The 229,686-nt window shown below is 39.8% G+C and overlaps 2 protein-coding genes across 7 annotated transcripts; both read right to left on the reverse strand.

Moving 5' to 3' along the window:
• Nucleotides 1-22,338: 22,338 nt before the first annotated feature.
• Nucleotides 22,339-88,497, reverse strand: ICE2 (interactor of little elongation complex ELL subunit 2). 6 transcript variants are annotated; one of them, XM_081229365.1, is made up of 19 exons: nt 88,368-88,497; nt 87,929-88,167; nt 87,084-87,218; nt 85,021-85,125; nt 79,767-80,028; nt 78,477-78,596; nt 63,841-63,978; nt 62,605-62,721; nt 62,272-62,431; nt 61,127-61,308; nt 52,214-53,210; nt 51,109-51,284; nt 46,332-46,461; nt 38,934-38,996; nt 35,568-35,652; nt 34,034-34,084; nt 29,700-29,958; nt 23,946-24,674; nt 22,339-22,893 (listed from the first exon to the last, which is right to left on the reverse strand). In XM_081229365.1, the coding sequence occupies exons 3-18, from the start codon at nt 87,122-87,124 to the stop codon at nt 24,552-24,554; spliced, it is 3,009 nt and encodes a 1,002-aa protein (XP_081085491.1). In that variant the 5' UTR covers nt 87,125-87,218; nt 87,929-88,167; nt 88,368-88,497; the 3' UTR covers nt 22,339-22,893; nt 23,946-24,551. The 6 variants fall into 6 exon arrangements, with proteins under 6 accessions (XP_081085491.1, XP_081085493.1, XP_081085492.1 ...); XM_081229367.1 differs by lacking the exon at nt 38,934-38,996; XM_081229366.1 differs by lacking the exon at nt 38,934-38,996 and having other exon boundaries at nt 34,034-34,102.
• A 1,819-nt stretch (nt 88,498-90,316) lies between these two features.
• On the reverse strand, nt 90,317-194,535 carry RORA (RAR related orphan receptor A). Its single transcript, XM_081229376.1, has 11 exons — nt 194,435-194,535; nt 135,011-135,096; nt 116,818-116,959; nt 112,858-113,253; nt 107,041-107,162; nt 105,310-105,442; nt 104,544-104,651; nt 102,641-102,751; nt 101,590-101,702; nt 96,760-99,955; nt 90,317-96,528 (listed from the first exon to the last, which is right to left on the reverse strand). The coding sequence occupies exons 1-10, from the start codon at nt 194,463-194,465 to the stop codon at nt 99,791-99,793; spliced, it is 1,407 nt and encodes a 468-aa protein (XP_081085502.1). The 5' UTR covers nt 194,466-194,535; the 3' UTR covers nt 90,317-96,528; nt 96,760-99,790.
• Between the last annotated feature and the right edge of the window lie 35,151 nt (nt 194,536-229,686).

Raw genomic sequence — 229,686 nt, forward strand, 5'->3', positions numbered from 1 at the left:
GAGATTAAAAAAATAAGTCACATATGAAAGGCAAGAAAGGAGAATGTCATGATAAGACTCAGATCTTAGTTTCCAAATACTATTCCCCAGTAAATGGTCCAGTTCTTAGAGAAATGGCTGGTTCCAGAGGTGGGACAGAGAGAAAATACATGATGGGCTTTGAGTTAAATGACTTATGGGAACATATCAAAAAGACACAAAAGCTCATTTGAAGGGGTTCTCACTGGTTAAAAATTGGGGGCAATTTGAGCATCATATTGAATAATGATAGGAACTGATGATACACATTGAATAATGATAGGAACTGATGATACACATTGAATAGTCTGATAGTAAAACAGAGGGCTTCCCTGGTGGCGCAAAGGGCTTCCCTGGTGGCGCAGTGGTTGAGTCCGCCTGCCGATGCAGGGGACACGGGTTCGTGCCCCGGTCTGGGAAGATTCCACATGCCGCGGAGCGGCTGGGCCCGTGAGCCATGGCCGCTGAGCCTGCGCGTCCGGAGCTTGTGCTCCGCAACGGGAGAGGCCACAACAGTGAGAGGCCCGCGTACCGCAAAAAAAAAGAAAAAAAAGAAAAAGAAAATACACAAAGAGGGGACAGAGAAAGCTCTTAATTAGAGAAGAATGCTAACTTATAAATGTATCAGGAAAGATAAATATAAAAAATCATTATTTTGCAACTAGAATTCCATACCCAGCCAAACAATAAAGCAAGAATGCATGCATAGGGCTTCCCTGGTGGCGCAGTGGTTGAGAGTCCGCCTGCCGATGCAGGGGACACGGGTTCGTGCCCCGGTCTGGGAAGATCCCACATGCCACGGAGCGGCTGGGCCCGTGAGCCATGGCCGCTGAGCCTGCACGTCCAGAGCCTGTGCTCCGCAAGGGGAGAGACCACAGCAGTGAGAGGCCCGCGCACCGCAAAAAAAAAAAAAAAAAAAAGAATGCATGCATAATTAAATTTTCAAAAATGTTGTTTAGGGCTTCCCTGGTGGCACAGTGGTTGAGAGTCCGCCTGCCGATGCAGGGAACACGGGTTCGTGCCCCGGTACGGGAAGATCCCACATGCCGCGGAGCGGCTGGGCCCGTGAGCCATGGCCACTGAGCCTGTGCGTCCGGAGCCTGTGCTCCGCAACGGGAGAGGCCACGACAGTGAGAGGCCCGCGTACCGCAAAAAAAAAAAAAAAAAAAAAATGTTGTTTATGCCTATGTGCCGTGTGTTACTTTCCCAAGGCTGCCATAACAAGTTACCACAAACCTGGTGGCTTAAAAAACACAGATGTATTCTCCTGCAGTTCTGGAAACCAGAAGTGTGAAATTGAGGTATCAGCAGGGCCACACTCCCTCTGGAGGCTCTAAAGCAGAATCCTTCCTTGTCTCTTCCAGCTTCTGGCAGCCCCAGTCATTCTCTGCGACTGTATCACTCCAATCTCTTCCTCCATCTTCACAAGGCCCTCTTCTCTGTTTCTGCATCTTCTCTTCTGTCTTTCAGAAGAACACTTCTCATTGGATTTAGGAACAACCTGGATAATCGAGGATAATCTCATCTTGAGATCTGTAACTTAATTACATCTGCAAAGGCTCTTTTTCCAAATTAGGAAATAGTCACAGATTCTGAGGCTTAGGATGGAGACATAAGCTTTGGGGGGCCACCATTCATCCCACTATACACCCTGTCTCAGGAGACTTCTTTTTTTTTTTTTTTTTTTTTTTTTTTTGCTTTACGCGGGCCCCTCACTGTTGTGGCCTCTCCCGTTGCGGAGCACAGGCTCCGGACGCACAGGCTCAGCGGCCATGGCTCACGGGCCCAGACGCTCCGCGGCATGTGGGATCTTCCCGGATCGGAGCACGAACCCGTGTCCCCTGCATCGGCAGGCGGACTCTCAACCACTGCGCCACCAGGGAAGCCCCAGGAGACTTCTGAATGATGTACTTCACCAAAACAAGAGAATAAAGCAAAAACTGGAGCATTGGATCCAGAAAACAAGGGATTCAATGCACAAATAAGTGAACAGAATTCCCAGAATGATGGGGAAGAGAACTTGGAACAATAGCTGTGCAGCAGGCATACAGAGCAACCAGTCTAAGGAATTTCCTGGCAGTCCAGTGGTTAGGACTCTGCGCTTTCACTGCCAAGGGCCCGGGTTTGATCCCTAGTTGGGGAACTAAGATCCCACAAGCCAGGCAGCATGGCCAAAAAAAGAAAAAAAAAAAAAAAAAGGGCAACCAGTCTAGCTTGGAGAAGAGGACCAAAGGCTCTAGCACAAATGCCTCAGAAAGAGTAGGGGGAAGAAACTACAGGTGTTTGAACATACTGAGAAGACATTAACAGCTTCACTGGGTGGCTTAGGAATGAATTTGTGAGCGTGATAAGAAAAACTATTGATATCAAATGAGAAGCTCCAGGAAAACAGAAAATTATTGCAGCATGCTATAAACGGAATGTTTATATCCTCCCCACATTCGTATCTTGAAACTTAACCCTCCATGTGAGGGTATTTAGAGATGGGGCTTTGGGGAAGTGATTAGGCCATGAGAGCAGAACACTCATATGGGATTAGTACTTTTATAAAAGAGGCCAGGCGTAAAGAATGGACTTCAGGACATGGGGGGGAGGGGGGAGGGTAAGCTGGGACGAAGTGAGAGAGTGGCATGGACATATATACACTAGCAAATGTAAAATAGCTAGCTAGTGGTAAGCAGCCACATAGCACAGGGACATCAGCTCGGTGCTTTGTGACCACCTAGAGGGGTGGGATAGGGAGGGTGGGAGGGAGGGACACGCAAGAGGGAGGAGATATGGGGATACATGTATGCATATAGCTGATTCACTTTGTTATACAGCAGAAAGTAACACACCATTATAAAGCAATTATACTCCAATAAAGATGTTAAAAAAAAGAGGCCCAGGGAATTCCCTGGGGGTCCAGGGCCCAGGTTCAACCCCTGGTTGGGGAACTAAGATCCCACAAGCCTCGTGGGTCCTCACCAGATCTTGATCTTGGACTTACCTATCTCCAGAACCGTGTGAAATAAATTTCTGTTGTATATAAGCCACGCAATCTATGGCAGCTTGTTATAGCAGCCCAAATGGACTGAGACACAACATTATATTCTCCAAAGATGACCACAGTAATATTTCTCATCCCAGATGCTCTTCTAGAATTTTGCCACTTCCCCATCAAGAGGAGGAGGGTATGCCCAGTCCCCTTGAATCTCATGACCTGCTGTGACTTATCTGACCAACAGAATACAGCATAAATCATGCTGTGTGACTTCTGAGGCTAGATCCTGATTGCATTTCTACCTTGTTTCCTTGAGACATTTGCCTTGGAATCCAGCCACCATGCCATGAGGAAGCCCAAGCAGCCTACGGAGAGGTTCCAAAGTCTATACCTGACAGCCAGTACCAACCTGACATCTGTGTGAGCTATCTTGAAGGTGGACCATGCCAGCTAAATGAGTGGAGACAAGCCTTTCCCACCAAGCTCTGTCCAAACTGCAAACTAGTGAGCAAAACAAATTATTGTTTTAAGAAACTAAATTTGGAGCTGGTTAATTATGCAGCAATATATAGCTGAAAGTTGCCACGAGAAGGAAAGGTAAACATAACACATTACCTGGCTCTATGTTTCTTTTTTTTTTTTTTTTTTGCGGTATGCGGGCCTCTCACTGTTGTGGCCTCTCCCGTTGCGGAGCACAGGCTCCGGATGCGCAGGCCCAGCGGCCATGGCTCACGGGCCCAGCCGCTCCGCGGCATATGGGATCCTCCCAGACCGGGGCACGAACCCGTATCCCCTGCATCGGCAGGCAGACTCTCAACCACTGCGCCACCAGGGAGGCCCCTGGCTCTATGTTTCTATAATCATAATTCTGTAAACAACATTAGAGAAAAATAATGTAACCATTTTGAGATTACGTGTGTACACTGTAGGTGAGGAGTAAAAGACCTTATTTTTCATTAGTACACAATAGATACTACTTAAAACTGAAAAATTAAGAAACATTGGCGGGCTTCCCTGGTGGTGCAGTGGTTGACAGTCCGCCTGCCGACGCAGGGGACACGGGTTCGTGCCCCGGTCCGGGAAGATCCCACATGCCGCAGAGTGGCTGGGCCCGTGAGCCATGGCCACTGAGCCTGTGCGTCTGGAGCCTGTGCTCCACAGCGGGAGAGGCCACAATAGTGAGAGGCCCACGTACCACCAAAAAAAAAAAAAAAAAAAGCAACATTGGCATGTTATTTAAAAATATATTGGTGAATCTCCACAAGAAATAGCTACAAGTGTTGAAAATATTTGGGTTTTGGGAGCAGAAATTGTGGGTATTATCTGGGGAAGAGAGAGAGAGAGAGAGAGAGAGAGAGGGAGGGAGCGAGCTATCATAGAAAATCCAATTTTTCCTTAGCAACCTTTTCTTTAAAGTGGGCAACTATATACTCAGCTAAACGATTGCAGTTTTCAGCTTCAAGAAAATCTCCTTAAAAAGAAAAGAGACAATTGACATGGGGTTTTTGTTGTTGTTTTAGTTTGTTGGTTTGGTTTGGTTTGGTCTGGGTTTTTTTGCTCTGACACCCTTTTTTCTCCTACTTCCTTTGCCTAATACTTGATGTGATGTCTGGAGCTCCCTCAGTTACTGTGGACCTTGAGGAAAACTAGAAGATGGAAACTAGGCACAAAGGATGGAGATGAAAAAACTTGAGGATGAAAACAAAAGCACAAGGCACAAAGTCAGGAGGAGGCTGTTTGCCTGATGAATGTGAAACCATCAATTCAATCCTGGACTGCTTCCCTCCAGACTTCTTGTACATGAAAGAAAAAATAAATTTATACCTTATTTAAAGTACTTACATCCAGTCTCTGTTACCAACAAAAAAGTTTAACTCTGATTTATATCGAATTGATACAGAATATGTATGTGACTTTTAGAACTATTCACCTATATAACAGCTGAAGACAAATATTAAAAGAGGAGGGAAGATGGAAGGGAGGGAGGTAGAGAGGAAGAAAGGAAGGGAAGGAGGGAAGAAGGTAGAGGAGAATCAGAGAGACTGAGTCCGTGAACAAGAGTGGGGCTTGGAGTGAACCAGTTCTGGCATCTTGTTCTGTTTCTGTTTTTGCTTTTTTTTCTAAAAATAAATTTATTTATTTATTTTTGGCTGCGTTGGGTCTTCGTTGCTGCGTACGGGCTTTCTCTAGTTGCGGTGAGCGGGTGCTACTCTTCGTTGCGGTGTGTGGGCTTCTCTTTGTGGTGGCTTCTCTTGTTGAGGAGCACAGGCTCTAGGCGTGCGGGCTTCAGTAGTTGTGGCGCACGGGCTCTAGAGTGCAGGCTCAGTAGTTCTGGCACACGGGTTTAGTTGCTCTGCTGCATGTGGGATCTTCCTGGACCAGGGCTTGAACCTGTGTCCCCTGCACTGGCAGGTGGATTCTTAACCACTGCACCACCAGGGAAGTCCCTCTGCTTCTTTAACAACCGCAATTTTCTCATTTGTGATACTGCAAGACAAATGTAAAGATTAGACAAAGTATAAAAAGTGCCTGGTGTATTGTAGGTGTTGAAAAAACAGTGGCTATTTCATTGGCTCTTTGAGTTCTTTCAGCATCTAGCCCTACTGAACTCATGGTACGATTTCAATACACACTTGTTGAATAAAGGTATCATGACCCAAACCACACAGAGTACTCTGTGTGGTCAAACCATAATTTCTGTTTTGTTTTCAGATATTTTCAGGGAAATGTCTGCAGTGACTTCAACCTCTCTTTCCTAGCTGTAACATGTACTTTTGGTCTCAATTCATTCTCTACAAGGCATCCAGAATATCTTTCTAAGAAATAGTTCTGATTACATGACCCATCTCTGGAAACCCTTCTTGGTACGTAGGGTCTGACTGACCTGACAGCCAATTGCCCACATCTTTCCCTTCACTCCCACCTTGCACCACTGCCAATCATACTCACACCTCCATATGCCTTTCTCCATGCTGTTTCCCTGCCTGGAATGCCCTTTCCCACTTTCCTTAATAGTGATTTTCTCCTCATCCTTCCATCATCAGGGCAAATATTATTTTCTCATGAAGGAAAAGCTTCCCCAAGCCCTGCAGGCAGACTTGGTGCTAATCTGTTTCTCTTTTTTTTTTTTTCTTGACATTTTTTAATGTCCTTCTCCTCTCTCAGTTATCACCTTGCGTCGTTATTCTTTTGTTGGTCTCTGCAACTAGGCAGGAGCCCTTGGAGGACAGGCATTTGGTTGTTACTGGTTGTGCTGACACTCTTACCCAGTACCTCTTACTATTGGATTTCTCTCCATAAAACATTACCTTGTCCTTATTCATACTTAAACTTACCTGGCAAAAACTAAAAGGCTGAGAGTATCCAGTGTGGTTGGAAATGGCTGAAATGGAAATGCTTATATGTTATCGGTAAGAAGGCAATTTAGTGGTATCTATCAATATTTAAAATGTTCATACCCTTCGATTCAGTGATTTTGCTTCAAGAAAGCTATCCTGAAAAGGGTGTCATACATGACCACAACATATGTGTATAGGATTTTTATTGTAGCATTATAAGGTTGATATGCCCTAAGTGCTCATCAGTGAGGCTAAATTAAAATTAATTATGAAATATCTGTATTATCGACTGAAGCCAGATCAATATGGACAGTTTTCAAAAATACAGAGTAAAACAGAAGAGAAAGCAGAATGTGAGTGTAAACCTGTGTCTGTTGGCATGTTAAGTTATTACAATACTGATATATAAAAGATTATGAAAACAGGTCTGGCTACACATATCCACCCCATCATGATCACTCTTATATTAAATTGCTGAGATATTGCGATGCTTCCTGAGCCATCAGAGTAGCATCTTAGGTCTTACCTCAGTACATTTTGTTGCATTTTTATGGTTTGGCAAGTCAGAGGATAAATATTTCAAACTCTCTCAGCCTCTATCATTCCTTCAAGCAGCATTTTCCACAACGTATATACAAATATTACTTAGGTGCTAAGTGTCTGGAAAAATCCTAATTCTGTAATAAAAAATATATCTCTTAGCCATAAGAGTTTGCTTAAAATAGGACAGTATTTTTCATAAAATAAAATGTTTAGTGAGTATGCAAACACACATAAAGATAACTACAATTCAAATGTTTTCATCTTTATTAAATGTCTACTAGATACATTTTGAGTGTTTGAATATTTTTATACTTTAAAGACCTTACAACTCCTGAGTTAAAAAAAGTCAACTAGACTAATAATACTAATTTGACTCTAGTTTTAATAGCTATGTATGTACATTTACATATTTACATATGTGTGTAGGTGTATAAATGTGTATATACACACACACATGCAAATATATGGAAGGATATACATCAAGCTGATATTGATTAGCTCTTGGGAAAGAAGAAGATTGGTGTGTATGTGTAAAGGAGAATGCTCACTTTTTATACACTTCTTTATATTATTTGATTTTTGTTAACAATGAATACATATTACGTCTATAATTTTAAACATAGTTGAAAAAAGAAATAGTGAAAAGAGGGCTTCCGTCTTACACACTAAGATTATAACAGCCTGTGGCAGGCTTTGGGGAAAACTTCAATCTTCTTGATGGTATTTTTTCAAATGTATTCAAGAAAATACAATTAAAAAACTATAGAGTAAAAGTTGGATATCACAGCACCCTCTGTAGACAAAGAAAACACTCAATCTAGTAAAATTTCATTTGATTTTTCTTAAGCCAACGTTTATTTTTATTTTTTTGGCCACGCCGCATGGCACATCGGATCTTAGTTCCCTAACCAGGATCGAACCTGTGCTCCCCACAGTGGAAGTGCAGAGTCTTAACCACTGGACCTCCAGGGAAGTCCCTCATTTGATCTTGATTCCTCTAATCATAATTTATGATAATATAACTTAGGTAGAGCCAAAGCTTAAACAGTTCATATATTATATAGGAAAAATAAAAAGGTTTGCTAAGCAAGGTAATATAATAAATAAGATACCTCGTGGCATGAGGTTTATGGGAAGGGTAGCATAGACTTCTTTATTCACGTTACTTTTGTCTTATTTGCAGTACTTCTTTATCCCATGGCACTATGGCTGTTTATGTACCAGGCTGTACCATTAGGGAGCTCCCTGTTCATCTTTGCAACTCCAGCACCTCACCCAGTGTGGGCCCATGACAGGCTCTGCATCTTTAAAGACCTGACTTTGCTGGACTGTACTCTACTGCTGAGTCCTGTGCTAGTCATCATCGACCCCAGGAAGCAGAGGTTTTGGTCCTAGCTCCTATCCTAATTGAGTTTACTTGGACAAATCACCCAGGATCTATGATTCTGTTTCTTATCTGGAAAATGAGGGGCTTTGACTAGAAAATCTTCAAATTCTCTTTTAGCTCTAAAACTCAATCCTTAATATGCAAATGTAACTGATTTAGGCATATTAATGTCTATAGGCACATGGATGTTACTAAACGTAAACAGGTCTTATCTACTCATTAGAACAGACCCAACAGGACTTCTAAATGGAAATACTTTGAATAACAAAATTATATCTCTTTGCAAGGAGATCAATAGATTGTTGTTATCAAATACAACTGGCCACCTTCTTTCTCTGCATTTCATTTTTGTCCAAGTTGGGAAGAATACCCCTTGCATAACTGAATATATCCATATAAAGTTGTTGTTTTCATTCAAGAATCTTTGGGTCATGAGACCCTAACATGTTTTTAGTCCCTAAATTATTCAAATGTATAGCTGTGACTGAAAAACATCACTTTAAAGTAAAATAAGTCTGTTAGAATATTATCAAAATAAAATAACAGGCAACTGTTGAATATCTCTAATGTTGCAAAGGAATTTAGATTTCTAATAGTGTGAACCTGTGATAACATACTCAGATAACTAGATACGGGGATTTACATTGGGGATATACAGATGCTATCAGCATTGATAAGGTTCAAAGAGTCCTCCCCATTTTGTAAGGGGACATTGGCAAAGAGCAAGCAGTATGGGCTTCCCTGGTGGCGCAGTGGTTGAGAGTCCACCTGCCAATGCAGGGGACATGGGTTTGTGCCCCGGTCCGAGAGGATCCCACATGCCACGGAGCGGCTGGGCCCATGAGCCATGGCTGCAGCTGCATACCGCAAAAAAAAAAAAAAATAAATAAGAGCAAGAAGTATGAAGCCAGTTCTGCAACCCAAGAGGCCAAAGTTGGTGCAGGGATGCGATGGGTCATCAAAAGTTGGGGGAGAGCTAAGCTAGGTATCAAGGGGGAAGGTGAGGACACTATGATTTGTTAAAAATTTCAAAGGACAAGGGCAAAGTCTGAACAGGAGATGAGGCCAAGGTTCTGCAGCTGGAACGACACAGAGGCAAGTAGGAGGAGAGCAAGGAGCGTGGTAGACAGGCTGCAGGTGAGGCTGAAGTGGCAGCCACTTGCCTCTGTGGCCCAAGCTCATGTGATACCTGGGGGTCAGCCTTGGTTAACATGAAGAGCAGACACGGATGCTAATCGTCTCTGCCACTGCTTCAGCCAACAATGCAAAAAAGGAGAACAAGAAGGAGGAGGAGAGGAGGACGATGACAGTGGAGGAGAGCACTGTGAGGGAGGACACTGTGTGACTCTGACACAGAGAGAAGGGGACAGTCTGTACTCCTGACCTAGGCATACCTATCATCTCTTATCATCTCCACCTTAGTCTCTGCATCTGGGAACTAGGCATTTTAGCCCAGATCTTCTGTGAGGCTTTTGCTAGCTCTTAAATTTATAAGACCTTGCTAAAAACAGAGTTTCAAATTCTGTAAGACTCCATTAAAACAATCACTGAAAGATTCATAATCCGACTTTATTACTCAGGCAGGAGAATTTTGGTTCGACTCCTCAACACTTTGGCATCTGGTTTTCCTGGGGCCCTTGATAAGAACTCCTGATTGCTTTCTAACAGGGTGGATCTCAGGACTGTGTTAGAAGCGAAAGGCAAACAGATGGGTGAGCTGCTCTAATCAGCTCTAGTTGCAGTTTTTTCCTTTTGTCTTTTCAAATAGAGGTTAGTCTTCCCCAAATCCCAATGCTCCACTCCCTAATTTGGAGATGAACCAGATGATTTCACTGGTCTTTCCCTTCTCTGGTTTCTATGACTCATCAACTACAGCAACCAGGGTGGGGTTAAAAAAAACAACCCTAATATTCAGGTTATGCCGCAGCTCAAAAGGAAGGAATCTAAGAAAAGCTGTTAAGATTGTAAAACAATGAAAAAAAAATATGACTCACAACACTCCTAACTTGTTAATCTTTCCCAGGTCTCCCTATATCCGGTGCCCCTATCTTTTCTCTTTAATTATCAATTACATGAATGTTTTGTTTATCAAGTGTTTTACACATATTTTTCTATGAAATTAGTAAAATGCTTAATCTAGTATAGATAGACGCCTACTTGAGTTTGATCACTCATGTCCCTGAGAAAGCTGCCAGTATCTATCTGACTATATAAATCAGGGTAAATTCATTCAATTTAACCAACATTGAGTATCCACTATATGCCAGGTACTAGGGCAAGACTGCATAGCAGATGTGTAATAGGAGAAAACACATTAACTCTAACTTCAAGATCTGGTGGAGGTAAATGAGTAATTGTAACTTAACAAATGTATCAGAAATGAAATCAAAATGCTAGGGGAGCCCAGCAGCAGTTAACCCTTAGAGAAAGGAAGTAAGATAGTCGCTCTTGGTCAACGCATTCACAGTTACTCATAGCTATTTGAAGTCATTGTGCAATCATAAAAGAGGAAATGTACCATATAACAAAGTATTCCATATCCATGGGAAGCATCAATGTAGAGAGATGTGGCTGTTAATTTTTAAAAATTTCATTCCAGGGACTTCCCTGGTGGTGCAGTGGTTAAGAATCCACCTGCCAATGCAGGCGACACGGGTTCGAACCCTGGTCTGGGAAGATCCCACATGCCGTGGAACAACTAAGCCCGTGTGCCACAACTACTGAGCCTGCACTCTAGAACCCGCGAGCCACAACTACTGAGTCCACGTGCCATAACTACGGAAGCCCGCGCACCTAGAGCTCATGCTCTGCAACAAGAGAAGCCACCGCAGTGAGAAGCCCGCGCACCGCAACGAAGAGTAGCCCCGCTCACTGCAACTAGAGAAAGCCCGTGCACAGCAACAAAGACCCAATGCAGCCAAAAGTAAATAAATAAAATAAATTAATTTTTAAAAAAAGAAAAAAATTTTTTTTAAATTTCATTCCATTATAAAAACTGGTAAAGAGGATTAGTCACTGGAGAAGGTGTATATTTATTTAATGGCACCATTGTCTAAACTGTGGAAATATTTTTGGAAATCCTCCACTTAAGTATTTCCCTCAGAGCCTAAGGCAAATCCTGGTCACTTGAGACAGTTTTGAGGAACAGCTAAAGGTCACTCTGAGACAAGGTCCATGACTAAGAGAGCAAAAAATAGCAGGAGGAGAGAATACCACCAACTAGGGTTAAAAACACATGAAGAAAAAAAAAAAAACACATGAAGGCGTGATCGGGCCCTTGTTTAATTACATTGTTCAATGGACTCAGTAGTACTTTTTTCTAGTTTTAAGGAAATTTGATTGTTCTGATATTAGCTCTGAAGTGGATATCTATCAGCCCAATAAAGTTTTCAGAGTTCCTGAGATGCTAAATATTCAAAATTATGTAATACTATTTAAAAGTAATGTTTTTGGTGAAAAATGTCCAAAAATATACTGGATTGAAGTGGAATCTTCAATAATGACATATCTATGGATGAGGCACTTATATAACAAAAAAAATTCTCAAAAACCCAATACTCCCATGGGCAAGGGAATAGCCAAGTTTGCTGCAGTTTCCAGTGAATGACATCAGCCTCCTGTAAGTCTCCAGCAAAATGAATTCAGTTAGTACCATCAGTCCCTTTCCCATTCCAGAGCCAGTGGTATTCATGTGGGCATTCTGCAGAGCTGGAACAAACCTAGACAGAACCCCAGACAGCTGCAGAGGAAAAGGAAAAGGCACAGAGTTGGTGGATACAGAGCTGCCCCAGAGACCTCTACCAGCCAGTTCTCACAAAGGTTGACTACTCTCCTGGACCTGCAGTTATTCTTCCTTCATAAACAGAAATCATTTCTCAGAATTGTTAATATTGCTTTTGTTAGTCTTTTAACAAGTTGGTCTGTTTATAAGTTAGGAACATGAAAAAAAGAATCATCCACCTTGTATTGTTAAAAAAAAAAACATGAAGCATGAACACACTTGATACCAAACTGAAAAGGAATGGGGGGCAGGGGCATGTCCTGAGACCCACATGGGTTAGCAATGTTGGTCTCCATATTATTATTATTATTATTATTATTTTTTTTTTTTTTTTTTTTGCGGTACGCGGGCCTCTCACTGCTGTGGCCTCCCCCGCTGCAGAGCACAGGCTCCGGACGCGCAGGCCCAGCGGCCATGGCTCACGGGCCCAGCAGCTCCGCGGCATGCGGGATCCTCCCAGACCGGGGCACGAACCCGTATCCCCTGCATCGGCAGGCGGACTCTCAACCACTGCGCCACCAGGGAGGCCCTCCATATTATTTTTAAGTTTTAACGGGTTAAGTTCAATTTTCTCTCTCAAGGCTGTAGTATCCATTTTAAACGTTTAAACATTAACATAAATATCACGTAAACATTGAAACGTTCTGGGAGGAGGTCATGCTGTGATTTACACAGATTCTCAAGTCCCTGAGAAAGGGCAATTTGGGTTTCAATTTGGGCACTGCTGCTTGCCTCACTTTCTTTTTCTTTCCTAGACTCCAGAGTCCAAGCTTTAAAAAGTTAGGAGAGTCCAGCTAGGTAAAAGTAACATTTAGAGAGTTAACCATCCTTTATTAAGCAACCTTCTTGGGAGGATACCACTTTTTTGTTTTGTTTTGCAGATTTAGAATCCACTTCCAAGTGATACAACTGGAATTTGATTCCCCAAAGAACTTTTGCAAAGGAACCCTTATCCCATTTAGCTCTGAGCCCTAGAGGAAGGAGAGGCGTCTGACTTAACCTTGTGTGAGGATCTGTAGTACTTATTACCCATTTCTGATGTGTCCAACTCCAGTAGATTTAAGATCTGCACCTTCTATCTCACTGGCTCGGCCACATTCTCACAAATCTGGCAGGCATATTTGGTACTGCAGAAACAAAGGTGAACAGATTGCCGATTAACTTGATCACCATAACCTCAGGTTTAGACTGAAAAATAGCCTCCCTTGATTCCCCCACCCTCAGGCTTCCCTACTGTCCATTCTGCCTCCCAATCTATCTGACATATTACTGCCATACTTTCCATTATAGAAGTTTAATCATGTTGCCCACCTCAACTGCCACCCTCATTAAAAAGCTTTTGATTACTCCCCATCTCAAGACAATGCCCTCTGTTTCTAAGAAGGCACTCAGGGCTTTTTATTAAGTTCTCTGAAGTACACTTTCTTAGGTTCCTTTTGGTCTCTTCACCGTAGTTACCCTGGGCGGGCCTTAGGCACCCTGGATATCCTGCCATTACAACATGCTGTGCATGTTTCTACCTCTGCAGCATGGATCATACTTTGTCCCTCAGCTTGAAATTTCCCTTCCAGTCTGACAAGCTCCTTTCAAGTTTTAACTCAAATGACATCTCCAATTGATGTGATCTGACAATTCTTCACATTTATACAGTGACTTGCAGTTTAAAAAGAAGTTTTATATCCATTATTTATTGGAAGGCCACTAGAGCCTGTAGAATATGCTGGGAAGGCATCAAATTCTGGATTTTACAGATGAAAAGACCCAGGCTCAAAGAGGGGAGAGATACAGCCTTAGCAAATGGTGGAGTTCAGACTAACTCAGGGCTCTCTGCTACCCCCTCATCGCTCGCCTCTTCCAACAAACTCTGGACTGGCTACTTCTAAGACTCAGCCTCTCTTACCTCTCCAAGTTGCAGCTGACAGTAACATTCTGAAGACTTCCCCAACTGCTGGATGTGAATTAACTCTAGCAGGGGCTCCTGGGAGGCAGAAGGCTTGGCTGACAGCAAACTCAGCACTCCCTCATATGCAAAATGACATTTTGGCCTTAGGCGCTTAGTAAGTTACACAGTTAAGAGTCAAAGTTTTCAGGCACTAGAGTGAGCATTAAAAAAAAGCCAAACTGAATTAGGGACTGACCTACCACTTTATTAGCTTCCCAACATACACACATATACAAAGGCATTCAAGCCTGATGCACTGTGATTTCAGTCTCCCTCACCCTCTTCCTGAACTCAAAAGAACTCACTGTATAATTGGACAGAGACTATTTCCAGCTGCCCACTGCGGCACTTGGGAAACTATAATTTGCATCACTTTTGGTGGGGCAGAGGGCAGACAACATACTTGTAAAATGTATTCAATTATTTATTTTTCACATTAGTAAAACTGCTGTTTGCACATTGTTGGGACCCAAGACTAGCTAAACATAAAACACAAACTCCATAAAATACATTCTATTTCTTAGTTTTATAGAAATGTTAACTTTCTCATTCAATTAAACAAAGAGACTGTAATCACTTTCTTACTTATTTCGGACTCATTTCTCACTTCAGTTGAAAACTTTCAGGGGTAAATTTAAATATTGTCTCATGGAGGATGATGCAGTCAGTAAGACTGTTCCTGGACACAACATCCTATTTATTTGGAGTCCTATCTAACAGGCTAAAATCAAAATACCTTCCTTACAGTTTAGTTTCTGCAGTCTAAGTTGAGCAGAATTTTTTTGAAAGAGCAGTTTGCAAACTGGGGAGGAGTTGAGTTTACTTGGCATTCACACACCCCAGAGCTGTGGAGCAGGCTTCTCTTCAGCATGCCGGTGACTGGACATGGGTCTCACTCTTTGACAAGGGAAGTTTGTTGTTTTTTTTTCTGCCGCAGAAAGAATCACAGATTACATATTCATGTCCAAACAAGTTTTGGGTGCTAGATAGAATGTTTTTAAGAGGTTTTAAATACAGGGTCTTCCAAATTGTTAAATCTAACCTGAATTTATACTTACCTTGTTGCTCTTAAATGACAAATAGTAACATTGTTAGACAGTATTGTAAAAATGTATCTAAAACATGGAACTTCAGTCTTTCTTGAGAGGTGACTGGCATGGCCTTTAATAAGCACGAGTTTTTATTTTTATTATTTATTTATTGCTTGCTTGCTTGCTTGTGGGATCTTAATTCCCCGACCAGGGATCGAACCTAGGCCCTCAGCAGTGAGTGTGTGGAGTCCTAACCACTGGACCACCAAGGGTTTCCCTAAATACAAGTTTTAAATTTTCTTTTCTTGTGCAGGGCTCATAGCTGCCCATAGACTTGCCCTTATGAGTAAGGGATCTAAGACTGAGTTAGAGACAACTTAGCCGCATGCTGGTATATGGGGAGGTATCAGCACAATTTAGTAGGTGTTGATGCAGCATCTGGAGGCTGCCTCACCCTGTGCTTGGTCTTGGGTTAGACACACAGCTGTATAAAAACATAATCGTTGCCTGCAAGGAGTTTACAGTCTGTTTAGTGACTTGTGCAAAATACTTGAAAGAGAATAATGTAGGTAACAACTGAGATTCAAAATTTGTGGTATTATAATAAGTACAGTAGGAATTTAAAGCAGAAAAGTTTTGTTTTTAGGGTTTTGAACTGTAAGGAAAATTTCATGCCCGGGACCCTAAAAACAGGAGTTCCTGATTCCCCCACCCCCTGCCACTTCATTTAGATTCTTCTGTCTTTCTGCCTGATTATTCAATCTAATAGCCTTTTCCCTTCAGTCTTCATCCTCCTTGACCTTCCTATAATACCTGACACTGAACAATACACTTTTCACAAACTTTTGTTTTTAATTAATTAATTTTCTATTTATTTCTGGCTGTGTTGGGTCTTTGTTGCTGCATGTCATTTTTCTCTAGTTGCGGTCAGCAGGGGCTACTCTTTGTTGCAGTGCACAGGCTTCTCATTGCGGTGGCTTCTCTTGTTGCAGAGCACAGGCTGTAGGCGCATGGGCTTCAGTAGTTATGACACACGGGCTCAGTAGTTGTGGCGTGCAGGCTTCAGTAGTTGTGGCCCGCGAGCTCTAGAGCACAGGCTCAGTAGTTGTGGTGCCCAGGCTTAGTTGCTCCACGGCATGTGGGATCTTCCCAGACCAGGGCTTGAACCTATGTCCCCTGCATTGGAAGGCGGATTCTTAACCACTGCGCTACCCGGGTAGTCCCTTCACAAACTTTCTATTCTAAAATAACCTCAAATTTATAAAGAAGTTGTAGAAATAGTACATATAGCTCCTATGTACCTTTCACCAAGACTCCCTGTTAACGTTTCTCTGCCCAAGTCCTCCAATTTGAGACTAAGTTGTAGACATGATGTTCCATTACCAATTTTTACTTCAGTGTTTATTTCCTAAGTACAAGGCATGCTCTTAACATAACCACAGCAAAGGAAATTAACATAGATACATTAGTACCATGTAGTCTACAAACTCCAAGTTTTGCTGGTTGTTCCAATAATGTCCTTTACTGGACTATACATACAAACCAGAATTATGAGTCCCATTAACTTAGTCTTTAAGTAAAACAGTCCTCCAGTGTCTCTTTCATGATCCTGTCAGTTTTGAAGACTGCTGACCAATTACTTTACAGACTATGCCTTTGAGTTTCTCTGGTATTTCCTTATAACTTATGCAGATTTGGCAGGAACATACCACAAAAGTGATGCTGTGTTCTTCGTGCATACCTAGAAACACAGATTGTTAATTTGTCTCATTACTGGTGATATCAACTTTAGTTACTTGGTTAAAATAGCTTCTGCCAGGTTTCTTCAGCATTAAGTAAACTAGTAAGTATGTTATACTTATTAATAATAACTATCTAGCAGTGAGATTCTTTAATAAGACTATGCAAATATTCCCATTTGCCATCAAATTTTCACCCACTGCATTTAGCATCCTTTGATGATTTTTAGCTTTATTATTGTTATAATGGTTGCAAATTGTGACTTCTCAAATTCCATCATTCTCTCTAGATTAATTCATTGGCATTCTACCAAAGAATATTCCCTTTTGCCCCATTTTTAATTCACTCATATCTGTATGAGCTTGTGGACTACTATTTTACTCAAAGGATTTCAATCTGTTACTATCATTATTTCATGCTCAAATTACAACCGACCTGGGAACTCCTTTAAGCTAGCTCCTGTGTTCTTTTGACATGCACCCATCATTCTTTGAGCATTTTCACACTTCCAGGTTCATCTTACAGCTTCCCTTCCCCATTCTTGGAATTAGTAATTTCTCCAAGGAGCCCCCGTTTCTTTAAGTGAAGAATGGGACTTGGAAACCAAGATCTGGGTGCTCGTGCTAGGTGTGCTCATTACTACTAGAGTGCCATTGCTTCTAGACCCTATCAGCAGAATTAGGAAACATGTATGCATCGGTACACACACACATCTATTTCTCCATCTCTCTATATATTAAGTACCATGATTTCATTTCTAATTCCAAACCAATACTACAGGGTTTATTCTTGCCTTCCTCTTTCCCATTATTCTCAATGTATTTATTTCCTCAATTAATCTGGTATGTAACCAAACTCCTAGCCCCTTGACCCAAATAAAGGGGAAGTGGAAGAAAAAGAGTTAAAAAAAAAAAAAAAAGGCCACCTTGGTTGCAGACATGCACCTATTTCTTGGTATGTCAGCCCAAAGGTGGGTCCCCAACTTTCCTGTTTCTAAGTTGCAGACCCAATTTTCAGTCTATAGGTTCTATAGGATATCACCTTAATTGTACTGCCAACATTTGGTTGAAAACATAACTAGTTGTCTGTTCACCCCATCCATATTCTCCCTCTAATATTTTCATATTGTAAAATAGTATGAAGACTTTTTCCTTTCTAAATAAACCTTTATATGGTAATTCCTAAAATTGATCATGTCATCTTGCTCAAAAACCCTTCAATAGATCTTCATTGCTTTTATTGATTGATTGATTGATTTAATAAATTTATTTATTTTTGGCTGCGTTGGGTCTTTGTTGTCGCGTGAGGGATTTCTCTAGTTGCAGTGAGCCAGGGCTACTCTTTGTTGTGGTGCATGGGCTTCTCGTTGCCGTGGCTTCTTTTGTAGAGCACGGGCTCTAGGCGTGAGGGCTTCAGTAGTTGTGGCACACGGGCTCAGTAGTTGTGGCTCACAGGCTCTAGAGTGCAAGCTCAGTAGTTGTGGCACACGGGCTTAGTTGCTCCACAGCATGTAGGATCTTCCAGGACCAGGGCTTGAACTCGTGTCGCCTGCATTGGCAGGCGGATTCTTAACCACTGCGCCACCAGGGAAGCCCTCTTCATTGTTTTTAGAATCAAATCAAACCATCTGGAAATAACAGTCAATACCTTCCGCTATCAAGCTTTAACTTACCTCTTCAACTTCATCTTCCATTTATCATCCTTTACCTCCATGCTTATTAAATAAGCATATTCGCTATTTCCTAAAACTAGCTCTTTTCATAAGAATTTCCCTCATGCCCTGATGCTTTGCTTCCTTTTTATCCACAGTAATATTTTACTTGTCTTTCAAACACAGCTTAAAAGTCATTTCTACCATGAGTTTCTCTTACTTCCAAGTATCCCTTTTTCTTACTCCCGTCACTATTACGTCACTTGAATATTCTGCTCTGTATTATAGCTAATTGTGCATACCTATCTCCCCAACTAGATTAGGTAACACCCTTAAGACAGAAACCAATCTTATTTATCTTTAAATCTCAAGAGACTGGTATAATGTATTACAATAGATGCTCAAATATGCATCATCAACTCAACAGAACAGAGGATAGGCAAAGTTTTGAGGGGCATGAATAAATGCAAGCAGATGTAGCTTTACGTGTAAAAGCATGCAGGTAGGGACAAGAATGGCTACTTTGTGTGTTGGTAAAGCCTGACTGGAGCAGATGTTGCATTAATGCAGGGCTTGGGAGAGACCTGAGACCCATGGCAATGGTGTGGCACTGCCTTACTGGAGTGCGCCTTTTAAAAGTAACATGCACATACTTTTCTGGGCTGTGTATTTTTGGGTAAGCAAAACCTGGGGTGGGGAATATAAAAAGATTTCCTTTTCCCCTCTAAGAAATGCACATTCTTCAAGAAAAGGGAAGGAGTAATTCAAGCCACTAACCACAGATTCTTTAGTTTTCTTCACTTTCAAAACAGCAATTAATTTACACTCAGGCTTACCCCCAACCCCAGTTCCTTAGAGAATTAACCAGGTTATACCATGCATGTACAACTAAAAACTAACCCTTGGTAGGTCCTTGCTTGATCACTTTCTAACAGTAGCTCATATATTGAAAGCAAACATATACGCCAAGGTAACTCAATCTTCCTATTTGTTGAGGCAACCTGGAGACCGATCCTAGAAATATATGCCTGGGCCTCGACTCAGTAAGCTCTGCTCAGCAGATCAGACCCAATCCCCAGATAGATGCTTGTGTGTCTGCCCTTATGTACTTTGATAAGAAGTCTGGACACTAGCCGAGGGAAGACAGCAAGAGTGGAAGGATCAATGAAATGCATACCCTTTATTTCTACATCTCAGTGAGAAACTCGATAAATCCTGACATCAAATACTCTAAGGTTTGGTTAAAAATTACCTACCATACTCAGCCATAAAAAAGAAACGAAATTGTGTTATTTGTAGTGAGGTGGATGGACCTAGAGTCTGTCATAGAGTGAAGTAAGTCAGAAAGAGAAAAACAGATACCGTATGCTAACACATATATATGGAATCTAAAAAAAAAAAAAAAAAAAAAAAAACAATGGTTATGAAGAACCTAGGGGCAGGACAGGAATAAAGATGCAGATGTAGATAATGGACTTGAGGACACAGGGAGGGGGAAGGGTAAGCTGGGACAAAGTGAGAGAGTGGCATGGACATATATACGCTACCAAATGTAAAATAGCTAGCTGGTGGGAAGCAGCCGCATAGCATGGGGAGATCAGTTTGGTGCTTTGTGACCACCTAGAGGGGTGGGATAGGGAGGGTGGGAGGGAGACGCAAGAGGGAGGAGATATGGGGATATATGTATATGTATAGCTGATTCACTTTGTTATGAAGCAGGAACTAACACACCATTGTAAAGCAATTATACTCCAATAAAGATGTTAAAAAAAAAGTACCTACCATATGCCTATAAAACATGAAAAACATCTTAATATCTCTACCAGCATGTCCATCAAGAACTTCATATTTAGCATGTTGGTAATAAAATATTAAAAAGTGTTCTCTCCCCTCCCTACCTTAAACCTGTGCCTCCTTCTAATATCTCTAAAACGTTCATGGTGTCCAAACACAAAATCCAAGTAGAAATGGAAAGGAATAGGTTAACTTCCTTTGCAGTTACAAAAGAAGATCCAAACAGAGCTATTTCCAAGTTTTGCAATAAAGATTTTCATTGTTTCCACCTCACTTTATTCCTTAACATTCATAAATCTGACTTCCATTGTAGCCACTTTAACAAAACTTCTCCTTTTACTGAAGTTCTATGGTTCTTCCTGGGGCTCTATTCATGGTCCTTTCTTCATTTCACTCATTACTGCTATGTCATCCTTTTCTCTGATTTCAATCACCACAGATACACCAACAATTCCCAAATCTGTACTGAAGAGATCAGGCTTCTCTCTCGAGTTCAAAACTCAAATGATCAACTACCTTTGACACCAACTATCTCTATGTCAGATTTAACATGTTGGTAGTAAGGAACTTTTAAAAAGTGTCCTCTCTTTTCTCTCCACCTTAAAGCTATTTCTTCTGTATTCCTAAAATGTTCATGGCATTTGTGAAGGTTTAAAAACATGTTCACTAAATCTTTTTATACTCCTCCCTTCATGAGGTGAAGCCTGAGTGTGGACTTAGTGACTTATTTCTAACAAGGAGAATATGGCATAAGTGACAGTATTTGACTTCCAGGACTAGGCCTTAAAAGACACTCTGGCTTCCTCCTTGCTCTGTCTTGGACTGCTCTCTCTGGGGTAAGCCAGCTGCTACATCAAGAGGACACTCAAGCAGACCTATAGAGAGGTACCTGTGGTGAGCATGAGGCTTCCTGCTAACAGCCAACAAGAGACTGAGAACTTCCACTGCTACCACAAGAGAGCTTCCTTGGAAGCAGATGCTCCAGCCCCACGCAAGCCTTCAGACAACTGCAGCCCCAGCCAACAGCTTGACTGCAACTTTATGAGGTCTTGAGCCAGAGGCACGCAGCTAAGCTGCACCTGGACTCCTGACCCACAGAAACTCTGAGATAATAATTATTTGTAGTTTTAACTAGTAAGTTTTGGGGTAACTTATTATGCAGCAATAATGGCACACCCAGACCCAGAATCCAAGGAATACAAGTGGTGAATGGAAACGACCCTTTTAAGTGAGCTCTCTCCCCACTCTAATCACACTCCTCCTCGTACTTTCTCAGTAAGTAACAATGTTATTTACCTAGTATCCCGTATGAGGAACCTGGAAGTCATATTTGACTCTCCCTACCAACTATATCACCAAGTTATCATTTTTTTTCTTCCATCACTTGAGCCCATCCCTATTTTTTTTTTTGCCGCACCACACGGTATGTGGGATCTTAGTTCCCTGACCAGGGATTGAACCCGCGCCCCCTGCAGTGAAAGCGCCGAGTCTTAACCACTCGACTGCCAGGGAAGTTCCCCATCCCTACTCTTATTGCTTTAATTCAGGGCCTTTACCATTTTTCAATTTTGATAACATACCTTTGCAACTTTTCTCCTTCCCTATAGTCTTTCCCAGCTCCATTCCATTCTCTAGATTAATGCCAATAAGAACTTTTTGAAGAATATATCTGATAATGTTATTTATTTTTATTAAAAAATCACTACTAGTTCCCACATTGCACAGGACAAAATTCAAATGCCACATCACGGCACGCCTGTCGTGTCCTATAACTTTTTCTCTCATCTCCACGTTCACAGCCTACAATCTGGCCATCTTTCACCTTTGCATATGCTGCTTTCTTTCTGTGTGGAAGATCTTTCATTCTTTCCTTATAACTCTTACTCTTTTTTTTTTTTTTTTTTTTTTTTTGCGGTACGCGGGCCTCTCACTGTGTTGGCCTCTCCCGTTGCGGAGCACAGGCTCCGGACGCGCAGGCTCAGCGGCCATGGCCTACGGGCCCAGCCGCTCCGCGGCATGTGGGATCCTCCCGGACCGGGGCACGAACCCACGTCCCCTGCATCGGCAGGCAGACTCCCAACCACTGCGCCACCAGGGAAGCCCACTCTTAATCTTTTTTAAAAGACTCACCTTAAGGTTTATCTCAGAACCTTCCTTAATTATCAGGTCCAGATTAGATGACTTTCTTATATTACTTTATCAGGGCACTTATCACATAGATCAGCATGTGTCTTCCACTAGAATGTTAGCTCCTGAGGAAAAAAAAATCTAACCTCGATACCTACACATTCATTTATTCATACATTCAACTTATATCTACTGAGCAACTACAACAGACACTGTATTAGGTGTTTGTTACATACTAGTGAACAAAACAAATATGCCCTACTCTGGCATAGCTTGTAGTCTATTCAAGAAGAAAGACAGTAAGTTAAATAAACAAATATTGTGATATCTGAAAAAAGAATTTTATCAGAGAGTAAACATGAGGACCTACTTTAGGTTATGTGGCATACAGTACAGATGCACTCAAACATTTACTGAATGAAAGGTTTATACCTTCACCTCAGAGATATAAGTGGGTCAGGCTCATCACATCCTTGCCAACACTGAGTCTGTTTTTTTTTTTTTTTAAATCTTTGCTCATACTGTCAATGTCACTTTCTTGCTTATACATTCTCAGTACTAAAAATCAAGAAAAAGAACACAAGATCAAATATACATTAGAAAAAAGAGGCTTGGTAAAGCACAAGTGGAAAACAAAGTCTAGCTTTATATATATTATCACGGTTACTCAGATAGATGGCTAAGATAATTTCAAAATAACCACCCGTAAGATCACACATTTTACTAAGTAAAAAGTACACTAAAAGAATGAAAGCCAACTCTTTCTGGTATTCAGAAGTCTGAAGCAATCATTGTTTAGTTTTTTTTAAAAGAGCAAATTCCAAGCGAATCCCTGCCTCTCCCTTGGTTCATTGCCAAATAACTCACAGCTGGAATATTTCTGGGAAATATGGATATGTGACAAAGTTAAAAAAAAAAAAAAAAAGATCAAGACCACTGAAAACCAAGCTCAATATTTTAAAATGGGAATGTCAGGATGAGGAAACTATATAGTAAAATGCATAAAACAATTTTACTAGTAACTGCTCATTAATTAAAAAAATATTTTATAACCAACTAAAAAAATCAAAACTTGGTAGTAAATAAAATACTTAACTGCTATTTATAACAGTTGAGAAGGTTTCTAGGACTAGTTTCTTATATTAATATAAAATGCATAAAAAATGCCAAAAACTTAGCAAGTATTACCCTAGATTACAAAGCTTGTATTTTACAAAAGATGCACATATTTAGTGCACATTAAAGAAGGGGAATACAAAAGTTAAGTAAGTCCATCCTTTCTTAAGTCCATCCCTTCTTATTATTGGCTATAATAACATCAACTGATCATGCCCTTTTCCAAATTCATCTCCATGGTCCGGAAAAATTTAAATGAATCAGTGTAGATGAAGAAAAATACCTTCCGTTTTACCACACATTAGCCTTGTTGGCTGAAATATGAGATTTTTCTGGAAACCATACTCATCTCTTTGCTTTTAGTAGTGTATTTCAACACTTAGCCAAGATTTGTGCCAAGAGATAGAGGCGTTTGTCATCGAACCTGTTACACCATAAGAGTTTTTTTTTTTTAAACAAACTGATGATTGCCCAACAAAAAACTGTTAACTTACTTGTGAATTTTCAGAGGCAGAGAGTTTTTTATTTTTTATTTCCCTTTTTGGCTTCTGCAATGGAATTTCACCAAGTTTTTAAAGATATTAACTTCATTAACCTGCAACAATCATTATTTTAAAGTAGTATATAAAAACTGTCAGATGGGTCAGAAATAAGGTTTACGTAGCTCAAAATTATCTCTGACAGTGGCAAGATTTAACCTTTTGAGCCAACCTCAACAGACCGGCAATACATCTCAAATTATTAACATAATACATAATGATAAATATTGCTCTCGAAAAAAAGCAAATTATTTTCCTACTTACAATTTTTTGCAAAATATAAAAATATTTTCTTCTCTCTTTATTTCCCTGCCACGATAACGTTAAACCATATCTGGAGCCTCCTCAAACATCAGGTGTTAAGAGCACAACATTCCATTTTAGTTGGAACACTGCTTCACATAGTCAATGTGTATTTTCGAGGCACTATAAAAACTCTCAAGAACAGTACAAGAAAAACATTCCTCTTGCCTACAGATCTTTCAGGTATATTTCCCCTCAAACTTTTCTAAATTGAATGCTGTGATAACTGGTTTTTCTTCATTTTCCATGGTACAGTCCTTAAGTTATTTTTCTTTTACTTGGAGCCACTCCTTCATTTTCAACTTGCTGAGCAGGCAGACTTTTGGTTTCCATGGAAACTGAATTCCTGCGGCTGCGGGTAGGCATTCTTGTTCCACCAATCTAAGAGATGAAGCAAAGAACAGGATGGCTTAACATGTTTACAACATTCTTAAACACAGTCAACTCTATTATTTACACATGGACTAATTACCTTGCAAATGGTCCTTTATATATTTTTAATCCCTAGCCACTTAACTGCTTCTAAGCAAGCTTTAATCTGACAGAGTTTTAAAGTACGAAACTTTCAAATAACAATCAGGGAAGGAGATACATCAGGGTAAATGGAGAGAAGTGAAGAGGAAAACCACACTTTGTGCTAAATTTGGGAAAGTTTGAAATGCTAAATGAGAAAATGAGGGAATGACACGCCTTTAGAGCAATGTGCTTACAATACTGAAACTGAAGGGCAGGAGAAATGAAAAATAGGAAGGGAGGGAAAGGAAATACAAGAAGGTCAGAGGTGGTAAAGAGAGAGAAGAAATTATGAAATGGAGAAAGAGACAGAGTAAGAAAAACAGAAGAGTCCAAAAAAGAAGGATAAAAAGAATAAAAGTGAAACGAAGGGAAAAGAAAAAAGACCCCAATTTGAAAGGAAAATTGAGAGGCTGGAAGAACAAGAAAGAAAGAAAGAAAAGGGGGAAGGAAAAATTGGAAGGCGATTACAGAGGATGGGAAAAGAGGAAGAAGGGAGCAGGGGGAAGAAGCTTTGTTGGGGTGCTGGTTCTACCTTACCTACTCTTCCTCAGCACAAGTTGCTACTCACTCCCACTTTCTAGCTCACACAGTCTAGGGAAGAGAGTGTATTCTTAGGATGCAATCCCTTGCTAATTGCAGTCCCACTGAAGATGAGGTCTGGAAATACTGTCATCCCCTTGGCCACTGGAAGAGTATAAAAATTTAAAATGGGGTAATGGAGAAGAGCCAGGCCTTACAGAGAAGGACAAAAGCTTTACAGCCTGAAACCATTTCCCCAGAACCTGTCCATATCTACCTCTATTTTCTTTAGTGACCTTGCACCCCCTTCTATTTCTTCACATCTTCTCCAGTGTGTTTCAGACCTGGAAATGATTGTAATTCCAATCACACTCTCTCATATTCCTTATACAACAGAAATATTACTAGCATTGCCCCAAGAGGCTACTGGCTCACTAAGAATGAATCAAACTCCAGCTACCCTCACTTAAATATCTTGTCTCTTTTTTTTTTTTTTTTGCGGTACGCGGGCCTCTCACTGTTGTGGCCTCTCCCGTTGCGGGGCACAGGCTCCAGATGCGCAGGCTCAGCAGCCGTGGCTCATGGGCCCAGCCACTCCGCGGCATGTGGGATCTTCCCGGACCGGGGCACGAACCCGTGTCCCCTGCATCGGCAGGCGGACTCTCAACCACTGCGCTACCAGGGAAGCCCCTATATTGTCTCTTTAGGGGCATTTTTTGGTTTACAATTAGATGACTAGAAAAGACAAACTTGAGTTAGGGTTTGAGTCTGCCAGTCTGTCTGTCTGAATCTGAAGAACTTTTTTAACATACAGATTAAAAAATTGCTGTGATTTTTAGATTATGTATACCACTCCCCAGTCAACTGTTATTTACTATAAAAGTATACTGACCACTCTAATTGTATCTACCATATTGCAAGCATTTTGACCCTATATGTGTATGTGTGTATGTGCATGGGTGTGTGTGTGAACCATATTTATAGCAGAAGTTGTGGAAGGAGAGAAGGGATAGGCACAGAGCCAGTACAAAAAGACTAGAATCAGAAGAAGTCCGGAGTAGCACAGGAAGCAAATGGGCTCCTCCTATTAAGCTCTGCTTGATGCAAAAAGAGGCAGACACAGGCTCTACTGGGGTATCTCTCAGGATTAGTGCTTAAAGTACTACTACAAAAAGGTGACATCTGAGTTCAAGTGGACTAAGGACTAAGGAATCGTATTAGAGGCAGAGATATCTGTCATATGAGTTTTTACATCATGAAATAAGTAGATCATTTCTGTTCCATATAAGATCTTACGTCCCAGGGTTTCCTGAAGCTCTCGTCTTTTCCTTTGCTGCTAAAGCTGGAATCCCTATCTGTGCTTATTAGCTTGGTAGGATTAGAAAGTCTCATTCCCATGGCCTCGCTAGGAGGAAGTAAGGGAGAAAGATGGGGTAATTCCTACATATGTAGGGCCAGATTGTAGGGAGATGTGTAAGAGATAACCAAAAACTTTCCATGGGCTTAAAAAAACATCAAACCAAGCACTAGTTAGCTAATTGTCTACTGTACCTAATGTCTGGCTGTACAACAACCTGGTCCTAGACAATCTCACTAAGGTTTTGTCCTTGGATTGAATGCATGAAATATCTTCAAAAAAACACAAATCAGGGCTTCCCTGGTGGCGCAGTGGATAAGAATCCGCCTGCCAATGCAGGGGACATGGGTTCAAGCCCTGGTCCGGGAAGATGCCACGTGCCGCGGAGCAACTAAGCCCGTGCGCCACAACTACCGAGCCTGTGCTCTAGGGCCCGCGAGCCACAACTACTGAAGCCCGCGCGCCTAGAGCTGGTGCTCTGCAACAAGAGAAGCCACCGCAATGAGAAGCCCGTGCACCTCAACGAAGAGTAGCCCCACTCGCTGCAACTAGAGAAAGCCTGCATGCAACAACGAAGACCCAACACAGCCAAAAATAAATAAAAATTTAAAAAATTAAAGAAAAATAAAATCCCCATTTAAAAAAAAAACAAAACACAAATCAACAAATGCTCAGCATATACATAATTAAGCTGTTTATATTTATGTGGTCAAATCCTGAAAACATGGAATTGTGTCAAGACATTAAACTGTTCATTTTCACTAAAGAGGAATAAGCCACTCACACAGTTAAATGTTACAGGTGAAACTATCATCAGATTTTTCTAAGTTAAAACAAAATCATTCTCTTAGAAATAACATAAACTCTTCAAAAAAGTTTTCAATTATTATTTTTTTTTTTTTTTTTTTTTTTTTTTTTTTTTTTTTTTTTTTTGCTGTACGTGGGCCTCTCACTGTTGTGGCCCCTCCCATCGCGGAGCACAGGCTCCGGACGCGCAGGCTCAGCGGCCATGGCTCACGGACCCAGCCGCTCCGTGGCATGTGGGATCTTCCCGGACCAGGGTATGAACCCGTGTCTCCTGCATCGGCAGGCGGACTCTCAACCACTGCGCCACCAGGGAAGCCCTCAATTATTATTTTTAAGTTAAGAAAATGTTGCCTCAGGAGGTTATAAAAATCACTACTTATATAATTTAAACTGGAAATAGCCAACAAAAACTGTAGCTAAAATGGCTTAAAATACTAATAACTCACTTTGTCCATTCTTTCACTTGTCCCAACTAGTTAACCGCATTTATATATTTTCTTGGCCAAAGTCAACTAAGAATGTATAAGAAGCTGTCATTTCTAAAAGGATCCTCTCAGTAATAACATTAGAATGGAGAAGTGAAAAACATACACGTGATAGATGTTCTATGGTAAACATATTGAGAAGAGTAGAGAACTCAGACAATAATTTTGGTTCAAAGATTTTTGGCAGCAGGGAAGGAAAATGTACTGTGTTACTGCTGACTGAACAGTCAGATTCACTTGTAGAGAATAAAACTTTTCCTTCAACTAAACTCAAACTGGAACTTCTTACATGGTGTAAAGAATGAGTGACATGGTAAAGTGTATCTCTAACCATGGTTTTACAAAAGTTTCAGATAGAGAAATATCATTCAACTGGTATTTCTGGGGAAGGATTCTATAAAGAGCATAACATTAATTATAACTAAAATATTGAGTGATAAAATACTTGGTGTTAGGGCTTCCCTGGTGGCGCAGTGGTTGAGAGTCCGCCTGCCGATGCAGGGGACACGGGTTCGTGCCCCGGTCCGGGAAGATCCCACATGCCGCAGAGCGGCTGGGCCCCAGAGCCATGGCCGCTGAGCCTGCGCATCCGGAGCCTGTGCTCCGCAACGGGAGAGGCCACAACAGTGAGAGGCCCGCGTACAGCAAAAAAAAAAAAAAAAAAAAAAAAAAAACTTGGCGTTAAAACACAATTTACATCTTAACATTTTATTGTACTTTAAAAATTATTGGGGCTTCCCTGGTGGCGCAGTGGTTGAGAGTCTGCCTGCCGATGCAGGGGACACGGGTTCATGCCCTGGTCTGGGAAGATCCCACATGCCGCGGAGCAGCTGGGCCCGTGAGCCATGGCCGCTGAGCCTGCGCGTCCAGAGCCTGTGCTCCACAACGGGAGAGGCCACAACAGTGAGAAGCCTGCATTCCACAAAAAAAAAAAAAAAAAAAAAATTATTTAATTTTGGCTGCATTGGGTCTTTGTTGTGGCGACCAGGCATGACTCTTCGTTGTGGTGTGCGGGCTTCTCCCTGCGGTGGCTTCTCTTGCTGTGGAGCATGGGCTCTAGGCGCACGGGCTTCAGCAGTTGTGGCACGCAGGCTCTAGAGTGCAGGCTCAGTAGTTGTGGCACACGGGCTTAGGTGCTCCACAGCATGTGGGATCTTCCCGGACCAGGGCTCGAACCCGTGTCCCCTGCATTGGCAGGCGGATTCTTAACCACTGTGCTACCAGGGAAGTCCCTCTTGAACTTTTAATAAGGTACTGCAGTCACTAATTACTAACACTTGCTTTTATATTTTCCCATATCCTACTTATTTTTAATTGTATCATCATAATTTTATTGCATGTATTCTGCAAATTGCCTCAAATATTTAATGAAATGAAACAGTATACATAAATAAAAATTGCAAAAAACATTATAACTTTGCTTTTCATAGGTACATAGGGATTTAACTATGTGGTTGCCTTACCCATGCCCTCACTGGGGAGGCTAATAGAATTTTCTTTAGTTGACTCATAAACCTTACAAAAATAAAAAGTTCCATTGATGTGATGACTGGATTCAGTAGAGCATACAACTTTATCTATGCTTCCTATAGATATTATTTTTAGAATGGTGTTGTGATTAACATGGCAAATGTAGACATCAGGTTGAAATATTATATAGTCAGTGAAACAGATTAATAATAAACAACCTAATGGAACATTTAATTTCAAAAAAGATCTTACCTTTTGTTGTGTTGTGGGACCTAGTGATTTAGGTGGAAAAGTACAAGGTATTCTTCCATGATGGATATGATATGGTAATAAGAGACTGGGGTCTAACGGGACCCAGGGAACTGAGAGACTGGAAGGCACACCAGGAAGGCTGTAATGTGTTTTATGCAAATTGTACGCTGTCCTAGTAACTTTTCCATCAGAGGTCTTGTAGATCAGGAGTGAAGAATCTTCTGCTGCGTGAGACAACAAGTAGGAACCCTCCTGCAAGCTAAATCCACACAAGGAAACTCAACTCATTGGTTCACTGTGTCAAATTCAATAGCACTTTCTTAATCATACTATATTAATAAAATTGAAAACAATTAGGGGAATGGGATACCACCTCTAAAAACACTTTTATGACCAAGTAAGATTTAAGAATTTTTTAAACTATTTTCATGCCTTTTCAGCAACTCACTTTAGTTCTTATTCCAAGTTCAGGATATATACTTATTTTCTTTTCACTGTTACATCAGTTAAATTGTAAAATTTCAAAAATTTAATGGGAAACAGTCTGCCTAATTGTCTAATTCATGGACAACACATACGGAAACATATGGAAAAGTACATACACATATGAGTACATGAGTACATATACATACCATTCCTATACACAACATTTAAATTAATTAAACAAACACTGCACCTACTTTCTGTCTACTAATATGTGAACAGAGATAGAAAAGTGAATGTGACAAATTCACTACACTGAGAAGTTTAAAATAAAGTGGCAGAAACAGTCAATAGAACAATCACAATACGAGGGGCCATGAGAATAATAGCAACCAAAGCAGTTAATAGGTACTGAATGTTTATCATGCGCTAACGACGGCTGTACTGTTTATATCCATTTCATCATTAAATTCTCCAAAACAAACGTTTAAGTAATAATATTAATTATTAACCTCATATTTGAGATAAACAAAAATCAGACATACTAAGTAATTTGCCCAAAGTTCTGAGTGCAGGACCTGGATATAAACCCAGGCAGTAGAACACCAAAAGCCATACCCTTAATTATGATCCTCTATTGTCACAATAATAAGTTCTGTCAAATCCATATTTTCCCTTTCTCTTTAGAAAGCTTTAAGGAATTCAGTGTAACAACATAAAGAGCTAAAAGGATATGATTAATATACTGTGTTTTTTGGGGGGATTTTACATTCTAGCTCAAAGGTACAATGGAAGATATCAGTTCTTTCCCACAATCTATCATTAAAAATAAGGACTAGTCATACTTACAAGGATCTTCCTACAAACCTGATAAGTTTTTCATTAATTCATTACTGTTTTTAAACAGAAAAGTAATAGGTATTGACAAAAGTGGTTCAGAGAACTATTCTTATTCTCAGAGCATTTTTTCCCCAATCATTTTCTATTCCCATATAAAGAAATGAATAATAATTGATTTGACAGTGGGAATAAGTAACATTTCAAACACTGAGATTTTATCAGTGAAACTTTCTATCTTAACCTCCTTCACTAAAAATGAAGAATGCATTGGTTTACAGAGAGAATTCATGGAGAATGAGACAGTTCAAGAAAGAATATCTTAAAAGTGCTGCATGGGGGCAGCAATGTACATGGATGGATATAAATATCAGTAGGCACAATAACGGCCTCCCCCAAAAACATACATCCCAAACCCTAGAACCTGTGAATATGCTACATGACATGGCAAAGGGGAACTAAGATGGAATTAAAGTGAAATTAAGGTTCCTAATCAGCTGATTTTAAAATGTAAGATTTTCCTAGATTATTTTAGTGGGCTCACTGTAACCATGAGTCCTTAAAATGTAGAAGAGGGAGGCAGAAGAGACTCAGAGGGAGATACGGCTTTGAAAGAGGTGAGAGTGATGTGATGTGAGGAGGACTCAACGCGCCTTTCAAAGTCTGAAAAGGGAGGAAAGGAAGAGCGCCACAAGCCAAAGAATGCAGGCAGCCTCTAGAATATACAAAAGTCAAGGAAACAGACCATACCCAGAGCCTACAGAAAAAGAGAAGGCAGAAAGCAGAAAAATGACACCTTGATCTCAGCCTGAGAAGACCTGTTAGCCTCCTGACTCACAGAACTGCAAGATAATAAATTCCTGTTGTCAACACTAATTTTGTGGCAATTTGTCACAGCTGCAGTTGAAAACTAATACATAAGCTAAGATATTGATATTCAAGTTTCAAAAAGCACTTGGCAAATTTCGTGTTTAAGCATTGTACTTCACATGAAGAATGGAATATATAAAGCAAAAATCTTGCCACAGAATCACAGAATCTCAGAACTGAGGAGTACTTAGGAAATCACTGAACTCAACACCATCATTTTATAAATAAGGAAACTGACATCTATCTAGTTGCATAAAAAGTAGGAGAGTTAGAACTTTGAGATTTTTGACCTTTTGTTCAAATTCCTGAATTGTTTTTTAGTTTATCTTTTCGTAAGGGTGTAAGACAAGGATTGCAAAGGTTCGTATAATGAAACAGTTTGATAAATGATCACGTGGAGAATCTATATTCTAAGATTTGCTATGGACCGAGTGACTAGCCTCTATGTTGCTTCCTTACCTTGAAAATATAAACAATATAGCTATGGAAGGCTGACTAATATTCCCCCAGGATGTTTACATCCTCTCTCCAGAACTTGTGAATGTTACCCATCAATGGCTTTGCAAATGCAATTAAGGATGCAATGTGACAATAAAAGCAAAAATTTGAGTGATATGCTTTGAAGATGGAGTAAGGGGCTACAAGTTAAGATATATAGGTATTTCTCCAAAGAAGACATACGGATGCCCAACATCACTAATCATCAGAGAAATTCAAATCAAAACCACAATGAGGGGCTTCCCCGGTGGCGCAGTGGTTGAGAGTCCACCTGCCTATGCAGGGGACACGGGTTCGTGCCCTGGTCCGGGAAGATCCCACATGCCGCAGAGCAGCTGGGCCCGTGAGCCATGGCCGCTGAGCCTGCGTGTCCGGAGCCTGTGCTCCGCAACGGGAGAGGCCACAGCAGTGAGAGGCCCGCATACCGCAAAAAAAAAAAAAACAAAAAAACCCAGAATGAGATACCACCTCACGCCTGTCAGAATGGCTATCATCAAAAAGACAAGTGTTGGCAAGGATGTGGAGAAAAGGAACCGTTGTACACTGTTGGTGGAATTATAAATTGGTGCAGCCACTTGGGAAACAGTATGGAGGTTCCTCAAAAAATTAAACATAGAACTACCGTATGATCCAGCAATTCCACTCCTGGGTATCTACCACAAGAATACAAAAAAATTAATTCAAAAAGATATATGCACACCAATGTTCACTGCAGTATTATTTACAATAGCCAAGATATGGAAGCAAATTAAGTGTTCATTGATAAATGGACAAGGAAGATGTGATATATATACAATGGAATATTACTCAGTCATAATAAATGAAATCTTGCATTTGCAACAACATGGATGGATCTAGAGGGTATTATGCCACATGAAATAAGTCAGAGAGAGAAATACCACATGACTTACTTATATGTGGAATCTGTAAAACAAAAGAAACAAACAAAACAAAATGAAGACAGACTTACAGATATAGAAACAAAAGGGTGGTTGCCAGTTGCAGGTGGTGTGTGTAGGGAGAAATAGGCGAACGGGATTTAAGAAGTACAAACCTCCAGTTATAAAACTAATAAGCCACAGGGATGTAACACACAGCATAAAGAATATGATCAATATTATTGTAATAACTTTGTATGGGGACAGATGGTTATTAGACTTATTGTGATCATTTCACAATGTTTGCAAATGTCCTATCACTTGCAAGTTTATGTAGTAAACTTGAAACTAACATAATGCTGTACATCAACTATATTTCAATTAAAAAAGAAAAGAAATACAGGTAGCCACTAGAAACTGAAAATCAAGGTGAGGAAACAACTGTCTCCTCAGAGCCACAGCAAGGAGCCAGCCCTGTTGACGCAAGTTAGTCCACTGAAAATTTCAGATTTTTTACCTCCAGAACTATAACAGAATAAATTTGTGTTATTTAAAGCCACTAAGTTTGTTGTAATTTGTTATAGTGGCAATAGGAAACCATTACAATAGCCTTACAGAAAAATGTAATTGCAAGCTCATTAAAGCCAGAGACTATTATATTACCTTCTTATTTATATTTTCACAATTTCAACTTTTGACACAGTAGAATAAATTGTGTATTTCTAGGTTATTTTCTATCTATTCCTAACAACATATATTCAAAGTTTCTATGAATTTTCACCCAAGAAAATTAGACATATCAATGCAAAATGCCTCCAAAGTACTTACCTACTTAATTTTCTTAGAATGTGTTGAAGGATGTTAAATAAACTTGATATCCTATTAAACAGAAGAAATCTATATAAAATTAAGCGACAAGAAAACTTACTCTTAACAATTTTAGCTCCTCAGGAAGAGAAATATCCTCAATAGCAGAGAAAAACAACAGATGAAATAATGTAAAACACAGAATACCAAAATTTATTTCTAATTTGATTCACTTATATTTACTTAATTTTTTGCCATTTTCTGATTTCTCTTCAAAATCATAAAGTATTAGGCTTGTGGAGTCAGAGCAGTTGTAAAGAGATCATTATTTTATACTGAAACTATAAACTTTTTAAGAAGTTTATAAGTTTAAAATTTTTTTAAAGATTAAAAGTTTAAAAAGCCTTTAGTAGAACTAATCTGCAGAAGAGTTTGCCTTTTAGAGATGGTGGTGGTAACCAGAGAAATTGAGAGGTACTTTAAATGAATAAAGGGAAATGAAATATATTGATTTAGTATCTCTTCTAGACCTAAATTCATTCCCTTTATTATTTATTTAAAAATGGTTTTCAGGGCTTCCCTGGTGGCGCAGTGGTTGAGAGTCCGCCTGCCGATGCAGGGGACACGGGTTCGTGCCCTGGTCTGGGAAGATCCCACATGCCTCAGAGCGGCTGGGTCCGTGAGCCATGGCCGCTGAGCCTGCGCGTCCGGAGCCTGTGCTCCGCAACAGGAGAGACCACAACAGTGAGAAGCCCGCGTACCGCAAAAAAATAAAAAGTTAAAAAAAAAAAAAGGTTTTCAATGGAAGAGGTAGAGCAGGCAGTGAGTAATGTACAGAAAAGCTTTTCTATTCACATATGTAAATAAAAGGTTACTCCTCAAAAGAAGCAATCCTTATAATAGAAGTAGATGTTTTTAAGTATAAGCAGAGAATTCAAGTTTGAATCTGGAGGCTTCAAAAACTATGACAAGCCCCAAAGCTGGAACTATGGAAGTGATAAAAGTCAGGACAATTTCCCATCCTTCACGGTGAATCAAACATATTAACTACCAAGGTTGTCACCCTAGTTCAGCTGTATGCTCTGGGGAAAGTCACTCCAAGTTCCAGTTTCCTCATATATAAAATGGAGATAAAACTACCACCAGCCCTTCCCAGAAAGTTGTGAGATGCAAATTAAATTAATTTCAATCTGATGTACAGTAATAGTTGGTAAAAGAACAAACTTTTAGAAGTTAGGGTGTCCAAATGAGTGTATACATCCCTGAGAGCTAAGAGTCTTATGCTCCCATACACAACCAAGATGGAAGACTCCTCTGTTGTTCTAGCCTCCTTTGTCTTAGGCAGAAATACTAGTGTCACTAGTACATTTAATTTGGAAATGGAAATGATTAATGTGAAATGGATCACAAACTGGGTCAGGGGGAAGCCTCAATGTAAAAAAGGACTAAAAGTCTTGAAAATAAATCATTTAAACTTAACCAATATTTACAGATAAAGGAAAATTAGTGATCATATTAAGTTTTTAAATTCCCAACACAAAGTAAAGCTTCTTACTTGAGTGATGAAAGTCTTTCTTTTAATTCTTCTGAGGTGATTTCTTCTAGCAGGAAAAGCTTTGAAGTAAATGTATCAATATGTCCTAAAATAAAAGATCAAACTTAAAAAGAACAATTGCAGTATTTAAAAAACAAAAAAGCCAAGTTATCCAGTCTCTTTAAAGATGTTTTTACAAAACTGTAGTTAATTGTAAAGTAACTTTATATTCTAAAAAGAGGAGAAATAGACACTTTATTAAATTTATTAACTAAAGATGTATTTTAAGATGACATTAGGGACTTTCCTGGTGGCACAGCAGTTAAGAATCCGCCTGCCAACGCAGGGGGACGTGGGTTCGATCCCTGGTCCAGGAAGATCTCACATGCGGCAGAGCAACTGAGCCCGTGTGCCACAACTACTGAGCCTGTGCTCTAGAGCCTGAGCTACAACTACTGAGCCCGCGAACCACAACTACTGAAGCCCGTGTGCCTAGAGCCTGTGCTCCACAACAAAGAGAGGCCACCACAATGAGAAGCCCATGCACCACAACGGAAGAGTACCCCCGACTTGTTGCAACTAGAGAAAGCCTGCGCACAGCAACGAAGACCCAAAGCAGCCAAAAATAAATAAATAAATAAATAAATAAATAAATTTATAGAAAAAATAAAATGACATTATGTCAGATTATAAAAGAAATATGTATTAATTCTAAAATATTTGCTTAACATAGAAAAGTTTACACATGTCCATAACAAAAAAAAATCATCTCTAAGCCCACAATTTAAGAATAACAACTGTTAAAATAGTAGTGTTTCTAATTTTTATAAAGTTGCATTTTTATGGAAATTAAATATTTAGAGAAGTATGTACCTATTATGAAAGCAAGCAGATAAAGTCAAATTTATAGTTTGGGCATGCTCTACAAATTTCTAAGATAGACTGGGTTAAGGTAAAACTTAGATTACAAAAATGTGGCTTACTCATTCACAACAGCCAAGACATGTATAACCTAAGTGTCCATCAATGGATGAATGAATAAAGATGTGATACACACACACACACACACACACACACACACACACGATGAAATATTATTCATCCATAAGGAAAAAGGACATCCTGCTATTTGCAACAACATAATGGACCTTGAGGACACTATGCTAAGTAAAATAAGTTAGAAAGAGAGAGAGAAATACTGCATGATATCACTTACATGAGGAATCTGGAAAAAAAAAAAAGTCAAACTCACAGGAACAAGTAGGAAAGTGGTTCACAGGGGTTGGGGGCTAAAAGGGTACAAACTTTCAGCTATAAGATAATAAAGTCTGAGGATCTAATGTATAACACAGTGACCACAGTTGATAGTACTGTACTATATAACTGAAATTTATTAAGAGAGTAGAACTTAAACGTTTTCATCAAAAAAGAAAAAATATAAATACGTGAGGTGATGGATGTGTTAATTTAACTAGATGGGAGGAATCCTTTCACAATGTATACATACATCAAATCATCATGATGTATACTTTAAATATCTTAAAATTTTATTAGTTAATTATATCTCAATAAACCTTAAAAAAAATCTGTCTTATTTTTTAATTAAAGCACACCATAAGATTTCCTATGGTTTAAAAAAAAATCAAAAGTCTGCTCAAAGACTTACTTTCTTACAAACATGACCTAATTCTAGAATTCCAAAAAACAAAATAGAAAACTCTCAAGATTACACTTCCATTTTAAAAAGTAATGCGTATGTTCTACAACAAAACAGGTTGAGACACAACACTGAGGTCCTGAAATGTTCCAAGGAAGTGATATAAAAGATAGCTCTTAGTTAAATGTTATATAACCATGTCAATACAAAAATCATGTTATTACAGCAGTTAAATACATCAATAGCGTAAGAGTATAATACTTAACAATACTGAAAATAATACCATTTTAATTTTAATTTTTTCGGCTTCCAATATTTGGTTATCAAAATACATGACCTGGAAAGCTGACATCAGTCATTGTGCAACAAAAAATGCACATAATTTAATATCGAATTTTCTTATCTAGTCCCCTTTCATTTGCTTTGTGCTCATAAAAAGAATTAGAAACATTTTTACCAGATATCTTCCTTCTACGACAACAAATCTATTTTTCCCACGCCTACTTATTGTTTCCTGTGCCAAGTTTCAGTTTCACCTCTGCATTTCTAACACTCATTATACAGTGATGTTTCTAATAAAAAGGACACATTTCAATGGTTTAGTACTGTAGAAATGGAATATCAGGTACAATAAAACATTTTTATACATTTACTAAATGTACCTTCGAGGAAAATCACTATCAGTTCTTACCTTTTAAAAGCAATCTCAATGAAAAGTATGCATTATACAGTATATGTCAAATACAGTTAGGTCAAAAAATATAGAGAGAATACCATACTAAGTGCTATGAGGGCCCACCTCCTCAAGGAGTCTACCATTCTCTTAACATTGGAGCGTTTTTACCTGTGGGGCTTAAATGAGTTACATCTGCGTGTGAGATATTTATCTCCTCAGTCCTTGAGGCAGCTGAGCAAGGCGTGGGGTGGCAGGAGCTTCCTGGACACTACCCCTCAGCCACAGCAATCTCTTTTGTATATCACAGTGTGCTATCCAAATATTTTTTATGTGTGTCAAGTTTGAGAAGGTTATATAATACAAATCAAGGCTTTATATACATGCACGCATTCATACATATTTATCTGCATACATACATGTACATAGGCAATTCCTACTCTGCATGCAGTATGGGATGAGAAAAATTACCACACATAAGCCAAAACTATGGAAGCAATTTTAAAAATCAATGGGAAAAATTACAACTGTTTCATTACCTTTAAGATTTTTTTGGTCAAAACATTATAAATCCCCATCAGTTATAAATGTATAGAGAAATGAAAAAATAGTAAAAAGTAATCTTTATTTAGTATACTGTAAATTTAAAACATTGAGATTTAAAGTGCTATTTCATTATAAAAAACTCATTAAGAGCAGTCTGAATAGTGCTTGTCGCCTTCTCTTGGTACAACTTATGATAGGGAGCAAGCACCTTTTCTATGCTGTGGTGAATGGTCACGCTCCTTGGATCAGCTTCCAACATGACAGCCTTTGCGCTTTTAATATCCTGATATATCTCAAAGCGTTCTTTTAATGTAAAATATTATGCCAGTGTCACTTCTTCATCCTTTATGCCACAAGTACTTTCCTCATTTATGTAAGTTCACCTTCACTAAGTTCCTCTTTTGGCATATCTGGTCTCCTGAACTGCACCAGTGTCAACATTTCTACTGTCAGCTATTTCTTCTGTAACTCCATTTATGCTCAATTCAAATTCCACTTCCAGCAGTATCACCTTTTGTTTCTTTGCTGTGCTTTAAATCTTTGTTGGCCAATTCCCTCTTCTGATTATCCACTTCTGTAAAACATCACATGAGTTTATCACTGGGAGACAAGGAGGGAACACAACTACACATTTTGCTTCCTGTGCATCAACTCAGTAACAGGTGCGCAGTGAACAATCACTGACAGACTTTGAAAGAAGTGACATGACTGGTCACCGGTCATGATGTGCGTTTGTTACTTATGTAGTGATTTGTGGACTGAAGGGTCAGCAGTAACGTCTGTACTTTACGCAGTTACTCACAGTTAAATACCTTCGTAACTGAAATTTGTGTATATCAGAATTGTGCAAAGGAAGGACTGCCTGTATGTCAACTATACAAAATTGATATATATTAGAAAACTGGAAAGTAGATACAGAACTTGTGATAAGATGACTTTGGGAATTTCCTTTAAGGAATACATCTTAATGTTTTTATGGGGCAAGAGGATAAAAAGAATACTGCAATCTAAAGGAACAGGAGAACAGGTTCACAGCAAAGCAGACAAACAAAAAACAAGTATGTTTATTCTACCTGAAAAAGAGACTATAGGACTCTAGTTCAAAATTGCTGAACTAGAGTCCTATAAACCAATATGCTCTTCAGTTAAATAAATGAGATTCTATGTCACTTGTGTCTCGTAAGATATGTTGTATCTGAGTCTCTCAACCATGCACGTAAACTCTACTCTTACTGTCCTCTCCAAAAGATCTAATGCACTGGTCCCCAACTTTGATTTCTGAGAAAGACTGTCTTAAGTTTCATTGAAATTTTGAGATCATAGGGCTGGGCAGGGAAAACTGACAATGAATGCTTAAGTTAAATGGAGGAGTGGCTAGCAATGGTTGAGTGAGGGAAACACAGGCCACAACTGAGAAAGGACTATGGTGCATGACTGCATGGGAAAGAGAATACGAGCACATGGAGATCTTCTGGTTAGGATTTTTAGGTCCCAGTTTCTAAGACACAATGAATCATCTGCCTTAAGTCACAATGATTAACGTTGTTACACACACAGTGCTTCATTTTTGTTATATCTGACCTCCCCCACCTCCCACCAATTTTTCCCTAGCCCTTTTTAGGTTTACAGCAAAGTTATAAACACTTAAAAGACTGTGACTAGATTCTGATCCTGCCACGGATGGAGTCTGTATCTATTCGTAAGTTAATCATTCTGAGCTTTATTTTTCTCTTTTATTTACAGCAGCAGTCAACACACATTAAAAACTATTAACTAATAGAAATTGAAGCAGATGAAAATTTTTGAAAAGAATAAAATAACATGCAATATATAATTAACTATGCTTTGTTGTTTTGAAAAATCTTGGCTTAAATTCTATGCGATACCAACTATTTGAAGGATGGCTGCAAAGTTCAATTCATTTTGCTATATAGGTTTTAACAGCTGCCATTGCTAAAAAAAAAAGTACCCACAATGATACATAGATCCAAATGGAACACGTGCCTCACTGCTTGGCTTACTAAACCATGACACTGACTGTTTTTAAGGAGAGGACCACCTGTCAATCCACATAATGAGTAATATTAAATTTTTAATTTTTCATACAAAAAATAAATAAGAGTTATAATATATTCTTCCTGCATCCCAATGGTTTGTCTTACATACATCTAGGGACAATAAAAAGAATAAAGTATGTAAATTCTATGGCTTTTTTTCTACCATTTCCCTTCTCCTTGACTTTTACTGTTCCTTCAATCAATTATCCAAGCCAACTTCACTCACTCTAAAAATACTTATTGAGCACCTCTGTGCCACATACTGTTCTAGGTGCTTGGGATATATCAATAAACAAAAGAGACAAAGACAGGCAATAAATATCATGACTAATTAAATTACATAATTTGTTAGTGGCTACCAGTAAAGGGGATTGAGGATATATTTGGAGTCAACAAACCAGAGGAAGAAAGATACCCAGAGATGTGAGCCTGGCACTTAGGGCTGCTTCTCTCTTAGGAGTACCTGTTAATCTGGAAAAAGCAACTGAGAAGCTAAGAAATGAACCAGAGCTTTCAATAGTCTCTCAGGATTAGAGGAACAAAAACTGGAGTTCAGGGTCTGTGAATTAGATAAACACAAGTTCTGAGTTGGGATCCTGGCTTGGTGATTCTCTAAAAGGACTCATAGCCTCAGCATACAGTTGTAGTCATGGATAAGATTTGTTATAGCAAAAGGATACAAGCAAAAGGAGAATCACCAAAAGGAAAAGAAGTGTGGGTGAAGTTCAGAGGAAATGAGATGCAATTTTCAAAAGTCCTCTCTTGAGTTTCTATTTGGGATGATGATAAAGCTCTGGAAATGGACAGTGATGATGGCTGAACAACATTGTGAATGTATTTAATACCACTAAATCATACACTAAAAAATGTACAGTAAGTTGTACCATAAAATGGTTTAAATGGTACATTTTATGTTACATATATTTTACAATTAAAAAAAAAAAGAGGCCTTTCCCATTGGAGTCACACAAGATTCACTTAACTCCTCCAACAACATTTTCTTTTTATACCAGAGAAGCTTATCAGAGACTCAGCACTCAAGGTTTTTATTGGGAGCTCATCATGTAGGCACCCTCTGACTAACACATACCAAAATTCCAGACTCTCAGAAGAAAAGCAAATGTTCAGAATAAGCCATATTGTTTATACAAACGGTGTAGGCACAATGAACTCTCCTTATCAGCTAAAGAAAGTTTTATGTCAGTGTAGGAAACTATTTACTAGCTAAGTTCCCAGATACCAGCTGAGGGCCAGACTTGCAAGTAAGCTTTTCCAAAGACTGGCAATGTCACACCATGAATGGCAACATCCTAGCAATAAGGGGGAAACAGATTGGCCTATCTAGGGTCCAAAGTCAAGCTTCAAATCACCTAAATCCCCGTAACTGGATTACAGTGAATCCAGATTGCTAGTGTTGTCAAAAGTAATCCTATCTAGAGGAAGATAACATTTTAGCTCTTATATTTGCTCTAGAAATTTTCATATACAATATCTGGCCCTTGATAAAGAATATTCTGCCATACAATGAAAAAACATGAATAAAAAAGAAGACAGGAAAACAACATGCCATGGAATGAAGTGTCCCTGTAAAAAGATATGTTGAAGCCCTAACCCCAACTACCTCAGAACGTGACTTCCTTTGTAAGTAGAATTGTTGTAGATGTAATTAGTTATGATGGGTGGACCTTTAATTCAGTATGAATGGTGTACTTATAGGAAGAGGATAGAGACATACAGGAAAAAGATCTCACATGATGACAGAGGCAGAGATGAAAGTGATGCATCTACAAGCCAAGGATGCCAAGGATTGCTGGCAAACACCAGAAGGAAAAAGAGGCAACAAAGGATTCTCTCTTACAGGTTTCAGAAGAAGCATGGCCTTGTGACACCTTCATTTTAAACTTCCAGCCTCCAGAACTGTGAAACAAGAAGTTTCTATTATTTTAAGCCACCCAGTTTGGGGTACTTTGTTATGACAGTGCTAGGAAACTAATGCAAAAAAATAATAGAAAAGACTCACAAATAATCTAGATAACAGAGGTATTAAAGACAGACTTTATAAAGTAATTTTGCCTAATATGCTTAAGACACGATTGAGAATTTCTATAGAAAACTATAATGTATAAAAAAATCAAATGAAAAATCTAGAACCAAAAAATACAATAAATGAAATTGAGGACTCGGGTGATGGGTGAAATAGTATATTAGGGATAGCTGAAGAGAAAATTAGTAAAGTAGAAGAAAATATTGAGACTCATGCATGAAGAGTCAAAAAGAAGGTAAATACAGAAGAGCACGTAAAGGACGTTAAGGATACAGTAAGATGTAACATAATAAAACTGAAATCCCAGAAGAGAGAGAGAGCGAATGGGGAAGAAGTGATGTTTGGTGAGGTAACGACAAGAATTCTCCCAAACTGATAAAGGTCATCAAATCACATATTAAGGAGCAATGTTATAAAATGAATATGTAAAAAGGAATATTTACAAAGAAAACCTAACATAGGCACAATGTACGAAAATTGTGGAAAGGGAGAGAGATAAAATTTAAAGTCTGCCAAAGAAAAGAGACATATTACTTGCAAAAGAGCATAAATCAGATCAACAGCTGACTTTTCAACAGAAACAAAAGAAGCCAGGAAATGTGGGGTGGGGGAGGGATGGATTAGGAGTTTTGGGTTCATAGATACAAACTATTATACACAGAATGGATAAACAACAAGGTCCTACTGTATAACACAGGGAACTATATTCAATATCCTATGATTAAACCATAATGGAAAAGAACATAAAAAAGAATGTATAGGTATATATGTATAACTGAATCATTTTGCTGTATAGCAGAAATTAACACACACTGTAAATCAACTACACTTCAATTAAAAAAAAGAGCAAACATTGAATTGATAATTAGAAACTTTCAAAAAGAAAACTCTAGGCTTCACAGGTCAATTTTACCAAACATTTAAGTACGAAATAATACCAATTTTATAGAAATTCTACCAGATAACAGAAAAAGAGGAAATAAATCCCAACTCATTTTATGGCATAAACTTAATCTTAATACCAATACCTCACAAGGAAAATTACAGGCCAATCTCACTCATAAACACAAACGGCAAAATAAATATTAACAAGCTAAATCTACCAATAAATAAAAAGAGTAATATATCATGAGCAAGATGGAATTATGGCAGGAACACAAGATTGGATTAATATTTTAAAATTAATTAACATGATTCATCACCTTAGTAGGATAAAAGACAAAAGTTATATCATCATATAATCGCAATAAATGCAGAGAAATATCTGATAAATTTTTTTTACCCATTCATGATTAAAATTCTTAAACTAGGCATAGAAAGGAACTGCTTTCTTCTAATAAATGCTATCTACGAAAACCCATACAAAATACTAAACAAAATGTCTAATCTTCCCCCTTAAGATTAGACACAGGCAAGGATGCCCATTATTCACCTTCTATTCGAATTCTAGGCAAAGAAGGCAAGGAAAAAAAAAGTATAATGATTGTAAAGAAGAAATAAAATGGTCATTATTTGCAGAGAACATAATTATTTAATTAGAAAATATAAATTACTAGAAAGAATAAATGAGCTTAGCAAAGTTATTAAGATACAATATCAATATACAAAATCAATATGCAAATAAATCCTATATTATCAGTAACAAGCCATAAGAAAATAAAATTTCAGAAATACCATTTATAATAACATAAAATAATCAATTATCAACAAATACATTTAATAAAAGATGTGCAAGATCTCTACAAAGAAAATCATAAAGATATTAATAGAAATTAAAGATATAAATAAATAGAAGAATATCTGAAGTTCACAGATTGAAGGATTTGTTATTGTAAAGCTGTCAGTTTGTTCCACATTCAGTCAATGCACTTCCTAACAAAAATCCCAATCTTCCTGTTGCTGTTGGGAGAAATTAACAAGTTGACTCCCAAATTTGTAAATGCAAAAGGGCCAAGAATAGCCAAGAAATTTTTTTAGAAAAACAAGTTGACATGGAACTCTACTCAATACTCTGTATGGAAAAAGAATCTAAAAAAGAGCAGATACACGTATATGTATAACTGATTCACTTTGCTGTACAGCAGAAACTAACAACATTGTAAATCAACTATACTCCAATAAAAATTAATTTTAAAAAAACGTTGACAAGATTTACTTTACCAAACAGTAAAAGATTTTATAAAGCTAGAGTAATTAAGACAGTGTTAACTGTCTAGCTAGAGTAATTACTCTAACTAGAGTAATTAAGACATGTACTGCCTCAAGGATAGAGAAATAGGGAGTCCAGATTAGATTCACATATATGATTTACAACACAAGTAACACTGGAGAGCAGCAACAAAGGGTGGTCTTTTCAATAAACAGTGCTGAAAACTGAAAAAAAAGAAATCTTGATATTCCATGCAAAAATAAACACCACATAAACTGTGTACCTAGAAATTAAAAAATAATTTTAAAAAGGCTTCTAGAAGATATTATATTCAGGATGCTGCTGTAAGGAAGATTTGTTAAACTGGGCAAAGAAAGCACTAACCATAAAGGAAATGGCTAAATATTGGTCTATATTAAGTTCAAAAGACACTTTTAAGAGACTGAAAAGGCAAGTCACAAAGTATGAGAAAAATATTTGTAACATTTAAAACCAACAAAGAACTACCAAACAAACAAACAAAAACTTGACAACAGAAAAAGAGGTTTGAATAGGCAATTCACAAAACTGAACGTCCAGATGATTATTAACATGAAAGTGTCCAACTACATAAATAACCAAGGAAAGGCAAATTAAAACAATAATGAGATATTAATAATACCTACCCACCAGCATGGCTAAAATTAAACTGATAAGGCCAAGTGTGGACAAGGATGAGGAGAAAATGTAACTCTCACAGTGCTAACATAAGCGTAAATTGGTACAATCACTTTGGAAAACTTTTTGGAATTATCTACTGAAGATAAATGTAAGCTTAAACTATGACCCAATAATTTATGACCAAACAGTTCCATTCCAAGGTATGTGCCCAACAGCAATATGTACCCATTGCGCTAACAGACACTTACAATATGTTCATAGTTGCATTAACAGAGAAACAACCTAAACAGGCTCCCAAAGTTAAATGGATAAATAAATGGTGGTAGGGGGCTTCCCTGGTGGCGCAGTGGTTGAGAATCTGCCTGCCGATGCAGGGGACACGGGTTCAAGCCCTGGTCTGGGAAGATCCCACATGCCGCGGAGCAACTGGGCCCGTGAGCCACAACTACTGAGCCTGTACGTCTGGAGCCTGCGCTCCGCAACAAGAGAGGCCGCGATAGTGAGAGGCCCGCGCGCCGCGATGAAGAGTGGCCCCCGCTCGCCACAACTACAGAAAGCCCTCGCACAGAAACAAAGACCCAACACAGCTAAAAACAAATAAATAAATAAATATATACACTCTTGGGGAAAAAAAAAAGATAAATAGGCAGAAGGGAATAAAAAAAACAAGACAGCCAGGAAAAAAAAAAAAAAAAAAAGTAGAGAATGGAAGTATCTATAAATGAATTGAACTGTATATATTTACAAGGGAATTTAAAAGGAGAGCAGGGCTTCCCTGGTGGCGCAGTGGTTGAGAGTCCGCCTGCCGATACAGGGGACACGGGTTCATGCCCCGGTCCGGGAAGATCCCACATGCTGCGGAGCGGCTAGGCCCGTGAGCCATGGCCGCTGAGCCTGCGCGTCCGGAGCCTGTGCTCCGCAACGGGAGAGGCCACAACAGTGAGAGGCCCGCGTACCGCAAAAAAAAAAAAAGAGAGCAAAGCCTCTTGCATAACTTACCAACATAAAATGAGCAGTTGGAATGCAATAAACTTTCAGTCCATAAGCGACAAAGTTCACTTTCAGTCAGAGCTTCAACTCCATAACAAGCTTGATACTCCACTTTTGGTAGTACGTAAACTGGAAATTGCTGCAATCCAAGGTTATACTCTTATAAAGCTCCATTAATTTACTATTAACAGTAAATACATTTGCCTATATAATTTTGCCACTTTCAAAACACTTTCAGGTAATCTTATTTCATCCTTTCAAATACAGTAGGATTCAGACAGAAAGATGGATAGAACCCTTAGTAGATGTGGCTAAGTGGTGGATAAATAAGAGATCGTGAACCAGAGGCTGCCCGCCCCCCGACAACCAAAATCAACATACCTCTCCACACATGCACATATTTTATTTCTGTCACAGAACGTGACCGACAGAATCCTTGGAACAAAGCCTCTGATACATAATGGCCCTAGGTTCAAAGCTAGAAGCTGGGAAGCCATGACTGTAATACATACTAATAATTCTCAAGAGGGTAAAAAAAAGTAGGACTTTTTTGCCCCTTTAAAGCATTAGTCACATTGTCTCAGGCTTAAATACTGTGTTTTTATTCTATGAATGTATGAGCACTAACACCTACATTAATATCTGTGAATGTTGCTATCTTCATTAATACAAAAGGCTTTATTCCAGACACTAAGTACTTGGCAAATTAGCCATTTAGCGTTTATTGGTCAGCACACTAAAGAGATTAAGCAAAATGACTATACCCTCTACTAGGCTAAAGGAGGATATGTAAGGAAATACATGCTTGTAAAATAACATAGTGCTAGTCATGTTCCCTGTGCTCATATTATCTCATTTGAGTCAAAGAAAATTCTAATCTTAACAGCAGTCTCTTCACTTCCAGCTGCAGAAGGAGAAACATATGATTTAAGGAACTTAAAGTGATATAACTGGTTAGTACTTTTGAAATTATACTAAGCTGTATTTCACTTTTATACCTGAAAATATTTCATAAATGTTTCAGAATTACTGATTTTCATAAAGTAGCAAATTTAGTGGGCTTATTAGCACAATGGTGGTGTTAAGAACAATTCAAATCCAGTAAAATTTCTGTTAACAATTAACTTTGGTTCATTATTACCTTTGAATGTTGTAAAACTCTACAGCAGTGCTTCTTAAATTTCAGTGTGTGTGAATAACCATTTTAAAATAAATGCACAATCTGAGGTGAAAAACAAGGCTTTACATGTTTAACAAGCTGTTGTTCCAGGGGCCAAACTTTGAGTAGTAAGGTCCCTACAGTGTCTTCTTAATTAAAAAAAAAAAACATTATGATTAGGACAATTTCATTGCTAAAAGCACTTAATTGTATAATAATTTTTCAGCAACAGGTAATCTGCATTTATGGCTGCTCATAGTTGCCAATAGAAGCCAGAGATAAAGAAATGAAGGCCCAGAGGGCTAAGATATTTGCTCAAGGAGAGAGAACCAGTTTACAGCAGGGTCAGAAAAAGAATAATTGATAAAGGAGATCCCCTTTTGGATCATGAACAGGTAATAGAATTAATTCAAGATTTCTCTTCAAATTAAAAATATTACTCTTTCTGAAGAAAGTACTCTGGGGGATTTTCTTTGATAATACTGTCATATCTATAAAACTAAATCCTGAACCTGGTATTAATTTCCATATGTATTCTACTGCCCTCTCCAGGAAACCAAGGGAAAGAAAAGTCTGAATATTTGATCTCAGTATTCCAAAATTAAAGTGAAACTTTAAGTACAAAGTTTTCAAATTATAAAAATTAAATTTACTATTTCCTTTATCCCTTATTGGTCACTCCTATTCTAAATGAAAGCTTCTTTTGGTTCTCTGTCTTCCAATTTCTTACATAAACCTTCCAAACGTTTACATACATTCCTAAATAAATATTTCAAAGCTAGTATCCTGTCAGTAATCCCAATAGGTACATTCTGTTCTTTCCTAATATTCAAGCACCTTCAGGATCCTTTTTTTCTGGCCCGAGATTGCCAATATAAACTGTAATATAACTGGATCTAAATTTTTGAGTCACTTTAGAATATAGCTCTTAGGAAATTTGGTTAACTGAGACAGACGATAACATAATATTAAATCATTCAAAGGTACGTGGTCTGGATTTCATAATTATATGTAGAACTCAGTAAGTTCTAGCTTCATCTTGTGTTCCAAATTAGCCCTCTTTATTTCATGTCATCATTTGAGACTGGCTGCTGCTTTAAGTTCTCCTCTGTCATGTAGCTCTTATGAAGAAGAATTTTGATGAGAAGGGATAAATGATATTGGAAAGTAAAATCTCAGCTACAATAACACAGAATTGAAGAACCAAAGGAAAAAAAAAAGAGATGAGGTTCTTGCAGAGCAGAGGTTGAAGAGACTTCCGAGTATTTTAAAGCTTTACCTAAACAAGTTGGTTTTTAAGAAGGAAATGTTAATGAAGATGCATTCTTACCTAACTAGAGTTTAAACACTCCCTTCAAAATTTCTCAGCTAGTGCCTCAACTTCCCTTCCTTAACAACACCCTCCTCTCTCCTCATGCCTCCGTTTTTCTCATTTATTCAATACCTATTTATTGAGTATCTACAGAATAAAACATTTGAGAGAAACAGAGATGAATAGGAGATGATTCCAAAGGGAATACATTCTACAAAGGAATTTAAACCACGTGTACTAAACTATTACATATAATGATAGGTATAATATGATAAGCATTCACTGAAAATTTTTAAATTTTACTCCGGGTTTGACATGTCAGAAATAGAAGGCTCCTATTTAGCTAATCTTTGGGGCTTGACTTTTTTGATATATTTTGATGAAGAGTGAATTCTCTCCTGTAAGGTTTTATCTTAATATTTACAAATTTCACTTTAGTCAAGTGAATGACAATGTCCTTAACAGGTTGTCTCTTTCAACAATTAAACCAGTGTCCAAAAATATCCCTAGGCTATTCTTACTTAAGACATCCTGGCCATCAATAATTTCTAAGTGCTGTAAGCTGGCAGATCAATACAGAGTGGTATGGGCTCACAGAGTAGAAAATGAAAGAAATGAGGTTAGTCCCCAAATAAATCAGATAGCAAATATGAATTAATGAAATAAAACCTTGAAAATACAGTCCATAGCACTGACACTATATGTATTCAAGATATGCATGCTATGGCCATTAAATACAGATGAGACAGGAAAAAATCGGCAAATAGAGCAAAATCTTTTAATACAGGGAATATTTGTATTTATCTAGGAGGAGACTAAAATCAGACCTACAGCATTTCGTCATTCCTGACATTCTCTTACAAAAAACACTCCCCCATATATTTAATTCAAAACCAGTTGGTTTCTATAATTTCAAGTCTGAACCAGTGATGAAATACCAAATTACAACAATTAGAAATTTAAAATTTTATTCACAGTCTTCCTTCTAAGAACAAAAGTATCATCAAGCAAAAGATCCACTAGGTCCACTGGATTTTGGTGGACAACGTATACATCCTTGATCCTGATGGATTGGCCTTAGAGGTTTTTCATGACAGACCCTCACACTATTGCTATTAGCAGCTCAGAAAGGTTGGCACTTCTTTTTCTTTTCTTCTTCTTCTTTAAAAAATTTTTTTCCAGTTATACCTTAATATGGTAAAGTAGTAGTCAGGGACTTGATCCATAAGGGTCAATGCTGGAACATCACTGTTCCTGAGTCACCTGTTCCCTAATCCAAAACACTGACATTCTAAAGTGGTCACTGAGGATTCTTATTGGGTGGTAGGTTAAATAGCAAGAAACAGAGACATCAAAAAAGGAAGGAACGGACTTCCCTGGTGGTCCAGTGGTTAAGACTCCACGCTTCCAATACAGGGGGCGTGGCTTCGATCCCTGGTCAGGGAACTAAGAACCCACATGCCACACAGTGTGGCCAATAAATAAATAAATAAATTTTTTTAAATTAAAAAAAAAGGAAGAAAGGGAGGGAGGGAGGAAGAAAGGAGGGAAGGAAGAAAGGAAAGAGGGAGGAAGGAAGGAAACGTGAACTATGATATAATGGATACAACTGAAAAAAAATCTCTTAAGAAAAACTTAAAGAGACTTCACTATTTCTTTCGTAATCAATTATACCATAAAAGCTCCTCTTTATTTACCTGAATTCAGTGGTTACACACACAAAAATCAAATTAATCTGAAAGAGAGCTTAAAATATCAAATATAGCAAACTGCCGAAAGAACAAATTACTCAAATTGTAGTAAAAACTTTTTTAACGGAGGGAAATATTTATATCAAATCCCAGAAGAAACAATAGGGGAAAAAGAAAGGAAGACATTTGGTTTTCTAACAGTCCTGGGAAGACATTTAAAATGTGTATGAAAGCCCACCTTTCAAAATGTGAACTTCTAAAATGACTCAAAAAAGTTCCCAAAGTAAGAAAGAAAGAGGTTAATATGTCATAAAGGAAATCCAAATTCACAGAGAAAGCTGGAACATACGTGCCAGTCTAGGTCATATCTATAATGGTGCCGTTTTTCACAAAGTTTATATATTCCATGCAAGAATGTTATTGGCACTCATGACTATTACATTGAACTAAACACTTTATTTTATTAAAAGTGTTTTCAGAATTTTACTAAAAAAACTCAACCTGAAAAAAATTCTCTAAGAGTGATCAACAATTTAAAATTAAACTTCATAAGAATAGCATGTTAAATATTTGCTTATCATCTACTTATGCTACCACACCCTAACTCCCCAGGTAACAACTTACTCTTCTGATTTTCTTTCGTTTTTTAGAACGTGGTCTGGTCTCTATCCTCTGGACACTGCATCGCACAAGTAACAACAGGTCTTGTAGGCTAAACAGCTTGTAAACAAAATTTCCTTCCTGAGGAGCCACATATTCTGATGTATCTTCAACATAGTCCTGAAGTTCATATGGCAACCCTTTAAAAATAATTTTATTTGTCATTTTTATTTTAAAATACATTTAGCCCTTTATCCATCATAATCCAAGATAAAACAATTCAACTATCAACCTTCTGTTTCCTCTGAGTTGACCATTACACTATTACCATTTCTGTTTACTTTTACTGGAACTTCAGCAAGAGCTAAAATCAAAGCTTTAGGGTTCTCTTCCTTTTACCTACTACCTTCACTAACCCTAGGCAAAGTATAAATCTGTGAGACAACATATGAAGAAAAAAAAAGTTTAAAAAAGTAGTGTTATTCATAATCGAGGCAGAGTTGAGGTGCAGCCTTACATCTATTTCACAAATGAAAAAGTACAAAACTACAGTCTAAACACCAAGAATAAGTAAATTTAGACTAATAAATATTTATCTTTTTTTTTTTTTTTTTTTTTTTTTTTTTTTTGCGGTATATGGGCCTCTCACTGTTGTGGCCTCTCCGGCTGCGGAGCACAGGCTCCGGACGCGCAGGCCCAGCGGCCATGGCTCACGGGCCCAGCCACTCCGCGGCATGTGGGATCTTCCCAGACCGGGGCACGAACCCGCGTCCCCTGCATCGGCAGGCGGACCCTCAACGACCGCGCCACCAGGGAAGCCCTATCATTATTTTTGATGGACTTTCCCTTCATCGGTTCAGCAAACCACATTATCTATAGCTTAGCAGCCATCGTAAATGCTGGATAAACATAGGTTACAAAAATCCATACAACTGTGGGTACATCGTTAGAGTGAAAGTTTTGAAAGCTGAAATACTGATCAGTAGATTGGAAAATGAACACTCAATGACTATATAAAGATCATAAACACATTATAACAAAGAGAAAGTAGGGGAAAGGGGGAAAAAAACCTAAGGATAAGGAACAAGCAAAACAGTTAATATAAAATTCTTTATAAATATTTACGTACGTCCTTTTGGCTTCTGAAACGCAGAAGGCCATATGGATTTTGGCCAACTAGAGGCATCTGAAGTAGCAGAGGGTTGCTCAGAACTAGAATGTTGTTTAGAATTTTCTGAATTCATCAACGGCATTTCAGGTATTTTTCTGGAAATTGGTTTTAAGAGTTCATCCTGCATTTTTAAAATTTCTCCAACTGGATCAAATTTTTTATATACTCGTTTGATAGGTTTTTTTAAAACACATGACTCTTCAGGACTACAAGTAGTATTAGTCTGGTTTCCTACAGAAGCCTGTCCTGAGGAAGAATTTAGGCTAGCTGGTTTAGAACTTAAATTAGAACCCATATCAGCGGTCTTTCCATTACTATTATTTTGACACTCTGTATCAATGATTAAACAGTCTTCATCTGTATCACTATGGAAAAGAATTACACCTTCAGTTTTAGCTGCTTCTGATGTAACGGGCTTTTCCTTTGAATTATTGTCTGTGTTCTCTGGAACATTCACTGTTTCATCAACACACTCCATATCAGAAGCCATATCATTTTTATTAGAGGTTTCAATTTCTGAAGAACTTTCTAATTGTAAGGCATCAGATGTTTTCAAGTCACTATCTTGTACCAAAGACTTCTCAGAATTTGATACATTTTCACCACAGGGGATAAATCCCTGATCATCTTTATTTTTGCACTCTTCAGGGCCATTGTCCATACCAGTCACCAGCTGTTTCTCCTTCTGCAGCTGTTCCATCAGAATCTGAGATAAACTTCTAGAATGAGCAGTAATGTCTGGTGCAGTTGGTGCCTCAGATGTGATTGCTATGCTGGGGGCTGTGGGCATATCTGTCACGTTCGGTACTATGGAAGTACTTGCTGGACTCAGTGACTTTGATGGTTTGGTGGTGGTTACTCCAAAAGTTTCAAGTTCTGTGACGTCATCATCAAAATCCAGATCCAAATTTTCATGGGTCTCAATTTTTCGGCACTCATTAACTTCGTAAGACATCTTAAGAAAATATATTGGCAAACTATTAGCAAAAATTCCAGGCCACCCCTCACCCATCAACGTCCCATCACAAACATAGTTCATACTCTTTAAAAGCAGAAAGAAAAGTCTAACGGCTTTGAAAGGTTCTTGCTTTGACAAACTACTACCAACTAATTTATTTAACCTTACCTTCCCCCACTGAAATGTTGATGAAACACAGAAAAATTTGCCAAGTTGCAATACCACAGGAAATGGGGAACACTTGTGAACTACCGCATCTCAAGAGGTATTTCCACTGATCAAAAACAGACAGGACCACAAAGAAGAAATGTAAGGCCAAATAGGAAGGCAGAAGGTCTTCATTCATACCCACTTTATACACTCTTGCAGAGACTTAGCTGACCAGGAGGAAAGCGTAAGGAAGCTGCTCTCTAATGCAACTGGGGAAGTGTCAACAGCCACTCACATCAATCAGTGACTTTCTTTATACATCTACTCAGGGAAAACAACTCTCAGTAATACGAGGAGAAATGGATCGGAAGTGGTTTTATTGTATTCTGGGACGTGAAGCCACCGAGGTTATAGTTCTTCATGTACTGTTTGGGTAATGGAAGAACTACAGACAGTTCTAATTTATTCAGGAATAAATTATCTTCTCCCCAGGTAGCAACATCTCTCCTCAGTCTGGCAGAGCACTTTAGATAAATACCATGGAATTGCATTACAGTTTAGGATTTGAGAGAAAAATATTCTGACGGCCTCAGGTAGTGAGTAAGAAAGATCTACCTGTGTAAATTCCTTTACCTCTCTCAAACTCAATTTCCTCATCTCTGAAATAGGGATAATAGGGTTATCCTCTTGGGTTTGTTCTAAGGATTAAATGAGAAATTATATATAGAAAGTTTCTTGGCATAGTCCTTGTACATAGTAAGTAGTTTCTCAGCAAATGGTAGCACTTACTAAAATAAAAAGACTACCATATTTAGTCAAAAAATAAAATTAAACTATATGCTGTTTACATGAGGCATTCTTACACAAAACGGTTCAAAACAAAACAATGGGACATGACATCAAGAAATAAAGAAAGAAGGACTAGCAATATTAAGTGTTAGAGAGAAGTCAATGCAAAAAGCATTAGATAGAAAAAGGAATCCTATGTTGAAAAAGATGCAATCCATGATGAATAGATAACGAACTGTGATATGTCAAATAACAACATCAAAATTGTCAAAACTGAAAAATAAAAGGAAAATTTGACAGAAACACAACTGTACTTGGTCACTGATACACTGTCTCTTAGTAAAGATAAGGAGGTAGAAAGTATGAATAATATTTAATGACTGAAACAAAGATACATGAATGACTGAAAACATACATATAGACTGCAAAGATATACCTTTTCCCTCCCAAGGATCGAAGGGGCATTTCCAAAGATGGACTATAAATTAATACACAAAGAAAACATCAATATAGTATAAAGCAGAATCTGTTAAGGTCTGACACTCTGTTTAGAAGAAAATAAAATTAGAAATCATTAAGAAAAAAGTAAACAAACAATAATAAACCCAAGACTTGGAAATTTAAAAACTCTCCAAATTATTGGATAAAAGAAGAAATTAAAATGATAATTACAGAATACTTAAAAAGCAATAAAAATTAGAATGCTGGACATTAAAAATCTGAAGCATCATTCATAGCCTTTTCAAGAAATAGGAAAAGAATAATATAATCACAATAATAAAATGAAGAAATTTCATAAATATAAGACCAAAATTAATGAATTGAGAAACAATGTTCTCAACCCCTGACAGAACAAATTTGGATAAAGTAAAAACAGCAGTTTATCTGTAAATATTTTAGTATGTGGTTATAAAATGATTCTTCTGTAAAACATATTAATTATATCAATAAATTAACACTTCCTTAATGGCTGGAAATATCTAATCACTGTTAAAATTTCCTAGTCCGATAAATTTCTTTTTACAATTGTTTATTGGAATCAGGATCCAACCAAGATCCCTACACTGCATTTGGTTGATGTCTCTCAAATTTATTTGTCAAATGCCTCTCCCCCATACTCTGCCAACTCCCATATCCACCAGGTATTTGTAGAAGAAACTAGATCGGTTATCCTATAAAATTTTCCATATTCTGGATTTTGCATCCCCGTGATATCATTTAACACACTCTTCCCCTACATTTCCTATTAAAATGATCTAGTAGCTTGATCAGATTCAGGCACATTTAAAAAAATCTGAACATGTTATATGTGTTACTGTGTACCTCCCACTTCAATCAGGAGGCTAATGTCGTCTAGTTATCTTTCTTCTTGTGATATTACAACTGTTCTGTTGATTCATCAAGGGTCAACAAACTAATCTAGCCATTAAAATTCCTTGTTAGGGCTTCCCTGGTGGCGCAGTGGTTGAGAGTCCGCCTGCCGATGCAGGGGACACGGGTTCGTGCCCCGGTCCGGGAAGATCCCACATGCCGCGGAGCGGCTGGGCCCGTGAGCCATGGCCGTTGGGCCTGCGCGTCCGGAGCCTGTGCTCCGCAACGGGAGAGGCCACAGCAGTGAGAGGCCCGCATACAGCAAAAAAAAAAAAAAAAAAAAAAATTCCTTGTTAATCTTCTAATGCTTTTAGCAGTCATTGATGATGATCACTGCCCTAGATTCACTATTTCATTCGGAACTGCAAAATGGTAACAGTCACATTTCATCATTACCTGAAATACAGTTTGTACTGGAAAAGTAAGACAGATACTTGAATTTTAAAAAATCAGTTTTCCAAATAAAAAATCAGAATTCAAAAATCAGTTTTCAGACTTGATACACTAGCACCCTCCAAAGGTGACTAATACTTTTTAAAAAAGATATTATTGTGAATTCATGGATTTTAACTATTTCATATGTTTCCATCCACTGCAGTTATTCTTTGTCATGGTCAAACTGACACACTCTGGCCAATGGGAAACCCTTCAAGTTGGCACTGTCATCTTTTGTATATAATTCCAATATTATTATAAGGTTTTTACTTAAGTCCTTTGATTGGCATTTGTATTTCTTATGCTAAAATTCTTAGTTTCTAATATAAATATAAGTACTTATTTGTTTTATCATACTACCTAGTGTGTTCAAAATAACAACAGCAATATCATTACTAATAATATGATTACTAAATGCAGTTTAAGATTTTTTGGCAATTCTTTTTGAACTTAGGATATAAATCTTTAAGGATGTATAGACACAATTCTCTGAGTGACCATTTTCACTTAAACAATATATCTTGGATATCACACTACAGTTGCAGACCTAGAGCTTTCTGATTCTTTTTATAGGCATAACTTGGAGATATTGTGTATTTGGCTCCAAACCACGACAATAAAGCAAATACTACAAAAAAGTGAGTCACACAAATTTTTTTGGTTTCCCAGTACATTTAAAGATATGTTTACACTATAGTCTATTAAGTGTGCAATCGCATTATGTCTTTAAAAATGTACATGTCTTAAGAAAAATACTTTACTACTAAAAAGCACTAACAATCATCTGAGCCTTCAGCAAGCTGTAATAGTAACATCAAAAACTCAGTGATCACAGATCACCATAACAAATATGATTAAGTTTGAAATACTCTAAGAATTACCAAAATGTGACACAGTGACATGAAGTGAGCAAATGCTGTTGGAAAAAGGGCAATGACAGACTTGCTTGATGCAGGGTTACCACAAGCCTTCCATTTGTAAAACAACGCAGCATCTTTGAAGTGCAATAAAGCAATGTGCGATGAAACAAGGTGTGCCTGTAATAGCTGCATAGTATGCTACTGAAGATGTACAGTTTATTTAATAAATACCCTATTAAGGGACATGACGACTGTTTCTAATGAATACCTATAGTTGCAGTGAATACCCTGCACAAATATTTTATTCTTTTCCTAGTGTACTTCTGAGCTACATTTCTAGAAGTGAGATTTCTAGGGCAAAGGATGAACACATTAGTTTTCATCTGTTCTGTGGGTACATCTCTCTTCATTTGACTGTAGAAATGTTATAGCAATTATCTTTTCTTCCTCTAATAACTTTGTAAGAATTTCCATCAACAATCCTCTTCTGTTTCTCATGTTTAATTGAGATGGGCGCACCTGCTTCTGCAGGAGGACAATCCTGTGTGAGAGTGTGCCAGGATAGCTTTCTTAGCTTCATGGCTCTAAGCTCATGCTTCACTGTTACCATGATGTATGTATGTAGGCATGTAGGTTTGTATGTGTCTGTGTGTGCATATAAAAGCTTTAGTACATTCTGATATCTGCTTTCTCTATTTCCCTCTCCCACAATTATCTGAAAACTTATTTTTCCTTTACCTTTAATGTCCTTGTTCTGCTCAATATGAACTTTACCACTGGTGAATTTTCCTGAGCCAAGGCTTTTGTCTTGGAAGGAACTTCAGCTGGTTAGTTTCTAGAGTTCTTAGGACCCAGGTCATCTCAGAACTATTTAAGTTCCCGAGTGCCCCTGCACTCACCTACAAATTAGAGCCCATCCACATTATTTTCACTTCTGTTATTTATTCATTCTTGCATCTTTCACCATCCTCTTTCCATCTGGGATTATTTTCCTTGTGCCTGAAGAACATCCATTAGAGGAGGGCTGCTAGTAGCAAACTCAGTTTTTATTTGAAAATATCTTTTCTTAATTTTTTATTATTTAAGGATATTTCACTGGTTAGAGAATTTTAGTAAGAGGGTTATATTCTCTCAGGAGAATATTTTGTCCCAATGTCTTCTGGCTTCCATCGTTGTTCTTGAGAAGTTACTTGCCAGTCTAACTTTCAGTCCTTTATAGCTAATGTGCCTTTCGTTTCTCTGGTGACTTTTAAGAGTTTTTTTCTTTGTCTCCAAGTATGGTTTGGTCCCATTACCTCTTTTACACCTCCCTTTTGGGTCCAAGTACACAAATGTTAGATATTCTAACTACATTCTCTATACCTTTTGCCCTATTCTCCATATTTTCTTTTTGGTGCCTGTTCCATTATAGTTATTTCAGACGCATCTGCCAGTTTATTAACTCTCTTATCAGTTTTATCCTATGTGCTAATAACCCCCTTTACAGAATACTTAACTGTACTTTTGTTTAAAATAAATAAACAAATAAATATTTATTTATTTGGCTGCATTGGGTCTTCATTGCAGGACACAGGCTTCTCTCTAGTTGCGGCGTGTGGGCTTCTCTCTAGTTGTGGCATGCGGGTTTTCTCTCGCTAGCTGTAGCGTGCAGGATCCAGGGCGTGTGGGCTCTGTAGTTGTGGTGCACAGGCTCCAGAGCATGTGAGCTCTAGTTTGCAGCACGCGGGCTCTCTGGTTGAGGCACACGAGCTCAGTAGTTGTGGCACACGGGCTTAGTTGTCCCACGGCATGTGGGATCTTAGTTCCCCGACCACGGATCTAACCCGCATCCCCTGCATTGCAAGGCATATTCCTTCCAATTAAAGCATGGCCTTAATTTTCTTGCATGCTGTATAATTAAACAGAGTTGGCTCACAGTTTGTGACTAATAATTCTAGGATCCATTTCTGTGAGTTTATTTCTTTGGTCAGTTTGTCATGGTTGTTGCTCAGAGTATCCAGTACATGAAAAGAAACTCCATTTTTATTTACTCCTCCAGTGTCTAGTTATCTTTAAATGTTTTCCAGATGCTATATTTAAAAACTTATTTGTAGAAATAATTTGAGGCTCAAAATGACATTCTGTTCCTCTAAGAATTATTTTCACTTGCTTTTGCTAGGTATCTAGAGACATTAGCAATCCAAAAGCTTCTGAATCCAAGTTCAAGGTCTGAAAACCCAGGATACAATCTACAAGAAAGCTGATGTATTTCTTGTTCACTCTTACTCCTGGGGTATAGCCTTGCAGGGTCCAAGCTCATGGTGGAAAAATGAACTCTGACTTCTGTCCCCCTAGTCCTGTGATGCTGCCAAAAGCACGTTTTCTGTTGCCTCTTCAGAACTGGCAAATACCATTCAGGGCAAAAACTACCCTAAGTGACAGGCTTACCAACCTCGATTCTGGTCTTCTTTAGTATCTCAGTCCTGTAAGTCCCCCCTATCTTGTTAGGTCTTTGATGATTCTAAGAAATAAACTTATTTAATATGTCCAGCTTCTTTTAGTTGTCATCGGTAATGGAAGGCCTGAATTACTTGGTCTGCCATTACTGAAAGAAGTTACTCCATCACTTTTCATCCCTCTTAACCTACTTCATGTTTCTTCATAGCACTTGTTACTTACACCAATATAAATTTTAGGTAGATTTAAAAAATGTAAAACAAAACAAAAAACCAAAAATACTTCCAAAAAACTTAAGTTGGAAGTGCTTTATGACATACACATCATAAAAATACTGAAAGGCAAATGGCAAACCAAAAATATATAAACAAATATGAAAGAAAAAAGGACAATATTCTTAAAATAGTATGAGCTCTTATATGTAAATAAGAAAAAATTTTTCTATTTTATTTTCTAATTTTGTTTGCTCTCTCACTTTATTCAAGTCCCTGTTCAAATTTCCTGTCCTTGGAAAAGCCTTCCTGATCATGAATCCCATTCCCATCTCTTTCCCCTTAACCTACTCCATTTTTCTGCATAGCATTTATCAATACGTGCTTTTTTTTTTTTTTTTGCGGTACCCGGGCCTCTCACTGCCGTGGCCTCTCCTGTTGCGGAGCACAGGCTCCCGATGCGCAGGCTTAGCGGCCATGGCTCACGGGCCCAGCCTCTCCGCGGCATGTGGGATCTTCCCGGACCGGGGCACGAACCCGTGTCCCCTGCATCGGCAGGCGGACTCTCAACCACTGCGCCACCAGGGAAGCCCAATACGTGCTTTTTTGATACTGTTTTAATTATCTGTGCCCTCTGACACTAATGTAAGTTCTGAAAGAAAAGAGACTTCATTTTTATTTACTGCTGTATCCTCAGTGCATGGAACAGTATCTGCTCAATAAATATTTGTGGGGCTTCCCTGGTGGTGCAGTGGTTGAGAGTCCACCTGCCGATGCAGGGGACACGGGTTTGTGCCACGGTCCGCGAAGATCCCACATGCCGTGGAGCGGCTGGGCCCGTGAGCCATGGCCGCTGAGCCTGCGTGTCCGAGCCTGTGCTCCGCAACAGGAGAGGCCACAACAGTGAGAGGCCCGCGTACCGCAAAAAAAAATAAATAAAAAGAAAAAATAAATATTTGTGGAATGGATGAATAAAGTTTTGAATAAACAGAATGTCTTGCTCTAAGAATCATGGGAAAATATTTCAAAATACACAAAATAATAAAAGCTAGTATTTCTGGAGTACCAAGCATTGTTCTAAATGCTTTAGGTGTATTAACTCATTTAATCCCCAATAATTCTGAGTTAGGTTATCATGATACCCATCTTAAAGACAGAGCAAACTAGACACAGAGAGAATATGTAGTTTGCCTACGGTCACGCAGATAATAAGCATACACTAAAAAGGATTAACAATCCGGCAAATTCTTTCTGCCCCAGTCAAACTCATCTGTTCCTTTTCATACTTAAAAACTCTTGAATACGAATGAGACTAATTAAATAAAACCATCACCACTATGATCACCATTACTGACTGAATTTTTAGTACATACGTACTAAAGACTGTGCTCAGCATCTTACTTATAAATATCAAACTTAATCCTGACAGCAATTTTATGAAGTAGGTATTATAATCTTTCTTTTATAAAAGAAGAAAACTGAGGCTGAAGGAGGTTAAATTAGTTGTCTAAAGTCTAGATCCACGTGGGGTTCAATTTTAAGTTTCAATCTCAAGTCTGTATTTTTAACTACCAGATTTAGAGACTTGCAATAAAATGTTATTCTTCAAAAGGACAAACAAGTACATTCTCTTAAGGAAACAAAAGAAAGCATTACATACATCCATTTCAGATATATAATCTTCTGGTTTGTCCATAAATACTGCAGAGACTGGAACAGTTGTGTTTTTGGACATCATGAATTTTAAGGGAACTTCATGGAAGATTTGATTTCTCTCTCTCATTGTCATTTTCTTTTGGGGAAGTGGTGAATTAATATAGATTACTTTAACTGGTTTTGAACCTTAAAACAGAAAAAGAATGGGAGTGATTAGTTACTAGTAGTCATATTTAAAAAAAAAAAACAGGATGTATAACAGAAGAATTACTAAACAAAGAGACACAGGATAGGAAACTGGAAGCACATGTCCCATACGTGTGCCTTGAATGAAAAGATTTTTAAAGTCCCTTAGAGATCTAAGGGCAACAGACTCTTACTGGCAAGAAAAATATGTTCTTTTTCTAACAATTTAAAAAAATATTTTCTGTTTTTTATTGTTATACTTTTACTGTCATTATTACTCAGTTCCTCTTGGGTTATACTTTCAAAAAGTGATAAAATGTTTACCACGGAGAATATATTACATTTAACTCTAATTTGTAGTTTTGTTTTTAGACATAGTCCTTCATTTACTCCAATTATGTTATTACATACAAGAATATTAATTCTAAAAGATATGAGAAAATTATTAAATATGAACAAAAATAGAAGGGGAATAATATTTTGTACAGAATTTATGTGTAAATATTAATTTTACCGTTAAGAGAGACACTATTTTATATTTATAAGTATAGACTTATTTAAATCTGAATTCCAATAATAGGTAAGTAAATAAACCCTGGAAACTAACCCATTTGAGGCTGTCTAATAAAGTATTACATTCCTTTTATTTCAGTGAAAGACAGAAGAACCTCACCATTTCATGTATCTTTGGCCACCCTAAACTATAATTTTTTCTCTACTTCTCACACCCAGCATGCATACAGGTCCTGTAAATCTAATAACTCATTTATGAGTGTCAATTGTATACTTAGCACTATATATTAAAAAGTTCTTCTACTGAATGTAATTGTCAAATTTACATCCTCCTTAAATCAAAACTTAGCTTTTTGTATTTGACAAATGACCACCTATAATTAGACAACTGAAATAGAACTGTTTCAGCTCCTCTTTTGAGAGTGTTACTTGACATGGCAAATCACAAACCTGTGACGGGTATTACTTGAATACACACTGGAATTTCCCACTGTTCCTTGTAGCTTGGTCCATGATTATTTAATAAGGTAAATAATGCTTGACTAGTTAGAGCTATCTGAGGGTGATATCTTGCAACAAGCTTCTCTGCATTTGGGTCTTTACTAATGTCCTGAAAAACAACATAAAACTTGTTACTTGATTACACTTATTGGAAACTTCTTTGATTAAATAATGAAAAGAAGGGAGAAATTCAGGAAGGGTACTTTAGAACAACCAGGTTACATGTACTTTATGAGGTACAGAAGATTGCTTAGGAAGATCCAAAATCACTTTACTACTTACATAATGCATAGCTGCAGCTGTTTGTTCTGGTGTTTCAGTGGTAGGTATGTTATCTTTTGACAGCTGCAACTTTGCAGGCATTGAGGGAAATACTGTTTTCACATATTTTACACTGCCCTAAATTAGAAAAAACATGAATGTTTTATTGCAGAAATCTTGATGTATTTTTTTTCTGAAGTATTTTTTCATCATATGAAACTTATAACTTAAAATTCTTCATTGTCCTAAATGCAAATATCAAATTTAGAGCCTTCTTAAGACAAGACCTTAATGTTTTTACCACCATATAGCTTTTTTTTTTTAAGATTTTATTTATTTATTTATTTTTGGCTGCATTGGGTCTTAGCTGGGTCATGCGGGATCTTTCGTTGTGGTGCGCAGGCTCTCTAGTTGTGGCGCGCAGGCTACAGAGCATGTGGGCTCTATAGTTGGGGTGCGTGGGCTCTGTAGTTGTGGCATGTGGGCTTAGATGCCCTGCAGTAAGTGGGATCTTAGTTCCCCGACCAGGGATCAAATCTGCGTCCCCTGCATTGGAAGGCGGATTCTTAACCATTGTACCATCAGGGAAGTCCCCCATATACGTTTTTTTTAAAACAAGGGTCCAAGATAAGGGTGCCGTGAAATTTTCCCTGTCATTTTAAATTCTAACCTCTCACTTTATGAAGTACAAGTCATGGCAGGGTATAAGAGAAACTCTAAAATATCTTCTTTACACACACATACTTCCAATATAATTTTGAGTAAATCCCCGTAAAAGAAAAGGGGCTTTCTGCTTGTATTCAGAAACATAAGAGATGGAAACTAAGCAAAGAAAATCAAGAAATAAAGTTGGTAGTGATATTTTTTTTAACTTTTTCTTTTTTCTTTAAATATTTATTTATTTATTTGGCTACACCGGGTCTTAGCTGGTGGTACGTGGGATCTTCATTGCGGCAGGTGGGATTTGGTTCCCTGACCAGGGATTGAACCCAGGCTCCCTTCACTGGGAGTGCAGAGTCTTAACCACTGGACCACCAGGGAAGTCCCGGTAGTGATATTTTTAAAAACATCAAGTAATGGTAGTCATACAATAAAAGGGGACACATTTGTACTGCATATTTTAAAAATTCTATCTCGTGACTGCTCAAAACTTAAACATAAATATTGAAATATATCTAAATTATGCTTCTGTGTGAAATACAGATGATGTTTCAGACAAAAATAAGTTTATTTTTATTTTCTTATGGTAAACCTTACCAATGCGAGAAGAGTTTTTTCTAACTTTAATCCCATCTCTATTCTGAATGGGAAGAATCCCATTAAGCTGGTGACTTCATGGAGAGTATAGAATTCTGGATACCTTTTCACTTGTTCAATACAAGCTTTTAAAATTTGCTAAAAAATAAAAATTAAGAGAAATTCATTTTTTGTACTTCTCTAATAATGCAACAAAAATAACTTAGTTACATGTGACTAAATAATTATTCATTTCAAATATGAGCCTCATCTCATTAACCAAACAATCCAGGCATACTGTATATTCCTTACTTGATTTAAACTCTTAGTTTTCATAACAATTCTTTTTAACCTAATTTCTTAAAACATTGATGTTTAATAATACTAAAATTAGCAATTGTATTAAAATTTAAAGTTAGAGAAGACACATCATATTTTCTCTGCTATTTAAGAAACTGTCAAAGAAATAAAGCCACGTGAAAATTTTAACACACTTTATGGGAATAAAAGCAGTTACATGAATGATTAGAAATAAGTAAGTTTAATACCCTAAAAAGATCCCCAAGCACAATGAATTAATGAAGTAGTTATCTTACAGGTCATTCTAACCTTCAATCTAAAAAATAAATAAGGAATTTTATAACTACTTCAAATGATGGAGTATTAAGTATTTTCTTCTCTCCAAAATGTTCTCAAAATATTAATGACTTACCAGGAAATGTAATGAGGAAGAAAAATTCACAGTTTCACCCAAGCATGTGATAACACGTAAATAACTCAAAGAAGCACAGCAGTTTTGGAGGGGGTAGGGGAGTTATAAGACCATACATACTACATTATCTTCTAAGATACAGTCGTCCCTCGCATCTCTGGAATCCCCCATGGATACCAAAATCCAAGGATGCTCAAATCCCTTATATGAAATGGTATAGTACCATCAGCCCTCCATATCCACTGATGTAGAACCCGTGGATACGGAGGGCCAAATGTATGTGTTTTCTCTTCTTCTCTCAATGAACCTTAATCTGAGCCTTTTAGAATATAGTTTGTATCACAAAAGCTTTTAGCAATAAGCATATTTTTATACCTTACACTCTTTCCCTTCAGATATTTATAAAGTGTGTCAAGTTACAAATCAATAACATTACTCCAGTACATCTTCTTATCTATAGTTTCATATCCTCTTCTCTTTCTTTAATCCTCACTCTCTATTATCTTCCACATTTCCCCCCTCAATTCTACGCTTTTCAATAATGACCTTGATATTTAATCAGGATATTACTTGCAATTAAGGCAGATATAGGTTAATATGAAGAAGTTCTGTTTGCTCTTAAAAACGCTAGTAAACTGCAAACTCGGATCTGCATAATATCTTTGCTCCTCATTTATAATATTAGTCAACTTTCACCCCTAATATTCCTATCCTGTAGAAGCCATTACAAAAATCTGAACATGCAAAGGAAAGCAATATATAAGAACTATGTGACATATAGACTACTCTGGTTAGGTATTTATCAGCACATCTTTCTTGGTAAAACTATGCTAGATGTTACAGTGCTTTTTAAGTGAGTTTCACTTAACTCAGTAATTATGGCAAGAGAAAAATTCAAGGGAAAATCTAAGACAGTTTTATACCTATACTCAGATACACTACATAGCATTAAAGGTATTTCACAACTGGTAGATATTAAGTAATAACTAAAGGATCATTATTTAATATATTTAATTTAAAATTTTTAATTAGTAATTTACTTATGGTTGAAAAACTGCTAAGAGTGAACAAAGGAGGTTAAGAGATTCAGGCTGTTTCCCATCATCACCCACTCCCGAATGTTATTTAACACTCAAAGTATCTTGAAAGTTAAGAACACCAAAAACACATGCATCATTTACAGAGAAAGATGAAAATAACTATGCTCCAGAAAGAGAAAATATAATAGGTTTTCATACATGTTTGAAGCTTAAACTTAAACAGATACTGCTTCTGGCAATATGGTAAAGTAGGTACCTTGAAGAGCACTCCTATCCAAACAACACTAGATGCTGGATAAATTACAGCTAACAATTTTCATGCATTGCTGGGCTCGGTAAAAGAGAGGAGAGGGCTTCCCTGGTGGCGCGGTGGTTGAGAGTCCGCCTGCTGATGCAGGGGACATGCCCCGGTCCGGGAAGATCCCACATTCCGTGGAGGAGGCCCACATACCGCAAAAAAAAAAAAAGAGAGAGAGAGAAGAATCTCCAAGGACCATAAATAAATAAATAAATAAATAAATGCCAAACATCTAGAATGAGGAGAAACAGGAGCAGTGAGCAGTAAGAAAACCCATGAAAGGTGAAGTGGCTTGAGGGCAAATGCCTCAACCAGTTCTAAGATCAGGTAGGGAGCTGAACAGGAGAGCCCTATATTTAAGACTTGAAAAGCAGAGATTTGAACAGATATCTGTACAACCATGTTCACAGTAGCATTATTCACAACAGCCAAAAGGTGGAAGCAAATCAAATGTCCATCAATGGATGAATGGATACACAAAATGTCCATATACATACAATGGAATATTCAGCCTTAAAAAGGAAGGAAATTATGCCACATGCTAGAACATGTATGAATCTTGAAGACATTATGCTAAGTAAAATAAGCCAGTCACAAAAAGACAAATACTACATGATTCCACTTATATGGGGGTACTTACAGTAGACAAATTCAGAGACAGAAAGTAGTATGGTGAGTGGCACAATAATAAATAAATATTTCGTGTTTGTCCCTGGTTCCTGACACACAGCTCCTAAAATTCTTGGAATCCACTAAGTGATAAGAATGTCTTTTTTATGCTAATTAGATGACAAAAGGCCCATAGACAGATAATCACCAGCAACCAATGATTTAATCAAACATGCTCACTAAATGAAATCTCCATAAAACTCCCCTTAACAATGGGATTTGGAGAGCTTCTGGGTTGGTGAACACATGGAGGTGCTGGGAGGGCAGTGTACCTGGAAAGGGCATGGAAGCTCTGTGCCTCTTCCCCCCATACCTTGCCCTATGCATCTCTCTCTTCCATTTGGCTGTTCCCGAGTTGTATTCTTTATAATAAACTGGAAATAGCAAGTAAAGTGCTTTCCTGAGTTCTGTAAGCCGTTCTACCTAATTAGTGAACTCAAGGTAGGGATGGGTCATGGAAACCCTAGGCCTACTGTCTGGAGAGTTGGAGAACTGGTTGGCATGAGGGAAGAAATCCCACATATTTGGTGTCAGAAGTGTTGTGAATAGAAACAGTTCAGAAACAGGTATAGAGTCTCAGTTTTACAAGATGAAGAGAGTTCTGGAGATTGGCTATACTACAATATGAACGTACTTAATACTATAGAACTGCACATTTCAAAATGGTTAAGGGGCTTCCCTGGTGGTGCAGTGGTTAAGAATCCACCTGCCAATGCAGGGGACACAGGTTTGATCCCTGGTCCAGGAAGACTCCACATGCCACGGAACAACTAAGCCCGTGCACCACAACTACTGAGCCTGTGCTCTAAAGCCTGTGAGCCACAACTACTGAAGCCCACATGCCTAGAACCCGTGGTCTGCAAAAAGAGAAGCCATCACAATGAGAAGCCCGCACACCACAACAAAGAGTAGCTCCCGCTAGCTGCAACTAGAGAAAGCCCATGTGCAGCAATAAAGACCCAATGCAGCCATAAATAAATAAATAAAATCTATTAAAAAAATAATAAAAATGGTTAAGAGAGTAAATTTTATGTTATGTGTATTAACCATAATTAAAAATTATTTTTAAAAAAGGGAAGGATATTGACACATGCTATAACATGGGTGAATCTTGAAGACATTATGCTAAGTAAAATAAGCCAATCACAAAAGGACAAATATTGAAATGACTCCACTTATATAAAGTACCTAGTGAAGTTAAATTCATAGAAATAAAAAATAGAATGGTGGTTGTCAGGGACTGGGGGGAAGAGGGAATGATGAGTTATTATTTAATGAATACAGAGTTTCAGTTTGGGACAATGGAAAAGTTTGGGAATGGATGATGAAAATCCACTTACAACAGTGCGCAAGTATTTAATGCCATTGAACTATACTTAAAAATGGTTAAAATGGTAAATTTTATGTTATATATATATATTACCACACCAAAAAAAGAGAAATGGAAGACAGACTGAAACCTAGGAAGTTTGGGAATTCCAGAAAGAGAGTTGGGAAAACAAAAAAGAAGCAATAATTGAAAATGGCTGAGAATTTTCAAGAACTGATGATGGATTTGAATCTACAGATACAAGACACACAATGAAACAAGTAGAATTTTATTCTAATAAAGTACATTGTAATGAAACTAATGCACCAAAAATTAAGAGCGGTCAGAAAGAAAAGGCAGATTCCCTAAAAGAAATGACAATTAAACAAACAATACACTTTTCAATAATAACATGCGAGCCAGAAAAAGTAGAATTATATCATCGTACGCTGAGAAATAAAACAAACTGTCAACTTAGAACTATGTATGGAGCCAAACTATCTTATTAGAATGAGAACAAAATAAAAAAATTTCCATGTAAACAAAAAAGAAGATTGTTCATCACCAAGTGACCTTCACCAAAGGAACATCTAGAACATATAACATTTCAGGAAAAATGAAGAGGATTTCAGAATGTAGATTTGAAAAGAGGAGATGGAAAGGCAAAAGAAGGTCCATGTTTGTAGATAAATGAAGACAAACATTGTTCATATAAAATAATAATGTAGGTAGGTTTAAAAAAGAGACAGCATTAAAACAATAATATCAGTGAGGAGGGATGTGATGAAAGTCAAAATGCTCTATGGTCTCTGTAGATGTATAGGTTAATAAACTAAGAACTAAATAGAGTTGAGAAATTTACCCATAGGTCAATGGTGACAAGGTAATTCAATAAGGAAAAAATTCATTGTGAAAATTCAAGAATAACCACTAAGAACAACAACAAAAATGTATAAATTCCTAATCAATAGAGAGGGAAAAAAGAAGGGGGAAAAAGTCAATCTCCTCAAAAGAAGTCAAAGAAAGAAGTTTAGGAAAAGACAAATAGAAATCATAAACAGGTTTATATACATAAATTATCACAATGAATGTAAATGACTCAACTTTTTAATTAATAGGCAAGAGATGGTCAGATCTTATTTAAAAACGCACTCTAGCTAAACATCATTTTAAGAGGTATTTGTTTCCATAATTAAAAATTATTTCTATAGTTCTATAGAATCTATAGAACTTTAATATAAGTTCTATAGATTCAAAGCAATCCCAATTAAAGTCCCACTTAGTTTTTGTCTAGAAATTGACAAGCTGATTCCAAAGTTTTCATGGAAATGCAAAGAACCAATAAAAGCCAAAACAATTTTAAAAAAGAACAAAGTTGTAGGATTTCCACCAGTTGGTTTCTTGTAGTCTTCCACTAAAAGACATGGTGGTATTGGCATAAAGACAGAGATATAGATTAATGAAACAGACTAGAGTCATGAAATTGACCCACACATTATTGGTGAAAAGGCAATTTAATGAGGGGAAAAATAGCTTTTTCAACCAATAGCGCGAAACAATTTCTCAACATTGGCACTACTGACGTTTTAGACCAGATAATTCTTTGTGTTGGGGGGGCCAACTTTTACATTGCAGGATATTTAACAACATTCTTGGCTCTACCCACTAGATGCCAGAAGCACTCCTTCCTCAGTTAAGAGAACCCAAAATATTTCTAGACATTACCATATGTCTGGTAGGAGGCAAAATCACTCTCAGTAGAGAATCACTATGCTTGAACAACGAAATATCCAGATGAAAGGAAAATAAACTTTGACCCAAACCTCACATCTTGCACCAAAAAAACCTTGAAATTAACATACACACATTCACATAAAAGTTAAAACTATAAAACCTCTAGACCAGGGTTTCTCAACACAAGCACTACTGACATTTGAGGCTCCATAATTCTTTGCTGTGGGGGATGTTATATACATTGTAGGATGTTTAACAGCATCCCTGGCCTTTAGTCACTAGATACGAGTCATTCTCTGCCAGTTGTGACAATCAAAAATATCTCCAGACACTGCTGAAGTCCCCTGTGTGGGGAGTGGGCACAAGGGTAAAGGAGTAAAAGTGACCTCGGATAAGAACCACTTGGGGTTGGCAAATATTTCTATGCTAGAACACATACAAGCACCAACCATAAAACACTTGCAAAAATTAGACTTCATTAAAATTAAAATTGTTTTTTGAAAGACTATTAAAAAAATTAAAAAGCGTGTCACAAACTGGGAGAAAACTATACACACACACACACACACACACACATATGTGTATATATATGTATATATATATAAAACAGGCTTGTATTCAGAATATATAAAGAACTTTCAAAAATCAATAAAAATAAACCCCAATAAAATTAGCAAAAGATGTTAACAGACATTTCACAGAAGCCAAGAAAAACACAAAAAAGATGTTCAAACATCACTGCTCTTTGGGGATATGCAAGCTAAAGCCATAATGAGGCACTACTACACACCACAGGTTGGCTAAAATTAAAAAAGATTAACAATGTTAAGTGTTAGCTAAAGTGTAGAACAACTGGAACTCTTATACATTCACTGTTGGCGAGAGTATAAAATGGTATATCCACTATGGAAAACAGCTTGGCAGTTTCTAATAAAATTTAACTTGGTACACTTGCCAGATGATGTATGAATACTATACCTAGGTATATACGCAAGAAAATGCAAATATATGTCCCCCAAAAATCTTGTACAAGAATGTTCTTAATAGCTTTATTCAAAATTGCCCCAAACTGGAAATAACACAACTGCCCATCAACAGTTGAACTGGTAAACCAATTTTGGTATAACCATACAACAAAACAAAAAGGAATAAAAAGGAATACATTATGGATACTTGCATCAATGTGGATGAATCTCAAAAATGCTGACTGAAAGAAGTCAGACACAAAAGAGAGTACACTGTGTGTGATTCAATTTTTATAAAACTCCGGAAAAGGCAGATCTAATATATGGTGACAGAAAGCAAATCGGTGATTTCCTAGGGCCATGGATGGAAAGAGGCACAGAGATCTTTTTAGTGTGATAGAAATACTCCATATCGGGACTTCCCTGGTGGCACAGTGGTTAAGAATCCACCTGCCAATGCAGGGGACATGGGTTTGATCCCCAGTCTGGGAAGATGCCATGTGATGCAGAGGAACTAAGCCCGTGTGCCACAACTACTGAGCCTGTGCTTTAGAGCCCGCGAGCCACAACTACTGAGCCCATGCACCACAACTACTGAAGCCCACGCACCCTACAGCCCATGTGCCATAACTACTGAAGCCCATGTGCTCTAGGGCCCGCGTGCTGCAACTACTGAAGCCCACGTGCCAAGAGCCCGTGCTCCGCAACAAGAGAAGCCCCCGCTTGCCGCAAAAGACCCAACACAGCTGAAAATAAATAAAATTTTAAAAATATATAATAAAATACATTAAAAAAATAAAAAATTATAAAAAAAAGAAAAGAAAAAGAAATACTCCATATCATGGCTGGGGTCATGGTTACACAGGAAGACTCACTGACATGCACTTAAAATTGATGCTTACTTTATGTAAATTTTACCTCAGTAAAATTGATTTAAAGTTAAATGTGGATTAAAAAGGGAGAGTTTATTCCTAGAAGAGAACATAGGCAAAACATTCTCTGACATAAATTGTACCAATGTTTTCTTAGGTCAGTCTCCCAAGGCAATAGCAATAAAAACAAAAATAAACAAATGGGACCTAATCAAACCTACAAACTTTTGCACGGCAAACGAAACCATGAACATGTCTTTTGCTAAAAGACAACATACGGAATGGGAGAAAATATTTGCAAACAATGTGACCAACAAGGGCCTAATTTCCAAAATATACAAACAGCTCATACAACTCAACAACAAAAAAACAAACAAGCCAATCCAAAAATGGGCCGAAGACCTAAATAAACATTTCTCCAAAGAAAAAATACAGATGGCCAATAGGCACATGAAAAGATGGACAACACTGCTAATTATAAGAGAAATGCAAATCAAAACTACAATGAGGTACCACCCACATTGGTCAGAAAGGCCATCTTTAAAAACTCTGCAAACAACAAATGCTGGAGAGGGTGTGGAAAAAAGGGAACCCTCCTACACTGCTGGTGGGAATGTAAGTTGGTGCAGCCACTGTGGAAAACAGTAGGGAGGGACTTCCCTGGTGATCCAATGGGTAAGACTCTGAGCCCCCAATGTGGGGGCGGGGCCCAGGTTCGATCCGTGGTCAGGGAACTAGATCCCGCATGCATGCCGCAGCTAAGAGTTCGCATGCCGCAACTAAGAGTCTGCATGCTGCAACTAAAAGATTCCACATGCCGCAATGAAGATCCCACGTGCCACAACTAAGACCCAGCACAGCCAAAATAAATAAATAAATAAATAAATAAATAAATATTTTTTAAAAAGAAAGAAAGAAAACAGTAGAGAGGTTTCTCAGAAAACTAAAAATAGAATTATCATATCAGCCAGCAATCCCACTTCTGGGCACATATCCAGACAAAACTATAATTCAAAAAGATACATGCATCCTTATATTCATAGCAGCACTATTCACAGTAGCCAAGACACAGAAACAACCTAAATGTCCACCAACAGATGAATGGATAAAGAAGATGTGGTACATGTACACAATGGAATACTACTCAGCCATAAAAAAGAACAAAATAATGCCATTTGCAGCAACATGGATGCAACTAGAGATTATCATACTAAGTGAAGTAAGTCAGAAACAGAAAGACAAATACCATATGATATCCTTATATGTGGAATCTAAAATATGACATAAATGAAGCAATCTATGGAACAGAAACAGAATCACAGACATAGAGAGCAGAGTGGTGGTTGCCAAGGGGGAGGAGGTTGGGGGAGGGATGGAGTGGGAGGTTGAGGTTAGCAGCTGTAAGCTTTTATATATAGAATGGATAAACAACAAGGTCCTACTGTATAGCACAGAGAACTATATTCAATATCCTATGATAAACCATAATGGAAAAGAATATATTAAAAAAAGAATGTAAAAAATGTATAAATGAATCACTTTGCTGTACAGCAGTTAATTAACACAACATTGTAAATCAACTATACTTTAAAAAAAGAGAGAGAGTTTATTTAGTACGTAATGGCTACATGTTCTAACAATATAAATGCAGTACTAAAAAAAGTAGGGGAGAATGGTGAGAACATATGAAAAAAATTTTTCGAACTATTTTCAGAAATTCTATTGGTTGGTGGCATTGTATTATTCTGAGGCTGTTGTGAGTATAATGTGGGATAAAGCAAATGAGACACGTGGTAATTTTTTCTTTAAATGTATTTTTTCTAGCTCCATCTACTGAAATAGTCTCATAAACACTGATCAACTCAGGTGCATTGAGCATCCCCAGTGCCCAGACTGTAGTCTTGAAATGCCATTTCACACTAAAAGAAACAAAGGCTCTAGAAAATAGCTGTTTCCAGGGCTGGGATAGGAAATGTACAAAATAAGCCTCAAAGACTCCTAGAGTGACTCAAAAGGACTCAAAAGCCAGTATGAAGACCCCATCACTGGTCAAAGTTGGTATTATCTGAGTTTCAAAAAGGATAATTGTAGTGGACTAAAACCCATCAAATATGTTTAACTTCATGATTCAATAATAATATATTTTTAAAAGTGATCACCATTGTAAAATAAGAAGGAACCAGTTAATTTTTTCAAAACTGGTATATAAAGAATCTAGCATTTTTTCTGCTACATGAAATGGGAAGCCAAACAGTAGATGAGGAAAAACATATTTTAATAAAATTATTCCAACTAATGAATGAAAATAAATGATACAATTAGAATCTTACAATTTTGCAAACCCCAGTGAATGAATACATCTGGCATTAAGCATCAATAGCTACTAACATCACAAAAAACAATCAGACATTATGTGCCACCTGATTAAAGAATACACCACCATCTATATGTTCAAACTCTTTGGCAAGACTATAATTCTGATCAAGCTTCTGGATCCAGTTCACAATTTGTAAGAAATATAGAGGAAAAAAAACATGTTGAGTATCATCATGAATATATAATTATCAAAATCTAGACTGTGGGAAACTCTAAAGGTCAAATGACCCAGGTTCTTGAAAAGATAAAGTTTAAGGAAAAAAAATATGGAGGGGGAACTTGTAGATTAAAAAAACTGTTTTATCAAATAAAAGAAAAAACTCCCAATGTATACAGTAGTCTCCCTTATCCATGGGGGATATATTCCAAGACCCTCAGTGGATGTCTGAAATCGTGGATAAGACTGAATATCATTTCCTATTCATACATACCTATGATAAAGTTTAATTTAAAAATTAGGCACAGTAAGAGACTAGCAATAATAACTAATAATAAAATAAAAACAGAACAACTATAGCAATATTGTAATAAGTTATATGAACGTGGTAACTTTCTCTCAAAATATCTTACAAATTTAACGTCTTTTCCATCTTCACTAAGCACTTATCATGCGCTGTGGCTGTAACTTTGGCAGTTTGAGGTGTGACAGCAGAACACGCATTTCTTTTTCCTTCGTGATAATTTCATGCGTAGAAGATTCGTTCTTACTGCAGATCTTAGTAACTGCAGCATATGGTGTTTGTTCTTTCCTTACTAAGTTGAGAACTTTCGCCTTTTCACTGAAAGGAAACACTTTGCGGCTTCTTTTTGGCATACCCAAACTGCCAGCATCGCTACTCTTGCACTTTGGAGCCCTTATCAAGTGAAGTAAGGGTGACTTGAACACAAGCACTGTGATACCTTGAAAGCCCATCTGATAACCAAGGTGGCTACTAAGAGATTAATGGGTGGGATATACTAGACAAAAGGATAATTCACATTGTGGGTTGGGTGGAGCGGGATTGTGAGAGACTTCATCACACTACTCAGAATGGTGTGTGATGAAGTATTTCTGGAATTTCCATTTGTGGGTAACTGACACGAAGTAAAGCAAAACCAAGATTAAGGGGGGACTACTGTACAACCCATAAAACTTTTGTATTTAGGATATACAAAACCTCTCACATATCAGTAACAAAAAGATGGAAAATCAAGTAGAATAAAGGGCAAAACTTGAACACTCAATAGATTGGTTAAAACTAAAATGACTGTAAGTATCAATTGTTGAGGATATGGAGTAAAAACCTCTCAAACACTGCTGGGTACAATGTAAAGTGGCATAACCACTTTGGAAAACAGTCTAACATTATCTATTGAAGTTGAAGATATGTATACTCTATAACCCAACAATTTCATTCCTAGTCATATACCCAGTAGATATGTGTGTACATGTGCAGCAAGAGACATGTATTAGAATTTTCATAGGGGCACTACTTAGAATAGCTCAGAACTGGAAACAGCCCAGATTTTGATCAACAGAATAAACCAGTTTACTTATACATGTACAGAAATAAGAATGAATGAAATACAACTACACACATACATATGAATCTCACAAACATACTATTGAGTAAAGGAAGAATTCTGTTCACATAAAAGAGCAAAAGAATTCACATAAAATTCAAACACAGGCAAAAGAAAACTTGAATTACCAAAAAAAATTTTTTTAAAGGCATGGAAATTATCAAACTAAACTTGGCACAGTGATTATTTCTTCAACAAGGGAAAATGTTATTATCTAGGAGGGATACACAGGGGCCTTCTAGGTTACCAGTAATGTTTTATTTCTTGACTTGGAAGAGAGTTACATAGGTGTTCATATATATATAATTATTTGTTAAGCTGTACATATTTGTTCTAAATACTTTTCCATAGGTACATTACATTTCATAATATAAAATTAAAGTTTTAAAACAATAAAAAGGTTAGAGAAAATCAGTGGGTCTTTGGGGTAAGACGTAAAGCGTAATAAGACAATGTGCTGCCAAGTCAACCTGGCTAAAAAGCAAGACCTAATGCTGATTGCTAGCTATCAAATAATGTACTCTGTTCATAAACAGTTTTATCTTCACTTAACAAGTAATTATACTGAGCACTTACTGTGTGCCAGGCATTATTCCAGTGACTGGGAACACCCCAGCGGTGCAAACAGTACTTACATACAAGTGTTAGAGAGAAAGACAATAAACAAAACATGGTAAAGGAAATGCTGAGGGTGATGCTACTCTTTATACGGTAATTAGGAGTATCCTCAGTGATAGCTGGCAACTGAACAGAGAGAGACTTAAAGGAATCAAGGAACTAATCCATGCAGGTATCTGGGGAACAGCTTGCCAGCAAGATGGGAACAGCCAAAGGCCTTAAGGCAGGACCGTGCTTGACGTATTCAAGAGACACAAAGAGGCCAGGAGGCTGGAACGGAATAACTGAGAGGAACACGCAGATGAAGCAGGCTTGGGGTGGCGGTGGTGAGGAGGCGGGATCATGTAGGGTACTGCAGAACTTTCTAAAGACTGTCTCTTCCTGAGTGAGATGAGAAGCCATTTGAAACCAGCAAAATGAGGGGATGTGATTTATGTTTTAAAATCGTCATTGTGGTCCTTTCACCAACAATACTAAAATAGGAACAGCTACAGTGCCTTTCACATATGGAGAAATATGACACTCTGTTTAAGTATATCATACATAGGTTCAGAAAAAACTGAAATTCTGCCTTTGATTTAGAAGATTAATTCTTCTGGTTCATATTAACAACAAAATTTCACCTTAAAAAAGTGTTTTAGGGCTTCCCTGGTGGCACAGTGGTTGAGAGTCCGCCTGCCGATGAGGGGGAGGACATGAGTTTGTGCCCCGGTCCGGGAAGATCCCACATGCCGCGGAGCGGCTGGGCCCGTGAGCCATGGCTGCTGAGCCTGCACGTCCGGAGCCTCTGCTCCGCAACGGGAGAGGCCACAACACTGAGAGGCCCGCGTACCGCAAAAAAAAAGAAAAAAAAAGTGTTTGTTTGAAAGTAGAACTAATACCCTCTGCTGTCCTCCAATTTATAATGAGCAGTTTTTTAAAAAGTTGTGCTCAAATACCCTTAAAACCTACTATCTTAACCTTTTTTTTTTTTTTTTTTTTTGGTACACGGGCCTCAGTGTTGCGGCCTCTCCCGTTGCGGAGCACAGGCTCCCGACGCGCAGGCTCAGCGGCCATGGCTCACAGGCCCAACCGCTCCACGGCATGTGGGATCTTCCCGGACCGGGGCACGAACCCGCGTCCGCTGCATCGGCAGGCAGACTCTCAACCACTGCGCCACCAGGGAAGCCCTATCTTAACCATTTTTAAGTGTAGGGTTCAATACTATTAAGTATTATCACATTGTTTTGTACAGTGAGTAGTTTTATTTATTTATTTCAAATTTATCAATTTTATCATGTATGGTTTACTTTTTAAATTTTAAATATTTATTTATTTATTTATTTATTTATTTTTGTGTTGGGTCTTCGTTGCTGTGCACAGGCTTTCTCTAGTTGCCGTGAGCGGGGGCTACTCTTTGTTGCCGTGTGCGGGCTTCTCATTGCGCTGGCTTCTCTTGTGGAGCATGGGCTCTAGGCGCGCAGTTTTCAGTAGTTGTGGCTCGCGGGCTCTAGAACTCATGCTCAGTAGTTGTGGTGCACGGGCTTAGTTGCTCCACAGCATGTGGGATCTTCCCGGGCCAGGGCTCGAACCTGTGTCCCTTGCATTGGCAGGTAGATTCTTAACCACTGTGCCACCAGGGAAGCCCTAACTAGTTTTAAAGGCTTAAAAAAAAGATTCAGACTGTTGTTGGTGTTTCTAGATGAATTCTACTACAACTCTACTATTAAGTTACTATTCAAGTACTGTACTCTAAATTCTTCCTACGCCCACTACATGATGGGAGGATTTACATGCTTTGCTAATAAATGTGCATGAAACAGATAGTTAGTGGGAAGTAGCAGCATAGCACAGGGAGATCAGCTCCATGCTTTGCGACAGCGTAGAGGGGTGGGACAGGGAGGGTGGGAGGGAGGCTTAAGAGGGAGGGGATATGGGGATATATGTATGCATATGGCTGATTCACTGTGTTGTACAACAGAAACACACACAGTATTGTGAAGCAATTACACTCCAATAAACATGTATTAAAAAAATAAATGATAATTGCCCTCAAAAAAAAATTTAAAAAGAAACCTGCTTGAATAATTTAAGTATCAAAAAATTATTTGATGAAATGTATCATCCGGTGGCTGGTTACCATGAAAATAGTGAATATAAATTTATATGACTAGGTTCTAAAGGACCATACAGATTTTTAAGGACCAAGATAACTCCTTAAACGCCATTCTCTCGCAAGGGAAATCAGTGCATCAGATCAAACCATCCATGTGAGTAAAATATAACTCAAATACAGTAGTTAGATCATTAAAAGAAAAAAACATGAATATACTATAGTACCTGATTTTGAGGTGTCAGTATTTCTATTATTTAAATACATGATGAATAAAAGACCTACATACAATTTGGTCTCTAATTTGACAATATTAACATGTGCTTTTGGAAAGTCATCACACATTTTAAAATGCTGCTATTGCATATTACTTGGCAGTTTAAGTAAATGTGATTATTTTTTTTTTTACCTCTGTGAAGAGACGAGCGTCATCAGAAAGCATATTATAATCCTGTGCACATTTCTTTGCAGAATTCTGCAAAAATTTTAGGAATTCTGTAACTTCTTCATTCACATGTTTTTTCATATCCTGATTTTGAAAAAAAGTAGACATATCTTAGGATAAGAAGCTTGGTTAAAAACAATCACTTCTCAATTGCTGCACTAATAATTTGGACTTAAACTATCATGTCCAAAGCAGAAATCACAAAAAAGTTCATTCCACAAAGAGAAAAGCTAATGACTAATGCTACAATATATGATTAGGAATTAATAAGCTCATTTTATAAAATACTCTTAACATAAAAAGGATAAACACCCAAATGGAAAAATAAGCAAACATATAAATATGCAAGTTACAAAAGAAGAATTAGAAATGGCTTATAAACACATGGAAAATGCTTATTTTCATTAGTAACCACTGTAAGTTAATATAAAACAAGAGATTGCCATCTTTTCCATATCAAATTAGAGGCAAAAAAAGTAATGTTCATTATTAGTGAAGATATTTTGAAAAAAACCTTCATACAGTACTGGTACATACAAATTGGTTTAAACATTTTTTCAGAACAATTTACTCGTGTGTAACTGCAGATCAACGCCTTAAAAACATGTATAGTTTTTGATCTGGTAATTATATTTTTAAGAATTTATCTTAAGGAGGGCCTCCCTGGTGGCGCAGTGGTTGAGAGTCCGCCTGCCGATGCAGGGGATACGGGTTCGTGCCCCGGTCTGGGAGGATCCCATATGCCGCGGAGCGGCTGGGCCCGTGAGCCATGGCCTCTGGGCCTGCGCGTCCGGAGCCTGTGCTCCGCAACGGGAGAGGCCACAACAGTGAGAGGCCCGCATACCGCAAAAAGAAAAAAAAAAAAAAAAAAGAATTTATCTTAAGGAAACAATCATAGATATGAACAGAGTTTGCAACAATGATATTCAGCACAGCATCACTTACCTAATCGAGAATTTGGAAACTACTTAATTAAAGTAATCATTAACAAAAATTTTAAAGTGGTTCAAGGAGCAAGGTAAAGTTCTACTGCTAGTACTTAATATGAACTGGGGTGAAATATACCCAGAACTAGAGCAAAATGCCTCAACTATAATAGAAACAATAGAATTAAAGCACCAATGTTCTGTCAATTAAACTCCTTATAGTTTCCATTTTTATTAATGTGATTGCACCTAAAAACATAAAAGCAATTTCAAATATTTCCTAATTTTTAAATATTTTTAAACTGACGCTGAAGAACAGAATACATACCAAGTACTGCAAGTAGTCATTTTTATTTATTCCAACAGCTTTGGAACCCACAGGGATTTTTGCATATTTAACCAACAAATCCACATAATTCCTCTGTTCTCTCTGTGAGAAACGAGAGAAACGAGGATAAGGAACTCTTGGTTTTGGAAGAAGAACCATTCCAACTGTGGTTTTCACTTTTTCCTTTGCTTGAGTTGCTGAACTAACTGCCGGCTCTGTTTCTACAGAACTTGCTGAGGCATTCAAATTTTCTCCTATACGTCTGGGAAAAAAAAATACAATTTACAAATACGTGCTTTTCACATGAAGATTACTATCATGAAACTTCATGATTCTCAATCACCAGGGAGAATATAGAGTGATTAACAGAGTAAATTCTGGATTATTATCTAACTCTGCCACCTGCATTTTGATGTTTAGCCATTTAGTATAAATTAAGTATTCTGCAGGATAGGATCACATTACAAGTTTACCTTCAATTACCTGATGGGAGAGGAAGAGGCAAAATCCTTAGACAAGTTATTCAATTTGGAAGCTTCCTCCCTTTACTGAAGAGGGGTAAATCACTCTTGCTAGTTATATATGCAGGTACTTTGTGTTTACATTTTATTACAATTCAAGTTGTTTTTTAATACCTAAATTCTTCAATAAGATATATCAGTTAATGCAGTGAACAAAAGCCACTAAGAGCAGGATATGCTGGGGTCACAAACTTGAAGTTCACAAATTCACTGAGATTCTAAATTTCCTGGTTTCCTCTGCTGTAATTATCTCAAGAATTAAAAAGAAAATCCCAACACTCTGTGATATATTTTATGGAAATAACAGTGGTTTTAGAAGAGTTGTATAATCCTCTATCACTCATGCACATGGCTGAGTCTATGGAAATGTCTTTATGTTTTGTATAGATATAAAAGAGAAATCTTGGCACATCTATAATGAAATACACTACAGGAAAAAGTGGTGAGTAGCTAGAGAACCTGTTACCCTATCTGTTTATGAAATGCTACCCCAATTTAAAAAAAAATCACCTTACTACCCCAATTAAGGTATATGAATACAAATTTCTTATCTTGTACATAATCTGTCTCTATTGCTGCTATTCAGTGTTATAATCTACATTTTTCATAAGAAAGTCTTAAAGTACACACACACACACACATACACACACACACACACACGAAACTACATTTCCTTAGCCTCAACAACTTCAATTTCCACCACAGTAATGATTTGGTTCCAAACTAAAAAGGGTGAGTTAAGCCCCATCCAAAACTACCAGTAATTTGTTTTAGATCAACGTTAAAATATTAGAATAAATATGGTAAAAATTCCAAAATTCTTTAAAAAAAGACTTAGAGCCCTCAAATAAGGCAAAATATTCAAGATTACTCTTTTAGAGCTAAACTCTGGATGGAAAACTAACGAAGAGAGCAGGTTAGTAAATGGAAAAAGAATTTTGGAAATTAAAATAAGGATGCTTAGATTGGCTCTGAAAATAATACAGGTGAAAGAAGACATACTTAGCTACTAAAGTTTCTCCAATAACTGCATAAAAATAAGCATATTTTAGGTTAACAAAATGAATATTAACTGCTGATCTTGGGAGAAATGTATTACAGCAAATTGATTTCTCACTAGAAAATGTCTTGAGAGCTATTCAAACCTAACAGTATTGTGTCCGCAATTCTTAACAATACTGCTTCACAGCTGTCTCTCTGAATATGAGAACATGTCTGTCCTTGTGACACAAACTGGCAAATTTAATTAAGCTGCTGCAGCAACAAGATGCTGACTCAGATATGCCAGAGTAGGAATGTCAAGAAATTCTGGCAGTTTAAATTGGCTACATTCAGCAAAGAATGAAACGGCAGCACATCAAGATCATTTCTGTGTGCAGCGCTGTCAAAATCTTCATCAGGGTGCAAGCCAAAAGCATCTGACAGGATTTTTCTATCCACATTTACAGCATTATATTTTATTTAAGTTGATGGTTTGAAGTTTTCTCCCTTCATTTTGTCAACTACCCACTCTCCTTTTTTACTTTAAGTCTCTATGAAAGAAAGGCAGAATTCAAAAGTTTTCGTTTCCTATGCTTTAAGTCTCCTGGTTTGGGTAGCTAGCTTCTTTAAGTAGCATTTGGAAATGGTACTTCTAGCCTCCACCTAAGTCTACCTGTACCTCCTGAATTTGATTTACTTATATACATTAAACATGTTAAAATTTCTTCTTTTTCTTCTTTTTTGTGTATTTGAAGCTTCTTTCCCCTCTGTTGGCTTAAAACTCAGTTATAAATATCTATAACCAGAAACTAATTTTTTTTATTTTTTAAATTTTGGCTGCACTGGGTCTTCGTTGCTGAGCACAGGCTTTCTCTAGTTGCAGCGAGCAGGGGCTGTGCAGGCTTCTTATTGCGGTGTCTTCTCTTCGTTGCGGAGCACGGGCTCTAGGCATATGGCCTTCAGTAGTTGTGGCACGCGGGCTCAGCAGTTGTGGCTCATGGGCTCTAGAGCACAAGCTCAGTAGTTGTGGCGCACAGGCTTAGTTGCTCTGCGGCATGTGGGATCTTCCCGGACCAGAGTTCGAACCCCTGTTCCCTGCATTGGCAGGCGGATTCCCAACCACTGCGCCACCAGCGAAGTCCCCAGAAACTAATTTTTAAAAAGGCAAATATTTACCTTTTAGTTGAGGGAAAAGGGTTGAATAAAAACCTCATATTGTTGAAAGTGGCATAATTAGAGGTATCAATATTTTCCCAAATATGTTTTTATAGAACACAAAATACAAAATTAGGGCTAATAAATTTACATTCTTCTGAGTCTTTGTTTTGTTTTTTTCTTCCTAGTTTTTTCATCAAGAAAACCGTGGTAATTTAATATAGTCTGAAAATCCATTCTTACTATAATAAAACTAAAGGTTAGCAAAAAAGACTAGACACATACGAAATCAATGACTTGTGTCTTTATTTCTTCTATGTTAAAAGGTGTATTATACTAACAAATTATTTTGTGCTATATAGAAATCTAAAGAAAAACAAGTGATATTCTAAGAAAAAAAGATTTTAGGTGTTAAGTGTACTCAACTTCCAGTAGGACGTCCTCTCCCTTACAAATTTCAGACTATAACCCACGCTTGGGATACGCTGAATAGAACCGGATTTGAAAAGACCCATAAAATAATTAAGAAGCAGTAGCAACGGACTTCCCTGGTGGGGCAGTAGTTGAGAATCTGCCTGCCAATGCAGGGGACATGGGTTCGATCCCTGGTTCGGGAAGATTCCACATGCCGCGGAGCAACTAAGCCCATGCGCCACAACTACTGAGCCTGCGCTCTAGAGCCTGAGAGCCACAACTACTGAAGCCCATGTACTGCAACTACTGAAGGCTGCGCACCTAGAGCCCGTGCTCCACAACAAGAGAAGCCACCGCAATGAGAAGCCCACGCACCGCAACAGAGAGTAGCCCCCATTCGCCACAACTAGAGAAAGCTCACACACAACGAAGACCCAATGCAGCCAAAAAAAAAAAAAGATGCTCATTGTTTGTAACAGTAAAGGAATGGAAACAACCTAAATGAGTATCAGTGGTAGCAATTAATTGATTCCACTAAGAAATACCACTGTCACCAGAAAACTAGGAGGAAAATTAGAGTGAGATATCTCTATAGTCAAGAGCTCATTGATGATTTTAAGAGGAGCAGTTTTAGTAGCCTAGTGAGGGCAAAAGGCAGATTACAGTGGAATGTTCAGTGAAAGCAAGTGCAATGGGATATGCAATAAAGCGAAGGGTTTTTTTTTTTCCATCCTGTTTTTGACATTGATTCTCCAAATCTGTCTTTTGGCTGGAGAGTTGAATCCATTTAAAGTAATTATTGGGAGGGAGGGACTAAGCGATGTTATTTTGTCAATTGTTTTTGGTATGTCTTATAGATTTTTTGTCCCTCATTTCCTCCCAGCAAGCATATACAAGTATTTAAAGAAGTCTAAGTACAAATGAGAGAAGAGCTAAGAAAGTAACTAGGAGGGAATGTGGAACCTAGGGATTGAGATGGGACAAACTTGAGCATGTTTAATATTGGTCAAGAGAGAACAAAGAGGGACTTCCCTGGCAGTCCAGTGGTTAGGACTCTGCGCTTCCACTGCAGGGGGCATGGGTTCGATCCCTGGTATGGGAACTAAGATCCCACAAGCTGAGTGGCATGGCTTAAGAAAAAAAGAAAAAAGAGACAGGAGTTAAGAGGGGATGCTAATTGACAGAAAGGGTACTGAAAAGGCAGGAAACGATGGGGTCCCATTCCATACAGAGGCTAGAAGTATGATTCCTCCATTGCAAAAGGAGTGGAGAAAGGATGAAAGTTAAAAATTAAGCTCCCCTAGGAGAGCTCTCCAATTCCTCATTTGGCATATTTTCACTCCTTTCTAGTAAACTTGATTAGTTTTAAGATTCATCCACAATAGAGTTGAAACAGCTGATCACAAAGGAAAGAAGAGCTGTTACAGGCAAGTAAGCAGTGAGAAGGGAAAATCATCACTTAACAGGCATTTTCATACCAGAAAAAAACTCTATGGCAACTTGGTGTTATCTATTAAAATATAATTTATAGAATCTGCCCAAACAATTCAATTTCTATGAATTTATCTTACAGAAATAATTACAAGAACTTTATAAATGTTACTGTTTAAAATCCCAAAGAAAGAGGAACACAAACATTTTGCAATGTAAAACTAGCTAAAAGAATTAAAAGTATCTCTGTATAGTAAAATAATATGCAACCATTAAGAAGACTGAGTTAATGTAGGGGCACAAAATACCCAAACAATTATTTTAAATGAAAAAAGCAAATTGCAAAACAGTTGTATAGTGTTTACAGCATTTTACAGTATTTATGGTGTGATTCCCCCCACCCCTTCTTTCGGCCACACCACACGGCTTGCGGGATCTTAGTTCCTTGACCAGGGATTGAACCCGGGCCCTCAGCAGTGAAAGCACGGAGTCCTAACCACAGTTCTGCTAGGGAAGTCCCCCCATTTTTGTTTTAATATGTATCTGTTCATATATGGAGAGAAAGGTCTGAAAAGATATATGTGCACACCAAAGAGTGGTCGCTTTTTGGTACTGAGTTCTTCTATTTTTTAATTTCTACATTTCTATAATTTGCATTTATCATGGTGGATATAGACAGATACAAAACTTCAACTATCAGGAAAATAACAATCAAATACGGAAATAAATAACCAAATAAATAAATATATTACCTGCTAGATAAAATACATAGTTCTTTTAAACTTGGAGCCATGGAATGATCTTTATAATTTTCTCGAGAGAAAAATGTCTTAAGGCCATTTTTGGGGGAAACATCCCTGTAAAACAAAGTAATTTACTTGAATTTGACAATTCAAAATTTCATGCTAGATTAACAAGCATAATGGTACAATTGAAATTTAAAACTACATGTCCCCTACATGTCCCTTACATCCCCTTTCCCAGAAAAATCACCTCTTAATAATTTTAATTTCATGTGTGAGTTTAGATGCTTTACTTCTTGGATAGTTTTAAACCTAGGCCCACTCTGAAATTCTCCAATTCCAACAATCAGCCTTGCTTTTTCCTTTAGTACCCAACTAAATGTCAGAGATACTTGAGAGTTAAAGACAGAACAGACTGAAGTATCATAAAGGGTCTGTCAGGGGCAAGGCTCACCTCAGGCTCTGTGGTGTAACATTAAGATGTTTGATTGCTGAAAGAAAACGCTTCTTAACCTATTTTTGTCTCATTCACTATTGTGCTCAGCCAAAAAACACTACAAAGACTGATTATCCAACGTTTTTTGTTAACTTGGCAAATGTGATAAATGGTGTGCCTCTACTACAACTACTTGCAAGGTCATATATGATTTTCTATATTGTAATTAATTTACAGACTAACATACTATAGTCAATGCTTTCTGTATAGTAAGCATTCAATAAATGCTGGTTGAACGAAAGAATTTAAAAATTAAACACACTGAGAACGATTAATCTAGGGAGAACAAAAATTAGAAGGATTCTGTAGAAAAGGACCATTCCAAGGACTGTAATACTGTGCAAAGGCTCTAAACCACATTTGGTTTCACAATGTCAATGATATAGAAGAGGATCTGTGCTGCATTTGAACACATTTTTTATGGCAAGGAGCATAAATGTGCATTACTCTTAAAACTTACAACAGAAAAATCTAGTCAAATGGCACCTTGTGGCTGGCCCATTAATAAAATGGGAAATTCTCGCATATTTGCTCCATACTCATTTCTTACTGTTTTAAAGGTGTTTATCTAAAAACAATAATTAAGGTATTAATGATAAAACTAAAAAGTCTTATTTGCTATGCACCGGGGTAGTTTGTTAGTACTTGCTATTGTGCTGTATCTGTGACATCTCATTAAATCCTAAAGTTTTTGCATAACATACAAAAAGATAGTCATGGGCCTCAGGAATTGTGAGCTCCTCGGAGGAAACACTGTTTGCAATAAACAAATACTTACTGAACACATACTGTTTGTATTTATTTGATAAATTGGACATGTTACACTTTGTAAATTTAAGGTGTACAGCATGTTACTTTGATAACATTTCTATATTGTAATATGATTGCCACTGAATCAATATTTATCACATTACATAATTATAGACAGTATCATTGTCTATATGCATTATACTAGAGGATGTAGTGATTGAATCTTCTCTGAGTCAGGTACTATTTTAGTCATCTTTGTAATCTCTTGTAACTTTTATATTCTCCGCTAGCAAACTCCTTCGCTAGTAAAGAGTAGATGCTCACTAAATGTGTGTTAAATTGATCTAAAGCAGCACACACATTAGATTTCTACATAGCAACCATATTACTTAATAGAGTCCTCTATTTGTAAAGTTCTCATACACATCTAAAATAGTCTATGCATTTACATTATCACTTGTTATAGATTCCAATATAACAAAAAGAAGCTTGCCTATTAAAAAAAGGTTCTTGAACGCAGGCAAGTTCCAGCATCTCTCCTTCACTAAGATCAACAATAAATACATGATGGAGTTATACCAAGAAGCAATCTAAGTGCTGAATTGTTATCACTTTAGGAGAGGAAGTGCAGTCAAAGATTACTCAAAAGTGCCAAGCAGGTGTGGATAAGAACGGGGTAGATGAGAATGGGGTAAACTCTAAGCCACTGTACTTATCTTCTTTCTGTTTCCTCCAAATCTCTCCAGGCCAGACACCCTCCTTTCCTAATGCAGCCACCAGACCCACTTCAATCCTCTTTAGGGGATTACAAACAGATGTAACTCACCAGTTCAGCCTTGGTTCACCCATGGCCATCATGGAGCTCATATTCCTAGATTTCTGCTTCACTCTAGTTCACAATTCTGCTGCCTGGCAGTGTAGGCTCCTGAGGAGGCAGGATGTCTCTAGAATTTACACTCAACTGAGGAAAAACCAAAGGTCAAGAACAAAAGCAGGTGATTGGCTGGACCAGATATTGTTAACTCAGATGAGTCAAGAAGCTGTTCCTAACACCCACCCTCAATCGACACAGACACCTAAAATAGAGGAGAGCAGACATGAATATTCCCAAGGCCTTTGAGGCAGAACAGCGAAGCTAACATAGGATCAGTCCTTCTCCATTTAACTTATTCCAGGAACATCACGAAAGAAGACCGAAACAGAATGGTGTTCTCATTGCTCACATACAAGATCCCAGCATGGGCTGTATGTCTTGACTCAGTCCCCTGCTCCGACTCCCTTATTGTCAAAATAAATCTTGCTTCCATTTTCCCAACCATACTTTTTTTTTTTTTTGAGGTACGCGGGCCTCTCACTGTTGTGGCCTCTCCCGTTGCGGAGCACAGGCTCCGGACGCGCAGGCTCAGCGGCCATGGCTCACGGGCCCAGCCGCTCCGTGGCATGTGGGATTCTCCCGGACCGGGGCACGAACCCGTGTCCCCTGCAGCGGCAGGCGGACTCTCAACCACTGCGCCACCAGGGAAGCCCCCCAACCATACATTATTATGGGGAAGATTCTGGCAAGCAACGGACAAAAGCTATCTGGATATCAAGAATCTTTCAAAGAGAACCTCACTTTTGGAGGAGTCTGAGGGCCAGATAACTTAAGTGACATTTCACGGGATCACTTACAGGAATCACCAGCACTAGAAATCTGGCTTGCATCTGGCTTGAACGTCAACATTGCATGTTCAGTGTTTCTCCTGCCACCCCGTGCGGACTGATAAAGAGTTTGTGAGCAACGGACAGTCAAACGTAGGAGTCGATCTCTCGGTAGCGGGCGGGCCTCACCTGCTCCCACTTAATCCACCTCCCACGCTTCTGCCCGGTGAGGGGCTGGGGCGGGAGAGCCGATGAAGGCACAAGGAAAGCTGAGGGAAAGGGAACCAAAGGAAAAACAAGGTTCTAGAAATGCAGTAAATCGGTGAGCAAAGCCGGGGGAGGGGACCGCGCCAGCACCAGGTGCGAAGGGTCCTGGCCCGGCCTAGGGGCCGCCATGTTCCCTCCTCCCGCCCCTCACAAGCGCTCCCTCTCCGCCGAGTCTCTGCAACAAAGCAGCCTTGCCGCCCACCTCGTGGTCCGCGGCACCTCCGCCCTGAACCGCGACCTGGTCCCTGGCGAAACACTCACACTCGCGTCCAACCTACTCCTCTCTGTCGCGCGCCTCGGGAAGGCCTTATCTAAAAGACGTGGCCGCGCCGCCTCGGCCTTTGCGTGATGACGTCATCAGCGACGCAGCGGGCGGAGCCCGTGCGACTCGAGAGGGCCGTCCCCCGCCTCCCCCTCCGCCCCCCGCCCCCTTCCCGCCTCCTCCCCGCCTCCTCCCCGCCCCCGGACTCCTGGTAGTTTCCGCTGGAAACTGTGAGACAGGGGTTGCTGGAGTTCACCTTGAGGGCTGGGGGGCTATGTATTGTCCTACAGAGTCCTCGACCTTGAGGAGATCATAGACTGGAAGGAGGAAAGGTGACAAGTACAGTACTGGAAAGACCCAGACTTGGTTGGTTGTGACCTTACTTAAGTGTCTTAACTGACTCATCAATAAAATGGAGATATCATAAGCACCTACTTAGTAGGGTTTTTTGAAAGGATCAAATGAAATAAAGGAAGAAGTTGTGCTCAGTACAGTTACCTGGCACGCAGTAGCATCTCCACTCCATTCTCCTCCCATTTTAGATGTCATTTTCTACCAGCGGTCACTCTGGCTCTTACACTCACTAAGTGTAAGATTTTCACTCACTCAGGAAAGATGTATTGAGCACTTATAATTTGTGCTTGGTGCTGCGTACGCATAGGACTCGGAGCCAATACTGGTTTTTCCAAGAGCTTTTGATCATTGGGAATCTAAGATATACACATTAAATAATTACAAAATAAAATACAAAGTGATGAGCTACGTAAGAAAGGTATTATAGAAAAGATTGTGTGAGTTCAGGGAGGGAGAGAAATCACTAGTGAGAGAAACAGAAAGCAGCTTTGACTAGCTAAAGACATCTACTGAGCATTTATATGTCAGTTACCACTTTGGGCACTTGACATGTCAGCCCATTTGAAGAATTTGAGGTATGTATATGATGGAAAAGGATGGTTCTAGATAGAGACCAGCACAGGGAGCTGCATAAACCTACTGCATGAACAAAGTCCAGTTTGTATGCTAGCAGGAAAGCATGTTCTAAAGTTTAGAATGATTAGTGATATTGTTTTAAATTATGTTTACATAAAAATCACACGTATGTGAAAAATCTCCCTTGAATACAGGGACCCTTAGGTAATTTACTTTGCCTGCATTACAAGGTCTCTGAAGAGCAGTAGAAGAAAGGGTTTGGAAAATTAGGTTGGGAATAGAACACAGAAGACCTTATAAGCCAGAGTAAGGATTTTGATTTTATTGTATAAGAAATGGGATGCTGAGGGGAGAGGGGACCTTATAAGGAGAGGAATGACACAATCAGAGCTTCTGTGTTTTAGGAATGTTTATCTGGCAATGTATTGAATGACTTGTAGGGAAGAGGCCAGTTAGGAGACAGGGCTTGTGGATGCTTGCAAATCAACTGGTGCCCTCCTTTAAGAATCCGCAATTCTGCATTTCTGGCAGCTACTATCAATCAATAGACGTTAACTCACAAGTTGAAATTTCTTTCTTTCCCTTTTTTGATCAAAGGGCAGTTTGATCCTTGTATATGTGTTTTGTCCCCTGCAAAATAGAAATGAATTATATTTTTTAAAGTACTACACTATAGACCAGTGCTTCTCAAACCTTAATATGCAAACCAATCACCTGGGGATCTTGTGAAAATGCACATTCTGATTTAGTAGGTCTGGGGTGGTGCCTAGGATTTTGCATTTCTAACAAGGTCAAGTTCGCGGGTGATGCCAGTGCTACTGGTCTGTGGACCACATTTTGGGTAGCAAGGTTCTACTACTCCATTCTCTGGAGACAAGATGTAAGCTAGAAAACACTGTACAATGCAACTCAAGAACCAAGAAAAAAGAAGAAAAACAAGGCAAGTGTTCCATTAGAAGCTGAAATTTTATTATAGGATAACAGTACATAAAGCACATCTAAAATTGATGTGTTCAATGCACTTTTAATAAAGGTAATGTAATATTAAAGGTACAGTTTCTAAGTACAATATAACAACATTCATATTAGAATGAAAATCGGAGTATTTAAAAGACAACATTAAATCTCTCTTTTTTTACAGCTTGTATGTACAAAATGAATCAAAATATTTTTTTTTAATTCAGGACTCAATAAAATAACAAACAGCTGGAGATAAGCAGACTACTGTAAGAGTGAATTGAAAAGAAAACCCAATGTCAGTGAAAAGTTGGATGATCCTCTAATAAAGATCATTAGCAAAGTTTTAGTACAATACTATTTTTAGGATTCCCATAAATGGCTTGCATTTTTAGTGTGGCAGAAAAAGAGTTTTTACATACTGTACACAAAACAGACAGCATATATTTATAGGTACAGTATTACTGTTTCCAAACTTGCATGTATATTTACAGAAGGCTGAGTTTGTTACTCACAGAGTTTTGTGAAATTTGTGTGCTTAATCCTCAAGACCTACACACAATTAGAATCAGCATTTCATGTGGTCTTTTAAGATGTGGCTTTAATACTTAGTTGTAGAAGAAAGTTTTAACCATAAGGCTTGGCATACTTTATAAATTTACCAAAACAACCCAGGAAAAAAGTGTGAATTGGGGCATACTTTTTGTCATTTAACAATGATCAAATGCTGACATGTTCTGGCCGTTGTGCAGACACAAAGAGATACAATCTCTATCCTCAGGAAGCTTAGGATACTAAATGGTGCTTAAAAAAAAAAAGGTTTCAATTCCTTTCTAAGCGAAGCAATAAGGAATGATGTGATTTGTATTAAAAGAGATTTCTCCCTAAACTGTAGCCAATTCACTTTAAAAGGTTAACTATTAGCATTAGCTCTCATTAACCACATGATTGCATTTATAATTAAGGTAACAGCAACTCTTCCATAAAAATGGAAAATGTCTAGAATTGTGGGTAAATATTCAGTGCATGGAAGCCAATAACCATGGCTTGAGAATTTATCACCTTCAATTACAAAAAGTGCAATAAACAGAAACATTTGCTCTATATTTATAAATTGCTCAAAAATCTTTGCTAAAGATCTTACAAATTCAGTAATATTACAGAACAATTCTAATCAATATTTAATAAGGTTAACTACATCCTTAGTTAGATATTTGATATACTTTGATTTTTAACAATGCCGATAGGTCTTGGAAGAACAGGTGAAAGAGTTTAACTAAGCTCATTATTAAATGACTTTTAAAATGAAGGTCCTTCACTCAGTTCATGGAACTGGTTGAGGTCATGTGAACACAGAACACCCCTTGTCAAAGTTGCTTTATGGCCAATGTTCTGCCATGATAGCGGACGTCTATATACTTCTCATGGCTCAGGTAGGAGGGGAAAGGTTTATTCTGCCATCAAGCCACCAAGGATAGTTTATATAAGTGCCTATTATCTATAATAGGAGCTAATACATAACTCTGCCAGGTGCCAATAATAAGGTGCCTTAGTAAGAAAAAAATATTACTCCATTAAACTAGAGTGTTTCTTTAGGATCTTGAAGGCCTGGCAAATTATTTTTCAGCTTAGGAGATATGGTATAAAGCCAAGTAGCAAACATAAAGTAAATGCTAATACGTTTTTATATATCCATATTTATGAACAAATTCACCCTATAGATGTCAAATATCCATACTAAGGAAGTAATTTTATCCTAATTAAATACACTCTAGAATAATTTATATAATGATATTATGTATTTAAAGAGAAAAGCATGTCCCAAATCCAGCACTCTGATACAGCTGCCAGTTGGGCACAGGTAGATATATATATATATGTATATATATATACAAATATATAGTTATACTCAGTGAAATTAACAAGACCCAAAGGTGGTATTGTCTAGGAATAAAAGGGTTTTTTTTTTTGTTCACAAAAGTAACTTATCTAGCACCACACATCAGAAAAACACAAAAATAGCACACTCTAGTTCTAAACAGCTATGTCTAAAATAGATTATATAGTAAAACCAGTATCATACAGCATATTGTGGATTTGATAAACAGATAAATATTTGCACTGAGTAGGCTGTTTATAATATAACATTTTCTTATCTATACAGAATGAAAGCCAAAAAGTTAACTGTATAGAGATGTGCAGAACAACATTAAATATTATGACTCAAAAGCAGGGACGAAGGTAAATTTGAAAGAAGAGTAAGAGAGAAAATGTTTACAGGCCATTACAAGTTCTTAAGTTAATAGTAAATAAGGAATCAATTGCTCAAGTTGAAGAAAGCAGTAAACAAGAGATTGCATTTACATGCAGATGTCTAAAATTTGTATTTTTTTAAGTCTATGCACAGAAGTCATTTGTTTTATTGCTTGACATTCAGTTATGGCTAGATTATTTAACCTATTTTTTTTTTTTTGTACTTTGGAAACAAGAATATTGTTAAAGGTGCCATAAAAATGGACAACATTGAAAACGGTTTGCAAATAAACCACCTAACACTGCAGTTCTTTATACATATTAAAAGCCTTGTCTGGGGTTTGTCGTATGTTAAATATATTTAAACTGGGAAAATATGTTGTAGCTTGAAGCCTCCCATTGGCCCAAACATCCAATACAAAAACACATCTCCACAAAAGGAGCAGGCAGACAATACAGGTACATTTAAAGAAGCAGCCAGCTAATGTCCTAACGTTTAAAAATTTACCACTGTTTTATATGAGATTTCAAACCATTGTGGATAAGGAGAGAGTTTTGGATTCAGGAAGATGTGTACAGTACATACGGATTTTGTGTGTGTGTGTGAAATCAGATTCACTATATTGCTCAAGAATTATCTGCATTTACATATGCAATCTGTTCAATGATAACCAAGCTCCTAGAGATAGTATTCATCCACATTAAAGTAATAACGAGGGAGAACGGAATCACACATGAATACTGCAAAGAATTTAGTTGCTCTTAGAGAACAACATAATGGCACGTGCAGCATGTCAAAGCTAACAACAAGAGATCTTTCATCAGTTCTTAGAAGGGAAAAAGAAAAAAGAAGTGTGATATTACTAATGTGGCAAACACACTAAATGTCAACAGCAAACATGGATTTTCTAGGCATCTACTTAATATTCTCATATTCACCTTCTTAACGTAAGACTCCATGTTATGTTGCATTGCTGAAAAAACATTGTTTCTATTTGGATTGAATATTCTGTCATTCATTTATAAATAAATAAATGACTGAATGTATTTATTGCTCTAAGTTCTGAAGGTCTGGTTAAACATGGAGATTCCCCTCCCATCTACGATAACTCCTTGGTATGAAGCCAGGCTTCTGGATTATTTTAAAAACTGTACTGAGAGGCTGACAAAAATGATCACAATTACACAAACAAGCAAACAGACCCAAAAGTGAAACCAATTGCTTTGTAAAGACATTGCTTGCCAGCCTGCTCTTTTCTTAAGAATAAACAATAATAGGAAGGTCTCTTTTGTCCAATCTGGTGGAACCTCTTTTAACAATACTACTGTTTTGGGAATACAATTAAGACCCATATCACAGACTTTTAGTAATAGATGAAGTTTTACTGTTGCAATTGCATTTATGGGCATATAATTTGATCCACAATATAAAGTTGTTTTTATGGGGTTCTGCTGTGTCATATCTTTGTAAGTAAGAAGTGGCAACCAAATGTTATAATATGTACGTCAATAACGTCTGTGTGTGTGCATATATATATATATAGATAGAGAGAGAGAGAGAGAGAGAGAGAGAGAGAGATTTCTGCCATTTCCCATAGTTTTTATCATCAAAACAAAGTGATGGTTTCTCGTTTATCTAAACACATGGAAGGTTATCCCAACATTTTGCTTTTCCATGGTGGTAAGAAAACATGTAAAGCTTCTTCTGAAAGTATATTCTAGGTGTGCAAGAACCAAAGCCAACAATTACAGTGATGTTCACTGACCTTATGGAAAGTAATATATCGAAATATTACTTTCAAAATGTTTCAAAAATGTAAAATGTAACCCTAAAAGCTGGCTCACATTGCTGTTACACTGGTGGGTTTTGTTTGTCTTTAAACATTAGCTCTCATACAGATTACAAATGCAGAAGTAGAATTGTGTTACATAAAGAGATTTTTTTGGTTTATTTCTAGAGGAGAACATGGTGAAAATGGGAGTTATTTGCTGGTATTTGGGGAAAAAAACCCACAATGTTTCATCTTTTACCTCTCTCACTGCACTGATAGGTAGGGCTCTCATCTCATTACTGCTTTAAAAATTTTTTATCCATGCTATATAGGATTTGGAATAATAGTTTTTAACATATAATGCTATAAATATATTTATCAAGAATATTTTAATTATTAGAGAGATGGTAAGTGGAATAGGCAGGACTGTACTTTGAATGATGCTCTTTGTTGATATATGACCTATTAATTTATCTTTTGAACATACTGGCATCACTTTGTACTGCTTTGGAAGTTATTCAATGTTTTTAAGCATACAAGACTGAAGAACGCATACATTTTGAACAAAACAAAATGAACAACAGTGAAGTTTATACACACGCGCAGTTCTACACAGTTCACTTGTGCCTTGGAGGGATAGTTTTATCATTATTATTAACAATACAAAACACAATTTTGCCCCAGTAGTACTGGCCACCCTGTTTTAAGAGTTTTAGAAGATCCCTGAGCACATTGTTTCTGACTCTTAACCCCAACTCCAAAGTGATAGGGCTTCTATTGTTGATATCAAGATGGATTGTCATTCACAGTAAGTCAATTGTAAGGTGCTTATTTACCCTTTTTTTTTCACCAATCAGCACAAAGAACTGTCAGAAAATAACTTTTTATTATTATTATCTTCAAATAATAGCACTGGAAGGACACATGATTTAAACAATCAATGTTTGAAACAGTGGCTTTAGGATTATTATCTGGCTGCCCCTCAACAATAACAAGTGATTCAGTCGACATTCCTTAGCCAAAAACAAAAGGCAAAAAACCCACAAAAAACAAAACAAGAAACAAAACCAAAAAAACTGTACAAATATGTATTTTTCCCTGAGGGATCAAGGTACACCCGCAAGTGCTCTATGTACATATTGCACTAGAGAGGAATGAAGAACATGTGCAAAAAAGCAACAATGAGAGAAGCTTACATCCTACTTAAACCTTTTCATTAAAGATTCTACTAGGTTGTTTTGCATTTTGGAATGTCGGAACACAAACAGCTATTCCTTAAGTCTAAAACTAAAAACACGTATTTCTACTATGGCACATTCAATGAAATAAAAAGTTTTCCAAAGACAGATAGACAAATTCCATCAAGAAAATAATACAAAGTTTGTTTGTTTGTATTTTTTTTTTTAGAAAATTACATTACTTTCTTTCTTTGTTTCACATTACAAAATCTTTTTTTTTTCTTTACACAAATCACATTTTATTGCAGGAATATTTCAAGTGCCATCAAATATTTATAGAAGGGTTAAAAAAATAGAAGTCTCTCTAAAGTGGTCCAGACAAGGCTTTGTATAGAATAAATCTTTTTTTTCCATCTTCTAGTTTTGATTTAAGTATTTTGAATACATTTTCTTTTCCATTGACACTTAGTAGCCTAGAAGCGGTTCGACACACACACACATCATACACACGAAAACCATACACACAGACAAAACACACACACACACACACACACACGCTCCCTCATCTGACCCTCAGCCCACCCCCATACACTCACAGAGATCTGAATATCCACACTATAAAGAACAACCAAACTTAGAAGCAGTGTCTTAAGTCATGTTTTCTTTAAGTTAGAAAGGGTGAATTAGGATGCTGAAGACTTAAAAAAAAAAAACCCACACCTTTAAAGCAAATTGGGATGCTGAACACTTAAAAAAAAAAAAAAAAATCTGTAGCTTTAACCACAATTTGCAAACTGCCCCCAAAAGCACTTTCATCTGCACTTTTGATTTCATTGTGACCACGGCCAGTTTCTTCACAATATAATGCAATCATTTGGACACCACTGTAACCGAAGGTATTCAGGCTCTGTGCAAAAGCCTTATTTACCCTATGTTAAAAAATTGTATAAAAGGCATTACAGCAGCCGGGATAACAATGATGTGATTCCAATCTTTAAAAGACTATTGGGGCTTCCCTGGTGGCGCAGTGGTTGAGAGTCCGCCTGCCGATGCAGGGGACACGGGTTCGTGCCCCAGTCTGGGAAGATCCCACATGCCGCGGAGCGGTTGGGCCCGTGAGCCATGGCCGTTGGGCCTGCGCGTCCGGAGCCTGTGCTCCGCAACGGGAGAGGCCACAACAGTGAGAGGCCCGCATACAGCAAAAAAAAAAAAAAAAAAAAAAAAAAAAAAAGACTATTGGACATCTAAGATTAGGAAATTTTAATTATAAGAACGATTAATAATAATTGTTCTATATCACCAAGTATTTTGTGTCATCACACAGGTGTTTCTATAATAAGGAAGAAAATAAAAATACAAAGTTTTTCACATCCTTCTCTGTACCTCATATTTTTTTCAACAGAGATTATTGTTTAACTTCAGATCCCAACTTCGATCCGAATAATAGTTGTTCCCTCATTTCACCTAGCACGCCTCTATTACTCTCTACTCTGTTCCTACACTGTGATGTACTTAGTCTTAAAGTCTCACACCCTGTTTTTCTTTCACAAAGACCTAGTAGCAGCATCATGTCAATGTATCTTGGTTTACTCTAAAAGCAATGTCACCATGGTGTGACTATTACTGAGATTAGAGCTTTTTTTTTTTTTTTTTTTTTTTTTTTGCATTAGGTACATGCAAAATCCTTTCTGGGAAAAGGAATTTAAGTTCAACATTGTGTTCTCTCTCACCCTCAGAGAAGTTCAATTAGTTCTCATCATTTCACAAATGGACACTGGAATTAGGTTTAGTTGCTCTTTAATGCGCTAGCACCTGAGGCTGGTCATATTCAGAAAGCTTTGGTTAAAAAGAAGTTAATAGACTTTAATAAAACCATCCCCAAATTTAGTGAATCAGAATGACAAAAAAGCAAAAACAAAAAACAAACCAAAACCAAAATAAAAACACACCATTTCCTCCCAAAGGAGAAACAACAGGAAAAAAAAAATGGATAAATAAATAACCGAACTAAGCTTGGTACTCTTTTCAGAGTATAAATACTATTGATCTTTCAAGGAACTATGCTTATTTAAATAAAAAATTTGATGTAACCCTTCTTGCCCAAATATAAATACTATATGCTGATAGTTATCTCTCTATATAAAGTCCCATAAAGTTTTATATGTTTGTAAGAAATTTAAGTAAATATTACTCTCGTCTTCTGTTTATGGTGAAACCCTTACTATATTTTTGAAAAAACAATTTTTTAGATGTCATTTAGGCTTCATACACACTTCGGTGTGAATAATTCCTTCCCTGTTTCCAAGTCCCTCGGGAAACAAGTCAGAAAGCCAGTGGAGTTAAAAACAGAGTGGAGGGCTCTGGGAAACTCGTGCTTGATGACCCAGCACGACAGCAGGAGCCGCTTTCCTGCAGAAGATTTGGGAGGGACCCTGGTGGTAGGGGAGATGCTTTCTTCGCTGTAACGGGCTGCTTGGAAACTCCCACCTTTACACTATGGGAAATGTTCTCTTTTCTGTACAAACATGGTCTTCGATGGCAGACCAGAAGTTTGAACCCCACTCCGAGTGTGACTAAAATCATCATCTAAATGCCTACATTCCCAAAGGTCACCTATTTTAAAATATGCACACTTGTCTATCAGACTGTTCCTTCTCCCTTCCCCCACTGGGAATTATTAAAAAAAAAAAGCCACAAAATTAAACAAAAACAACTCAATATTTCTCACCTGAACACAAAAGCCAAACAATCTTCTAAAGATTTAATAAAATAAATTACAGTCCACAGTTTTCTAGTGAAGATAAATACAAAAGTAAATGTTTGCAGCTTGCATCGACTTCACTTTAAAGGCTTAAAATATTTAATACTTAAATATGAGAAACTGGTTCAACATCGCACGCCTCCTTTGCCCTCCTATCCATTGACTATGAAACATGGAGAACAGTGTTCTAGAATGACACCATCTAGAGGCAGTTAGTCTAGAAACCATTCACTCTGAGATAATCTCTCAGGGTTCCTAGATTATACCAAGAACATAAACATTCACAAAGTACATGCTTCATGTTTTCACATGGGGAGTGTGCATTTGCTCCAGATATAATCTTTGGGTCCTTCTTCTAATAAAAGCTAGATTCTGATAAATATTCTGGTTACTGATCCGTTCTTAAAGCATAAGAACTCCAAGTTGAGGCTGAGTCTATATAACTACGCAGCTGTGCAAAATGAGCCTCCCTTCCCCTGCCTCAATGAGGTGGCATTTTCAAAAGCTCTTAAAAACTACTGTGCACAAGGGTGTAAGTCCACAGCACCAACCAATCAATCACTCAACTTTGTATGAAGCATAAACACATCTATCCTTAAACTGACCCAAAAGCAAAGTACAATTTAGGGAGAGTTCTGTTTCTAATTCCAAATTCATGTGTAAAAAAAAGAAATTAATCCAACAGCGTGATTTCTAGATATGACCAGCCAGTCTTTTAAAAGTAATTGTGTAAACAGCAGCATAAATACCTCCCGACGTACCTTCCAAGCCTTCTCAGTTAAACTTGTGTTTCTGGTGCACATGCGACACGACAGTGAACACGCTAGCATTTAATTTAAAGAAAAAAGGTGCAAAATGAAAGTGCCTTATCAATTCAACAGGAAAAGCTACACCAGTAACTACATTTTATATTAATTAAAACAATATATAAACAATATCTCTTTTAGCTATATATAGTCTTCATGCCCATTTACCCTGTAATATATTATAATGCTATTGTTGCTAGTGCTATGGACCCTTTTCGTGCCATCCTGCTGACTGGCAATAATCGGTGAAAAAATAAAAACTTCCTTCATGAGACAAAGAGCAAGTTGTGCAAAGTAATGCCGCAACCTCCGCTATGCACACCAGTCACCGATTAGTGCTGGACTCTCTGTTGTTACCGACAGATGTAGAAAGTCTGTGGGCAGTGAGCTACAAAAAAAGGACATCCTCTGACTTTAGTACCCGCCTTCTGTTGTAAACAGAGGTCAATGATCAAGAAGTCGAGACAGAAAAAGGGTCCATATCTGTAGGCATAATGGAAATCATATGCATGAGAAAAACAAGTTCAACTTTTATTTGTTTTCATTGTTTCCCCTCCTTTGCCTGACCCCGATCACCAAAGGATGTGCAGTGTGTTGGCGCTCCAGGTCTGTGCAGGGCCATATAAAGTGTCTCGGTTAATTTGTCTGTTTGTTTGTTTTTCATTGTTTGGACTTCAGACATTCTAGAAGTGCTTAGGTGATACATTTACCCATCAATTTGCATTGCTGGCTCAAATTCTGAAGTGAACAATTCCTTGTATAATGGAGGAAAATGAAGTCGCACAATGTCTGGGTATATTGCTTTAAACGCCATTAGCTTTTCTGTATGTCGTCCACATAAGGCTCTTAATGTAGACACCTTGCATATTAACTATAAGTGGAAGAAAGGACATAGGGTCAGGAGAGAAGAGACGTGAGAATCAAAAATCAGGGCATCTGGATGATCTTCAACATTGTTTACAATGGAGAAACACACTTGAAGCAACTTAAACGTCTAGTAATAGAGGAAGGGTAAAAATAAATGATGATACAGTCGTATCACAGAATACCATGTATACATTAAATATGATTTTGAAGACAAATAATTTGTAACCCAAAAACATGTTCATAAGCAGAAGAACCCAAGTGTCTCACCTCCTCCTCCTATTCAAACATGGTTTCTGCTCTACCATCCTGAACCCCACCCTCTACCACTGGGGAAAAGGAAGACATGTGGTAATTGACAAGTGGGCAAGGGGACAGCCACAGGTAGGTGAGGTCACTGCAACTAGAGATGATGGCATCCCCTACATATTTTATGCAAAATGAGTACTAGTCAACTCCAGTGACAACAAGTTTCTTCTGGAGAAAGAGCTCTGCCTAGAACAAAGCAATTCTCGGTCTGAGCAAAAGGCCCTGACTGGAAAACAAAAAAAAATAGTCAGCAGGCCTGGTGGAAGTCTCAGCATTGACTATTTACCTGTTGAGTACAATAACGTGACTTGCAAAAATGCTTTTTAAACTCTAAAGCATTGTATAGCACAAAATATTTATAATCTCCACCCAGCATAATCCTAAGAAACATTTTCACCAGAGCATCGATCTTGGCCATGTGTTAGGTGCTCTCTACAATCAAAGACCCTAATGGTACCCTGGCACCGGGGCAAGAAGATGGAGAAAAGGTCTTTTTCCTTCTCTTTCCCAATCCTGCCTCAGTGTCTCATTTAACAGGTGCAAAATCAAAAACAAAACCTCATTTAACCCCCCAACTTCCCCTTTCTGACCTAACCTAGCTATCAGGAGAAAAGAAAGAAAACGGACAGGAAGAAAAACCCAAACCTTTCAAATCATCTTCTGGAACAATAAGACACATAAAATAATCCAAGAAAGAATAGGGCTGATTTTTCTAAGACCAAATACATACTACTAGCACTAACACTGAAGGATATTATCATATTTTTAATTGACATCCTAATTATATTTTTATTGTGAAAGATAGTAATTAGCAAAAATGAAACCCTATGCTTTGAATACAGGGTAGTAATGCAAAATTGATGAAGAAAATACAAAAGTCATTTACTGTTGATTACTAATGACTTTAATGGAACTAGAACTAATATTAGAATAGATTAATTCTATTGTTTTAGTCCTTCATAACTTCGTCTTTCTGAAATCAAAGATTTAAATTCTAAATTCTCTAGTTTATATCACAGCAGAACATTAACTCTGCCTTCTGCCCATCTTTGATGGGATAGGTGGAGGATTTTTCAGAATGTATCAATGCTTTAAAAAAAATTCTATCATTGCTCTGTTATTCCAGGACACTTTATAACCGATGATAATAAATAGAATTTAACCTGAATTTTGGCCCAAGATAATTTTTTGAAATGAGGATACTTCTTTCTTCTCAGCAGGCCACTGCTTACTGATACTTTTGGGGTCTGGTGGCATGACATATAAACGTGGCTGGCGTGCTCTGGGCAAGGGATAATTCAGGCTTGTCAGTGGGAAACCTTTGGCTCTCACCTTTGTTAGTATTCCATCTTCTCGGTGATTCTTCTGTAGGACATGTTGAAGAGCTAGCTGAATTTTCTGTTGCAGCTTTTCAATTTTTACCTTTTCCTGCAGCCATGAGCGATCTAAATATGAAAAACCATACTCCTGAGTATTCTTCCAACATATGGTGTCAGAACACCCCAACTCCTCCTGACTCCTAGATACAGATTATTACACCACACTGCAGAGTCAGGGACTAACAGGCCGCTTTCACCCCTCTTTCAAAATTTGCTCCTAAAGGAGTGAAAAACTGATCTAGGACAGTTACAAAACAGAGTGTTAAGCCTTTCCATCTTTACTGACACTTGAAAGAAGGAAGGGTCCTCCCTTTCCAAAAAGACAGCCACTTAAATCTAAGGCCATGCTCGGACGAGTACAAATGAAACCACCATGGCCCTTAAGCCTTTCTAATAGTTATGTTTCTGAATGACATACTCATATCAATCCTGCTAAGTCTTTCTGGCAAATATGAAAATTGCCTTATAGTCCAAGGCAACTGAAATTGTCAAGAGAGTGCCAAATGAATTAGGATTGTTAATTTAGGATAAAGGTTTTATGTTTAAGAATTCCAAAAAGAAGATAGTAAATTTGCAAAAGTGATTATCACCAAGAGGCAGTACTGGTTGAAAACATACATTAAATTCAGATACGCTTGTGGATGACATCCAAATGGGTTTTTTAAAAAAGTAGAATGTTTTAAAAACCATGTTATCTTGGAGACTGGTGTTGAGAAGGGCACACCTACTCTACCACAGCATTTCTCTTGGTAGCAGGAGGCTAATCGTAGATGGGATTTTATTCAATTCTCATTTCTTAAGATGTTGTCAGAATGGCATGAGGTCTTCTTAGAAGCGTACGTGTATATGTATGTGTGTAGCAGGGGACTGTTGTCTGAAAAACTTAAAATTAGACTTAATAAGGGTGGCAGTCCCTCTGAATAGTCTATAGCCATTGTAAGTTATGTACTTGTAGAAATTCTCTACCTGGACAACTTGAAAACCATTCTATTTGGTTATCTTACCTGCTGACATCAGGACAAATGCAGAAAACAATGCAATTTCATCTTCAGTCAGGTGCATAGAACATAAACTCTTTCCAAATTCAAATACAAAGCTAATAAAGTCTTCACAACCTGCCAAAATTAAAGACAGGTTAGGAGTTTGGTTATTATCCTAGGAGAAAAATATGGAAGAAGGTGAAGAGGGATCTAGCAGTTGAAGATCAGAGGGACTAGTAATAACATTTCTATAGTTTAATACTTTCAAATGTTAAAAGAAATCAGTTTAGCCACCATCACCATTAGCACCAACATCACCACCATCATCATCATTTGCAATAATGACAGTGAACTTCTGTTGTGTGATTACTGTGTTAGGTGCTGCTCTGAGAGGATTCTTTGCGTATTCTACTATTTCACAACAGCCCTATGAGGGGGGTATTATTGTTACTATCCCCATTTTAAAGGCAAGGAAATGGACTTGGAAAGAAAAGGAATGTGCTGCAGATTTCACAAGTAGGAAGTGACAGCCTGAGATTCAAAGCCAGCTGCCCGACTTCAGAGCCCACACTCTTAACCAACAGAGTCTAACAGCTATAATCTAACTGAAATGTTAAGTTCACTCATTGTTTTGTTTTCCACTCTATTTTATGTACAACATGCTTAGAAATGCAAACAAGTGACGCATTATGGTGGTAAAACCATTATAATTTTTTTTTTGTTTTTGGCCGTGCCACATGGCATGTGGGATCTTACTTCCCTGACCAGGGATTGAACCCATGCCCCCTGCACTGGAAGCACAGAGTCTTCACAACTGGACCACCAGGGGAGTCCCTACTGTAACTATTACAGAACTGAAAACATAGAATGTGAAAGTCCCATAAAATAAAAACCCACCCCCACAAAGCTGGTTAAGTTGGGGTCTGTTCTTTCAGATTTCCATATTATATACATATAGTTAAATGTCAACAGGCTAGGGACTTCCCTGGTGGCGCAGTGGTTAAGAATCCGCCTGCCAATGCAGGGGACATGGGTTTGAGCCCTAGTCTGGGAAGATCCCACATGCCATGGAGCAACTAAGCCCACGCGCCACAACTACTGAGCCTGTGCCCTCAAGCCTGCGTGCCGCAACTACTGAGCCTGAGTGCCGCAACTATTGAGCCCGCGTGCCACAACTACTGAAGCCTGCGCGCCTAGAGCCTGTGCTCTGCAACAAGAGAAGCCACTGCAATGAGAAGCCCGCGCATCGTAAGGAAGAGTAGCCCCTGCTCCCCGCAACTAGAGGAAGGCTGAGCGCAGCAACGAAGACCCAATGCAGCCAAAAAAAAAAGTGTCAACGGGCTCTTCTCAAGTATACATACCCTCCGTCATTTAATTGTTTTTAAAATCACTTAACAACATATCTTGGATACCGTCCCATTCTTCTTAATGACTTTGTCTTACTTTAAATTACAGAAATCTAAAATAATTTATTTTTAAAGTATATGTCACAGTTTCACTTAGCTATACTTTCTTTCTTTGATATCTCATTAACGGTTGTTATTTGACAGGTATGGAAGGGCAGACTTTTAGCTCCTTGCTTGATTTTATGTAGCAAATCACATCCTCTAGTTTATTGAATAATATATCCCCTGCAAACCTGGTTCTTAAAATCTGGAAGGGAACTGGAAGGATATATAACATAAATTTCTTCGATTACCAATTAGATAAAATGAAACTCTAGACCCTTACGTGTAATACAGACAAAAAGCATTTGAGCTGTGTATATTTTCTACGGTGATTAACTATAAAGTAACATAGGTATAAAATCCTTTAACTCTTGTGTCCAAAAAACCAATCTCCATTTTGTTCAAGAAGAGCTTTCACCCAACTCCCATCTTTTCCCCTAGTCCTAATTTGAAGACAAAGCACTCAGAGATTTCCTTACCTAAGGATTTGAAGACGTCGGGGCTAGCGTATTTCCCATCGAAGTACACGGTATTGTTCTGAGAGTCAAAGGCACGGCACATTCTGATAAATACCACCTCCAGAGAACCTGAGCAAAGGCAGAAACGGGGTGGGTTATTGTCTTGGTGAGTTGATTTTGACCATAGAGACCCCTTTCTGAGTCAATGGGGCTGGGCTTAACTAGCAGGCTCTCAGTCACCTTAGCTCTCTATTTAAAAGAGCAGAGTTCATTAGAGTAATTAAAGACTTGTGCCAAAGCTAAGGCCTGTATTACTGAAGAGAGACTGATTTATGAATTACTTCTAGGGCACTTCTCTGTCCTGCAATAATACAGAATCTCAGAGTTGCGAGAAAAACATGGACTCCTGTTATTAAAACAAACAAAAACCCAGGGATGTCTCTCTGAGTTCCACAAACAGCTTTCTTCCTAACAGCTTACCAAAACCTCCTGAGGACCTGGGGCACAGAAACAAAACACAGGTGATGGTTAAAACTGTGGAATGCAGGTGTCTTTCAAATTAATCTTTTCACCTAGAGGAGAAGCAAAATGGAGGGAATGTTTCCTGCAAATAGCTCAAAAACCTTAAAAAAAAAAAAAAAAACCTCTCAGTTTCTGCTAAGAGAAACTGAGCTATTATCATTTGGAGAAAAACTGTTCTCGACACCTTCCTTACCAAGCATTTCTTTAATAAGCCGGTGAAAGCAGGTTAGTCAGAGATCTCAAAATTCACTTGCAAAGCACATACCTGCTTTGAGAAGCACAATTTGATCGTTTTGACACAGTTCCATAAATCCATCAATGCGTTTGGCAAACTCCACCACATACTGTATAGCTTCTGTAATTTTGATGGCACACAATTGCCACATTACCTCCCGCTGCTGTTGAAGAGGGAAACGCATTAACATCCCCATTACCCATACCCTTGACACAATTGTTTTAACTGTTCCTACTGTGTAAAATCCTTCTTTGGAAATGGATCCAAAAAAGCTAGAGGATTTAAAAATAATCAGTTGGCCAGTTACTTGGGTTATAATGATTGCTTCCAAGTTCTTCCTGGTCTCCTCCAATTCCTCTCTTACCATTTTGGTGGCAAAGGGACAGGGGGAAGATGTTATGAGCATATATGCAGCAGAAGATGAAAACGGGAGTCAAGAAAGCAACCCACGCCACTGATTTAATCCTGGGCCATGGAGAGTAGCAAAGTAGAATCTCCTTGTCAGCAATTATTTTGCCTTGGGGAATTTCACACCACTTTACTGGGGGAAGGGAAGAAAAGGGGAGTCAGTTATATTTATTGTGCACCTGCTATGAGCTGGGTGCTTTATGACATCCTTGTCTCATTTCATTTTCACAAGAATGTTTTTCCATTTCCCATAAATGGACACAAATGCTCACAGAGGTTTCACAGCTAAGAGGTATTGGAGGTGGGATTCAAATCCCAGCATTTCTGACTCTGAATCCCATTTCACACACCTTGCTGCTGTTTACTGCTTTCTTGCTTCCCTTGGTAATTTTGGCTGCTGGGGTTACCTGCTATCTCAAAGGTAAACAAGGTGATAACGCTGCTATTCCCCCAACCTGTCCTGTTTAATTCCTTTTATATACCCACTCTCCAATTTAGTTACAGGCCAACCTGGATCCATCTTGTTGCTCACTTATTTCCCCAATCTTAGTTTAAGACTGTTTCTACCAATACAACAGGATGGAAGAAACACTGAATTAGGAACCAGGACTCATGGTCTAGTCCTGATGTTTTCGCTCTCAGCCATGTGCCAAGGGATGCTCGTTTCCTCATATGTAAAATGAAGGGGAGGATTAACCTTGATAATCTCTACGGTACTTCCTAAGCCTGAATTTCTATGATTATTGGGAAAAAATCACAGCATTTTCTTTTACTAAAGGCAGAATGGATAATTAAAAGTCCTCCTTCTCCAGCCCTGCCCTCCCATTTAGGTAATTTGTTGATCAGACTGTTTTATAGAAAAAGGTAGCTGGCAGCACTGCTTGTCAGACTCATGTTGCTAGATTCAGACTGGAATTAGAATCATAGCTTCCAAACTTTTTTTTACACATATTCTCTAAACTCCTCCTTTTTAACTTCGGAACCATGAGGCTGAGATTATTTTACATCAACATCTGGACCGTGAAATCTTCCATTGTGATATCGGGACAAATCCCAATTCTTTGAGCCTTTTGGAAGCTCCTTAATCTAGCTCCCTGTTGACAAATGATAGGACATATGTGTATAGTTACAGGAACAATAGAATCTGTGTGCTATTTCTGAAATTTCGCACACTGACATCTCAATAAGGTGACAAAGCCCCAAGAGCGTGATCAGCTCTGGAAGAAAGATTTTTAAATAGAAATCTGCTATCCGATGAAAAACATTCATTCTTTGGTCTGTTTGTATTCAAACCTCCTGCACAAACACCCTTCCCAACATTGCCTCAATCTTAGGTAAAATTCTTCAGTCTACCTTGTTTTGGTAATTCTCAATCTCCTCCTGCAGAAAGGTCTGCCACGTTATCTGCTGGAGCTCTTCTCTCAAGTATTGGCAAGTTTCCAGATGTGATTTAGATATATTCTGTGCAAGGTGTTCTAAGGAGAAAACAGGAGATCACAACATGAAAAGCCAAGTTCTTCAGGGTTTTCCCTACTTAGTATTTGACTTAAAAAGTAACAAGTATAAAGCAACATGGCTGAACCAGTTTTAATGATCTCGACATATTTAAGTAAGCAATTTGGAACTATTCTATATTTGGGGACATGAGGATGAAGGACAGGCAAAGCCAACATTTAGCAATAAGGCTTGGCGTCTTCAAAGATCCTCCTGACCTGACCTTCTCTGTGCCTTTACACCAGCGTCTGGGAGTGAATGTTGGAGCTGAAAATATTGACCTAGAGAAGTGTGAAAAATGACTGACACGACCTGTACTTGGTATTTTTATGAAGACAGATCTGCCATATACATTGACTGGGGGAGGATTACTCTTGAAAAATTAGAAAATGGTATTTTTTGGGGGACAACAACTATGTATTACGTTTTTCCTGCAAAAATGGCAGAACAAGCATTACTGAAGCCTACTATGTCACTATATATATATATATAGTGTGGTGGTTAAGAGGTGAGGTGGACTCTGGACCCAGACTGCTTGGGTTTGAATCTCAGCTCTGCTACTTAGTAGCTGTGTGATCTTGGGTAAGTTACTTAACCTCTCTGCGCTTCGGTCTCTTTATTTGTAAAATGAGGAAAATAGTACCTAATTTCCTATTTATCATAGGGCATCTGTGAAAATTAAGTGAGTTGAGCACTTAGAATAGAGAGGATAACATAGCATCTGCTACATAAACATTTGTTCTTATTACCCTGAAGTGTACTGAATTTGAAGATATTAAAAGAAATAGATGCCAAATAAGTTTCTCTAGGGACTTATAATCTGGTGAACATGTACATACATGCTGAAAGGACAATTCAAGACACTAGACAATAAAGCATGAAGTTGAATTCTACTAGAAGAGAAAGAAAAATAAAAACATAATAGGTGCTATCAGAGAAGGGAGAGATGAGGGGAATTAGGGGATGCTTCTTGACAGAAGAGAACATCTGGATTGGCCCCTGAAGGAAGGGGAGGATTTGGTAGGCAGAGGCCAGTGTGTGAGGCAGTAGACCAGTTCCACGTTCAAGGGATGGTAGATGAAAGAATGGATATGGCATCTACAGGAGACAGGACGATGTGATAAAGTGATGGTGTCAAAACAGAAATATGGGTAGAGAAGAGTCCACATCCTGAAGGATCTTGAATGTTGAGATTGAGGGTATGGACTTGATTAACAAAAGGAGTCAGCAGGATTCTCAAGAGGGAGCTGACATGCTGAACACTGTATTTGGGGAAACAGAACAAGCAGTTTTGTCATTGGTGGACTGGAGGCAGGAGGATCAATTAGAAGGCTGCTGAAATCTAGACATAAGGGACTAAGAGCTTGAAATAGGTTGCTAATAATTGTTATGGAAGGGAAGGACAATTCAAGAAGTATTTTAAAAGAAGAACTGACAAGACTCCAAGAATACAAAACCATATCCTAAAGAGATGCCCCTCCCAGGGTCTTGAATATATAATAGGAAAGTTATTTAAAACAGTGGTGCTGAGGGCAAACTTAGCAACACTAGTAAGAGTGTCTTTGTTTGGAAATGTGTTACTGCTTCCGTCAAACAGAATCAGATTTGTTTGTGTGAAAACAGAGCAGGTTCACCTAAACAAAGCTCGAGACTAGAACCTCCTCAGAGATTCTGAAACACTGAAGCACGATAAACCTTAACAGCTCTACTTGGCAACACACAGACATGAAAACAACATAAGTAAATATCATAAAAAATAAAACATAAACAAAAGAAAAAAATTTAAAGGAGACAGAAACTGAGAGAGAGAAAGAAATTATGTCTATGTCTTAGAATCAGTGACGTGTGTGAAGAGAAGAGAGGAATAAAGACAAAATAATGGGGAATCAGAAACAAGAAAATAAGTGTGTACATAGTAAATTCAATTTTTATAAATATGAAAGAAATGATGAAAGCAAAGCATTCACAGGGAAGCTGGGAGAATCCTAGGAAGGGAGGAATGGGAAGAAGCTCACAGTATTCTCTTCCAGATCATGCTTTGTTTCCAGTTAGTTTGGTCAGCATCTTGTTTCACTTCATCCTTAAAAATTGTCCCCACCCATCCCTACCTATTTGAGTCCAGCTTTTAGAAGCGACAACAAATGATGCAATGTCCAATGACCAGTAGAGGGCAGTGGCTGCATTCTCACCAGCTGCCTTTGATCAAGATTCATACTTGATTTGGCAAGTGTAAGATTTTAGACACTGTGCTGTTTGTAAGTCTCCATTTCAGCAAAGGAGAATATGGTCAGACTGAGTAAAAGCTAAGAAGTTAGTGTGCTCTCTCGGACAAACAGTCTGGCATAGTGAAATACCTTGGAACTAGGAGTTAGGAGACCTGGTTTCTGGTCTGAGCTCAGTTGGATAACTCACTTTGTGACAGGCAAATCAGCTCACTTCCTCAACTATGATGGCTTCATCAGGACAGCCAAGGTCTAGATACTTCAGAAGGAAAATCCTGTCTTCTGAGAAAGTCACAGATTTTCACAGTGGTATGGAACTTTAGATATCATCTGGTCCAAACTCTCATCACTTTGTAGATAATGACATTAACAATGATGGTAAAAGTTAACCCTTAGGTAGAGTTTACTATGTAAACTCTATATAACATAGACTCATATAACAGACTCATATAACATACCTACCTACATCTATATATATACATTATATATATATATATATATATATATATATATATATATATATATATATATACTGTGTATATATACAAATATTTTTTCTTAATCTTCATGACAACTCTAGGGGGAAGATACTAGTATTATCTCCATTTTACAGATGAAAAAACCAAGCCACAGTGAGGTTAAGTGACTTTTCAAGGTGTCATAGCTGGCAAGTGGACAGTGATTCAAACATACACAATTTGGCTCCAGAGTCTATGCTCTGAATCTTTACAGTCCATGGGTAGGGAGACTGCAGCTTGCAGAGGTAACATGACTTATACTAGGTTGTACAACCTACAGCAAAGCTAGGACCACAACCCACATAAGCTGACTTCTTGTCTCATGCTTTGCCCAACATACCAGTTATCTCTTATGTACAAGGCTTTAGTTATGAATTACAGTAATAAGTGCAGTTAGCTTTTTTATTTTTTATTTCTTTTGGCTGTGCAGCTCGGCTTGCGGGATCTTAGTTCCCCGACCAGGGATGGAACCTGGGCCTATGGCAGTGAAAGCACCGAGTCTTAACGCTGGACCACCAGGGAATTCCCCAGTTAGCTTTTTTTTAAAAAAGGAACCTAGGTAGTTTATCTGGAATGTATAATTCAGGTACTAAGTGTACATCAAGGGCAAAATTTCGTAGCCAGGAATGCAGATGTATTTCCACTAACAGTAATGGATTAGTAGATACTATTATTGAAAGATAGACCTGAGCTTAGGATATGTTAATTTACAATTTAGTTTCCAATTGAACAAATGGTTTCATTTGTTTCAAATCTGATGATAAAATTTAGCCTAAAATGAAGTCAAGTTAGTTAAAGAAAGAGTCGGACTTAAGCCCCCAAGGAAATGTCAGGGAACTTCAGAGAGCTTTGAAGAAGTAGCGGCAAGGTCTTTGGCTGCTTTTACACTACTCTTAGCTCCTCAAACTATTTTGCACCTGTAAATGGGACAGAAAATCAGAGCTCCATTATATCCCTTTCAACTAAATTCTTGTTTCGTTTTGGGTTTGGGGCAAATCCTAGTGATGAGTTAGTTTTGTTCATCGTGGGAAAAGTGCCACAATTATGTGTGAAAAATCCCTCGTTTAGGAGAACATGGAGAATGGATGAGGGCACAGGGCTCTCAGACTCACTGGGAGGTGACAGCTGTAGAAAAGGAAAGGGATTTGTGGGTGAAGGAGGGGCTGGGGAAATCGGCTGAGCCACTTCTGGCTCCACTCAGGTGTTAGTGCACATTTAGCCCAAGTGCCATGTTCAAGGGACACACTTAGGCCAAGCAGTGTGAGTTTATCTCTGGGTTGAACATTCGACAAGCAAATGGCATAGATTCACTAGTATTTATGATAAAGTAGAAGCAAACCTAAAGTGAGCTAGGTCATTTTTCACTGTATCATGTCAGTTTCCAATCAAATCCTTATTCATTTCTGAAAATTTTACTTTCATTACAGCTCTGCTTAAGGCTCAGTCAACCAAGATCTCATGACAAAAACGGAAGGTTTTTGTTCTAGTTCAAGAAAAAAAAAAAAAAATCAAGCCTAGCTCTGCTCAGCTTGGCTTCTAGTTCTGAGGTTTCTCTGTTAATCAAAAGAGCTGGGATACACCTTTAATGCTGTTCAGTGGTTAAAGACCAGGCTTAAAATGTCCCTGCTCTTGAGGATTTAAATTTAGACCCATAAAGAGGTGCTTGTGTAAAAACCGTAAAGAACATTCAATTTGTTCTATTTGGAGAAAGATTTTACTGGAAATATAAATTTCACTTAAAAAATGTTTTATGGGGTACAGAGGTGGAGAAACCATCTAAAGAACACAACCATTATTTCTGTGAACTAAGGACGTCTGTGCTCAAGTCAGAACCCGCTGGTTCTTTTCCATGTGAAGTCTTCATTCTCTCTTCCTCTTAACTTAGTCATCTTCATAGCAACTAATTGAAATATCCCAAAGGATTATAACCTTGTGTGAGGAGCCGTGGGGAGGAGTGGATCAAATTCTCAAAGAGTAAAGGTCCTTATCAAAGTTTCTCTAATAATAGTGCCGTACTTAAAAATTGATTAAATATAACAGAGGATGTTATAACACAACTTCCTTGAAATGAAAAGTTTTCCATTGTCTGTGTTAACATTTTTAGGTCACATCTCCCAAGAAGCACCAATGTCACAGGAATAAGGAAATGACAGGTTTTTGTGGGGGGTTTTTTGGGGCATGGTGAGGCTTCTATGAAATACATCAGTTTTGCATTAATATCCATCACCAAAACATTCTGGCAAATAAAGAAGCCAATTTCCCTTTAACGATTATAGAATGTGTCAGAGTTGCAAAACTTAGATGCATACAGGGACTGGGCAGTGATATAAATGCCGAGAGTGGGATGGGCCCATTTCAAGGCGTTAGGCCCTAAGTGGTACCAGTTGGTTGTTGCCATTCCCAAATGCTGGTCCAGTGTAACTAGATCTTTTTTTTTTTTTTTCCTTTCCCAAGAAACTGAAAATCTGAACTTTCAGGTGGAATTGTCCAGGTTTAAAATTTTAGCAACCAATTCAAAAATTGTAAAGCTCTGCACTGGTCAAAAACCCATGTCTATGTGCCAGGTTAAGTTTGTGGGTTGCTATTTTTATAACTTTTGGTATAAAGCAATACTTAGAACATAACTAAATCAGTGGAGTTAATGGGGCCATTCCCTGAACTCACAGTTTTCTGTGGAATTTAAAGATTGCTTTAAGTTCATATTGTCTCAGCTCTGATGCTGAGAGGTCACTGAGTTTCCTGAATATATGATGGAAAACAGTGGACAAAAACAAGGGGGCAGGCTGGAATTATGAAGTGGTCCAAATGGTAAAGGTGACTCACCCTTCTAGATGCATCATTTTAATAACATAACTCATTAGAGGAAAGTCAGACAAATCCCATTTCCTTCAAATGGCCCAAGTAGTCCACCCCAATGGAAACACGGAAGCCATTACCTAGTTCTGCCATGGACACAGTTGGGGACGTCTCTCCATTGGTGAAAGAGCAGTAGGGAAAGAAGCCTGATGCTGGTGTGTAGTCACATATTGGTTCTGGTTTGATTCCGTTGATATCAAGACCTGACTGGTCCGGGGAAGGCTGTATGTCCAGGTAGAAGCTGCTGACGGCAGAGTCTGCCTTGCTGCCCTCGGGGGTGTGCCCGTCGATGTAGCTGCTGAGGTCGTCGTGAAGCTCCGTAAGCCCGTTGGCCGAGATGCTGTAGGTGGGAGTCAGCGGCTCGGCCTCTCCAGGCTGCTGTTGGTGGTCTCGCTGCTGCTGCTGCATCCGGTGTTTCTGTACTTCTGCGTACAAGCTGTCTCGTTGCTTTTTCGACATGCGGCCAAATTTTACAGCTGGAAGAAAAAAGCCAAGGCACACCGTATACAACACGCTTTTCTCCATGATCCTCTCCAGCATGCTTTAGGAGTTCCTTTGAAGTTGCAGACAATTCCATCAAAAACCACACAACCACAAAATAAGGACGTGATCCCGAGGTGAAAATAAATGGTCCCACCTCACACAGGCTTGTTCCACATCCCAAAAAGCAAAGACCCATCCCAGAGGAGCTGCATTTCACAAACAGACCCAGGGCTGGTACAAGAGACCCAGAGCAACGACCACCTACGTTTTTGTGCTGTCACACAGCCCTAGGCTCAGTGGAGCTACTGAAATGCGACTTAATGGGCTTGTTCCCTCTCTACCCAGACAGTTGGTCTAGACATTTCTCTTCCCAGTGTTCAGACCAGAGCACAGGGACGCACAGACTCACGGAGGTGTTATCGGGGCACAAGCAGTCAAACCTCAACTTGCACTCATTTCACTAATCCGTATGCTTACATGAGTTTCTTCCTGATCAAACAGCCAAATCTGGGGCTTCCTTGAGAAAGCTCAACAGACTGGACGAAGCATTTGCAATTCCAGGAATTACATCTCTTGAGTCTATGCCCTCTCTTGCTCCTGGGTCTTGGGGTCCCTGTGAGACCCTTGGACCTGTCTTTTTAAAATTATTATTATTCTTTTAACATCTTTATTGGAGTATAATTGCTTTACAATGGTGTGTTAGTTTCTGCTGTATCACAAAGTGAATCAGCTATACATATACATATATCCCCATATCTCCTCCCTCTTGCATCTCCCTCCCACCATCCTTATCCCACCCCTCTAGGTGGTCACAAAGCACCGAGCTGATCTCCCCGTGCTATGCAGCTGCTTCCCACTAGCTAGCTATTTTACATTTGGTAGTATATATTTGTCCATGCCACTCTCTCACTTCGTCCCAGCTTACCCTTCCCCCTCCCCGTGTCCTCAAGTCCATTCTCTATGTCTGTGTCTTTATTCCTGTCCTGCCCCTAGGTTCTTCAGAACCTTTTTTTTTTTTTTAGATTCCATATATATGTGTTAGCATACGGTATTTGTTTTTCTTTTTCTGACATACTTCACTCTGTATGAGAGTCTCTAGGTCCATCCACCTCACTACAAATAACAATTTCGTTTCTTTTAATGGCTGAGTAATATTCCATTGCATATATGTGCCACATCTTCTATATCCATTCATCTGTCGATGGACATTTAGGTTGCTTCCATGCCTTGGACCCATCTTTAAAGGACACTTTCTGCTGTTCTCATTTAGCCTCAAGTAAAAAGAATATCAGAATTTTGGAAAGGGCAGACTCTGTGGAAGATCCCCATCGGGAGAATTTGTGTGTGCAGCCCTTCTCCATGCGATGTGTCCCCATATTTAAAGTGGAACAGTGACTGGAGTAATTTTCCAGTTCATTTAGAATCCCAAATGATTTCTCCTAAAACATCCAGATAATTGAGAAAAAAAATCCTACGATTTCCTGGTCTGAACCCCCCACTAACCCATTTATTTCTCAGCCTGATTCTGTATGTGTAGATAAAGCCGCTGCTGGAGGGATTAAGACCTCCTAATTGATTATGGTTAAACTGATACCTGACCAGGTGGATGAATTCACCCATCTGACCATCAACATAATTCTATGAGTCTTGGGGCAGGAGGCAGGATAGATGGAAGTGAAGTTGGGAATCAGGGCCCACTGTCCAGGCCAGCTGGTGGATCTTTTTCCTGCCAAGGAGGATGTACTTTCATTTTGCACAGAGGAAACAAGTGAGCTGGATTCTGGTCAATTTCCAGTTTCCACAACTCAGGTGACAAACTTGGGCGGGGCTGGTTAGAGAGCAGTCAGGCTGATGTGGGCTCTGAATTTCAGGCCTATAATTGTGTAAGTCCCCAAATTCACTCCAAGTCCACAACAAAGTGTGCTGTCACTTATACGAGAAATCTCCACAAGGCATACTGAAGGTACTTAATTTTTTTGAAAAGCATACTCTGGAACCCCCAAGGGGATTAATACCCATAGGGGAAACTTGTTCTGCTATGACTCTGAATTGTGTTTTAACTCTTTTCTTAATATTAACAACAGTAATCATACTATCCCATAAGTGAAATGAATGGATCAGGTTTTTTTTTTGTTTTTGGCCGTGCTGTGCGTCTTGTGGGATCTTTGTTCCCTGACCAGAGATCGAACCCACGCCCCCTGCAGTGGAAGTCCAGAGCCCTAACCACAGGACTGCCAGGGAAGTCCCTGGATCGGGTCTTGAGAAAATGCACACACAGCTTGTGATTTTTAACTTACAGATTCATAAGAGATATACCTAATTTTATGAGTTTAGTGCCTTTGGAAGATGAAATCTACAGAGCTGCATATCACAGGAATTTCTGAGAATACAGTGTAAGTTCTGTGACTTGCATCTTCCAATCCCCAAAACTTCACTTTGGTCCTACAAATTCTAAGAGGTCACCCTGTGTACAACTCGTGCCTGGGTGGGTCCACAGGCCCCAAGAACATCTGATTATGGGGAAAGGAGACCTTCAGAATGCCTGCCCAGCAGCCTGAAGTTATTTTTCCACAGGCTGAAACTCCATTGGAAGAGATGTTTCTTTCAAAGGGATCTCTCAAGAGAACCAGCCAGCCAGTATATTTGGAAAAGTCCTTAAAATGTATCCACTACACTAACTGCCCAATCTCTTTATATAAGAATAGTCTTGAAATCTGGTGTTGATTATTCTGTGCACTTAAGACAGTTTTCCCGGAAGATCCTGAACTGTTTTGCAAATGAATGGTAGATGGTCTCTAGTTCTTAAAATAGTTTCTCTTAATGAAACATTTGTCACTTGGGCATGCTTTGCACTATTTTCACACATACTGTATGTACAAATGTTTGACTTTGGATCCAGTTAGCATAAAAGCTAATTCATCCCAACTGCCAATAACCTTACTAGTGTAAGACATGTAACAATTAGCTCTGGTTTGTGTTTTCTGTGGGGAAAAATGCTTCTAGAAGGTATCCTTTTTAAGACCCTCAGGTGACACTTACCTTCCATCAATTCATCCACATGTAATGTTTTAAACCAGTAGTCCCCAACCTTTCTGGCACCAGGGACTGGTTTCATAGAAGAAAATTTTTTCGCGGACGGGGGAGGGGGGGGATCAGGCGGGAATGGGAGCGATGGGGAGCGGCAGATGAAGCTTCGCTAGCTTGCTGGCCCCCCGCTCACCTCCTGCTGTGCGGCCCAGTTCCTAACTGGTAGTGGTCCATGGCCTGGGGGTTGGGGACCCCTGTTTTAAACGTCAAAAATCTGAAGGTGTTCTGACCACACACAGACATTTCTCCTCCATGCCACCCCGCCCCCAGTCCTCCATCATCCAGTGAACTGACTGGAATGGTTTATGGAGGAGAAGTAACTGCTGTGACACCCACAAAGCCACCAGAGGAGGGAGGGGTGGAGGGGTTGGAGGGACAGAGGGGACATATTCTGGCAGATCTGGGTCCAGGCTTCCGAGGGCACTTTCACAACCCTGTGCTACTGTACAACGCAGGCTGCGGGTGCTCACCATCTCGAGACATCCCCACGGCAAGGCATTTCTGTAATCGACAGTGTTGGCAGCGGTTTCTACTGGTTCGATCAATCAAACAGTTCTTCTGACGAGGACAGGAGTAGGTGGCATTGCTTTGCTGACTTCTCCTGAAAAAGCCCTGTGATTCAGTTATGAAATAGAAAACAGGTTAGTGTCAGCTGGAGCTGAATGACACTAAAGGCAAGAAACGGAGCGCCATGCAGCATGCACATTTAATGGAGAATTAAACTTGTAGCACAATCATCCTGGAGACCATTAATGAAATTAAAGTCACTTCTTTTTCCTCGAGTAAAATTGATCCCCAGAGCCCAATCCTGTGTCCCTTACATATGCAAAACTTTAACTGCAGCAGACAGCTGCCTATGTAGAAGGCACAGGATTGGGCCCTCTTCTTGGTCTCTGATGATCAAAAGCTGTGTGCTTAATGAAACAGTACAAAGGCACTTATCTTTAACCTTTATCTCCAAAACGTTTTTAGTAGAATACACACAAAACACTCTTCTGGGGTGTCCAGAGATAAGAAGATGCAGCTTCACCGTAACTCAGGGGGCTGCAATCCTGGTACACCGTGCTCATCTCAACCAGACCACGTAAATCCACCGTCTTTTATGCGTCTTCCATTCCTCAAGTCAGAATCTACTGCCCCAAGAAGTTAAGTGACACTTGGAAGGATTATCTTGGCAGATCAATCAGACTGGGAATACTCTACCCTTGACAGTTTGGAAATACCATGTGTTTAGAATCATGGCCTTGAAGACTGAACAAATCCAACCTGATGTTCATCAAGTTCCACTTATTTGTTAAGCACTGTTTTGGAAATAAGGAGCTGCACTAAGATGCGTAAGGAGTACTGACCTCAAGGATTTAATTAATTCATTCACTCATTGATTCATTCATTTTTGCTAACTTCTTGAGCTGGATTCATTTTTTTTTTTTTTTTTTTTTTTTTTTTTTGCGGTACGCGGGCCTCTCACTGTTGTGGCCTCTCCCGTTGCGGAGCACAGGCTCCGGAAGCGCAAGCTCAGTGGCCATGGCTCACGGGCCCAGCCGCTCCACGGCATGTGGGATCCTCCCGGACTGGGGCAAGAACCCGTGTCCCCTGCATCGGCAGGCGGACTCCCAACCACTGCGCCACCAGGGAAGCCCTTGAGCTAGATTCTTATTAGCTCATTAATTTTCACTGCTGTTTCTTTTCTTAAAGCTGCAAGGGTTCCTTTTAGTTATGTTTTGGTAGCAGCCCACAAGTTCTGCTATGTAGTATTTTCATGATTATTCAACCTGAAACATGCTCTAGTTTTCAACAGCTTTCTTCTTTAATCCATATGTTCTTGAGAAGCACATTTTTAAAAGTTGAAGTATAGTTGATTTACAATGTTGTATTAGTTTCTGGTGTACAGCAAAAGTGATTCAGTTACATATATATGTATGTGTGTGTGTATGTGTGTGTGTGTATATATATATATATATATATATATATATATATATATATATATATATAGTTCCCTGTTCTATACAGTAGGATATTGTTGTTTATCTATACAAGCACATTTCTTAATTTCCAAACATATGGGGGGGTTGTTTCTGGTTATCTTTTGATTGTTTACTTATCTCTCAGTGGTTTTCCAAACTAGGGATGTATTCTGAAAGAAAAAAAAAGAAGGTAACCAGAGTCATTTCTATGAAGCAGAGCCATGGAAGGTACAAAAGAGTATAGTCACCTTCAAATCTTTAATGGCAAAGACGGATGATCCCAACCAAGGGGACGCTAGTGGAGAAGGTAAGGTAAAATCCTGAAGAACTAACAGAGTGACAGAGTGCTGGGCAAACTGATAAGAGCACTCTCTCACCAGAAGATTTTTCTGGAGGCCAACTTGGCAGTTCTATCAAAATCCTTAAAAACATGCCTATCCATTGAACCAGTAATTACCCTTTAAGGAATATATTTTAAAGGAATGCTAAGAATGGTACAAAGATTTACCTACATGGATGTTCATCACAGCACTATCGGTAAGGTAGAAAAAAAATTTTAGAAAGACGCTAAATGTCCAACAGTAGTGAATTGGGAGAGTCATACTGGATATCTATACATTCAGCCACCTTTAAAAATGGTGTTTTAGAAATACAATTATTGACATAAAAGGGTTATTAAAAATATACTGCTGAATAAAAAAAACAGCTAAAGAACTAAACACAATATAATCCAATTTTGTAGGGAAAATCCATATATTTAACATGGAAGAAACTTTGGAAAATTATGTCCTCGAATGAAAAGAACAGCTGGCACTGGTTGGTGGGGGCATGAGTGATCTTAATTTTCTTTCTGTTCATCTGTGCTTTCTGATTTTTCTACAATATGTGGGCAGAAAGGTATGTGAGCTACTCAGGAAGAGCTATTCAGTACATCTGCTTTCTTCTGTGATGGCTGGGGACTTTGTGGATTAAGTCATGGTTATGATGGATATGACCTCAGTTCCCAGTTCTTTCCTTTTGGAAACCAACTTAGGATGGGAGGGACAGGCACTGATCTCTTACCACCTCTCTGCCAGGCTGCTCACTGACCAATATGGGCAAGGCTGGGGGCCCAGGGTCTCAGACTGTCTCTCTATTGTACTTTAAACCTCCCTGATATCAAGTCTGGCCTCTTCTGTGAGGCAATCTCTCTCTTCTCAAAATATCTAAAAAGCTATGGGGTTTTTTTTTTTTTTCCTCTGTTGACAAGAAAGTGAGAAGTAAAGCTTTCTTTGGGGCTTAGTGGAGAGAATTCAAGAAAATATAAATGGTAACAGAGGCAGATAATCCTTAGAAAGAGATACCAAGAGGTCACCTGTCCAGGTATTCAGTTGAGTCTGAGACATAATCTCTGTCAAGGCTGAAAGGTGTTTATTACTTTCTTGAGACCCTACCACCTTCAGACCCTCCATGTTTGCTGTCACTGCAGGTGCCTAGGATCAGGAATTATTTGCTTTTCCTTTAGCTGAGGCTGAATGAGCCTGCTCCATTTCGTTCTATAATCGTCGAATATGGAGAATGTCTACACAATCTCTCTTTTTTCTTTAAATGGAACCAGTACTTGCAGGCTGCCAAGTTATCTCCCAGTACCTTGTCTGTAGACCAAATCACAGCATCTGTCACCTTTCTTTCTAGGTTCTTTTGTACCTTTAGTATTTCTTCTTAGGATCCTTTCCAGTTTCTCCACTTTCTTAAAAAATCTGAAATCCAGGACTAGACACAGCTCTTGAATAATGCTTGGATCATTATCAAAGGAAAAAAAGGCTACTCTTTAGTTTTCACATATTAAACTCAAGTTAACATCAAACCACCACTAATGAAATTCCAGGATGTTAGCACAGATGCTATATACAACCACCAGTTTGCTCTGCTACAAGAGAATTCTGGGAGGGCATAATGATAATGATGATGATGAGAGATCTTAATGAGTGTCTGTATTAATCATATCTTTTTATTCTGTATTTTTAATGCTTTGACATCTTGAGGTCTTGATAACCCAGGAGAGATTATGCTTCCCAGGACTACCTAATTCCTAGAAATAGCAAACAACTTGCCTGGGAGCACACCTTTTATACGCAGACCAACCGATCCAGAACCCTAACATCCAGCCACCTCCTCCCATGTTTCCCCCTCATTCCATCAGCCTCCTGACTGACCCTGGTGCTTTCCACTGTGGTCCTCTGTGTGGCATGCTGTGCCTCCTGTTTCAAGGGACCTATGTTATAACCAATTCCTCTCTCTTTTAAAAAATTTTTATTTTATAGTGGAGTATAGTTGATTAACAATGTTGTGTTAGTTTCAGGTGTACAGCAAAGTGATTCAGTTATACATATACATGTATCTATTCTTTTTCCAATTCTTTTCCCATTTAAGTTGTTACATAATATTGAGCAGAGTTCCCTGTGCTATAGAGTAGGCCCTTGTTGGTTATCCATTTTAAATATAGCAGTGTGTACATGTCAATCCCAAACTCCCAATCTATCTCCCCACCCCAACCCTTCCCCCTTGGTAACCACAAGTTCACTCTCTAAGTCTGTGAATCTGACAAACTTCTCTCTTCACAGCAGTCATTTTCTGTCTATATGTCTCACCTACTTGATTAAAACCAATCCCAGGAATCGTTAAAACAGTGCTTATTATTTGCTAGGCACCTTGTGCTTTATATGGATTCCATCACGTAATCTTGACAAGGGCAACACGAGGCAGGTGCTATCATTTTCCTGGTTTTTAGGTCAAAGAACCTGAGGCTTAGGGAGAGAGGCACTAGCTCAGAACCCCTCCACCCCCTTCCCCCCCTACCCCCCAGCATGGGGGCAAAGCCAGGATCTGAATTTAGGTGGTTTAATTCCAGAACTCACACGTTTATCCCTTTTGTTGTTTTTTCTGCTTCCTTTGAGTGTTCAGAAGGATTCCCACTTGGGGGTTCTCATAGAAGGCAATCCTGAAAGGAGGCAGTGTCAAGACACAAGGTATGCATAGCAAAAGAGTGAGACTGATCTGCTCTGAAATTAGCGTTTTCCTTCAGGTTAGCCCCTTTGGCTGGCCACGGCGCCAATGCCCAGTCATTTTACAGATTCCTCTTCTACTGCCACCTCCTGATGTGGGTTATTCACATGAGGAAACCAGTCTCACAATTGCGTGATTTTCCCTCATTTCTGACTGGGAGGATTATGTCCCCTTTTATTCACATTACTTATTTCCAAATTACTCTGGCTTGTTTAGAAAACAAACAAAACAATAACAACAACAAACTGACTTCAAGGACACACAGTCGCTGTCATTAAAGATGTTTGAGAAATGCCATCAGTTGCAAGGCAAATCCACAAGGCTTTCCACATGCTCTTGGAGCGACAGCACTGAGGCTGGAACCAACGTTTGGAAAAGGACTTCACTTCTTCGGATGCCTCAGCTTTGTTTTTTGTTTGTTTTTTATTGATGTACAGTTGATTCACGATGTTGCGTTAATTTCTGCTGTACAGCAAAGTGATTCAGTTTTACATATATATATATATATATATATATATATATATATATATATACACACACACACATTCTTTATTTAAATATTCTTTCCCATTATGGTTTGTCGCAGGATATTGAATATAGTTCCCTGTTCATGGATGCTTCACCTTACTCTTTACAACACCATTTGTTTCTCACTGAGTCATTTGAGCAAATGACTGTGGAAAGTCCAGGGAGTGGCAGTGCTAAGAAACAGAGAAGAGACCTTTCTTTTGGATTAAATCGACAGAGTCATGCCCACAAGGCTAGCTATCAAATACCAAGTGGGAGGGGTCAGGTGGGGTTATAAAGTGAGAGCTGTGAAGGGAGAAAGAGGTAAGCCTGGGTGACTCAGACACACTAAACTTTGCATTTCAGACAGAATGAGGGCTTGGTCTTCCTTTCCTGCCCCCTCTTTTTCCCTTAAAAACAAACAAACAAAAAAACTTTGCATTTTAGTATTCCTTGGGGTTTCTCAGAGGATTTGGGCAGTTAAACTGAAAAAGTATTTAAAGCTGATGAATACATAAGAGGAGAAGGATTAGAAGAGCAAGAAAGAAGAGGAAGAAAGGGAGAAAGTATGGTAGGTACCTTCCTTCCTCAAGGGAGAAGTATGCTCATAAATGTAGAAGCAGGATCTTGACTGACTGGGGAGCAATCCTGGAGAAGGTCACACTGAGAAATGAAGCTGAGACACCAGTTCTAGGGGCTGGGAAGCTTGAGGCCACACAGAGAGCAGTGACAGCACAAGGCAGCACTTGGAGTCTCGGGGTGGAACTGAGGAGGTATAATGCATAAAGAAGAAAGTGCTGAAGCTGTGAGTCACCTGGGAAAGATATTAAGTACACAATTTTGGAGTTTTATTTCTGAAAGCTGAGCTAATGAATGACTTCTTTGGCTTTCTTAAAAGTTCACTTTTTACGGATGTCAAGATACACGGAGATGTGCCATTATAAACATGGTGGGCTTGAGCATAGAGGGCCACCATGATGAACTGCAGGGTAGGATACAGCACTTGGTGTGGCTGCGGCACACCACCACCACCTAGTGGCAGCATACTCACATGCAGTTGTTGCAATACATTAGAATAATACAAACAGGCCTTCAGAGATGAAATGAAGTAGAGAGATTATCAGATTCAGTAGTTCTCAAACTGACGGTGTGTGAGAATCATCCATGTAGCTTTTATAAAATACACATGAGATCTATTGAACTACAACGTTGCTTTGAGAGTATAGTCGCAGACATACAAACTAGTTTGAACAATGTGAAAGCACCATTTTTATAGGTCAAAAAAGAAGAAATGTCATGTTGTATGGCAAACATTTTAACAAAGCTTTCTGAAGACTCTGCTGCCTTCCCTTTGTTAAGGTCCATACTCTAGTTTTCTGATTTTGCAGATAACAAAAAGGAAGCTCAGAATGGTAAGTGACTTGTCCAAGGCTGTCCCATGGCTACGTGTTAGTGCTGGGACTCAAACTCTAGTGCCCTAATTTTAAGTGCAGTGTCCTCCCAGGTAAGCATCTCTCCTGCAGTGCTGAGCTAACAAAACCAATGTCACACAGTCTTGGTTTCCTCACACACGTCAGCTTTCTGCCCCCATTCCTCCTGCCTCAAAGAGAACTCTCAAGTGTATCTCTCCTTATTTCACCAAGTCTTTCAAAGTGCCTTTCCTTGAGTTTTATTTCTGATTTCTGTCTGTATTCTCTGGGGAAAAAATTTTTTAAATAAATAAATAATTTTATTTATTTAGTTTTGGCTGCATTGGGTCTTCGTTGCTACATGTGGGCTTTCTCTAGTTGCAGTGAGCGGGGGCTACTCTTCCTTGCGGTTCGCGGGCTTCTCATTGCGGTGGCTTCTTTTGTTGCAGAGCACGGGCTCTAGACGTGCAGGCTTCGGTAGCTGTGGCTCGTGGGCTCTAGAGCGCAGGCTCGGTAGTTGTGGCGCACGGGCTTAGTTGCTCCGCACCATGTGGGATCTTCCGGGACCAGGGCTCGAACCCGTGTCCCCTGCATTGGCAGGCGGATTGTTAACCACTGTGCCACCAGGGAAGCCCTGTAAAATTTTATTCCCTAATTGTTTTTTAAAAAACAATCTGGCTGTATACTATGAAATTTTTCATTGATTCCACTAGATTGGAGCTCCCCAGGACAGGAACTGAGGCCATGGGTGTGGGAGAAGGCTGATACCAGGTTGCAAGAACTGAATATTAACATTTCAGGAATTTTGTGTACCAACTGTTAAACATCACCATTATTAAACATTAACTTATTATTTTATTACTATTTTGCTACTGTCCCTGTTTTTGAGGTTATTTACATCAATTATATCTGAATGGTAGCTCACTGCATAACGGTGTGCTACTGTGCATGCAGTGAGATGTCGTGTGGGGAGGTCTGAAATTGACCATGTGCTGAGAGTATTTACGCCACAGAAATTGACAAGTGCTATGGATCAGGGCTTGATTTATGGCTCTGTTTACTGCCTAGATTTAAAAAGTGATGAAGATAAATTAGAAGTTTGGGATTCACATATACACACTACTATATAAAAATAGATAACCAACAAGGACCTACTGTATAGCATAGGGAACTCTACTCGATACACTGTAATAACCTATATGAGAAAAGAATCTGAAAAAGAACAGATATATGTACACACATATATATATAACTGAATCACTTTGTTGTACACCTGAAACTAACACAACATTGTAAATCAACTATAATTCAACAAAAATTTTTAAAAAGTGATGAAGAGGGCTTCCCTGGTGGCGCAGTGGTTGAGAGTCCGCCTCCCGATGCAGGGGACAGGGGTTCGTGCCCCGGTCCGGGAAGATCCCACATGCCGCGGAGCGGCTGGGCCCGTGAGCCATGGCCGCTGAGCCTGCACATCCGGAGCCTGTGCTCCACAATGGGAGAGGCCACAACAGTGAGAGGCCCGCATACCTCAAAAAAAAAAAAAAAAGTGATGAAGAAAATGATAATGATGTGGGTTCAATTTAAAAATATGTCATGTCTGTAGCCATCACATTGTGAAGAGCACAAAAAGGAATGTAAAGAAATATTCTTCCAGTTTTTCAAAACTATTATCTGATTCAGCAAAGAAGTTGCTCAAGTAATCATTGACGAATGAGTGAAGTTCCAAAATATGTTTTTCCTTGTTTCACTTTCCTCTTATTCATTAATGTAAATGAAAAATCACGTTGGTGCTACAGTCTTTCGTCAGCTGCAACCACAGGTATGGATGTGAGAGTTCAGCAAAAATCAATGAGCACATTCCGTGAGAATCGGCTGTCTATATATACACTATATAGTACATATATATACTATACACTGTAGTCTCTGTTGACAATATTGTCGATTTTACTATTTATAAAATGTATGAAATTACATCAGTGACATATACACTAAAGTTATGGACATACATATAGACACTGTTGGTTGCTAAAAACTGACCAGCACGTGACTGGACTGAGCCCAGTCCTTGCTGGACCCCTCGCTTCTCACCAGGCTGTCTGAGTGGCTCCCCCGTATTCTGGACAGGCACAAACCCAAAGTCATGGCCTGGCCTTCTACAGCCCTGTCACCGCCATCACCAACACACACATACACACACACTCTCCAGAAACTTCAGCTGAATGGCTTTTTTATTCTTTTTAATTGAAGTAGAGTTGATTTACAATGTTGTGTTAATTTCTGCTGTACAGCAAAGCGATTCAGCTATATATATATATATATATATATATATATATATATATATATATATATATATATGCTTTCCTTTTTTTTTTTTTTTTTTTTTTTTTGCGGTACACGGGCCTCTCAGTGTTGTGGCCCCTCCTGTTGCGGAGCACAGACTCCGGACGCACAGGTTCAGTGGCCATGGCCCACGGGCCCAGCCGCTCCGTGGCACGTGGGATCCTCCCAGACCGGGGCACAAACCCGCATCCCCCGCATCGGCAGGCGGACTCTCAACCACTGCACCACCAGGGAAGCCCTACGCTTTCCTTTTAAATATTCTTTCCCATTATGGTTCATCATACGATACTAAATGCTGTAGAGTTTTTCTCTGTGCTATACAGTAAGACCTTGTTGTTTACCCATTCAATACATACTGAATGGCTTGATCTTCATTCCGAACAGAACATTTCCCAACCCACTGACCATTTTCCCAGCCTCTTCTCCTCCAGTGTTTTCTTGTTCAGTCAAGGGTACCACCATCACCCAGATACTCAAAGCACAAAGATACGCTTTCCTGCCTCCTCGCCACCCACATCCATGCACTCACTAAGTTAGGCTGTTTCTGGTCACCTTCATGTTTCCCCAATCCATCTACCTTTCTCCATCTTTACTGCAATTTTCTCAGGTTCCCACATCTACCGTCTCCTGAATGGGTTATTACACAGCCTCCCCACTGCTCCCTGCTTCCATCCTTCCTCCCTTCAATCCATCCTCACACAGTCACCGAAGATGTTCTGTTTCTAAAAACAGAACCCTGATCAAGTCCCTTCCCTGCTTACGAGCCCTCAATGGCTCCTCACTGATGACCTGGCTATGGCCACCTGTCCAGGCAGCTCTCTCCTCTTCTCAAAGTCACACCCTGGCCAAGCCTAAACCACTGTGTCCACAGTTCCTCAAAGGATTCCACACCCCCTACCCCGGCCCCACAACCTACCTGGAAGTTCTCCTCTTCTCTTGAGGATTCACTTTCTCTGACCTTGCCCTTCCCAAGGCTGGTTGAGGGGTCCCTCCCATGTACACCCCTAGAGCCCTGTAACTATCCCCCTCATAGCCCTTAACTTGCTGTATTACTAATTTGTCTCCCTCACTGACAGCTTTGTTTCTTTGTTTCCAGTAGCTAACTTAGTACTTGGAGCAGTCAACAAACACTTGTGAAATGAATGACCAGAGGAAAAATGATGCCAGTGATAAAAACAGTGGTGACAATCATATGCTGAGCTCCTATTCTATACCGGGCACCGTGGAGGACACTTCACAAACATGATTTATTTGCAATTCATAACAACATTGCAAAGTAGGTATTTTTATATCTGTTTACAAATAAGAAAATGACACTTCAGAGAGGTTAAACCATGTATCCAAAGTCACACAGCAGGTAAGGAGAGAAGCCAGGATTTGAATCCCTAAACCCTGGGTGCATCTTAACCCAAAGGCCAGAGACTTCTTAATACACTATCCAAAAATCATCCAGACAAACATGTGGGGCAGACCAAACAGAAACAGATAAACCACAAAACAAACAAGTAAAAAGGCCCCACTTTTCAGCTGTACGAAGTTCCACGTAATGGTTCAAACACAAGGTGAGGGAGATGGCATTTTATAGGGTATCGAATACCAGGTTTACACAAGTAGGAAAACGCTCTCCTTTGCTAGGTCTCCTTGATAAAAAGCTTTGAGGGCTTCCCTGGTGGCGCAGTGGTTGGGAGTCTGCCTGCTAATGCAGGGGACACGGGTTCGAGCCCTGATCTGGGAAGATCCCACATGCCGCGGCGCAACTAGGCCCGTGAGCCACAACTACTGAGCCTGCGCGTCTGGAGCCTGTGCTCCGCAACAAGAGAGGCCGCGATAGTGAGAGGCCCGCGCACCGCGATGAAGAGTGGCCCCCACTAGCCACAACTAGAGAAAGCCCTCCCACAGAAGCGAAGACCCAACACAGCCAAAATTAAATAAACAAATAAATGAATAAATAAAAAAAAAGCTAAGCATTTGAAGCTCTTAAAAAAAAAAAAAAAAAAAAAGCTTTGAAATACACATGGTATTTCCTATTGGGGTTATTAATAGTTTTGCCCCCAAGAGGGTGTTGGCTGTACAGAGACCTGTGGGTGTGGCTGGAAAGGTGCTGGGGTGGAGTGGGGTATAGCTCTGAGGGGCTCCCCTCTGGCTCGGGGCTCCTTCCCAGTGAGGCACAGGCTGAAATGCTGATCTGATGTTTGGTCTTTTGACAATTTTCACTTAATGAATTGATTCCTACAGTTCATTAACATACCCACTTCCACTTCTGTATACACATATGTCTTAATTAGCTGCTCATTGGCTGTTTAATTACAAGAAAACAGCTGACAGCTGCCTTGCTGAATTCTAATGGCAGACGCGTTGGAACAGCTACACATTTGCTTTTGACAACCAAGATTTATTCATAACTCTATGATTTATGGTGAATGCTCATATGCCTGAGCGGATTATTGTATTTTCCAATCCAACGGAAATGTTGGTATTTGGGGGACTATGGACGTGGGAATCCCTCTCATTCCATTTCTGTGGCTGAGATGAGCTGAGAATCCTAGTTGGAGGGGCATGAACTCTGTTTCCATTTTATTTATTTTGGGAAGTTTCTGTTGGAATGTTCGGAAGTATGGGGGTGAGGAAAAGAAATATCTTTGGATAAACGTGGGCAGAAAGTTAAGGATTTAAAGTTAAGAAAGAAGATAACTGGCAACTTAATTTTATTGAGGGGGAAAGAGAGGGCATATGCATAGATTAAAATCAGAGAGAGGAAGAGGCAGGAGAAATGATAAAACTAAACTGGGGGGAGGAGACAGGAATAACAGTCCCCAAGGAAGCAAATAAGAAGGAAATTTGTTCTTTAGAAAAAAAAAAACAAACAGGAAACCTCATTCTCCAAAGTGAGCTGGTATGGTCCCACACTCAGGCATCGGGCAGCAATAAGTCATGGAAACATGGATCTCCTCAACTACTTTTCTGTTCAGTAGTGACTGGCCTCCCCATAGGACTGTATATGCAAATGATCTCTGATTAAAGCTGACCTCGTGTGTTATATTTGGTAAGTGGAGATGTCTGCTTTGCCATACGGTGATTTGCCATCCTCAGATCCAATCCAGTGGGCACATTCAGCAACAGTGATTCCCAAGCAAGCGTGAGAGGCCCTACTCTGAGCCAGACACCATGTGAGACCCTATCTATGACAAGGTCAGAAGCCCAGCATCTTCTGTGAGCTGAGGCATGATTAAGACCAAACCAAAGAAACCAGAAAAATACCAAAAAAAACCCCTCAAATCATCTTGATGCAAATTGGGGTTTAACACATCCTACCACTTGTGCATTTATTTCATCACAGGCCTGGAAGATTTTGCTGAATAAAAAATTTATTTCTATCACCTGTATATAACAGAAGTGAAACTCTGATCTCAGAGGATGTAATAAAAGCCAAGTCTAATTTTCATTTTAAATGGCTAGCTCTAATACTGGGGCCAAGTGTTATAAAATATTAAAGTAAAAATGTTGAGCATGAATGTACCAATGCTGAAAAGTGGACAAGTTGATCCAGGGCTAGTGATATTTTACAACTGAAATAAAAATATTAGAATCCTTTGAAAAACAATTTGGGCCTAAAAGGAACATTTATGGATATGGTTTTTAACCTAATACATAAAAAGCTCCAGAAAATGCTTTAACTCTTTCAGGAAAAAAAAAAGTACCAATTATACATTCTGGATATCTTTGAAAAGACTTTTTATTGTTAATTTCAGAGAGCATATTTGTTAATGTGAAGACACTATTACAAGTTCTCCCTTTGCTGGGTGGAAGAGGAAGCTTTGCATAAGACATCATCTTAAATGTATTAATTGATGAATAATTTTTTTTTTTTTTTTTTTTTTTTTTGCGGTAGGCGGGCCTCTCCTGTTGCAGAGCCCAGGCTCCAGACGTGCAGGCTCAGCGGCCATGGCTCACGGGCCCAGCCGCTCCGCGGCATGTGGGATCCTCCCGGACCAGGGCCCGAACCCGTGTCCCCTGCATCGGCAGGCGGACTCTCAACCACTGCACCATCAGGGAAGCCCTGATGAATAAACATTTGACACATGAATGGACTCTATTCTTAGACTTATCACGAGGCAAAGGGTCTTAGATGTAATCAGAAATCAATTCACTAACTTCAATACTCAACTGTACATTATTATTTAAGAAGCTATAGTTGAATGATAATCATAGCTAACACTGCTTTATGATATAAAGGAAAGCTACTACAAGAGTAGATCCTATGAGTTTTCATCACAAGGAGAATATTTCTTTCCCTTTTTTCTTTTCTTTTTATTGTATCTGAGTTGACCCTTGAACAATGCAGGGGTTAGGGTATGTAGACCCCTATGCAGTCAAAAATCCGAGTTTGACTTTTGACTCCCCCCAAACTTAACTACTAATAGTCTACAGTTGACCGGAAATCTTACTGATAACATAAACAGTTGATTAACAAAAATTTTGTATGTTGTATGTGCTATATACCATAATCTTACAATAAAGTAAGCTAGAGAAAAGAAAATGTTATTAAAAAAAATCATAAGGAAGAGAAAATACACTGACAGTACTGTACTGTATTTATCAATACCATAAGTTTATGTCCTTTGTTTTCAAGGTGAATTGTCTGTCAGTATCTACATCCATATTGTCATATACAATAAAGGAGATGTTATATGTATTACCAACATTAGACATCAAAAATGAAAAGATAATGTTAAAAAGAAATTCATATTTATTTATGATTTTTTCCAATAAAAAAAATCCGTGTGAGTATAAGTAAGTGGACCTATGCAGTTCAAACCCGTGTTGTTCAAGGGTCAACTGTGCATGAGAAGATGGATGCTAGCTGAAACTATTGTGGTAATCATTTCACAAGATATGTAAATCAAACCGTCATGCTGAATGCCTTAAACTTACACAGCAACGTATGTCAATTATTTCTCAACAAAATTGGGGAAAAAAGTTATGGTAGAGGCCCAAAGTCTAAAAAGATATGGGTTAAAAATTCTGTGTGTGTGTTTGTTTAATCTTGAGATAAATTTTTCATCCTCCTCCTCTAAGCAGCCACTGTATCTAATACTGAAGCTAGGAAATGAAGTTGAATGATAAACAGAACCATTTCTCGAAAGAAAGCCTCAACCAGTCGTCGTTTTTCTATAAACACTTCAGCATTTGCACTCACTCTGAAGATCGAACCTTAACCCTAACATCTGCAGCCTTTCATTTTATTTCTGGCCTTTTCTGCTGTCCCCGTGCTCCATGACCCGGGCCCTCCTCCCTGGCAGGCCTACCCAGCTTACCTTACACCCCCTGCTAGTGCTCACCCAGCTAGGGCTGGGACTAAATTCTGTTCCAAGGGCTCAGGAACGTCTTTACTGGCAGAACTAAGCCCTTGCAGGCCTGGATTCAATGGTTTTCTGAAATGCAATATTCAGGGCTGGCCCAGTGCTCGTACACTGTTCCTTCATGATCTCCAAATAACAAGGAAAATAATTTTACAATGAAAACCTTGGCATAACAGAGCTCTTAAAAATTTGGAAATGGCATACTTGTCTATCCTTATCTTCCACTATCTGCAGAAAGTGACTCTCTGCTCCAGTCAAACTGGGTTATACAACCAAGACTTCCCCATTTTTAGGCTCTGGCTGCCTAGTGGATGTGTGCTTCTTGGGTCACATCACAGACTGCGGCCTTACTCTAGTATTTAGTTCTTCGTTTGCTATGAAGGCCTCATCTCTATGACTAGACTGTAAGCTGCTCGAGGGAAGGATTCAGTCTTCTATGTCTTTGGACTTCTAACAGTGCTTATAGAGCACCCGAGGGGGTGCTCATATTTTCATTGTTTTTATTGGCAGAGTCTACATTACAAATCACAAATGGTCACAGAATCAAGACTGGACCCACAGATATCCTGGAAATAGTGTCTGACTACAGAGCACATTACTCAGACATGAGGAGTTTGCCCAGGAATGATAATAACAAGAGCCGACACTCAATGTGTGCTTGTTACATGCCTGGCACTCGTGTAAGTGCTTTACCTATATGCATGTGACAACCATATGAAGTAACTACAATTACTATCCTCATTTTACAGATGAGGAAACAGAGGCACAGAGAGGTTGGGTATTTGCTCAAATTGGTAAATAGCAGAACTGGAGTTTAAACCCAGGCAGTCTGGTTCCAGAGTCAGAGCATAAGCCTGACACTATACCATCTCTCTACACGTGGCCAAAAGGACTTGGAGAGGGTGAGCTGGGAATACTCAGGAACCAGAAAAAGAGCTACCAAAACGTCCACCACTTTTGCTGTTCATGTGCAATGCTTATTTGAGCAAGTATGTGGTGAAAGAGAATCACTTCAGCAATTAAATAGGTTCTCTGGTTTCTTGTGGTTTCAGGTTGTTGATTTTAAAATAGATTCACAAAGCGATTAGCTCAGAAAATGACTGAGTCACTTTTTCTCTCTCATTAGATTTCTATTTATATATCTAATCAGAAATTTTCCTTAAGTCTAATGATACTATTACAGAGACAAATTATTTATAATTTGTCATGATACAACCACCTTCACCTGGTTAGAACATGATAAATCATTAACATCAGTGACAAAAGAAGTCTCTTGACTTCACCGCGACTAGAGATAAAAATGTTAGTTGTAATGTACACACTACTATATATAAAATAGATAACCAACAAGGACCTACTGTATAGCACAGGGAACTCTACTCATTATTTTGTAATAACCTGTAAGGGAAAAGAATCTGAAAAAGATTCTGAATCACTGTGCTGTACACCTGAAACTACCATGATGTTGTAAATCAACTATACTTCAATTAAAAAAAAATGTTAGTTGTAGCAGAAACTATGACGCAGGGCAAATACTATATGCATCGAACATAAACACATGCTACCGTATAGGTCCCAGGCTGGGTACAGGCCCAATCTGTTAATAAAATGAAGTTTTAATTGATTGTTTTTGTGATTTCCATTGTATAAAGTCAATAGGAAAGAGAAGCAGAACTGCAGATGACCGAAAAACACACTGGCACTGAGGCTGTACAAGATCTGGAAGGGAATCTAGAAAAATGACAACAGTGAAATAATAGCTGCCCTTTGTTTTCTTATTGCTTTTATTTTTGTCATAAATAAGCATTGTGTTAAAAAGAAAACACACATTGTTTATGCCTCAGTAAACACAGTGGTACTCAGAGAATTCAGATTTTATTGAAGAGCGTGTTGTTAATTAATCTTCTGAATTGCTGAGGTGCTTCCTATGAAGTAGCCTCCATCTTCTCCCTGGTCCTGCCCTGCACGCCATTCCTAGGTATCGTATTCAATTTGCCACATAAAACTACATGTGGCATTACTGAGAGACACAGAGAGAGCGATCAGTTTCGTGAACAGCATGAAGGTACACATGTGGTTAATCCCTGGGACCCAGACCACTTAAGAAAATACCTAGGTGATAGGCAATGCACAAAAATCAAGTCTGCTTGGAACTCCTGGTAGGGGAGCACTGCTGTCTATATATCCTTCAGCAAGAAAGACCATGCCATCCTCTACCAGTGGTAAGACGGTGCGTACACAGAGTGGGTGAGGGTGAAGTGTGACAGGGGCCCAGCCACATCAGCCGAATTAACCCTCCCAAATCAATGGAGGGACAGTTGTCACAGGCAGGTACCTCTCTTGCTTACATCTTGGGATAACATAGGCCAGGCAGTTGATTTTATTTTGTTTAATTTTAATTAATTAATTAATTTGGAGGGAGGACAAATTGAGGAAATAATTTTTTTCCTTGGTAATCCAGAACCTTGAGGTCTTGAGGGTACCACAGAGATGAATAATTCAAAATCTCCTTTGAGTAGAAAGCTCTCTATTCCTAAAGGTGGGTGAATTTTTTTTTTAATTTTGTTAAACTGTTTAATTTGAAATAATTTTATATTTAGTAATAAGTTGCAAAGACTGCACAGAGATTTCCATTATACCCTTCATCCAGCATCCCTTGATGTTAACACCTTATGTAATTATGCTACATTTATTAAAACTAAGAAATTAACATTGGTGCAGTGCTACTAACTAAACCACCCACTTTATTTGGATTTCATCAGTTTTCCTGATAATGTCCTTTTTCTGTTCCGAGATGGATTTCTGGATAATGAAGTATGGTAGGTGGTGTGCAAAAATCTCAAGCTTCCCCAAGATAGGATCAATATGAAGCATTTGTATATGTACAAAGTGGCAAGTGTTATGATGATTAACAGTAAAACAAAGACATAAGGAAATTACAAGGCAAATTTCCCTGAAGTCTCCTAGTAGTTATTTGTGTCTGAAGGTGGTTTTGTATTTTATGACATTGTATTTTTCTAATTTCACTAAAGGAAAGCTAACCAAATTTGTGGATTTTATTTTTTGCTTCAGCCTCCAAATGCTTTAGGGCTAATTCAGGCCTGGTTCAGTGGCAAACAACTGTCTCAGAGGCCTCCTGCATGTCTAAATAGCTTCTCTCCTGTTTATTTTGCACTGTTTTATCCTATAAGCTGTCTCAAGGCCCTTCCAAGATAAGCAGGGGGATTTAAATCTTAATAAATTGCAATTTGAATAATGGAGGCAATCTAGGTTTGGGGGTCTTGAATGATTAGGATAAACATCTCTATTTTCCACTCCCACATTATGTATGTGCTGTCCATGTTGCCCTGAGATCGGCATCAGTAATAATTAAAATAGTAACAACAGCAATAAGACTATTAGATTTAAATAGCACTTTTCAGTTTATAAGGACTTTTATTTACAGTTATTATTTCTATTCTTGGAATAGTTCTAAAAGGTAGGAAGAATGCCACTTTACAGATGAAGAAACCGAGTCACTAAAAGATGAAGACATGCCCAAAACAATAGGCACAAATGGTGGCCCCAGGACCAGAACTCAGTGTTTTCTAAAAACCTTGCTATGATTTGGCCAGATGTGTCAACATCTGTGTGCCAGCAATAAGACTTTCAATCACATTCCCATTAAACTTCTTGGAAACACCTTCTTATAAAGCTTATAACAGGGACCTTACAGAAGTCCAGAGTCACCTCTTTTTTGAAAAAAGATAACCAAAGAGATTTTTTCATCAGTTCAATCAATTCTGGGATTGGAAGTGACAAACAAGCCATGATCAAATACTTTTCTCCAGCCTCTCATTATTGTGATGGGAGGCATAAAAATATACATAACTTCCTTGATTGTAATGAACACCCAAATATTTATTCTGTCCTGTCGTTTCTCGTCACTCAAAATGCCAAGGAGTTGAATTTTTAGGCATAGTAGAAGTAAAAAAATAAAAGTCACAAAGATACATCCTAACATTAATAGAAACAACAACAACAATTAAAAAGGCTTACCTTGCAGCCTTCACATGTAATGACACCATAATGGATTCCTGATGATTTGTCTCCACAGATCTTGCATGGAATAATTTCAATTTGAGCTGCAACAGAAGCACGCAACCAGTTAATTACATTTTCTTTTAAACACCTTATAAAAGCGTTCCCTGATCAGCATTTGTATAGTGAAAACTAATAACCTGCTAAAACATTATACTGCATTAACTATTCATTGCTGAACTGTGAGGGTCCCCCTAGAGCCCTGGACTAAATTATGGCTGCTCGTTATATAATAGCTTTCGGGTTATTAAAATGGGTCATTTGAGGAGGTGTTTAAGAACCCACAAGAAGACTGGCATCAGCATTTCAAAGCCTTCAAGAACTGGAGAGTTCACAGTTTAGGCCTCAGAGCAAAGCAGATACTAAAATGTTTCCTCCGATCTCATTTTCCATCATTATTTTTAAAAGGTCATAAACCTGTCTTGGCTGAGCATTGTAGCTCGGCTGGTGGAGAAAAATAGACTCCAAAAAGCCAAAACTACTTAGGAAAATGATTCAATTCTAAGTATTAATAAGTTACATATGATGTTAAGAATTCCTTACTCATCTTTTTTAAATTAATGTACCTGTCATGTTTTAAAAATTAGTCCACTTGTGTATGATCAAAACCTTTCAACCATAAAGTTCATATCCTATTTGAATTTAATAATGATGAATCCGGACAAATAGAATATGTAGCTTCAGAGTTCTTTACATTGGATATTGATTTTCTGGTACAGCGTGCGTGTGTTTCTATCTAACTGATTATTTACAGTTGCCTCATACTGGAAGAATAACCAAATAATTCATACATATTACACCAAAGTTCTCAAATATGTTAAAGCACGTTTCTAAGCAAACACATTATATCTTGAGCAGAGCTGGAAAGAGCATAATTAAGGATTAAAAAAACCCCTAAGGAATAGAATAATTAGGCAAGACAAAGTACTTGGACCACCTATTAAATACAATTTATACGTGAAATAAAGAACCAACACTGAGCTGCATATACAGGATGACATCTTTCACCAGTTTACCTGGAATGCCACATTACACTAAATTTATTTTCCATGGTTATCACTACTGGATATCATGTCAGATTACCTACGAAGTCACACACACAAAGGCAGTCGCAAGTGCCCAAGTATATTTCACTTTCATAAAGCCCCTACCTAGTGCCATGCCTCACACAAAGCAATGACTAGTCTAACGAATGTATTGCACGACGTAAGTAACACACATACACAGAGCCCACCCTTTCTTCCAACGTAATCTCATATCCTGGGGTAATTTCCACAGCCACCTACACTGGATTTGAATCAATATTGTATTCAGTACTTCAAAAGAGGACACATTAAATGACTGGACTTAACCTCATTATAAACCATGTGTCCCTGCTAACTTCCTTTCAAGGGGACTACAAGTGCTGCAGTGCCTTTAGTGAGTCCTTTGCCTATCAGTCACTTTTAGTGTTAACATCCTGAGTTTCACTATACAGAGTTAGAGACTGTTCAAAATCTCACCTCCAATAAATGTGCCATAATCCTGAAGCCTTCTAATACCCCAATAGTGGCATCTTTGTACACTATCTAATATGTCTATTCTGAGTTATGCCACTTAATATGTTATAAGATCATGCTTAACAAAAACCGTCATCTTCAAGTCGGCCTCCTCATCTTAGAGACTAGCTTGATTTCTTCAAGGAAAATTCTTTATGAAATCTAAACTCTAATAATGTTTCACACTTACGGCTCCTCCAAAATTTTTTTTTTTTTTTTTTTTTTTTGTGGTACACAGGCCTCTCACTGCTGTGGCCTCTCCCATTGCAGAGCGCAGGTTCAGTAGTTGTGGCTCATGGGCCCAGCCGCTCCGTGGCATTTGGGATCTTCCCGGACCGGGGCACGAACCCGTGTCCCCTGCATCGGCAGGTGGACTCTCAACCACTGTGCCACCAGGGAAGCCCTCCTCCAATATTTTTAATACATAGTTAAGGCAAAGTTTTGTGCCACAGATTGTCTGCAGCTCTAGAGAGAGATGGTTATGACCCACGTTTTTCAGAGACTCATAAAAGCCAAGTGGTAGTAGAGAAATTCTGAAAGGTGATATCAGCTGAAACCCCTAACCCTAACCCTAACCCTAACCCCAACCCCTAAGGAAGAGAATTAGATAACACAAAGTACTTGGACCATCTATTAAATAAAACTCATACAAGAAATAAAGAAGACAGACACTGAGCTGCTTCTGCTTATGTCTCACCTCAAGTTGTAGACACAGAAATCAGACAAACCTCATTAGGCCCTATAGTTTAAATCAGCATCAAAACTAAAAGCAACACTAACACTAAACTCGGGCCTCTCAAGAGTTATTTTCATTCCATCTTAGTAATGGAGAGATCAAGCAAATCTATTTAGTCCTTTATAAGATAGGAAAGCTCTGGGCAGGCCAGACAGGGAACACTGAGTAAAACTGTATGTATCTGGATCAAATGGAAAATGGTGTATTTTTTGTTCTTTTTCTTTTTTTTTTTGCGGTACGTGGGCCTCTCACTGTTGTGGCCTCTCCCGTTGCGGAGCACAGGCTCCGGACGCGCAGACTCAGTGGCCATGGCTCACGGGCCTAACCGCTCCGCGGCATGTGGGATCTTCCCAGACCAGGGCTCGAACCCATGTCCCCTGCATCGGCAGGCGGACTCTCAACCACTGCGCCACCAGGGAAGCCCAAAAATGGTGTATTGTTGTTCACTCTGCCTGGACTCCTAGTGGATGACCCATGAGAAGTGACATCATGATGTTTAAGGCAGTGACCAAAACGCCTACTAAAGGCTCCTGTAATCTTGCAAGTGATCTGGAGGTCTGGCAGGGAGGGGTCTGATCATGATGGGGGTGCCCCTGGGATTGACATCCTGGCCCAGCACTTCCACCCTTGGAATGGCTCTCAGCCGGCTGGGGAGAGGGTGGGAGTGAGGGTTGGGAAAGTCACTGTAGTATAAATCCAGAGTTTGGTGCCACTACTGCATAGGACCACTGGCCTGAGTCAGGCCCCTAAACTCTTGGTCTTCAGCCTTCCTTCAGCTCTCAGGGTCTTTCAGATCTGGAGGGCACTCAAGCTGAGACGTATTTTACGAAACTTCATGGAGGCCAAGATGCTTAGTATGAATGGACTCACTGTAGACTGACCTGCATTTTCAAGGGAGGGGCCATTTGCCTCGAACTTTGCCCCCTGCCGCACTGTGTTTGTGCTTGGCTCCAATGGGCAATGCTGGCCAAAGATTCCAAATTAGTTAGAACAAGCTTCCCTAGGGATCTCATGGTGAGGTGATGGGAGGGTTCTCCAAAGCCAGGTTCCGATATTCTGATTGGTTGGATTAAACTATTCTACTAGCCTACCCCCTTGGGTGGCTCTCTTATCTCAGAAGACAATTTCAGGTGCAAGTGCTCTTTAGGAAATGACTAAAATCCACTTGCTCTAAAAAGCAAGTTCTCTGAAAGTGATCTATCACATGTGTTGATCTTTCCAGAAAGTAAACATTTGCAGATTGGAGCAGGGCACTTACTCAATCTTCCATTTCATCCAACAATGCACAAAACCCACCTCCCTTCACCTTTCAGTCAATTTACAGAATTCAAATGTATCAAGGAGAAGAAAAATAGTCAATGCCTTACAAATTTTTCAAAAGGAAAGCAGTTTAGTTTCACAAATTTGAGTTTTCAGACCAATAAGAGGGAACAGGACAAAAATCCCCTTGCCCTTTGCTTTCTATCCCTCAGGCTTTTCCATTTTCTGACAGGCAGTATTGTGTCTTTTCAAAATAATCTTCTTGTAACAAAAATTATGAGTCTTGGCCCACATATATACTGCACACATTGACTCAGCCAGTATTTCAAAGGATGAAATCTGTCAGACACCACAACTGTCACAAGTATATTGATTAAATTAGTCCACATCCATATTCATTGCAGCAAAGAGGTTTATTTTGTAGCGGAATATCTGAAGCAAGATGCACGCACACACATAATCATGAATTGGCTTAACAATGAACAATCTCGCTATGAAAAATTCTAATTTGCCCACATTTTCAGCTCTATTGACTAAATAATTTGCTCTTTCATGCGCCCTAAATAATTCAAGCAGGCTCTCCACACCTGCACAGGCAAATTTCTGCAGTTTCAAGGAGCTGACAACAAGTGGTGGCGGGACATCGGGAAATCCTGGAAAGCAGGTGTGCTAATTAGCCAAGTGGTCCTTAGGCTGGGCGGTCGTTGCACCTCTGTAAAAAAGTTTGCTTTTTACTTTTCATTATAAAAGGTAACAAGACACTGGCGTTCTTAACACCTCACTTGTTCCTCAGGATCTATTTCTGGATTTATTGTGGTCCAGGGAAAAATGCCCATTCTGCCCAAGTATTAAAAAATATAATTGCATAAGAGTTGTACCCATCACTTCATTCTGTGGGTGAATAGTGATGTCTCGATGATAATCTAAATAGATTGATAATAATCAATAATAGTTAACATGTATTTGGGCTTATAAAGTCTCAGGCATTATCTAATTTGCTGCTCCAACAACTCTGTGAGGTAGGTAATTATTATCATTATCATCATTATCTGCATTTTTTTTAGATGAGAAAACTGAAGCTCAGAAAGGCTAAATAACTTGCCCAAAGTCAGAGAGCTTGGAAGAGGTAAGGTTGGAATTTGGACACATTTTGGTCTTTTTCTCTAACTCAAAAGCTTATTCCCTCTCCACCCTATCCCGCTTCTCATCATACTGAATAGCCAAGCTAAATCACTCCAATAACAAACATCGGGAATATACTGCTCTTGGTAGGAAACCATTAACCAAGGATCAAAAGACATCTCATGGGCTTCCCTGGTGGCGCAGTGGTTGAGAGTCTGCCTGCCGATGCAGGGGACACGGGTTCATGCCCCGGTCCGGGAAGATCCCACATGCTGCGGAGCGGCTGGGCCCGTGAGCCATGGCCACTGAGCCTGTGCTCCGCAACGGGAGAGGCCACAACAGTGAGAGGTCTGCATACTGCAAAAAAAAAAAAAGAAAAGACATCTCACAAGTAATCTGGTTCAACTTAATACTACTCAGAACTGATGTCAAGATGTCTTTCTGGGAGTTACTTGACTAGTTTATAACTGGAAATAATCATCAACCTTCTAAGACCATTCTTCTCAATTTTATAAAATTCCGAGTTTTTGACCTTAGGCTGACCCATACCAATGTTTAACAATTCTTAAGGCTGGGAAAATTACTTCACCTACCCCTCTGAGTCTCAGTTTTCTATTTGAAGATTCAATGATATAATGTATAAATGACACAGCACATATGATTATTTTATACATGTATTCTATATATATGCACATCACACACAATCCTTAGAAAGAGTTGGCACTCAAAACACAGTTATTATTATTGTTATTGTTGATAAGAAATCCTGCCTTATAGCGAAATGAAATTCTTTTCTGCAGACTTTAAGCTCTTTCCAAAGCGGGGATAGAGAAAAGCGGCTTAGCCTCTAGCTAATATGACAGGCAGTTCATACCAGCTACCACAGCGATCATTTACAACGTTGGCACTTAACTGCTACAACATAGCAGCATGTTGTAATCAGTGTGGGATGTGTCACAAGGCATTTGTTGCTAATAATAGTAAAAAAAAATAAAGTTTTTTACTGGTTCATATAAAAAAATAAACTAACATGGACCTAAGATCACCCCCATAAGATCTTTCACTCTAGCTCACTTGCACAACCATATCCTTTCTCAAATTGGATGGAACAGGGTGGGGTTATTGTTGGCTTGCCAGGAAATGGCCAAACCTTGGGTACACCCATGACACTATGTCACACATATGAATGCCAAGCAATTTTGTATGTCTTGCAAAAACTGTCAAGAACTGCTGCTAAAAACAAACAAACAAACAAAAAACAAAAAAAAAAACCCTATCTTTATACCAATCTGCAGACCGTGTTTTTCCTGGAAGGCTGAGAATATGGAGGACTTTTCACCTGCTATGTTACATATTTCTCTAACGTTTGAATTTTTTACAACCAGCATGTATTACTTTTGTAAGCAGAAAAACCAATAAAGATTAAAAAGAAAAACCCTAAGGCATTTGATTTTATTTTCAGCAAAATGGCTTGAGTCCTTTATGGATTAGTCACTTTATTTTATCCCCTGTTTAAAACTGCTGGGGTATTAAAGGCTTCTGCAGCTGCCTGGATGGCAGTCTGGCCTGTATGTCAAGGCCAGCTGGGGGCGGGGGGGCCAGGGGTGGGGGAGTAGGGAGTCTTCACCTGGTTTCCTGGAGGGACTTCGGCAACTCCTGACTTCTAGAGTTTTGTAGCCCCTCTGGGTCTGGCCACCTCTAGTTCCAGGGTCTCCAAGGACTCTGCTCCATGGGGCTCAGCCAAGGGGGCAAAAATAGGGGCTGAAATTCGCCTGCCTGTGAGCCCTGCCGCAGAGTGGCTGGAACAGCTTGGAGGGAGGGAGCCTTTTTCTCTCTCTACTTTCTCAGCGCTGCCGATGGAGGCCCCAGGCCACCATCAGGGTTTGCAGAGAGCTCGCAATACATCTTCATGGTGGAAGAACAGACTGTGGGCTTCAAACAGTTTGTCTGTTCAAACACTCTGTCCCTGGACATAAGGCTTGGAGTATAACATGGATTTGTTTCACAGTGCAGGCATGTTCAATAGGCATCCTGGGTGGGGAGGGCTGAGTTCCAGCTACACACTCTGCAAACTAAAAATCAACTTGTTCCACCATTTTTTCTACTAAATATATACTAAATATAATACTGGTATGTGTCCCCGGTACAGTCTTTTCTTCTACTGATTTTTGGATTTTTTCATGATAGTACTTGATCCTAGCTGAACATCACCAAAGCAGTTAGCCCCCTAATTAGAAAAGTCCTACCCCTTTGGTAGAGCAGTCTTGTGGTCATTTCTGGCAACAGCAATAATGCTTGATATTTGCAGAGCTCTGTAACGGTTTTCAGTTTTTGTCCTCACTAGCTTGTTTTGAGTTTGGTGTTCACAACAACTCTGAAGTAGGCAGATGGGTCTTATTAGCCCCATTCTATAGATGTGGAAAGTGAACCTCAGGAGGGTTAAATGGCTTCTTCTCTATGTCCAGGTTTCCCAGGGTTTAACTGTAGATGCAGCCACCAAAGGAAAAAAAAAAAAAAGACAGATTTGGTGTCTCTTTCTTGCTCAGGATTATTTGATGCCTTTAGATTTATGTTATCATCAATCTGGGGCTCTCAAGGGGGAAATGCCATGAGAGAGAAAGAGCTAGAGGTTGATCCAGTTAAAAAGTGGAGTTGGCACTCCTGCGTTTCCCTCTGACCCTCAACTCCTTGAGTGGCCTCAGGAAAGTCACTTACACCTCCACTCCCTCCATCTATAAAATGGGAATAACTCCTATCTCCCAGGCAGGTGGTGGTAAACAAATGCTCACAAAGCTCTTTGAAGATGAAAAGACCTATGTAGATGGGAAGCTTTAGGAAGCCTGGCATATCATTCTTGGCAAGGACCAGCATGCTGTGCCCTTACTACCCACTACAGGTTCTGCCACAAAGAGCATAAAGAAAAATCCACAGAACTGTAATTTTCATCTGCTAACTAGACTCAAAGTGTTTGTTTTTTTTTGTTTTTTTTTTGTTTTTTTTTTTTGCGGTATGCGGGCCTCTCACTGTTGTGGCCTCTCCCGTTGCGGAGCACAGGCTCCGGATGCGCAGGCTCAGCGGCCATGGCTCACGGGCCCAGCCGCTCCGCGGCATATGGGATCCTCCCGGACCGGGGCACGAACCCGTATCCCCTGCATCGGCAGGCGGACTCTCAACCACTGCGCCACCAGGGAGGCCCTCAAAGTGTTTTTTTAATTGTTGGTTTCCAAAATACCTTCCTGAGGGACTAATGGGTCCAGATGTTACTATCTTTGTCTCAGCTTCAGAGAAAAAGCACACAGATGGAGAAGTCACCTTTCTGTAACAGCTGTCACAAGCAAAGTCACTGAACTTAAGCCCTTCACCAGGGCTTCAGGTGTCTTGCAGAGGTATCATGGAAATGGTATGATTCCCACTTGTTATACACAATAAACACACCTATTGCCCTCTGACATTCTGACCCTCGGTATTAGGTTCATGTCTGACTCAAAGGACCCTGTCAAATTATAGCCATCCAAAAAAAGGTCCTGTACCTTACTCTGCTTCCCCCCGCCACCAAAGTCCTACACCTTACATACTATTTAAAGCCACTTCTTAAAAGCTTTAACTTGATTGTGGTTTCTGCTGAAAATGTAACAGCTTTTTAAAAATCATTTTTTAAAATAAAAAGTGTTACATATACTTGCCAAATACATAAACACACTTCAAATTCTTCAAGAGATCAAGCATTTTCAAACTAAAGCTAAAATATGACAAAACTAGATTTTTGAAACTTTATTTCCTTCCGTCTTTACACATGTAAGACTTAGGAGCCTAAGAGTTAAAGCCCATATGAATTCAGAGAAAGCTGAGCTGCGTATGCAGGAAATATCTGAAGAATGAGGAAGACAAGTATGTGTTGTCATGTGGCTTTCTGTGAATATGCAGGTAGTTCTGACAATGGGAACTGAATATTAATCCTTTGTAATATGTTTCAATCTCTACTGGATTAAGCTTTCCAGAGAAACTGACTTGCATTCCCTGATGCACATGTATCTCTGCTAAAAGCCAAATCCAAATGAGTACTTTTGTCCCTAGATGGGGAAATTCTGTCAAATCAGAGAAGAAACAGATTTTTCATATAGAGGAACAGTGGATGGCTTTGATTTTTAGATCCAGTTCTCTCTAGAATTCTCCTACGACACAGTCATGCACAGAAGACCTCAATTTAAGGCAACATACTCTTTATCTCTTTTGATAATTACCTGTCGACCAGTTAGACCTTGAATAAAATAATTGAACAGCAAGAGAAGCTGCTTCCTCATACTCCACTTTATTTATCCAGTAGATCAAATACTGAAGAAATTCTCACCCAACAAAAGATGATGCCATTAAGATCAGCAATACAAATACTTTTCTCTCTCTCTTTTTTTTTTTTTTTTGGTCTTTCCTGATCTAATCTCTATCACTTTTGTGAACAATGGAGCACCCTTGTTGTTGAGGATTTCTGGGGTTATGTGAAATCAGGGACTAAGACAAAGGTAACTGGCCATTCAGCCAATTATTCTCAAGGTCCTTCTAAGATTCTAGAATTAACTACATTTTTTCAATATGAAGTTCTTGCAGATTTTCTTGGACCTTGAAATCAGAAATGTCCAATCAAAATCCTTCTCTTGAATCTCTCAGGGTGGGTTAAGCCATTTCATATCAGCAGGAAAAAGAATCTATCTTATCTTACTAAGTTGTTAGATTATGATCAAGAGAGTTTCTTAAAAACTTCTTTTCCAACAATAGGTATGTGTCCCTTATATAATTCTGGATAATACTAGACCCCAAAAAATGTCATCTGACTCACAGAACTGCAGCTAATCTTTTCTAGCGATCAACCTCACTCTAGATACCAATTCCTTTTTTCCCTTAACAAGAGCAATTGTGCCACATTTAGGTTACGTCTTCCTTTGCTCACAGTTGAGAGCAATGGGGTCAGCTCTTTGCTTTCATCATTCAAAGTCTGTTTTTCACAACAACAGAAAAGGACATCTTTAAAACCAAACCAAATCTGGAGATCTTATCTAGTTTCTGCTTTACCAAAAACATCAAAATTACTCTTACTGCATTTTATGAAATAACCTTACTTTACACCATTACCCCCAAATTATCACACCTAAGCCCAAGACATAAGCACTCCATTTTACAGCCCTCTTAACTTTGCACCTGCCTATGCACACCTCAACTTATAGGTATTGTATGATCTTGGTACTTCAATTTACAAGATTACATTTTTTCAATGGATACACAGAATGTTACAAAAAGAAACAAACCTGGTGATTCAATTACAAAGTCCAAAGACAGAAAAATCCATTGACACAGAAATGGGTTTTAAAACAAGTAGGATATCTGTTTCAATCTATTTGTTCTATGGCTTCCTATGAGTCTGGTCCATTGTATGCTTAGCACATAGCATCACAGTTCACTGAATACATCAATCAAAATATTCTGTTTGTCTCAGAATTCTCTTTAAAGGGCCAAAGTCTCCTGCCTAAAAAGTCAGCTACTGATTGCTAATTCTAACTGCACAATTTCTATACTCCTTAACGGTGCCATCGCCTGCTGAAGATGTGCAGAAGTGGGTCAAAATAACAAGAATCCAGGTTAAGTCATCATAGCTCACCAGGAAAAGGAACCTATTGTTTCTTTCCATTAGCTTAGGTAGTTTTTGTGAAGATCAATTACTGTTCATTGAATATTAGACCATTTCATTTAAGAAATATTCCCTAACCAAACTGTTTGGATACATGGCAAAAAAAACTGGAAATAACTTGTAACTTTACACCTTGAAAATACATTTGCTTTCCTCTATGTTAAGCCATTGAGGACTAAGATGACAACACATCCATAGCCACAGGAACACAGACTGGTGATACCAAAAATTTCTTGGTCCAGAGATCATTTTAGTGGGTGAGGATTATCTCACAGCCCAGATCCCCATTCTACCTTTGTGCTGTTTCCCACTTCACAAAGTCTCCCTAGAATTAATAGGGAGAATGGAACTCTGGGCAAGAGACCAGGGAAAGGTCTGGTTTTTATTAAAAATCACAAGCAAATTATTTAGACTTGCCAGAAGCAGAAGTGTAGATGTTGTCATACTATTTTGTTTTAAGATGTTTTAAGATTCTAAGATCTTGAAGGATGAGTGACCAATTCCTAGAAGACAAATTCTACTAGGTTCTCCACCTCCAATTTCCAGGACATAGATGATGTCTGTCTGTTGTTTAGACAATGATGTCTAAACAACAGATATGGCAAGTTCTCAGCCTTCAAAAACATCAGTCATGTATTTCTGGACTGCAGGTCAATGGTAATTAAAAAAATTATCTTTTATAATGCTTTTCTAAGACAACCAGTTCAGCTGGACACAGGAATGACCAGACAAGTGCCCAGAAGAGTTTTTTCTGACTATCTAAACGTGTGTTCTTTAAACTTGCTTATTAAAGAAATGTTTCCATTCTTAGTTATAATATATAACATCAACTAGACAATGGATAACAATATGGGCTGATAGCTGAAGTAGAGTTGTTTTCTATGTCTATTCCCAAGGGGGGAAAGCAGGAGCTTCTAGCTATTTCTTCACTGGAAAGGCAAATACAGAAAAAGGCAGCAGAGCCTTGAGGATATTAAGTAGTTGTGAGACAGGAGGAGAAGGGATGCTCTGGATCAAGCTTAGAGATTGTCAGATTTATTTTAAGAAGGTCTGACATCTAAGCATCAATTCCCAGACCGTAACACCTAATGAATGTCATTCTTCCCTACAAAAGAAAATGTATATCTTGGGAGTTTACCTTGAAACTATCTATCTTTATGTAAGTCATGCACTAGGGGTGGGGTAAGAACGCCACAGCCATGGAAAGATAGTAAAATAAGGTTCACAACACTGTCCTTCCCCTTCCAGTTTCAGTTTCTGCTCCTCCAATCCGAGGAGCTCCTTTTGCCTGCAGACAAACATTTCAGATGACATTTTATGACTGTCCTGCACATACACCTATCAGCTAGCCAGCACTTGGCAATGTGCGTCTTTGTCACTTAAAGAGAGCTTGAGTGAGTGTGACACTATCACTGGCATAAGTGAATCTTTCTAATTTGCAGTAAAAGTGCACCATTCACACACTTTGGTACTTCAGGATGGCGAGGTTTTGAAATCCACTTCACAAGTGATGGCAGCACATTTCACATCAGATGGAAACACGCTCTGATTGCTAACAGCTGCTACAGGCACATCTTACTGTCACAGCCAGCGCTCAGAATAGCAGGTCCTTTTTAATGCCAATGGCTGCTTCCATCTTAAATCACCACACACACACACACACACATTCCACACCCTTACACACAGGTCTCTGCAGCTGTAAGTCCTAACACCACTTGCTGGTAACCTGCACGACTAGGCACCAGGGATGACAAGAGGGTACACAGAAGCCACTGGCCCACGTCATCTTGTGACATTAGCCTCACTGTATGTGAATTAAGGATGATAGTGGTCACTTTTTAAAATTTTTTATTATTATTTTTGTGTGTGTGGTACATGGGCCTCTCACTGCTGTGGCCTCTCCCGTTGCGGAGCACAGGCTCCGGACGCGCAGGCTCAGCGGCCATGGCTCACGGGCCCAGCCGCTCCGCGGCATGTGGGATCTTCCTGGACTGGGGCACGAACCCGTGTCCCTTGCACCGGCAGGCAGACTCTCAATCACTGCGCCACCAGGGAAGCCCCACTTTTTTTTAAAGAAGAAAGAAAAGTACAACCTTGAAGTAAAGTGGAGAGGCTCACTTTGCAAGCGCTAGAGGCTGGGGTTGAATCCCTGCCCTGTCAGTTACTAGCTATGTGAACTTGGACAGCTTTCTTAATCTCTGTGCCTTATTTTCCTAGCCTTTAAAATAACTCCTACGTCCTTATTATACAGTAACCAAGTGCTTATAGAATCAGTGCATGGCACATAGTAAGGGGTCAATAAATATTAGCTATCATCATCATCACCAACACCACCTATCTTTCAAGGACAGTGGTATTTGGCAAGAGCTGCTACTGGAGTTGCAGGAATGAGCAAGAAGATTGAAGAGGGATAGGTCATTATATTGCTTTCAGATAAAGACATGGAGTTCAGTGGCTTTGTTTTTTAAATTTTTTAAATTAATTAATTTTTTAAAATTTATTTTATTTTTGGCTGTGTTGGGGCTTCATTGCTGTGCGCGGGTTTTCTCTAGTAGCGGGGGCTACTTTTAGTTGCGGTGCGCAGGCTTCTCACTGCGGTGGCTTCTCTTGTTGCGGAGCACGGGCTCAAGGCACACAGGCTCAGTAGTTGTGGTGCCCAGGCTTAGTTGCTCCGCGGCATGGGGGATCTTCCCAGACCAGGGCTTGAACCTGTGTCCCCTGCACTGGCAGGTGGATTCTTAACCAGTGCACCACCAGGGAAGTCCCAGCAGCTTTGTCTCTAATGCAGAGGCCTAATATGAGAAGTAACACTAAGCAGGTACAAAGCATGACGGAAAGAAACCACTGGGTATTAAGCAGCTCCCCACTTTCTAAGTAAAGCCCACAGCAAGGATGGCATCTTGAAGAGGTGGTAAGCAGAGGAAGTGGGAACCAGGCTTCTAAAAGCTGTGTGGTGAAGTAGGGAAGGGACTCAGCTGCAGGGTTCCGAAGCTTCTAAAACTACCTGCTAGCAAGTGAAATTTACCAGACATGTGTGAAACTTTGTGACCTTCTTTCTCCAGGGCTCAGCTTCCCTCTTAGGGAACACTGCAGATACTCCCTGCCCCTAGGTGTACTGTTGCGCGAGATAAACTGCCAGATCCGGTGCTGCTATGTTACACGGTGATATGATGATTGCAAGTGAGTTGAACAGTCATTTCCCCAACAGTTGGGATCTCTTCAATGGCGAAACCCACCAGGTGTCGCTAGTCAGGAAAAGTAGTCATAGAATGTGGAAGAGAAGCCCATCTGGCAACCACTTTGTCCATTTTAATTGCATTCTGGTTTAGACAAGGGAACACACTGAAATGTTCTCGTCAAGGTCCAGAGTAAAAGCTCCGGCAGAATACCCACTGGAGCTAGAACACTCTGTTTCTACACACCTGTCCCCTCCTTTTTTGACCTTACTAAAAAAAAAAAAAAAAAAATAGTGTTTATTACTGTCAAAGAGAATTCCTTTCAATACCACACCCTGCCATATATTGACAGAAAAGACAGGGTAGCACAATGCTGACACGGTGTGAATGGAAAATAAAGTTTTTTTTTTTTTTCCTTTCAAGGTAAACAATTTCAATTGATGGTTCTGGGACCGAATTAGGTGGTTTTTTTTTTTTTTTTTTACATATTTATTTATTTATTTGGTTGTGCAGGGGCTTAGTTGCTTTTTATTTTTTTCTCTCTCATTGAAGCCCACAATAGGTATGCTTTTGCTTTAAATCCATAGAGGCAAAGCCCTTGGCAGGTAGCATCAGTAATGCAAATCTATTTCCCATTGATATGTGTTTTTCAAAACAAAACCATCTCCACCAATGAAGCATTTTGGGCCCTCAAGCTACATGGTTCCCAGCTATAACTGTCTAAGGCATTAAATGTCAAGGATCAAGTCTAAGGCTATGTCAGGGACCGTTAGGACATAGAGAAGTAAATTCTGAAGCAGGGTCTGGTGGTAACACCAAAATGTACTCATCAGACAAGAGCCTTCCCTGTGAGATGTTGAGGAACCAATGCCCAGAGGGGTGACTGGAGTCATTCCAGTGCTCCAGAAAAATCAGCCTAACTACTCACCATGACCTGCCCTGATCTTGCCTCTCCTGTTATTTAAAGGGAAACCAAACCAGTCACTGAAAGCAATTCCAAAAAATGGAGCTCAAAAAAAAGTAAGGCTTAGAAAAAAATAATTTGAATAAGTGTACAGACTTTCAAATTGAAATTCTGAATGGAACAGGATTTTTTTAGGTGCGTAACCTTGGTAGGTTTGTTTAAAAAATCAGTCACACTTCAAACACACTCACCAATAATCAGAAGGATGGCTTATGAGGAATTATTATTCATTTAAAACATCCTTTAAAATAAGTCAGGAGAATAAGCTTGACTGGGTCCTTACCCATCCCCACCCTCTAAAATAAACAAATAGTATTTCTATTGAAGCCAATTTCCTGTTCTTGGAATCAGCTTTTTGAGTTGTCAGTTAGACAAGATGAACTGATTACTTTATGATAAAATTTACCAAAGCAGGTAACTCTACCAGAGAAATATCAGTCCATTTCAAAATGTTTCTTGAGAGTGAATTACTTCATCTATGAAAGAGCAATCCTTTCCCCTCTTCTGGTCTGTCGAGCTAAATGGTGCTCAAGAGATACACTTCATTGCTCAATTAGACAGCACAGTTCATTTTAAAGTGAATTTATTATTTCCCTTTCTTCCCTTCCTTCCTTTCTTTCTTGACTTTTGGACATTACTAATTCATTTCAAGAATGTCTTCTTCGGACATAATTTTACAAATATTCTTTGAGAACCTATACCAAAGTTAGGGCACTTTGAAAAAATATAATGTCATCAGTAAGGCAGGGAGTTCTCAGGCACAGAGAGTGCAATGATTTAAAAAGGTCTGTGTCTATACTACAAAGCTACAGTAATCAAGACAGTATGGTACTGGCACAAAAACAGAAATATAGATCAATGGAACAGGATGGAGAGCCCAGACATAAACCCATGCACATATGGTCACCTTATCTTTGATAAAGGAGGCAAGAATATATAGTGGAGAAAAGACAGCCTCTTCAGTAAGTGGTACTGGGAAAACTGGACAGCTACATGTAAAAGAATGAAATTAGAACACTCCCTAACACCATACACAAAAATAAACTCCAAATGGATTAAAGACCTAAATGTAAGGCCAGACACTATCAAACTCTTAGAGGAAAACATAGGCAAACAGTCTATGACATAAATCACAGCAAGATCCTTTTTGACCCACTTCCTAGAGAAATGGAAATAAAAACAAAAATAAACAAATGAGACCTAAGGAAACTTAAAAGCTTTTGCACAGCAAAGGAAATGATAAACAAGATGAAAAGACAACCCTCAGAATGGGAGAAAATATTTGAAAAGGAAGCAACTGACAAAGGATTAATCTCCAAAATTTACAAGCAGCTCATGCAGCTCAATATCAAAAAAACAAACAACCAATCCAAAAATGGGCAGAAGACCTAAATAAACATTTCTCCAAAGAAGATATATAGATTGCCAACAAACACATGAAAGAATGCTCAACAGTCGTTAATCTTCAGAGAAATGCATATCAAAACTACAATGAGATATCATCTCACACTGTCAGAATGGCCATCATCAAAAAATCTACAAACAATAAATGCTGGAGAGGGTGTGGAGAAAAGGGAACACTCTTGCACTGCTGGTGGGAATGTAAACTGATACAGCCACTATGGAGAACAGTATGGAGGTTCCTTAAAAAACTACAAATAGAACTACCATACGACCCAGCAATCCCACTACTGGGCATATACCCTGAGAAAACCATAATTCAAGAAGAGTCATGTACCAAAATGTTCACTGCAGGTCTATTTACAATAGCCAGGACATGGAAGCAACCTAAGTGTCCATCAACAGATGAATGGATAAAGAAGATGTGGCACACATATACAATGGAATATTACTCAGCCATAAAAAGAAATGAAATTGAGTTATTTGTAGTGAGGTGGATGGACCTAGAGTCTGTCATACAGAGTGAAGTAAGTCAGAAAGAGAAAAACAAATATCGTATGCTAACACAAATATATGGAACCTAAAAAAAAAAAAAAAAGGTCATGAAGAACCTAAGGGCAAGATGGGAATAAAGACACAGACTTACTAGAGAATGGACTTGAGGATATGGGGAGGGGGAAGGGTAAGCTGGGACGAAGTGAGAGAGTGGCATGGACATATGTACACTACCAAACGTAAAACAGATAGCTAGTGGGAAGCAGCCACATAGCACAGGGAGATCAGCTCGGTGTTTTGTGACCACCTAGAGGGGTGGGATAGGGAGGGTGGGAGGGAGGGAGACGCAAGAGGGAAGAGATATGGGGACATATGTATATGTATAACTGATTCACTTTGTTATAAAGCAGAAACTAACACACCATTGTAAAGCAATTACACTCCAATAAAGATGTTTAAAAAGAAAAAAAAAAAGCCTGTGTGACTTTTATATTGCGTCATTCCAGGGGCTTTCCATAAAGGGCCTTTCAGGAAGAGATTAAAATGGAGAAAACCAAAATTTGAAAGTGGTGGTCAGGCTGCCTTTAGTCTAACGTACGTCAAGGGGTCAAAGGGCTGGGGAGCCTTCACCCCACCGGATACCACGTTTTTTCACTCCTCTTCTAACCTGATAAACAGCTGTGTGGTTTCTCCATCCCTGCTGACTTTATTAGGCCCACGTTCTATTCAGCTACAGTCGCGAGACGGGGAGGAAGAAAGGATGATATAGGAGAAAGCTAAAAACCCCGACGGTTTTAGTTCCTAAACGAATGATGTATTTTAATATTCTAGGAATTTAAATTCCTATTGTTATTTGAATTAATATTTGGTCAGTCTATGGAGAGAGTAATTGCTAAACTGGGGGAGATTAGTTACAAAGACTTCAGCAGTGGGCTTAGTGAGCCGAGGGGTTTGAGATCATGAGGGGCAGGTGTAAGAACGCTTCCTCCAGAACTCTGCCGCCGCTCCCTTCACTCCCGTGTGGTTGTTTTTCTCCATCTGCAACAAGTCAAAACAACCCCTGCGAGAAAGGCATAGGGACAAGAAGATAGGTAGCAGTTCTGCATATCATCCAGTAGCATTTCATAGACATTAAAAGAAAGGAAACTTTAAGAAAGCCCATTTTTATACACCCAAACACATCAAACTGCAAAACAGGATAAAACATGGGTAGTTCCAAAGGACTTCTCATGGAGAAAACTTCAATGCCACAACTCACGTTTCCATCGAATTCCCCAGGGTGCCCTTGTCTTGAACGCTGCCGAGTAGGTGAGGTTCGCCCAGCCCAGAACCAGGGAACTCTGTGTTGACTGCAGTAAAAGCACCGAGCTGCCCCACAACCAAACCCTGCTTCATCTTAGTGATTTCTCAACTGGTGGCTGCACTCAGAATTCTCCTGTGACCACCATCAGATTATGACAATGAAAGTCCCCATTCCATGGTCCTCCTGGGCAGGAGTTTCCCTTTTGTTTTTCCTCCATTCGACTCCCCACCCTTGCCACTTGCTGTACAATTTTGTTAGTCAGGGGAATAGTAATTCTGACACAACCGAAAACATGTACGATCAGGGTAAGGTCGTCTGGATCCTGGACACATACTGGATGTGTGGAGGTGCTCCTGTGCTGTGGCAGAGGATGGCCTTTGACCATCCTTTGTTTCTGTTGTGGCCATTATCTACCATATTAATATTGTGGAAGAAGAAAATTAGTGGCCAGTTATTTTCTTCCAGCAAAATCACTGGCACCAGCCTCTACCCCAGAATAAGGACTGATCTTCAAAGTGGTGATGTTGTCATTGCCACAGAACTACTTTGAGTCCCTTCTTTGGCAACTGCTCTCAGTGCCAATGAGATGAGATGAGAAAGACACCTTTGTCACTTTAGAGTCACTTTTTTTTTTTTAAAGGAAAACAGCCTGGCTTGGTGTCTTCTCTTTATTCATCGCAGTAACTGTTGGTTGTTTTCAAAAATCAAATTCACTTTTTCAGAGGAACAGTGGTCACTATGGAGAATATTAAAACTTTGCTAAAGGAGTTGAAAGTGGTTCCAGAAGAGAAATCACGTATTAGTTTTTGGGCCGTGACAGTGTTGTAGGTACAGAGGTTTAGCCTCTCCGGTTGACTGCTTTGACGGGGCAATGTTCCCGTGGAAGCCTACCTTCTAGTACATTTGTTAAACTAAAATCAGCCTCCTTACCTAATAATGTAAATGACTTTGGGAGGAGCCTCTGAGTCTCCCGTTTCCTCCTCCTTATGTTACTGTTCAATTCGAGCAGATTTTCTGGAAATTCTGACTTCATGACCCATCACTGCTGCATTAAAATATGCTTTCTGATGTCATGCTCTGAAATAAACTAAGTTGTTTGCTACAACTACCTACACACAAATTAGAAAATTATACGATAAGCAGTTCAATACAGCCTGCAGCTGGGACCCAGGTTATTACTGGAAGTCGCCGTCGGCATGGTTTCTGGTTTCGCAGTAAAAGAAGATGACTTGAAAGGACTCGGTGGTTTTGATGCTCTTCTGAAATGAAAACATTCGGTGAGCACACAGCCCTGGGTTGTCATTAATGTCAGCCACCCACAAACACTGTTTTCATGAGTGCAGCCGTCACTCCCCGTCCAGACCACGACTTTCCACTCTCTGGTATTTCGGGCACTGTGCTGGCACCTTTCCAAAAGAGAACCTCTGGGCAATCCATTCTAGGTACTCAAGTAAATACAACACCCTTCAATGAACAGGTGGCCTGAATTTGCTCATGTTAGCCAATAATTTCCACAAGAGAACGTGTTCCTTTCTGAGGAATACCGCAAGTGAATGATGAAATCCTCAAACTTTGGAAGGCAAGAAGTATGAATACTACATTTAAAGGTACAGAGGGTTGGTTCAAAAATAATGTAGTGGATAAAAATATTACAACAGCAGAGTAGCTTTACACTGCTCCCCTTGAATTTCTTGATATGTACAGTGGAACAGTCTTATTGATGAAAGCAGAACTCTCTGGCATTCCTGCTATGTTTGATGATATGTAGCACCTTTTATGTACGGTGTCTGTTGCCTGACTATACTGTAAACAAGCAACAAAACACTATACTTCATCCCAAAGGTATGAAGAATGAGGAATTAAGCATATTGGGTTGGGAGGGAATTAACAGTACATTAAAAAACAGTTGCCATCTATTTTTTTGCTCTATGCAAGCAAGTTGGGCACAAGAGAGAAGAAAATAAAGCTATTTTCTTAGGTTGGTAGTGTTAGGAAGTGGTATTTGCTATCATATCATCAGTGTATTTTGCTTTCGTTATTTTCCTCCCACCATGCATTGCCCATGAATTAATTTAAGAAACAAGCAAAGCATCAGGGAATAGGTAAAATGTAAAACAGTATTTGCTATATTCCTTGGCTGCAAAACTCTAAGAGCGAGGTACCAAACTTTGGATAAGAAGATGTTTTGCAATTTCCCGGGATATCACATATGTGTTGTACTGGCTAAAGTGGTAGTATACTATTTTTAATATCACTTTTTTATTGCAATGAGTTTTAAACAGCCAAGGTAAATTCTCACAGATCGCCTGGGTGTTGGAGGCAGGGTGGGTGGCAAAATGGTGATACTTTTATGGTAATCTTTTTATATCACTTATTTTCTATGCTTTCAAATTATAAACTCAAACTACAGTGTCACTCTCCATCCTCTCCCATGTCCTTTCTAATCTACAAAACAAACAAAAATTTATATTTTATCACTTGTATTATGAAACAGCCACAAATAGGACTCCAGGGTTTTGCAAGTTTTGCTTTATACAAAGTGTCTGATTTTCTTCCAGCCATGAATGAACTCACAAGGACAACATAGATCACTTTATAAAACAAAATATAGCTGATATTTGAAACCTAAATGACCAAAGGACATAACTCTTTATATTTGAGCTGCTTTTGACCTAGTAAAAAGTATAGGCAAGGAACATCTAAGGCTTGAAATCTGGATGGGCATTTTAAAGTTTCAAAATTCACAACACATTCATTTCAAAAAATAACATTTAAAGGCTAAGAATTTATAATCTATGTATCAATGGTTTCTTCCTTTAATGCTCACCAAAAAGGCATTAAAAATTTTTTTTTTTTGCTATAGAATCATTTCTGGAAAACATCAATGGAAGTGTTATCAGTTATCAATCCTCTTCATTTGGACATTAAGATTAAAGTTACTGTCAGTGTATAATAAGCTTTCATTGGAAAAGAATTAATCTTTTTCTTGACGTTTGTTTTTCTCAAGGACAGTCAGAAAAAGATGTAAATGGAGGTATATATTATCAGGTAAATGGTGACTCTCAAAAGAGATGAAGAAGGAATCTAAATAATGCTGCTTTAATTCTAAAACAATAACAGTTCAAGCAATGAATGACTGAATTAACACCTTAATATTACACCAAACACAGGCTTACAGAAATAAGTTTTCAGTTGTGTGAAATCATTACCACACTTACAGAAAACAAGAGAAGCACTCTGCAGAACCACACTGGTTTTGCTGCTCTTTCTGCTAATTTAGTTTGTGCAGAAGATGCGCTGTGTGGACCACTTGTTCTTTAACACACTAAACCAACACTTTTAGAAGAAGACAAGACAGCTATGAATTACGTTGCATCTTTCCATCTTTCAGATTTCTCCAAGGAGATGTCTCAGGATTCCATAAGTGATATCAATTGAGTGATAATTATAGCTATACAAGGTATACGCAACACACTGACATACCCATGTAGACTAGATCCATGCCGCATTTATCTTCAGCATTTGGAAATTACTGGTAAGAGTGATTCAGTGCCCTTGCCTGTTGTCTTGATAATCTCATATCTTTTAGGCAAAAGGAAACGTATACTGCATAAGGGCTTTACCACTCTGATCTCAACGTGGAGTACAATGACAGACACCAAGGAAGCAGAAGCTGGTCACTTACACAAGTAAGTGATTTTGATGCTTTTGCTCATTCTGGTCTCTGCTCAGTTCCCACATCTTCGTCAGCAGATGTGGCAGACTGAATTAAAACCTGCTATTTCCAAGGTTTAATATATTAAACATAGTTTGGGTATCTGAAGAGTCATCTCGGTTCTCATTTCATTAACAATCTCAATAAGAGTCCATCACACTAACTGTTCTCAGGAAGGGAAGTTAGAAAATCTTGAATAACTTCTCCTACTGCCCTTGCAATGATACCTTGCTGGCCCCCTTCCTTGTCTGAAATTCTTTCTCTGGGTTAGACAATAAAGGTATGATTCGCCTCTTGTGAATCATAGTTTTTGTTTTGTTTAGTGTGTTCTAAAGAGCTAAACCTAACGTTTCAGATTACAGAATTCCAGGCGGTAAAGACCTCTGAGATCACCCAATCACACGCCTGACTTTTTAGCTAAGACAACCGGGGCTCGGGGATGTAAAATGACCATCCCGAGATTACCAAGTTGGTGGGAAACCCAGGAGAGATTTCCACCCACATGTGCTCACTCTCCTGCCATCTTTCCAACTAGGTTAAACCCAACCTCCCCATTTCACAGATGAAAAAACAGAACCAGTGTCAACAGAAATCACTCACTTGGGAGGAGTGAGCAGAGGTTAATTTATCAGGGTGGCTAGTCGAGGGCTTGGCAGCTGCAGGGGGCCTGACCTTGACGACACAAAACAGTTCATGGTTCACTGTGGTGGTGGTAGGGAGACACAAAGAGCTTTGGCATCACAGACACAATGCCGGGCAGCTGAGGGTATAGAGAGCTATCAGGGAGATAAGGTCCCGGCAGATTGAAAAATGATGGTGGTACCAAAGAGGAAGATTATATCGAAATAAAACTGTGTCCACTGGACATTTTCCCCCAGTCTCAGTCCTGGCCACCGTGCACTGCAGACATATCTAGAGATACAGAAGCTTAATTTGCCTTTTAAAGTCTCCCTTAATATTTGTGCTAGGGTCCACAGGAAATAAAAAACCAGAAGCATTCCTAGCCTTCTACCCCCAAGTCATCTGCCATTATGATACTTGGATTCATTCTTCATAGCACTTATCACTCCCTGGAATGCTACATAATTATTAGCTGTCTCCACACATTGAGAATGGAAGGGGTACAGAGCAGGGATGAGTCTTTCTTCCTTATCCAATATCCCCAGTGCCTAGTTCAGTGCCTGACACACAGCAGGGGCTCCAAAAAAATGAATAAATTAGAGATTCTATCACCTACTTCTAGCATGTACTCTCTGGTACCCTAGAGGGAATGAAAGGGTTGTTAAAGCTCTCCTAGACAGTCCTAGGCATTTCCTTCTAGCAATGGAAACCATGGCGAGAACCAAAATAAATGAAAGGATTCCTAATTTATCATAAAAGATGAAACAAACATAAATCACTTGGGGCAAGCATACTTTTCGGAACTACATTTACTAGAACCTCACAGGATTGAAAGAAAAAAGGCTGGGGCTGGGGGTGGAGGCAAGGGGGAGCCTCAGGATGAGAAATGTAGGAATATTCTTCGGACATCAAGGGCTGGTCCACAAGTGGTCAGCACATGGATACCCTATGTGGGCTGTCAGATGGCAAGGAGTAGCTTTAGAGATAGAGAGATCTGGGTCCGAAAGCTGAGCTGGCCACTTTTTAGCTCAGTGATCACAGGCAAGTTATTTAACTTCTCCAATCCTCTGTTGTGGAATTTGTACCATGGAGGTAATAGTAACGATTTCACAGGGTTGTTAGGAGGCTCAATGCAAGAAGACATCTAAACAACTAGCTCAGTGCCTGGCACACAATGGTAGCTCTATTAACTATTATTATATGAGCTATTGGTATTTTTATCTGATCTCAGATAATACTCAATAATCAAAGTTAATCTCCATCTGCTTTTCTGAACCAGGCATTACTGCTTTATCCTGGGATTACTATAAGGTCAAGGTGGCAAGTGGGTTTCAGCTCATTTTCCAAGTCAGATGGATTTCTAGTGGATCCCTGGGATGTTGGCTGCGAGGCATTGTGTTGTGGTTGACTGTGATGTCTGCCAAGGGTATGGGGCCAGGCTCACTGGTGCTAATATTAGAATTGGTAAGCCTCTCCTAGTGTCACAGAGACTAACAGCTATGTTAACATTATATAACAAAGCACAAAGAAACGGAAAGAAGCGGCTAAGGGTCAGATGGTCTGGGTTCTAACTCTAGCTCTGTAACTAACTGGCTAAAGTGATTTTGTTCCAGCCACTTCTTCTCCATAAAATCACTTTCTATTCAAATCCTGTGATTTACCAATCTTGATTTTAAAAACATAAGTGAAAAATACATAAGGCAGGGCCTGGCCTACAGGAAGTCCTTGATGGTTATCTGCTGAGATCATTTGAAAGAAAAATAAAAGCCCAAGGCTGTCATACAGAAGTGTAACAGCTCAATATTTTCTGTCCTCCTTCAAAAAGTTTGACTCTTCCTACCCATGAAGAATATATTTGAAAGGAGAAAAAAAAAATTACCATATTTTTGGCACTAAAAAAAGGGAAAGATCAGCTAATGCTTAGGGATGCTTCAAGAAAGACAAGGCTGTTGAGAATATGGCAGCTCTTTAATAACCAAGGCACCATTTAAAAATAGCTGGAATTAATTACAGGGCTAATGACCCATTGAAAGCCTTATTTAAATACCAAAGCCAGCACTGAACAATCATGGAAAATATGGTTTAAAAGGGTTTTAGAGAGCAGAAACCAGGAACAGCCATTGAAACAAAAACCACATTATCTGAGGACACTAGCTAGCTTGGTGAGAAACATGCAGGATGTGAACATCTCAGGGGAGTTCTCGGACTGGGTAAGAGAAGCCACCAGGATCAAAAGAAAGACAAGAAGATGCCACGTACAGTCACCTACTTGGAAAAAGAAAGGCCTCTATTCAGCATTCACCCCAAGAGCAGAGCCCTTTAAAAACAGCTCCCCCCATCACCCTGGCTTTCTCCCACCCCCATCCCAGCCCCACCCCCTACTTTCCTGACATCCCTACCCATCTTTCCTGTGCCATAGGATAAAATGAGAATTTCCACAGAGAGGAAAACAGATATTTTAATAAGTCTCTGTGGCTATTTTAGAGCTGTATTATCTCCACGAGTTTCCACAGTGGACATGCCTCAGTCCTCTGTGCCTTGCAGCCACACCACCATCAGCCGAAGAGGAGGCGATAATCTTCTTCGGCGTGCCCTACTTGCCGGGCAAAAGTGATATCACTGCACTTCTTAGCTTCTCTCTGTACCAAAATGGCCTTTCTGCATGCCAGTATCCTGGGAGCATGCCGGGTGGCCAGAGCTGGAAGAGTTTCATTACTTCATTCATGCCCGTTTATTAAATGCATCACTCTTACCCTTGTTCACTACAGCCCAGATGTGCCCTGTAGTTGCCTTGCTGAGTTAAAAGTGCAATGGAATCAAAAGCTTCCAAAGCCCTTGAGATCTCAAGGTGGAGACGTGGGGGTGGGAGCGAGGCACTCTTGACGTATATTGGTTTCAAGGAGCAAATATAAATTTTAGTAAAAATTGCTGCTCACAATACCGCTTTTAAACCCGCAATTATTTATACTGTACTACTCAAGGAACCCTATAATTATTCCAAAAGCGCTCGCCAACGTCTGCCCTGTTTCATAATTGCCAACACAGCCGTGTTCAAAAGGATTAGTGGCTGTGTTTAAATTGTTTGGTATTAGGTTACTGTTTCAAACAAGATGTGATTGCAAGACTTTGCGATATCCAAGCAGAACGGGGCCAATAAAGGACAAAGGAATTGTTTTGTGTTCACAGGTGGGAAGAGAGGGGAGGTTGGGAGAACACTCACATTGCTTGACATTTTCTCTGCTTCTTTTTTGAGAAATACTGTCGTCTGTTGAGCAAAATGACTTGAAGGAAACTTTTTTTTTTTTTTTTTTTTGGTACGCGGGCCTCTCACTGTTGTGGCCTCTCTCGTTGCGGAGCACAGGCTCCGGACGCACAGGCTCAGCGGCCATGGCTCACGGGCCCAGCCGCTCCACAGCATGTGGGATCTTCCCGGACCGGGGCACGAACCCATGTCCCCTGCATCGGCAGGCAGACTCTCAACCACTGCGCCACGAGGGAAGCCCCGAAGGAAACTTTTAAAAAAAGTTTCAAGTAGTAGTTACTTGAAAGAGGAATGATAATCCACTTCTCCATATTCCCCTCTCCCACCTGCCCAGAGAATGTTTTTCCACTTCCGGCCTTTACTTTAAGTGAATCTGGGTAGTGACTCTGGAACCACAGCTTACACATCTCAAAGCACCCATCTGTGTGGGTCACTTGACTTTGTTGACCTATTTTCTGCTATTTCTTTCTGTTACACAAATCTCCCCCACTTGAAAGAGGGGTCCATCTATGTTCCCAAGAAGCACAGACAACAGAGGGGTTTCACATTATCTGTAATGAACGCTTTTAGAGCATCTGGCATGTCAAGGTGAGTGTTTAGGGGGAAAAAAAATGGGATACCTCTTGCGTGTCTCTCATCTTTATTTCATGCTCTCTCTCCTCTAGATGCATCCAATTGTGGGTGGGAGGCTCTCCATTCCCTCGCCATCTCCAAATGAAATCTATCCTCAAAACTGAAGGTGCTATGGATAGTTTCATGAATAGGAACAGGGAGGAAAAATATCTGGCCTAAGTAACAACTTCTGAATTTATACCATTGATCCTCACCTCTTCCCATGCCCCTCTTATTTCACGAGCACATCATGTAAAAACAGAGAACTAGGGGCTTCCCTGGTGGCGCAGTGGTTAAGAAGCCACCCGCCAATGCAGGAGACACAGGTTCGAGCCCTCGTCCAGGAAGGTCCCACATGCCGCGGAGCAAGTAAGCCCGTGCACTACAACTACTGAGCCTGTGCTCTAGAGCCCATGAGCAACAACTACTGAGCCTATGTGCCACAACTACTGAAGCCTGCATGCCTAGAGCCCATGCTCCGCAGTAAGAGAAGCCACCGCAATGAGAAGCCCATGCACCGCAACGAAGAGTAGCCCCCGCTCGCCACAACTAGAGAAAGCCTGTGCACAGCAACAAAGACCCAACGCAGCCAAAAATAACTTAAAAAAAAAATAAAGAAAGAACTAAGGCAGTTATCTGAAAACAAGTTCTGTATTACTCCTCTAAATATTTTAGGGAAATGAGTTTCCTACTCTGAGGATCCAGGCTATCTTCTTGGTTCCATTTACTCTGTAGGTGAAGACACTGCCATTGACTACTCCCCACACTCTGAGAAGGTGGGGCAGGAGAAAGTGCTGTGGGCCAAGTCAGCATCCACAAATCCACCGGCCACTAATGAGGTCCTCTACACCTAGAAGTTCATAGCTTCCCCTCTCTATCCATCATTTCAGGTTCTACCATAGACTATGTTTGATTCAAACCTTACTTCCTCCTGAAAGTCTTGTAAAATGAAGAAACCTTGCAAATTACAACAGATGTTTCCCACCACCATTCATGTAGCCAGTGTGAACTTCCTTATCCTACTTTTGTGAACATGTTGCCTTCCCACCTTCCCCCCAGGAACATTTGTATGTCCACCCTAATTCAACGATAAATGACAAGGAACAGATTTATTGGAGCATATACTTCTGTATCATCTCCAAATGAACATCCCCAAATGCTTGAACAGCAATAAGTACCCCATAAATACCCTTTAAATAGCCAACTCCGACGACTCTCTGATTTACTCCCACTGTCCCTGGATGTCTTTTTCTCCTTTTTTCTAAAGAAATTCCTCCTCCTCCTTCTCCTTGCTGGCAGGAATAATTTTTTTGCTATCAAAAAAAGTATTCTTTCTGGCCAGTACTCTTTGATTCTGGGAAGGCTGAAGCTCAAGTTGCCATGGAAGAATGGGCATTGTTCCTCTAGAGTCATACCTAAAATTAACGCACTTTCTTAATTAAGTAAGATCTAAATTGCACACAACCGTTATGGTTACCTGGGAACTAGAGAGTGGGGCTTTTTGGCTCTAGAAGAGAATGTGTAAGATGTGGTCTGGCCTTCATTTGGAAGCAGCGAAAATCACAGAGGTCGTGGTTACATGACAGGAAGGGCCAGGGTAGTGAACACTGTGTTTTGGCTAAGTAACTAACTTTGTACTATTATGTAATGAAGTACAAGCTCAGCCTTGCTTGAGTTTAAATAACCAGAGTCAACTGTTAGAACTCTGGGATGGGAGATTAAACACAGGAAATTCTGTCTTCCATCCTCCAGTCTGTCAAGCCCACCATTCATCGGGAGCATATTCCCTTGGGCTACAAGAGAAACGTCTTGCAAATTGGAAACAAGTAGTCATTTTCTAGATAGTTCTCTCAAAGAATTCAACAAAGTAAATTTTCCTACCTGCAGAAAACTTTGGTGAACATTATGTGTTTTAGAGCATCACCAGAGCAAACAGCAATGAATCTCAGCTGATTAGAGCTTTACTAAGCAAAGCTAAATTTTCTCATAGCTGGAGTTTTATCCAAGCAAGCACATCAAAACAAAGGGGGTAGTTATCGTAAATCTTTTTTATGGAATATTTCTAAAATCATGATATATTTTTTTTCTTCTTAGAGTATTTGGAACATAATTTACTCTTTCTTGATGATGAAGTAGTATTTCAAAACTTATTTTTAAAACTTATTAGAAACTTATCAAAACAGTACAAAACTGTTTTATATGCTGTAATACTCTGAGGGCCTTCTAAGGTTTATATGACACTTTGCCCCAAAGCTAAATGCCCTAGTCTCTTGTCCCTTTTACAGTTTTTTCTCCTTTATCAGTTGTTTTCCTTCCATCTGTAGCCATATGCTACATGTCATGAAGCCCTCTTACTTACAACTAGTATTTCATCTTAGAATCCACTATGTGCTTGGAACCCAGCCAGACACCCAAACTTGTCAGAGGACCTGTATAAAGACCAATTATAAATAGGATGTATCAGGTCTACAGGGATTTCCTCTGAGTCAAGTGCATGAGCTGTTGTGCCTGAAATTTGGGACTCTGTTTTGGCAACCCAAAGGCCTGTTTGCTTACCGCTTAAGTCCTCAGATGGTTCCTGATAAAAGAGGTCGCAAGAGGACAGATTTATCATAGATGAAGTATTGCTACTAGGAAGGCAAACAAAGTGACTGTAAGACCATGTTCTTCAAGTTACCCAGAGAAAGTGTGTGCAGAGAGTATGACACTCACCTTTCTGTTATTGGCATTAGGGCTTGATAAACATCGAAAGCACATTAAGTTTGAGAAAGTTTCTCAGACCCTTCTCAATGCCTTCAAGTAGATATGTTTTAAGGAACAGCAAATTGATTCGATATTACTTTAGCAAGACAAATTTTATGATTCTCCCCCAAATATTCCAAGCCAAATATATAGACTTTATAAATTCTAGCTACTGTCTTTTTTTCTTTGTTACAGATAGTCAAAAGTTACTATAGTTGATTTTTCTTAAGGGGTTAAGTTATAACAAGATGTCTGTGAATGACGTGAATGTGTGGTTTGAGTTCATTTTGGACCCCGTCAACCAATCATGTGTCATTCATATCTGGCAAAGCAAGAAGTTTATCAGAGCAAGTCTTTATCATGTCTCCTATAAGACTGTATTAATTTTAAATCTCTCTAGAGAATTTGACTCACTTCTTAAGAAGATTTAGGTTGAAAATGATTATATAGCCACAAAATGCACTCTGGCTGTATGTTACGATATATGTCACTTTAAAAACACCGAGTAACAAGAGTACTTAAACATTTTTTTTGCTTTTCTCTTCTTTTGCTTTTCTTTTTGTTTCTAAGAGTGCTTTCTGAAACAATCAAAAATCATGTGACCCAACCAGGGTCAACTTGCCCCAGCCACACCCTTAATATTTTGTTAACACAGGAACTGAGCTGCCACTCCATTTTTTTTATATTTGTGCTTAATAACTGGATTCAAGTAGTTATCCTCCCTCTAACGTGGCTGCTTGGACAATTTGTTGATTTGCCCTTAGCAGCAGCTGCTAATATTTAACTGTAATTTTAGGCTAAATATTCTTTCTGTTTAAAAGTTACACAGGCTTATTGGACAGAATTTAGAAAATAAAAGTATAAAAAATATGTTTTCACAGTCTTCACTCCTAGAGATAATCCAAGTTTTAAATATGTACATGCCTTTATAATACATCTTCACACATGTTTTAAAACATTTAATGTTTTAAAATACGAGTGCTTCCATACACAGGATTTTAATTTGTACTTTTTTAATATTAGAAAATGCAAATATTTATAAATAATTGAGACATAATTGCAATTGTGATAAAAAGGTAATAGAGAAAAATTTAAACTCTAACTTTGAAATGAACACAAGAATTTCACCCACTGCTGTAGATGCAGGACGACTTAAGGAAGATGCTTTAACCACAAGATGGCTCCCAAGGTTTTGGACCCCCTTCCATAGATTCCAAATCGTAAAATACCAATGCATTTTTAAAAAGGGTCAAGAAAAACAGAAGGAAAGTAAATGTCAATCCAAAACTATGTCCATAGAAGTTGAAATTCTCCCAAAATGAGCACAGAGTCAGCCTACCGAAGCAAATTCGAAATGAGGTGAGTATTCAAATATTCAAACAAAAATCCCTGTTCCTGAAACAAACCACAAATACTTGCTGAACACCTATTATGTGCAAGATCCTGATTATGCAAATACCAGGTGTGGCAGACAACCGCCCAGCCTTTTGTGCTTCTCTGCCTAACTGGATATGCCTGCAGTTTTCTATGTGGGATTCCACTTCTCGTACTTTGGCTGAAGTGTACATTTATTCTAATGGATAGAAGATACTAAACAGGCTTTGATTTAGAAGGTGTCTCACTTCACTTCAAAATGAAGTCTACCTTGTGAGTTTGATTAGGGAAGCTTCATGAGATTTTAGCCCCTGTGTATATTTTCATCTACTGTAGTGCTAAAGAACACTTAGGATTTCTCTTCTGCCACTTACATAAATAGATCTTAGGAAAATTTCCTTCAGCTTCGGTTTCTTCACTTGTAGTATGGGGGATCTTTTTTTAAAAAAAAAAACACCTTAATTCATGTTTTTCAAAGAATGATGCAGATGCAAATTATACCAATATTCAAGATTTTTCTTTACAAAAATTCTTTGTAAATATAAATAGCACATCATAAGAAGAGTTTTTTAAGTTGATATTTTCATAGACATTTTTCTTCTTTACCATATCCCATAGCCTAGGGAAAATTGTACAAACAGTGGAAAAGCAAAAAGAAAATTTAACAAATTAAGAGGCTTCATTTTTTTCTAATTTTTAAAAATTTTATTTACGGGGGATCTTACCAATCACCTCATCTCATGGTGTCCTAAAAACGAAATGAGATAGTACAGTGCTTGGGGGATACAGGACTCTCAGTAAATGTAGGAAACTGGCTTCCCAGAGGTTCAAACCGTGGCTTTTCCTGTGTGGCGACGTCAGACATTGTTTATCAGAGGACATAGGTTTTAATTCACTGTGGTTCACTCTTGAGTTGTCATCGGGAAATTCCTTCCAATATGGTGAGTACACACATTGATAAAAATGGCCTATACATTTATTGAACAGCAATCACGGCCCTCAGGATTGAGTAAAATGCTCTCACAGTATTCCGTGGGCTTGAAGTATATCCAGCCTTCACTTTGTCCTCTCAGGTACAGCCTTCCACAGGTCTTCTAACTTAAGCCTGCTTGTCACCACACACTTCATTCCTTTAGCCTGTGAACTATATGTCCAGACAATGACTCTGACATCTGAGAAATGTGCACACTTACAATCAGTACACAGCATGGCTGTGGAGACACGGTTGAGAGGCCCTGGGGTTAGACACCTAAATGCAAATCCCAGCTGACAGCACCATGTGGCTTCGTGTAAGTCACTTTGACCTCTCCCATCCTCAGCTTCCCTCATCTGTAAGAGGAGAGTAACCATGGTTCCTACTTAGGGAGCTGTTAGAAGTGAAGTGTGACCATGCATGTTGACTGCTGAGCCCAGGGCCTGGCAGATAGAAAAGATTCAATAAATGACAGCTTGTGTTGTTACTGTTGCTGACTTTATCCTAACATGGTAACACATCTGGCCCTCCAACTAGGAGCTGGTTTTTAACATGCAGGGATGATAACTTGCAGAGAATTATCCACACTCTCTCATTTGGTTACTTTTACTTCCACTTAGGAGAGAGCTGGCTAGGGTTAAGAGTACAATGGAGGGCTGCAAAAAATCGTTTTCCTGTGTTTGAAGTCTCCTAGGCTCTCGTAAATCTGATCTTTCGGTCTCATTAGAACAATCCTCTAACCATGGAAGATGGGGGCCCACGAGAGCAAGTCATCTTTGACTTGAACTTTCAACAGATGTATTGTTCAAACATATTTGGGGGAATGGGAATCAGAGAGAATTCTAGAGTAAACACTATTTTCTCAAAGTAAAATAATGCTGGGACTTCCCTGGTGGCGCAGTGGTTAAGAATCCGCCTGCCAATGCATGGGACACAGGTTTGAACTCTGGTCCAGGAAGATCCCGCATGCCCCGGAGTAACTAAGCCCATGCGCTACAACTACTGAGCCTGTGCTCTAGAGCCTGCGAGCCACAACTACTGAAGCCCACGCGCCTAGAGCCCTGCTCCGCAGCAAGAGAAGCCACCGCAATGAGAAGCTCGTGCATTGCAACAAAGAGTAGGCCCCGCTTGCTGCAACTAGAGAAAGCCCATGCGCAGCAACGAAGACCCAACACAGCCAGATAAATAAGTAAATAAATAAACTAATTAAAAAAATAAAATAATGTTTATTCTCTGAAAATTATAGGAGAGCATATAGTGATATTTAAATCACTCAGTACCCAAATAACACCCAAGTTAGAACCCTGTAACCAGGGCAATAATAGCATCATTACACATTTTTGCTTCACTCTTTGGGGCTTTTAAATTCAATGCCACAACCAACTGCTTACAAACTGCTATGGGCAAGCAGTGTCCTCGCCGTGAGCTCGGTGAATATTATCTATTGTGTTCTAACAATATCTCAGCAAAGAGACTGAGTGTTCCAGAAACCCCAGTCTCTGCATTCGTCCACCAGAGCTTTGAAGAAGAACACTGTCTTCTTTTCATGTGGGCCGATTTCAAGGGACAATAGAGGTTTAACAGAGGACAACACAATCGGACTTAGATAAAACTGATGGATTCCCAAGAATTCTTCCGTAAAGGTAAATTCCACAGATAAGACACTGAGTTTTCTTTTTTCTCTTTAAAGGAGCTGCTTCTTGTAATCTTGAGAAGCTCAAGAACTGTTGCTATTCAGACAGGATTGGTTTCAGACAGTGATAGAGGTGGCAAAAATAATTCTGCAAATGAGACTCACAGTGCGCATGTTATACGCAATCTGTTTTTATGCATTCATTAGGCATTTGGAATACCTCGCTGCTGAATAATGAGATAAATTGCATTTGTCCAGTATCTTCCCATTTGTACCACGTTTATGTTTAGCCTTGAGCCTGAACCTATGTTATTGAACAAACAACTCTGTCTCCTTCATAATGGATTTTCTCAAAATGGATCCGTTAAAATTAATAAGGAAGGTAGTTTTTTAAATGACATAGGCAGCAGGTGACAGCAACATCTGAAAGCATAACCCAACGGGGATAACTTAATTATTAGCTATATCCTCTACACAGAACCTGGATCATAATAAAACTCAATTTGGCTCAGACACATATATCTATCATCCTTGTTTTTTCCAACAAAACTTAGCTAATTATGATGTGACCTGAATTGCGAAAGTCAACACATCCCCTTGAACACCCACTCAAACACTTAAAGAAAATAAATTGTCCTTGAACTCAGGCCAAGTACTTGATGGATTTATAGATGTCACTTGCCTCCTGGCTTGAAACAGAAGTTAAGTCGGATACAAGCTTCTTGCCCACCTACCCCTCGATGTTGGTAAATTATTAAGTAAGCACTTGGGTAATATAATGCAAGGTTAATAACAGAGGCCTATAATTGACACACACTCCTATGTATACTCTGAAAAGTGGGTACCCAAGGAAAGTCTCCTTATTAGGCAATTTGATCAAGAATTAATTGGTTAATGTCTATATAGCTCAACAACTAAACTGTATGATTATTACAATTGTGGTGAGCACAGTTCAAAATCCACTTCAAGTTCAAAGAATAGTAATTTATATATCTAAGTATAGATGCAAATATTTAACTATGTAAAAGTAGTTATTTTAATGTTATTCCAAGTGTCTAATAAGTATTACTCATCTCTGAAGTTTTACTTTTTTTCTCTTGATAAAAGGTCCTAGATGATGCAAAAAATTTCACAATTCCCTTATTGCCGTTAATAACTTTATTTCAATGTTACTGTAATTTGGGGGGAGAATTTGGCTCTAGAAATGAAAGAGAGAGAGTTTCGTGTTACATACAGAAACTGCCATATTAATCACAGTGCATACTGGTGGATGGTTAAGGAGAAGGTGACTGAAATATACTGAAACCTAAGTTTACATGCGGGAGAGAACAGTAAATAAAGTGGGTTCCCAGCCTCCAAGTCTTATATTTTCCTTGAGGTGGGGAGATGACTCGATGAATACAGGGTAAGTTGTAAAGATCATGATAACATAAAACACCAAACCAGATTTTTTTGAGGGAATTCAGGAAGATCCTTTGTCATTTGATCTGGGCCATGAAGAATGAATATCACAGTTCAATAGGCAGAGAAAGTTGCGATGGCAGTGAGAGAAAAAGCCAGGCTGATGTCCCCGCATACGCATGCGTGGTGTGTGCAAAGGAGGTTGGAGAGGAGCTAACGGATGGAAAGTGGGTAGCCAGCTTGGTGAGACCTAATCTTAAAGGGTCTCGAATACTTTGCAAAGGAATTTGGACTTATTTTCTAAGTTACTGAGAGATTTCGAACGGAGGGGGTGGGCAGCCTATTCAGATCCATGTATTAGAAGAGATTTTGATCCATGTTCAACGGCACAAAGCTTATGAGTTTTAAAATTTGTTTCTAACAGTTAATAACCAGGGAATTTCAATAAAAGCTCAGATCTCCAGATTTTCTTGAAAAAAATCAATAGGCCTGGCAATGGTGGACCCGTTATTCTAAATGGGGACAGTTGGTCACAGCCAAGGGAGGTGGCTTGCCCCAGATGGTACATGTGCTGTCCAGTGGCCCAGGTGCCTCTTCTTTCTGCCACACTCATACCACCTGCCCAGGGGCACTAAATATTTGGGTTTGTGCCTTCTCTTTTAAAGAGATGTCCTCTTTCAACAGCACGTGTCTTTCTACCACTGCAAGCAGCATAAATTAACTTCAATGAGTTAATTTATACTGATGATCTCTGGCTCCTTTGGCCAGTACATCCCTTTACCCTTTTTTTGGGCCCCTCCTGCCAATGAGGTTTTCCATTTATACCTTTATTTAAAAGTGAAGATAAGTACTTTTAAATAAAATGTATGTGGGTTGAAAAGGCAGATGTCATGTGTGAGGGGCCCACGGTGAACATGGGGTAAAGAACACGCTCCACAGCAGGATTTCTCAACCTCAGCACTATTGACATTTAAGGCTGGATAATTCTTTATCTTGGAAAGCTTGCCTGGACATTGTAGGATGTTGAGCAGCATCCCTGGCCTCCACCCACTGGACGCTAGTAGCTCTCTCCAGTTGTGATAATCAATCGGGTCTCCAGACATTGACAAATGTCCCCTAGGAGTTAGACTCACTCCCTGTTGAGAACTGATGCTCTACGGGGAGGAGGGTTTCCAGGACAATAAGGTCATTACAGAGTACTGAGCAGAGTTCCCTGTGCTATACAGTAGGCCCTTATTAGTTGTCTATTTTATATATAGTAGTGTGTATATGTCAATCCCAATCTCCCAATGTATCCTTCCCCCCCTTTTCCCCCTGGTAACCATAAGATTGTTTTCTACACCTGTGACTCTATTTCTGTTTTGTAAATAAGTTCATTTGTACCAAAGAGCCCCTCTTTCTATGCTCTTAATTACTGATGTATTTGAGGGAAAGAAGACAGGAACTTACATGATTTACTCAAGACCCAAACCTCCCCATTCACATACGCTGGGGCCAAGTGTGGCATCAGAATGTCTCTGAGGACAGATAAAGCCTCTGCACCCCAACAAGGCAGTGGCGAGGTCCGCTCTGGGTGTCACTGGGGAGAGCAGGGCTTGCTGCGCTAACACCTGGGAGAGGCCAGGTACAGACCTCAGAACACATCAGACCACCTCCAGGGCCTCCCGGTCCTCCAACTCTAAGGCCTCCAACACAGAGCTCACTCATCTGAGAGCTTCCTTCATTTTTCCGGGAATATAAGTTTCTCTTGAATCTACGCATTATTGCTCTATCAGCAACCTGTCAGTGTGATTTTGTATGCTTTCCTAGTATAAGTAAAAAAGATGAGCTTCTTCTGCAGGTGAAGAGTGGGCAACTGTTGACTGACAAAGGCAAGAAGTAGGTAAAAGTTGATGGAAGAGTTTTGATATTTTTCATATGGATTTCAGGTTGGATTGGTTTTGAAGAAAGAAAGAAATATCAAGATTATGGCATTTCCTGGAGTGTAAAATAGATAGGCTGACGGTACGACTTACAAAATCATATTTTTGTGGTTAGTGCTTTTCACATTTCCTTCTTTTGGCATATAGAATCTAATCATTTCCCTCTGGGGAGAGGTATTATTTAGAGAAAATTGGTTGAATTAAATTAATCAGTGAAAGTGGCTTGTTCGTTGTGCACCCCTTCTCAAAAGAAACCAAAGGCTCCATTTTTTACAAAATTCAAGTCTTCACATGTTTAGCAAATAGGGAGCAGATGCTCAATATGGCTTAGCTCATGACAATAAGGATTGTGGTCCTCACGATAATTTGGGGGAGGGGTGATGGGTAAAAGTAAAAACAGGACAACAGCAAAGAAAAATGACAACTGGTCTTCTCGTTCAGTAAATAATGAGTAAATGAAATAGCAGGCACCTCCGTAAACAGAGATAGTGTTGATAGCAACGACAGTCCAAAAGGATGAGCCGGCTTGAACAGGGGGAGGATGAACAATACAGGGGTAACAGAGGGACAAGGACAAGGAGGGTTTTGAGTAAGTTAACCCTACTGGTAACAAAGAAGGGACAGAGAGCAGGGCTGGGCAACTGAAGCATCCTTTTGTTCACAAATCAATGGAAGCTATTCAATCCAATATGGTTTGATTTAGCAGATATTAACTGCAGCTAAAGTGATGCAAATACGTCAGCGAATGGAGAGTAAGAGAAACAGGAGAAACCCACACTGGCTAGAAAAGGACACGAGAACAGAGACTGACATTTAAAGACTAGATTAAAAGGATAGGAAAAAGTAGAGAACGATGTGAGCGTGACATCCTTAGACAGAAGGGAGGTGAAGCGGACAGATCCAGTGATCCCCCTGTGTATCAGGCTCCAAGAAAAGAGAGAGGATAATTGAGCATGGACCACAGGTCACACAAATACAGCACAGGCACTCAGTAAATATTTGTTGCATAACTAAATATACATGAAAAGTCCCTTCTTTTCTGTATCTGATGACAGCTTACGATTTTATACAATATTGAATTAACAAGTTTTTGCCCTTTGGGGATGACTTTAAAACATCTCTCTATTTAGAGAGATTTCTATGAGCCTCATCTTGTACCCCTGATGCCGCTCCTGTCATAGATTCAGTTAGGGGGTCATGCTACAGCAGTTGGAACACTGGACTGACAAGCAGGAGACCAGGGTTCCAAAACTGGCTTTGCTGTGAAGTGTGTGACACTGGGCCAGCCACTTAACCTTTCTGAGTTTGTGTTTCCTCTGGAGTAACAGGAGTGGCCCAGACCAGATAACTCACAGGACCCTCTTGTGATCCTACACAGGCAACGACATACATTACCATGTTAATCACGTCTTTTGCTCTCTTTCCTGCCTCATAAGCCCAGAGTTGAATGGCAGATAAAAGTCCTCTTTTCCATTCTCTTCTCATTTTGCCTGCTCGTGGCTTGTCAACAGTACTTTACATAATCAATGCTGGAAATGTTTACCCATCTGTATTATCTGAGGGTTGTTACTTACTGTTCCTGCTATTTTTTTTTCCTTGGAGAGGAATTTCGACGTGTCCCTTGCAGGGAGACCACAGCAAACAACGAGGATAGATTTTCACAATACTCAGCAGGAAGGGACACCGTTCTGCTGGCTTCTCTGACACAGTCTGAACCCATCGTGATGGTATATTTGAAGTGGTTTCCTGTGTTTTTCCATGTTTTAAAGACTACATGAAAGCCCAGGTCTTCTCTACACTGTTACGCTTAGCTGGAATTAATTTTTGTCCATTTTCTATGAAAATACAAATAATGATGCAATCAGACGTTTTGATAAAAATGAATGGCCTTGTTACTAGAGTTAAACAGACCTAACACATCACTTACAGCCCTCTCTGATAATAAGAATATGCCACTGTAAACTCTTTGCAGCTCTCAGATGAAACATGATCAGTGAAAACAATTCCAGAAGAGGAGTAAGGAGACTCTGATTCTAGTCCTTACCCTGCCACTAGCTTAGACCGGGCAGGGCATTTCATCTCCCAGGTACCTGCTGTGTAAAGCACACAGATTGGATTAGATGACTTCTGAAGTTGCTATAGGTCAAATATCCTATAAAATGCCTGACTAGCTAAGGGACTGTTGTTTTTAGCTATGTCATCTTCCACAATCAAAATCCTGCTCCCCGGGCTTCCCTGGTGGCGCAGTGGTTGAGAGTACGCCTGCCGATGCAGGGGATGTGGGTTCGTGCCCCGGTCCGGGAAGATCCCACATGCCGTGGAGCGGCTGGGCCTGTGAGCCATGGCCGCTGAGTCTGCGCATCCGGAGCCTGTGCTCCACAACGGGAGAGGCCACGACAGTGAGAGGCCCGCGTACCGCAAAAAATATATATATATAAATCCTGCTCCCAGCTGGGGAGTTATCAAAATTCACTGATCAGAACACTGTGCCAACTCATAAACTGACCTCACTACTTTTCTCAGTAAAATGTAATAATCGGGACTTCCCTGGTGGCACAGTGGTTGGGAGTCCTCCTGCCAATGCAGGGGACATGGGTTCGAGCCCTGGTCCGGGAAGATCCCACATGCTGCAGAGCAACTAATCCTGTGCGCCACAACTACTGAGCCTGAGCTGTAGAGCCCGCGAGCCACAACTACTGAGCCTGCGTGCCACAACTACTGAAGCCCGAGTGCCTAGAGCCCGTGCTCCACAGTGGGAGGGGCCACTGAGGTGGGAAGCCCGCTCACTGCAAGGAGGAGAGGCCCCCGCTCACTGCAACCAGGGAAAGCCGGCCCGCAGCAATGAAGACCCAACACAGACAAAAAATAAATTAAATTAATTAATTAATTTAAAAAAATGTAGTAATCCACACAAAAGTGCAGAGTGTGAATTATATACATAGAATGATGCCCTAACTTAAAGATACCAGAGCATGCTGCAGAGGTCATAAATCCCAGCACTCTGAGATGGGGAGACGGAGGCCTGACCTCTAAGTTCCATGCATGAGATTCCATAGATTCTGCAGAAAAGATACTAGGCACACCCTCCTCTGTTCCTCAGTATCTGTAATCTGAATTTTGGGATCTTAAAGTGACATAGCAAGGTTGAATACCTTAAATGTAGAAAGCAGCTCAGTATAAAGTGGGTATAAAGGGGATTCACTGGTTGGAGAACATGCTACCCTGCATTTCACATGGTCCCTATAGGGCAAGGAGGGAGAATGACTTTGAAATATATATGGCAAGGGGAAGAACCCATGAGAAACCAATCACAAAATGAGCATGATACCACGGCTTTCCCAAACACTTGGATAATTTGAGCATATTATCTAACCACCAGAAATGCAGGGACTCTAACTCGAAGGGCCTAATAAGGCCATGGCTATTACAGATAGCTGCATTGTTCTGCCTATATCTTTGGTAGCCAGACAAAAAGAGGGGCATTTAAGTCATACTCCTGCCCACTGTTTTAAAAAAAAAACTATAAATAATACTGATAATAAAACTACATTATGGATAAACAACAAGGTCCTACTGTACAGCACAGGGAACTATATTCAATATCCTGAGATTAAACCATAATGGAAAAGAATATAAAAAAAAGAATGCGTGTGTGTGTGTGTGTGTGTGTGTGACTGAATCACTTTGCTGTACAACAGAAATTAACACAACATTGTAAATCAACTATATGTCAGTACACAGAGTCACAACCTTAAAAAACAAACAAAAAAAACTACATCATGAAGCACTCAGTGATGGTTGCCAAACACCTTAAATGTATTATCTCATTTAGTCTTCAAAACAATCCACTGAGGTGATGCCATGGATTATCCCCGTTGGTGGATGAGAGCTGAGAGAGGTAAGTAACCCGTCCTAAGGTAAGGGAGTCAAACCACCTCTCTTCTGGATGAATGTGCCCAGTGCCAAGTGTTGATCTTGAATACATGAAGGAGAAACAACCTGGGAGGCAGCTGGCAATGATATTTACTTCTTCGCAGTTTGGGCCTATGTCCTGACTAACACGTATTCAATTACCAAGTGTAGCTTTAAATAAACGTGTGCTCCAGCCTCTCAAATTTAAACAGTAGTCTTCCATGTCATAATTACGCTGGCTGTGACACGAGCCTAGCCGAGAGTGGATTTTTATTTTAACAAGCTTGAGTAGGTGCATGAGTGTGGGCTGAGCTTTTTGCTTGCTAGTCAGTACTTGAAAGCGGGCTCCAACCTTTAATTTAAGCATTCGCTTGTAGCACCAACAGGGCTACAGGGCTTCCAGTATCAAAGACACACTCCTCCATCCTTTCATGGCCCTACTTCTGTAAGCAGCGTGATTGAACTGCGGCACCACAGAACCTTGTTTTCCCTCCTCCTGGCAGCACAAGCCAAAACACTACTGCCCCATTCATCTTCGCGACATCAAAATGAAGTCCCAGAATCAATTTCTAACAAGCAAAGTGCAAAAATCCATTGAAGGAGTCTCGTGGCTGATGCCTTTCATATATCTCTCAACAGCATACGAGAGGCAAAGTGTCTGCACAGAAACCCAAATCATACCATAGAAGGGTCTTTTGCAACATCCAAAAAGCGTTTTTTTTTTCCTTCGCTGAAATGATTAAGGGAAAGCACGATACTGAGAACATCTGATTGTTCCTAATGAATTCCACGTGCCTTGAAAATGTTTGGCGACCTCCCCCAGGGGCTTACCGTCACCTCTCTAAAGAACAACTCCCTTAGAGCGACAGCTGGGGCCTTTCATGGTCTGAACTCCACCGGCCTCCTCTAGCTGCGTCATCTCCTGCAGTCCCTACAGGCCACACTCAAGTACTTGCCAGCCCCAAACTCGCCTCCTTCCCTGTCTAGCCTTTGAGAATTTTCCCAAGCTCTACTCTTTGTTGGGAAGACCTTCCTTCGCTTCAAAGCTCAGCTAAGCTTTTGCCTCCCTCAGAAAGCTGTTCCTAAGCCCTCAGTCTGATTTGGGCTCCTCCTCTGTGCTCCCAACAAACCCTCCATTTCTCCAATCTGGCACTGACCCTGTGTCATGGTTTTATTTCCGCCTCGGGTCCCCACTGGCCTGTGAGCTCCTTGAACGCAGGAGCTACATCTTCCCTTCTCTCTGCTTCTAGCACTTTGTACAGTTCCTGCCACACAGCAGATGCTCAATAAATATCTGTGCATATTTTGCCTACCTCTCACTCCACGAAAGTGCTCCGAGGGAGCATGCCACCCCAGTTTGCACCCAAGCTCAGAGTCTGGAACAATGTATCTTTTGTGAGACTCCCATGGTGCTGCGCTGTTGGGTCAGAGCAGCAAGGAGGTTCGAAACATGGGCTTGGGGGTCAGATAGGCTTGGCCTCCAAGGGCAGTTCCGTGCTAGCTCTATGGCCGTTGGGCAGGTCCCTGCCTCCAAGGGGTGGAGGTAAAAGGCTCACAGGAGTATGAAATGTGGGAATCCACTTCACAGTGCTTGGCACACAGGGGAAGCACTTTAAAAATGACAGGCCTAGGACTTGTATTACTGTTCACAGTGGTAGGGCTTGGATCGTGCAGAATTAGAAGCCTCTTAGATTGTATGATGAGAAATATCATCCAAGTGCCTGTTCCATCAGCCCCTTTGTGACCAAATCACATAACTCACGTCTTTGGGCACCAGCAAAGGCCCCGGTTAAAATGCCAGTGTGCATCAGCTGAGGTAAGATTGGATGAAGTCATTACCCCGACTTCAAATCTGTGTACATGGCGTGTGTCCCATTCCCCAGGTGAACATGATGAGAACCGTATTCACCATAATGCTTGTCCACTGCCTACTATGGGCTAAGCACCTCACCTCTCACCTGGTGAGACACTGTAGAAAGCACCTTGGATGTGTTACTTCCTACTTTCCAAAACCCATATGAGGTCCATGTTATTATTATTATTATTTATTATTTATTTATTTTTTTGCAGTACGCGGGGGGCCTCTCCCGTTGCGGAGCACAGGCTCCGGACGCACAGGCTCAGCGGCCATGGCTCACGGGCCCAGCCACTCCGCGGCATGTGGGATCTTCCCGGACTGGGGCACGAACCCGTGTCCCCTGCATTGGCAGGCGGACTCTCAACCACTGCGCCACCAGGGAAGCCCGTTATTATTATTTTTTAATTTTACAGTTGATAAAACTGAGGTGTAGAGAGGTTATATGATTTGCCTAAGATCCTTCAGCTGGCATGCAATATTTATGGGATTTAAACCTATTTGGAAAAATTTTCAGATCCACCCATGCTCTTATACTTGTGCCAAATTTCTTACATTCCTTCCTTATTCATTTCCCTTATGTCACCTGGAAGAGCTGGGAGGGAATGGGACACAAGACGGAAACACTGAATTTGGGGAGAGGGAAGAGGGGGCGGTCTGGAAAAGAGGCACCACTGATCTCTATGTAGCCAGGCGGGGGACGGGGGGTGGTGCAACTCAGCCCTGGGCTGCTAAGCCAGGAGACCACTGGGAGTTATGAGATAGGAGATGATGGACTTTGAAAACACTGCCAGTGTGCTGAGCCATCCTTACCTAGAACCAGAAACCCTTAGCAAAGGGCTAAAAGGTACACAGAAAGCATTAAGTCTTAGAAGAACTTCTGGTACCCATAATAATATCACCGTGTCTTCTGATTCACTTTCTCCTCCTACCTTCCTCCTGGATCATTCAAAAGCCAACATTAAAAAAAAGAAAAGAAAAGAAAAATGTAAAGTTGGCTATTGTGATACAGTTTATGGCTTTGTACATATATTTGAAGTATACAAATGCCTTTAGTTTCCCTTTCGTCAGGTCACAGATTCAGTCTTCTGTTTGTGAAGCAGTGGTATGAAGAAATTGAGATAAACGCAATGTGTGTTAAATGACAGTGAAAAATTCCAAGCCTGGAGTCCAGAGAATATTTTCAGTACTGTGAGTGTCTTATTTACACAAAGCGTACTAGAATGCCCCCACCCTTTAGTAAGCTTTTTGTCGAACTGCAACATACACAGAATAGGCCCAACTCACAAATGTAAGCTTGATGAATTTTCACAGTAAACACTTTGCGATCAAGCAAAAAAATGCCTTTTGGGTTTTAGTCTTTCTATGCCTGGGTCAAAACCACTGACTAATGCAAAACTGAAGGTATAAAACTTATTATTTTAAGTTCAGTTAGCAGGAAAATATTAGAAATTTAATAAAATACAATGCCTAAAAAGAGCCATTTTCCTTCAAAGAGAATTAATTATCTCGGAAATTTGGAGGAAGTTTTCTTTGTAACGGTAAGTAGGCATGCAGTTCACTCTCTAACCCTTTTGACAAAGGTGAGGGCTTCGCCTTCCCCACAGCCTTTCTAAGGAGAGAGGACGCTATCTTCCTTCCCTTCCTCTCCACTCCCGTCCTTCCCTCACGTCATCATTGCGTGTTGTTCTGACGCGAGACCATCTCACTCTCTCACTCTCCTTAGCCCTCCTGCTTTTGGGCAGGTCCAAGAGGAAATGAGGTGCTCTTTCTCTTGGCCAGCCTCACTCTGGGCCATTGCACAACCACTGTTTACACAGTGAGTGTGTTTCAGCCTAACCTTTTTTTTTTTTTTGCGGTACGTGGGCCTCTCACTGTTGTGGCCTCTCCCGTTGCGGAGCACAGGCTCCGGACGCGCAGGCCCAGCGGCCATGGCTCACGGGCCCAGCCACTCCACGGCATGTGGGATCTTCCCGGACCGGGGCACGAACCTGTGTCCCCTGCATCGGCAGGAGGACTCTCAACCACTGCGCCACCAGGGAAGCCCCCAGCCTAACCTTTAATTGGCTAATAAAACCATGTCGGGAGCCTGGTAACCCAGTACTCTGACACTGATCTGGCTCTAGGGGCACCAACTCTTCCCTTAGCAAGAGGAGTCAGGAGCAAGACCCTGGCAATGCACAATGTGCCAAAATACATTTGCTCCCAGTCAACTGATGGTCTGTTGGTAGGTGACCACATGGAACCAAGACCTGCGTGCCTCTTATTTGGTAACAACAAAGAGGCCGATGGCCCAGCTACAAAGGGCAATGCCAATGTCTATATGTTAGATGCCAACTAAGCAATTATAAAATTAAGAACAAGTATTTGAGCATTGCTTTCTAACTGCCCATTATTTTTCACAAGAAATTTCGGGGAAGGATGGACTTTCATACATTTCATTACTTTAACAGAACTGATTCTGCCAAGTGTGTGGGAAGTCAGTCGAAGGCTCAGCCTTCTTGTCACACTCCAGGGGCCAATGGATATCTGGGCAAACTCTTCTCTCTTGGAGAAGGTCTGAGGGAAGTGTGACTGATGAAGCTCAGGGGAAGGTACCCATCACTTGAGTGGTAGCAGGACCTTGAGACGTTTCCATCACTACACACAGCAATAAGATTCCCCAAAGCGCCCATATTAGTGACCAAAATCTCACATCTACCAGGAGTTGGGACCCCTCCTGAAGTTGAACTAATTGTACAAAATATTTTTTTCTCGATACAAGTCCAAACTGAAAAGACAAATGGCAGTCATTTACTACTACGTTTGCTAATGTAGGGTGCAGATGATTAAAGATAAATCATAAAGCCTCCATAAAACCCAATTTTATGCCAAACCTCTGTTTTATTAAAAAAGGAAACAACAAAAAGGTAACCATCAGCAATGGTCTTACACGGCCAATAAAGAGGAAATACATTATAAAGAAAACGGGGATTAGAAAATTTGTTCTCGAATTCATGTTTGAAAGTGCTTTGTTTAATATATAATTGGGGGGCTTCCCTGGTGGTGCAGTGGTTGAGAGTCCACCTGCCGATGCAGGGGACACGGGTTCGTGCCCCGGTCCGGGAAGATCCCACATGCCGCGGAGTGGCTGGGCCCGTGAGCCATGGCCGCTGGGCCTGCGCGTCCGGAGCCTGTGCTCCACAACGGGAGAGGCCACAGCAGTGAAAGGCCCGCGTACCGCAAAAAAAAAAAAAAAAAAAAATATATATATATATATATATATATATATATAAAATTGGGGGTTTATCTGCTAAATCTGTATAAATTTAAAGTCCCTTCTATTGTTACCTTGTGCTTTATCACAAAATCTTCTGTGTCTCCTAGAGTAAACTGTAAAGAGCAGTTCTCAAACTTTTGGTGTCAGGATCATTTCATGCTCTTAAGAGAGCTTTTGTTTATATGGGCTAGATATCAGTAATTACTGTACAAGGAATTAAAACAGAACATTTAACAATATTTATCTATAATTAATTTGAAAATAACAGGAATAAATTCATTACATAGTGACATAAAGTATTTAAATATATATTTACAAAACAAAAAAGTTAGTAAAAAAATGCCATTATTTTTGCATCTTTCATCTCTGGCTTAAGAGAAGACAGGTAGATTCTCATATCTGCTTCTGCATTCAATCTGTTGTATTCTTATGGTTGAAGTATGTGAAGAAATTCTGGCCTCACACAGATATGCAGCTAGAAAAGAGAGGAGCATTTTACTGGGCTTTTCAAATAATTCTGGATTTTCTTCTTTGACACTACACCAAAACTCAACAAGTGGTAGTTTCTTAAAGGTTAGTTGGAATATGGAACCTGAAACCATACCAGTAATTTTCTGTATTGTTAAATTCAAATACATTGGTATATTTTGTACTTTGAATGAATCTTTTACACCCATCCACATTTTTATAATGGCATGCATTTGGTCACTTGGAAGCTATTAGTTCAATGAGTTACGTAGCTCTTCCAGATGTTGACATGTTGCATTACCAAATTTCATTACCAAATGGGATTATATCAAGTAATCACATTTATTGATATCACCACCTATATCATCAGAAAATTTTTTATGTATTAGGATGCTGTCAAGTTCATGGTGTTGGGTACAAGTGTTACAAAATTCTAATATTTGCCTGAAAGCTTGAATCTATTGGTAATAAATACTGTCAACTATTTTTCTTGAAATGATGAGCTTACTTGGTTCATTTTTGAGAAAATGTAGGACATACACCTAAGTCTGAAGAACTGCTGTCAGTGGTTCTAGTAAGAAAATGGCATTCCATTCAAAACGCAGTGAGTTCAGCTCTTAACTCAAACAATGGCACAAGTACTTTTCCCTGGAGATCAACATCCTTCTTCTGTACGGAGCAGAAGTGCTCTAGTACTTTATGTGTACTTCCCATTTTGTCAAAAAGACTTGTACTCAAGGGTCAAAATTTAATAAGCTTAATAATTTTTACTGCTTCATCAGGACAGTCTCAAATGAACTTGGTAATGTTTTGTTACCAGCAAGTCCACAGTAAGAGCAAAAATGACTATTGCCTTGATTCCTGCAAAGGTATTAGGAGTTTTACCCGCCAGTGCTTTGGCACTATCAATGCAAATGACCAGTACAGTCAAAAGGGCAAATAACGTCTTAGTGTTATTATGCAAAGAGTTTTAATCTCTTGGAACCCCTGAAAGGGCCTTGGGGACCCCCAGGGGTGCCTGGATCACACGTTGAGGACCACTGCTGTGGTGGATAGTACCAGTATAAATCCACTCTCTAATCTGCTCAATGCTTATGTCCTTGTGGGGTTCACAGAAAGAAGATTTAAAAGGTTTATTTCTGTCTCCACATTCCTGCCCTCCCTGCTCAAAAAAAATTCCATTGTGGCAATCCAACATAAATAGTGTGTATAGAACAAAGAAATTGCAGTACTCTTGAGTTCATCAGCATTTTCCTCCCTAACAAAGAAAGCTACTCTAACAAGCTATTGGGGAAACTATTGTTGAGTTATAGGAAATATGACATGCTCAGTCCCCCCTCTATCCCATCTATCTCCCAACCCTCCCACACCTTTCACTTGGGGGTATTTTGGATGAGCTCTTCATAGTGTCCTCAGAAATAATTGGGTGTCCTAATTCAGCCACATGCAAATTAATGCTCCCCTAAAGAGGCCTTATTATAATTTCCAACCCTTGATGTCTACATAATCCCCTATAGTTTTTTAACTTCTTGCTTTCTAACTTCTGTTTACCAATGCACTACTTTTGTCAGCTCAGTATAGCATCAATTAGTAACACAGTTGTTTATTAGGTCTCCCTAGAGCCTTGAGAAAGCTGCTTTGTATTTATTAATGACCACACAGAGCACTACTATTTTTCGATAGCATTTAAAAATGAGTAAATTACTGAAGATGAACTATAAAAGAACTTCAAATGTCAAAGGCAAGCCAAAAAAAAAAAAAGCACATTATTTCAAATCACCCATAATGCTTGCATGGTTAATTTTATTTTCAATTTAATAACAAGAAGTGGGTGGGGGGGAGTCAAATCCAGACTCTTCTTCCCGTTCTACCTCTAGCATTTTGGAGTACACACCATTTGCTTGATAGAACTGAGGCAGCGATCTGGCGATTAATTAAGAGCCGGTTTAACAGGTCTAAATTTCATTATCACACACACCTGTTAGGTAACGTACACCTGATTCAGCAAAAAATCCACCCACAAGGCAAATGTTAAAAAATTTAAAAGCAAGGGTGGGGGGTGCCGGTGGGGACAACTCCAGAAACTTAGGTCCAGTTTTATGTCAAGCATAATTCAAAACAACCAACTTGAAATGTATCCAATTTGTACTCTCTTATTTTGTGAATAATTCCCTGGACCCTATTAGGTGAAGTGAGAGCTGCCCATGCCGGTACACAATTCGCTTCTTAAGGAAACCAGAGACCAATCTTTCCTGCAATGAGTCTCTCCTAGCCAAACTTAGAGCGATGGGGAGCAATTACAGAGCTCATTTGCCCTCCTTTTATATTCCTGGTCATTTATGAAATGAAGACGCTGATCTGCAAAAAAAATCACTTTGCATTCAAGAAAGGAGCTCTGGGAGCTACCCCAGAGCATCTGGCTACGAGGCAGAAAAACATACCTCGGTGCACTTCCTTTGTCTTGCGCTCTCTCTTTGATGTTGTAAGTCACTGGTGGAGTAAGCTGTGATCGCTTTGATGTTGAACTTCTAGACTTTATTGTTACTAGCATGCCTACAAGGAGAGCTGTCAGTCATGTCGTACATCTGAACAACCATTTTTCTTTACGGCACATCTCTTACAAGCATCAATCCTTAAGTACGTGTTTTCGCATTTCTGCTGACTACCACAGTCTTCATTGGAGGAGGGCTGTGCTCAAATATAACTACGGCACCCACATCTTCTGTAAACACCCTAAGGCGTCATCAGATGGCTGGTAACCAACCTTCTGCAACAAGAGAAGCCTGAGCGCAAAACATATTTCTAGCAAATGAAAACATTTTGAAAACACTCAAGCCATCTTAACAGTCAAAATGAGGAGTTTAGCCAATATTTCCCCTAAGCAGCCATTGAAATCACACAGAAACTTCCAAGCCACTTTAAAAGGGATTCTGAATGCAACAGCAACAGGGGGCTTAGAAAGTCTGCCAAAACTTTGGGACGTCTTGACTCATATTAAATGACTTTGTTTCTCTGCAGTGGGGGAAACAAAACACTTCTGTTCTACATGATTATGCTTGTGATAGAAACATTGCTTTTGAAATAGATTTCTGCCAATTATTTTGTCAAATGGTATCATTTTCAGAAGGTGCTTGCTATTATGGATGTAGCTTAAGTTACAGGAGGATGGCTTTCTATAATTTTCTGTCTAAGGAGAACATATGGATGTATATCAACATGTGTCCAATCTCTTAAATATATACACGCCAAACAGGCAATGTGCTCATCCTCAAAAAATCTCTGTTGAAAAATACACAGCTCTAATTTCATTTACCGGCTCCCATCAGATTTACTTTTCAAACTCCTTTGTCATTTGTGCAACTGCAGAATATTATCAAACCCCACTGGGAGATTCCACACAAAAAGGAAACAAAGTTAAGGTGCTTACATCACACCATGCTGGTTTATAATGAACTGGTATCTTTCTGAATAAATGTTTCAATGAAATCCAAGTTCTTAGAGATACAGATGAGGAAGTAGAATGATATTTTTCATGATAGAACTTAGTTTTGTAGTTTTCTTTTATTAAGCTGGCAACACAGGAAATACACTGTTTCTGCTTGTTAAAAAACTGCAAACAATATATTGGGAGAGACTCAATGTCTTTGGGTTTCTGGCCTGGAATATTTGGTAAGGAATAAAATTACTGTGGTGTGTGATGGTTAAGACTATTTGCAGGGCTTCCATTTTTAAGCAATCTCCCTACCCCGACCTCCTCGGTTTTAACTCAACCATCAAAAAAGGCTTTGGGCTAGAATTTGATAAGTAAGGTATGACTAATTTACCAGAACTAAGTCAGGGCATAAATATTAATGAAAGCTTGCTTATTCTTAAATTTATTTAAATAATTGGCAAAAAGTAATTACCTCTTTCTACCTTAAATTTTCACTCCCCAAAGAAACCGATAAGCTGATGAAGGCACCTCTAGCAATTAGGGGTTGAGACAAGGAATAAGGAAACTAGAGTGTATTTGTTTTCTTCCTCCCAGTCTTGGATGAGAAACCAGACCTTTCCTTCTGTTTTAAGACAAACATTTTCACAGAATGAGAGAGCTGGAAAAGCTCTTGATGGCTACCAATTTTCCCTAATTTTACAAATGGGGAAAGTGAGCAATTGAGGTATCCTGACCTGGCAGGAGAACCCATGTCTTCTCCCACCCTACATGGGGTGGGGGTGCTGCCCTGCACTGGGGACAGATGACTCACATGTCAAATAAGGGTGTTGGACCTCAGAGGTTTCTCGACCAGAATCATCTGGACAGCTTTAACAAATTATCAATACTTGAGACCCGCCTCAGACCAATAAAATCAGAGCTTCCAGGAGTGGAGCCTGGGCTGGTGTTTTTCAAAAAGCTCTCTAGACAGTCTAGTGGGCAGACAAGGCTGAGAACCAAGAGACCAGATGACCTCTAAACTCCCTCTTGGGTCTACGGCAGAACATTCATCACTGGTTAGAAAAAATTCTTGGATTTCATTCCCTGCTGTTCATCCATGAGGCCATAAGCAATTTTAAGCCATTACAATTTCTATGTTGGCCGAGCTGTTGTCACTATCTGTATTTATCTAGTTCATTTATATGTTTACTTAGGTATTATCTACCTCTTCCCACGAGAACATACACTCGAAGAGACCAGAGGTGAAGGCTGCTGTGTTTGCTGTTGCCCCCATGGCAACATCACATCTGTCACATGATGGGCTATGGCACCGCCATTTTCCAAAGAAGGAGGAGCTGGAGTTGGTGCAGATGGGGGTCGGCCTTCCTCCACATCAGCCAGAGTAGTTCCACTTTTCTGTTTCACCAGACTAGAATCTAAGTTGCACAAAGGCAGTGTGGTGTCTGTGTCATTCAAACTTCGCCATTCCAGTGCCTGGACAGGGGCAGATACACGCCAGGTGCTCAGGGCCTGAGAAACACCACCTTATAAATAGGAAGCATTCACAACTTGCAGGGCTCTAAAACCTGTACTTTGTTGCTGAAAAAAAAAGCAACATAGAAGAGGCATCACTGTTGCCACTGGAGTTGGCCTTGACTTCTGAGGCACAATCCCCAGCCTGCCCCACTGAGTGGTCACAATGGTGGCAAGACCCAGCCCCGGGGCTCACTGAGGGCTAGAAGGCCAGAGCTCCTGGGCAAGGTTTATGCAGAAAAGGAATACAGGGTTGGGAAAGTATCACAGGGGCCTCTCCTGTTTGGATCATTTGGGGTAACAGACTGGGAGCCTGCCCACTTTTTTTCCTACACACTGGTTGATAGAAGGACCAGAAATAATCAGAAGAATATCTCAAATGTGTTAATAACATCCAAACAATGGCAGAAACTGCCATGGTGTGCACCTCACCCACTCTGAAAGGAGATTTCAGTGGCCTCAGAGGAAAGTTTATGCTTACCTTAATATCACTGACCTGAGCATCCTTTCCTCACTAGTAAGAGGAGAGGTTTAGACCCGAGCAGTAGTTCCCAAACCTGTCAGATCCTCAGTCACCAAGGGGAGCTTTTACAAATTCAAATTCCTTGGCCTCTCCCCAGACCATCGGAATCAGGATCCGTATAGGTGGTGATAGAGACCGGGCACTTATTTTTTTTAAAATGCTTCTCAGCTAACTGTGAAGATCAATGATATTTGGGAACCACTGAAGGGTTGGAGGATTCTGCTGCCCATCTGAGCTCTGACAGGTGAGGGCGGGGCTTCACAGAGGGAGTGAGAAGGACCATCTGAACTGGCAACACCTGAGACACCTTTTAAATACTCACCTTCCTGGGTTGGGAAGACCAGGCTGACAGAATCAGGGTCTCCGTGGGTGGGACCCGGAAATCTGCCTTTGTAACTCTTCGGGTTATGGGTTGCTCTCCAAAGTTTCAGAGCCACTGCTTAGGCAGGATTTTAGAGCTACCCTATGGCTTATTTGGAAGGGAATCATGTTCACACATAAATAGAAGGCTTAACTTTATCCAATTACATTAGTGTTTCACTGTGTGTTGCAAAATGGCAATTTTGTTTTAAATGGCACAGACTTCATAGAAACTACAAACCTATAAGCTCAAAAGTCTTAAAGCAGCTTTCTCTAGTTAAGCGTGGCAGGCAGTTTCTCAGTGCATGTCTTTAAACGCTGATTCATGGCTTAAGATACACGATAGGGAGGAAGGTGTCCTTGTTCTATTATAAAAGCACACAGGTGGCACCTATACAACGTAGCACACAATAGTCACTTAATAAGTATTTGCTGAAACAACTTTATTTCGTTATTTATACCCAGGGTTCTACCGAAGATTTGACATGAGATAAAGAAAAGAAGAAAAAAACACAACAACTGCAAAATGAAAATAACATTCTGTGAAAAAGAGAATATTTCTCATGTGGTGAAAGAATCACACTTCTGGGTGGCGCAGTTTGAAAAACGGTTTGCTTCAATAACTGATCTGAAACTTAACCACAAGTCTTCACTTCTGAACCACTACCTTATTTCTATGATGAAAAGGTTTGAACAGCAGGTTTTCCTGGCTTTTTAAAAATTCCCTTCCTTCTTTTTCATGTAAAGATGGAATTTAATCTTTCCGGTAGGAACAAGTAAGCACTGTCGTCCTTTAAAATCCTGGTGATTATCTGTCATTAAGATCACCCTGGTTATTCTAGCTCAGCTCAGAAGCCTTGACTACTTGAGCAATGCAAAATTCACGTAAACTTGAATTCTCATCTCTCCCCGTAGCATCAGTAACAAAAGATACTTAAGGAAATAGGAAGGTCAATAATTATTTCTTTGATTCCAACACAGAAACCAGATTGTTTCATAATAGTTTCACACTCGATATACCACTGAAATCTAAGCACACATTTCACTTGTATTATCTATTATCCTAAAAATTACACAAACGAATGCTTATCTCTATTTTGTGCACTGTTTTAAAACATAAATGATATTATGTTCTAAAAACCTGTGTAACATATACTCAATTTCTTTGGCAAATTGTATATACTTAAGTGAACAAAATGCTCTAACCCTAAGTCTTCAGAAACCAGCGGGTTAATAGTTTTGCATCCATTGAAAAATTGCTTTATTGCCAAAAAGAGCTACAATTGTTTACTTCTTTCTAAATGTTTCCCTTTTTTGAAAAAAAAAAAAGCTTTAGATTTAAAAAGGGAAAATGCTGGATTTCTCTGGTCAAAATGACTGACAATCTCTTTTTAAAAAATATTCTAGGGTAGGGGAATAGAATTGAGGTTGAAATTCTAAAAACAAACAACCAAACAACAACAACAACAAAAATCAAGGATTACCACAAAGGTCACAAACCAAATCTCACTTAAATATTTAACTTTAATATGGAGCCAAACAGAATTTTATAAATCAACTTTGAGCTTTAAAAAAAATTCCCTTCCAAGCAAACTTTTAACATTCATTATCTCTCCCACAGACGCATTTCTAGTAACCATGCAAAACAATAAATTACACTTTTGAATCTGATGTAGAAAGTCCCACAGCAATCGAGAAAATAACTTCAACCTTTGACCTTCTCCACTAGCCTGATGGGAAATTCATTGGCACTGTTACCGCTTTTAGCATTCCATGAGAAAGTAACCACTAGAGGGCAGCCTTATTTCAGCTCTGACACACTACTTTGGCGAAAAACACCTCAGAAATGCTTCTCATGTTCCTTTAATTATTTTTTCAACATCTTTGATTTTCTTGGATATTTAATATCAACTTCAGTTCATCCAAAAGTATTTCTAAGTAGGTCAAAGGTCCACTTTCACAAATTACAACGGTAGCACAAAGGCTAGTCATGACGTTCAAAAGATACAACCTAGCTTATGAATCTTAAAAAATTTAAAACAAAATTTAAACTCTTTTCTCTTTACTACATGGTGGGTTAGGTGCTGAGTCAATCATATCACAACTAGGACTCGGGTTGTGGTACAAAAATTCAAGAGGTTCTAGTCAAACTGAAATGTGTTTGAGGAAAAAAATGACCAAGGTTGCTAGAAGGCTGACTGTGAACAGAATGGAGTGGAGACGCACAGCAAAGATTGAGTGTGTGTGTGTGTGTGTGTGTGTGTGTGTTTCATACTTAGTCTACAAATAACTGACAATCTTTCAAATGAAAGATGGATTAAATGTATTGTACACAGCCCCAAAAGAAAGGATCAGAATCAAGGGATTAAAAGTATAAAAGAGAGACTTATGCTTGAAATAAAAAGAATTTTCTTATTCAAGATGGAATAAGCTTCCTCTAATGATAGTGAGCTCCCCATCATAGGAGGTGTTCAAGCATAACCAGACAATTTGCCAGGAACGCTGTGGAGAGGAACCAAATGCCAAGAGGGTGTGTATCTGAATGACATTTTAGGTTTCTGCTCTCCCTGAGACTCTATGAAATGATGCTTATTTGCTTTCAGGCAAAGACCACTCAATCCAGTTGCCAGAGAAATAAACCCCCATCAAGTGAGAAATGAGCTTTTGCAGATCTATCTACTTGGAAACTTTGACTCTGATTTTCTAAAAGACAACAGATTTCTCAAGAATACGCCCATGATCATGCCCGTTAGCTGTCATGGAAACAACCAGGACAGCACTCACAAGCCCAAGGATTCATGAGTTTTCTACTCCATAAAGGGATATGAAATTTAGAAGATGCGTTTGTGAATGCTCCCTTTGCCTAAAGCTAAGTGGACCATATAGATAAATCTCCAGCTCGATTCTCTCATAATGGAGTTAGGTTACACAGGTTAGCTGCATTTCATAGTATTCCATATTCTTTAGGAAAGTAATGCTTACATTTCACTCAGATCCTCTTACAAGAGGCAGACTTAATGAAAATCGTGGATGAAGAGAGCTAATGGTAAGCAAATAAGAATAACCCTATTTGTACCAAATTGATTTTATTAAATAGTAATTTAAAGATATTAGGCTCAGCAAAGCATTACATAATTGAATCTATTTTTTCCCTTATAAATGCCAGAGTTATAATTTCCACTAACTAGAGACTAAGTTATATCCAGGACATTTTCACAGCTTCCTCCAGGGGAGGCAGCGTGAAGACAGTAGAAATTAGGGCTCTAGTCCTCGCTTCACTTGTCAAGCTTGGCTAACCAACACATAACCTCTGTGAGCCTCAGTTTCTTCGACTAAAAACCACGACAGTGTCAGTGACTTCCCATGGAGGATTAAATGAGACAAGAATGGCTGCAAACCATAAAGCAAAAAACAAATATAGATTAACATCAAACTGCTATTTGTTTATGAAATGCTTAGTAAAGTTCAGAGGCAATGAAATCAAAAGCAAAAAATGAAATCGCTGGCAAACTTAGGGAATAGGTTTGACATTAATTTTTATACAAAGATTTTAAAGTCATCATATTTCTTCCTTATATTATGATGAGGGCTAACAAATGCCACTTAGAAAATCCAGAAACAAAAGATTTCAACTGCTTTCTTGCGTTTTGCCTGTTGGCTAATATATGCTAGTATCTGTCTATTTAGACCTCTTATTTCTGGATATAGCACTCTGACAACGAACAGAAAAACCATGATCCATCATGTCACAGACAATACCGACAGATACAAAAATCTCTGATTGCAAATCTCTAAGGCCATGACTCAAGGGCTGGTGTGGAAGGGAGGTATCGTCGGTGGAGGAGCTAGAGGAGGGAGAGAGAACAAGTAAATCATTCCTCAAAGGGTCAATATGTGGTCTTTGAGATAATATCAAATGTGAATTCACACCTGTGTTGTCACTGGTGGACCCCTCCAAATTATTATTATTTTTAAAGCAGAGAAACATAAATGCTAACTCTGAGCATCTAATTATGGTTTTTTAAATTAATAAATATGAAATATATAGGTTAAGGCAGGCTTGATTTCTTATTAATAAACACTGTGAATACTTAGAATCCATGCAGAAAATTTCTATGACAAAGTATTCATAGATTTGTTCAACACAAGGGGTTTATTGATCACTAAAATAAGCTGAGAAGATTTTAAGAAAACTCAACTCTACCTCTGCAGATCTAGCTATCTATCTATTTATCTAACCATCCAGTAACTTTTTCTCCCAGTAAATGGTCATTTGTGAATATTATTTTCTTAGGTGCCCTAGAGCAAATTACAAAGTAGCTAGGTGCTACTGCTGATGCTTTGCAATTATCTACTTGCTGACCTCATCCATTTTATTGTGATTCACTTGGCTGGGAGGGAAAGGCTGGTAGAAAAAGGAGTCTAGTAAGAACTATTAATATATTTACTAATATATCTACTAGATAGTAAAAAAAAAAAAGCCCTAATATTTAAATCATATATATATTTAAAGGACTAAGTCTGTTTAGAAATTGTATTATTTTAGAACTGGGCAGCATTAAAGAAATTATATGGTACTCAATTCAAATCGAGGGCAAAGTGGTTTACTTATGATAAATTGAAAGTGATGTGATTGAAATATGTAAAATCAAGAGACTGCTCATGAAAATGGTGCTTCTGAAATATTCTCTACTTCATAGAAGGTCCGAGCTCCCTCCTCACCCAGTGGACAAATGGACTCAGAGATCCTCTTTGTCTTTAAAAGAACTGACCTCTCCTTGCCTGCTAAGCACTCTGGGGTCTGAAATAGCCATTTGAGTTTTCTCTTTCCAAGATCCAGCCATCACCCTCTCCCAATCCTACCCATCAAAGGTCATGAAAATGGAAAAAAAATCCCAGCTAAGGGATACCACTGACACAGTACTTAAAATAAGACGAGGGGTAAAATTCAAATTTCATTGGGAAAGAGAAAGGCCAAATTCTTTAAAACTATAAAATCACATTTACTAGAGTTGGAAATACCCCATATCACCCACATATACGGTATTTTCAAAGCAGTAACATGCCTTGTGTTTGCACATGGATTGTGCTGAGGGAAGAGTCTACGATGGGACATTCATTCCCCTTAAGCCTCCCTTCACTCCCTTAACTCCATTTACATGAACACAGGCTGAGTGCTCCGTTCCTAGGAAGCAAAGGGGGTATAATCTACTAAAACTGATGAAGCGCTCGCATTTCCCTTCAGCACTGGCTGCTGCCTGACATTTGGCCAAAGCACTTTTATGATGCGTAGAACAAGTGCTCCCCTGATAATAAATGTTATCTCTGGCTCTCTCCATTTGCTCAAGAAGCAATCCAAATGGTACTGGAATTCTGTTGTTAATTAAACAAAAACAAAACTGAAGGATGAGACTAGAGTTGCTCAAATGAAGATTTATTACTTCTAAGCATGAGCCCACTTTAAGCCTAAACTTATTTGACAACTAAGGCAGAGGAAGGATTTTCTTCTTTGGTGAGTTCAAAAGGCCTGCTTTAATGATGTTTTAAAAACATCAGTAAATCAGCCAACAAAGAGAATGTTTCTCTTTTATGGTGGCTTGTTCTCTCCTCCCCCGGCCACATGCATACACATACCAAAAAACTATATTGTAAAGAGTGTTTCTGTTTTGTATAAAAAACCTAATTACACAAACTCTCTTACATATGGGACCAATTTAACTATTAAAGCTGAGAGGCAGTAGGGAAGTATTTAATATGACTCTGGGCCAGTTTTTTTCCCCTTAAATCTGATACGGAAACATTTACAGCATTCCTTATTTTCCCACAAACTGTTTTTCTTCAGTTTAAATATGCTCCAAAGCAAGATAATCCCATTAAGACACAGGATATTATGATATTGGGAATGAAATATTCTAATTGTCTTAGATGCATTTTATTTCTACACCTCCCTCCCCGCCCCCTCCCCAGCCCCGCAGCTGAGCTTATAGAAAAACTGAACTGCCAGTACATCTGAGCTACTTTTCGCAAAGCACAATACTATGCATCTATTATCTTCTGGCAGCCAGAGGTCACTCCAAGACAAATGTGTGGGCTAGAGCTTTTGGGGGATATAGTGGTGGTGTGATTCCCATGATTATATCACTAAGGGATAGTATGGAACTTCATTTTGTGCTAGAACTACAAAAGCAAAAGCCTATGTACTCAGAAACATCAAAATTAACATTCAGACGCACTTTCCTTATTGTTTGGTGGTTACTGTTCATTAGGGAAAATAGTATCAGCTTCTCACCCTTCCCCAGTCGACACCAATCATACTAAATAAAATAGATAAGGACTAACATTGACACCTCCCCAAATCGATTTCACGCCTTAAAGAAAAAAACGGAAGAAAATGTCTTAACTACAAAGGCTATCTGAATCGTTTTACTCTTACAGGATTAATGAACCGCTGGAAATAGCATAAAAGTTTTTTTGAGGGGGAGGGGAGGAGCATACGTTTCGTCTACATAAGAAGTCGATAAGAAAATCTTAAAATCATTTTGGGAAGAAAAAAAAAGTTAAGTGCTTAAGAATGTGGAGGTCTCCTACCCTTTCCTTTATCTGTTACATATTCTAAAAATGATTAAATTTCATTTCCCGCAAGCCACCGGGGAAAAGACAAAAATTTGCTCTGGGCACGTCGTATAGAAAGATTTCATCTAAAGCAGCTCATCTTAGCGTCCAGTACGTTTCGGCCTGTTAATAATTAATAAAAGAGATGCCACCCAATCTCTAGTGAAGAAAGGCAAAGCTCGGTGATCCGAAAGTAAACCCAGTGCAGATACCGAACTGGTGTCCTTCGTCTAGGATTGCAACAAAACCTCAACCTTAGCAAACGTTTAACGAGCGCCCCGCGCCCGCACGGATGGGCAGAACCCGCAGGACAGTCTGGGTCTGCAAAACTGCTGCGTATGAGGGGAGCCCTGTGCGCCGCAAACAGATGGGGATCTAAATCCCCACTCCCAGCGGCCGGGTCCGCGGGCAGATTATCGGCCCCGAAGAACCTGCTGGCGCACGAGCCGGCGGAGGGCTGCGGGCTGAGTTTTCTCTCGGGCTGTTTGCGTGTCTCGGCTTGTCCGGACCGCGCAGGCGAGTTCCTGCGCACCTCCAAACTTTGGCTTTCCCATTAGAAATTTCCCTGACTTGCCATGGTTTCTTTCCTCCTCACCTGAGAAGACCTGAAGCCAGTCCTCTCTGCAACCAGTCCCCGTTGCCATCCCGCCACCAGCCCGGCAAAGGACTTCGGATCAGGAAGGAAGGCCGGGCGAGGAGGTCTGGCCGCGACTAACCCGCGCCCGCCGGCCCTCGCCGCCGTCTAACCTCCACTACTGCCCGCGAATCCTGTGGGGGGGGGGGGAGAAGTTGCTTCCCCACATCCATCCACAACCCAAAGTATCAAGTGAGGGTGCGCTGCGGCTGCCGCCCAGGGAGTCTTGGCACGCTCCAGAAGCCCGTCTCGCTCGGGCCTGCGCGCTTTCGGAAGCGGCCGCGGCGGGCACGCAGCGCGGACCGGCCGCACTACCCCTTGCAGGCGGCCGCCCTGGCGCTCGGGGCCGCCGGGCGGCGGAGGGGGGCGGGGGGGAGGGTGCAAGGCCCGGGGCGCTGACCAGTCCCCAGGAATGACACCGCGCCCGGGCGCACTCTCGGCCCGGCCCGGCCGCGGCGCCTTCCCTACGTAGGCCGGAGCTGTCCGGGGTGCGGGCCCTGGGGACCCGTCGCGGGCGCCCCTTGGCTTCCTCCGAGCTCCTCAGACCCTCCCCTCCCTGCCAGAAGCGCGGCGACTCCCAGCAAACTTTCTTCCGGGAGCCCCGCCGGGTGCCAGGCGGACCCGGGCGACTGACAGGAGCCGGAGGGGACAGAAGAGGGGGGGGTCCAGCCCCTGCGCCTTTGCCCCCGACAGGAGGCAGGCAGATCCCGCGGCCTGGCTCAGGGGGCGCCCTGCAGGGGCCCAAAAAGCCCTGGCGGGGCTCCAGCGCCCAGCCCTGGGCAGTACGTGCGCTCGGGCAGGCGCGCCCACCCCTCCCCCGGCGCGCCCGCCTCCCCGCCCCCCGGAGCAGCCAGCCCACCCGGCCCCGGCGGGGCGCCCGGGCTCACCTTTCATCGCTGCGATCACAAAATACATCATTTAAGCCGCGGTGCGGAGAGCGCAGGGAGAGCGGATGGTCCGACCCCGGAGCCCCCTCTGCCGCCGCCGCCGCGCCGCCGCCGCCTGAGCCACAGCAGCAGCTGCCGCAGCTGCCCGTCCGCCGAGAGCCATCCCGAGCCATAAGAGGCTCCATGTGACCGGCTGACATCACGGCCGCCGCTCTGTTTACACCGCGCCCCTCCGCTTCCTCCCCGGGCGGGAGGCGGGCGGCAGGAGGCGGGGGCGCTCCAGCGCCGCGCCCCGCCCCGCTCCCCCGGGCAGGTGAGCGGCGGCGGCTCCCGGGCGCACCCGCGCTGGCGCTGCCCTCCCGCGCCCCCGGCCCGCACCCGGGCCCCCGGCCTTCTGCTCGCCTCCCTGGGCACCTGTGGCCGCCCGGGCGCTTTCTGCGTGCAGCGCCCGGAAGATCACGCGTCTACTTTCTCCCGCACCCCTTGGGCTAGAGGGGCGCAACTCGACGCTACTTTCCTGCTCTCTTTCCGCATCTCCCAGGGGTGATAACTGTGCCAACCCGTTGGCGGAAAAGAGGGGTTTGTTCGGTCTGGCGGGGGGAGGTGTGTTGTAGTCACCCTCACTTCCAATTTCCCAGATCGCCCCAGCTTTATTCGGAAGGTAGAGCCCCCTCCGGGGGCCGTGGAGAACGCAGTCATCCGGACTGCTGGGGAGTGGAGTAAGCGCCTCCTCAGTAAGAGCCTGGGAGGCTCGGCCTGGGAAGGGGGAACTCCGCCCACCCAGACGTTAATATTTCTCATCACACCGACACCTAAGGTCCTGGTTTACACCTCTCCCTTCCCCCAGGACCACTGATACCTGGAAGGAGAGCAGAAAACTCTGTGTGAATCACCTAAATGAACTTGTCGCCAGCCGATTTGAGCCACTAATTTCCCAGGCTCTTCCATATATCCACCACTCTCTCCAGAGAACCCATCTACAAGTGGAAAAGGCTCTAGTTTTCATACCCTAAAAATGAGATGTTGTGGTACTTTGGACAGGAAAAACAAAAAACAAAAAACCAACAGCAACAAAAAAGCAAACAACCTCTAAAGGTCAACTCTGTGAATTTTAACTTGCAGCTAAGACCTAATTCCTTCCAAACTTAATCCTTTTTACTGGACTTGTGGAAACTTAAATCATGATATTATTATCAGATGAATCTCTTTACTATGAATTTCAGATGCTTACATACCCATAGTCTGTGTTATTAAAATTTCGGCAGGCTTGTCAACAGTATTGAGTGTAGCAGAAAAAATTATCAAAAGCCAAGTTTGTTACCTACTCCAGTTCCTTCACATAATTTCAACTCTGCTTTCTTTTCTGATGGCCTGTGTCTCCATTTACAACGCAAATATTAGATGGTTATTAGTTGTTGTATTCATGGTAGTTAAACAAGGAGAGTCCTAACATTTTTTCCCATATAACTGAGTTGTCCTTGACTCTGAGTTGGGCCATAATTTAAAACACATGCAGACAATCAGCACTGGAAAAACTAGGATTCATACACTCCCACCCCCGCATCCCCCTTCAAGGCAAAATTTACAGAGCGCTCTGATTTAGAAGGTCAAAAAAAAATTCATCGTACATTAAATCAAGCTGCAGCTTTATAAAAGTTTGATTTCAACTGAAGTCATCCCAACACAGTTTTTTTCTTTAGAGTTTTTCTCAAATAAAACCACAAAAATAAGAAATCCTAAAAGCGTGGAGTCAAGATCTACCCATGTTAACTCAGCTGCGCAGCCATAGCGAAGTGGACAAGGGTTTCAAATGAATCAACCATACCCACTGTGATGTTTATAATGATGAAATTAAGTCACACCACGTTCCCATGATGCAACTGCATCTCCCAGTGAGGCAACACCCCTCAGTTACACTGACACTATCCTTCATATTTGGTTCTTGGTTTCCCTCATCCTAACGACTTTAACAAGGATGGGTAATGCCAAGCTGTTCTGTTGGTAGGTCCTGGATACGATTTTCTTTCGTTTGTATTGTTAAAGGATGGAAAAACATCAGAGAGTGCGTGCTCATAGGGGTGTTTGTCCAGACTCGCTGCAAACGAATCCAGATATACCACTCTGAAAATTCAGTGTTACTTTAAAACAGCATGCTGCTTTAGAAAATAATGCCTTGAAAATGACCAAATCCATTTGGTCTGCCTGTCAGACATCTGACTCCAAGGTAAATAGTCTTACATTACTAGTAATTGGTATTTATTTCCAGACCATTTCAAATGAAATCGGTAATTGGGAATGACATGTAACATGACATGTGCTCCTGCAATTACAAGAAGAATCATTCATCCTATAGATACGTCCCCAATAGAAATATGTTCTCACAATACTTATTTGAAATATTTACACATTTATTCAACAAAGACATTTCCAGGATAATGTAATATTGACCTTGCCCTTTAGAAATGTATTTCATTTTCACCCTGCAACTAAATGAGCAACAGAATTTCAGATATTAAGTCGTAACCTTCCTGTGTGGCTAGATGCTATTTGTAATACATGCCTCTAATAAATGTATTCTTTTATTTTCAACACAGCTTTTAACCCAGGGTATATTAGTGTTCTTTATATTAACACAAAGCTCTCGTGAAACTTCAAAAGTAAAAACAAGAGGTTTTTTAAAACCTCTTGGAATACAACTTTTCTACAGAGTTATACGTCCTCAACCAAGTAAATCAGTCAGGAATGAAAGGATCTGTATTTCCCTTCAATACTACTAAACTGGAGCCCAAAAAGATGCACATTTCAGTGCAAAATTTTACCAGCTAAATATTGAAATGTAGGAATCATTATTTGGATTCCATTAAATACACACTCCTGGAGTGCCTGCTATGGGGGAAAAACAGTGTTAAGAAGTATACTCTTTCCATTTGAAAAATTTTTACCAAGTGTTCTGAAAAAAAAAACCCCATAAATAGAATATTGCTTACATGAAGATAATTAAACAGGATGGGAACTCTTTACCATGAATGGGATTATATCATACATGCATTCACAAGTCAAATATTTCTGTTGGCTAATCTCAGAAAAAGAAGGCACACACTGCATACTTAAAACACATGTAATTCAACTCAGAGTCCTCTAGAGAAAGCCCCACATGGTGTCCCTATGTACTGGGTTTCACATTGGATCTGTTACTTAGCAAGGAATTGGAGGCACATGACCAATGTCAGGTTGTTCCAAAATGCCTATGAGAAAAGCCTGCTGGATTTCTGCAGGGGTCTAGACTGGAGTATAATCAGTAAATTGGTGTCTATCTTCCCACTTTCAGAGGTTAAATAAAGAAATGACCCTTGATTTTAGGAAAGTACATTTGGTTTTCTACCAAACAATCTGATCTCACGGTATACCACACCGACTCACACACTGAGTGCTATTGGGGAGAATGGCAAAACAATGGGTTGACAAACTTTTCCAGAATCGGCAGGTGGCTCGCAGTACAAAAATGTTTTCAAAGTTGGCTGATGCACCTGAGAGGGAGCATTTTGGCTCTGAGGTTCTGTCTCGCCTGGGCCCTGATTCTCTTTTTCCAGTGTGTGGCAGCTTGCTAATTCAACTAACTTCTTCCTAACTGAACAAGAAAGGGATCAGTGAAAGGTTAATGTGGTCCTAGGCAGCTTGATTCAGCTGAATTCTTAGCCTCCATGGCACTGTGATCTGTAGGAGTTGGGCCATTCAGGCTGACATAAAGCCAGGGGACCGGGTCTCCTACAGACCAAACAGGGTCAGACTTAGAGAGTTCTGAGCAAGACTACTTGGGAAGCTCCAGGGTAGACACAAACTTGCCTACAGTAGATCACAGCCTTACCTAGTTTTGAGTCTGGAAGGAGCCAATGTCTCATAAAGAAACATTTATAAATGGAATAATACTGGTAAGACCAAGGTGACAGAGGGGTCCTCCTATTTATGTGTGTTAAGGGGGAGGGGATGAACAGATTAATATAACCTGTTTTATTCATGATTTTAAAGCAAATACAGATGCCAGATTGAAATGTACATGTATGTATGCACATACATAGTCCATGAAATATAGTGAAATGAATGATATTTTGATAGCAAGAGACATCTTCAATTTTACACACACACTCACACACACATACATATTTCACATTACCAAGCACATTTACTGAATACTTATTATGCTCCTGGCCCTATACTGGAGAATCAAACAAGAACAAGACAACAGCTCTGATCTTGAGAAGCTCCCTAATCAGCTGACCTTGGCTCTGAAAACTATATAGAAGTCAGTTCCCTGAGTCTGAACTTTCCTAAAGAAAGGCAGTGTCTGGTTGGTCACCCATTGAAAAGATGTTTGTACAGCACTTCACCCCTCACAGTTGATAGATGGCTGCAAATCATTAGTGTGGCTGTTAGTATAATGGGATGTTAGAGGTGAAAGACTTGGCTGCATTGAGACAATGGTGAAGAATTTCTGGAACCACATATCTCATACATCTATTAGGAAATTCAAGAACTGGCAGATGTTTTGTAACCATCACAAGGAGGGAAAGGGTAAAGTCCACAGGCATTCAGACCCAAGCAACCCCCATAGAATAGGTATGTGGGAGGTGCCTCACTACACACACACCTGCCAAGGCGGCAAGGAAGGAGACTCACCTCCGAGGCCAGAGGAGCTGCCATCCCTGGTGTTCCCATGAGATGTCCTAACCCCACTCCTACAGCTGGCAGTGGAACAGGCATTCAGGAAATGATTTTTCTTTATTTTATTGAAGTATAGTTGATTTACAATGTGTTAGTTTCTGCCGTACAGCACAGTGATTCAGTCATATATATGTGTATATATATATAGATACACAATATATATTCTTTTTCATATTCTTTTCCACTATGGTTTATTACAGGATATTGAATATAGTTCCCTGTGCTATAAAGTAGGGCCTTGTTGTTTATCTATTCTATGTATAATAATTTGCATCTGCTAATCCCAAACTCCCAATCCATCCCTCCTCCACCCCTTTGCTTCTTGGCAACTGCAAATCTGCTCTCTATCTGTGTCTGCTTCTATTTTGTAGATAAGTTCATTTGTTTCATATTTTAGGTTCCACATGTAAGTGATATCGTATATTTGTCTTTCTCTGTCTGACTTACTTCACTTAGTATGATAATCTCTAGGTCCATCCATATTGCTGCAAATGACATTATTTCATTCTTTTTTATGGCTGAGTAATAGTCCATCGTATATATGTACACCACATCTTCTTTATCCATTCATCTGTTGATGGACATTTAGGTTGTTTCTGTGTCTTGGCTGTTGTAAAGAGCGTAGGAAATGATGTTTCTTTTCTTTTTTCTTTTCTTTTTTAAGTTAAAGGAATATGGGTAGCAGAAGCGAACTCAGAACCTGGAGCCCCGGGTTCAAATTTCACACTTGTCACTAGCATTCTATGTCACCTTGGGCAAGTTATTTCCCCTCTCAGTCCGTCAGGCCCCTGACCTGTAGAATGAAGAAATGGGAACAGACCTCAAAGGGTTCCTGCAACTCAAACATCCTGTGACTACTTTCAGGACCATGTCCCAGCCCCTTCTCAGAAACACCTTCATCCCTTCCTCTTTGGGGCGCCATGTCCACTTCCTTCTCCAAGGAGCCTTCCTTGTTTCACTGAACCCCACGGTAGGTTACCGTGAGCTCTGGCATTAGACAAAACTGGGCTCCAAACCAACCTTTATCCTACTCACTAGCTGAATGATCTTGAGCAAATCTTTGTTTCCTCGTATGTGAAGGAAGGATAATAGAACCTTGTAGGCACACTGGGAGGATTAAATGAAACAATCTAAAGAAAGGACACAGTGATTATCTCTTAGTAGACTTACAAGTGGAAATACCATCACCATTCCCACATTGTTATACACGCAGATCCTATGCCTGGCAAAAATTATTGACCTTAATAAAGATGTGTTGACATGATTATCAGCATGCACTTTTGATAAGCTTTCTACAGTTTTGAAATGTGTGTGTGTGCATGTGTGTGGGCACGCGCGTGCGTGTGTGTGTGTGTGTAGTAAGCATTTATTAAGTACCTGCTAGGTACTGGGAATACAAAGATGAATAAATATTAAATTACCCCTTGGCATAAGCGGCCTCTTTTTAAAATGTATTATTTTCTATAAGAGTGCAGGCTTTTTTATGTCTTGTTTCCTGTAAGAATGCAAGCTCCCATCCAATGAACAATGACAAACAACTGTGCATTACACTGTGCTGGGACATGGAGAGGAAAGGAAAAAGAGTAAGATGTCAGACCTTCCCTCAAGGAGCTTGCAATCTAGTAGGAAAATGAATTCAATGCTTATAATGTAAGGCAGAATGTGTGACACATACTCTAAGTAAGGTGCTATGTGAGCCAAGAGTAAGAGAGGTTACTCTGTGCAGGGTTAATCTTATACTTTATGAGCAGAAGGATTTCACGGAGGAGGTACCACTTGAACTAGACATTGAAAGACAAATCAAATTTTAGTGGATAGGAAAAGGAATAAAGGGCAAAAGGACATCTTAGAAGGAGGGCAGAACACAGGTAAAAGAACAGAGATAGAAAAGGCATTTTTAACTTAAGAAACAACTAGTAGTGATGGTTTAGAGTATATCATGAAGTACACATAGATAAGGAGGGGAGAAAGCTCAGAATATAGGTTGTAGCTATTTCTTTCACTTGCCTTCGAAGTGCCTAGTACAGAGCTTTGCAAAGTATACACAGTCAGAGAATGAGTTTTGAAAAAAGAATTGAGGGCAGAAGAAGGGAACTGTGCTTTAGAAAGTAAACCTCTTTGCAGCTTGCCTATTTCATAGTCTTATTCTAAGGATTAATAGTTGGTTTGATAGTCATAAAGTTAAATTACACTTAATAAAACACATAGAGCAAAAGAGTTCCACATCACAGCATACCCAGGAAGAATAAAACTGGAAATGGGTGTTATTTCATCAGAGTGAAAAGCTAAGCAGAACATTTTAAGAGGAACTAGGTAAATTGAATGTTATTTGATTTCGTATCTCATCCATTTCAGTTCTGAAAATGATGTGAGACAGTTCTATTAATACAGATGCTTCATATAGAGGTGATATGTTATTTTTAAAGGACTCTTAAAATATATATTTTCAAATAATGGGGAGAAGATAAGTAGTTACAGATGGTTTTCCCTATTTTTGTCACGCATGATCAAGGACCACAGCGTAACGTGGGCTTCACTGGGAAATCCGAGTCTTGCAGCTAGGAGTGTCCCAGGAGAAAATGTTGGCATTATTTTGCTTTCACAGAGAAAATATGCTTCTGTTCAGTCAAGCAAAGTAATCAATTATTATGCATTATGAAATACTCATTTTATAACTATTGACATTTCAGACAGTTGTGCCACATGTCAATAATGGTTTTGAGGCTCACATTTAAGCTCCAGCTCATAGGATGGAATTCATTGGGCTGTTGGGTCAGAAGTCTATTCTCTGCCCTCAGAAGTACACTTACTATTTATGTCCAGTCCTGCACTGAGGAAGTATGCTGTGAGGACTGAAACAAGAACAGACTTGGATGTGTCTTTCTGTTTTCATAAAAAATGTTAATTTCTTCTAAATATATTAGATTCACATTAAAAAATCAATACTGGGCTTCCCTGGTGGAGCAGTGGTTGGGAGGCCGCCTGCCGATGCAGGGGACGCGGGTTCGTGCTCCGGTCCGGGGGGATCCCACATGCCGTGGAGCGGCTGGGCCCGTGAGCCATGGCCGCTGAGCTTGTGCGTCCGGAGCCTGTGCTCCGCAACGGGAGAGGCCACAACAGTGAGAGGCCCGTGTACCGCAAAAAAAAAAAAAAAAAATCAATACTTTTCTCTTGAATTAAAAAAACGATTCCTACATTTTGTAAGATGGAGGTTCATTAAATTAGGCATTCCATTCAGAGGCTCCAAAATTCACATGAGATTTTGAGTATTCCAGTTAAACCTTGTGTTCCACAAAGATGATTTTCTGAAATCAAAATGGATTTCCAATACTTGTATCACACTGCTGCTGTTCTTGCTTTTACCTCACCTATTGCTTCACAATTCCTTGGAACGTACTCTGTGGCAGGTGTTTTTTAACACTGAATTCACTCAAAACTCTCTTTTGTAGGTGAGGAAACTGACGCACAGATAAATTAAGTAACTTGTCCAAGAACACAAGGAACCATAAGGAAAACCCAGGTGAACTGAATCTAGGGTAGGCACTCTTAACAACTACGTTATGACCCTCAAGCATTTTCTGAATTTTCCTTGAATTGTGCACTACTCAGTATTTTGAAAAAGGCAAGCTGACTTCTTCAGGAATCAAAGTTGACGACTCTAATAAAATTTAGGCATGCGTGCAAGAAATTATTTTATCACTAGCTCTCATAATTGAGCGGGGTTAGCATGTGTCATTATGAATTATTGCACAATTTAGTAAATTATTTAATTACTTACTAATGAAGAAACATACTGTACACCGTTGTAATTACCCTGTTTGAAAACAATGTTGTCATTTGTCCATTTAATAAACACTTGCTACACATTAACTCTTGAGGGGAATTCTTTGCACTTTTGGAATAAACAACTCTAAATACTGGCAACAGAATGTGACATAGGAATAGGAGGAAACTAACAACTTACAAAAGCCAAAGCTGGTGTTTCTAAAAGACTCCAAACAAAGTAACAAGTCTGTTAGAAACACAAAAATAATAATTTTATACTTCATCCTCTTCTACAGGAAAAGCACAAGAGAGATAGTCACTGTTTTTACTTTTCCAAATTGTATCATGGCTGCTCTTTTCATAAATAGTTTTTGCAACATGTCATATAATATAGCATTTCTTTCACCTATTTAAATCACCCAATAAATGGCTTCCATAGTATAATAAGCAGAGCTACTTAATTTTCAATACACTTTGAATAAATCATTGTCTACATTTTTTAAGTGACTGTAGTCATGCATGGCCTCGTTATTTATACAAAGACATAGTACATACATAGCCTCAAGATGTTTTGACAACACATCTTAAGTAAAATATAAAGTAATTTTTTTTACTTTACCACATATTTGCTCCTTGAAATATAACAGAGATAATGTGGCAGAGCCGTGGTAAACGAGGAAAAAATTTTAAAAGGACATATCAGAATTGCAAGACACTCAGAGAGGTCATGTGGTAGGTCTTCCTGATTCCAAGGATGTGAGCAGCTAAACCGCCCATGTCTGACAGTTGCCTATCATTAAATAATCATATTTAAGCAAGATAAGTGATATTATATTTTTTCTCTTTTTGTATTTTATCTATTATCCCAGGGACAATATGCCATTTCACTGGGTAATTCAAGTCAAAGGAAAGTTTTGTTCTCTTATGAGTAATGCATATACTTAATATTAGAGTTATAGTATAGTTTGCAGATTTCACCGCTTGTCAAAAAACAGTAAGAAAATACTTCCTGTAAATCAGTAAGAACCACATTAAATTTAAGCACCACAAAACAGCAAAGAAAACATGTTTTTTATGTTCATTGTATCCACTGCTCAGTTATGGTGTAACATAAATTACTACATAGTGTTTATTTTACACTAACAGTGTTTTATCAATGAGAACTGTAGTAAAATACGTTTTAATAGTATTTTCTGATGTTACTGTGGCAAACTAGAGGAATTGTATCTTGATTCATCCTTCAGACCGCAGTTTTTTTTCATTTCTTATCAAACTATAATTTACATACAGCAAAACTCACTCTTCTTAGTGAACAGGTCTGCGAATTTTGACAAAGGTTTTTAATTTCATAATGACCAACACAGTCAAGATATGAAAGAGTTCCATCTCCCTCTCCTCCCAAATTCTTTTGTGTCCTTCTGTAGCCAACTTATTCACCTTCTCCAAACCCTGGTAACCACAGATCTGTCTCTTCTATCCCTATAGTTTAGCCTTTAAAGAATATCATTTAAATGGAAAAATATATTAATGTAGCCCTTTGACTCTGGTTTCTTTACTTAGCACAATGCATTTCAGATACACTCCAAGAGCAAATCAATAATTTGTTACTTTCTGTAGTTCAGTAGTATTCCAGTCTGCAGTTTACTCATTCCCTGATTGAAGGACATTTAGGTTGTTTCCATTCCTCAGCAATCACAAACCAAGCGGCTATGAACATTCATGTACAGGTTTTTTGTGTGAACATGAGTTTTGTTTTTTTGTTTTGTTTTGTTTTTTGCGGTACGCGGGCCTCTCACTGTTGTGGCCTCTCCCGTTGCGGAGCACAGGCTCCGGACGCGCAGGCTCAGCGGCCATGGCTCACGGGCCCAGCCGCTCCGCGGCATGTGGGATCTTCCTGGACCGGGGCACAAACCCGTGTCCCCTGCATCGGCAGGCGGACTCTCAACCACTGCGCCACCAGGGAAGCCCAGAACATAAGTTTATATTTTACTTGGGTAAATATCTAGTAATGGGAACGAAGACCCAACGCAGCCAAAACAAACAAACAGACAAAACACTGAACCGACAGTCAACAGCAATGAACAAAGCTTATCTAACACGTATTTTCTCTGTAACGCACATCACACTTAGGAACACTAGCCAGCACTTTACCACTATGCTTGGGGGCTACTTTAAACAGCAATATTACCAACAAAAAGCACACAAATTAGGAAAATGTGGCACTAAATAGACTGTGAAAAGGACACTTGTTTACAGTATGAGAGCTGAAACAAGAAGGCAGAACATTGCCTCAACCAACCTCAGCTGGGAACATGTGTGTCAGGATGCTTTGCGCTTGCCTAAGTGTGAGAAAGGCAGCCAGTAATTTTTTTTATAGTTGAAGTACAATCGATTTACATTATAGTTGATTTACAATATTGTGTTAGTTTCAGGTGTATAGCAAAGTGATTCAGTTATATATTATTTTGGATTATTTTTCCATTATAGATTATTACAAGGTCTTGAATATAGTTCCCTGTGCTATACAGTAAATACTTGTTGCTTACCTATTTTATGTATAGTAGTTTCTGTTAATCCCATACCCTAATCACCCCCTCCCACTCCCCTTTGGGAAAATTGGTTCACTATGTCTGTGAGTCTGTTTATATTTTGTATATAGTTTCATTTGTTTTACTTAGATTCCACATATAAGTGATATCATAAAGTATCTGTCTTTGTCTGACTTACTTCACTTAGTATAATATTCTCTAGGTCCATTCATGTTGCTGCAAATGGCATTATTTCATTCTTTTCATGGCTGAGTAATGTTAATGGCAGCAAGTATTGATTTGGAGGTTATAAATAAATTTTGGTGAGTAGGCAAATATGCAAATACAGAATCTGCCAATAATGTGAATCAACTCTGCCATCTATCTGTCTGTCTGTCTATCTATCTATCTATCTATCTATCTATCTATCTTGCCATCCTACAGTTTCAGTTTAAATGTCACAGGCTTGAGGATGTCTTGTCCAAACTGCTAGCCTCCATCAGATGAGCTTTGGGCTCCCATTGGCATCCTGTTCTTCCCTTTCTGTAAACCTGATTCTTCACACTGTTTTGGTTTTGTTTCTTGTAATCATTTGTTCTCTTTTCCATCTTCTTCACTGGACTTTACACTCTAAGAGGCAGGGATTCGCCTTTGTACCTCTTGTAACATGAAGGCTGAGCACATTGCCTGGTATACACTACACGTTGGATAAATATTTGTTGAATAAACGAATGCTTCTTTGAAAGCAGCATGTATGGTGGAAAGAGCACTAGAATTGGAGTTGGAAAATTTGTCTTACCATCCCAGTTCTAATACCTAGTGGTTGTGTAACTGGTGACAAGTTACTTATATTCCTTGGGCCTCAGTTTTCTCACCTGTAAAATTGGAAAAAGAATGCCCATATTTCAAAAAAAAATTTTAAGCCTTCAAAGTCAGACAATAAACCTGAAAACATTAGTATCTGTTGATATCCAAGTCACTGGATTGGAATGGTTTATGAACCACGACTAGACTTTTCTAACTATATGAGCAGTATAAAATACACTGATGAACACTATGAACAGAAAGTTTATTTAGCCATCTACATACTACCAACTCTTCATGTATTTGGTTTTATGAACTCAGGGGACTCCAATAGTTAAGATAATTTTTCACTTTAGAAGTTTTTGCACTCCATCAAGCCACACTCTTTAAGATCAAAGGTTATATACACTATATACTATGAATATATCTTCATAGCAACTGATGATTTATGTACTCCATTTCAAAAATATTTTCTGAACGTTTGAAAGTCACTCTGCAATAACATAGAGTTTGTATTCTTTGGAAACAAGATTTTTTTCTCTTTCAAACACTACTGAAAAAACAAAGAATTAAATTTAATTAATAACCATACCATGATTCTGCCTGAAATGTTTTCTTGCAAAGATCTGTTACCTCCCTTAAGATTTCAAGGCAATAAAAATCAACAATTTCTATAAAATCATCACAATCCTTTTGAGTGTAACCAAGGCTAACAAAGTAAATGCTCAGGTCCTGTGGAAAAGAAATTGCATAAACAATACAATGGTTACATCACTCAAAATTTATACAGAGGATTGCCTTATAAAATTATGATGATCAGATAAGACTAAGTGACACTAAGATTGTTGGTCTTTAGTAGATGCAAAGCATGATGATTCACTGGCAAAGCAAGCTAATGGTAGGGAGGGAGAGATGTTAACTGTGTATTTGATTACAAAGCAGAACAGATAGTAAAACCTCAGGATCAATAATCATTATTTTATATGAAACTTTCATTGTTTCCTAAATTAGATTCATATTAACTTTTCTTGAGATGACATTTTTTCAACACATAAATTCTTATAAGGAACCTAACCACAGGCCTAAATTAAACCTAGAGTTTAAAACATTATTTGCTGACAGGCATCCTCCAAGTGTTTTCCACAGAGGGACATCACTTCCGATTATTTCCATGCTATTTTAAATGATCTTGGACAGGGCTACTGAATGACTTGTCAGGGAACAGGAAAACATTATGACACCACTTCTCCAGATTTCTTCCCAGAACATGAAATACTTGGGATCGTTCTAATATAATCAAGGCTAGTTTCATGTTAAGCGTCAGTTTTAACTGGGGGGAGATGCTTCTAACATATGGCCACTGGGCTCTGACTCACAGCAACCTTCAAGTTCTGGCCAAAATGTCTGTTTCCTGAGATTGTGTCTGATAGGTCTGTGCATCCCTGGTGGGCCCAGAAGACATTCAATAAATGCTATTGTTGGAACAAATGAATGAATTAATGAGTTTCTAATTATGAGCTACAAATTCTTCCATCAACAAAATAATCCCATAGGAAAGTAGCAATGTACTTGGAATTCATATCTATGAAGAGTTCTATTTTCAGCCCCTTTACAATTTTTTTTTATCATTTTTCAACGATATGCTCAACTTGGTCTTTCTTTCTTTTTTTTTTTTTTAAACTAAGGTGTCAAAAGCACTGGAGCGTTTTCCAGGACATGACATGAAAGACAAGTACAGTTCTTTGAAAGTTTCATTTGTAATGTAGCTTGTGCATGATAATTATTTTTAAATCTCAGATAATCACCAGATATTTTCTGAGAACAGACTGTGGACGAGGTACTGTGTGAGATATTTGAAAAATAAAGTTAAAAACATCCTACCCATGCTGACGCAACAAGAGTTGTCATTAAGAATAGTAGAAGGTGTGCAGGTTCCAGAATATTCACAGGTGAGGCAAATGTTTATCTAAGTGACACTAAGTTAGAACTGTTATCAAAGTAGTATAAATAATTGCTATCACACTTTTCATAATTAGAGCACTGTCATTCAAAAACCTTATGAAATGGAACATGGAAGAAAACAAAACAGAAAGAAAGATCCACAAAGATACCATTAAAATTCCAATAACTAAAGTTCGTGCCTGAGCTTAAACAAATCCCTCAGGCATTCGCTCAGAGGCTATTTACTCTTACGTAAGACAGTTCTGACAACCTTGATATCTGATTTTCCAGTATACAGAATATATTAGAAAAAAAAAAAAAAAGCCCAGCAGAAAGGAATAGAGAGTTCTGCTCACAGGAGCAAGGAGAAACAATAAATACTGAAGGAAGAGATAAAAAATGATAAAAAGTTAGACATAAGAACTCAAAAAGTATAGCAGCTTGGGCATAGGGGCAAACAACAAGCCACACCTGCAAAGTCTCCGAGGACATCCTGTACACACCATCATAATTAGTGTTTATAATGACTTTGAAATATTAAGAATGGATTAGCCCATGAACTCTAAGAAGCCAGGGACTTACGTAATATATTTTGAAAGGCTTCCCCCACCTCCAAACAGAGTGAAGTAGTTTAGGCACTTAGATACATTCCAGAAAATTAATTTACATGGAATATCTCATTTTCTAATAATGTTTGTGAATCTGGCATTGATATACATACTTCAAATAATAACCCTAATTACTTCAGACCTTACAGGGTCTAGGTTATTCCAGTTTCAGTAAGCAATACTCTGAAGCCGGCTGGAAAAATAAAGGGCTTCCATAGTAGGAATAACTGTTTTGTACCCCGGTATTTCATTCAATTTCATTATTAGCCAGACATCAATAAAAGAAAAACTGTTCAAATACCCCCTCTATTTTTAAAGCGACAATGTTTTTGTAAATGTTTACTTGAATTATGAGTGTTCAGGGCTGAGGTTTAAATATACATCATTATATTAAGATACTTGCTATTTATATAATAGTAAAGGCTATTTATATAATAATGTTTAACCTGCCAGAATTCTGGAGAAGGAAAAGTTAGTACGATAAGGTCAATGGGAAAAAAAAAAAAGAAAACATCGGCACAACTTGGCGTTGTTTTCATTCAGGGCAGGTGAAGTGATAGGTTTTTAAAAGTAACGCTTTTTACATGCACACTCATGACACCAACACCCTTCTTCATGGCTGCAATAATCCTTTTTCAAAACTGCTAGCCTGCTTCCAGGGCAGCTGCAAAACAGCCGTGAACACTAGTAATTTATTGGAGTCATGGAAACTGCTGCCTCTATACCTGCCAGCGAGATCCACATTGTACAGGACTCTAGGATGCAGGAGCCGAAGGTCCCGAGATGAATTCTCTCCGCTCCAAGCTAGATGGAGGAAAGGGAAGCCACCTCTCGGAACTGCCTGGACCATACTTTTGGATTTTTGCCTCTTTCACTCCACCTATTGTCCAGGCTCCAGAATAATGCTTTTCTGCATTAAAATCACCATGGCTACCTCTAAATTGCTATTAAATGTATTATTATCTTCATCACTATTGTTGTTGTCCTCGTTAGTGAGAACACAGTTTAAAGGCTACCGTTCAGCACTCACCAATGCCCAGGAAGACAGCAGGCAAAGTCAATATCCCCACTTGCAGATGGGGTAAAGGAAGCTTGGAGAGGTTTTCCAGCTTAGCCTGGGACATCGAGAAAGGGAGAGCTGGGACTTGAGTGCAGGCTTCTGACGTTCAGTCCAGTGCTCAATAAATGTTGCCACATGCTACATAGTGAAAACTGATCTCCTATTCTTTAAGAACTTATATTCTGAGAAATTCAGATTGGCAAGTATAAGGAACATTTTCCACAGTAGGATTTCTGAAAATGAAACCCGAGTCTGTCATATTTTTTCAGAAGACTTTTGTCACGAATTATATCTTCCTTTCAGTTCACACATGTTTTTTATCTATTCATTCCTGCCACAAGAGATAATTTACATGGCTCTTCAATGATATGCCACCAACAAATCACCAATTAAATGTTAATTATTGGATCTCACAACAATCCAAAGAAAACTAGCTCATATGATGCAGGTTGCAAACCAAGCCTAGTCATATGATGGTTGTTTCATAGTTTCTGTCCTTTCAGAGTGAACGAGATACACGGAGGGCTTGCAAGGGGCCCCGGTGCCCATCACTACAATGGCCTCAGAAGTTAAGAATAATATGCTTTGAAGTTATGTCTCTTCTTTTTTATGGATCTCTTTCTCATTAATTAATTTAAACTTTTCTGGTACCATTTAATATTTTATCCATTGAGGTTGGGGAGGGGGGTCCAGGCAAGCTGTGTCACACGTGTTTTCCAATAGCATAAGGGAGTGATTCCTATGATTAATTCCAAAACTTCTTCCACATTTAAGGGGTGCTCAGTCGGCATCCTGCCCCCCATAACTTTGTTCTTACCAGCCTTTGCTTGGTATAAAATACTGAATTAGTTTACTAAAGAACCATAATAGGTTATATTACCTTTAAAAGTTATATTACTTGATAGTAGGGCCTTTGAAGTAAAATGTGAAAATTTTAATTGGGCAAAATAACATGCGATATTTATGGCAAGGATTTTAGACAGAACAAAAATGTGGTAGCTCTAGGGGTAAAAGTCTCAGGTAGAGATACTGACAGACCCAGGAATAAAATCCTCAAGGTCTCATTCCTATTCAATGTTCCGATCATTCAGTCACACTCTAGGAAGAGACAATAAATATACATCTGTGGAAAGTCCAGAGATGGAAATGAGGTGGCCTAACTTTCATCATTTGCAATGATCGGAGCTGAAGCCATTTATAAAATATCTGCCATAACAGAAACCGCTGCATCTCGACTAAAACTGGGAAGACACAGAAGAGGTTGATAAAAATGAAATCATGATACATTCATCCTTATCCTATCACCAAAGTGGTTGCCCAAAGAGGGGGCCTCCACAGTTGTGTGATTAAAGGCACAAATCATGGACTACCCACTGGGGCAGCCAGGCCAGAGAGGGGAGAAAATAGCCTTTTCTTCAGAGGCCTGAATGGCTGGACTTGCTCGGATGAATAGATAACACCATCACGAACAGACAGTAGAGATGAAAGTGGAAACCAATGAAAACAGAAGAACGGAGGAAAACCATCAAAGGTGTGGAAAATAACAAAAGTTCAGGGGCTGGAGTGATCAGCACCCACATGCTAAAACTGCAGCACATAGAGCTGTTTGAAGCTGCTAAAGGGATGTAATACAATCTGGAATGAACAGAATTTGCCATCAAATAGAACAGAAGGGCCACCAAGAGACCTCAAGGAAGGATAACCTAATGTAACATTAGCCCTGCAAAGAGCTCACACGGCAATGTCCTTTTGAACATCTCAATCATTCTAAAGTGCTGTTTAAAACACACACACACACACACACACACACACACACGCACACACACGCATGCACGGTCCAGAGTCTGTGGGGAATTTTGATGGGAGTTGCTCATCAAAACTCTTAAATAATGCAAGGCGATGGCAATCCATCCGATCTTCCACTCTGAGGACCTGGAGCAGAGAACAGACGTGGGTTTTATCAAAGCAGCCTCTAATCTTTCCAGCACATCTGCAATGTCCATCTCACCAGGGGCGACCTTCTGAGTGAACCTGGGGAGAGATATGCTCTTTGGTTTTGTGTGGGTTGCAGTTTAATTCAGCAGGAAGTGGGCCATGGCTGGGAACCACAGCACAAAGAAAATCACGGTAAGGAGGTGAAAAATGCGGGACTGATCAACCATAAGTGAGATAAAATAAGTGATTGGTAGGTTTTTTATGAGACCAGCAGAATAAAAAATATACGATGGGTTATCACTTTTATGGCTCATTTCCCATTGCTATTACTAAGTAGGCAATGATAGAAACAGCACAATTGAGCAAGCACACCCAGATCAGAGAGAAAGGGAGAGAGTGAAAGAGAAAATTAAAGGATCAGAGAGACTCTTTAAGACTGTGTCTAATCCAGGGCAATCATCCGAATAAAAACTAACAATTTCACTCAAAAACAATGCAGATAAATTGCACTGTGAAGATATAATATATAGACTTAAAAATTCTTCTGTTTTTCATGCAGATAATTGTCTGTAACACCTCTGGGTTGATAGTGTATTGGTTCATGTAAGGTACAAAATCTTCAGATGATCAAAAGCGATGTATGTATTTGTAGTAAAGCTAAGAAGTCACATCATCAAAAGTTTATGGGCCAGTGGTTTTTCCTGTGCTAACTATTAACCTAATTTTGGACAAAAGGGAGGGAGGAGGTATTCCTCAGTAGGCATAAGTCAAAGGGAGTTTGTACATGAAGGGAAATAAACCATCTCTTCCCACTTGATTATCTTCACTCTGTTGGGCTGAGTATTAGTACACAGGCAGCAGGGAACGGAGAATTCTTTACTCTTGAATGGGTTCAATCTCTCAGATCTCAAAAATCCCCAAGCGAGTCTCTAGAACAGGAGTGGCTGGAGCCTGGTTCTGATTTCTTCTGTCTATTACCTTTGGCTCTTCATCCCATACCCCACCAGGCGTCCAGCACTGAATCAGCATGAGAATAGGACACAGATGGAGGGAAAAACGGATTCAGTTTACCATAGCTTTAACCCTCCTCAAAGATCTTGGTGTTTGTACACTACTAGATTCCTATCAATACGAGAATATGCTTTTTTTCGTTATTCCATTCTACATTTTACTTTCTTTGTCCCAGTAGGAAACAAAATCACCACTTGTCTCCATCTCAAACAAGCTTGGCAACAACAAAGAAGGATGAAGTCTTCTTTGCACGACGGGTCTAGACTAGTCTGAGCACCTAGTAGGTGCTCAATAAATACCAGCCAATAGGTAGGGCTCATTTCCTCCGACAGCTGCCCAGAGACACAAACTGCTTTGGGAAACCTGATGAAGAGGCCCGCCTTTCTGGCAGAGCCATCCTCACTCTTTCATCACTGTACTCAAAGATATTACTGATGTTGGTCCTCTGGTTTTGCTGCTTTTTTCCTCTGACTGGACTAACTGAGTCTACTCTGCTCACTAGCTGTCACTTCAGAATCCTGTCACGCAGCGGAAGGCCAAAGGACATTTTCCCCTAAGTCCTTTTAACTTCCTGGCATTCCGTTTTTCAACCCCACATTAAAGGTGCTGATGTTTCATCCTAGTCCTACCAGCCAATGGGTGGCCTCAAGTTAGACTAGGCAGGGCTTCTCTCTGCTCTTTCCCTGTTGGGCACAGGGAGAAGGAACCCAGAAAAATGTTTCCTCAAGCTCATTTTGTAATTTTCCCTTGGATGCTATCACTGAAGTTCTGAGATCATTTACTAAGAAACAGACGCATTCGAAACTAACATACAACAGATGTAAACCTAGGGCCACTGTTGGCCAGCAAGACCTCTTTCTTGCAAGTTCTCAAAATAAAAATTTTTTTTTGGCTTGCCTTTATCCCCCCTCTGCTCTCGGCCAGTGCTCAATCATCTTACAATCCATTAAAGCTAGTATACCAACTCGGTTTCTTTTCCAAGACAAGACCTGCCAACTTGAAAAACAAAAATGAACCTCCCCTAGTGTTGGCATGTTTCTCCAAGCCTCAGCTAACCCAGGGCAGAGACCGGTGGACGTGAGCCCAGTTGAAGCCTGAGGTGAGAGCCGTCATTTTTTACTTGCTTTCGTGAACAATCTCCTGGTATGTTCTTGAATTCTCATCCTTGGTATAGTGCCAGCCCAGGCATTAGCAAACCTAGCAGAGCGGCATTCTCCGCAGTGTGGCAGAGCAAGTCATCTGTCCTGAGAAGCCAAGATCTGAGACGCCTCTGCTGCTGTAAGAAGTTCTCTGTGTCTCTCTGATTTACCCTGTTCCCGGGGGTAAAGTATTTTCTGCAGACGTGAAATTAGTTTATAATTTAAGGACTTTGGAATGACTAATTTTGACTAAGTTAAACAGGGCAGAGTAGTGACTCCAAGTGACTTGATCTGTGATTCTTGGGAAGAGTTTAATGGACGTATTTTATTTTCGTTCAGGGTGACCTCACTGATCTTTGTGCAAAATGCCATTCCTTTATTTTTTCCCTTTTAAACAAAGTCACTGCCATTTTCTAGGCATTTCTTAGCGAAGAAAACTCTAATTGCATTTTACTTATCTTTAAGGCCACTGTTCAGGAATTTTTTTTTTTTTAAAGACCTCTATTTTAAAATGAAAAGTGTAGGTGAAGGTGATTATATCTTTCCAAAGTCAGTAAAACAAATGTGTTGCATAAGACATTTCAATTCAATTAAGAGAAACAGGTCAGATGCTAAAATATTAGTAAAATCAATTATGAGTAATAGGTCTCCTGTTAACATGTATCACTACAGCTGCCTCTCTCATAATTTTTGAATAAATTTACATTTGTTTCATATTCTTTGTGTGCCTGTAATATATGTGTGTGTCACTGACTGTAAAACCTTGTCCATTTCCTTTTCTTTGTTACATTTTGCTCTGGTATGTCTTGGAAATGTCACATGGACTAACATTTATTTAGTGAAGGTTTTTCTAAGAGGAAAGTCAGGTGGCAAGTTGAAAAGAGCTTTGAATCTTGTCCTGTCACTTGTCACCGGGGCAGGGAGCTTTATCCTTCTGAACCTTGGTTTCCTTATCTGTAAATGAGAGTAACAGTACCTTCCCCCCAGGACTGCTGTATGACTGAAATGCAACAACTCACTGTAACGTGCCCACCAGGGTGCCAGGCACGTGGTGTTCAATGAATGTCTCTTTCTGATCTTTGAAAATCCTACAAATCATTAGTATGTAAGAGAGGATGATTACTTATAACATTTCAAATCTGATGTCTGGTTTTTGTGGTAGGATCAGGGTCACCAAACTCACCTGAAAAGGGGGTGTCAAAGAGAAGGACTTTCTCCCTCTACCTTTACTGTTTAGTAAAGGGGCGCCCTCACATTCCCATGTTAAGAACCCATGAAAAGGCAGCACCAGGGGGCAAACATTTGCTGCTGCCTGATATGGAGAAATTATATAGGAAAAAAAAATAGCACTTTGAATCTAAACTATAATCACAAAAACATGAAAGTGACCTATGTGTATGATAAAACATGAAAAAGGAAAACTGGAAACTTTTTTCGTAGGTTATTGAGAAAAATGGGTACATTGTTTCTCCTCTATAATATGCTTTATCATTTGTATAATGAGGTTAGACATTTAGGTGAAAAATAGAGTATCCTATGATTGGCGATTCACCCATTTAGGTGGGTGGGCTATCTGGTCAAAGGTAAATATCTCAGAAATGGAACTTAAATCAAGTTTGGCTTCATGGAATACTTCCCTCCTAAGAGCATGGAGTGAATGCGAGTGTTGATGGAGTAGAGGGAGGGGAAGGAAGGACAATTTTGGAGAATGGCCACCTGCTGAGGGAGCAGACTTAGAGAAAGTGGGCTCTAAATAGGAGCCCGAGTGGGTGGGAAATGGAAATGAGAAAGTTATAGAGCTAAGGCAAGTCATACGGGGAGGAACATTAAAGGGTTGATTATTTTGGGGTGTGTGTGTATATTTTTGAAGAAAAGAGGCATCCACAAAGTGTACTGATGAGCTCAATACCTCTGGAGAAAGCTCCAAGTATTTAAGAGTTTAGAATATAGCTCACATTGGGACTTCCCTGGCAGTCCAGTGGTTAAGACTCTGTGCTTCCAATGCAGGGGGCGTGGGTTCGATCCCTGGTCAGGAAAACTAAGATCCCACATGCTGTGCAGTGTGGGCAAAAAAAAAAAAAAAAAAAAAAGAATATAGCTCACTGACACTCTGGCTTTAGTCCTACAACCCTTGGGAAGTGTAGGGCAGCCTGGCACAGAAGGAAGGATAAAGGCTTCGGCACTTGACAGAAGTAGCTATCACCTCTGCCACTCACTAGCTGTATGGGTTTGGGTTGGGCAAGTTGCTTAACATCTGAAACTCGCTTCCTCAATTAATATTCATAGTTATACGTAATAGTCATAGTTATCATAAGGTTTACATGAGATTACACACACACACACACACACTTACATACATATAAAATGCCTGGAACATAGTAAGCTTCCGAATTACTTACCTATTCTTGCTACAGGGATGCTACAGGGATGAGGAAAAAAATAAGAACTCCCATCCCGAGATAATAAGAAAATTAATAAGGTTTTAAGGTTGTGCCTCTGTCCAGGCTTCTATGCACAAGGAGGGACCAGGACAGCTTTCTCAGGGGGCCATGGTTTAAGAGCTGCCAGTGAAGAGGAAGCACCGCTCCGCAGGCACCCACTCTGCTTCCGAGAACGTGGTGGTGGATTAGCTGCCATTATCCACAGCCAAAAGTCCTAATGCTCTTTCGTGCTTCTTCGTCTTAGGGCTGGAGCACTTGGCTGAGCTGACTGCTCTGATTCCTATATTCTGAATCCTGTAATACCCCACGCTTGGGGTCAGGGGATACAGATAAAGGGGCAGAGGGTGACTTCTGTTCTCTACTGAGCCCCGACACAGACTGTTTCTAAGTTCTGAAGGTTTGCCTATCTGGGAGGCCGGCAATAGAAAAGAATAACACCCCAGCCGGTATCTCTAACCTGCACCTTGCAACATGTAGAAAATGAGAAAGGTAGGGAAGATTCTCCCCAAAGTCTCATGGGATGAGGGCTCTGAGGACTTACTGGGAGCTGGCAGGTGACTCTGTACCTGAGCTTCCGTCAGCAGCTGGGGAAGAGAAGGCTAATGATGGCACGTGAGTTTACCCAGTAAAACCCACGACAGGCAGCGTCTGGTGGGCATAGGAAGAATGTGAGCGCATGAGAACCAGGGTCTGGGGAAGTAGCTCCCTCCCAGTCCAGCTCATACAGAAACCGTTTATGTTTTCTGTTTGCCAAGAACCCTTGGTGCGTTGCTGAACCTGTTTGTCCTGAACTCCTAATAATAAACACATGGCAACCAGTTCTCCAGATGACAAGTCCTTTTGTTAATGAGTGAAGAAGGACTGATGAGCTTCTCCACAGCCCAGTCTTCATACCTGGTGATGGGAAGATTGGCCCCATGGAGGGCAGAAAGCCTGGCTTCCTCTGGTCCTTGACAACAGTTGCTAAGCCTAACTTGGGACAGAGCTGTTTCAGAGGTAGGGCCCTACTGTGTGAGGGACTGGGGTGGCCCTGTGTGCATGGGGGAAAGAGGGAGGCAGTTGGGAATGAGAGATCCCTGGAAAGGGTGTTGTGCTCTTAAGAGTGACAATGGAAGTCAAACTCTGCTTCTTAAAACTACTAAGTCATAGAGAAGTGACTGGGGTTTGTATTTGAGGGCAGTTTTTAATGATCCGATTGGGACATGACAATTATAGGCCCCAGATAAGTTGTTAAACATCCTTCTAATTATTGTCACATATTTTTCTTTTCTTGGCCATTAACACTTAGCTTGGCTGGATGTTCCCTCTTGTGTTCCTGGAGGTGAGGCAGATGTAAATGAGAACTCCAAGAATGTGATGGCAACGCCATGCTCAGGAATAGCGACGGAGCAATGCCTGGGTAGCAGGACTCAAGCCTCTCCCAACTCTGACCAAGGCCAAGAGATGACCTCTGCTACCTTCCTCCCTTTGCTGCCCCCCACCTACCCACAAAGCCCCCCACAAACACTCAGAGCACGGGCTGACACAGAGCCCTTACACACACACACACACATACAAATACACATCCTGAAGCATGTCGTGTTTTGTGCACTTCAGGCACCTGGCACACAGCAGTGCCCAATAAGTACAGGTGTTCCTCAGCATCTGTGGGGGATTGGTTCAAGGACCCCCAAGATACCAAAATCCAAGGATGCTCAAGTCCCTTATACGATATGGCATAGTATTTGTGTATAATGTATGCACATCGTCCCATATACCTTAAATCATCTCTGAGTTACTTATAATACTTAATACGATATAAATGCCATGTAAATAGTTGCTGGGTCCAAGGCAAATTCAAGTTTTCCTTTTTGGAACTTTCTGGAATTTTTTTTTTCCCCAAATATTTTCAATCCATGGTTGGTTGAATCCTCACAGGTGGAAACTGCAGATACGGAGGGCCAACTGTATGTCAAATGTTGAATGACTGGATTCAAATATTAGGAGGCAGGGAACCCACTCATGCAATATTTGACCCTACCAAGCTTTAATTCACTATAAAATTATGTGGACAAAACTTTTTTCACGTATTTATTGTCCATAAAGGAGCTTTATGAAAGTCAAGATACATAGGTAATATGTTCTTTGTACTCTGGTGACAAAAATAAAAATAATTTACTTTCTCATTTCAAGAGAACAGGAAGTCATCTTTCTTGTGAATTTTATTTTTTAAACACAATCCCTTCCTCACTGCCCCTGTAATAACTCTCCAACTTCCCAAAATTTACATATATGAGATTAGAATGGACAATATCTTTGGATTTTTTTGTGTGTCTTGCCATTTCCCCAAGTCTTGCTAATCTGCTGGGTTTGAAGCTCACGCAATTTTTTTTTTCTTTCCCAACACCTCCTGCTGACACACACCCAAAGGCGCTCAGCTTAAGAAGGGAGTGGTCTTTGAAAACATAAACTAGGTGTTCCCTGTTCAAATAAAAACTTGACAGATATTCTCACAGGGAAAACTTTCCCTCAACAGCTGTATGAAGGTTAAAACTTGTTCCTGGCAAAGGAGTTTACACGGATGTATCCTACATGGATCGTCCCTTCTTGTGGTTCACTAAACTCTAATTGCAATCATGTCGGACATATGCTGCTTACCGTAATGTTTCATAATGAAAAGTGCACTCTCCAGAATTTAATACACAGTAATGGCTTCTTTGATTCAAAGCATGATTATGGTAATAAAACCACTACAAAAATTGACACACCTTCTTCAGTAGATTATCTTTCTTTGGAGACAAAGGTAAGTTCTGAGTCCTCTGATTATAGAGGATTGAATTTAGTGTTTTGCATTGTCAGCCATCATTTCAGCTTCTTTTGACCAATTCTAGTGTAAGATATCTTGGGGCTACCAATATGGCCACCCCGTATCACAAATGATGTATCACGATGATTCCTTTTGGGTTCATTTGTAATTAGCGGGTTTGAAAAATATTTGTTTTTGCTTTAATTGCTAAAAAATTTAAATTTTACTGCATAAGAATACCATAACGTATAAAGAAACTGAGAAAGTCACAATCCTGGAAACATAAACACATTAACTGCTTTCCTACTTCATGGGTCTCATAGCATTCAAATCTGTCTACATTCCAGTTGGACGTCTGCTCTCACCCGCACTTCTCTGTATCATCACCTCATCATTTGAATCGCGATGGATTGTAGCACAAGGATCAGCCATCTTCAACACTTCACTAGGGCTCGGGAGCTGGCAGAACAAGCAAACTACCCAAGATTTTAGGGCTTTATGATTTTCAGGTGTAGAACCACAGACATTACTTGAGACACGTTCTGCAGATGGTACATAGCATCTTTGCCTGTATTTTCAGGTCTCAAAGCCCAGGAAGCCATTGTCCACACAAGGCTGATCTCTTGGTTCCATTTATCCAAAGCTGATCTGATTTCAAAGAGCTCCATCCACCTTCTCAAAGGCTTTTCCCAACCATTCCTGCCTATAGGACTCTCCCCTTCCTTTCATCTCCTTGAAGCTCCCATGGTCAGCATCTCTCACCCTCTCCCTTTGTTGCTAAAGTATAGATGTTTCACACAAACTCTACTGCATTTAAAGTGAGGAATATCCTTCAGACTTCTCTGGAGTGCATGAGAAGTATTAACGCATATTTATAGATAGATTCAAACAACAAGGTGGATGAGATCATTGTCAAGTGGAAAAGGAGGTAAGTGAAAACAGTGTAGAAAATGTGAAAGAGAAAAAGACATCACAGTATTAGTTTAAACAAGGGCAGAAACCCGGTCCTATCCTCTTATGTTCCTTAACCTCTCTGTGTGCCCCCAAATGGAAACAATAATAGTACCAACTTCATAGACCGTCATGAGGATTAAATGAGTTCATATTTGTAAAACAAGTGCCAGGCATGCAGCAAACGCCACAGAGGCATTTGTTAACATGAAAATGAAATACCATCACAATGCCAAAACCTACCACAGTGCCTCCTCAGTAAAGCTTAAACTCAACCAAGGTCTTTGTTTTGAGACACTTGAACCAGCATGCGCCCGGGATGGAGCGGCTGCGAGGACCAGTGGGCTGGTTGGTGACAGCACCTTCCAGAAGGAGCAGCTCTTGCGAACACAGCAAGCTCCGCGCTCCAGTTCAGGGGCCCTGGAAGTTCCCAGGTTTTGCCACAAACTCAGCTGGAGAGCTCCCTGGATGGGGACATGTGGTTTTTCGGGATAGCCCGAGGAGGAGGGGTTGCCGGGCACCCTGGCGCCCGCTGATGGTGGCTCCCGCGGCGAGGGGGACAGCCCGGAGCCCCGCCCCCCGCCTCCCCGGCCCAGAGCCGGCACGGAAAGTTACTGCGTGCTAACGTGGCAGGAACGAGGGAAAGCTCAGGGCTGCCAAGTGCTGAAATCCTGGGCTGCGTTTCTTATGCTCACAGGCACGGCTCTTCGGAGAGTCTAGTCTATACACGTCCCCGGCACATAACTGTATTCTTTTCAGCAGATACTATATTTTGGAGCAGAGGGAGGAGAAAAAAGTTTGAGGGAGTGGCAGTAAGTCATGAGCCAAGATCCCATGTATGCTTTTTTCTGCTTGCCCTAAAATCTTGTTTCTAAGATCAATGAATAATCTCACCCACTGTATCGTGTACAGCTGAATTTTCAGCTCATAGTTTAAAGAAATAATCTAACTCTTTTATCAAGTTCAATTCACCGGAGGCTTCCATTTTGTCTATTTGCGCATTCATTTTTTATTTTTTAATATTTATTTATTTTTATTGGCGTATAATTGCCTTACAGTGTTGTGTTAGTTTCTGCTGTACAACAAAGTGAATCAGCTGTATGCATACATATATCCCCTAAACAAACATTTCCTAAGCATTGATTATCTGTCAGTTACACAAGGGGGCCCTGGGAACCCTGAGAATGCTCATAGTCTGGTGTGGAGACAGACAGTATAAATGGTAGCTACATGTTATGAAGGGCTATCACTGTGGCTGCACAGAGGGCTCCCCAGCAGAGAAGTTTTTTCTGCCAGGTGGGAGAGAAGCCACAAAGGCTTGCTGGGGAGTCTTGTTAGAGCTGGGCTTTGAAGAATGACTCCAGCGAGAAGGTCACCAGCTGAGCAAGTGGCCTAATTAGGCTGTGATGTACATTTACCATCTTTGTCCCATACCTGCTTTTTCAAGTGAGGTTTTAAAAATACAAAAACAGACTGTGGGTTGGAGAACAGTATTGTATGAACATTACACTCCCTGATTATGATCACTGTACTGTGGTCACGGAAGAGAATGACCATGTTCCTAGGAAATCTACTCTGAGAAAGCATAAAGAGGAATACCCCCTCTCTCTCTTTCTCTCTCTCTCTCTAGATATACACACACACACACATATATGCATATATGTATATTGTATATATATATACACACACATATATGCATATATGTATATTTGTGTATATATATATACACACACACACTTGTATATGGGGGGGGCAGAGAGAGAAAGAGAGAGAGAATGAGAATGAGAATGATAAAGCAAAGAAGACAAAGTGTTAACAACTGGTGAATCCGGATAAAGGGCATATGGTGAATCTGGGTAAAGGGCACTTGTGCTATTCTTGCAAGTTTCTATAACTTTGAAATTACACCAACACAAAAAGTTTTTTAAAAATTTAAAGTAGAAAAAATACTAAATTAGTTTTAAAACTACCAGAATGACAAAGCCTTTTATTACCATCATTCCGAAAAGCAATATTCAGAACACAGTTTGGTCAGATTGCTGCAGCGACCCACCTAGGCCTTGGGAACTCTGAGGAGTGCAGTGTCTTCTTTTTTTTTTTTTAATTTAATTTATTTATTTTTTATACAGCAGGTTCTTATTAGTTATCTATTTTATACATATTAGTGTACATATGTCAATCCCAATCTCCCAATTCCTCCCTCCCCGCCATTTTCCTCCCTTGGTGTCCCTATGTTTGTTCTCTACATCTGTCTCTATTTCTGCCTTGCAAACTGGTTCATCTGTACCATTTTTCTAGATTCCATATACATGTGTCAGTATATGATATTTGTTTTTCTCTTTCTGACTTACTTCACTCTGTATGACAGACTCTAGGTCCATCCACATCTCTACAAATGACCCAATTTTGTTCCTTTTTATGGCTGAGTAATATTCCATTGTATATATATGTACCACACATCTTCTTTATCCATTCGTCTGTTGGTGGGCATTTAGGTTGCTTCCATGACCTGGCTATTGTAAATAGTGCTTCAATGAACATTGGGGTGCATGTGTCTTTTTGAATTATGATTTTCTCTGGGTATATGACCAGTAGTGGGATTGCTGAGTCATATGGTAATTCTATTTTTAAAGGAAAATCTACAGACAACAAATGCTGGAGAGGGTGGGGAGAAAAGGGAACCCTCTTGCACTGTTGGTGGGAATGTAAATTGATACAGCCAGTATGGAGAACAGTATGGAGGAGTGCAGTGTCTTCTGTGGTTCCTTCTTCACTTCCCCACCCTGTTGTTTTTTTAAATTGATGTATAGTTGATATACAATATCCGTACCCTATTCTTTTTTCTTAAAAACTTGAGATTTGTAGGGTGAGAGGGTCAGGATAGCAGTGAAGCTCATAGCAGGTGTGGTCTGCAGAGGGTCTGAAAGGAAAGGGGCTAAAAGATGCTGCCTGTCCCTCTGCAGTGGAAGGGCTTACCCCCAGGAACCTAGAGGAAGCAGTGCCACCAGGAGTGGGCAGTCAGCTTAGTAAGGGTTTGTGATCTATCAAACAATTTTGTTGTACTTGTTTTTAATACATTTAAAAAGCAGAAAGCAAAATTTAATAATAACAGAAGCAGCAGCGGCAGCTAAGATTTACCAGGTGCAGACGATATTCTAGGCACTTTGCTAACTACTCAACATGAGCATCTCATAGATTCCCCATAACAGGTCCATGAGGTGGGTACTATTAAAATTCCCATTTTAGGGCTTCCCTGGTGGCGCAGTGGTTAAGAGTCCGCCTGCCGATGCAGGGGACACGGGTTCGTGCCCCGGTCCGGGAAGATCCCACATGCCGCGGAGTGGCTAGGCCCGTGAGCCATGGCCGCTGAGCCTGCGTGTCCGGAGCCTGTGCTCCGCAACAGGAGAGGCCACGACAGTGAGAGGCCCGCGTACAGCAAAAAAAAAAAAAAAAAATTCCCATTTTACAGACAGGGGAACTAAGGCCCAGCGACTCAACAGTGGAGTTGGATATAAGCACAAGTAGCATGGCTCCAGTGTCTGGGCTCTTGCCCGCAATTTTATACTCTTTAGGCTCTGGTTACTACTTTATGTGCATATGGACTAAGAATTTCAAAGGACATGGAGGGGGGATGAAAGCAGTATGATTGGTTGGAGGTGGTGAGATTGCAGTGACGTTTACTTTCATTTCAATGTTCAGTGTTGTTTGTGTACTAATTTTTAAAAAGTCAACCCTATCGAAGGATAATTCCTGACTCAGTAGATGCAGTTTGGGATATGTGTGCCTAACATAGAACCTTTGTCACTAAATAAATTACAGCTTCTCTGTGCCTTGGTTTCTATATCTGAAATATGAGATGATATTTGCTAACATTTTCCCACTAAAATACTTGCTCCATGACTGATATTCTGTGTGTGATGTGTGTAGGATATGGAGATTGTGGAGACTAGGGGGTGGGAAAAGGTGGGGAGGGGTACGGTGGGGTGACGGCAAATCTCCTTCTGAGGACGATTACTCGCTGGTGGGATCCGATGTAATGCATGAGGCCGGGCTGGGCTTTCTGTTCATAAGGGACAGTCCAACATTCAATGAAAACATCATATCTGAATTAGGCCCTCACCTCACCTTGCCTGACTCCTCTTTTTCCCCCTCCGTCTCTGTCTTCTTTCTTTCTTTTTCTGGGCCAGTGGAAGTTGTGTTGTCATATTTACACATTTTCTCAGATAGAAAAGACAAGCAGAGACTCGGACCAGAGGGAATGCGAGTGGCTTGAAGGCCTGAGCACACCTTGCTTTGCATCCAGGGACTCACCCCGCAGATATCATTTAACCCCTTTACCACATGCATGGAAGAGAGACTTTTCTATTTGCTGCTTATACACAGGCGATTCACTGGAAAAGCATCCACAAAAGGTAAAAAAATTAGAGTAACCAAAATCACATGCTGCTATGGTAGAAACTATACTGGTTCGTTTGTATTCTCTTCCTGGTCACCTTTCAGACAATCTGACTAGAAAGCAGAGTTTTCATTTCTGTGCATCATCCATTTAGGTTCAAAGATACTTTTGAGAGAGCCAAGGGAATGATGATTTAATGCTGTCAAGTGCTTTGAGATCTCAGACAAAGAAGCTCTGTAAATACTGAGAATTACTGGGCATTATCGGCCCCAGTATCTGTCTCCTCAGTATTATCAGGGCTTTGGAAAAATTAATGAAGAAATGGGTACTGGCATACTGGCAGCAGCAGTCTCTTCTGGAAAAATTAAGAGACCCTCTGCACTGGGGAATGTAGGACTCAGTGAAAACACTCACCCAAAAATTACTTTTCTCTTTTTTTTTTTTTGCAAATGGAAACCACCAAAGCTGAAAACCCACTGCAATATGAAAAAGAAAGAATTAAAGCTTTTAAAATCAAACTGCAGCAGGGTGAGGGCAAGGTATTGTGTGAGTGCACATACCTGCACAGGAGATGAGAACAGAGAGACAGGCATTCAGAGAGATAGACTGGGCTTCAGAAAAAAACTGGGCAAGAGGCTTTGGCCCATATGTTTATATTTGCTGCAAAACCAAATCTTTTTTTTTTCTAAATAAAAACGTATGCATTCTGGGTTGGTGAGGATGCAGGGCAACAGGCACTCACATACATTCTTGGTGGTCACGTAAACTGGTAAAATCTCTAGGGAGGACCACTTTGCAGCATCTACTGACATTACAAATGCATCTTTCCCATTATCTTAACAATTCCATATCCAGGAATTTATCCTGTACATCTATTTGCATACGTACAAAATGGTATATGCTCGAGGCTATTCACTGCAACACTGTTTGTATCAGTCAAGTCTGAAAACAACTTAAAAGTTGATTAGTAGGGGATTACATAACTGCTAGTGTATCCATAAAATGGAGTATCACAGAGTTGTGGGAAAAGAATAAGGCAGCTCTGTATGCACTGTACAGAATTAGCTCTAAAGATATAGTGTTAATTGAAAAGGACCAATATACAGAACAGTGTGTGTGTGGGTATATATGTATAAATATATTTGAATATGTATGTTTGGATTCATCATGCTCATATATTCATAGAATGGATGATTTCTTTTTTTTTTTAAATTAAATAATTAATTATTTTTATTTTTGGCTGTGTTGGGTCTTCGTTGCTATGCACAGGCTTTTTCTAGTTGCGGTGAGCAGGGGCTACTCTTAGTTGCGGTGCGTGGGCTTCTCATTGCGGTGGCTTCTCTTGTTGCAGAGCAAAGGGCTCTAGGCTCTCCGGCTTCAGTAGTTGTGGTGCACGGGCTTAGTTGCTCCGCGGCGTGTGGGATCTTCCCAGCCCAGGGCTCGCACCCGTGTCCCCTGCATTGGCAGGCGGATTCTTAACCACTGCGCCACCAGGGAAGTCTCATAGAATGGAGGATTTCTAGAAGGCTGCATAAGAAACTGGTAACTTGGGCTTCCCTGGTGGCACAGTGGTTGAGAGTCCGCCTGCCGATGCAGGGGACACGGGTTCGTGCCCCAGTCCGGGAAGATCCCACATGCCGCGGAGTGGCTGGGCCTGTGAGCCGTGGCCGCTGAGCCTGCGCAGCCGGAGCCTGTGCTCCGCGACAGGAGAGGCCACAACAGTGAGAGGCCCGCGTGCCGCAAAAAAAAAAAAAAAAAAAAAAAAAAAGAAACTGGTAACTGGCCAAAGGATAGGGTTTACCTCTACTTTATATCCTTTTGAATGCTGTATCATGTACCCATGGGACCTTTTCAAAAAAACCTAAACTAATAATGTTAATGTGTGTGAAACCACTGATCAAACGCCAAAGTAAAATAATGAACCTTTTACCAGTTTTGGGTGGTGGGGCTGGATGAGGTGTGTCTTCAGAGCTCTCCCATGTTCCTCTCAACACCGGGCTTCCCAGTCCGGTGGGTCAGCCTGGCACCTGTTTGAGCTAACAGTCCCCAAACCAGGAAGTACCTGATCTGCACCAGATCCATCAAACATAGATCTGAGGATGCAGGGACCCTCCCTGTAGGACTGACAGGGGACATGATCCCTAGGGATTAGGACCTCCACTGGGCTACGCCAAACATTTGCTGCAAGTCTGACCAGTGATAATTTTGGAATTAGGTTTTGTGTCTTTTGGGGGTTGCAAGGAACAACGACTCACCAAGCTAGGGGATGCTCATCACAAGGCTATATGTGGAGTGATAAGAATATTTCTCATGAGAATCTAATAAGAATAATAAAACAACAATCTCAAAAATAACAACATGGAGCACCTAGGTGCTAAGCACTGTGCTAAGTGCTCTGTTCGGATAATGTCACTTCAATCCCACCTCCAACCCATGACGCTGTCACTGTTATTACCCCATTTTACAGAACACTGTAGAGGTCCCGGGTGCCACGGAGCAACGGGGCCCTTGGAAATGGAAAACATGCCTCTCCCTCAGTCTCACTCCCCTGGGCAACACGGTATCTCTCAGGGCTGCAGCTTCTCCCTGTATGTTTGCTTCTCTGATACCAGTTGGCTTATTCACTGCCCACTGTGCTCACTCATTGATTTTGCTTGCTCGAGTCCTTCAAGGATGGTCCTTGGAGACCCTCCTCCATATCAAGTTCTCCCCTGGGCTTCAGCTGCCTCCTAATGGCCTCCTCCTCTTCAGACCTCCCGTCTATTCCCATGAGAGAGAACGTGAGAGGTCATCCTTACTGGTGGCCAGCCACTCCCGGACCCGAGGGTGGCCTGTCCCAGGTCAGGTTCCCGCTCTGTTTCATTTCCCTGTGGCTGAGGGCTACCAGGCCTCTTGGGGTTAAGTCTTCTCCTTCACTCATAGAAGCTTGTTTTTGAGAACGGACCTCAAAACCAGGCACTGGGACACTGGGGGTGCAGCACCAACAGAGCACAAAGCCCTTGCTCTCCATGGATTCACCTTCTACCTCCTTGACCTGCAGTGATGGGGGTGGCAGACATTCTGGCCTGTCCACTTTGGAGACAATGACCATGACTGACCACTGAGCTCTTGTCTCAGTCGCTACATCACCGCACCTGTGGTTCCCTGCACTCATGCCTTTTCCTGGTTTTCTAGCCACCTCCAGAAACTTGGCCCAGTGTCCTACAGAGTCCAAGGTGACCAAGAAGGTGGCCTTCACAGTAGGGTGGACACTGATGGGAGAGAATTCTGGTGGACAGTGCTCAAGCCCCAGCCACAAGTAATGAGGTTACCAACCACTTTACCAAAACTGGTCAGCAAATACCCAAGTGGCGCTCTTCTCTTTTCTTCCTTATTTCTCTTCTGTCAATGCCAAACTGCTGGAAAGGATTCCATGCCTTGTCAAGTAGTTGACCTGAATAAACCTTTCCAGCCTTGTCTTCCACTTTCTTCAAACTCCTAATAATCCTTCAAAACCCAGCTCCACGCATTTCCCTCCTCAGTGAAACCTTCCTTAAATTCTTAGTGACAATCATGGCCTCATTTGGGCTACTTCTGTACTTGGTACATAATTTTATTGTTGCTCTTATCATGCTGTATTGCAAATGTTTATTTAGATGTGTGTTTTCTTGACGGGAGCGTAAACTTACAGAAGGCAGGTTCTATGTCTTAATTATTTTTTTATTTTGAATTTAAATAAGCTATTTTAGAATAGTTTTAGATTTATAAAAAAAGATACAAAGATAATACAGAGAGCTGTTCTATACCCCTTGCCTGGTTGTAACATCTGGCTTTACAATGGTATATTTGTTACAACTAAGGAATCAACACTAGGTTGTTACTATTAACCAATTTTCACAGTTTATTCAGATTTCACTAGTTTTTCCCTAATGTCCTTCCCTATTCTAGATGTCATCCAAGTACCACATTATGTTTAGTCATTATGTCTCCTTAGCCTCCTCTGGTCTGTGACAGTTCCTTTAACTTTCCTTGTTTTTGATGACCTTGACGGTTTTGAAGCATACTGGTAAGGTATGTTGTAGAATGTTGTTCAATTTGGGGTTTCTATCACATTAGACGGGGTTTCTTCATTTTTAAACACCAGCACTGAGCAAAATACCTAGCATGTACCACCTAGCATAGACCAGGCTTTTGATTTAATGGTTAATGAACTGACTAGAATTCAAGTGTTTCTTTAGCACCTTCGATATAAGTAGAACCCTGATCGATGCTCTTGGAGAGATGAAGTATGGAACCCAAGCCTTGTAAAGATCTTCCACACTGTTAAATAACAAAAGACAGCATGTGTCAAATAAGGGGAGCCAGGAGAACGACCTGTGGCAGCTTAGGAGATGGATTAATTAGCGTGAGTGGGTGAAGTCAGCAATGTCTATTGCTGTCTAAGACAGCAATGTCTACAGCAATGTCTATCCCTGCAGACCACATTATCAAAAATAGGCTCCACCTGTCACTCTCAGTAACCTTGTTTGTTTTCTTCAAAGCCTTTGTCAATGTTTAGACTGATGGTTTATTTCTTTATTGTCTGCCTCTCTCACTAGAGTCTCAGCTCCTTGAGGACAAGGACTGTATTTTTTAATTCACCCTGGCAGAGAGCACATGACCCACACATAATGGTACTCAAGTTATCTTGCTGAATAAATAAAAGGGTTGATGTTGGATGAGCCTGACAAGACATGAGACAGCGAGAAAATCCATGAGCCCTGGAAGAGGCACTGGGATGGAGCAATGGCCTGGGTAGGCGGTGGAATGCTGCCAGGTCATGAGACTGATCACAATGGTGTCAGCTGATCCCAAACAGGGTAGCATAATTTGGGCAAACGCCAGCAATGTAATAGGTGTGGGCTGCACAGAGGTAGAGGCGATCCAGTAGTTTTCCATCTTGGGAAGGCCAACAAGGGTTCATAGTCAAAAAGTGGGGGATAAGGAATAACTGGGGTCAAGGGAGGGCTGGGGGCCATAGGGATGTCTTTTTAAGTGCAGAATGTACGCCATGAATGAGAATAACACAAAAGCTCCTGGAAGTAAAGGGGGTTCCCAGTTTAACTTCTCTGGTGTTGGCGTAAACCCAAGGAGAAAAAAGGGCACTCAAGTCAATGGTCCTCAGTGAGAAATATAAAATGGAAGATGAAG

This window comes from Mesoplodon bidens, assembly GCF_964165515.1.
Source record: "Mesoplodon bidens genome assembly, chromosome: 3".
NCBI classification, from domain to species: Eukaryota; Metazoa; Chordata; class Mammalia; order Artiodactyla; family Ziphiidae; genus Mesoplodon; species Mesoplodon bidens.

What these genes read in the sequence shown, in the direction of transcription:
- RORA (XM_081229376.1), bottom strand. Translation starts at nt 194,465, where the DNA reads ATGATGTATTTTGTGATCGCAGCGATGAAAG. An exon ending in TGTGTCCATGGCAGAACTAG is followed by an intron (nt 107,163 to 112,857) that starts GTAATGGCTTCC and finishes TTTTCTCCTTAG; the next exon opens with AACACCTTGCACAGAATATA. An exon ending in TTGAGAATTACCAAAACAAG is followed by an intron (nt 105,443 to 107,040) that starts GTAGACTGAAGA and finishes CCTCTTCAACAG; the next exon opens with CAGCGGGAGGTAATGTGGCA.
- ICE2 (XM_081229365.1), bottom strand. Translation starts at nt 87,124, where the DNA reads ATGAGCTCCATGATGGCCATGGGTGAACCAAGGCTGAACTG. An exon ending in GGTGAACCAAGGCTGAACTG is followed by an intron (nt 85,126 to 87,083) that starts GTGAGTTACATC and finishes TTTGTTTTACAG; the next exon opens with GGATGTTTCCCCCAAAAATG. An exon ending in GCACAGCAAAGAAACAAAAG is followed by an intron (nt 35,653 to 38,933) that starts GTGATACTGCTG and finishes CTTTTATTTTAG; the next exon opens with GACATATTGATACATTTACT.